Source organism: Motacilla alba, chromosome 1 (assembly GCF_015832195.1).
Source record: "Motacilla alba alba isolate MOTALB_02 chromosome 1, Motacilla_alba_V1.0_pri, whole genome shotgun sequence".
NCBI classification, from domain to species: domain Eukaryota; kingdom Metazoa; phylum Chordata; class Aves; order Passeriformes; family Motacillidae; genus Motacilla; species Motacilla alba.
Window position 1 is genome coordinate 62,141,040 of NC_052016.1, and position 249,162 is coordinate 62,390,201.

General features: G+C 42.5%; 6 protein-coding genes across 14 annotated transcripts; 3 read left to right on the plus strand and 3 right to left on the minus strand.

The window, feature by feature from the left end:
* The first annotated feature begins 20,612 nt into the window (after positions 1–20,612).
* On the plus strand, positions 20,613–68,256 carry KPNA3 (karyopherin subunit alpha 3). Of its 2 annotated transcripts, none has more exons than XM_038133931.1 (17): positions 20,613–20,790; positions 40,623–40,667; positions 48,668–48,757; positions 48,951–48,980; positions 49,070–49,122; positions 49,207–49,302; positions 51,354–51,439; positions 54,342–54,428; positions 54,832–55,001; positions 56,025–56,069; positions 58,570–58,701; positions 59,837–59,965; positions 61,607–61,711; positions 61,844–61,915; positions 62,024–62,186; positions 63,088–63,182; positions 65,524–68,256. In XM_038133931.1, exons 1-17 carry the CDS (start codon positions 20,713–20,715, stop codon positions 65,620–65,622), a joined length of 1,575 nt encoding a protein of 524 aa, XP_037989859.1. In that variant the 5' UTR covers positions 20,613–20,712; the 3' UTR covers positions 65,623–68,256. The 2 variants fall into 2 exon arrangements, with proteins under 2 accessions (XP_037989859.1, XP_037989867.1); XM_038133939.1 differs by lacking the exon at positions 20,613–20,790 and adding an exon at positions 20,997–21,307.
* Positions 68,257–76,404: 8,148 nt separating this feature from the next.
* Positions 76,405–79,846, minus strand: ARL11 (ADP ribosylation factor like GTPase 11). The gene has a single exon (XM_038129860.1). The coding sequence runs from the start codon at positions 79,131–79,133 to the stop codon at positions 78,528–78,530; it is 606 nt and encodes a 201-aa protein (XP_037985788.1). The 5' UTR covers positions 79,134–79,846; the 3' UTR covers positions 76,405–78,527.
* An 8,621-nt stretch (positions 79,847–88,467) lies between these two features.
* RCBTB1 (RCC1 and BTB domain containing protein 1) lies at positions 88,468–113,292 on the plus strand. 3 transcript variants are annotated; one of them, XM_038129845.1, is made up of 12 exons: positions 88,468–88,574; positions 95,132–95,302; positions 96,162–96,312; positions 96,758–96,924; positions 99,517–99,675; positions 100,772–100,879; positions 101,832–101,974; positions 104,751–104,941; positions 107,930–108,056; positions 108,511–108,662; positions 109,284–109,414; positions 112,326–113,292. In XM_038129845.1, the coding sequence occupies exons 2-12, from the start codon at positions 95,159–95,161 to the stop codon at positions 112,464–112,466; spliced, it is 1,614 nt and encodes a 537-aa protein (XP_037985773.1). In that variant the 5' UTR covers positions 88,468–88,574; positions 95,132–95,158; the 3' UTR covers positions 112,467–113,292. The 3 variants fall into 3 exon arrangements, with proteins under 3 accessions (XP_037985773.1, XP_037985758.1, XP_037985765.1); XM_038129830.1 differs by lacking the exon at positions 88,468–88,574 and adding an exon at positions 88,956–89,049; XM_038129837.1 differs by lacking the exon at positions 88,468–88,574 and adding an exon at positions 89,259–89,665.
* A 791-nt stretch (positions 113,293–114,083) lies between these two features.
* Positions 114,084–158,984, minus strand: LOC119703553 (histone-lysine N-methyltransferase SETDB2-like). Its single transcript, XM_038143592.1, has 24 exons — positions 158,689–158,984; positions 157,591–157,650; positions 155,206–155,328; positions 153,726–153,791; positions 153,048–153,150; positions 151,858–152,424; positions 150,256–150,375; positions 149,074–149,243; positions 148,125–148,347; positions 147,172–147,256; positions 146,114–146,207; positions 145,107–145,435; positions 144,371–144,459; positions 142,236–142,323; positions 135,401–135,669; positions 129,731–129,866; positions 127,950–128,057; positions 127,101–127,234; positions 125,829–125,875; positions 122,496–122,554; positions 122,033–122,099; positions 120,089–120,211; positions 118,765–118,836; positions 114,084–115,022 (listed from the first exon to the last, which is right to left on the minus strand). The coding sequence occupies exons 1-24, from the start codon at positions 158,702–158,704 to the stop codon at positions 114,883–114,885; spliced, it is 3,288 nt and encodes a 1,095-aa protein (XP_037999520.1). The 5' UTR covers positions 158,705–158,984; the 3' UTR covers positions 114,084–114,882.
* Positions 158,985–159,228: 244 nt separating this feature from the next.
* CAB39L (calcium binding protein 39 like) lies at positions 159,229–220,548 on the plus strand. Of its 6 annotated transcripts, none has more exons than XM_038135137.1 (12): positions 159,229–159,256; positions 160,524–160,733; positions 176,642–176,866; positions 177,090–177,304; positions 186,252–186,400; positions 196,666–196,830; positions 201,070–201,188; positions 205,612–205,780; positions 209,303–209,362; positions 210,832–210,897; positions 211,399–211,542; positions 218,691–219,280. In XM_038135137.1, the coding sequence occupies exons 5-12, from the start codon at positions 186,299–186,301 to the stop codon at positions 218,868–218,870; spliced, it is 1,005 nt and encodes a 334-aa protein (XP_037991065.1). In that variant the 5' UTR covers positions 159,229–159,256; positions 160,524–160,733; positions 176,642–176,866; positions 177,090–177,304; positions 186,252–186,298; the 3' UTR covers positions 218,871–219,280. The 6 variants fall into 6 exon arrangements, with proteins under 6 accessions (XP_037991065.1, XP_037991093.1, XP_037991083.1 ...); XM_038135155.1 differs by lacking the exon at positions 159,229–159,256 and adding an exon at positions 159,345–160,432 and having other exon boundaries at positions 186,256–186,400; positions 218,691–219,071; XM_038135116.1 differs by lacking the exon at positions 159,229–159,256 and adding an exon at positions 159,348–160,432 and having other exon boundaries at positions 218,691–220,548.
* Positions 220,549–227,892: 7,344 nt separating this feature from the next.
* Positions 227,893–243,307, minus strand: CDADC1 (cytidine and dCMP deaminase domain containing 1). The gene is made up of 9 exons (XM_038149675.1): positions 243,150–243,307; positions 239,544–239,638; positions 237,849–238,026; positions 236,443–237,021; positions 234,484–234,533; positions 233,309–233,478; positions 232,077–232,266; positions 231,384–231,444; positions 227,893–230,205 (listed from the first exon to the last, which is right to left on the minus strand). Exons 1-9 carry the CDS (start codon positions 243,298–243,300, stop codon positions 230,132–230,134), a joined length of 1,548 nt encoding a protein of 515 aa, XP_038005603.1. The 5' UTR covers positions 243,301–243,307; the 3' UTR covers positions 227,893–230,131.
* Positions 243,308–249,162: the final 5,855 nt, after the last annotated feature.

Here is a 249,162-nt window from a genome sequence, read left to right on the forward strand (position 1 = left end):
ATTAACAATGCAGGGTTTCATTCGGCTCTTTTTCTCGGGTTAGCTGAAAGAGGGATGTCTTCTCCCCTAATTGCAGAGGATCTCTTCAGCTTTGCAATTTCTGCACTGAAGCTTTTTTAGGGGGAGGCGTGGGGCTATACATAAACCCGAGAACTCACTGGCAGGGCAGATAATTGCTCTTTCCCTCCAAGCACAGCAGAGCCCTCCGAAACAGCTCTGCACAGCCAAGCTTCTGCATGGCAGACGGCAACCTCACACGTGGCACAGCAGCCACAGGCTCTCTCCCTCTGTCCCAGCCAGATGGCTTCCCTCTGCTCACAGCAGCACAGCTCAGGTGGGCTATCGAGGACCAGATCTGGCCCTTCCTGGCCATGCTCTGCCCAGGGGCAAACCCCGTCTGGGGTGTGAAGCTGAGTGGGACAAGGATGTGCTGCCAAGTGTGCCTTTTGTACAGGCACCACCACCACATGCTTCCCACTGGGAAGGGAATCACTTCCCTTGAGAGAACAGGGGGCTTGTCACAAATATTTACGGTTTTTAATTTTTTTCCTCCCTCTGTTCTGATTTAGAACAAAACCAACAACTGTTTGTTGCTTTAGGAGTATTGACCTGAGGAGCAATCTTGCTTCCTAGATGCTGGGGGGAGCAGCCTAGTCAGCTCCAAGGAACCCCAAACTTTGCATGGTCACTTTCCCCTTGGCACATCTGCCAAGTCCCCAGCACACACAGTGTCCTGTGGCAGATCAGAGCTGTAGCACCAGGAATCCATCCCTGCCCAAGCCCCGGCATGCTCAAACCTCCCTTGGCATCTTCCACCCTTTCTCCTCTTCATGAGTATCTGTTCCTCTCAGTGTGGGTTGAGAACATCCAGCATCCAGGACCCCACTGCACGGACATGCAGACTCACCATCGCTCCCTTCTCTCCCTCTGCCAGGAACACATTGCAAAACCACCCATCCCTTCTGCAAGAAGGTGGCCCCCTCTTCACAAACCTCTGCCTCTCTCCTATTGAAACCTCAAAGTGGTGCTTACTGGAGGAATTTGGAGCATCACTCAGGGTGGATTAATCCAATCAGAACTGGACTGTGTTTCCCTTTCTGCATGTTGTGTTTCAAAGAAGCATCCAGCACAGCATCAAAGCCTCTCCCCCCACAACTGAAGGGAAAGTGCAACACTAAGTACAAATAATGCAAAACTACCATAGGCAAATACATATTTTGCATATAATGTGTCCATATAAACAAAGTTTATAAAGATAATATAAATCTGTATATACACATGTAGAGCATTTATATGTGAAACAGATATTAATACTACATAATGAACACAAATTTATATTTCTATGCTATATGCATTTATTTACATTTATAAAGATATATTGTGGCTATACAATGTACTTGAGCCACTGATTTTAGCTCCAATAAGACATTTCCAGACTAACATTTTCACATATGTCCAAGAAGAGAAGGCTGTGCTCAGAGGCAGATGCCTGTGGTTCAGGTACTGCAGATGGGGATGGAGAGTGGGTCTCAGAGAAGCTTCAGTACAATGAGCCAGGAGACCTTTAGCAAACACAGGCTCAAGGCTTTGCTTTAAATTGCATCTCATGTGAGGGGAGAAGGTGCTTCCTCAGCTCACCCCCCTCGCTGCTGTCTGAATCTGTTCCTCTGCAGTTTAGGGTAACCCTCTGGTAGCCCAGGCCTGGCCATGACAGGAGGACGACCACATTCCATGGGACAAGAAGCTGTGCTCAGCATGAGGAACCATCACCCAAAGCAGGTCTCCAGCAGCACCCCTGCAGGGTGACCTTGGCTGGGCTGCTGGCTCCTGATCCCTCTGCTTTCTAGGTGTGACGTGCATTGAGGCCATGGCCCCAAGTCTGAACCCTCTCCAGGCTTCAGCAGCAACTTGCACAGGATTTTGAAGTTCACATTTCTGGATTTAGGCTCAGGAGCTGTGGGCTGAGCTAACCATAGCCGCTAAATCCCCTTCTGGATCAGGAGCTCGGTGTGGTGCAGCCTAGAAGGTACCTTTGCACTGCAAAACAACAACTGGCTGCTATGGGACCCTGAAGGGACCTGGGACTGTGCGTGGCATGGCACCTGGAGAAGAGGAGGCTCAAGGGGCACCTTTTCACTCTGTACAACTGCCTGAAAGTATGGTGTAGCCAGGTAGGGGTCAGTCTCTTCTCCCAAGCAACTAGTGAAGGGCAAAGAGGAAATGGCCTCAAGTTGCACCAGGGGAGGTTTCGATTGGATACTAGGAAAAATTTATTTGCCAAAAAGGTTGTCAGGCATTAGAACAGGCTGCCTAGGGAAGTGGTGGAGTCCCCATTCCTGGAGGTATTTAAAAGATGTGCAGATGTGGCAAGTGGGGGCATGGTTTAGTGGTGTAGTTGGTAGTACTGGATTAACAGCTGATCTTAGTGGCCCTTTCCAAGACAAACAATTCTGTGATTCTATGTGCTCACCTGTGCTAAATCAGCAAAAATGCTGAGCTGTAAGGAACAAGACTAAATCCAGGTATCTAAGAAGGGTTTTTACCTTCAGTTTGAGCTTTGAGAGGGCAGGGAGCTGTGCCAACCTAACCTTCCTGTCCTAAGGCTGCTCAAGATAGTACAGGCAGATGAAGCCCCTAAATGGAGTGAGAGAGGAGAATGTAATCAGAACAGAAGTGTTTCACAATTTCTGCTTTCTGAAGCATGTAGGCATAGTAACAAGGACATCTAAAGCCTGTACTCTGTCCAGAATGCAAAGTCACTATAAAATACTAACAAAAGTGTCTTATCATCACCAAATGTTGGTTTGCCCACTCCACATTTTCTTATCTTTATCCCTTGTTAATTTTGAAATTATTTTCCATATTTTCTGAAATTTCTGTGCATTATCTGCAACGGAATTGCATAGCAATTACCTCCTTAGGACCTATCAATTGTGTAAGGGAAACCTGAGAAATAAGCTCAGGGAATTCCTGAAGATGAACATTCAACTGCTAATGATTAGTCATAATATGCACAATAATGAGGATGGTGATGGCCATTTGAAGACTAACATATGACAAATGATGGTGTAAATATTCTTCACTCAGCCTTTTCGCTTTTTGTCTTGATACTTGTTTTATTTCTTGGAATGTTAATATTGAGAAAGAATTAACTAACAGTTAATTACAACTCCATCAGAGCAAAAGAATTGTGTTCCTGCAATTTGGATATGAAAAAGATACAAAGAACTTCCTAGCTAGTTATTTTAAAATATTTAAAGTACCATAGTAAGCAGGTATTAAATCAAACACTCCAGTACTGATGCTAGGTTATGCAGACTCAAAGAGAGTTTTTCTCCTCGGATGAAATGAGCACTGTAGTGTGGTGTTGCTGAAATGAGGGCTGGCTACAGTTCCTTTGGCACTACTGATTCCATCTGAGTTTAGCTTTCAGCTTCCCAAATAACTTGTGCAATCTCAGCTCCCACAAGGGATTAACCTGCCACTCCACAGCTCAACACCTTGCTTGGAGCTGGCTCTTAGCATGCAACCTACAGCCCTACACGAGCAGTGATGATCCTCTTACCTGCACAAACCTGTCAGAGCTCACCCAACCCAACGTCTTGGGACCTGGCATGACCCATTGCATCATTTCAGGAATCCATGTTTTCCCATAAGACTTGAGCTCTGTCCATCATCTCCCTTTGCAGCAGGCCACAGCAGTGCCCTTTGGGGACAGCTGTGTGGCACCCTGCAGCCAACAGGACACATCCCAGGCTACCAAGTTGGCCCAAAACTGGCTGCCCCAGAGGGTTGACCCTCTTTTCTGGCACACTGGAGAGGACAATGCAGCACTGTAAATCCTTGGGGTGGAGGTTGCCAGCTCTGGGGCAATGTTCTAGCACATCCAAATAACTGTGATTGGGACAAGATGGGGGGATTGGCCATGGGAACAAGCAAGGCAGTGCAGGGCAGTAGCTGCCACCCTAGCAAGTACTGAGTGTCTGCTGTAAACATCAGCCAGGCAGGAATTGCTCCAGGCTTCCTGTGATGGCAGAGGCTTTGGAAACCCTCCTCCAGCTTAAACCAGATTTGCCTTCTTCAGCACAAGCCTAATGGGATTGTAAGCAGTTAAATCTCTGTGACTTTCTCAGACTGTGTAATTTTACACAGCCTTGCCCTCTTCTCCTCCTTTCTATACCACAGCCTTAAGATCAGACAGGTTTTTTTCATTTCAACTTGGGTTTACTCAAAAAAAATACCAGTTTAAACAAATGTAAAATAACCTGCTGTGAGCAGGCAGAGAGAAAAAGTGTGAGGGAAAAATACCCTGACTTCCCCTGTCAAGTCACCTTCCAAAGCAGTATCTGCTCCTCTAGCCAATTACAGGTGTCAGGCTGCCTCAGGATCTCTTGGTGATTTTACAGTGATCCATCAAGGAAACACATCACACAACTCTGAGCTGACAGGCTTATCCAGGCAGCTGAGAGATGCATCATGGCCTCCCTTCTGACAGCAGGGTGACTTTGCTGGGGACCTGGGATGGGCTCCATGGTCCATGTGCTGCCTGGTGACCTAGGCAGTTGGAGCCATTGCCTGGGCAGAGACACCAGTGCTCATGGGAGAAAACTTGAGAGGAGGAGGTAATGCTTTCTAGGGCAGCATCTGAATAAGGATATTAATCTGTGGCAGTGTGGAAACCTGGAAAAGATACTTTTCTTCTGGATAAACCACAAGTTCTCAGCTTATTGAAGATAAGAGATAGCATATAGTTATCAAATTAGGGTAAGCTGGTGTGATTTCTGTATTACTTCGGTTTTTGTCACCTAAAGAAGGGGTGCAAACATACCATAGCTTCTCCTGCTTTCTGTCCCAGACCTGCTGCTGTTTGCTGTGCACCAGAAACAAGACCTGCTTCCCAACGCCTTCCCCGAGATTGGCTCAGCTGGTTGAAGCATGGCACTAATAACTCCAAGGTTGTGGGTTTGACCCAAGTGATGGGTCACTCTCTGAAGAGCTGGACTTGATGATCCTTGTGGGCCCTTTCCAGCTCAGAATATTCTGTGATTCTGTAACTCTGCTGTGTCTGTCAGCAGGAGACCCTGGGGCACCGGGGGAGCGGTGCTGCTGCGAAGCTGCCTTGGTAATCCAGCGAGCGTCGCCGCTCCTGTCACCTTTCCATTCTGTGCTGCACCAAGAGCCACGGAGAATTTTAAGAAGATGACCTGCATCCCTCAGCAATTTCCAAGGACACTTGTCTTTCAAATAATGGATCTGTGATTCATGGCCAATGATTTCATGGTTTATGTGTGCTTTTCTGCTGGGTCTAGGATATTTTAAAAGTCTTTGACCCCCGAGTGTGTGCGTCTGTGTTAAGAGGCTGAAGGTGGGGTGCAGCCCATACCACCCATGCTCCTTGCTCAGGCAGGCTGGCAGTGGCTAAGAGAGACCATTTAATCTTAAATCTTCCTACTTTCTCCCCAGTTTAAATCAATACCAAAAGCAGAGGGAATACTCTTGTGATTTGGCTTAAATCTGCTTCCGATCTGGGCAAGCTGAGTTGAGATCAGGTGTTTTTATGCGAAAGCATGTGATTTCATACATGTACCCCTCATCATTTCAGGGAGAACTTGGAAAAAGGAAAGGTACACAAGGGAAAAGCAACAATCCAGTGGTGACAAAGCCAGTCCTATATTTCCTGGGGAAAATTGCTATGGGGACCCATCAGAGTGGTCCATAAAAAGCCCCACACCAGCCAAACTCTCCCTGAAGAGAACCAAGTGCAACTAAACTGGCTGCCCCTGCCCTTTACAAAGCCTGGTAAATCTAAAGACAAAAGAAGATGTTTGGAAAATTAATGACTTGTTCCCTAATTGGGTTCTTTGCACTTCCCTGTGTTGGCTCCCTGCTCCTTGAGAAGCAATTCGTAGGACCAGGGCATAAGTTTGCTGAATCCTACAAAAAACCCCACTGTAGATGAGAATGGTGAGTGTGTGGGGTCTGTCAAGGTGACAAAAAAGGGTCCCTGGTGTCACCAAGTTCACAGCAGATCAAGGAGCAGAGCAGACACTTTGCCTCCAGAGACAAACTGTAATTAAACCCATGGGGCACTGTTCAGAAAGGCACTGACACAGCATTACCCATTATTTTGAAGGGTATGTAGGAAAGAAAAGGTGGCAGCCAATTTAGGTCTGAAGCAGTCCAGCTTGTGACCCCTGCTTCATTAGCAGCAGGCATCTACTGTGGGTCGCCTCCCCATATTTTTGCTTCTCACAGGTGAGTTAAAAAGCTGTTCCTTAGGCCATGGGCATGGCTGGCACTTTGAAAAATCCCCGCTGCAATAGACTGCTTTGGACCTGTGCTTGTGACAGTTACCCAGGTTGCTGCTGGTGTTTCACGTGCCCATCACTGTGGAATCTTTCATCATCAAGACTGCCTTTTGCAGAGGTCTCCAGCCCATCTGCCAGAAATGCAACCTGGGTAGCAATTAAGGACACTTGATGAAAAGCATCTGCCCTCTAATTCATTGTTTCATTTCTTGGCATCCTTTTGTGGAGCGAACTGAAATATAGATGCTAAATAATACTCACTTGGAGGATTTATTACTTAAGTAGCATCCAAAAACTATAGCTCCAAGTAACATGTATATTGTTAAATATGTTTAAGAGGTGAAGTTTTATTAGCTGCATTTGTTGTCCTGCATGGCATTGCTACTGGATTTTTAAAATGTAATCATGTTTTACTCTGGTCCCTACTAATACAGGTTTCTAATGATCTGCACAGAAATCTGGAAGTTTCTGCCTTAACTGTTAAATGTAAAAGTTAAATGTAAAAGGAAGATGAAGAGTAAAGGGTCTTCTTTCCTCCTCATAACCTGCAGGGATTTACCCTCCAGCTTTAGGACCCAAATGTATCTCCCAGCGTTTGATACCACTCAAAAATGTAACTGTAATTATTAGCAAACCACCACCAGCACCTAGTGAGAGCCTGAACAGAACCCCAAATGTATTATCTACCAAAGCAGGTATTTGCATCTGACTGCATCTTGGTCTTCTGAGATTCTGTAGTAAGCAAAAGATGCTTATTCTGGCACTTTCCCCGAAGAAACCTACCAGGTTTCAGATATTGCAGCCATCAGTCAATGCAGGCTGAGCATATTTGCAGCAGAGACCCCCTGCACTGCTGTCATGGCTGTAAGATTAAATTAGAAAGCACAGTTATCTTTTGTAGCCTGGAGCACTGTTATCTCTTCAAACACAAGGAAGCCCTATTCCTTTTACACTGACACAGCAATGCCAGGGACTCACCAAGTATTTTCTATGCAACACTTTTAAAATAATTAAAATCTGTGGCACTGAGCTAATTAGCTGAACTCTCATTTATTATGTGGAAGAAATCTGGCAGGAATTTTGGTAGATCTGGCAATGATTTTCTGCCAGGGAAGGAATTCCCCGTAGCCAGCAGGGAGGCTTTCAGTTCCTCATCCACTTGGCCTCCCTCTTGTTTTAATCTGAGCTTGCTGAGTGCTGACAAGGGACACGGTGATGTGCAGCTCAGCATTTCACAAAGCCAGCAGCGAGGGGCAGGAGGGAGCACATGGGTCTGTCAAAGGGATTTCTGAGGGGACCCACCCAGCATTCCCCCCAGACAGAGTCCCCTGTCACTACCATTTTCCAAAGGAGGCTTGCAGGGTTTTGGGGTTTAGCGCTGTTGTTTTCCCTCACTGCTTGTATTTACCTTGGCAGCTGGGGAAATACTGATCCGTGTTGCTGAAGGTTTACTGGAAGGTTTTTTTGGAGGCCCTGGTGGTTTCTTTTTTAGTAGCTAGCTGAGGGTAGGAAAAACAGCCTGGGGAAAGAAAAAAGACCACCACAAACACCTCTCTCCCTTCTTTTCTTTTCCCATGGATCAGTTTCTGACCTGATTCTTGACAAGCCTGCCAGCCACCCATACTGGCACCTGGCAGGGGCCTCAGGGAGCAGAACCAGCCCTTGTGCCTGGGGCTGGCAGGAGGGATGCCAGCCCAAAAGGCAGCACCCCTCTCCTCACCTAAAACAATTGGTGTCAAATACCAATTTCAGCTAAATTTTAGTAGCCACACCAGGCTGGCTGACACCCAGTTCAACTGAGCCAGATTTTACATCAACTGCATTGAATCATTGTAAAACTATCTGCAAACAATTGCTTACAAAAGGCTCCCTCCCCTCTCAAATAGTCCACACTCACATTTTTGCTCCTGCTATGTTGCCATTGTCATGTTTTAGCTTAGATAGAGGATTGCCAACTCTCATACTGCTTGAGGTTGCACTTTAAATCCACTGTTTGAGACAAGCAGTGAAGTAGGAACTACAGCACTCCTTATTAGTTTTCTTTTGCCTTTTTTTCTCCTCTCCTCTCCTCTCCTCTCCTCTCCTCTCCTCTCCTCTCCTCTCCTCTCCTCTCCTCTCCTCTCCTCTCCTCTCCTCTCCTCTCCTCTCCTCTCCTCTCCTCTCCTCTCCTCTCCTCTCCTCTCCTCTCCTCTCCTCTCCTCTCCTCTCCTCTCCTCTCCTCTCCTCTCCTCTCCTCTCCTCTCCTCTCCTCTCCTCTCCTCTCATTTTCCTGCCTTTTCTTGCCTCTGCCTGCTTTTTCTTTTTGCCTTGACTTTAATTCCTTGCTTGCTCCCTGCTTCTCCCTTTTCCTTGCACTGCTGAAGAAAGCTTTAAAATCCCTCCTGGGCTCACCCTGAAGACAAAGCCAAACTCAGGACTGGCTTAGCTCAATCCCCACTGCTGGTAAACAGCAGCTGGTGAATCTGTTTTACCAGTGGGTTGGATGTCCCTTCCAGGATGACAACATCCATCGGTGCATGCTGGAGACAGGAATGGCAGTCATCTGCAGTGATGTGTCCCCTGCCAAGCTTGGAGTTAATGGGCCCCAATCTCCTCCAGCAGGGGCCTGGCAGGTCCAGTGCAGCATGCTGGCCAGTGAGCCATGAGGCCTCAGTCACCTCATCAAGTCCCATGGGATGCTTGGGAATGCCCTTGTTCCAGCTGGCCTGTGAGAGTCAAGCAAGGGGCTGAGGACACTTGCCTTTAGCAAGCTCGCTCGCAGCTGGCGAGATGTCATCGTAGCAAGTAGTTGTCATCACCCGCTCTGCTGGTTGTGATAATAAAAAGAGACAATTTAGAGTTGTACAGCTCCAACTGGGAGTGTTTCCCAGCTGTGTGTGCTTCTCAGCCGTGCCACAGCTTTGCTCTGGCTTGAGCAGAGCTTGAAGTGCCTCAGCCTGTGTGACATGAAAAGTTCCTGTCTGGAGCTCTGCAGGCTCCTCACTGCTCCCTGCCATGCTGCTGGGATCTCTTGGATCCCCATGCAGCCCATGTTGGTTTTGTCTTATTGCCACAGCCCTGCACCTGCAAGCCCTGTTACGACAGTCTGCCGTGAAAAGTAATGGCCACCAGTGTGAGAATCACCTTCCTTTTCCATCTCTCTTCCTATTCCTGGGCTCTTGCTCTCAGCTTACATTAGAGAACACAACAAAATCATCGAGTCATATAATGATTTATATCTATAAATCTATAATGATTTATGTCTATCAATCTATAATGATTTATAGAATCATAAAATCATTTAGATCAGAAAAGACCTCTAAGATCATTGAGTCCAACCAACAGTACGTTTGAGTGGGTCAAAAAACTCCCCCAAACCCCTATATACTTACCATGGGAAATTTGTCTGCAGAGAGGTGACAGATGTCAGCAGAGAGGATGCTCAGCGGAGGGCTCTCCTCTGAAGACCTCCTGTACCTTCTCCTCCCAGCTGGTCATGGGAGTGAGGTTTCCTTTCCCTTCTGTTTCTGTCCTTTCATTTTTTTTACCTTTTCCAAAGAGTAGCTGTTATCTCTGAAGTCAGTGCACGTCGCAGCTACAGACCCTGTGAATAAAGCTCTCTGTGGGTTCAGCTGTCTCAACATCCTCCACACAACAACCTGGGTGAGACTGCCAGCAGCTGAATACCAGCCAGCAGGTGAGCACCACGGGTAAATGGTGCCCAGCTTCCCGAGAGACTCTGTGGCTGCCAGCTCCTGGCATTCCTGCACAGGGATCACACAGGAGGCAGGCTCCAGAAGTGATGCAGAGTTGGGCAGCCAGGAGAGAAAGTCCATGTGTTACCTGGTGGCCTGCACAGAGAGATTAATCCAGTCACAGTCCTGCTGGAAGGTCCCTCAGGATGGCATAAAGCCATTCTTTACTCAGAGTGAGTAAAGAAACTTACTGTGTAGTTGATTGTTCCTTCATTGCATGTTATCTTCCAACACCTAAGGCAGCACCAAAGATGAAAACAGATTTCTATTCTTAACCAAAACAACTCACAAGGCTTCCCATTTTGATTAACAGCTCCAGTTCAAAGGGGGAATGTATGGTCATCCAAAATTAAGCTAGAATATATTTTTCTCCCTCTGCTCTTCTGTGACACCGTTCCAGTGGTTCTTTGCTGGGAAGAGTGATGCCTTATGGGTTCCCCGTGCATGTACACCACAGCACTAGAAAGCCCTTCAAAGGGGTGAATGCAGATCTGGTTTAAAAAGTGACAATATAAAAATGTCACTCTCTCGCTTGACACATCTGACCAAGCAGAGCGTATCTTCATGTGCGCTTGGAAAATTGCTGTTTACTTTCATGACTGAAATGAAACCCTCGCCCCACAAGCACACACTGTTACGCTTAGCTTTATGCATACGTGGCATCTGGTTTATTCAGTCAAAATAGCTGTGCACATTGTTATTTTCAGGCTTTGAGAAGCTATTGCCATGGGGACTGAAGATCCAAATAGATCCTGAGATCAGATCACAGGAGGTTTTAAAATAAAATTGCCACTTTTGCCAATAATCATGTGAAACAAGCTTCGATGTGTAAGCACAGAGACTCACCACCTTGGTGACTCCTTACAAATCATAGTTACTGAAACAAGAAGGATATTCTATATTGTTCATAGCAGCCTGGTATGAAATGCATTTTCAGGATTTAAATATACAGAATATCTCCTCAAAGGAGAAGGAGATGGCAGTAGCCAGCTGTCGAGGGTTTGTGTTGCTACCATAACCATAACTCCAGCTGAATTTTTTTCCATCAAGGAACACAAAGGCAAGATCTTGTTCCAGATTCACATAGAACTGCACTTGTGACCTTCTTATCTCAGCAGGAAGACAAGCTATTACAGAGAGAGAGAGAGAGAGAGAGAAAGAGAGAGAATATGTATACATATAAAACTATGTATAAAATATTTATAAATATATGTGTATTAACTTATAGTGGAGCAGAAATTAGAACTTGTTTTGCAGAACAGAAGTTGCTGGAATCTGCCTCTACTTCTGTGTAATGTCTGCAGTGAAGCAATCTCAAGCTGTGCTATGCGCTCTGGTAAATGAAGCGATGTCAGGGCAGGTTAATACTTGGATATGAGAACGTGAAAGAAAATCCGCCTTTCCAAGGATGCTGTAATCAGAGCTGCATTAAGCAGGCACAGAAACAGCCTGCTCGGCCAGGCTGCAGGGAGGCACTGGTTGCACAACCTGCACACAGGGTGCAAATGCATGTTGTGTTGCTGGGATTAAGGGAGGGGGGTGTGGGGTGGAACCAGAAGCCTCCCAGATCCACCTCAGTAAATCTTTGCCTTTTTTTGTCATAATTATCGTCATTAAATTGCCTTTACACAAAGAAATTCTTAGTCTGAGTTAGTGAAATCAGATCAAATCCAAGCGAAGACTTTGGTGTCACTGCAATTCCACTTTTGATACACTTCTGTCTTTATTCTGCAGTGCAGATGTAAGTCCTTCAGCTCTCAGCAACTGTGTTTAGGGGAAAGAGTGTATTGCTAACATGTTCCAAAATCTGAAGCAGGTCATCATGCTTTGTGATGGTGTGGTGGGTTGACCCTGGCTGGACCCCCAGTGCCCACCAAGTCACTTTATTACTCTCCCTTCACAGCAGGATATGGGGAGAAAAACAGGACAAATGCTCACGGGTTGAATTAAGGACAGGGAGGGATCACTCACCAATTACTGTTGCGGGCAATAACAGACTCAACTCAGAGAAATTAATTTACTGCAAATCAAATCAGAGCAGAGTAATGAAAAATAAACCCAAATCTTTAAAAACCTTCTCCCCACCCTGCCTTTGATCGTTGGGTCCGTCTTGGAACCGGCTGGCATTGACTCTGTAGGACACAGTAGCCACCCCTGTAGCCCCCCTGCTGCTGAAATCTTGCCATGGAAGCCCAGCACGGATGGTAATGTGCTGGCTCTTCACATCTGTGCTAGCTAAACACCGCTGACTCTGGCTGATCAAACTTCTCTCTCCCATCCCTGTGTTAGCTATTGTGTATCACTCATCACCTCTTCAAAGCACCAGCGTCCCAGCACCATGGTGTTTAGGAAGCTGTCAGCATGGCTTCTCATTATCGTTCTGGAGCTGATGAAGGTCACCCCACCCACAGAGCTCCAAACCTGCAGTTAGGTTATTTCAGAAGTGATCTTTCAGTGCCACCAAATCAGAGGCTACGAGAGCAAAACCATCCTTTTCCCTTGTGCTGCCAAAACACAAGACCTTGTCTGATGTGCAGGGCCAAGATTTGGACTTGATGATACTTGTCGGTCTGTTCTAACTCAGGATATTCCATGGTTCTATGAAACTTCTCATTGCTTGGGGTTGCCAGCATAAGGGAGTTTGCAAGTTGAGATCTGACCTTGCAACACTCCAGAGACTTTATGTGTTCACCAAAATGAGGTTGTCCTGTCTGGATCCTTTTAGAGAGACCAAGCAGAGCCAACCAGGGCTCTCCTGTGTTTAATGGTCAAGCTGAAGCCCTGAGATGGGTGTACAGGCTGGCTTGCAGAAGCTTCAATAGCTCTGCGGAGGACAGGCCATGGGCATGTGTCCTGCCAGCTGTAAGGAGTGGGCTGTGACAACAGAGCTGCCATCCCTGCTGAACCTCACCAACACCAGGCCTGGGCAGCACACCCAGCTCTGAACTGTCCATCTTGTGCACACACCGTGACCACACAGACATGAGCAACACCAGCGCCCTGCTGCAAGCGATGCTGTCTCTGCAAGTTGTCTCCATGATCCCAGTGGAGATCATGATCCCACCTCCGCATTGATGGAGAGCAGTAGCCTTTATCTGGCCCATGACTCTTGCAGGATGCAGTACAGGGGCTTTGGGTAGCTGATGTGAGTCCCACGGCTCCCAAGACAGGCTTCCCCTCAACCATTGTGACATTCTCCTCTTGCCACAGTTTCCACAGCTTGCATGAAGACTTTGAGGAGTCCTCCTGCCTAGAAGATGCAGCGAGACAGGGAATAGGGAGAGAGATGTCAAAAGATAGTGATTCTCACACTGGTGGCCATCATGTCTCATGGGAGAGCATCATAGCAGGGCTTGCAGGTGCAAGGCCATGACAATAAGACAAAACCCCAAATTATGCCAATTGAATTATCCACTTGGAAATATAAATGAAGAATCATCCTGCAGATAGTCACTCCCAGGTCCTCAGGGACCTTTCCTGTAAATTGCATTCCTTCAATATCTCCTTCAGCTACAACATCACCTGTGCCAGAGATTTCCTGGCCCTTTTTGACTCTGGAACTGGGCTTCAACTAGTGCATTGCCAGGCTGCCTGTGCCAAAGGCTCTGGGCCATAGGGAAGACCGCCCAGAGCCATTGCTACAAAATGTTTTTTATGGAAAAAACACTATCCCCTCAGGCTTTGCTGTTTGTGGCACAGCCCAGCTCAGCCTCCTGAGCACCTGCATCTCAAGGCCAAAGCCAAGAGGGTGGTGGATCCATGGTTCTGCAAACAGTATGTCAGAAGCCCTGCTTGGATCCTCTGGGCAGGATGACATTCTGGCTCCTGACCATCATCTAAGTTAAATTTGGAAAAGCTGGTGTGAATATCGGTGACCTGTCACGTTTCAGTGGCTGCCTGGAGCTCAGATATGTGGAGAAAGGGATACCTTCAGCTCTAGGTGGGTGCCCAGGCCCCCAGCACATCCCCCTCCTCCTGGGGCTTGGGCTGCCTGGGCCCAGGGCCAGCTTTGACAATGCAGCTGCCTGGCCTTGAATCAAAGAGCTGTTTGAGAACAAGCTGTGAGGAGCCTTGGCAAGGACTCACTCCCCTTGTCTCAGGCACTGTTTTTAAGTAGGGATTTTGCCCTTGGTTTCTGCCTGAGCTACATTGCAGCTATCCCTGTACCTGGCCATATAACTCCCTGGTCTGGACCCGGACATGACCTGGGACCTGCCTCAGCTCTTCTTGCTTGGGTACCATAGCAGAAGATCCTTGCCCATGAAGCCCCTATTTCATGCCCACTTTGCTGTCACCCCCAGCAGCATCTCACCAGCTCTTTTTTGGAGCTGCCTAAAAACAGGGAACAACAGAAGATGAGGAAATATTGCAGACTCTGGATTTCCTCTGAGAATAGCAGAGAAGGAAAGTGACGCTCAAGCAGAAGGAGCAGAACCTCTTCTCCCAGTTAAAGCGTGGACAAAGATGCTGAGACAGCAACTTGGCTCAGACAGAACACAGGGAACCTATGAATAACCAGAGGTTTTACAGTTCCTCCTTCATTAACAATGTTCCTCGGATTCTGAAGATGCTAGCAGACTATCCAGCTGCTCCCTCAATGCTTCTGTTCCTCCTCTGCAGATAATGAGGCATTTGTTAATCCTGACCCTGGGCTGTTCACTGGTTCTCCCAAAGCCAGCCTCATGCCAGCTCCCTCACCAGCTCTTTGTGTTGCCCCCAGAAAGGGCAGCTCTCTGGGACTGGTCCTGGCACAGAGATACTGAGGAGGGCCCTTGTTTCCCCCAGCCCTTTACCAGTCTGCACAGCTCCTGAGAGCCCATTGGTGCTGCTTGTTTTCACAAGGTGCCATTGACCGTGCTGCCCATAGGTAGTGGGATAAGGTGCTCTGCTGCAGAGAAGTATTTCAGACTGCCAGGTCTACTGAGACACTGTTGAAAGACTGGGAAACAACATCAGAGAGCCAATTTGATGAGATGCATGCACCACTGCAGCCAGAGAGTGTTTCCTTGTGGGCATCATCCAAACCTATGGCTAGAGTTTTCTTCCCAAAAAGCAGCTGTTTTCACCCCAGACTGGAGTCTGGCACAAGGTAAGCTGTCTCCAGGGTGGGTGACCAGAGAAGGGACAAAGCAGCAACAGGACAACCAGGTGACACCCATAACCACCTGCTTTGAAACTGGAGGACCACACTGTACTCTGGGACTACTTGGGTATCAAATTCACACTGACATGGTTCACTGAGCACTAATTATCTGCTGTGAATATAAGAACTATTGTGGGTCAGACCAAAAACATGTCTGAATAAGAATTCAGTAAGACTGTTGCATCTCCAACAGTCACCAGTAAACGGATGTAACAAGAAAAGCATAAGAAAAAGGAAAAAAGTGATGCTCCCCCCAACACTTTCCCAGTGTTTCAGCTTAGGGATTTCCTGACCTGGGGATTGTGGATCTTTCTACACAGCAACTCACCATGGGCTTCTCTTCAGTGAATCTATTTCATATCTCCTAGAGTGGAGACCCTCAGCTCACACGGCATTTGTTGGCAGCCTTTGACAAAGCTGGAGTGTTCACCAGGATTTAGCTCACTGTCATTACTAAGCCACAGTTGCAATGAGGTGAGAACATAACTCTTTTCCTATGAAGACAAAATTTTTACCTCAGTGATGGAGAGAAGTGCAAACACGCATTAATGGTCTCACCAAAACAATACATGTACCTTAAGGGAAAATGAGTGTCAAAGGCATTGCTTTCATTTACTTCATGCATTACTCATCCCTTTTTGTAAGAGAGCAACACCCAAAACGCTGCCCAGCCAGCTGCTAGAGAGCTGTACGTACAGTGGGACAGCCACAGAAGGTCTGGGCAGGGGCCCCAGCCATGCAAGGGTCTGAGCCTGCCCCAGTCACGCTGTCTCTAGCAGTACTAGAAAGCAAGGCATGAAAGTTAATGTCTGCTGAGAGTTAGAGAGCACATGAACAGGGCAGATTTTATGGGGCACAAAGGCTTTCTCTCACTTTGTCGTGACAGTGGTAACATGTGGTGACAGCTGTCGTGCATCTGAGGTCAGAGGTGCTTGGGTATCCCATTTTGAGGTGGGCAAGCAAGGCATGAGACCCACGGGTGCTTTAGGTAACAGGTTAAGCTTCTGCAGCAATCCTTGTACCTTCCTTTGATTACCAGTTGCACAATTTTACAGACTGTTCTTGACGTGTGGTTTGTAGCCAAGTGAGCAGCAGTGTTTCAAGATGATCCCACCTTGCCACCCATCCCTCTCCTCTGCTGGGGAGACATCCATACCTCCTCCACCCTAAGGTCTTGGCTTCAGCTGCTTATGGCTGTGAACAGAGACTGGGGAGCTGACATGTTTTATTTGTCTCTCCTGCCTCACCTTCTAATACCCATTAGCAGGGTGGGACTGCATCTTAAAGCAGTGCACCTAAACCTCCCCAATTCTTCTTGAAGGGATTGCCAGCGAGAACATGACTCAGGTTCATTACATTTTTTCTACATGCTGGTTTCCTTGCAGCTCTGTTGACTGGTGGATACAGATAAAATCGCTGACTGCAAAAGAACAGGGGACTGGCAACCACAGGGTGAGTGGCCTCTGACTCTGACACTGCACTGAGCTGACTGTGTGCTCTTCCCAAAATACAGCAATATTCATTGGGTTGATCCAGTTTTGCTGGAGCCAACAGGTCATCCCAGAAACAAGCACTGCTCAACTTCGTCCAGTAATGGGACCCCTGAAAAGTTCTTATTGCCTCTATCGTTGAATTATGAAAGATCTTTCTTCCTCATAGCTCTTTAGGCTATAGAGTTTATGTTGTCAGGGCACTGAAGGCACCCACAGACCTCGGTGGCCTTAACCACCCTCTTTTGCTCCCCTTCACCCTTTCCCATCGCCCAGCCAGGACACCCAGCACCCACGTTTGGGCCAGAGCAGCAATGGAGCTTGAGACTGGCACCACTGCAGCATCACTGGGGCAAGGGATGGAAATGGAGCACGAGGAGGCTGCTCAGGGTCAGTGAATCCTTTAAATGTGCTCATGGTCCTGACACATATCTTGCAGGTCTTGGCAACGTGAACACATTGATATGAAACTCATGGTGATGAAGAAAGGCCACCCAGATCCACATGGCTTGTTCTGTTTTTAAAGTAGCAAACTATTCATTCCTTATATTTTAGTAGTATCTGTTAATTACTGTGCCAAAAAGTAGTATTTGCTTGATTGCATCAACGTGTTTTCTCTGATTCAAATCAAGAGCTTCACCACAAAGCTTTATTCAGGCAGTAAAGCCAAGCAAACTTCCATGTAGCTCTGTCTAAGAGGTGTTCAACTCCCGAGTGTCTACCAGGACTAATGAAATGCACTATAGAAACTCTGAAGGGCTTATATCAAGGAAGAAATGGGAAAGAAAAAAACCAGTGAATTTATAAATCCTATCTAGTGGAATGGGTATAGATTTATGGATCGGTGAATTGAGTTATCCCAATCTGGAGACGCCTGATATTTGGTTGCAAGTTTTCCTTTTACCTCTCAGTTTACGCTGAGTGGTGCTGAACAATAATCTTTTGTTCATGGTAAAGGTGACCAATTCCTCCAGGGGAGAACAGATCCTGACCAGCAGGGATCATATCAGCCTTGCTCTGCTGTCCTACCAGGGCTGAGACAGCCACAGCTGGCAGCTACAGCCACCCTCCTTGGGGAGGGTGGGTAAAACAAAGCTCCCAGCTGCTGAATCTGCTTTAGGAGCTCTCCTGAGGACAGCTGGACAGCCAGAGCCAATTTTCCTGCAAAGGTGCAAGTGACAGAGCCTAGAAGCCATCTCTGACAAACGCCAGCCACATTGCTTGTGCATTTTTGGCTTTGCCTGCTTCTGACTCCTTCTTCTCTTCCACTCCTAGCAACAATGGTGCAGCATGCCCGGATAAAGCTGTTGGGAAAAGGCACAGAGGAAAGTGTATTGGGAGTCAGAACTACTTGGAAACGAGAGAGATGGAAATGCTATATTGATCCGTCAGATAAGAACATTTGGCACGCAGCTCAGTGATGGTGAGGAAGAGCATTCATCTTCCAGATTTTTACTCATCTCCATCAGGCTGCAAGCCTTGTTTTGCCAGAGCTGTGAGGTACAAGTGACAGTCACTTAAATGATCCAAAGAGGGGTTGGGAGGCAAATAAGGCAAATATAAAGCTGAGCTGTCAATTAGAGACCTCTGAAAGAGGTCTGTGAAAAATTTATATATAGCTATGAGGATCTGTTGCAGACCCTGATGTGGTGTAAGATGAGCTAAATTTGAATGTTACATGTTTTCATTATTTTGGGGTTTTGGTTTTCTTGGATAATACTCTGCTTTATGCAAGGTGTTAGATCACTGCCTAATGCTGACTACAACTACATCACCCACAAACATCCTCTTTTCTGCCATGAAAATTCCAGGTGTGACTTCAGGGCACTGTATTTGACCCAAAGTGCTGTGCCCAGGCTACCATCAATCTGGAGCTGCTGGGTCTGTCTGCAGTGTGTCCAAATGCTCCCACAGCTCCACGTGGAGAGTCGTGCTGCAATAATTTCAACGGTTTGGGGACAATTGTTGGGCTGGCAGAGCCCCTTTGTGCTCTGCATTGCAGTGGGTATGTGGCTCCAGCTGCCACGAGCACATGTGCAGTATGAAGGGCATGTTGGCAAAGCGCTGGATTTGCTTTTTCCAGGCAGGGCTTGCTTGCATGGCAAAACTACCAAAGGGGGCTCGAGGCTTCCCAAAACACCTGGATTTCTTAGGTGCTCATTGTGCAGCACTTTGCAGGCTGCGTACAGCGATGTTAGTGCAGTCATGAGGAGCAGAGGGAGGTGCAGAGCAGACCCACGACACAGCCTTGGCTGGAAGAGCTTCTTGAGGCCGCTTTGTGCATGAGCCATGGCAGTGGGGTCACCCCAGAGTGCACAGGGGGGAAAAACCCAGAGCTAACAAGACCAGTGGCATCCTGGGATGCATTAGGAAGAGCACTGCCAGCAGGTCGAAGGAGGTGATCCTGCCCATCTACTCAGCCCTGCTGAGGCCACATCTGGAGTGCTGTGTACCAGTTCTGGGCTCCACAGCACAAGAGAGACAGGGAGCTCCTGGAGAAGGTCCAGTGGAGGGCAACAAAGATGATTAAGGGATTGGAGCATCCCTCTTGTGAGGAAAGGCTGAGGGAGCTGGGCCTGTTCAGCCTTGAGAAGAGATGACTGAGAGATCTCACCAATGCCTTTGAGTAAGTGAAGAGAGGGTGCCAAGAGGATGGAGCCAGGCTCTGCTTGGTTGCGCTGAGCAATAGGAAAAGAGGCAACGGGCAGAAACTGATGCACAGGAAGCTCCACCTGAACATGAGAAAAAACTTCTTGATAGTGTGAGTGACCACACACTGGAACAGTTTGCTTGGAGAGACTGTGGAGCCTCCTTTACTGGAGATATCAAGAACCATTTGGACACGATCCTGTGCCATGTGCTACTGGCTCACCCTGCTTGAGCAGGGAGGTTGGACCAGATGTCCCACTGTAGTGGGATAGTTGTCCCACTGTCCCACTGTAGTCCCTTCACACCTGACCTGTTCTGCGATTCTATACGCACAGTACCGTCAGGCCCGCGGTTCTCCCTGTGAAAAACACCAATCACCTGTTTCTGAAATGTTAAAAGTTTAATTGTAATAAAATGGTTATAAAAATAGCAGTATGGTTAGAGTAATAAAAATTTGAACGATTGAGATTAGGACAATACGAGACAATAAGAACAAAAAGTTACTGACCGTCCGGGTGCCTTTTCTGGGCAAAATAAGCCTGATAAAGGACACATGTTAACAGAGGATTAACCCTTAAAAGCAATAGCCTGTTACATATTCATACACCTCATACATGATGCATAAATTCCATTCGAACAAAGGATTCTGTCTGGTCAGTGTCAACTTCTTCCTCTTAACCCTGAGGCGTCTTCAGGGCTGAGTGAGGCAGGAAGAAGTTCATTTCTTCTGATAATGGACCAATAAATCCTTTTTCTCTGAAAGATTTAGGTGTGCTGCGGCTGCTATATCGGTGCAAGTATCTCATTCCTCTCCTTAAGAAAATATCCCACATACATAGTTTCTCTTTTAACATTATAACCTAAAACTGTATTAGAGAAAATTAATACAGCATAACTTTCTAACATAACACATATAACAGTCATCCTAATATTTGCGAAAAGCCAATCATTCAACGCGCATTTTTCACATCCCGGAGCCCAGAGCGCGCGGCGTCGAGCCCCAGAGGCGCGGCCGGGCCGCCGCTCCACGTGCGGAGCCGCCGCCCGCCGGCACTACACGCCCCAGAATGCCACGCGGGGCGGGGCGGGGCCGGGCTGACGAGGGGGCGGGAGCAGAGCAGCGAGGCCGCGCCGCGATTGGGCGATGTCCGCCCGCCCTTCGCGTCACGTGCGCTAGCCCCGCCCATTCCCCGCCCTCTCCCAGTCACTCAGCAACGGCGCGCGCGCGCGCCAGCGGCCTCCCCCCCCCCCCCCCCCCCCTTCCCCCTCCCCGCCCGTTCTCCCCCCCTCGCGCTCGTCACGGAGCGCGTCCCGCTTCCCTCCGCCCCTCGCGCGAGCCGCCGCCGGGAGCCGCCGGAGCCGCCTCGCAGGACCCGCCGGGAGCCGCCATGGCCGAGAACGCCGCCGCCGCCGGCCTGGAGAGCCACCGCATCAAGAGCTTCAAGAACAAGGGCCGCGACGCGGAGGTGCGTGTGGGGCCGGCGGGGCCCCGGCCGGGCCCGGCCTCCGCCGGCGGCCGCCAGAGGAGGGGCCGGGCCGGGCCGGGCCGCGCTCGCGGCGGGAGGAGGCGGCGGGGGGAACGCCTGAGGGGGGTTTTTTTCTCCGCCGTCATGCGGGCGGGCGCGGCCGGCGGGGGGCGGAGGCGGCGGCGGCGGGGGGAAGGGTTGGCGCGGCCGGGCCGCCCGCGGGCCCCTCCGCCGCCTGCCCGGCTTGCCGGGGCCCGAGCACGGCCGGCGGGATGCGGCACCTTCTCCTCCCGCGGCGCTGCCCGCTCCCAGCCCGGCGGCCTCCCCGCCTCGCTGCCTTCCCCGGGGCTCGGATGGGGCCTCGGACAATGGTGCCGGCCGCCTTTTGTGCCGCCCCCCGGGGCGGTGGCGGCGGCGGCCCTTCCGCCGGGGCTCGGGGCTGCCCTGCCCTCGCCCCGCGGTGCCGCTGCCGCTCACGGAGGCCTGTGCTGGTGCCGGGGACCGCTCCCACGCTCTGGTGAGCCTGGTTACAGTGTGCTGCGCTGGCCCGTTTTGTTCCTTGTCCTGCCGTGCATCAACCCCTTTTTTCAGTTTTTGTGTTTTATTCTCAAATGCTGGTAGGCACATCGGTAATGGTTTGCTGGGCGTCTGCGTCTAAATGGGGAAGGAGTACGGTGCTCGGTAAGGCTAATGGGGTAGTAGTTTACTCCCCCGAACTTGAGAGTTTCAGGGTTACTGGAAGCTCATTCCCTAGAGATGTTCCCGAGGTCTTCGAAACTGCGTGTCATTATCGGACCCATCTTCAGTTCTACTCGCAATTGAAAGAGGAAATCCCAAATCTCGTGTTTAAGTTTCTGTAATAGGAAAGGATGGGGGAGGGAGCTCTGAAATGAGGCTAGGATTGAAATCGGCTTAGGATTCGCTAGAGTGAAAACCTAAATATGTGTCAGATTACTTTGACTTCACCTGAGGGTGTTTTCCATACTTCTGTTGATTTTATCACTTAACTTTTGTAATCGGTAGACTGGAATTTTAGTCGTCTGAAAGCACATTTTGTATTTTAGCAGAATTCACACTTCTGCTGTTATTGTTTGGGTGGAGACAATTTTATGCAGGTCAGGCTTAGCAGCAGCAGTGTCTTTAAGATGACATTCACCGTGTAAAGTAATATTTAATTTTTATTTAAGTCTGCAACAGTGAATCTTTCTTACAGAAAATCCTTCTTACAGAAAAATGTGAAGAGTATGATAACTTCAACACTTCTGGCTAACATTAGTAAATGCTAGAAAGTAACTAAAAATTGCCCATCCTTCTGTTTAGCAGTTGCTTCTCTGGGTGAGGAGGGGGCGTGGTGCATTTCTTTTTCCCCTTTCATCCAGTGAGGCTCTTTCTGCTGCTCCTCATTCATTTTGTCCTTGTCTCATCTCTCCGTATTGGTTACCAGCTTTGTTGCTGCTTTCTCAGTCACTGGCCTGAATCCATCAGAGCTCTAAACAGGGAAAGGTTAGGTATGTTCATGCCTAGTGTGAACTGATCTGTCATCCACGCTTGCTTATATTATAGCGTGCCCAAGACTAGGGGAATTGAATGTCTGCCTGCATGGGGAGGAAGGAGGGAATGGGCCGCCTCAGCTTTGCTGGGATTACTTCTGCCAGAGCAGCTCTAAGGTAGCTTAGCTCTCATTTCCCCCTGAAGGGGAGCAGTTATTTTGGAGTAGTGTATTTGCTCTTGTGAAGTGTATCCCTAGGCTTGTCCTCCAGACTGATTTCCTTCCTGTGGCTGAGCCTAAGACTGGTGCAGAGCTCCAGTAATGGTAACGCGGTTAAAGCTGTCAGATCTGCTTTGAAAAGGGTTAAAATCTAGGTAATGTATTTCTTTTGCACTAACGAGTAGATAAAATGCGGGGGTATTTCAAAGTTGTATACCCATGGAGATATGCTAAAATGAAATTTAGGTTCCTTTAAGGGACTTTTAAAGATTGGAAATGTTTCAGTGTCTTTCAAAATAGCCTAATTTGTATTTAATGTCTGAGATTTTCTACTGAACCTCCTTTTTGACTCTTTTCTGATCGGGGTATTTAAAAGTTCATGTCAGAAATACCCTTCTGGAGTAAACTTTATCCAACTTAAGCCTCTAAAAGTAAAACAATGTAAGTTAAGTTTAGAGTGGAGAATGAATGAGCACAGCAGAGCTGTATAATTGCCATTAGTTACTGTGCCTCTCTTGAGGAACTGGTACACAGACTGACCTGCTGATTGCACAGATTGTCTCTATGTTGAAAGTTATTGGCTCTTCAGAAAGTATTTGTTTTCTAAATCAAATATACCTAATTCCCAACTGTCAGCAATTAAATCCACTTGGCTTGCTCCCTGTACTGCAATAAAGAGTTTGACTTAGAGATCCTGCCTCCAATTTTCTGTGCTCAGCTTTGGAAATCAGGAGGCATCAGTGCTTTCATTGGCATTGATCTACATCTTCTCATTTTGTCAAATTCCACCAAAGAGAAATGAAGTCTTTAGAATGATGGCATAATAAATCATGGTCTGATATCTAGATTATATCCTCAGGAAAATTTAAAATATTCAAAGCTGTAGAGTCTCATCTTCAGTTTGAAAACAGTGGCACTTGAGTCACCTTCTGCCTGGAAACAGTCATTGCCTTTGAACACATCAGGCTTAAACACATTCTTTAGTAATCTTCCTTTGACTGCTATTAAATACTTGAGAGTTACTATTGATCCCCTCTGGGTACAGACTCTTCTGGCAGACCAAAATATTTACTCCTTTAATTTGTACTTAACTCTTATTTTGTTACTGGGTTTGCTGGGACATATAATTGTCTTTGCTTTTTCTTAATGCAACTTTAAGGGAAACAAAAGATGAGTAAGTACTTTTGGATTTTGCTATGCACCCCATGCAGCTTCTCATTGAGATTTTCTAAGAGCAGAGGAACAGATCTGTTGAGCAGAAATCAAAGGTTCTGAATCTTTGACCTGTACAGGTTTATTCTCCTTTTTCCAGTTTCAGGTTCGGGTGGAAGTTCCACACCTCTTTGTTGTCTTCCTCTTTTAGGGAAGTAAAGTTGTTGATACTGTACTGGAATTTTGATTTTGGGGTATTAATATTCCAAAAAATATTTATCCCTCAGAAGGGGTAATGGCAGTATCAAATGCCACAAATTAAATGTTCTTCACTTAATACGAGTTTCTGTTCTTTCTTTAATTAGTGAGATTTTTCTATTTTTGTAGGCACTGACATGTGGTTAGCAGCAGACAAGGTTAACCTCAACCTGCAGAGCTGATCAATAAGGAGCCAAGACACTCATGGCTTCACCTGGACAAACAACTGCCAGTTCTGTTCTCACAGTCTTCTGAATTCTGTGTTCTCCTGAGATGTGAAAGAGGTTTTTGAATTGTTACACATAAAATGAGAAGCCTTTCCTGTGTTGATTATGGACATGGGTCTCAAATCTCAGTGATGGCTTTTTCCCTAAATATCCAGCACTGATTATTCCAGTACAGTTGAGGCCTCACAGGACAAAATTAAGCAGTTGCACTCGTTATAACTCTGTTTATTTGTTTATATCTAAGGTAGCCTAGCTTTTAGAAAACCTAATTTGAACCTTCTGATTTTTGCAGTTCTTCAGCTTCATTCTTTGCTTAGTAACATCCTTCCTAGCATTATTTACTCCTTCAATGTTTTGGATTAGAAATGTTGCTTATTCTTTATTACAGTAACAGGCACCCATTTGTTGACTCACAGTCCTGATGCTTAAGGTGGTGGATCAAACAATCAGGATTAGTCAGCATCCTTGACTAAAACTGAGGAAAAAGTCTTGATGAGCAGAGGTGTTATAATTTGTAGGGCTGTCTGCATGACTTGCTGGTGTTTTTTGTGTGTGATATAATGAGATTGTGTGGTCATGAAATTAGCAAAGTGCATACTAAATTAAAACTGTGTGCTCTCATTTAAAGGAAAACTAACCAAGGAGAGAAGGAAATCCAAAACCTAGTTAGCGTGTTATAAACTGAATAACTTTATGTAAAAACACTTCAATGTCTGGGATTAAAATTTCCTTTTTGTATACTTGTCATACCCCTAGTCATAAGTCAGAAGAAAAGTCCTTGCTTTTCTGTTGGTTAGGCTGTAGAGTTATCCTTCTGAGATTTGTTGAGGGCCCTTTACCAGAAGGAAATATAGTCACTCTGTCATCTTTCCCTTGCTCCTGCTCTATTTGATTTTTAGTTTCTGAAGTCCTGGTCACTGATGTCTCTTTTCCAGTTACAGGTGGTTGTGTGATCTTTTAAGTATCACCTTAAGTTCGATCTCTGTATCACCTTTGGGATCAGGAACTTTGAAGGATACATTTTTATTCTGTACCTTCAGCATTCTCACTCCAAATGAGGCAGAGGAAGAAAGTGGGCTTAGCCCAGATCTCCGTCATCACCTCTGGCAGATTCAGTGTATTTACTGCTCCTGCGTTGCTAACAGTGAGGATCTAGTTTTTGAGGATGCTTGAATTCAGCCCCATTTTTCTATCATGCTGCCATCAACTTTTTGTGAGCAGAGGAATGTTGTTCTGGGGAGGCCAAATTGGTGCAGTCTCTGGGCATCTGGGAAAAGGCACAGGTTGGCTTAAAGCCGTGTGCCTATCAAGTGTCAGAGGCTTTTTGCAGTGGAGGTTCCGTACCTGCACAGTGTTAGCGAATGAGTGGACATGCTGCTGCCAGCTCATTTCTGGGTGCTGTTCTGTGCACTGAGTTTTTGCTGTCTCTCTGTATTCCCCTCCAAGGCTTCAAGAAACAAGTAAGTGCTGTCGCAGTCCCAGAAATCCTGTTACTCCCCAGCTGCTTTGTACCAATGCAGTTTCTTTCACAATTTCACAGTACAGATTGGTCAGCTCTCTGCATTTCACTTGGGCACAGGAAAGGATACCAGAAGGGAGTAGGGATGTAACAGCTGGTTTGGGTGGGTTTAAGGTACTGTGGACCTGCTGCAAGGTTCACTGGCTTGTTGAGTCTCAGTAGGTAAAGTGAAAACACAGGTGTCAGGTAACTTCCTGTTGGGAACTAGATGTAATACAAGATCCAGTACTCTCATGCAGAGTTTAGCTCCAGCTGCTTCTTTATTACCCTTTAAACCCAATATATATACTCTTGGGAGAACAAAAGTGTACGTGTTTGTACCTTGGAAAGAATTACATGGGGAGAAGTAAGGTACAGATGTGGGAAGCCTCTTTGGTTGCTATTGCTGCACAATTTTTCAAGCTTTAGTCTGCAAGTAAATAGTTCAACACTGTGAAATGTTCGTGACTCTTGGCGGAAAGCAAACACATGATAAGTCCATTTAGATGTACTGTGTAGTGTTTTCTGTGAGGTTCAAAATCAGTTGAATGTATTGCATTTTAAAAGATTTAAATACACAGATACATTAGGAAATCATTGTTTAATTCCAAAATACCTGTGGAGAATGCAATTTGGAGATGGTATCTTGTGATGAACATAATCTTCATAAGCTGATTTGGATCTGTGCTTGCTGTATTGAGGCCCAATTATTGCTGTTTGCTGTTGTGATACACCAAGCCTCTGGTAATCTTCCTGTAATTACAGAATTTGTTTTTCTTCATTCTTGTGTATTTCTAACACTATAGCAGTGGTACTGGTATCTCTAAAGCTTCTTTTATGAAAGGATTGATTTTTAATTTGTAGAATATTGAAGGCTGGTCACAGCTGGTAGCAGTGTAACAGTCAGACGAGTTTTAAAGGGCTCTTTAACTAATTTTTACTTAAGTTCTTTGAGGCTTTTATACTTGTAAGTTCCAGTACATATCTAAGCAGGTTGTTTTGTCCTTTAAAACTGTGTTATGTGAAAAGACAGCAATTAGGAAGATGCAGCAGCTGCAAGTAACTGATCATATTTGTATTTGTTGTGGGATTAGAAGTGGAATGAGGCATCTAATTTATAACAGGCTAGAGGAGGCAGTGAACTAGTAGATAATGGGTTGTGTCATCAAGAAGTAAAGACAAATTATCAACTGACCTGATTTGAAAAAGAAATGCAAAACCTGTAACTTATCCAATGACAGAGTCTGTCAGTTGTTTCCAAAATACCTGCTGCGGGAAACTGTGATACTGAATTGATGTTCCTGCTTACTAATATGATAGCAGAAACGGGGCTTTGTATTCCATTTTGCAAAATTTGATGTGGGTGGTCAAAAGCACTGGTTATCTTCCAAGAAGTTAGTCCTGCATCAGAACTATCTGTGCCTTGGAGTGAACTAGTTGCAAAACTCTTCATGTTTCTTTAATTTTCTGCTCCCTTAGCTTCCTGAGCCAGCCCTTCACGTCTGGAGAAGACCAGAGTTGGCTCAAAGAGGTCAGTGTGAAGGGGAGAAGGTATATCTTCTCTAGTGGTATTTAACTGTTGGATTGTTATCCCTTCACAATCAGATTAACACCATTAAATCTGCTGGGGAGGCTCCTGTGGCTCACCTGACTCTTGTCTCCTTTCTCAGGCTAAGCAAATGTTGCAGTCAGCTTTGAACTTGATTTTGTGTGTATTTAAAAAGTACAGCAAGTACAGAATAGGAATATATAATGTACTAGTGTCTGCAGAACAGGAGACACATTTGTATCTTCTTCATTCAAACACCTGTTACTGAATTACTCATTTCCCTCATACTCTGTCATGTCTCATCAGCTGAGGACCTCTTCTTGAGCATTTTTAACCTTTGTTATTGTCAGATTCAGTAACAGGTGGACTTTGGAGGTGGTGATAGAGTAAGTGATTCCAAAATCTGTTTGGAGAAACAGCTTCCTTTCAAGACTTGTAAGCCTTGATGGAGATGTGTTTTATTGAGTGTTCAAGCCCCACTGCGAACTTGATGGTGCTGAACATAGAGATCATCTGTATGAGGAGAAGGTGGTCAGTCACACAGGGTGCTAGTGGTGTGTGCCCAGGCTTTCAGAGGTGCACTATAGGATTCCTGACCAGGTACAGTGTCAGAGTTCAGGTTTGCAGTTCTTGAAATGCCAGTCCTTGCCTTTTCTTAGTCAGCTACAGTGTAAGTCAGAAGGTTGATGAAATTCTGCAGGAAGATGTGTCCTGCTGAGGTAACTGAAGTCACCCCTAACCAGTAGATACTCTTTGCATGCGGCTTTTTGGCATCAGGGCCTCTCACTTCTTTTCATGCACATGTAATGTTAGGTGCAAAGTCAGTGGTAATGATTTCTCTGCAATAAAAATCTGACTTTTAGCCAGATACAGAAGGCTTTCCACATCAGGAGAGCGTCCTGAAATGAGAGCCTTGCTGCAATTCATCAGGATCCTGTTAACCACTGTTTGCCAGGTGTGCAAGAAGAATCTGTAGTGTTCATAGCACTGATCCATCAGCACTGAGGAGCAACCTTCCAGACAAGAAGAGGCATTAAAGGAGCACTGACATGTGAAATCAGTATGACAGCATTTTTTTTTTAATGGAAGGATGTATAAATTGGAATTTTAAGAAACTGAAGGAATCCTCAAGGAGAGCAGTGTGATACCCAAAATGTTCAAGTGATGTAAGCACACTGATTCTATGCTTCTGTCTCATTAAAAAGTGAGGTAGAAGCATCTAGAATTCAGGATACTGAAATTAAAAGGGCAGCTGACAAGGTTCATAAGATTGTGGGATGTTGCTAGAGTGTATTTTCTAATTCCTAATGCTCCATCTTCTTCCTGCGTTGTCAGCTGGGTTTGTTGTTTTCTCTTGCATCTTGAGCAGAATGATCTCTTCATAGATTTAATTAGGCAGCTAGCACATGTTTAGTATTTTTTTTTTTTTGCCTTTTGATTATATCTTTCAAAAAATAGCAAAGAAAATCTGAATATAGCCTGGCTCTCTAGGGACTTGATTATTGGGGTTTTTTTGTGGCACCCTGTGAATGTATGCAAATTGCAATTATTTTCCCGTTTTATAGATGGAATAACAAAACTTTTTTCCCCACTTCACAGGGAGGTGTTTATAACTATATCATGAATTCATAGAATGATCATCCCAGGTACCTTGGTATTACAGTTGAAGATTGTTTAAGTATCTGGGAAGGGAGTGTCTTTATTCAAACACAGATTGCACAAGAAGGTATCTGGCTAGTATTTAGCCTTGTGTGTGGTGGCTTTTTTTGTGGTTTTTTTTTTTTTTTTTTTTTTTTTTTTTTGTTTGTTTGTGGGGTTTTTTTGTTTTGTTTTTTTCTAAGAGAAACTAGTATAAATATTTGGCATGCTTAAGAATCTCTGGTCTTATGGTGTTCGCCCCAGAAATCTGTGAAGCATTTCTGACCAAACACTTAATTTTGTAATGAATTTCTTGAAAGTGGTTATCTACAGTTTCATATAAGTTTTTACATTTGAAAGTACCACAAAAGGTCCTAATTTTGCTTTGCTGCTTTGATGTCCTGTACACATGTGAATATGGTATTTTGTCTGTGAAATATGGCATTAGGTGGTAGGTTTGGTTTCTGGTAACATCTCTTAGTAAAAAAATGAAACTCTACCTGAGTTGGTCTTCTAGACTCTTCTTCAGACTGTTCTAGTCTTCTGGACTGTGGAAGGGGAAAGGGCTTCCTTGTCTTTTGTGGAGGCAGTCAGGTTTTTCTGCCTGACTAGACAGCTCTGCTGCTTTCCCTGCTCAAAAAGGATGGGAGGGATGCTTGCTTAGAAACTTTAGGAGAGGATAGAAGGGGTGTCATGTCTTAGGCAAGACCAAGGAGTTGTGTAGGTATTTCATTTGTTCTCCCTCAAGGACAGGTTAAGCTTCTCTTTCCAGGAAACGCTAAAGCATCTACTATACTGCTTGTGCAATATAGCAAAATAACTAATTGCCTTTTTAGAGGTTTGTGTACTGGCAAAAGCAGATTCCTGTAACATAAAAGTACCAAATCTCAAATCCTTGTACCTATTTAATGTGTCAAAAAGCCTTAATATTTTAACTTTCAAAAGAAGTATGAATAGGAATCACTTGTAATTAGACTGTCTTGGTTTCCACTCTTCTTGGTATTTATTTGGTGTATTACAGTATTCAGATAATGCAGAGCTGGCATCTTTGTGAAATTCAGTATGCCCTTCTGTCTCCAAAAGATACAAGAGGAGAAGAAAAACTCGATGCAGGTATCCATCAGTTGCTTTTGGGCTGCAGCATAAATGACCAAACACTGCAGTTAAGTTTTTCAAGGTAGACTTTGTGTCAAAATGGAGATGGCAAGTGACTGCATTGCCACTACTTTTTGTGACATCCTGTGGAGAGGTTCCTTTCTCACTTAGGACCACCAGTCAAAAGTAGTACTTGGAATTAGTTAGTGATTCTTGCTGCCTACCTGTTGGTTTGTGCAGATCAGCTGTTTCACAGTGGTGAGTTTATCCTGGGATGCTGTTGAATTACCTGGAAACTTGATTTTGCCTTCAGGTGGAGCCCAAATAGGGGCATTGTGGTCTTTGGTCTGATGTCAGTAAAGGTCTGATTAACAGCGTTATGATCCACATCTGAATGGAAGTCCAGAAAAACTTTTGACAGGATATAATGTCCTTGATTCACACAACAGTAGTAACTGGAAATGGACTAGATTTTGTATTCCTTCCTTGAGTTTTGATGTTGAATAGTAAATTCCAGCTCTTTTATTCTATATCAAACCAGGAGATAACATGTTCATGTATTCCAGTATGGGTGCAATTTGTGTTGAATGCAGCCAACTTGCTTTGAGTCCAGTCTCCTGAGAGTTGTTTGATAGGTTTGTACTTGTAGACTGGATAATTAGTATATGGGAATGAAAACAGGAGTGCTCCCTTCTCGCTTATTTGCTGGTAGTAGCTCAGTATGGAGGTTGAACAGTTGCAGAGAGGATATCAGGAGTTCGAAGAATATCCTCACAAAAGAGCTGGTAATAAATAAACATAGCAATTGCTCTTCTGCTAAGATCTTTTGGAGCAGTAGAAGCAGACAATGTGGATGGGCAGCTCTGTCTGCTTCCACAGTGCTTTCAGGTGGGTCAGCATCATGAGCAGTAATAATTGGAGGTTTGTGGCTTTCCATATTGGCATGAGAATCTGCCTTCAATGAGTCATTAACCCACCACTAAGTAAAAGAGTTACAGTAGATCTCTCATTCATCCAGTTTGCTGAGGCTAGCCATGTTCAGATACTTGAATTATCTTGCCACAGACTAGTTAACAGAAGGCAGCTGGGCTTAATTTCAGGGGCCCCAAACTGGGGATTTAAAAAAAAAAAAAGTGTGGCATCTCCAACTGCAAAAGAATGAGTTTTCTTTTAGTGGCCTTTATTAACCCTGAGGAACACAGGTCCCAGGCAAATCATGGGATAAGGTACAGTAGCATAAATACTGCACTCTGCTCTTTATGTACTTAGTACGGTATTAAATGTTACAAGCCAAAAGGAAGATTTAAAATGCTATGGTTCTGCAGCACTCAGGGAATCTCAACTAAGTTTTAATACCTTCTGCAAAACAATAGAATGTTTACCTGAAAGAAGAGCAAATACCTTTTAGGTCAAGTAGTAATCAAATGAAATAAAACTGTCTTGGAGTATCAGATCAAGGTGCAGACACATTTTAAGTTTGTTTGGCTGCTTTGTACTGTGGAATCCATGCCCCTGCCTGCATTTTTAACTGGGTCAGCATAATTTAATGTGGAGCTATGATAACAAAGCCAGAAGTGAAGTTGTTCTAACTTCATAGTCTATACAACTGGGAAAAAAAATCCCGTTTTTTTCTTAGAAGGACAATTTGGAACTTTACATGGGAATGCTTGGTAATTAGGTAAGTCTCAAAATTAGGCTTGGGGAAGAAGAGTCTGCCTAGAACAGACACTGGTTGAGGGAGAAAAGATGGGTAATAAGCCATGATGCTGGTGGGTAAGGGAATAAACCTAGCTAGAATTTGGATTAAATATTTGGTTTACTTTGGCATGGATGTCAAATCTTTTTGTATGTCCAAAAGAACTAGATGGGATTGGTGTACAGAGCATCATTGGTTTTAATTCCTCCAGTTGTGATTAAGTAGTTGCATTCAGATCATAATGTGCAGTCCCAGAATTCTTCTCTCCTGTATTGTGAGATACTTGGAATTCTTGGAGTAAGGGATATATGCTTTGAAAGTGTGAACAGGTAGAACAGCAATGTCTCCTCCTGTCAGTGTTCTTAGTCTTTGTTTTTATCTGAAGCCGGCTTTTATCAGAACAAGTAGAATATCATCAGTTTAAGCCTCAACTTTACACGTACTAATTATATGCCTATGCAAATTGGGAGTATTTAGCTTCTGATGTTAACCAAAGATAGGCAGCCGACAATCTTAATAATCTCATCAATAGTATACAAACAAGCATTTTGATGGGGTTTTTTCCTGCCCCAAATCAGCCTGGCTCCTGAGGCTTCTGCATTTTCATGTGCATTGCAATATCTCATACTTTCGGTGTCAGGGAAGGAATGGGGAAAAAAGGCCAGTAAAGCAATTTCTAGAGAAGATCGGTGTTTAGTTCATCTATACAAACATCACCTTTTATTGTCTTGCACCCACACCTATGTTGTGAAATACAAAAATTGTACTCAAGGATATGCTCACATGCAAGAGGGAAGGCATTAGTTGCAACCAATCCAGCTGTTGGAACTGAGCCAGTTTTTTTTTCCAGTTAGGCAGGTGGAAGTAGTCTGGAATTGACTTGCAAATGCTAAGCTGGTTGAGCTCCCTGTATGTTTAATCAAGCTGCAGTTACTTGGAATCAACCTGCAGTTACTAGCCCAGCTATGTGTTCAGGGTAGCTCTTTCCTCTAAGCGTGTAACTTCTGATTTTCCAAGACCTGTTTCTGTAATGTTGAGAGACAAAAGCAGAAATAAAGAATTTAATGATGCTTGTAGATTCGGAGAAATTAGAATTGGTCAGTGAATTTGTACTCTGAATTTAATAGCTGAATATTCAAAGGAATTAAATGCACATCTTACTAAAGTTCCTGGAAACATAACTTGTGTATCCACAGGATAGCCAAAGCTGACATTGGGCTGTGGTGTTCGTCCTGATGCCTTGAGAGGGTACCTAAAACAGAGGCTAGGCAGTGTTAAAGGAATAAAGCAGGGATTTATTAAAAGGCCTTCAAAGGATATGCCTTGGGCAGTGCAGGAGCCCGGCCGTGGCTCCACCCAAGATGGACGCTGGGTCACGAGTTTTGGTCCATTTACATATTGGGGTTAATTGTCCAGTTACAGCTTGAGGGTGTGAAGTTCCATTCTCCCAGATTGCTCTCCTCACTTGGCTGGTGTTTACACTTTCTGGGCCTGAAGCTGCAACGGTGTCCTTGGTTCTCGGGCTATAAAAGGATTGTTTTGTCTAACTAAACTGTGAAGAGAACTTGCTAACACTTCATATGAAGTTCAGAGTTATGTACTAGTGCAGTACAGAACATGAAAAATTTGAAAGCTAAAACTTAAGGCATCAGTCTTGTCAAGATGATGCTGGCTTTCCCACTGCCATGGGCTAGCTCGAGGCTGGTATTTGCTGGATGGCCTGCAGGAGAGTGGGGGTAGGCAGCTGGCTGGTTGTGGGGCAGCTGGCAGTATTGACGTGCTGCCTGAATAAAAACATCTGCTTCCTCCCTCTTAATTTCTGATGGCTTGTGGACTTGCTTGCTCAGTTTGTAATGGAAGTGGTCTAAATGTGTTGGTTAAAAGTTGACACTGCTGACGTATCCCTCTTAATGAGGTGGATGCTCAGGATGAGCACCACACTGAGCTCCCTATGTTGTTGATACAATGGTAGATAGATCTTGAGTTGTTGGATGTTGGTTATGCTTTAATCTTCCTTCTGACACAATTGATATAGCTAAAAGTAGTTTAAATTATTAAAATTCATACCACTTACTGTTGCAGCATTTGATTATTTTTTTCTGTGCAGCAAATCTACATTATTAAGCACCCTGTACATGAAACTTAATTTCTAATTTTGTTTAAGGATTCTGTATCCCAGCATACAGCTAGTCAGAAGGTCAGGTCATTACATTTCATTTTGTATCACCCACACATTTAAATAGTTTTGGTTTGCTGATTTGTACTATAACTGGGGATAAAGTAATCTTAACAAATGTCCAGAATTCTGTGACTCCAGAAGCTATATACTTAAGGGACTTAAAAGTGTTTATAGTTAATTAAGATTGATTTCTAGATATGAAGTAGAAACTTAAAAGTAACAGAAACCCTAAGGCTAGTTCAGATAGTTACTTGTGGATGAGATCGAACTTGCTTAAAGTAGTAACATTGTTTGAAAACATTCTTTCATAAATGGATGGCTATTCTGACTCCTTTATCAGGTGTGATTTTTATCCTTTTGGATTAGCTTGATTTTTTTTTTCCTGCAGCCCTGTATAGCTATAGGAGGGTTTGGGTTTTTGTCCCCACCCCAGTACACTGCTTTATGTATTTGCTACAGAGGATTTTGAAAAATGTAATCTTGTTCTCATGTACAAGTCCACCTGATTGGTTTTGGGGTTCCTTGAATTTTATTTTTTTTTTTTTAGTCTACACAATCTATATGGGTTGTCTTTTCAAGTAGTTTAATGTATTATGCAGTTAAATGTTTTTATGTTAAACAAAGGCTCGAAAAGCTTGTTGGACTTGCCTCCATAGAATCTCAATGTTATTCAACACTTCAAAGTAATCCTTTCTTTCCAGAAAGGTCTGCATGGCTCGTGGTAAGGCCCCAAGTGGCAGTGTGACAGGAGTGGTATTGGCTCTTTAACACGTAATGCGCATGTACATCCTGTGCACCCTCATATGCAGTTTCACCAATGGTACTTGCGCGGTGGTTTGGTGAAAGGTTTCCAAATATTTGATCACTGAAAAATAATTCTTTGAATTGATGGTGCTACCGCTTAGGCTGGTAATTCAGAATTTCAGAGGCCATTGCTTTTTGATATCAAGAGTTTGATGCAGTGTTGTGTTCTGTCATAGAACAAGTATCAACTGAAAAATAAGGAAGACATTTCCCTCCGCCTCAGGTGGCTGAAACTGAACTTTTGAGTTTCTTGTCATCTTGTTGAGAGAGATGCCACCCTTGCTGTGAGAGATCTGAAACACTGATCTGATGAGTACAGCTGTGTTCTGTGTTCCTTCTGCCCATTGAGTGTGTCAAAGGCAGTTTTACAGGGACCGTGGCATTCTTTTCCTCTTTTTATTTTTTTCCCCTTTTTATTTTTTTCCCCAAGGTCTGGTGTCTCTTAAGTCTTTGTCTTTTGTCAGCTTAGCATTTTTGTGTTTTGTATCACAGTGAAACAAAGTTCCCTTGCAGCCCTCAACACAACAGCCCTAATGTGTGCAGTGATTTTCTTCTTTGACATATGAGAGGGAACTAGGAATTATTTTTCCTTCAAGTGGAAGTTGATAAGGAGTGATTCTTCATAGGTAATCTTTTGTGTCTGATTTGGAAGAATATTCAGAAATTCAGGGTAGAAGTGAAACACTGATTTATCCAACAACATTTAGCAGATCTTTTGGGGTTTTTTATGCTTTATAAAATAAAATAATAAAAATGCTGAGGAACTTGAAATTAGAAATACTTCTCAACGTCTACTTTTGACTTGTAACAAGACTTACAGTACTTGGTGCATTACTGTGGTCATGTCAGCCTGTCAAACATACCGGTTCCTTACATACGGTGAAGTGGGGAGAAGAAATCTCTTGTTACATAAGCCTTATGAACTTAAGTCTGCCTTGAGTCATGTGTGACAATTAAGATGTAATGTTGTAGCACAGCTTGGTAAGTGTTGTGTTCTTATTTCTTAATGCTGACTGGCAGTTACTCATTTTTACCGTTTGCACTTAGTGCATTAATACCTTGTGTTTAGGAGTGTCCTCATGGTTCAGATGCAGCAGCTGTCATCGTTTTGTGATTTGTAGGATTTTGACTGTGCCCTGTTTTTCCTGTCTGAGATTTGGACGCTGTTGTTTGTTTGTTTGTTTGTTGTTTTTTTGTTTTTTTTAATCCAGTGAAACAGTTCAGCCTTGGCTTGGGGGTTAGTGTTGAGATGTGCTGTTTCAGTGTTCCATTAAGTTACTTTTTTGAGCACACTCTGTTGAGACATGATCACAGTCAAAAGCTGTGGATGTCAAACCCTGTATTAGATCCATTGGTAGCCTCTTGCTAGGCTTCAACTGGTGTGGTATCTATAGACTTCAGCAGATGTCCTCCCAGCCTGGAACCTGCGAATGGATCCTGGGTTAAGTTGCAGAATAATTTTGTCTCTTCTCTCTGTCTTATCTGACCTGTATTAGCTGGGGAAAATGTTTAGCCTTTCTACTAGAGTATAAATCCCTTGTAAATATGTATCAGTCCCCTACATGCTGGGTCTTGCAGGTTGTGTAAAAGTGTGTTATTCTGCTTACAGTGCTGATGATTCCTGGAATGGAGACTAGCAGTGGTACTTAAGACTGCTTCTTTTATATGCTATTGCATTATAATATGTGAGCCTCTTCTGAGGCTGTAGGAAGGTGCTGATGACCTGCTGTATTTCTAAAATGGTTCATCTGAAACACAAGCTTTAAATACTTTCAAGAAATGGCAAATCAGGACAAAAAATTATCTGAATCATTTAGATCTGTTTTTTGAGGAGTAAAATCTGGGATTTGTCAATCTTCCTGTCCTATCCTGTCCCACTCTCCCCGCCTCACCCCACCAGATAAGATTGGAAATTGTGCCTTTTGGTCTGCAAGTTTTAAAATAAAGCTTCCAAAAGTTCATCAAGAGTATGCAGAATATGGTGCTATATGTGTACCTGCATTTCTTGTAATTGAAGTATATTTTAAGTCTTTCAAGGCAAGGATTACTAAATTGTGGACATTCGAGAGTCTTACCATAGAGCAGTCTGTCACTAGTGTATCAGCTCCAATGGTAAAGAGCAGAAAATCGAGCTGGGCAACAGTCTGGAGAAATCCTGAGTAAGAAGCATGAATAAAATTAGGTAATCAAGCCAATGTCAAGTGCCTTCCTGTTTTTTTCATGTACAGTCTGTAATTGCCACAATTGCCAAGTATGAATTAAGTGGAATCCGTGGTCTTAAACACATTGATGTGCAGTGGTCATCTCATGTGTCAGGGACACAAACTGTGGGGTTAGAAATAGTGTCAGCAAACTTCAGGCAAGGAGCCCGGATCATGATCCAGCCATGGCAGCCAAGTTTGACTGCCACAATCCACCATAGGCTCTTTGGGAACTTCCGTCCCATGGGCTTGTAGGAAGCCTCTAGCCCCAACATTGTGTCACTGATTCTTGGTGATCCTGATGATGCTGACAAACAGATTTCTTTTTTTTTTTTTTTTTAAGATGCTGTGCCAGCAAGAGAGCCCCGAGCTCCTTAGCAGGAGCACTAAGACTGGGAGCCCTTAGTTTAGTGGGAGGCACTAAACTGTTTAGTAACAGTCATTGGTTCCATGGAGTTAAAACCGATATCCCAGTTATCAACCTGTACTGCCTTTAAAAGGAGGAAGGTAAAAAGAAGATGTACCAGAGCTGCTTTAAAGACAAAATGCTCATAGTAAGTTTAAAATGAAATACAAAAGAACAGCTAAAAGGATAAACCCCAGGTAATATGGAGATTGCCTAATGAGTATTAGAGCTCAGAAAATCTGTGGTACTGGACAGCAAAAATGTCTAGAGAGGTGATAACCTTTTTTATGAATCTTTCTAAAGAGTGGTAGCTCTCTAAATAAGGAATAGATGGGAGATTTTTGTACATTAAATGTGAAAACCTTAATGGAGGGGTGAAATATTTTGAAGATCTGCTTGATAAAAAACAAGAAAGAGTAAAAAAATATTGAGACAGATTTGTAATAGGGTAGGATCAGACAGGCTGAAGTAATGGAAGCATAAAACAGAGATAAAACCCTAATGGAAGATCTGAGTGAATTATTTGCCCTTAGAAAGAAGCTTGGAGTCTTCCCATTAGAGACTTTATTTTATGAATGGCTGACTCTGAGTTACTGTCTTTAGTCAAAGTATTGTTGGAGAAGGTTTTAGAGTAAATTGATGAAATGAGTAGTAATGTCTTGCCTGGGACTGCTTTCTATTTGAGTTTTTTCTAAACCAGAAATATAAGCTGCTGAACTGTTGAGCACAGCATGTAGTGTTCCTTAAATCTGCCCTGCTGCCAGAAGAGTGGCAGGTGATAAATGTTCTCATTGTCTTCTAAAGAACTTCAGATTTAATCTAATTTTTCTCTTCAGTATAAGTGTTCTAGAGTATTCTTGCATAGATAAATGAGTAAATTGTAGGTAGGGAGCAAATCTAAAAGTAAATTTTGCCTTGCATCAGTTAAATCACAGAGATTTCAAATTTGACATGTACAATTTTGGATTTTGGAGAGGAAAATTCTAGCGGACACTTGAGTTGATGGATTATGATAGGGTACACCTCAAAATTTAAGATAAGTAGGAATAAAAGCTGAGATTTTAGGGGAAGGTGGGATGGTGTTGCTAGTGAAAGGTTCAGTAAAGAGTTTTGGTGTTTAGAACACAGAGTGATCAAGAAAAGGAGACTTTACAGCATTGTTTAGTTACATTTTTTATTGAAATGCTGAGTTACAGAATCATAGAATGATGTGAGTGGAAGGGAGCCTTGGAGATCCAGTTCCAACCCTCCTGCCATGGGCAAGGATGCCTTCCACAAGACCAGGTTGTTCAAAGTGTCACCCCACTTGGTCTTGAACAATTCCAGGGTTGGAACATTCACAGCTTTTCTGGGAAGCCTGTGTCAGTGCCTTACCACCTCACAGTAAAGAATTTCTTGTAATATGTAGTCTAAACCTGCCCTCTTTCAGTTGAAAGCCATTCCCCCTTGTCCTATCACTCCATGCTCTGGTAAAAAGTCCCCTTCCAGCTCTCTTGTATGCCACTTCAGTACCGGAAGGCAGCTGTCACAGGGAAGAAGTGTTGAAAACCTTCAGGCTATATGGTGTACTTAATTTTGACACAGTTATTAAGATTAATCAAATATAAAGTTCTAATAGAACAAGAAGTTTGAATGACTGGTCTTGGTAGTTGCATATGATGACTTCTTGGGTTCTTCATTTATTCACACAAATGAACCTATTCCAGGCCCTCCCATTCCTCAGCTATCCAGTCCCTATCATACTGAGCTGTTGCAGCAGGCTCAGATGGTCACAAGTATCAATTGGTTTACCAAAATCATGAGAGGGGAAATAACTTGCAGTTCTGATGGATGCTGTAGTGCTGGTGTCCTCTTACTGTAATGAGGACTTATTTTGTTTAAAGTAGTAGAGTTCAACCCTGTAGATATAACAGGAGAATTTTGTCTGTGTTTACATGAGTGAGCTGGTTAATCAAGCTGTGGACAGGAAGACAAGCCTTCCTTACTCTGAAGTGAACCCAAGGTAATGAATTTCATGGAGAATTTCATGAATTCCATAATGGAGACAAGACGGCTTCAAGGGGACCTCATTGCAACCTTCCAGTACCTTAAGGGGGCTTACAAAAAGGAGGGAGAGAGGGTGTTTATAGAGGCCGATAGTGGCAGGACAAAGGACAATGTTTTTAAACTGAAAGAGGGTAGGTTTAGATTAGATGCCAGGAAGCAGTTCTTTAGTGAGGGAGTGGTGAGGCACAGGCTGTCCAGAGAAGTTGCCGATGCCCCATCCCTGGCAGTGTTCAAGGCCAGGCTGGATGGGGCTCTGAGCAACCTGGTCTTGTGAGTGGCACCCCTGCCCATGGCACTGCTGTGCAGACTGGCTGAGAACAGTGAAGCTGTTGTACTTCTGTCCTGTTTATATTCATGGTGTGAAATCTGCTCATTTTTTCTGTGTTTCATCTCTAGCATGTTTGGTGTTTTCTTAGGTGGCTGATGAGGAGTGCTGGTGTTTACTGTTTATTGCTGGTCTTCACCGGTAACTTTTTTGCTCAGGGAGTTATTTGCCCTAACTCAAAAGGAACATGATAGTGCCAGTGAAGGTCAGTAGCAAGGATAGGACATAGAAAGTATTTTAAAAGGCTAATTTTAGTTAGTGTGGGTGATCTTGCTGGACTGCCAGCAATCATCCAGTCCTGTTCTCCTTTGAATTGCATTCTGATGGTACATGTCTTTTCCATTGATAGTTGAATGAACCGAAGGAGATTGCCTTCAATAGGCTAAAATTCTTTTTCAGTCTTCTGGTGTCTCTTCTCTGAGAGGTGCAGCAGCTTGGTGCCCAGTAATCTTCAAGGAGCTGGGATGCTTGTGGGCTGGTTTTTCTTGGCAGTGTTTAGGCTACAGATCCTAAGGAGACTCAGTACCACGTACTACTTTGTTTCCTTTTTCTGCAAGCCTGATTGATCTTGTTGCGTTACAGCTCAGTCATGATTGATTTTGGCCAGAGAACTGGTATAGGTTATGTGTTTGGGTTGTGAATGTGATTATATGGGAATATGAGATTGTCTAACCTGGATTTACTGCTGCCTATGGTTGCACATATAAACACCTGCAGAGTAATTTCAGTGAAAACACCTGGAGAATCATCCCAGTGAAACTCCATGGGGAAGTTGATATTTTGTACCTTTGGGATACTTGTTGTGGTTTGTGACAAAGCTATCTGTAAGGTGTATGATAAAAAACAAGAGAACAAACCAACCAACCAAAAAAAAAACCAACCAAAGCAAAACATCACAAAAAACATGTGCATCCTCCTAGAAAAGGTTGAGTTATAAATTATGCACAGTTTTCCATGTCTTTTCATGAATAACTTCACTTTTTTACCTAGAAACAGCTGATTCCAAAATGAAATACTACTTTCTTGACATACTTTTTTTTTTTTTAACAGACTATGAGAAGACACAGAAATGAAGTTACAATTGAATTGCGGAAGGTGAGTCTGCTTTTGTTTATCAAGTGCGTTACTTTGCTAAAAGTGCTCTGGTGTCTTAAATAAATATTTTTCCATAAGCCTTGCTTTTTAGCCCCAGACTTACATAGAAAATGTGTAAATTTGTTAAATACTAAATGTGGATTCTAATTTATTTTTCTTCTTCAATTTGTGAAGCTCAGTACAACAGAACAGTACTGCTTTACTCCAGTGTATCACTTGGAAATAATCCATATTCAGTTTCTGTACCAGTCATTACAGTGGAGCTCTCAGCTGTTCAAATGTTTAAAACCTCTGAATGGGAAAAGGGATAATTTTAGCATTTAGAAAGTGAGGTTGTTCATTTATCTTGTTTTCTGAAAATTATTGCTTCCATGCTGTAAAGGGAGTTAATTTGGGGGTCAGATTTTGGCTGTATTGGGTAAATGTCAGTATAGCAGGAAAGATCATGAGTGTGAGAGCTGATCTGGTTTACTGCTCTGCCTAATTAGAGCATTCATTACAGCCTCATCTTTCATAACTCTTCCAAATGCCCTTCTTGGCACCTCAAAGAGAAAGGGTAAACTTTTATTTGCTTTGGGGTACCTTCAGTGTATTTGAGGACTTCATACTGGCCCCATTACCTTTATCCTGTTGAGACAGCTTCAGTTCTTCACCCTTTTCTTGAGCATTCTCTTTCCTAGATTTGACTTGTTGCTGCTTCTCAGATCCAAATTGCCTGTATTTTTCTGGAAGTGTGGAAATCTGAAAGGATGCAGGCTGCAACTGAGTTTTAAATGGAATAGTGAAAACCAGTTCCTGATACAGTATTCCTCTTTATACTAAGGATGTTGTTGACAGGCACACAGTCTGTGTATGCTTTGTACACTTCTTAGAGTACCAGAAAGCAAATGTAGTTGTTTGTTTTGTTTGCATAGTTGAATAAATGCAGTTTTGGGTTTTTTTACATTTGATTTCTGTCTTCTGAATTACATCTGCTTTTTCCAAGCTTTCCCATTCTGTTCCCCAGTATGTTTCCAGGCTTCTCCAGCTTAGTATAACCTGTATTTTCTAGTATTTTCATTAATGACCTGATAAGTGCTTGGTTTGAATATTCTCAGTATAGCCCAAGCTCCTTTTGGTCTCCCATTTGATGCTTATCTCCAGTTTGCCAGTTGAATCCTTGACAGTTTGAGTGGTGCTTGCTTAGGAGTGCACACCCACCAAATTCCGTCTTCTTTTTTTCATTATTTGCAAACTGAGAAGACAAAATCCTTGCTAAAATCAAAGTGAAGGGTTTGTAAATAGAAACTATGTTGATAGAAATTAGCTTGACTTGTTTTTGAGAAATTTTTTCTGCACTTATCACCTGATTGTGTAGGAGCAACCAAAAAGTCTTGTGCTAGTATTTTCCTGGGATCCTTCTGTTCCTCTTGGAAAAAGGGACTTTGTTTTTTCAGGTCTTACAGAAAAACTTGTCTATCTCATTACAATATAAACTATAAATATTTCTTAATAATCACCCTGAGACTATAATAATTAGTCAAAGAAATCTCATTTGACCCAGATGACTGGAAAATGATCAGCAGTGGAATTATATGCTGACATGTTAGAGGCCCTCTTTGTTCAGAAATGGTGTAAAACTTGCTGTGTAACTCTGAAATCTGTACTGGGAAGAGTCATTCATAGCACTTGGGCAGCCTGTGCCTGCTAGCAAAGGAAACCTGTAAAAGATGGCTTAACTAATGCAGCATATCCTTATACATCTTATTAAATTGAGATGGAATGTGAGCATTCCAGTGCAATTTTTGGAGAGAACTTTGCAGTGCAAAGTGAGAATTTTAATTCTAAATTAATTCTTGTAATTGGTTTTTGTAACAGGTTACAATTTCAAGACCAGTTTATTACAGAAGCGTGGTGGGGAGCGAGTCAGACACTTAAGGCAAGATATTCTCCTGTGTGGAAGGAATCCAGCATGTGCCAGTAATATGTGAGTGAAAATGAGGAGGAAGCCTATGAGCTGCCAGTGACTTCTCACTGAAAACTGCACATGCAAAGATCAGTTACACACTTAGAGGAGAAGCCTGAGCACTGGATCTGGGTCAGACTGTAAATCAAGAGTGAACAGCAGCTGCAGCACTCTCAAATGCAGGAATTGGTGTTCTTGAGTGTTGGTTAAGCATCTTTACTGCAGAGGCCAAAAAAAATCTGCTTGAATAATAAATTCAGTGTGTCACCAGCTGGTGCTGGTGGGCAGCTGGTTTGCCGTGGGAACTCTGTGGCAGATGAGATTCTGTACCATTGCTTCTGGTACAGAATTGAGACTGAAATGTTAAGGGGTATGTTTTATCAAGTTCCAGCAGTGGAAAGGATAAGTTGTAATATCATTGCTTCAGTCTTTACAGTTAACACTGCTGCTCTAGCAGGAGTATGCCAAAATCAGGAAATTTTTGGCATGACCTTAGTAATCCACCGGTGCCTCTTCAAAGGAAGGGGATGTCTTCTCTTCATCCCAGCTACCCAGATGCTGTGTGTACACCTGGCTTTGAAGAAAAGAGACAAATTGAGTGTATTCGTGATATGTACAGTTGAAGCACTACACAGTCATGGGTTTATCTTTTGAATCAATGTGGATATAAATATTAAATGAATGGATCTGATGAAATTGCTTGCATCTCTGTTTAGTAAGATGGAATAAATAAAAAATCACGGCTTTGAACAGTAGTAAACAATTTCTGCATGCATCAGTATGAGGTGTTTACTCTCTTGAAATTACAGCCATCAAGGTGCATTTGCAACACATTCTGTGTTTCAAGAATATATTATCTCTATTCACTGTCTTCACACTACAGCTTTTATTCAGGAAGAAACTGTTTTCGCTTTTTTTTTTTTTTCCAATCAGTTATTTGTTTAGGAACTTAATTGTCAAAAGATGAACAAAGCTATCTAACATGAAAAGGTAGTAATAGTCTGGCAGATTCCAGGTTGAGGCATGGGTTGGCATCATGAGCCAGTCAGATGACACTCCTTATGGTCAGGTGCCCTTTTACTGATTCCATATTGGCTTTGTGTTTTATGCATTTTGAGAATGGATCTGCATTTCTGGAAATACAGTCTAGGTCTCTGATTATATTGTTTGTACAAGAACAGGTCTGAGAGCTTAAACAATAGCCATCTCCCTTTCCTGACAGACAACAATATCAGTTTTGACACTGTAAGCATCAGGTGATGGAGACTGCATCAGGATGTAGAATATAAAGTTCTTCAGTTCAGTGTCTTGTTGAAGTCTGATTTAGAGTGTTTATCATTTGGTTTCAGCATCTCAGAGACCTGAAGGCTGCTCTGTTAGTAACAGGAATTAATTGGCTTAGTCTGTTAGTCTCAATCCAGAGGGGCATTGTGGATGAGCAATGGTTAGGATTCAGTTTAAGGTTCTATATCTAAATGAATCCTGTAACTGCATTGCTCTGAGACGTCCTTTGATTCTGGGTGCTTGGCTTTCTCTGAAGATGAAGTTTGTCTTGGGCCGCTTGTGTGCCTAAAGCACGGTAGTCCTCAATTATATGGTCTTTGAGTTAGATGTCACCCTTCAAAGGAAGCCTTAGCACTCCTAACTTCAGCAGAAACACAGGATACTGTCCCACTAACTGGAATCCTAAGAACTTCCATAATCTCTCACAAGGTTTATTTTTGGCTTTCTTGGCAAACTCAGCTGCCCCTGAGAGCTCATAGACATGAGCACATGAAAGCTCTAATTGCCAATTAAATTTGGTGCAAGGCAAAGCAATTATTTGCTAAATAAGTGGTGGATTAAAGAGTCATGGACATATGTCTTTTTTTACCTCTTTCCCTGGCATACTATCCTTGTGTCTACTCTGATCTTTCTTAAATAAGATTGCTTATGTCCATGATAGCCCCTAAATAAAGTAGAAAACTCTTTGAATAAAGGAATCTGTCTTTTATGTTGCTGGGAGTGCTAGGGTGAAAAAAGTCTTTTTGGTTCTCAGTAAGTCTGAAAATCCAAAAGAAAAAGAAAATCCTTAGTTTCAGAATAGTAAAACTTACATCAGTTCAGTGTGTATGTATAGCTTTTCGTTCACTGTAAAGAACATATTTTAGTACATAGTATAAGTCTACCAGTTTGAAGAATGACTACAATGACAGGGACACTGAAGCACTAGTAGTATGTTCTTCTGGAGGCTTCCTTATCAAGTGTTAGTGGTACAAATTCTTGGAAAAGAATTTGCATTTACTCTGCCTCGACTGATTCATTTAAAAAAAAATACCCTAAGAGGAAAATTACATTCCTAATGGATTCTTTTAGAGGCTTAGTTGAAAAGGGCTATGAAGAAATTCTTTGGAGATTTGCTTGAAACCATTTGGGTGAGATCTTGCTGTTCCCTGACTTAAGAGGTCTCAATCTTCACAATCCATGCTTGTGAAGACAATTCATACTGGTATCTACTTCTTTTTAGTCAATTTGCTCCTCTTCTGAGACAGATGAGCGCTAACCAAACAGGAACATGATGATTGCTCTCTGTTGTCACAAAGGTGAATTAGCAGAACTGAACTGTAGGAAAGTTGCCTACAGCTTCTAACTGTGTATCTGTAGCTAAATCTTTATCTGAAGAAGAATCTTGGAATCTGACTTGGGCTCAGTGGTAGCCTAAAAAGGATGTCCAGAAAACCTGAATCTACCTCTATCACTGGCTTGAACCCTTAGTCTTTCCTTGGATGTAATTACAGGTGCAAGAGCTGCTTCTTGTTACCTGTGAGCATATCTAATACTGGCTAGCATTAGGAGCTTCAGTTTCTAATGTTGAAATGTTCTTGAAGTTCTGCTTTTTGTCCTCAGAAGCCTCAAACGTAATTAAGTTAACTTCTGTGCCTCAAGAACTTCTACTGGCTACTGAGCTCCTACTAAACTTTCCCCTGAACTGAAGAAACATTTTGTAATGGTATTTGTTACCTACAGGCAAAGATTTTCTTGTTAATTTCTTTTCCCTTTTAATCTTGGAACTTCACAACAGCTGTCATTCTTCACAGAGCTGTCCTGCGTGTCCAGTACTGAAAAATAGGTAGAAATTCATATTTGACGCCTTTCACAGTTCTATTAGAGCATCCCATTGGCCATGTCCTCTAGTACTAAGTTCAGTGTAGCACAGGGCTTTTAAGATGTTCTCTTTACCCACAAGGACTTTTCTGTTAAATTGTGTTTCAGTCTATATTTCTTTTTAATCCTGTGGCCATCTTCCAAGAAGATAAACAAAACAAGTACTAGGATGTTCAGGACTTGAATACGTACTGTTCAGGTAGCTTGACCATCCCACTGTCAGTGAAGCAAATGATTGGCATCTGTCATAAAAACTGGACAAGGAAGTGCACTCCTGGTATCATTACTGTTATCTATTCATTTGGCATGTTTACTAATGCCTTTTGTTTGTACAGAAACCTTTGTAGGCTGTTGTAGTGGGATCTCTACTGGAATGTTGGCAATACTTGTGACCAGCAGTCGGCTCGTGTTACGAGCTTCCATACTTTCTGTACATAGTACACATGGTTCAGGCAGTGTTGAGGATCTTCCCTTTAGAAGGAGACCTGCTGCATTTTGTTTGTGACAAGGTTTTACCCTTCACCAGAATTCTCCTCTGGTGCTTCTACCTTTGAAAGGGCTCCCTTGCCAGGCTTTGAACAGGACAGCTGTATCCAGGTATGTTCATTTGTCTTCATTTTCACCTTCTTGTGCAGGAGCCTGCAGAAGAGGCCGGTGCTTTGATTTAGGCAAAACATTTTTGAGTTTGCTACAATATGTCAAAATACAAGCATTTTAGAGCCGTGGCAGGCTGCAAATCATCTTTTACCTTCTGTAGGAGAGTGATTGGCCTGTCAAATTGCTGGAGAGAGCGTTTTAGCTGTCTTGGGATTGGACACTTCTGCAGATGGACAACAATGTTTCAAATAGCCTTAGAGACACTGTTTAGGACTGAAAGGTTTCATGAACACTTTGACTTCATAAGAAATACTAATTAGAATAGAAACTTTAAGTACTTTTCAGTAAATACTAGCCTCTCTGCCTCAGGCTGCTGTGGAAACTCTTCTGTATTGGTCCTGACAGTTGTCTTTCTACTCAAGCACCTGCAAACAGTGAGTAGCTACAGAAACATTCTTGTTCCTTCTTTCTTTCCTTGGCTGAGGCAATTTTTTCTGGAGCCTATCACACCATATGACTGATGGCCTGTAAACATTGCCTGCACTCACAGAAATGGCAGCATTATTCTGTGGTCAGTTACATCCTGTGAAGTTTCTTTCTCTCTCTTAAGGGGGTGAAATATCTTGGCCTTAGAATATGGACTGTTACTCATACTTGTTTTGGTTAAGGTTAACAGTAGGAGGCATTCTGGGAGGTATACTCATGGTGCCAAAGGGTTGGATAGTTGCATGTGCAGGTATGGAAGGCTTACTGGAACAGGAGAGGTTCTTGTTCAGCTCAGTGACTGGTGTGGGAAAATCAGATAAATACATTACAGGTCTTTCTGGTGAATCCATCAGTTAATGTGTTCCTGCCTGATGCAGTTTGTCTGCATAACGCTGCTTTCTTGGTGTTCAGCTGCCTGCTCCTTTCCATCTTCCTTGTCTCCAGATCCACTTGCCAACAAACTGCCTGTGGTGCTTGTCTGTGTTGATGTGCTCCTTGTATGCAGCTGTTACTGCATGGCTCTGGAGCCAGTCAAGGTGGTCTTGTGCACTCTTTGAGGATCTGTACTTACAACTTGACTAAAATTAAATTCTGCTAAGTCTGTGGGATGTTGTCTTCTGCAATAAAGGGTTAATCTCAGGCTTGTTTGTAGTTCTAGCTTTGTTTTATCTGAAAAGAAAAATAGATTGATTGGGAGGATTTCAAACTTGTTTTAAGTTATTTCTAAGATGCCTGAAAGGTAAACAAGTCCCAGAAATTTTGGTCCTGGAATTGCTGGTTTTTATAACGTAAAATAAAATATTGGGGACCCTTCATCACATTATTCTGTTTAAAGACTTTTTTAGATATTACAAACTAGGTATGGTATAATAAAATCTGTAATGAGTACTGTGGTTATCAGATAATTGGAGAGTGAAAGGCCTGCCTTTCCTTGCTAGTATACTAGATTTCTTCTAGATGTTAGAGCTAGCTCTTACTCTTTTTCAACATTTTGCATCATTAAAGAATGAAATCTTAATTAACTTATAAAAAAGCCAAAACCAAACATAAAAAGGTGTTCAGGTATATATACTGTGTCATCATCTTCCATTGCCCCTTCTGTCTTTATACCTCTAGACATACCAAACAAAATATAAAGTCTAAAATTTAGAAGAGAACATTTCATAGTTTTGTTAATACATTTTAAATTTGCAAAAAAGTGTAAGCAATTGATGATTTGTTTTCTTTTTCAATTACTGTTTTATGTCTTCAAATTCATTAATTTAGGAATGTTAAAATGAAATGTTAAATGGGTATTTTACCACTGAAAAGATAATTTTATTCTTTTATAATTCCTTAAAGGAACTAAGACTTGAGGGTGTCTTGTTTTTTGTCAGAAATCAGGCTAAGAGCATGAGTGAGAAATACTGCAAGTGCCAATGTGCATGGAGCATGCTACTTTACACAGAAAATGCAAATAGATGTGACCAGGGAGCTTCAAAACAGGTTTAGCTGAAAAATAATCTTATACTGAAAAATAATTTCTGTTACGTGTGGCTAAATGTTAATATCATGCAGAGCTATGAGTATTGTGAATGCCTGTTAGAAAACTGATCCCCAGAGTGTGAATTTTAATTAATTCAAATGTCATGGATTGTTGTAGATCTGTCTGATTAGCAAGCTGCCAGATTATTACAGCTAAAATACTGCAAATTCTCTTTGCAGTTACAAATGCCTTTAAAAAAAGACAACCTTATCTTTACTTAAATGTTGAAAGGGTCCATTGTGCATCACCACCCTGTACTAATAAGCATTAAAAGTGACTTTATTTTTTGTCATTTCTTTACAGAACAAAAGAGATGAACATCTCTTGAAAAAAAGAAATGTTCCTCAAGAGGAAAGCTTAGAAGATTCTGATGTTGATGCTGACTTCAAAGCAGTAAGTTGCTTGATTCTGGAATTATTTTTAAATTTTTGGTGATGTCTCTACGCAATATAGTCTGTTATCTCGCAGTTATTTGAAAGTAAGTTTATGAACTGATACACTGTTAAAATAAGTTTTCTCGTGTTAAATGTTTAAGAAGGTTGTAATTTATCACCAAAATTACTAAAACTTTATTTTTCTTTTCTAGCAAAATGTAACACTAGAAGCTATACTGCAGGTATGTTACATTTAACTTTTTTTTTTTAACTAGAAGGGTGTGTTCTGTGCATTTTTAATTTTCACTGTGTTTTTAACTTTTTTTTTCAGAACGCCACAAGTGACAACCCAGTGATCCAGCTGAGTGCTGTCCAAGCTGCGAGGTAAAAATAAATAAAGATACAGAAGCATAATTTATACACGTTTTTTGTTATGAAAGTTACTTACTTTTACTTTCAATTTCACAGAAAACTCCTATCCAGTGACAGAAATCCACCTATTGATGACTTAATAAAATCTGGAATTTTACCGATTCTGGTAAAATGCCTAGAAAGGGATGATAAGTAAGTATTCTTTTAAAAATATTCACTGTTACTGGAAATTTGCATTTAAAAAAATCATTATTTGAAGCAAAACTGAGGATTCCAGTACCATATAATCTGACACAGTGGCTCACATTCCATAATGATAGATCACAAGTTCTCCAGGCACATTTATTCTGCCACTGAAATGTCATTTAATTTCTTAGGGCATGTTTGAGCATATCCAGCTAATGGAGAAAACCTTACTACATTTCTCATTGGTTTTGAATATTTTGGCCTTTTACCAGCTTTTTTAAAGAAACCTGCCACAGACTTGTTGTATGTATTTCCATGAAGGCAGAGAACATGCCTGGTTGTGAACAGGGTTTTTTTCCAGAATACATTTGTCTTTTCCATTAAGATTATTAGCTTGAGTTTCTGGTTTCTTTGCACTGCAAGGTGTGTTTCCTTCAGGATCTCTGCCGCTCTCTTATGTGATGGTGGAACTTGATGAGCATGCTCTCTTGAGTCTTTATTGGAAAACAAAGAGCTTCAGTAAAGAATATAGAGAACACTGAGCATATAGCTGCAGGCATTTAATGACATGTAAGAAGCAAAACGTGCCATATTCAACAAATCTTGAGCCCCTGATTCGGATAGATAGAGATTAACACCATTAATATTGTAAATATTTTAGCTGTCTTTGATCTCAGGCAGACATAAATGTTTTTATAGTATTTCCATTTTCAATGTTATTTCTGCAGCTATGAGAGCTAGGAACTTCAAAAATATCTTGTGGTATTTTTGGTGTATTTTGATGGCTGCAAAATTATGAACTGTGAGTAGAGTTTTTTCCTAGCTTGTTTAACAAAACAGTTGCTTCGAAGGCAGCTGACAATAACATTCAAATCAGGAAAGAATTTTAAAATGGGTCATGAACGCTTGTCTGCTTTAGAAGTAGATGGTTTGGTGCTTTGAAAATTCTTTTTAATTTGAATATTCTGCTAGTGTTTGTATGATTTACCCTTGTAAATGTTTAATAAGTCTTTCAAAATTGAACTCAATGGTTTTTTAAGCAGTCCTTTTAATTGTGATTGCTATATAATATTTAGCAGAGTTAAACTCTGAAAAGACTTTGCATAACAAATTATTAAAGCTGTTGTTCATGTTATACTTGAAAGCTTATCATGAGAGAAAGAAAAAAGGGACTAACCTAAAACTAGAGTTTTAATACGCTTTACCCTAAAATTTAAAGGTATATAGGTAGCTGCTGATAGGTGTGATTAGTTTTTATCTCCTGTTTAATTCTTCTGCAATCCCATCCCCCAAAAAAACCCTCAAATTGCTTTGGAAATTAATAGACAAAAAAGTTTAAAAGAAGCAGGTACTTAAAACTGTATATAAAACATGACTGATGAAGACACAAAACCTATGGAAATGAAACAGTCACCTAACAGTAAATAGTCTCTGTTCTTTTCTAAATCCAGACGCTTACAGTTGTAGTAATGACCATTAGGGCTGTAAACTCTTTTGTAGCTTGTAGAACTCTTAACTTGCAGTATTTGCTTTAACAGCAGTTTTCATGCAAACTGTTCTACTAAATTGCTGTTGGCATAGACAGCAGTTGACAGACATCTTGGAAGAGATGTTGTCCCAGCTTTCATGACATTTGTATCTAATTTTCTCTGTAATTAATAAGACAGGTATGATGCTATCTTTTCATACTGATTCTAGATCTTTTGCCTGTCAGTGATGGTGCAGCAAAATGTCTGTATCGAATTATACCAGCTTGCACTTGATCTGGAATGTAATGTTGGAAGAATCAAATTTAATTGGTTGTTTTTTTGTTACTAATATTAATTCAGAGTGATGGATGGCTTACAGAAGGTCACAGAATGCAAGATCTCTTTTTTCTTATAGCTTTCCCTTGAAAAATCCAGGCTTAGATGTTGGAGTTTTTTTTAATTTTAGCCCAGTGGTACTGTCTAAGTGTAGAGTATTTCATATGGATATGGCTAGCAATATTGAAATGAACCATTAAATAGTCTTCAGATCATGTTTCAACTTAGTAGCATAAAATTCTTTCATTACAGTCCTTCATTACAATTTGAAGCTGCATGGGCATTGACTAACATAGCATCAGGCACTTCTGCACAGACTCAAGCTGTTGTACAGTCGAGTAAGTATTACAACTTCGGGTTTTTTGGGGAGTATACTGTGGGAAAAAGAAAGTGGATAACAAGTGCAATTTCTTATCAATACCATTACAGTAATAAATATGTGCTTGTCCTAAAGATTTAGCGAAGATTTCTGAAAGATTTCTACATTTGCTCTTAAACATAAATCTGCTTGTCACTAACAATTAACGTTAAGGGTGCCAGGCAGGATTTCCCATGAAGAAGATAGAGAATGACAGATGATACAATAACTATAACAAAAATCTAAGTCCTTTCTCATTCTTGGTTTGATTTCTGAAATCATGTACCATTGATTGCTCTGTGGCTAACGCTTAAGTTGGGAATTAATTCTTTCTGCCTCAAAGATGTGTTCATAAATCTTATTAAAGTTGTTAAATACATACAGTTATGTAAGGTTGCACATTTAAATACATTGCTAAGAAAATTACCATCCTTTCCTTGTCTGTATGGTTTGTATCTCCTGTACACACAAGTTTGTTGAGCTGCTTTCATTTCTTGTTTAACCAGACTATGAGAAAGGAAAGAAACTCTAAAGTCAAATAAAGAAAAATTAATCAAATAATTTTTTCAGGATTATATCTATAGCTTTTATGGATCAGTATTATCTTAAAACAATCACCTTTGTGCTAAATGGAATATGTTGTCTTAAACACAAGATTATAGATAAGCAAAGCTATCTTGACTTACTCATATTCACATTTTTATATGGGAAAGGGATGACTTATTTATTTAATTTTTTTTAGTGTAGGAACCTGCCTTTCAAATTAAAATGTTGGTTTGTATGTTTTCATGGCCAATAAAATAACTGAATAATTATTAGATTCTGTATATTTAATATATTGGAGCAATATTATTGTTATTGTTGTTATTATTACTATTATTATAATCCAAAATGAGCTTTGGATAAAAATCCAAAGGCATTAAAACAAAAAAATCAGTATCTTGAATTTGTTTCAAAAATTTCTGATGTGATTTGGGCACCTCTGTTTTTAGATTGCTTTTCTGGTGTCTAAGTACCTTTGAAAATCTACTCCCAAGTTTTTTCTTCCTTCTCAAGTTGTTCATTGGTTAGTCATTGTTTTCTTTCTTTTTCATGTCCCACAATGTTGTCCTGTTTGAATGAAGCTAACAGAAAGGATGTTTATAGTATTAGCTTTGCAGGAAAAAATCTCAAAGTAAAAATTAAAAGTAGAATAAAAGTTTGTACAGCGCAACTGAAAGCATTATTGTTACCTGAACAATTACTAGAAGTTCAGGTTGGAACATGGTTCTCCCAAAACCTGTTTAGTTAATGCTTGAAAAGAAGAAAATGTGCTAAATTACTTCAGAGAATCAAAAAGCATTTTACTTATGAAGAGAAAATGGATGAAGTTTAGTCTGAATGTCTTGCTCCTTGCTCACTGGGAGATGACCAAGGGATAACAGTCTCCCAGCTCTTCTTCCTTTAGATAAGGAAAGGTTTGAGGAAACAAAGCAACAGACCCTTGCAGCTACAGAAGAGGCTGGTGCAGCCTTAATACAAAAGAAGGCAGCCTCCTGCAGTGAGGAGGGACAGATGGTACTTGGAAGGCCCAGCAAAAGAGAAGGACTATGTGCACAGAATAGCTCTTGGCAGAAGCCAGTTTGGAACAGGAATAATTAATTTTTTGAGAGGGGTAGGTCAGATAACTTCAACTCATGCTGTCTCAGGTTGTCCTCCTGCCTGAGTGCTATTATGAAAGAACTTCATTCCTGGTTTTGAAAGCATACCAGGATTGCACTGTAATATAAACGACATAGTTGACCCTCTTCTCCAAAAAATGTTGAATGCATGTATAGCTGAATTGTAATCTCAGTAATTGCTAAGAAGGAAGCTAAAATATTCCACTTGAGCTAGTGGAAGTGGGGTGCTTTTATTACAAGAGTGAGTGTTCTTAAGCTACAGTGTGTTGCTGTCCCTCCTTGTCAGTTATAGGCAATGGCTGAATCACTCCTCTGGGGTGGGGAAGGAATTTTAGGTTGTCTTTGTTCTTCATGGCTCTGTACTTTTCAGGAAAATACATCAGAGCTTTTTGGCTTATTATCACTTTACATTATCAACACAATATTGATTCACAGTTGCTCACAAACTGTGTTGCACTTTTAAAAAATTGTGGAGCTATTTCTGCAAGAAAAATACTCTTAACAGTATATAAATTGATCTAGTTTATTCAGACTATAGGATGAATATGATCTTATATAGATTTAAAAATTGCTGGAAGAGTTACTGTCTTTCAAACAGTATGGCTTGTCTGAAGGAAAACAGTGCATGGGGATAGTAGTGGGATGGTTACTTAGCTCTATCAAATATATTTAATTCCACAGAGAATGATATCTAAAATCAGTACTACTTCCTTAATTTGGTATGTTGCTGGCATTATATAAGAGCAAATTGAAACGTGTCTTGGGACTGGCAGATGGATGTAAATCCTCACTGCATATGGAAACTAACTATAGCCACCACCTGGGAGGAAGTTATTTTCCTAAAGTCAGGATATGAAGCACGTTTGCACAAGTGGGCATGTCATTCTGCTTGGTATGTGTTGTGATCCTGGATAACTGGAGAATCTGAATTACCGGGACATGAAACCTGACGCCTGCATACTTGAGGGTCTGCCTATTGCCTTGAGAAATAATGGGGAAATGTTTAAATGTGGGGAGCACTGTTGATTAATAATTCTGTTCTTAAGTCTATTTTTCCCTTCTCTAGATATATATAGAAATGTTCAACTCAGGTTTTGTGCACCCTTCATAACAGAAACATTTATAAGGCATGGTGGAGAATTTGTTTTGTGTAAATCAGTGAACATGTTGCTCACATACCAAGATTCAGCATTAAACAAATCTAATCTTTGCATTCTGCAGATGCAGTACCCCTCTTCTTGAGACTACTTCATTCACCACACCAGAATGTTTGTGAGCAAGCTGTCTGGGCTCTCGGAAATATTATAGGTAACTTGTTGTTTTAATGATTTGAATTCAGGGAACATTTTATTTTAGAACTTGACTTTTTGAACATTGGCATTATCATAAGAGACTATGTTTCCTCTGAATTCTGTCTTGATACAATTTTTTAAAAAGTATATAATATGGCCAGAATTACATATGTACCTCCTGGTTTTTTTCCTACATAATAACATCACTTGCTATGCAAAATATTAACAGGATAAATTTTGTGTTTCCTAAAATATACATACCTAATTTTATGTATGTATATTTAATTAAATATGACCTTTTAGTAGTAGATTATTGGTGAGGAAACATAGAATTTCAGTATCCCAACATGTCATTGCATACATTTCAAGATTTTCCATTTTTAATGTAATTTCTTTTGCAACAATTTTCATTTCTGTAGGTGATGGTCCTCAGTGTAGAGATTATGTCATATCACTGGGAGTTGTCAAACCTCTTCTGTCCTTCATCAATCCCTCCATTCCCATCACCTTCCTTCGGAACGTCACATGGGTCATTGTAAATCTCTGCAGGAATAAGGACCCCCCACCGCCTATGGAGACAGTTCAGGAGGTAAATAAAGAATTATGAGACAGATAATGTTTTATACTCTGGGCTGCAGGCCAAATGTTTTACACTGTCACACTATGAATTTTTGCATGTTTTTTGTCACTGCACATGTGTTGTGCCACTCTGTCATATGTTAGATGAAATAATTTGACCAATTTGGTGGTTCTTGCTACAGCTGTAATAAAGGTATTTGTAACATCTGAAACTGAGTAAGACTAAAGTGATGAGCTATACAACAAAAAAATTAACACATTAGAAAGCATTGAAATACTCAGCATTACATGTTTTAACAAAAAAAAAGGCTGCAATGTGATTTTGTATGTAGAAGAATCCAGATGTAATTATTTTCAGCAAGAGGAAGCGTAATTAAACTGTGACATGTAGTGTGATTTGTGTTTCAACTCGGTGTGCACATGTGGTCAATGCCAAGTCCCAACCTGAGCAGAAATCCTGAAAATCCTTTTAAACTGGGGAACAGAGCAAATGCTTGGTTCATAACGTTGGCACACTTAGTAAAATTGAGCTATTTGACTAGAACTGTAATTGTAAGTAAAGTTATTAATTTTAAGATAAATTCAAAAGTGTAGATACAGTTTTTGAAGCCATGTGAAGTATGTTACCGTTAACAGCTAAACTTTAATGAAAATTTAAAAATGAAGCAGAGAAACAGGGAAACTATTGCAAGTAATGCTTTACTAAATAAAACACTCTGTTCAAAGCAGTTTTATCACAGCCCAGTTTTATATATTCTCCATTTGTGATTATAAAAAATTAAACTTTATTCCAAGTGGTTTATATATTGATATTAGGCTAATAATCTAGCACTGTCTCATATTTTCACAAATTTGAAATACAGATAATACAGATATTTTTATACATACTTTGAGGGAATGACCAGCTGCTGGAAGGTGTGTGATTACAATATACTAAAGCAGACTCCAGCTAAGCTTTGTGATTGCAATACTTGGATTCATAATTTTACCACCAATTTTGTTCTACTGTAATGACTGATGAACTTCTTTTCAGATTTTGCCAGCATTGTGTGTTCTCATTTACCATACAGATATAAACGTAAGTAATTTCTAAAGTTTTAGATATTTAGATTCTTTGTTTTCTCTAGAAAGATAATGCAGGATTTTTTAAGTAGTAAACTTGGGTTTTTGTGTTAATTTGTGTATAATTAAGTCATAAATGCATAATTAAATATGAAGACTAATGTGATTGTAGCCATTCAGAGCATGAAAAAGAAAGTGCAAATACTATTTCTGAAGTGCCTTTTGTAGATGATGGCATTTTTTATCCTGTACATTTGAAATAGCTTTAAAAAATCCTATCTTGAAATGAGCACTAGAAAATTAAAGTGTCAGCTTTACCATCAGCTGCACTTTAATTCTGCCCCAGTTTATAATTTTGCATAGATGATATGTAATATGTGTAAAAAAATTAGATGTAATTCTATATATCAGTCCAGTAAAATATTGTGATCATAAAGGTAAACCTGACTTCTGTAACTTGTTGGGTGCCTGACTTTGCAATGTTTAATAAAGAAATTGCATATGAAAATATATTTAAACAAACAGCAATAAACTATTGTTTTGTGGCACCTTTGACAACCTTCATGTTTTTAATACTAAACCTTCAGTACTTCCCACATTCCTGAATCATGAGTTTACCTGTGTTTTTCCAAGTAATGTCCTAGGGAGTGGATTTACCTCACAAAGCCTTATATATTGGGACTTCAGAACAGAGATCTGAGTAACGGAGGGATATTGAGCTGTTTTTCTTTTCCTTCTATCAGGACTTTGTAATCCCTGCCCTGTAGTGATCTTTTAGTTTAGGGAAGAAGGAATTGAACCCTTGTGTTGGGTTTGGGGATAAAATAAAACATGAGATCAGTGGGACTGTCATTTGTTAGTTCAACGCTGTAGTAGCAGTGTTTCTGCTGCTTTTTTAATGGTGAAGTGGGCTTGTCTCCACAAAATATTTGTACAGTTTAAGCTGGGACTTTGCCAGGGTTTTCCCAGTGTAACGTGTGTGGGAGACAGCACATGGTGACTTTTCAATGAGTAATTTGGACAGAGCTGAACAAAATTCATTGCAAAACCAAATATAACCTGTAGGCTCTTTTTCTCTGCCAAATTTTAAAGCTTTTTGCAAGCAATGATTGTGTGAGAGCTTATTGATGTAGGTATGAGACTGTGATGCCAGGTTTTGACTGATCTCAATTAGGGTGTCCGTCATTTTGATCCTGAGAGTCAGGTGCTAGTTTGGAGGTACCAGTCTGGTCCCAGCCTCTCCATACTGGAGCAGCAAACCTATCTTTGGCGATGAGTCAGTGATGCAGGTAGGTCAGCCCACAGTCCTGCGAGCGCTTCTGGCGGCTGCTGCTCTCGTCACCAGCAGGGCTGTGGGGCAGCAAACTGGTGAGGCACCATCTCTCACTGCTTCTGCTGCCATAGTGGCTCCACTGCAGCACGTTCTGCTGTCCCTGCAGCACAGGAGGTGAGGGCAGCAGCAGGCTGGGGCAGGAAAGCCTTTGGGCTGTGCTGGCTGGCATCCGGAGCTGGGTGGCTACAGCCTGTGGGTCAGGACTGTGAAGTCCTTCCTGTGTTCTAGTACTGCAGTACTCAGCTGTTCTCGTAGCTGGAAATTTTAAATGGGTATCTGTTTTAAAAGTAGGCTAGATCTAGGTACCTCAACAGATTATGTCCTTAGTAGGGTCCAGATTTCTTTTCCTGCAGTTCCTAACATCATCTCTGTGTGATGTGACGTCCCTCTCTGCTGGCTTTGTTTCTGCAACAACTAACTTTTGTACCTGTCTATTTTTGAGGGCTTTCTAATCATCCTTATCAAGTTATCAGTGACTTTTTTTCTTTTAAGAGTCTCAGATGGCCCTGCATGATAGGCATTTCTCTGTGGGTTTTGCTTTGCTTGAACACTTCAACAGTTGCCACATTACAATAGTTGCCAGTCCTTTAGTTGGTATAAGAACTCCTTTCCTTTGCTGTTTTTTATTCTTAATATGAAGGCAGGAAGAGGCATACATCCAGACTTGTCTGCAGTTTCACTTCAGAACTGCACTATGGATCAGAAATGCTAAGGTGTCCGATGGATTAGAGACTTAAGGGAATTTATGTATTCCATAATCATAAGATAGCACAGCTAACAAATTACAGCTATGCTAAGGAAGCTCTGTTGGTATTTTCTTCAGAAAGTTACTAGCACAACTACTTTGTTGAGCTGGTTGTCTATCTTGGAAATGCAAATCAAGCCCAACAGTTTACCTTTGTGAGATGATGTATGCTGTCACTTTATGCACCAAAATGTGGACATACAGGACATACAGAAATTACTCTGATGGAACAAATGGCCCTGGTATTCATAGTTGTACATAATAATCTAACGTATTACTGATTAGGTCTCATCACAATCATGTTTAAGTTTTTCCCATAACTAAATTGCATGTTTTCTCCTCTCCACCCCCAGATAGTAGAATGTTGTTCACTAAATTAAGCCTTCATTATACGGATTTTCTGTTCAACGTGTAAACAATGTTCTCTCCCATTTGTAGATTCTTGTGGACACTGTTTGGGCTTTGTCCTACTTAACAGATGGTGGAAATGAACAGATACAAATGGTGATTGATTCGGGAGTTGTACCTTTTCTAGTTCCCCTTCTGAGTCATCAGGAGGTTAAAGTTCAAGTAAGTCTGATTCAGTTGTGTTTGAATGGTCCTTTGTAGGGTGTTTGGTAAAAAAGTGTGCCTTACAGTATTTGTTAGTGGAGTTAGTGAGATGACCATTTATAGCTACATTTTGTGTAGGTAAAATGAAGAAAAAGTATTACCTACACTGGGGAAAAAATGTTAAAAAGGAAAAAAAAACTCAAGCAAAACAGTGCTAACACAGTTTTAAGTAGTGACAGGTTAAACATTACCTTCCGTTATGTGCTTACCAGGGGTGCCTTCCTTTTGTAGTCCTAAAATATTTAATGACAACAGATTTTATATTTTCCAGAATTCAAGTAATATGCTTTCTTTCTGGTGCTGCATACATGGTTATGCATGTTCTATCTGAATAGTTCATGGAAATCAGTATTTTGGAGCCTTTAGAGTATGGAAATATTTGCAAATGCTGAGCTCTTTTTAGTAAAGTAAATTTGTAATTAGGTGTGAAAGGTTAACTTGATTAATTTGAAAGACAATGTGAAACTAAAAGCTAGTTAATGTGTACTGGGTTTTTTTATGACCCATCTGCTGTAATACAGAGATCTTCTGTATATCTGTGCATTGTTTGTTTAGTTTGTATTTTGGATGAGATTTGGCTGTCTTGAAATTTGTCAGACTAGTTCACTTGATGAAAGAAGCCTCTCCAGTATTCTGTCACTTGTAAAGCATTTACTGACCGATACATAAAGATGTAAAGTCCATTTCTGAAATCACCTGACACTCAATAAGTAGTTGTGAGGTTTTGAATGCCCCAGTGGGGACCTGAATGGAAAAGTGAGCAACCTCAGCAGACATAGAGCCTAGAAGCTGTTGTTGGAATTATAACACAGATCAGGTACATGATGACTAATCTTCTAAGATTTTAATATTCTTTTAATTTCAAATCTTTGCACTTTTTGAGTTGAGCTGCAGTGCAATTATTTTGTGATGTACTGTGTCTTTTGATGAACCAGTATCCATTTTTCTGATGTAGCTCAGAGGATAAAGTGCTAAATTGTATTTTGCAAAGTGTTTTTATAAAGAGATATCTTAAAATGCTCTTTGTTGTAGCGTAAGTAACAGCAATGTCTTTAACGTGCAATTTTTTTTCCTTCCCACTTTGGATATTCAGACAGCAGCACTGAGAGCAGTAGGCAACATAGTAACTGGTACTGATGAGCAGACACAAGTTGTTCTCAATTGTGATGTTTTGTCTTATTTCCCACATCTCCTGACGCATCCAAAAGAGAAGATAAACAAGGTATGATTTGCTTCTTCCTAACTTAGTGTATTTTTTTAAGAAATAAAACAGTAGCCTGTGGAATATTACGGAAGAATTTCCTACGGCTGTTATTTCCAGCACGAGAGCAATTTTGTATAAAGATGCTGCCTTTGAGGCTGGCGCTTAATTAAGACTGAAATCAAACAGTCATAGTGAGTATCCATGCATTGGTGTTGATTCCTCATGCTTTTTGGGAGGACTAAAGGGTTTTGCTTTGCAGTGAGATACTTTTTCTTTTCATTTGCAAAGTGAATAACTGGCTAACTTCAGGTACAGTTTTTCATAATTTTAGTTGAGTCCAGTGAGTTGCATAAGACCGATGCAGTTTTCCCACTTCACCTTTTTGTAGTGAAGTTTGTTCACTTGTTCATCTTCAAGGAAGGAGGGTGTATCACTGTCTTTTCCTGAAAATTGTCTCTGCATTTCATCTCCTTCCTTTTGACAGAAATAACCTCACTGCTGCAAGGATTGGGTGGAATATGGAGAGTTTGATGAAAGTGATCAGTGCCTCCTTTTCCACAGCTGTATTTCATGTTATTTGAGGCTTTTTAGTCATTGTGCCATCTTCCATTGCAGAGATGGTCTGGCTTTAGATTATGTAATTCCCCCATATAGTGTATCATTCAGGAGAAATCTGTTTGTGAGGAATCTCTGTTTCTTCAGGTCCTGTCAGCTGTGAAGATCTCTGAAGAAGTTATCTTTGACAGTCAAACAGATGTGATTTATTTTTGCCTGCTTTCTTAACTCTCACAAAAGAGTGATGAAGAGCTCTTTTGAAGGCCAGGGAATTATTTTTGTACCAAAAAAAAAAAAAAGTCCAGAAATGCTTTGAGTTTTGTTTCAAGTCTAGATTGTGAGAGGCAAGTAGAAATAAAATACACATCCCTAAAAAAGTGGAAACCCGTGGGGTTTTTTCCTGCAGTGCTTCATAATTGCCTTCTTGCCACATCTTTTACCTAGGATTGGAGCCTTTTTAAGATGTTCTTGTCATGACAAGTATCCCCCTTTGTAACTGGGAATTTATAACTGCCATGAGATAGGCGGTAGCTATGTGCATGAAACTCCTGAAGGAGTAACTGCTGAGCAAAGTCACAGGACAGTGTCATGTGTGATTCTTGAATGCGATTTGTGGACACCACTTCATGTTACATGAAGAAAATGGGAGGTGGAGTCTTCTTTTATCATAGCAGAAAGGTACTACTGAGCTGTCAGTAGTAGGATTACAGGACAAGTCCTTCTTTTTCTGATGCTTTACCAGTTTTCCTATTTCCCTCATAAAACTGAAAGTTTAAAGCCTGTCTGTGAGTCCAGCAGTGCAAAGTGGATATAAGGCTTACATCTCCTCATGTATGGAGACACTCCTTGTGTGAGAGAGAATCTGGCCCTGTGAGTCAATCATACTAATTTTACATTGATTCCCTGTTATCATTCCCAGCACAATAAAAGTTTGTGTGCTAGAAGTGCTACTGAGGAGGAGGAGGAGGAGGAGGCCTTAAACGTTTAGTGATTGCTCATTGTATGATTTTAGGTTTTGAGGTGGTCAGGCTTGGTTAAGTTCTTTTTTTCATCTGCTGACTAGTTTTTAAAAGTGCTTTGCTTTTTTGCTTTATCCCGTTGTAGGAAGCAGTTTGGTTCCTTTCCAATATCACAGCAGGAAACCAGCAACAAGTTCAGGCTGTAATAGATGCTGGGCTAATCCCCATGATCATACACCAGCTGGCTAAGGTCAGTCAAGCTATCAGCTATGCAAGTTGTCATCCTCTTTTTATAAATCTGACATGAGGAGTTTGTGATTTTTAATAAGTTTGACAGATGTTTCCATGCTGATTTTAATGAGCTATTAATTTTATTTTTCAGGGGGACTTCGGGACACAAAAGGAAGCTGCTTGGGCAATTAGCAATTTGACAATTAGTGGGAGAAAAGATCAGGTATGTGAAGTGGGATTTCAAGCTGTCACTAAAATGTTGCACATGCAGCCATTTATGTAAGAAACACAATGTCGAATTTTTTTTGGTTTTTTGTTTTTAATTATTTAGGTTGAATACCTTGTACAACAAAATGTAATCCCACCGTTCTGCAATCTACTCTCAGTAAAGGATTCTCAAGTGGTGCAGGTGGTGCTGGATGGCCTGAAAAACATCCTGATAATGGCTGGTGATGAGGCTAGCACAATAGCTGAAATTATAGAAGAGTGTGGAGGTAAGAGCTTACTAGGCTTTTAAAAAATTTAATTGGCTGGTTGTTATGCTGTTTTCCCCTTGCTGCTGTTGATGTTTACTGTAGTGTAATTTAACATGGGCTATTTGAGTAAACAAGGGAGACTTTTTAATGAGAGATATTACCTTTTTTTTTCTGTTTATTTCAGTTTGGAGATGGCTATGTAGAGACAATTGTTGAAGGAGCTTTCTGTAGCATAGGTATTTTTTAGGTTTCAATGAGAATCGTAATTCTTTTCATTTGATAATTGCACATACTTCATCCTGCGGTAAAATACACAATTCCTGCTCCAGTTCATTGCTCTGGAAGCAGTTTTAGGATCATAATGTCATTACAGAGCAAAGCAAGATGAAGAGTCTTTTCAATATCACAGTCCAAGTTGTAATCTGTGCTAATTAATGTATTATAATAAGGAGATACTGAAGAACATACTACACTGGAAGCTTTTCCCTTGTGTTATTCCATATCCAGTTTGAAAATGGGACTGGTGTTTTAGCTGCTTTGTCACCTTGCTGTTTTAAACTTACAGGCAAGACACAAATGTAGCCACTTCTTTTTGGGGATACATAGAAAGCAGAATGACTAACCCAGAAGTTATGTAGTTGACAGAAGTTTTAAAAACTGAAGAATTTTATCTAAACAAAGAGACAACTCCATTATCCATTGCTCATAAAATGGAATATTCCCTGGCATATAAAGTTGGCAAACTACTTCTCTTTCCTCTTAGAGACAAAGATAGCTGCTGTGTAGATCATATTTTCAAACTGAGCTACATCTTTTCTAGTGTGTTTCAGTAGTAATGTTTAATTATTTGTCTTATTTTTTTAAAGTAGTCAGTAACTCCGGTTTAATCTTTCAAAACTCTTCTCCATTTTCTTTTCAGGATTAGAGAAAATCGAAGCCTTGCAACAGCATGAGAATGAAGACATTTATAAACTAGCATTTGAAATTATAGATCAATATTTCTCTGGTGATGATGTAAGTATGCTAAAGATGGAAAAGGATTTGCATTGTGCTCTTAGCTTTGTAAGTACATTGTCACTGTTCCTCAGCTCCACTGGTCACGAACATATATTATCTCCAAAGTCAGTTTTCCTGGTCCTTGTTCAGTAGAGCTTCCCTCAGTTTAAAGTCTTTGAAGAGTTTCTCAATACCAGGACTTTTTTTCAGCAAAATCTAGAGGACTATTCTAGTTTTGCTTAACAAATTGATCAACACTCAATTTTGTCAGGTTGACATGTAATTACTTGTGATTAGAATCTAAACAGTTCTCTGGCTCTCCTTTGTATTTTCTCATATCTCAGTCTTTGAAAGGGGCAGTGGATCCTTACTTTCAGATAAATGTTTGTATTTCAACTCTGTATTTGCTCAGTCTGGATTCTGCAGTGAAAAGAGTAATCAAAACTATTAACACTTTCTGCAGCTGTTTGATCTGGACCATCTAGTATTTTGTTACATCCAGGTTAGGTGTTTTGACCCTCTGGTTCTGGCTCCTCCTGCTGCTGGCTGCTTGTGAGTTCCTGAGGAGCACTTCAACATGCAGTCTGAAGACACATTATCTTTCTAGGCTTTGCAGGGTGTCTGTAGTTACACAGCCTAGTAGAACTATGTTTTCAGTACTTCTCTTAAATTGAACTCTCTAAATGCCAGCTCTAACTTCAGAACTCAATAATTTTCAATTCATGGGCCCATCAAATGATTGGGAAGTTAGTCACCAGAGGTTAAGATATGTGAGAAGTTCCCTATGCCTGTAGTGATTCTGTGAGTAGCGTCCTAGAGTCTCCACAGAGGCTCTAAAACTTGTGTCTAACTGAAGAGCACAGTCTTGTTGATGTGGATGGAAAGTATCCCTGTTGAGGTTAGTACTCCCTTTTGTGCATTTACTTCATTTACTTTTTTCATTAATTCAATTTAATCTATGCCTGATGGGCTGAATATGCCTGCTTTACTCAAGAGCAGGACTTTCTGTCAGATTATTATGTTACTATGTTTTCTGGAGCTTCCTAAACTCAGAATTGTAGGAATTCCATAATTGCTCCAGGGACATAAGAGATTGGTTATGGTAGCCTGATTGGCAGTGTTATGATGGACTGTCCTGGAGTGTTCATGCCTTCTGTCACTTCAGGAGCTTCTGTAGTCTCATGAGATGTTGCTGGCTGCTTGATGTCTCTTCATTGCTAATCCCGTCTGTTCCTTTGCTGAGCCCTGTAACGTGCACGGTCTGTACTTTAGGACCAGCACTAACAGCTTCCTGACTTCAGTTTGGTGTGTTAAAGGCAGGTGAGCTTAGGTGGGGTTATCTGTAGTATCCCTGCAGAAGGCAGAAGTGCTGATTTATCAAGACAAAAACATTTTGCAAAACATTCTGAAACCAGACTCGATCTTCGTGTGGGCGTGACGTGCAGATTGTTGTGGTCACAAAAGGCCTCAGTCTCTTCCCCCTGGTTTAGACAGTGTCACCCAAAGTAAAGAGAAAGATTTTAGATGAGTCAGTTCTGATGTGTGCACTACGTCACGGCCAGGTCTCAGAAAGCTGTTCAGAGCCCCCACACAAGGGCTCTTTCCTGCTTCAGAATGACACATGATCTCAAATGAGGCTCAGAGAACAGTGCAGCTGGTGATTTGCAGGAGGATGGGTAGGGTTTGAAGTTGTGCATTTTGTTGCTACTGACCATGTTATTTGGTATTCCTTGAGGCTGTAAATACGACATTCTAACAGCTCAGAGGAAGCTGGGTGGAGTTGGCTGCTGATGCCTTTCACTCTGTATCCATAGAGCTATGAAGTACTTTTGATGTAAAACCAAGTTCAGATTGTGCTTATGAGACCTATATAAAACTGCTCTGAAATGAATTCTAAATCCTTCAAATTCTGATAGGAGATACTAAGAAGTCTTTTAAGCTTTATATAAGTGTTTCTATCAGCTGCTGATAAAAATATTTTTTCATGTTGAAAGAAAATGGGAGAAAATACAAAACTAATTTTGGAATCCACAACTAGTGATTAGCCAACTCCAGAAGTACTAAAAATTGGCACTGAAAATTAAACTGCATAGCTAAAATAGCAACTGCTTTGACCAAACAGCAGCACTGTCCCTAAATTACCATTACAATTTTCTGTTTCTCTAATGGTATTAGAACAGAGTTGATGTGTTGTTCTTTCCAAACATATTTGGGGAATTTAATTGGCAAAACTGATCTAATTTTACTGCGATAATACTTTAAAAAAAAAGAAAACATGAAGGTTTGTGAATTTCTTCTCTGTGTACCCAATCATGCAGGAAATGGGCCTCTCATGTGTTTCTGCTGTTGTGTTTTGTAGATTGATGAAGACCCCAGTCTCATTCCTGAAGCCACTCAAGGAGGTACTTACAACTTCGACCCAACGGCCAACCTTCAAACAAAAGAATTTAATTTTTAAGTTCAAAAAAAGTGCAGCTTCTCTTGTCCCACACCAGTACGAAGCACCGCCAGATGGCTACCAAGTGAAGAAACAAAAGGCTCCAAGACACACATGCCTCTTCGTTTTGATGCTTCTAAAGCAAGCCATGTATTGGTCACTTTGCAGTTGCCAAACATCACTATCACATGGACTGTAAATGCATATGCATGATCTCTTAAACTGTTTCAGAATTCTTTTTAACAGTCCCAACTACCTTTTTTTGCCTTTTTCCTGGTGCCACATGCTGACAACCGCAATCTGCAGTTTTGTTAAGAATATTCCATAGTGGTGGCACATTGGCTTTCCACGGAAAAGTAGCTTCTTTGGAAAATGGTGCGCTGTGGATCAAGACACTTTGGTATGATGCATACATTTTGGAAGACTTTACTGGGGCCCAGTTTGCTCTGAGCCTCCATCATCGTCCTCCACAAACATATTTTCATAAACTTTATGTGGAAGAATAGATTCAAAAATGCAAGCCAAATGAATTTCATTGGTGAAACTGAAATAAAAGTAACTTATAGAAACACAACACTTGGCAATTGATTAAACACTTAAGTTTAAAAGAAACAAAAAACTACTTCAGCTATCAGTAATTGATGTGTGTTCATTAACTGCCTCAGAAACCAGGGTTGGAGAATGAACTGTAGATTTGGACTGGTAAAGCTTTTGCCATTATACCTAATTTTTGAGAACAGCGAGCCCTATTTGACCACTCACTTCAGCCTGTGTGTTCCTGCTGTTTTGAAGTAATCAAATGCTGTGCATGGTATTTTACCTGAGCTACAACCTGTTATGGACTTGAACTTCTGTTTAAGCTGAAAGCAAGAATCCCAGACTGTAGAAAAAAATTCTGTCCAAAAACGTATTAGTTAAAAAGAATCTTGCTTTCAACTTTCAGTAGTCAATATCTTCTGTTTTAAATTGATAATTGGATATGGTTGATTTATATTGGGTTTAAACTGTGGAGCTTTCATGTTTACTGTAATTTAGTCTTAAACTATTTTTTACTTAGTAACCAGTGCTTATGATGATGTGGTTGGCAACAAACCAGCAACTACTTAGAAGCGTCATAAAAGCTTCATTCTTGGAGTATTGGAAGAATAATTCACAAGTTAGTCTCAAATCTTATTCATGTGATTAAAAACATACAAACTGGTTGATGTGTGAGGCTGTATCGAAGCTGCCGTTACTCAGCGTAAACCTGATGTGCAGCGCACATTAAATAACTTTCTGTAGGGTATGTGAAGTCATTGCTTTTGGAAAATCGCCTGACCCAGTCACTTTCAAAGGGATTTTGGTATTGCTGGGGTGAAGATCGGTAATTTTGAAATTCTTTAAGCTATCACACAAACTGGTTTTGTTGCTGTTGTTTACTGGGTGTAATTTCCCAATGCATTGATGTGAAGGGATAGAAAAATCTAAACTAATTTAGTTATTGGATGTGGGTTGTATTTACTGTGATGAAGATAAGGACAGATGCCATCAGAGCTTTGTGGATCAGCTGTTTTTCCACTGATGAACAACACATAGCAGGTGTGCATTCATTAAATATATATCTGCCAAGGTGGAGCCACTTTAAAGAGTGAGTTGTCTTGTATCTCAGCTGGATACAAGCGTATGTTTAAACTGCAAGATTTTTACTTGCTAGATAATCTGTTTTAATATAGTGGTTTGGCCTCTGATTATTTATAGGTTTTATAAATTTTAGAATCAATTTCTCTTTAAGGTGGCTCAGATTTTTCAACTCTTGTGCACATAAAATTGAGTTGAAGTTCATTGTGCCTTTTTTCTTTTCCCAGAAGTTGAGTTGAAGCTTCATATGGTAACTGCATCCTATTCACACACTATAGTCTAAAATCTTGAAACTGTGTGGTGTTCGCTAAAAAACTAAACAATAAAAAGTCAAAGTTAGGTAAGGTCACAAAGTTTTTGTGAAATTAGAGTTCCAGCAGATGTTATTGTGAACAAATATTTCCCCCCTTCTAATTCAGTCTAGTCTCCTGTACGCCATATAGACTGATGCATACCCGGTTCAGCCTACGCTCACTGTTGTTCTAGAGATTACATACAAATTGATGCTGAAACAACAGTTCTCCTCTCCTGTCAAGATTCGATCCTTTTCTTGCACTCAATGCATTACAACAAAAGTGAACATCGGAGAACTGGGTAAGGCAGGTCAAAGTGCTTGCTCAGTTCTTTCTGCTGTGACCTTATCAGCTTTTGATTGGGATTGCACCATTTCATAGTTAATAAAGGAAACAAAATATATTGCTGCACTTTTACGTTTTCAGAACAGTGTTTAAAATTGCATTGTTTTTATTATTTTTTTAAACTATCAGTTAAAATAGACTAAAATGTTCTTTCAAAGAGGCATCTAAATGTGTTCCTAATTTTGTATATGGGCTTAGGTTTTGTAACCAATAAAAAGCTGCTATCAAATACTATAAAACATTCAAGAACTTATTTTGAAGGTTACGGAACTGCTTAGTCTTCATGGATTGACTTAGGGGTTTTTGTCTTTGACTAGACATTAGTTAGCAGAACTCCGCATCAAAGTTTGAAGTATGTTACAAGTATGAATAAAGTAAGCTAATGCAGTCATCTCTGAAACTTTGGATACGGAGTTTTATACTTTTTATGGAGATGTTTCCCAGGTGTGTACAGGGACCCGTGGTGAGTGGGCTGCAGCTGTTCCATGTGGTCATTGAAATAGTGACTTCGGTTCAAGGGCTTGAAGGAGGACCAAGAGTGTCAAGGAACTTCCATAGTTGTCTTCTACCTCCAGAAACAGCCTTTGAGGCTCCTGGTGCAAGGCTGATTGCTGATTCAGCATTAATTTAAGCTCAGGATGCTGCACAAGGGTTGCCTGACTCCTGCCCAGTGTGGGGTAGGAGGAAGCGTGCACCAAAACTGGCCTTGGGCAGGACATCCTTTCCTGGCCAGTATCCCTCCCCCTGGCACAAGTGACCCCATTGGGGTGCTGCTTGGGAACAGCTTGGAAGTGTCAGAGATTTGCATTGTCCAGCAGCCTCCTAATTAGTACTGTCCTGCTTTAATTACAGGACAACACCAGTGGAAGGGGAGGCTGCTTGAACTGTTTGAAAGGTGCCTGTGACTGCAGCTGTGGCTTTGCCATCCTTTCTCTGTGTCTATTGACTGAGCTACCTGGAGAAACCCCTGTCTCCATGGGTGGGAGATGGAGATGAGCTTCCAGTGCTGTATTTAAGTCTTTACAAATGTTCATCCATGGGGATATAAAGGAAAAAGATTTCATGAGAACCTAATTCCCATTTTCTAAAGCTGTTCTTCAGCTTTCAGTTGACAAACTGAACTGCGTTGGGTTTTTGCGACCTGTTAATCATCCTCTAGATCCTACCTGGAGGACTTGAAAGACACTACATTGGAATAAATAATGCATTATTTTAAGACATGTCTTGCTTAGAAAGAGTAAAACATAGATGCTGTCTTAATGTTCCCCATACTTGTAAAAGTACAGACCCTTCTATTTTGTTTGCTTGATCTGCTAAACAGAGAAATGAGTAAGAAGAGCCACTGACAGGCAGATGTTTAATTGATTTTTTTGAATCTCAGTATGCTCGGTGGTAGTTGAGGCCCACTTCGTAATTCTCCTCTAATGCCCTCTAGATTCTGAATGTCATTCAAACTAGTCCTTTCCACCAAATGCAGTGTGTTGTGTTCCTTCTTTTTTGTTGCATAAAATGTATTCCTTTTTGTGGCATAATTATACTTCTATTCAAACATATGTAGGACAACAAATTATGCCAAGCCATTAGGAAGCCCTTTTCAGGAAGAAAAGGATAAAAACCCAATCAGTAGAAAACTGTGGGCTCCAGCAGGCAAAGCCTTGGGAGATTTTGCTGCAGGGGTTTGTTATGATTGTCACTGTCACCTTGACAGCAGCATGAGCTGGAGCTGCCTGAGATGCACAGGTCTGCTTCAGGCTGGGACATTACTTGAGGCTGCCCAGGAAAACTGCCTTGTGTCAAGATGCAGAGTTGGGAGCTAGAGCAGCTTTCTGCTTCCCTGATCCCGGTTTGTGTGTGCCCCATCCTGCCACAGAAACGGTAACGGGCAGGTCTGCTCCGTGCTGCTGGCTTGGCCTGGAGCTCTCCAGCTGCTGCTGCAGGCACACGAGCAGCTTCGTGTTCAAATGCACTCATGATCCAGCTTTCTTGAGCAGCAGCTCAGTTTGTAAAGGAACTTAAAAGCTGTTTTTTTTCCAACCTTAGTTGTAAGGTTTTAATGTTGGAGGGATCGCAACCTTGTGTATCACACCTCAAAATGTTAATAAGATGACTCTTTTGTTTTAAAGAAGGTTGGAGCCCTTAGGCCGCTCTCTGCCTTCATCTGTAGCAGTAGAATAGGTGAATGTCACCACCCAACCTCAGAGGAAGAATGGCAGGTTCTGTGAAGGATTTAGATACCCTGCAGGGAGACTTTTCCCTGGATGTGTTGGGCGAGCTGTGGGAGGAAGTTGGTTGTCAGTTTGCTCCATACACTAAATAGGCTCCAGGAACACAAAGGTGCGGAACATGGATTAACCATCCTCTTCCCTAAGTAGGGTCCTATGGAAAACTGGTGGTTGGATTTTTTAATGTGCTGAAATAAAGTGTAAAGGAGCTCATGTCTGCACCTGCTATCTGCAGGCTGATCATCATTAGTGGCTTTATTTGGTTGTTTTTAATCCTGATTCGTGGAGCCAGATGATAACCCATAACCCATTGTTTGTACACAAAGAGGGAGGATGAAATGAAAATATTTTGCCAGCGGGCTTCAGCAAGTTCAGTTCTAGGTTTGTGCAGAGAGATGCGCAAGGGAAGCTGCAGCTCTTGCCCTGAGATTAGACTCATCGCTGCTCTATCTGTTTGATGAAGTTCACAGATGGTTTCCCCTGCATTTTGTGCTTTTATATCCCAGTAGAACTTCCTGAAATCTGCATACTGCCTGCATGTTATAACATTGAAAATAAGGGATAAATTCCCTCTGTTCTTGCCCTGATCCCAGCTTGCAGGAGGTCTGGCCTAGTAATTGTGACAGTATTTACTTGACACCGGTTCTCTAGGGGTGGTTTGCCTGGTCATAGGTTTTGTCATGTTAAGCACAGCAGCACATAAATCTCAGGAGGTGATGGGTGTAGAGGGAGCATTTGGACTTATCAAATCGTCATGTTTTAAATCACATATGTAGACAAATGTGTTGCTTTTTCAAAAGAAAAGTGCTCCTTCAGTTGTTTCAGATCTCTCAGTCACTGCCTTTACCAGTTTAGAACAAATATCAAAAATTTTTGAAAAAAAGTGGCTAAACCCCCCACCTTTTTAATGTGTGTTTCTTTCAATTGCTGCTAAAATGTTGCATCTCACATGGAAAAATTCTGTCGAAAAGGCTCATTTGTGAACACCTACAGGGAGCTGGATGTGCTGGATACTTAGCAATAATACTTCCAGCTCTGTAATCTCAGTCTCAAATTCTCACATTTCAAGGCTCTGTGCTGAAATATTTATTGGGGTCATTAACAAGGTGGCACCTTGCTCCTGCAGCAGCAGCCTGCCTTTCTCCCTGCCATCGAACTGCTGGGGTTTTATGCAACCTCATTGTCAGCAGCATAGAGCCAAGAGTTTGCACTGAGCTTTGTGTGGCTATTATTATCCAGGGAGATGTTTTTTATGTGAACTCAAGCAAAGGTCTGTTCTCGAAATATTAATAACTGATGGAAAGGGAAAAAAATCACTTCTTGTAAAGGTCACAGTTTTCTCTGTATTTGATATTTTAGTCAACATCTAAACTCCTGAATTTTTCCAGTTTTACTCACCTCAATTGTGTATTAGTTTAAATTTAATAGAAGAAAGACTTTACCCCTAAAGATGGGAAAGAAAATTTGCAAATGTGAGTCCCGCATGTTCAGAAACAGAAGTTTACTGAGGTCCATGATTTTTCTTGATGTAACCTGGAGGCTGCTTCTTATGCTTCCAGTTGCAAGAACACAAAAGGTATTCCTCTGGGCCTTTGTTTGCTCTTACCCCAGTCCCAGTCACCTACTCAAAGAGAAGCACTGCAAGCACTGAAATGTTAACACTGAGGACTTGGGGGCGCTCTCCTCCCCCATTGGGAGTCATCAGACAACAGGGTGCTGAACTGCCTCTACATTCCTTCCAACCTAAGAGTGTGTGAGAGCTAAAAGCAGTGGCAGATAAGCAAAAACTCCTTGCTAGGTGGGTGTCAGTGCCAGCTGCAGGCTCTGTGCCTGGGGACTGATTTCCCAAGTCAGGCTGTCCCCCTCCAGTACACCAGAGGAAGTTGGTGTGGACATAATTTTGCTCCTTACTCAGTGTGTAGATGCTCAGGGTTATAAAAGAGATGGCTGGAACTGAGCCACTGCCTTGAGGCTGCCTAGCTTTTGTTTTACAGCTGAAATTTCCTGCACTGTCCCTGTTTTTTAGGTTTTGGGTGTTTTGGTGTTTTTTTTTTTTTAACAGCTGTATTATTTATATTGATATTCTATCATGTGTACAACCTGCAGTCTCAAAACTCACAGAAGGCATGTCATTTAAAACTCTTTCCTGGGGTATTACCTTCAAGAACATGGCAAGGAGATCCATGAAGTTCCAGCGCCAAAGAGACTGAAATAATTCACTGAGGATGCATCTCCTGGGAGGAACATGGCAGAGACTGTGCGATGCTCCTGCGTGGCCTGGACCAGGCGGGTCAGGGACTGCATTTCTGCAGGCTGCTGATCCAAGTGACAGGCAAGAGCAGGGTGAGCCAGGGCCAGCCCTGAGGGCACAGGAAGGCACAGCCTGGCAGAAGCCATTCTGAGGCATTTTCAGCCTCTCTCTCTGGTCGAGGCCCTCATCTTTCCCAGGGAATTAATTCTCCAAGGATCTGTTTTGCAGCAATTTTCCTGCCTCCAGCAGCACTTGTGCTCCCATGCAACAGTGGAGGTGGCCAACAGAGTCCTCAGCTCAGCCAGGGGAGGGTACAATAAGGTCATTTGTTACCTCTGCTGATGGTGCTGGGGGAACAGATAGCAATGTGAGTGTTCCTGTGGTGTGTGGAAGAAAGGTAGGGTGCAGAAAAGAACAACAAAAATACTGAGTTTGGATTTTATTTTTTTTTTAAATAGAGTGGAATCTCATTGAAGTAAACCACGAGTGCTTCTTCCCAGGGTGGAAATACAGGAGAATAAAGGTCTTGGCAAGGGAGAAAGCCTGGAGGAACCAAGGGGTCCTTCCTGCCAGGCTAAGGCGCCTGTGTCACCCAAAGGCCTGGGGTTGCCTGCAGCCATCTCCAGCAGGACATGCCCCCCCACCCTCCCAGTCATTCCTAGGCACTGTCTTTGCAGAGCTGCTTTTTCTCAGAAGCACGGTGGACATCGTGCCAAATCTTCCCAGGGCAGCTCTGGAGACTCAGGATTATTTTCCCATGTTTGCAGTCGAAAACCTGCTCTTCCTGCCTGAGCTCCCCTTGCTTTGCTAGTGATGCGTCCACCCCATCATGCAGAAATGGAGCATCCTCAGGAATGGTCTGTCATGTTTTGCCTCTGTATTGGCCTTCCCCAAGGAACAGGGAGAAGCTATTTCTCATCCTTGCGCCAGCTCACCTCACAGCTGGTGGAGTGCTGAACCGCGCTCCAGCCCTGTACTGACCCAAACCTCACGTCTCTGAAAACACTGCTTGTGTTGAAGGGTGGACTTTTAGCACTGGTCTTCATGTACACCATTATTAAACAAAAGGACTACTATTAAGTGCTGTCAAAAGCCAGAAAATCATGAGGTGTAAATTTTGTGTCTTTATAAGCAGAAGGACTGTCCCCTGATCCCCCAGGAAATGAGGGGCACTCTCTCCCAGCAGGTATTTTTCTTCCCCAGGAAACCCCCCAGTTTAGTCTTTCCAAAGTGCTTTCCCAACCATTATCAAACCTCACATGGGCCCATGTGACTTTGTTGTCTCTGTGCAGAAGCCAGTGGCTTTGTAACCCCACCACTGTTCGATTAAAAAGCAAATATTTCTCTTATGCCCAAGGCAAAGCGTTGCTGCAGAGCCACTGCTCATCAAGCAGGGGTTTTTGTGCAAGCGGTTGTGGCCTGTTGGAAAAAACCCCTCATTGCCACATCCAAACGTGTTTAGCCAGCACAGGCCAAAAAAAACCCTAATAAAAACCTGAGGCGTAAGGGAGAATTAAAGAACAGTTTGTCAGCTCTAGGAGCTCCAGGGGGATTGTTTGTGTGTCTCACAGCAATCAGCAGACGAGACATTGATGGTGCTGGTCTGGCTTAAAGCATTAGAACTTTGGAGGGGAGAAGTGTCCAGGTTGGATTGGAGCAGAGGTTTGTGCTTCTGGTTGGGCCACAGAGAGGCAGGTGGAGCACACACAGAGGGGGACACACTTGTCAGGTCTGGGTCACAGCAGCTGGTTAAATTATCTTTTTTTTTTTTTTTTTTCCCCTTTTGGCAGGAATTTTATGCAAGTGACACTGTGTGAGATGAGATGTGGGGATGATGCGCTCCTGGCCATGGATGCATCACTGAGTTCCTAGCCCAAATCCCAGCCTTCACCTGGCATTTTTAACAATATCCAGATGGCAGGTTCAGGGCTTTGACTCAAGCAAATGCATCATGAAAAAAATCAAGTGTGGGAAAGCTTAGATGAAGGCCAGTCAATTAACCCTTTGAAGCCTGTGATGTATTGAACAGTAGTTTGTCATTTGTCTTAATCATTAGTGCATGACTGGCTTTTAATATTATTTAGCACCAGTTTTGATTCTTTTAAGAGATGGCATCACACGCGGTTTTGCTCCTTGTTTTTTGTTGGTAACTTACCTGGGCAGAATCTTTATAGGTGGCATTTCAGGGTTTCTTCAAGAGGAAGAAATTACAGGTGTTAGGTGTATTAAGCAAAAATTAAGACATTCCACTATTATTAGTGAAGACATTAGACTATTAGACTATTATACAGCCCATCTCCTAACAAAAAAGGGGGATTGGAATCTTTTTTTTCCATATTGTATTTGAAAAGAAAGCTCTTCTTAGCCTTTAAAAAACTTCTTACTGATCTTTCTTCCCCCGAGCATTTTCCAGGTCTCTGGCTGCTGCCCAAACACTTCCCCCGAGCATTTTCCAGGTCTCTGGCTGCTGCCCAAACACTCTCCTCCCAGTGTTACATCCGGTCACAGATCCCTCTCATGCACCCAGTGCCTGCCTGTTCCCTCTTTAAATACTTTTGGCGACTGTCCATGCCCTCACCCCGCGGCCCTGGGATCTCATGGTTCCCCTCTGATTTCAGGCCCTTCAGCAATACTGAAACTCATCAGGGAAGCTCCCCCAAGAACTGCAGGACAAATGGCATGGAGCTCCATCTGAAAATAAAGCAGTGATGCCAGCAGCAGAAATCAGCTACTGTGCAAGTAGAAACTGTTTTGTGCCATGCACTGGCTGAAAAATGGAAGCTGTGAAGAGAGCAGGGAAAAGGTGAGTCACCCTTCCTGAGCTGGTGAAGAGGGAAAGATGAATCATCCTTCCTGGTTTTAATGTTGGTTGTTTGGGGGGTTTTCCCCCCCAGTTTGCTGCTTTCCTGCTCTCTGGAAGTGAAAATTTCTTTGTATGAATTAAAAAATAAATCTGTGCTGGGTTCATACTCAGGAAGCTGCTTAAAAACCAATTCCACAGAAAAGTTAGTAAATCAGTGAGGAATAAGCCATGTTCTTTCATCAGCAGTGCGAAAGAGCAATAAAGTGCCTTGGTGTCCTTGAAAAAACAGCAAGGTGGTAATTCCCATTGCAGTGATCCCTGCAAAACAGAGAAGGGATGGGAGGCCCAGGGGCTGGAATTGCTTGTAGGCCTGGGCAGGGAGGCTGCTGTGACAGCTCCAAGCCAGGGTAGCTGATTGCTCACCTCAGTGGAGGGGTGGCTGGGAAGATTAATGCACAACTATGCATTCTGGTTATGTCACTGTAAAGGTTAATACACACCAGAGTGCATCCAGCCAAGTTTGTAAAAAAGGGTCTTGAGCAACCAGAGTGGGACAAGTAACCTGAAGGATGCTTCAAATCTGTGAGAAACTTGAAGGTTCTAAGGAATTTTCTTTTACCTGCTATTCAGAGAGAAGCTGTGTTATTTTTAGAAATCAATGTTGAGACTGTGACATCTATTACATGCCCAGGAAGATGGAAACTAAGTTTGAGGGTGCTCTTCTGGCTGAAATCCATAAGGATAGATGTTTTAGGGATTAGTATCACTCCGTGTGGCAGGGGCTCTCCTGCAGAATTGCCAGGAAAGAGGTAACAAACTTCCCTCCCTTGAGCTGGCTGCTTCCTGCAGACTGCCATGCCCTTCTCTTTGAACCAGGCAGGAGTTTTGACACCAAAACATTTAAGTGCTGTTGGGTGAGTGTCCTGCAAGCCTTTGATTAGAGCAGTCCAGTGCTCATTAGACTGACTTGTTTTAGCAGCTGTCTGACGCAGGAGAAAAGAGAAATCATTAGAAGTGAACTCTGCGTTGCTATTTCAAATATTATGACCCATCATTGCTCTGACAGTCTCTGAACAATGGCATAAATGGGCTGAGTAATGTGACCCAGCGTCCAGAAGAGCCTTATTCCAGAAAACAAGGATGGTAAATCACATGATGCCCCATGAGACGGGGTGTTTTGCCAAATTACTGCTTCAGGGGAAGTGAGAACAATTTCAGTAACTGGAATGTTGCTTCATCAGTTTCAGACCCTCAGGATTCCCATTGCCCTTTCTTCCCCACTTCTCACCTTGCTGTTTTCATTTTTAATTGATGTCTGCCAAAGGCTGACGGTTACCTCTATTTGCTGCCAGAAAAGCCTATTTTTTATCTTTTTAAAGAGCTGAGAAAACACACAGAGGAAAATGGGAAGGTTTCAGTGCCTCTTTTTACTAACAGCAGACAATCCTGTAGAGTCAAATGAGTCAAATGCAGGCATCAAGGGCACTTAGGAGTAAGACATCACCTTCACATCAAGAAGCCTTTCAGTCTCTCTTGAATTTACCTTAATGCACAATTCTCTGTTTTGTGCCATGTGAGACACAAGACCAAAACACCAGCAAACTCAACAAGGACAAGTTTTTTTTGGCATGGCAATGCAGCATGGAGCCTTTTATGTTGTGCCTCTAGAACTCATGTCCAAAATGGCCAACAGATGTGTTGGAGTCTTGCGTGCTAGAGACAAAAAATGACCACCTGCAACAAGCTGGAGGTGGATCAACCAACTAATGTCACCTGCAAAGACTTGAAGACGTGCTTTTTGTCCTCCTCACCATGCACACAGGTCATAGAATTAATTATATGCTTCAGTGCAGTTTAAATACTCTCATAACTGTGGCTGCTTAGGTCACATCAACGCTGCAGCACTGTTTTATAGCATGTAGTAGCTCTACACTAATGCAGCTAAAACAGTTGGGTAGGATTCTTTTATTGAGACCTTCCTATAAATGTCTGATTCTGCTTCTTCGTGATTGTTTGAGCTCTCTGTTCCAGCTGCTGCCTTCTATGAAGTGCAGCTAATAACAGCACCAGGAGTAGCTGGACAATTAATTCCTTAACAACTGTAAAATGCTCTGGTATGAACAGAGGAGGATTTTGCCATGAATTTCTCCTTCTAGGCTGAGTATTCTGTTCCTTGAAAGCCGCTGATTTCTGAATAGAAACAGAAATGGAAAATAGAAATAAAAATGTTGTATCCTATCCCTCCCCTTCCCCCTTTCATTTCATAATGAAGCAGGGGCTACTATGAAATATTTTAATTTTAACTCTGGATCAGAGAATCTTGGATACACATTTTATAGATCTTTCCAATGGTAGGTTGAGCAAGATTGGACAAAGACCACCACTGCCACATGGGACCTGGTCCTGTTGTGAGCTGCCACGGGTGTTTTCATTTGCCCTGAACACAGCTGAGTGTGGAGACACCTTTGGTCACCAACCTGCCTGTGCCCAGAAGTGCCCATGGTTACCAACCAATGCCTGCGGAGTGGTCTCATGCAGTTTCAAAAGTCTGAGAGACAGGGTTTTGTCTTGGCTGTTCAGGCCACCATGAGGATATTTAGAGGTTGACTGGCCATGGCAACGTATTTTCAAGCATCTTAAAGTCATGTCTGATTTCTTTATATTTAAACATAATCCAAGGAAAATGAGGGACCACTTTCATTAAATAATTCTTTGATAAAAATGATGAATGGAGAAAGAAAGAACCATTACAAGAAATGCATAAATTAATACACACACATCCTCAAACTGCGTTACACCATCAAATCCCAGCTTGCTTTCATGGCTTGAAGATTATTATACTTGGAAATGCCACACTAAAACCAATTAGTTGCTTGGCCATTTGATGTTCTGAGCTTACACTGCTCCCTTTCAGCCATTCCTTTCAGTGCTTTCCTGAGTTCCCAGCTAATGAACGTGTGATCCATGCTGAGAGAGGAGCAGCATGGGGCACATCCAAGCTCCCCCTGTGTGGGGATCATCCCATCTGGATATCTGGGCTGAGAGATGCAAAATGAAGAAAACTTCTGTTCCTTGCACACATCTCTGTTAAAATTCTCAGATGTTAAAAAGCATCCTTGCTAAAACCTCTGGACACACAAGTGCAGCGGATGAGTGGAACCTGCTGACAGTGGGACAAGCTGCAGCCAGAGATGAGAGTCCAAGAGATGTGGCCAGAACTGCTTCATGATGGGAGTTTTGCTCAGAGATCCTCCTGGTGGGTTTTGGTGGTGAGGAGCTGGGTGTTTCACAGAGTGTGCCAGCTGCAGCTCTGCTCCTTGTAGGGGTGCCTGGAGGCTGGAATCCTCCGTGACAAAGCTGCTGGCAGCTGTGAGAAGGAGAGATCCACGTGAGGGTCAGGTTTGCTCTGGAGCTTGCCTCCTTTCTGCCAGCCTCATGATGGGCTGCTCCTGGGATAGGGAGCTCTGCCGCGAGCCCCGCAGCAGCATTCCCAGGAGGGCCAGGACTTCTTGTAGGCCCTGGCCAGTGTGGGCACTGCACCCGCGAAGCATCCAGCGGTGCCTTGCCAGCCCCCCCAGCTGCAGCATCTCCCCCAGCTCGGCTGGAGCCAGCGCTCCCGGCGCGTCCTGCTTGTTGGCCAGAAGGAGCACAGGGATGCCAGCCATGCCGGGGTGGCTCAGGGCCTCCTCCAGTGCTGCCATTGCTTCGGCCAGCCGGGCCGTGTCGGTGCTGTCAAGCACGAAGATGAGGGTGTTGATGTCCTCCAGGTAGTTAGGCCAGCTGGCCCGCAGGCTGTCTTGTCCGCCAACATCCCAGAGGGTGAAGGATACGCCACAGGGTGTTTTCAGAGACTCCACGTTGAATCCCACCGTGGGGCATGTCTCCACAGCCTGGCCGCTCTTCAGTTTGTACAGAAGGGTGGATTTGCCAGCAAAGTCGAGCCCCAGCATGATAACTCGAGCATCTCTTTTCCGCCAGCCTTTGGAGATCAGCTTCCCCATCAAGATACCTCCGGTGGGGGGGGGTGGGAAATGCAGCCAAAAAAAAAGCAAGCAAGCGTATTTCCTCGATGATGTCGGTCATTAACAGAGGGCTCAGTCCTGCCTCTCCGAAAGAGCACCCTAGGTTTGCCGAAGGAAGATGCGGGCAGGCGGCTTTTGCTGCTCTCTGTAGCTCAAATGAGGCGAGAGCGATTATTTATGTATGAGGTGTGCAGCAGAGCCAGAGAGTGATGTTCACAACAGCAGCTTCTACACCCCGGCTCTGCTGCTGCCACTCCTTTTCATTCGGGACCCGAAGCGATTGGTGCGAAAGAGAGCTAACATTTTGCAGGAAGAGGTGGGGAGACCGTGCAGTAAGTTTCCTCCTCACCACATACATAAATAAATGAGCTTCTGTTCATTGGCTTGTCTGGGAGAAATCCACCCCCGGCAGGACAGGACAAGGAGGAACCCGGGCTTCAGACCACGGTTACTCCAGGAATTTGCTGAATCACAGCTCAAGGGTGGGGATTTAAAGCCTCTTGAGCAACAAGACGATTTTTCTGCCAGTCTTATGTTAAAAAGTACAAAACAAATCATTGTATCATCAGCTTTTACCACCTTTTGTGCAAATGGTAACAATAGCAATTTTTAAAAATGCACACAAGCATGTTTTTTTAAATCTTACTGAAATACAATGAGTCAAAATGCCATTCCTGGGGCAAAAATCCATAATATTCAAAGTATCCATAATCATCAAAGTATTTATGACATTTTAACTATTTTAAGTGAAGCAAAGTCAGTCCTCTGTGGCTGACGGGGTACAAAAATCCCCTAAAAGAACAGAAAACTGTTTAACAAGACAGCACCCCTTGCACTTTACATGCCAGAGGCAAAAATGTGCTGCTGCAGCAACTCCAGGACTTGCTTGTGCAAGAGCAGCTGATGGCAGCCAGCAGAGTCCCAGCGAAGCCAGTATTTGTTTCCTTTCTTTATTGTTGGAGTTTTGCTCCTAAGAGGCTGCTCAGAAGTGTGCAGAGCTCACCTCACAGCAGAAAGGCAGAGCTGCTCTCTAGCCACCTTTAATCTGAGAAAGAAACGGGATTCATCCCTGCTTCTCTGGGCCCACAGGGGAATTTTTAACACATCTGTGGGAGACGCAGTTTTTTTCAGCAATAATCTCCACACGACAGCTCCATGTCACAAGCATTGCTGGGGATGAAGCTCAGCACAGCACGTGGAAGGCACTGTCTGGTCAGCTGGGCACTGAGAGGCATATTTCTTCCTCTGGGGGCAAGACACTTCAGTTTTCCATCTTTTACAGAAAGGAAGATGCACGAGGAAAAAAGGAATACATGGAGTCCAGCCCACTTAGGCTGCAGGGATTGCAAAGGGTCCAAACAGACCACATTTTGCAAGATAGCTCTGTGATAAATGTCTCTCCCATTGTTAGCCCACAGAGCTGGTTGGCACTGGAGCCTCCACAGGATCTATGCAGCTTGTTAGATGGGTTTTAACAACCATGGAATACCAAGTGGGAAGGACCTCATGGATTATCTGGTCCAAGCAATCTTTCAAGGCAAAAGCATGGTCTAAAAGAAGCTCAGCACCCTCTCCAGCCAAATCTTAAGTGTCCCCAGGTGCTGGGGAATACACCACTTCCCTGGGGAGATTATATTCCAGTGGTGGATTGTTCTCATTGTGAAAAGTTATCCTCTGATGTGCAATCAGAATCTCCCCAGGAGTAAATTGTACCCATTACCACTCTCTTTTTTTTCCACAGACCCCTTGTAAAAAGGGATTCTCTATCTTCTTTGTAACCACCCTTTAAATATTGGAACAGAGTGATCAGGATTTTCATAAGCCTTTTTTCTCAAGATTCAGCAATAGAATTGTGCAGCATATGTTCACATGTGATCTTTTCTAACACCTGTCTGTAAGTGCAAAATTGGCAGAAAGCTCCCTAGATGTGGATAAGAAAAAAGAACTGTAATGCACAGTGGATTCTGGCCCTTCAGGGCACGGCTTGCACACCCTGAAGTCTGTCTTGCTGCCTAAGGGTTATCCTTTTGTCCATGTTCTTCACTTTTTAAAATAAATCCTTGATTTGCTTGTTCACCATTTTGGAATAACCTTCCCATATTTCATTGTCCTTTAGGATCAGTATAGTTGGTATTTTTAGACATAAGAGTGGGTCAAGTGAATGGTGTCTTGATCTTTTCATGTTTGTCCTGCCTTTGCTGCTGCTCATCCTCTCTGAGACTTGGCAGGCAGTGGTGACACACATCTCTTTCATCTGACCAGACATTCATAGTGCCATAATTTCTTTCAAGTGAATTAAATTATAGGTACAGGAAGCGGGGATGGAGACTCTACCATTTAGTGAATAATTCAGTGAGCATTTGAAATATGATGTGATGGAGTCTTTGGTTGTATCACTCCCTCACAAAAAAAAAAAAAAAAAAAAAAAGAAGAAGGAATGGAAAGGGAAAAAGGAGAGAAAAACAAAGAAACAAAGTCAGAATAAAGGATGCAACTAAGCACAGTTTTACTGATGATTCCCTTCAGGTTTTCTATGGCACAGAGTACAGTAATTCAGGGGCAAATAGAGGAAACTCTATGTTCTTTTTCTTTTTTTTTTTTTTACATGCTTATACCCTATGTATTGAACCTATTTTCTTTCTTCCTGACAATTATTCCAAATACAGGATGCAAACTGTGCCTACAGAGCCTGTTCCGCCCACAGCTGTGTTACAAAAGCATAGTATTTCCAATAAATAATACATAGGAGCAATTACAAGTCTGTTTAAGAAAGAATGAAAGAAAAGAAAGTAAAAGCAGACAAGATGAGTTCTGAGTGCATCTATTGCTGGAACAGAAAGGACAGGTACTAAATTATTCAGACATTGTGTTCAGAGACAAGGACAGCCCCTATTCAAGCCCCTGTTCAAGCTGCGTCTTCTGTGGACAGAATATATGTTCTTGTCTTGTGTGTCATGTCTCCGAATTCTCAGAAGCAATGCTAATTCCATTTATAGTTTCACAGAATTTCAGTCAATTTATTTGTTTGCTGTTTTTTTAGGCATGCATTTCTCTGCTTCCTAGACTTATCCCAAAAAAGCAATAATCAGAACTAGCAATATAGGAGAGAATCCCCCCTCCTTCCCATGCCTCAAGTATTCCAATTACAGGGATTTTGCCCTGATCACTATATTAACTCACATTTGTTCCAACCTCTGCCACTTCTTTGGAAGGCATCTCCAGGGAGACAACCCTTCACAGAGCCAGGAATAGCAGCTGTAGTTCTGGTCCTTGTTTTGAGTATTCATCCAAATGGCATCTGCTGGGAACAACAAGCACATCTCAGTCCAGCAAAGGCAGAGTGTGCTTCCCCATCTAGATGTGCTTGTGCCCCTGAGAAAGGCCACCAAACCTAGCCCGACCTGGGTTTCCTGCAGGATCTCCTCACTAGATCATACGTGGAAGGATCACCCATGGAGGGCATGTTCAGACCAGCAGCTGGTGAGAAAGCCCGCTGGGAGCTGAAGGAGGCCCCGGACACAGGCGGATGTCTTGACCTGCAGAGCCCACCTGTCCACTGCTGGCAGTCACCTTGAAGGGGACTTCTCTGTGTTTGGCCCGTGACAATTCCTTGTGCACCTGCTGGCATCACTGGATTTGACCTAGCCAGGGTTCCAGGCTAAAACCACAGCAAAGCCAAATGCGACGGGTCAGACTTAGAGAAGTTTGGCCTTTTTCTTTCCTGCATCCTGCTCCATTCCTCTTGCTCTGCCCCCGATTTCTGGCGTGCCCACAGGAAACTCACTCCTGCTAACAGACTCGTGCCAGTTCACTTGGCATGTGCCCAGGAAGCTGCCTGTTCCATCAGGGTCAGTGGGTAGCTGTGAGAGCTGGCAGCTGAAAGCAAGCTGCTTCCTCCCGAGACAAATTCCCGGAGGCTTGAAACATGGCTTAGCATAGTCTGAAAGTTACACAAGAGAGCCACAGGCTACAACATGCCCTAGAAAAGCCTGCCTGCAGTGATGTCTCTTGACAAGATGTGATTGCTTGAAGTTGAATAAGTTCAGAATGACAAGACTCACACAACAAAAGACACAGCAGATGTTAAGCACTTGTCCTTTGGGTGCCCATCAAGCACTCCAAGAGGTGTTGGTATCTCCAGGGCCTTCTGGCTGGGGTTGGAAATAGGACATTGTTGTCACAGTCTGGCTCATCCTGCGGTCCTTGTTTATCCCTCATTTCCAGGGACAAACATTTGGTGAAGGAAAATGGTTTTTCGTAGCATAACTGGCAGCAGATAGGCTATCAGTTTTGTGCTTTCCAAAGTTAACTCTTTCCAGTATGGAAATGACTCTAGCTGGAAAGCACGAAAACTCACCTGCTGCACCCTCGCTGATGCCATGTCACAGTTCCCAGGAGGTCCTTGTCTCTTCTCAGTTCCCACCCGTCTGGCCTGCTGGGACTCATCCCTGTGCTGGAGGATGGCAGCCACTAGGACACAGACATGCCCACGGGTGTGAGATGCTGCTCAACACAGATGCCTGATGGCCAGGGCTGGTGGCGCCCCTGTGTGCGCCCCAAGCCTGCCTGCTCCCTGGCTGGGGACAGTGGGACAGGTCCTGACCATCAGACCCTGCCTTAACTCCCTGCATTTCACCCTGACAACAGGGTAGATGTGGAGAAATACGGCACAGAGCAAAGACTTTTTTCCCTCATGTTCTCATCCCTTAGCTGGCAGGTGCTGCAACAGCAGGATGGCATGGAAAGGAAAATTACTTGCCTTGCTTTGATTTCTGTGTGAATTATTATGTTCTTTGTATATGACTGTAGAATATTTTTTATAAATATGATTACTCAAGTCTCTGAATTCATAATTTCCAAAGCTGTTTAGAATTTTATCAGGATGCAGAATTTTATCAGTCCTCTAGAGAGGACACTCTAGACATACTTATTCAAGTGCTACCCCAACTGTTTTAGTTTTTACCACATAAATTGGCAGTGCCCTGTATTCTTTTATGTCACTGAAACTTTCATTCCAGATCCCTTTTGTATGTCTTAAACTCACAGATCTCTTCCTCCTTGACCCCTAACATCTTAGCTTTGTCTCCTCAGGACAACTTAAAACTAAGTTTCTTTGGCACCCTTACCTATCCTGACACCATCATTCCCTTTCCTGATGCTATTCATTAACTCTTCTTCTTACAGGTGGTCTCTACCCCAGCTTAGGCTGTACACTCATCTATGCCACATAGCCATTTTCACCTTAGAAACTAATTAAAATACAGCTCTGACTATTGTGAGAGTTGTTAAGCTCAATTCTTTATTATTATTAATGTTTCTAGTTGAAGAGGGAAAAAAAAGAGCAAAAAATGTGTATGCTTACAAAAACATCAGTGTTACGTGTGCCAAAAAAAGGCTCCTGTATCCTAGTATTTTCTTCTCCATCTGTTGAATGTAAAAGCCAGGAAGCAAGGACTGGCTTTTGGGGAGCTTTTTAAAAGTATTTCTTTGGTTTCTATCCAAAGGAATAGAGAGGAAGCCCTTTTTTCTTAGAGAGGAAGCCCTAAAGAGACTATCTAATGATGCTTAACCCTACTCCCTACCTGCACTAAATATAATATAGGTAATATCTTACCTGTTACTTCTATGGGAAGTAAGAATTTATACATTGGAGGTGTGCTGATGAAGTTCATCTCTCCAGATCAGTCTGGAGGAAATCCTGCTTTGCAATACACAAATTCAGTTCCCTTTAAGGTGGCCTTCCCTTGCTCCAGTTCCAGAGGAAGAAAATGGGATTAAAATGATAGTGCAAGCATGGGCCTGAAAATGTACTTTGTGCAATTTGACAGGCTCCAGAGCAACAGCAGGGTCTCACTTTCAGTGCTCCTAGATTCAGGAGGTTTGGATGCAAAGTTTTGTTTAATTGTTTGTTTTTAATATTTGTCTTAGCTTGCCTGTTTAGGACATTTTATACCAATAAACAAAATTTACTGAAAAGATACTGGAAATTATCAACAAGAAAGAAAAAAAAAAGCTACAAACTGTTCTTTACTACATTTCTGTTTGGTAAAATGGAAGAAAGTGCCAAAACCCCGTGAAATTTCACAAGTTGTATTTTAGCTGTGTGGCCACAGAGTGTCAATGTTTTCCCACACATTTCTCAATGGAGAGCCTACCTCCGGCAGAATCAGCTGCTGCCAAACAGCAGATGTCAGAGTTCCTGCTTTGATTTAGGGGGAAGCTCTTGACATCCTTTTGCAGGTGGATCACTTTGAAACGGGTTTTGCTGAACAGCAGCTGTAGGTTTGTTTTGTGTGCCACAGGAAGCTGATGGTGAGCACTGCAGAACAGAACTGGAGTGAGATGTCAGCTCCGTGCAGGTCACATTTAGCTCCAGATTGTTTTCACATCAGATTTAGCTGGCATCACGTCCTAGGACTCCACAGTCTAAGTAAAAACAGTTAACCTACTGATGGAAAAAAAATGATGCTTAATGAGGAGAAAAACAAGAAACACTTTGAAGAATTTTCTTCCTTTAATATCCTTTAACAGGTCACTGACAGTTGCCATCACAACTCTTCACTGTTTGTGGTCACTTACAGAGCTGCAGATACAGAACAAGCCTTTAAATCCACAATTAACAAGATCATAAATTCTTGTAAACTTGGGTTTATCCATGACTCTGCACACCTTTGTGATCTCTGGGTTTGACGACACATCATTAGGAATGGAATTACAGAATCAGGTTGCATTAGGGTTTGGGGTATAATTCCAAGCCAAGCTATTCTCCATTTTGAATTTCTAGTGTCCCCACTTTGGTCACTTGAGGAAAGCCCCTCAAAGCCACCTGCTACTGCTATCAAGAGATGCAAACTGAGGCTGTTGGTGTAAGAGAGAGGGATCAGCACCTGAGCTGACCCCCTAAGGCCACCAACACACATTATCTGTGTGGTGTCTTGGGGAAACAATTCCTTTTGTTCTACAAAACTTGTCCCTGGATAGCATTGCTGGCCTGGTTGGCCTATTTAATGCTTTCATAACACTTCCAGTCGCTCATAACTTTTCCAAGATGGATATCAGGTTTCAGAACCCTTTTCCTGGTAGAAAAAGAAATGTTAGAGGAAGGTTGCTTTTTGTTATTGCTGGCTTTTACAAAAAGCCACACTGAGAGAAAAAGAACTGAAACTAGTTATTTGCAAGATAATAAAATGATTTCTGCTCCACAGAGAGCACTTTTGTTGCTGTTTCAGCTGCTCGTAAAGCTCAGGCACAATATAAACTGCCTGCAACTGCTGTTTAAGGACTTATTGCATGACAAAATTAGTGTGAAAACTAACTAGTGATACCTAATAATAAGAAAAATAAACCCATGTGGAATAAAAAAAAAACCCTGACTTGGAGCTTGTGTTCTAGTGCTTGTTAAAACAACTGGATTTCTACATGTGGTAACTAAGCAGGGCTGTCCTGCAGAACTAAAATCAAAGTTTTGTTTATGCAGCTCCACCTTTGCACCATTTCCCAGCAATGCCAGGAAAGGCACCTGTTCTTGACAGACAACTCCTTTGCGAAGCCACAAACGCAACCTGAAAACAAATGTTGTGTATGCTCCCTTTCTGGCTCTTTTGGGCCTCCCACGGAGGCACTGATGACACTTTTCCATGTATCTTATTTATGCCTTTTCTTTCTGTTGCTCCAGAATTCCCACAATGTATTCAGCAGTATTTTCCTGATGCTGGCAGCACAGCAAGCAGCAACTTGGCAGGAAAATTCTCTTTCTACCCGGGACCTACTACTGTGCTTTTCTTGCCTCATATTCCAGAGCAGAATTTCTTCCCCGTCACTGATTCCCTCTCAGAGCAACCCATCCACAATTGATCCCTGGGTTACTAAAATTGATTTTTCTTTTATTTTCTTTCTTTTTTTTTTAATTACAATTTATTCATTGAATTTAGCTTTTTCTTAAATTGACCACCCTCAAAAAGAGATTGATACCTCCAGTGGGCTTGACCTTGCTGCTTTATGTTTCAGATCCATCAGCTCTCCACTCCCTGCAACCCCCAGCTGCCTTCTGACCCACTGTCAGGAAAAAAAAAGTAAATTTTGAGAAAGGAGGAAGCCATTTCCTGGTAACAACTTCGTGTTAACAAAAGACTTCTCTTGGGAAGGCCGGTTTCCAATCTTCCCTTTCCTGGATCCTCCCTACTTGATGTGCAGGTGTTGGAACAGTAAAGGGACAAGACTGTGCCAGTGCTAAGGTCTAGCAGAGGTTTATAGGCTGCCTAAGTACTTTTGAATGAAGAGAAGTGGCTGAGTGACTGTGTCAGGAGACCCTTAGCCCTGTCTCTGGGATCCACCTGGACTCAGGCCTTACTGGCACCAGCCTGCAGCAGAACGGGCTCTGCTCCCCTGCCCAGGACAAGGAGCCTGGGCCAAGCCACCCCAGATCTGTGCCGCTGGAGATGCAGGGGCAGACAGTGCCAACAGTTCAGGGGGAGCACCGAGGCGCTGCAGTGGCTCCAGAGAAGGGCAACGGCGCTGGGAAAGGTTTCGGAGCAAAGACTCACTGTGAAAAATGCGTGTTTTATGATTGGCTTTCCGCAAATATTAAAATGAATATTGTATGTGTTATGTTAGAAAGTTATGCTGTATTAATTTTCTTAAGTAGTGTGTTAAATATAGTTTTAGGTTATTACATAAATAGAAATAGAAACCATGCTGTGTAAGATTTTTTTTTTTTAAAGAAAGTACTCACACTAGATAGCAGCCGCAGGACACCTAAATCTTCCCGAGAAAGAGGATTTATTGCTCCCTTATCAGCTGTAAACTAACTTCTTCCCACCTCGCTCAGTCATGAAGGCGCTGTTAGGATTAAGAGGAAGAATTTGACACTGACCAGACAGAATCCTTTGCTCGAATGGAATTTATGCATCATGTATGAGGTGTATGAATATGTAACAGGCTATTGTTTTTAAGGGTTAATCCTCTGTTAACGTGTGTCCTTTATCGGGCTTATTTTGCCCAGAAAAGGCACCCGGACCGTCCGTAACTCTTTGTTCTTATTGTCTCGTATTGTCCTCATCTCAATTGTTCAAATTTTTATTACTCTAATTATATTGGTATTTCTATAACCATTTTATTACAATTCAACTTTTAAATTTTTAAAACCAAGTGATTGGCGTTTTTCACACTTACTAAGAGCGTCTGAGGGAGCTGGGGGTTGAGGGGATCGTTCAGCCTGGAGAAAAGGCGGCCCGGGGGGGAAACCTCATCGCTCCCTGCGGCTCCCTGACAGGAGGGTGGAGCCAGGTGCGGGTCGGCCTCTTGTCCCAGGTAATTTAGCGGCAGGACAGCAGGGCAAAGCCTCAAGCTGTGCCAGGGAATCAGAAAGTGACTGAGCATTGGAATGGGCTGCCCGGGGTGGTGGAGTCACCGTCCCTGGAGGTGCGTAAGGAAAGGCTGCCGGTGGCACTCGGTGCCATGGCCTGGTTGACACGGTGGCGTTCGGCCGGAGGTTGGACTCAGGCTGACGCCGGGGTCACTTCCAGCCGCCCTGTCCCCGCCGCGCCAGGCTGAGGGGGGGAATAGCGGACACGGGGATGCGTCACGCGCCCGCGGCGCCCAATGGGGAGCGAGGAGCCGCCCACGTGACGGAGCGCGCGCGAACGGTCAAGAGGCGGGGGGGGCTTCCCCCCACCCCTCCTCCCCCGCTCCGCGCTGCCGCGTCCCTCCGGCGGGTCACGTGACGCGGCGCAACCCTGCCCCCCTCCCCCCCCCCCCCCCCCCCCCCGCCTTGGTCACGTGCGCGGGCGCCGGCGGCGCGCGCGGCCCCGACGGCCGTGAGGGGCAGCGCGAGCGGCGGCGGCGGTGGCGGGGCGGCCGCGGGGAGCCCGCCGGGAGCTGCTGCCGCGGGCACCGGGTGAGCAGCGCCAGCCCCTCGCACCGCCGGCCGGCTAGGGCACTGCGGCTGTGCGGGGCGGCGAGGGTGGCGGTGCCCGTGCGGAGCGGGAGAGAGGGAGGGAGAGGGTACTCGTCGCCGCAGCAGGGCTGGGGAGGGACCCTCACCCGCGCTCCGTCTCGCCGCCAGCCAATTTCTCCCCCAGCCCTCTGGAAGGCTCCTACTGCATGTTCTTACTGATTTTTTTCTCTTTTATTTTCCTGATTCGTGGTGTTGCGGTTTATCCTTCCCTTTTGTCGCCGGCTTCCTGGAGCCTGACTGCGGTACCCGGCTGGTCGGAAAAAAACCCCAAAAAATCCAAACCCAACAAAACAGAGACAGGAGGAACTCAACGCTTTTTGTTTTTCCTCGCCCGGCTTTTTATGAATATTTACAGCGTTTGTTCGGGTTTTTAACGCGCTTCTTCTAAACTGAAGGGGTATTTGTTTTGTTTTTTAAAGGAACTTGCAAAATTCCAATTTAGAAAACTCTTGTAAATTAACGCTAAAGGACTATTTCCCTGTTTTATAAGGAACTTGCAGGGTTCTGATTTAGAAAGTTCAAGTGACCCGTTTGTGCTGTCCTCTACTGACGGAAGGTAAAATGGGATTTAATCGTTCCGACGAGGGGTGGGATTAAGAGAAAAGGGTACAAGGCATCGTAAATGGGGAATGTGTTTGGAGCACAGAGTATTTTAGGAAAAACTTTAGAAGCTGTTTGGAAGATGCATTCATTCTTTAGTGCCTTAATATGAATGTTTCCCCTTGAATGCTTATCTCTGTATATGTCAGATTGAAAGACAGGCGTTGCTTTAGAAGATGTCTTGTTCTCAGTGAATGGATTTGATAAGTTGCACTAATGGCTTAGGGTAAGAAAAAAAAAAGAAAATAAGGCAAAGTGTGGCTGTAATTACAGTTTTGTAATTGGAGGTTTGTTGTGGTGGGTGGATGACTGTCATCCTCATAAAGGTGGTTTCCTGTGGCTAAATGAGTCACGTTCAGTAGCGTTCATGTGCATGATGGTGCCTTTTGCTTGCTTATCTTTCTCAGCTGGTTGCTCAAAGCTAACAGGAGGTCTGGTTGTCAGCCCTTGGATCAGCAGTTCTTTCCTCCCCTGTGTGGCTCATTAAGGGCATCTGTAAATGAATTGTGTAGAGGTTTGGAACATGTGAGTTTTGCCATAGAGATTTTGCTTCCTGTAAAGTCCAAGGAAAGTAAGTTAAGGCACACGTTTTCAGGGAGTGCAAGTCTCTTCATTGGCAGGGAGAATGCCTCAGTAGCATCCCTTGGTTCATACATCTACTTAATATCAATAGTATTGTTAATATAATGATAGTATATGGTTTCTGTATTTCTTCTCAGTGCCAAAATATGAAATCAAAAAAAAGCAAATGTAAACTGGGAACATTGGTGTGTCATGAAGGATTTGAGTCTTCCTTGGTTGAGGTGTACTTCAAATTAAAAAGGGATTAAGTGTGCCAGTCACTCTGTGTTGTTCTAAAGCCAGATATCCCAGCTTTTGTGTTCTCACTGCTGTTCATAATTCCTAAAGACAATTAGGAGAAATGAAGGCCTGAGCCTGCAGTTTTTCTGTGCAGGAGTCGGTCTGCCTAGCTGGGATAAGCTGCAGCATTGGAGCCTAAGGAGGGAATGAAACAAACAAATGTGCGATTGTGTTCCAACAGCCTTTGCAAATAAGGGGATAATCTTTGAGGAGTTAACTGTAGTTTTTTTTGTTGTGAGGACAATTGGTACTGTTTTCCCGGTAGGATGTTGTGTTAGGCTATTGTTCTATCCAGCGTGGATTTATTTAGCTGAACTATAAACTCTGTAGAACGGTATCTAAAATCATTTTAACAAAGCATTTTGTAAACGCTGCCTTTTTTTAAGGCAGGGATTTATGTTTGTCTTTCATGTGCCGCTGTGAATCGGTTTGCAGGCTTTTTATTTAGTTAGCAAATTACTGAGGAGATGCATGTGTAGGCAGTAGATTAACACAGAATTTTTGAGGGGCCTATGGCTCCAAAAGTGTGTGGCTTTTTAAAATTGTGAGCAGATGTAGATGTTTTTCCCCTGATGTTGGTGCCTACCCTGAGGTCAATTTCGTTTTCATCACAATATGTGGCCGGTTCACTTTCCTTTCTTTTACAAGTCGCCTTTTTTTTTGTTTTTTTGTTTTGTTTATTTTTAGCCTAAGTGAAATCCAAGGAGTGATCTCCGTTTCTGTTTGGCTACTGAGGTTGTTGGATCGTTTTGGGGATGTCAGAGCCCCGTGAGGCGTTGTTAACGTAAACTCCCTCTGGTGGTCCATTTTGCAGCAGAAGTAAAGCTTTCTGTTGTATAATTGTTTATCTCTGCATCATGCAGCAGAAATTAACAGCTGAGAGGTGGCATGCAGTGTTTCTAAAAGCGACTTGGGCAACCAATTTAAGCTCAGGGGTTTTATACTCAGAAGGTTTTTAATTGCAATTAACTTGAGATCCGGGTGTTGATATATGACGGATACTCCTCAGAGCCACTGCTGCCTTGTTGCACACAGAATCCGAGCAATAGCCTGAAGCTAATATATTGAGAGAGCTATTAGCATGCAGATTAAAATACCTTGACTGCTTGGGGCTCCAAATCTGCTCTTACAAACTTCTCAGCTGAGGTGCAGCCCTTGCGCAGTCTGTGGTGTAGCAGGGTCCTATCGAGAAAAGTGAATAGCCTTAGGTGTGGGACTGGCGCTCTGCAGGAAGGGTGAAGGAAGGGCGCTGGGTTTCTTTGTGCTACTGCTTGCTGTGCCATGTTTGGAGTCTCTTGGATCCATCAGCATTTCATGGCAAGGATTTGCCCGGAGGAAACTTCCCACGTACCTGTCCCCCCCAGATTCAGGCAAATGTTGCGCAGAGATGAAGCGTGAGTGGTTGGTGTGAGGGGTCAGCCACGGTACCACAGAGCATCTGCTCTTTTAGGAAGTGTGCAGTATGTCTTACAGGATCCTAGCATCAGTTTGGTTTCAGTTTTGATAACACTGAGTAACTTTACTGATAGTTCCATTTACAATCCTACATTTAAAAATAGATTTCTCGAATACTTTTTTCCTCACTTGTAGATTTTTTTTTCCTTCCTGTGACTGCCAGAACTTTTATTGGACAACTAGGAAATTGGCTGGGGTTGTTAAGGAATCTGTTTTTAAAGGGAAAAAGGTGGTTCTTCCACCTAGGTGGAGCATTTGTTTTCTGGAAAATGAAAAATAAATAGTTAAATCAGCTTTCTATGCGCAATTACAGTTAAGAAACAGTAGTCAGTGTATAAGGCCCAGAACTTTCAGGTTTGTATGTAATTTCTCTCCCTTAGACAAAAGGATAAAGGAAAACAGCTGCTCTTGCTGCCATAGAAATGGTGAAAGCCAGTGATGATAGGTGCTCCAGCAAACAGCAGAATCTAAGGACAGTAGTTAGTTTCAAGAGTAGGGAGAAGTGCGTCTTTGAGGAGAAACAGTACATATTACATAAAAGGTAGGAGAGTGTTTTTTGTTGTTTGTTTGGTTTAAGGATTTTTGTGAACCTTCGTTGGTTGCTAAATCCTGGATAGAGTTTAGGATTGAGATTTATTAAAGAAACAAACTTGCAAGTGGCAGATGAGTTGTCCTTAACAGCCTTTCGAGGGAAACCCCTGAAATAACTGTGGAATTGTAGTAACAGTTGAAATGGCTGAAAATATACAGCGTGGTTTTGGCTAAAGCAATGTTAACACCTGTTAACAATTGTAAGGATCTTCACTTGTGGATGGAGTTAATTGCTCGTATCTCAAATTTGGGAAGTCTTGTGTGCTTGAAAGCCTGTACCTGTCAGTATTAGTTTGTCTGTGTGGGAAGTGCAGCATAACTTGCATAAGTTTTGGAAGTGCTTGGAAAGGTTTTGTCAAAGAGCAGTGATTAATGAGTCACACAGAGCAGAAGAGAAAGAAGTCAAATGGATTAGAGACCTAGTGCACAGATCAGGAAGGGAGAGAAAAGGCAACATATTACACTTATTACTTTCAGAGTAGAATAGGTTCTCTGGGTGCTGTAAGACTTGTCAATTGGCTGGGATATTTTCTAGCAAAATAACAATTTGTCTTCCTGTCTTCACAGGTTATGTTGAAAATTACTTCAGTGATGAAAATAGCTTTCTTAAAATTCAGGTTGACACGTTTGTGCTTTGGCAGTTGTACATTAGATGAGGCAAGTTAAATAGGTGAAGTCAGAAGGGACACTTCCTCGGTCTGCTCAAAAGAACAAGTAATTGCTGCCTTGTTTTAATTGATTGATAATGTCATGCGTTAAAAGACTTGCCAAGGTGAGGTGACAGATCTTAGCAGCTAACTAGCCTGTGCTTGTAACTGGACTGGAAATTAAGAAGGCTTAAATGCATCCAAACCTGTTTAGCTGTGTAGAACGTGCCATGCCTTGGCATCAGGTAGACTTCCCCCCCACAAAAAACCAAACCAACCCATTCTGCAAATAAATCTATTATGCATTTGCTGTCTGGAGATTTCAGGTGTTTTCAAGACCTGCTTCAAATGTGAAAGGGAGAGTTAGGTCAGGCTCTTAGTAAGAGAGTTGCCTGTAGAGCCAAGCTGGGTTTGTTGGATCAAAGTTAGGAAATCTGATTAGGAAGCAACCCTCCCTGGGTTTTGTATTAGGGTTTTTTTTTTAATGGACATAATTCCACAGTGACCTCTGTGTTTCTCAAATTTTGTTTTTATATTGTTATTTTTGCTACTTTTTTTAAACTCTCTTCCTCCAAGAAACATCTGCACTGAATAGCAGTTGACGGCTGTTGTTAAAAGGCTTTCTGAAGCCCAGTCTTGGTTGTCAGCACAGTTTTGAGAACCAAGCATCAGGAGAAGAGCGGAGAGGCTGTTTTGTGTTCTCACTGTTATCCATATCTGGTACCCAGGCATCATCAGGAGGTAGCCTGACTTGAAAGCAGCACAGCAGAGAATAGGAGGATTGGGCTGCCCTGAAGCAAATGAATGAAAAGGAAAGAACTAAGTGTTGATGGGAGGATGGCATCTGGGTAGAGACTGCAATTCTTACCCATGGAACGATTTCCTGCCTTTTTGGTTTTTACTGTTTTATGGTGATTTGTCTTGTCACTGACATTCTGTGGAACTCTTCACCTAATGCCCTCCACATTTCACAAAACTTGCTGATAGCCCTGGGCATGGATCACAGATTGTGAGCGGCAGAGTCCCTTCAGGGTGTGAGCGATGTTGTGCGCAGGGTTGAACGCCTCGATAAGCTCTGGATGTTTGTGCTGTCAGCTTTGCTCCTGAGCTGCTGCAGTCGTCTGGAGGAAGCTGGGAAGAGGGAGTGCTGGAGAAGAATGGGTTCTATGCATTTGTGTTCATTGGCAAACATCTCTATACCCTGTCATGTTTCCAGCTGTTAATGCGATCCGCCTTGTTTCTAAGTAACAGATTATGGCAATTTTACCTAATTGCTGTGCTCGGATGTGTTTCACTGCCTAATTGCAAAAGCTCGTGCTTTCCTGCTCTCACAAATACTTTTTGACCATAACAGCTTTTGATTACACAAGAGATGGCAGATTTGGGTCATGTTCACAAGAGCTCCAGCCTTATTTTTATTTGCATGTTTCACATATGTATCAACTGCTTGCTTACATGGCATTTGTAACTTGTAAGATGACAAAAAATTCACAAGTGAAAATTTTATGAATTGGAATTGCAGCTGAAATCCCCTTTGAAAATTCCCTCAGAATTCCAGTCTGCCACCAGTGGATATTTGCTAGATCACAAATTTTTAATAAGTTTGCTTGTTAAAGAGCAGATGTTTAGCTGCATTGAATGTAGTTTACTAAATACCCTGTTAAGAAAACAATTTGTTTTTCCAGTGACTAGCTTTTTTGTTCACCTAAATACATGGAAATACAATTACAAATTTCATACAGAACAGAATATTTGCTTTCAGAGCTACGTGTCTTTTTTCTCCATGTAAAGGAATTTACCTTATTGTCTGTTAATGAAAGTGCAAAGCACTCTTTTTAATAAGCTTTTTGTTTTTTTTTTAATTACAGCAATGTCTTCGTGCTTGTAGAGGCGTCATGACACACAGCAGCATCATGGTGGACGTAGGCAAGTGGCCGATATTTACCTTACTTTCCCCCCAAGAAATCGCTTCCATTCGGAAAGCGTGTGTGTTCGGGACGTCGGCCAACGAAGCCATTTACATCACGCACAACGACGAGGTGAGCTGGCATCGAATTGTGGGGCGGCTGCCCCACAATTGGCTAGTTTCAGAATGGTTGTACATTAGTAGCTTCTCAAAAGCATTATGTGAAATCTGTGTTTTCTAAAATGTGGTGGATATAATGTTTGATTTTTTTTTTTTTTAAGTTTTGTGTGGGGACAATATAAATGGACTATTTAGAAAAATTTCACACGGCAAAGACCAGGATGGATTATATGCACTTTTGAAGACAGGTAGAATTTAAAAGAAGGTGTGGTAGCTTGAAGTTAAGCGCCAACAGGTATGAAGATGGAAAATGAGGTTATAGCTTGCTAAGTAAAAAATACCGTGGAAGATTATCTGTAGGTTTTAATGATTCAGAAACTCATAATGAGTTAGCATAGTGCTGCTGAAAGAAAATGAGACAGGTATTCTGGGATGTTCTGTAATGGGAAAGTTTTTTGAAGGATTGGGTAGAGAAGGATTTTTTTTTCCCCCCTAAATCCTGTCAACAGTGCCTGTAGATGAGCCTCCCTCAGTATAGCTCTTTACATGCTTATGCATTATTTGCTATTTACAAACTGCTTTTAAAAGAAGGTGGTGTCTTCCACTTTTCTTTCCACTTTTTATGGTGCAGTTCCTGAAAATAAAAAGCCTAACTTCCAGGACTGTACGAATCGGAATAATTCAGACTCATCAGTTAACACCCAAAGTGTCCTTGTGCAGACTTTTGAGGTCATTAATTTCCATGTGGGATGTCTCTGGCCCCCAGAGATCCAAGGTGAAACTCTCTCCCCAGTTAATGAAGACCTGAGTATTACACATACGTGCATACCTGAGTATAAAACATTTGAAGTAAGTATTCTTTTGTTTTTCAGGTATTTGTTTTTGGACTGAATTGCAGTAATTGTTTGGGAACTGGAGATAATCAGAGCACAATAGTACCAAAGAAATTGGAAGCCTTATGTGGAAAGAAGATCTCCAGTCTCAGTTATGGAAGTGGACCCCATGTTGTTCTATGTACTGAAGGTACGAAATTAACATTTAGTATAGAGACATAAGTTAGAGATTTTAAGTAAAACTTGCATTTAACAGGAATGGATTATAGTGTAATTGTATTAACTTGTTAACTGGCTAATGTACACTAAGAGGTTCTTGTTGGTCTTAAGTGGAAGTAAATGGATTTTGTAATTGCTAAAGTTTCCATTTCCACTATGTTGAGGTTTTAGCACTTTACGCTGTTGCTTATGATGTTCTTTGTCTTACCTGTGCACTTCCATTATTTCCACAATCTAGAGGATATGATGTGATGTATGAATATAAAACATAGTATGTAATTTTCTAGCATACGGATGATTCTTGTAATAGTTTGTTAATATCCTTTCAATTTCCTGTTGGTATTTGCTAATTTCTTAAAATTCTGTCTTAACCTCTCTGGAATTTTTAGTGGTTTTCATCACAAATGTTTTTGCAGATGGTGAAGTGTATGCCTGGGGACATAATGGTTACAGCCAGCTTGGAAATGGCACAACCAATCAGGGCATTACTCCTGTTCAAGTTTGCACAAATCTGTTAATAAAGAAAGTGGTGGAAGTAGCTTGTGGCTCTCATCATTCCATGGCACTCTCATTGGATGGGGATGTAAGTTGCAACCTGTTCAAATCTCTTAATCTCCTTGTTGAAGTGAATAGTGGAGGTGAATGCAGTTTGAACTTCTGTCTGTTTCTACAGTGTAATTACAGAATTACAAATACAACCTTTTTCCTTGCTGTCTCAAAATGGGGTGTCCTTTTCTTCAGAGCAGACTTGAAAACAACAAAAAAACCCCCAAAACCAAATTACTAACCCCACCCCCGCCAAAAAAAACCCCAACAAACCAAAAAGCAACCCCAGAACCTTGTTCCCAGAACTAGGGAAATACACCTTAGTAAACTTTTGTGTCTCTCACAGGGGTGAGACTAGAAAGATGTACCACTTAGAAGTGAAATAATGGTTTGTGAGGTGCAAAATGTAATTTATTTGCTTGCAGTTCTCTTAGTTAGGGGGTGTGTTGAATTTGTATTTACTGGATTAGAATTTAGTCTTGTAGAAATGTCTTGCATTTTGACACTGGTACTGCGGAAGAATGTTGCTCTGCACACCTCTGAATACCTTGTTGTGTAGCTAAGGAAAGAGCACTGGGTTTATATCCAAGTCTGCTTCACGCTGTTTATGTGGCTTCAGGCTATGTGTCATGGCAAACACATGCAATTAGTTTCCAGTTATGCAGATTTGACCAATGTATGCACAGTGGAAAATCTGGTTTCAGCTGTGCAGTAACAAAAGTAAAGCTCTAATTTTAAAACCTTTTGACAGTGAAAAGGGAAACTATGGCTCTTCTCATCCTGGTAATCTGAGCATGTCTGTGTTGTGGCCCAGTATGGAATAGCAGTGCAACAGTAATACCAACTATTTTAAGGGTAGGAAGGAGAGATTGGATTAGGTGGTCTGTGTTTTATCTGAAAGAAGAACCTACATTTAGGAAAGATTTTGTGCTGTCACGTTTGACTGGGTAAACTGTAAAACTTGGTGAGCATGCAGGAAGGAGAGGACATTGAGGCATTACTTACACTAGAGGTGCCAGCTGCTGTGTGGTAGCTGCCTGTGAAGGCCATGCTGTTTCTTGTCACAAATGCGACTTGCTTGAAATCTCGGTGGAAGCAGGGAAATGTCTTTGTGTTGACCATGGATTTGGTGTTTGCAGCTGGCTTGCCAGTGTGGCTCATTAATGTACTTTAATTCCATCCCTGGTGTAACTTGCAGTAACTTGGTCTGTTTGTGCTCTGAGCTTTTACCAGAACTGAGTGTTGAAAGCAGCAAAATGTGTTAAGCAGCTTTATAGAAAGATTTCTGCTGCCAACCCCCTTGTGTCCTAATATACCTGAAGCCTCAGGAAGACGTCAAAGTTGGAAGTTTCTGTGGAAATACCTGGTATAATTGGTTGGTGGGGTTCAATGCAGTTTTAATGCAGTGCAAATTTAATAAAGAAGTATTTAAATGATAGAATTAAAGGAATGCAGACATTCATGGTTCTCTGGCATGTCCTTTGGCATTTTGCTCTACCTTCTGAGGTTCTCTACCTAAATATTTGCTGTTATTGAAATGAAAGTATTTTATAAGGCATCTTCAAATATTCAGTAGGAATCGAAGATCCAGCATTTAAAAGTAACAAAAAGCAAAGGACTGATTCTTTCTTTTGTTCATGTTATTAATTGTAAAGGAGTTGTCTTGGTGGGGGGTCTTTTGTTCTTGTCTTTGGTGGGTTGGGGTTTCTTTTTGGTGCTGATGGAGGTGTTAATTTTTTAATGATTTTTCATGACTCTTGGTTTGGTGTTGCAGCAGACAGCTTCTTGCACCAAAGGATGTGTAGGCTTCTCGTGAGGGCACCTGTCAGTGTGCTTGTACTGCCAAGCATGTCTGTGGAATGTGTTTCCAAGAGGGCAAACTTTTGAACTGGATGAAGCACCAGAGAATGAGCCCTCAGGAACAGTTTTATGCCAAGCTGTGGGCGCGTATACATGTAATAAAAATTGGAGGCGCCAAAACCACAGAGTTATAATTTTTTTAATGCCAAACTACTTCCCTGTCTTCCTGACTTTCAGATAAAAGGAACTCTTATTTTTGCTTGTATTAGTACTAGTTTGCCCCAAGAAACTTTAAACTGACAGAAATTGTTAATTTTTTTGTTAATGCTACTGTGAAACATGAACTGACAAAACCCTGCTCTTTCACAGCTCTTGAAAGATGCAGAAGAGGTATGATGAGTGTCCAGTAATAAAACTGGTTTAGAGTTCTTTGAAGAAAACTGCCTAGCTCTAAACTGGGAAGTTAAAGTGTGTCTGGGAAACAAATGACGTTCTGGCTTGCATTCCTTTTTCAACATAATGAAATTATAAAGACAATCACTGTGCTCTTTGTATTTAATACGGAACTATGTTCCCTTTGTTTTCTGTTTTAGTCAGATGGTATCCTTCTTTTGCAATAAGCTGGAAAAAGTGCTATATTCCGATTTGCTAAATGAGTCCTAATGCTGTTTATAATTTTCTTCTGTTGAAAATGAACTTCAAGCATTTCAGTTGTTAAGTAGGATAGTTCACCCAATCTGGTGCTGCCTATGGGAGGATTATCTATTGCTATCATTACTGTTATTAAGCTTTAAACTGTGTGGCTTTGTTTGTTTGTTTTTATGGACAGCTGTATGCTTGGGGCTACAATAACTGCGGTCAAGTTGGATCTGGATCTACAGCCAACCAGCCAACTCCTCGCAGAGTTTCCAACTGCTTGCAGGGTAAAATTGTAGTTGGCATCGCTTGTGGCCAGACCTCCTCCATGGCTGTAGTAAACAATGGTGAGGTAGGCACTGCTGCTGCACTCCCTTATTCTCTGTCACCTGAATCTACCAAGCTGGTGTCTGAATATGGAGAAATGCTGACAGGGAGTGCTCAGGTTAGGGCTGTTATTGACAGAGTTATCCTGACAACTTCCGTGAGCCAGCTGCGGGAAAACACTGCAAGTAACTGGAGACGCAGTCTTTCAATATTCCTTCTTATGGCAAAGACTGTATTGGAACACAATTCTTACCGAGTCTGCAACTGCAAGAATTTGAACAGTTGTATTAACCATGTCTGTCTTCATGTTGCAGTAGATTACTTAACATAAATTATGTTAAATTCTTTTAATTAGTTAAATCAGCCTCAGTTTATTTCTTTAAAGTATGCACAATTAAACAGTTAATTTTTCTGCAAGGATACATTGGCTGATGCTGTTTGTCAAACACATTGCCTAATTACCAGCAAAAAACCCAAACCATTCTTTTGAACATTGCCCTTTCATTGTGCAACTGTTCCATTTGACATAAGTTTATGGTGCTGTCTTGCTTTTAGGTATGAACTGTAACCTCAGTTTTATTTCATTTCACCAAACAGGGGGTAGTATCTCCTTGTGAATGGAAGGACCACAAAGTCCCTGAGGCTGAGATGGGTTTTCATTGTCCTTATGCGTGTCACGGTGTGTCCACTGTAACAAAACTAAAGGAAGAATTAGAGATAAACTAGGGACTTCCGTTTAAACTGATCAGTTCATCAGAATAACTAATTTAATGTTCTTTAAAAAAAGAAAGGAAAAGTAATAGGGAGAAAGGGTGTTGTAAAAGTCAAAGTGTTGATGCTATGAGAGAGATTTTGGTGGAGCATAAGTTTATTGCCAAGTTCCTAGTGCTTCAAAGACATGTTTTTTAGCTTCTTTAAAAGGTAATTGCAGGGTGGAGAAGTTGAGTGCAGTAAGTCATTGCAGTTTACTTAATATCTTTCAGCTTCTCTGTATTGCTCTTCAAATAGCACACAGCTTATTATTAATAAGTACTTTTCTTGGCTTGTGCCTTATGCTAAGTCTTAAGTGCTCCGTAGTCCTGGCGAAGAGTGGCTTAATTTTGTTTTCCTTGTGCACTCAGGTTTATGGCTGGGGTTACAATGGCAATGGCCAGCTCGGCCTGGGGAACAACGGGAACCAGCTGACACCGTGCAGAGTGGCAGCCCTGCACAGCGTCTGTGTGCTCCAGGTATGCCCAATGTGGAAGTGAAGGTGCCTTCCTGCTGCTAGCTTCTGCTGGAAACCTCTCTTGGGAGTATTATACCTGCTTCTAGATTTCACTAGTTCCAATGCTGAATTATTTTTTTAGCTACAGTGAATTACATTTTGCTTATACAACCTGCAAGTTAGCCGTGAAATACTTGCTTTGGTAAATGCTTGGAAAGGTTTAAAGTTAGCTACTGTAACTACTGGTAAAATATGCAGTGGATACAAATTGCATATTTGTTACAAAGTTAAATGAAATGTGCTAGTCAGAGACAAATGAAGGAGATCAGATGTTCAAATTTGTTCTAAGTATTCTAGTGTTCTAGTTAGCCTTTTAGAAACAAGGGGAGATGAGAGATGAGACATGGGGGTGGGTTTGATTGTTTAGGTGATTTGGTTTAGTTTGGTTTGTTTGGATTTTGGTTGGGTTTTTTTAATCTAGCTAGAGAATCAAACTATAATTTGGATTTCCTGGGTTTTTGGGAAGGTTCTGTAGAGTTGAATGTGGTAAGGTGGGTTGAAGGGTTGTTGGCTGTTGAACTGCAGCTCTCCTGGAGTTTTGTTATTATAGAGTACTCGTACTATATGGTATTCAGAATAATCCAGCTCTGAAATACTTTCAGAGCATTGCAAGATGTGATGAAGAAGTTCTGTACTCCTCATGTGAAAAGAAAGCAGGCAGCATCTAGGGAGACTTGTCTAGTGTGCAGTAAGTTCCTTGGGAGCAGCCAATGAAATTAATGAAGCTGGGACTTCGCAGCACCTACAGCCAACATAGCTTGTGTTAGATGCAGGTACTGAGAAGCGTCACATTGTGGGGCTGAGTGCAGAATGCCTGAGGTACTTACCGTGAGCTAGTCCTAGGTAATGTGTGCGATATTTTGTTTCTCATCTGTGTTTGGTTCAGGAGTAACGCTGTATACATTTACTTACAGATTGCCTGTGGCTATGCGCACACTCTAGCACTAACAGATGAGGGCTTGCTCTATGCCTGGGGAGCTAACACTTACGGGCAGCTGGGGACTGGCAATAAAAGTAACCAGCTCAGCCCTGTGCAGATCATGATGGAAAAAGAAAGGTAATCTTGCTCAAGCTGTTTCTGGATTGATAAAGTCTGAGCATGTGTTATGCAGTCTCTAGCACTGGAAGCATGCATGTGTAGGGCTTGGTGGATTGTTTTTCTGTTGTTGACGTTAAAAATATGGGAAAGGATGGTAACTTACTGTTTACAATGAACATTGGGTGCTTTTTGCAGTCTGTAATGGTTATTGAAAACAAACATACTTTGCATTTACCTGATACTGAAAGATAATGAATAAGTGTTATGCTATTCTCTATATTGTTCCATTGCTTAAAACTAGAGCTATGAAATCAATAACCCAGGCCATAAATTGTGGTGTACATTAGGAAGAAAAAAAAGTGGGGAAAAAGGAAACTCCACTTTTGCAAGAAGTGACATGTAAAGAAAAACAATTTTTGCAAGGTTTAAAATAGTCCACCATGAAAACAGAATTCAATTTGCAATGTTGCTTGAGCTAAGGACAGTTAGTACCCGTTTTTATTACTCGTACCAGTTAGTAGTTTGTAGTTTTTTGGTTTCCTGGACTCATAAAAGAATGAAATTACCCCTTGTCAGTCTTCTTTCATTACCCTTTCATCATGCTCATATTTGGCGCTAGATCTTTTGCTGCTCACCTACAAATGTGGACCTCAGTCCCATTCTCTGGGCCCTTGTGTGTACCTGTGCATTAATGTATCTTGTCTTGGTCTATAGATCTCTTAATTTGCAGTCTCCTCTTAACTAGGAAACATTTCTGCTTTGTTTTTCTCTCCCATTTGGGAAATCATTCCTATTTTTTTTGTTTCTCCACTTAGCATTAAATTTAAAACTGCACAGTATTGAGAATGTTTAAGAGCTTAAAAAATGGGGGTCATAGAAAGAAGAAAGGAACTATCACAATAAAAACCACTGAAGCGGGGCTGGTTTGTCTGCAAAGGAAGTGTCAGTAGCAAAGGAAAATGAAATTTTCAAAATTTCAAAATTTAAAAAGCAGTGAAAGAGAAATGTGTACATTTGCAGATAAATCAACTTTGTTTTGTTAGTGATTTATTTCATGAGTAAACTAAGGGGAATTATTGCATTTAGGACTGTATGGGAACTCAAGCATGGGGTTATAATAAAACTGGCATTTGTTCAGTGGAAGAAGGAGGGGGAAAATACCATAGAACTTCTGCTTGGGATCTAAGGGAGAGATAAGTCACTTGAACTTACTCATCTTGCTTGACTTGGCTCCCTTGGAAACAGTGCTAAAAGTGGGTGAGCTGTCATTTCCCATGAAGCACATTACTGCTGCTCCTGATCTTTTAGTTTATGTAATTCTTTTGTCATTTATATTTAATGCTGGCAGCAGTTACTTAGCAGGTTTCATTTGGTGCTGTCTTGAAAAATATTGCGCATACAGATGTAAGGAATGTTTAGACTTCATTTTGTGTCAGCTCAGAGGAACAGCTGTGAAGGTCATCTTGCTGAATTTTGGTGTTAAATGCATGCTTAACATGTTACCCTGTACATGTACTGTAAGCATGTGTACCATAGGTGTGCTATAGTAAATGTTCTGCTGTACTGCTGAAGTGTAGTATAGTCTGTAAAAAGAAGAATCTGTTCTGCTAAGAAAAGAAGGTTTGGTGAGGGAAGTAGTTTAGCTTGATAGCTGTGATGAAAAGTAAGTTGTCCCTAAAATAAATACTCTATGATGTGTCTTGCAGAGTTGTTGCATAGAGGTTCATAAGTTGGTAGTAGTGTAAAACAACCAATCAGTTTTCTTTCTGCCAGAAATTATTGATAGGTATACTGAAAGTGATGTAGATTCTTTGAGTTTTGTCTTGAAATAATTTTTGCATTTAAAATATGAATGTTGTGCTAAAACTTTTTTTTTTTTTTGCCTAAAAATCTAACTCTTCATGGGCATTGTTCTGTAAAGGAACACACATTTTTGTGTGTGTATTCTTAGACTGCTTGGAAAGATATTTGTTTGTCCTGGTTGATTCATTTCTGGCACAAAAGCATGAAACCCTCTGATGTGTTTTTTACCACAGAGAAAAAACAGGAAAGCCTAGCTTTTATTTTGAACACAAGAACACTCCCTGTTTTACTTATGACATGCACAGAAACTCTGGCAATGTCTTTGTGGTGTTTTAATTACAATTGCGTTCCTTCTCAATTCTTGCAATGTTTCAGATAAGAATCTAAGGATTGCCTGAGCAATGGGAGAACAGGATAGATGAGTGAGCATCAGTAGCTTTAGTATTTTAAAAACTGTGTGAGGTGGGTGAAAGGACTATGTAGACTTTATTTAAAAACAACCAGAGCTCTTGGAGAATTCATTCCCCTCAAATGAAGCCCTGTGTTTCATGCTGAATTTCAGTGTTGAGGAAAGTAAGCTGAACAGAAAATAAGAAGTCTGAAGTACAGGTCAGATCTCTGTCAACCTACAAAAATCAAATTAAAAGGAGGTAGAAGAAATTTCTTTTTGAGAATAAGTTTCTGATGTGTGTTGGTTTTAAGGGGGAAATACAAAACTTTTTTTCTTCATCCCCTTTTCCAAGGTTATGAAGAAATAGGAGGAAAGTCAGTTGATAAGAATGACATAGTTAAAGCAACATCTGATTACAATAAAATCTACAATCTGAAAACATAATGTGGGATTTTTTAACACCTGTTCAAGCAGCATCACATTTCTGCAGGGCAAAGACCGAAGTACAGGAATGTTACTGTATAGTTTGACTGGCTGTTATTGTGGTGAGGCCTTTGGGAAGTCCCTGCGAGTGCCTCACCGTGTCTCTTGTGCCCGCAGGGTGGTGGAGATCGCCGCCTGCCACTCGGCGCACACGTCGGCGGCCAAGACGCAGAGTGGCCAGGTGTACATGTGGGGCCAGTGCCGGGGGCAGTCCGTGACCTTCCCCCACCTCACCCACTTTGCCTGCACTGACGATGTGTTCGCCTGCTTCGCCACCCCGGCTGTCATGTGGCGCCTGCTCTCCGTAGGTGAGCTCCAGCTGCCGCAGTCCCTGTGTCCGTTTGTGATTAGTACGGCACGCCGCTTCCCTGGCAGGCTCCTGTTTCAAGGAGGGAAGCTTGGCAGCTCAGTGGCTAGTTGTTTCTTCCTTCTGAAGGAAGCAGTCTGTTGCAGCAGCTGGGGATCCAGGGTAAGGGTAACAAGATTGTTTGCCAGTGTACATCCAAAGCCAGCCCTGTTTTACCATTGCACCATGAATATTGTGTTTCTTACGTTTGTCTTGTTTGAACTCCACTTCATGTCCAGGAAGGAATCCTGAGTCATTTAACAGAATGTTGGGGTTTTTTTCCTCTTAAAACTATTCCTGCTTGGAAGACTACTCCTGAGGCTTGTTTTTTTTTTTTGGTATCTAACAACTTTGGAATTTGTCATCTGTAGCTTTCCCCTCATTAGTATTTGCCCTTCTAGGAGCAAATCTCTCCCCTATGTTTTCTTGTTTTGAAAGTAACAGAATTCCACATTTGCATTTCATGAGATGATTTGTCTCAGGTATATTTATTTTGATTTTCCTTAAAGATGGGCAGACTTGTAAATAATAGTCCCTGTGAAACAAGACTCATTATATAATTGCTTTTTCTGTTGGAACTCTCTTCTTATACTGCCTTGGATTACTCTGTGGGGTGCTGTCTCTGTGTCCAACAAATAAGCCCAAACCTTTTTTCTTGATTTTCTTTAATCCACATACTGCTAATTCTTATTTGACCCCAAATAGGATATAAAGGGCTTAGCTTGCACTTCCTGGAGAACATGAAGGTGCTTTCATGTTCAAAAAAATCAGGGTGTTTCATCTTACATCTGCTGCCTCAGTTCTCAGGATCTCTTAGGACATCTAATCTATTTTTGTATTGACAACCAACCCTAATTTTGTTGGTCCCCGTATGGAATTGTTTTTGGGGAGCGATGGATCACATCCCAGGTGACCTCTCTCCAGTTAAGTCTCTCAGACTTTACTGTTGCATTTGGCTTGAACTAACCCAGCTTCTCTGTGATAACTTCTCATTTAGCATGTTACCACATTTGTAGATGTCCAGGTGACAGCATCTCACCTGTAGGGGAGAACTGACTAGTTACTGAAGAGAGAGAAGATTAACTTTGAGCAGTCTGCTCCTGAGTAAATCTAAGTCTGCTTTTATCCCATTTGTCACTTTCTCCATTCTCTAATCCTCTGCAATATGTGTTGGTCTTGCTCTCTCTCGCCTCCACACTTGTGGAGGTCTCATGGTTGTCCAGTCTGTTGCCTTTTGCTAATAGTGAGAGCTGTTTAAATGACATTTCTCCCTGCTTTCAAGTCCCTTGTTTTTATCGGGTATTCCCAGACTGCGTGTAGCCTGGTGTCTGACCTCCATTACCTGCACTTTAATTCCTCTTAGCCTTTGGGGATTCTTCCCCACTTACTCTGGCAATCTTACTGAATATTTAAATCAAAAGAGTTCATTCTGTGAGCATTTTGAAATCTCCATTTTCTGTATGTATTTTCCTTTACCGCCTGTTCTAATCACATAGGAGTAAACCCTTCTTTTTTCCTTTTGTTTTGTTTGTTTGTTTGGGCTTTTTGGTGTTGTTTTGTTTTCTTAGGGAGAGCTAACTCTGTGTAAAGGTTATTGTTCTACTTACTGTTACAATGTCCCTGCCAAAAAATGAATCAGCCACTCAGGATTGGCTGTGGTGAAATACAAATTTGCAGGACTGAAAGTATTTGGAGTGAAAGTTGATCTGCATAGCTTAAGCTAAGCTCATGACCTAGCAAAAAAAGATCACATGAACAAATGGAGAGGGATTGGAGCATGGTTTAGTTAGGCCAGAGGAGATGCAGTTTCTGTGGGGGATTCATGTATGTCAGAGGAGTGCAGGGTGGCACAGGCGTGGCTTGCCGGTTCTGACTAGTTTGTTCCATCAGTATTTCTTCTTAAATGCGAAATAATTTAGTGTCCCTAATGGTGAAGAGTGGTGTGCAGATTGTATATGGATGAACTCTGTACAGTCCGGTATAGACAGATTGCATTCCATTTAGAAGAAATCAATTTGTTTTTCTTTTCCATGCTTCACTTAGAAGCCACGTGCTTTGAAACACACTTCTAAGATGCATCAAAGTAATGGGTTAAATTAGGTTTTCTAAAATTTCAGAGGCCTTGCTTTACCAAAAGCCTCAGACAACTTGTGCTGCAATTCCTGTATGATTTCTAGAGACACACAGAGTGGGACCTCTGTGACACCAGTGCCACAGGCATCAATAGAGAAAACTGTGGTATCTCTGCTTTAATCCACTTCCAGAGTTGCTGAGGTTCTGTCTCCTTGGTTGTACCTTCAGCAGCACTGCTGCTGGATTTTGTGTTGTCATAACTGACTCATAAACTGAGTAATCGGTGTCAGCGATAGTTCGTGTTAATGAGCCCTGGCAAAGACCTCATCAGCCTGCAGGCTGTATCCAATCTGCCAGCACAGGAAGATGACCGTGTGGTGACCTGTTTTCTTTTTAGGCCCAGCCCACACCGTGTCAGTGTGGCTGGAGTGCTGCAGGCCTCTTCCCTAGGGATTTTCAGGGGTGTTGCAGACTCCCATTAGCAGCACTCTGCAGGTCAAGGGGCAGAGCTGAGCTGAGCCAGCAGGAGCACTGAGCTGCCGGGAGGCTGGGAATCTTGTGGGTAGTACCCACATGGAGACAGAATTCTCCAGGTACTTCCCTTAGTGCTGTGCTGCCTCTGCGTAATGGGATGGAACGTGAGCTGCCGATCACTGCTGCCTGAAGCTGTTGTGGAGCAGCCCTTCCCCACAGGAAATGCTATTGGATTAATTAATCCTTCCCATTTTGCTGCTTAAGCCAATGCTCCCTGACACGGATGTGTTTTCCTTGATACATTCTTAGTTGAGTTGCTAGCTTTAGTTAGTGATGTGTGTATTCCATTTAAGATGCCTTTAACATCTTGCTTGGTTTGTTTGTTTTGAAATTGTTTCTGTAGAACATGAAGACTTTTTAACAGTGGCGGAGTCTCTGAAGAAAGAGTTTGACAGCCCTGAAACCTCAGACCTGAAGTTCCGTGTGGATGGAAAGTACATCCATGTCCACAAAGCTGTTCTGAAAATCAGGTAGTGGTTGTGTTTCACAGCTCTTATTTGTACAGAGCAAACTTAGGATATCATCAAAGGGGCAAAAAAAAGTCAGAGGGAAGGAGGGACCCCTAAACCTGTAGTAGATATTATCCATGTATCCATAATAGCTTTAAATGAATTGATTGTAAAAGGAGGGTCCACAATAATTTTTCACTGAGTCTGCTTTTTCTGGGATAATAAATTCTATCACGTTGGTCTGATAGCAGTGTATACACAGGTGTTTCTGTAGCATGGGCAAAATAGGAGTGTTATTTAAATGCACAATGAAGTCTACAGTGTTAGGAACCAAAATGTGGACTGCTGGCCCTGATGGGGCATGGTAAAATATTTGGGAGTACTGCAGAGTGCCCCAAATATGTGTTTCAAGGGGACCGTAATGTAACGTTTGTGTGTGTGTAACAGTGTTCCAGATGATGTCTCTGTCTCCTAGGTGTGAACACTTCAGAACCATGTTCCAGTCATACTGGAATGAGGATATGAAGGAGGTGATAGAAATAGACCAGTTTTCCTACCCTGTGTATCGTGCCTTTCTCGAATACCTGTACACGGACAGCGTTGACCTCCCGCCTGAAGATGCAATAGGTACTGCTGGTGTGTCACAAAGCAACATCCAGAAAAACTGGGGCAGGGCATGCAGTGTAAGGCACTGAACACAGGCTTCTGGTCTAGCCTATAGTGTGTTGTACTGGTGATTAATTAAGCTGTCTTTAGAATGCTGTTGTAGCAAACAAAAATGGTGTGTATTTAGAAGTAAGCTATGAGCAGTTTGGTCAAGGCTGGGAGAGAAACTATTTCTCTGGGTGAAAATACTTGCATATTTTACTGAATTGAGTGCGTTACTGTTTGGCATACTATCAAAGAATCTCAGCAGATCTAATGGGGAGGAAACTTGGGCAGCAGAGCAATTACAGCAAGCTGTAATTCAAGCCCGTTTATTGATAATAGTAGTTTTTTACTCGTGTTGTGGTGCCTGCCACTAGGTATGCAAGTCAGTAGGACAGCTTTCATATTTACAGAGACTAACAGGAGTGCAGAATGAGGTAATAAAAAGCCCTTATTTGCCTTTAATCTGCATTTTCTAAATAGTAACCTACTTGGAAAAAGCACATTATAGAGACACAGAGCTTTGCAGGAGCAGAAACAGATGTTGAAAGAGCAGAGATAATTTTACAACTGACTGATACAATGATGTTTTAATTGCAGGACTCTTGGATTTGGCTACTTCATACTGTGAAAACAGACTGAAAAAACTGTGTCAGCACATTATCAAGAGAGGAATTACTGTGGAAAATGCATTTTCATTGCTCTCTGCTGCTGTCAGATATGATGCAGAGGTAAACTTCTAAAGTTCAATCTCTTAAATGGGTGGCTGCTTCCCGACTTAAACTACGGAGAAAAGCAGCTGGTTACATTTTCATATAAGCTCTCTCACTTTCATTTAATTCCATTTGCCATTTTCAGAATTTGAGAATGTTGGACTTACATCTCATGGCAAATACAGTTTTTGTATCTCATTTTTTTATTTTAGTTTTTCCCCATAAACCAGTACTGGGAAAGTGAACTAGTACGCAGATTATTTCTAAGGATGGAAACACTAACTCTGAAACAAGGGGAGGGTTTAAACAAAAAGAAAAGGAAGTAACATAATGAAAAGCAGGCATTTAAGCCTTAAGTTACTTATTTGTAAAGGCTGTGTATTGTGTGTGATGACATGGTGGTAGGATGGGGATTGAGTGCATTTGGGATTGTTTTTTTTGGTTGGTGGGGTGGGGTTTTTTTGGCTTTTTTGTTTTGTTAGGTACAAATAACACTTCCAGTTTTCAAAGTATGCTAATGAAGTGTCAGGATAGGAGCTGCTTCAGGGGCCTTATAAACGTTGAAGACAGAGCAACATTGTGTGAAGAGGGGAGTGAAACCTCCTCACGGTGGAATGTCTGACTTCACTACTAGATCCCTAACATGCTGCTGTAGGAACTAACCAGGAAGTATTCCTGGGCTTGCTTTGGCTGTTTGTGTTCAGTAGTATCTGTGCATTGTGTTGGCAACTTTACAATTGGCTGGTTTTGAACCTGCTGCTTATGCTTACAAAGCAGTTTTTTGGTACTCAGTAAATCAACTTATTGCTTTTTCTTGTACTTAATTTCCAACAGCTGGCATGCAGCTTTCCATAACTTATTTCAGAGCCTTGAAGTGTGATGCTTGTTTGATAGACCCTTACCCAAAGGCTGTGTTAGTGTCAGTCATGGCTTCTGACCTACTGTGAATAATGATGGCTTTGACAGAAGTTCATCAAAAATAGGAAGATTCCCATATTTGAGCCTCCAAAGATGGCTTGCGGGCTGGGTGTTTGGTGATTGATTGATTCTGCTTGTAAGGGCTGTCAGAAATCCAGTAACTCTGCCACACCTGCATCTCCCTAGCTTAGTAAAGTGAGAACCCCAGGCTTCAATGCTGCTTCCAGGAGAGAATGGGTGATGCTGCGGGGTTGGGCTTTAGCAAAAAGGTGGGTTTACATGCTGCACTGCTGGCAGGGAGCTTGGAATTGCTTGGCTGATGTAATTTATTCAGGGGGGGATGTGCCTGGAAGACACCACGTAAAAGAAGCTGCTTCACTAATCACTAATTTAAAATACCTCCATGACATGAAACTCCTGCAGTTTCTTTTGATGACTGACTGAAGTTGCTAAAATTAGGTCAGAGCTAGATTCTCATTGTAGCTTTTAAAATAATCCTTAGCTGTACCTTGTGCCTTTTTCACCTAAGTCTATATTAAGTACAGTTTGCTGGGAGCTCATACATCTGCAAATGAAACTCAGCCTTTCTTTTTATACAGAACTTTAGATTTTCCAGAGTTACTAATACTACAATAATTCTGTTTATTGTATGCTTCTGTTGCATTGACTTGGAATATGAAGTTTTTAATAAAGCAGTGCAAAATATTGTAACGTGTATGATGTAATTTTCTTTAAAGTGCTAGTCAATTCTGTTATTAAAAAATACCACAACTGTCAGTGTTCAGTTCTAATAAGCTTGTCTTTTTTTGTTGCACAGATGCCACACAAGTCAAGATCTGCAGCTTCAGAATGCCTGGTTTTAGGCCAGGATATATTTTTATATTACTGTTGTGTCAAGAACTGGCACACACAGTTGCTCTAGTTTCCGTATTGATCTTAAGAGAAAACACGAATATTATTCAGTCTTTCCTACCTCATGGGGCTTAGAGAGTTTGTTGTGCCTTCCTGCAGTGCGCAGTCTGCTGAGCAGCCAGGGAAGGGTCTGTTCTAACATACAGAGTCCTACAAACATCTAATAAAGAAACTAGAAGAATGTGGGCAGTTGCCCTTTTGCCAGGGCTGCAGCATCCTCCTTAGAGCAGCTTAGATCTGCACCACAGAGTAGATTTCCTCCTCAAAGGAGGAGTTGGAAATAATCTGAGTGGGAAGTGTTGTGTGGGGAACCTTACACTGACAAGGACTGTGCCTTTTTTTTTTTTTTTGTGCTCTTTAAGGCATTCTCTCTGTCTGACATCACCTGGGTGCAGTGAGAGTTGTGAGGCTTTTCTAATTATTACATGGGAGGCATTTCCAAGTAAACTCAAATATCCGGAGCCCACTTTCTGCAAGGATTGCTGTGTGCTCCAGTGCTGCATTTGAATCACATTCAGGAGCCCTGTGAAGTACTTTGTTGCACAGTCTGTTTCTAATGCAGGGAAAGACCTTCCTTCTGCCTAATCTTTGCTGTACAAGCTATCCAGTCAGGATACATGTGCACTGAGCCTGGGGACATGGAACTTGAAGGCTCTAGCTAAGCCCTTCAAGAGGCAGGAAGGAAGTCAAGCAACCTTACAAATAGATTTGTTCACATTGTGAAAGGAAAGAGCTGAATTTTCTTTATTCCCAGTCTTGGTTATACAGCATTACCCCAAGATCTCCTATTTACACTGGCGTTTCAAAGTTGTCAAGAGAATGCAGAGCTGGTTTTTGTGACTGCTGCTCTACAGAGAGAAACAAATTTTGGTTACTTCCCCTGTAACTGCATTTACATAGTGACATATGTGGGTAGAACCATTATTTTCTGTTGCGTTTACATAATGACTGTTGGGGGGAAACATAGAGCCACTGCTGGGTGTGTTTGTCCAATTTGCTGCAAAAATAAAACATAAACAGGCATTTGTGCCTCAATGATATTTTCTGTCATTGAAAGCAAAGATAACATTTTTTTCTTTCTTTTTCCCCACCTCTTTAGGACTTAGAGGAATTCTGCTTTAAGTTTTGTGTCAATCATTTGACAGAAGTGACACAAACTACAGCATTTTGGCAAATGGATGGTCCTCTGCTAAAGGAATTTATTGCTAAAGCCAGTAAATGTGGAGCCTTTAAGAACTGAAAAAATGAGGCCGTAAGTCAAGGTGTTTGTGGGGTTCTTTTTCCAGCTACAACGTAACTGTGTGGGTCCAGGCAAGTGTTATGTGGTCTATTCCACCACAGAACCTGAAAGGCCACGGTGAAAACAAATGTTTTCAGTGCTCAAGAGCGAACTGTTGTAAAAATGTCAAGCAAAATACTCACTTGCATTTAACAAACCTGGCTGGTGGATCCAGCTCAAGATTTCAGGCAAAGAGGAAGCGCCGCAGTGTGCAAAGGATTCCTGCCGGTGTTCTGGACTTGCTTTTCCAGCCTAGGAAATCTCCCTCCTAGCACCGCCTGTTCCTATTTCCAATTTACTGTTTGGGGTTGGAGAACAGTCTGACCCGAGCCACTGAATGATGTCACTTAAATCATTAACTCCCTGGGATTATAGAGAAGCAAATGGCATGGTTATCTCTTGCTGCATTTGCATGATTGTGAACGAATCGGCCATTTGCTGTGTGTAATTAACCAAGTGTATCCAGTGCTTCAAGTGTGCAAAAATAACGTATCTTCAAAGCCTACGCAAGTGACTTCAAAGAAAGGAGTTACTAGGAAAACTAATTTGAAGTAAATCTCTATATTTGGGTATATTTTCATATAAGTTGTAATGTGTTCTTTGTGGAATCTGTCCAAGCAATATTTATAATGCTTAATGGAAATATTTCCACTCTTCAGTGACTTCAGATTATGTTGGTTCCCTCAGAGGGGGAAGGGAAAGCTGGGTGGGATTTTGCTTTTAATTATTGTCTAAATTTAAACTACATGTAATAAAATTCACTTTTTTGTACCTCTTCACAAGCAAACTTTGGATTTTGAAGAACATTGCAAGCTTTTTGTGTTATATACAGTATCTAAATTGCTTCATTTAAAAAAACTTCATCAAAACAACACAGGGAAACCCAAATAAACAACAAATAAAGCCAAAACCCAACTCACCCTATACAATGGATCTTGCTGATTTCACCGTGCCCGACAAAATTCCTGTGATCTTGATTTCAGAAGTTCACAAATTTCTTTGTAGGCACTAATTTTAGACCTCAGTGGTTCACTCTATGGATCTGACTTTTTATACTGTCATCTTTAAGTGGCTGTAACCCTTCAGAAGGTAGGTATGGACCATCCTTATCATTCTTACTGTGTTTAATAACAGAGCTTGTTGATGCATTTTTGGTTTAGGTGGGTTTTTTTTCAGGCTGAGTGGCCCTCACGTGCTGGCCTTGGGCAGTAAACTGGTGATGTTTCTAGGCCCAGAAGGGCAGCAGACTTGAACTCTTTAAGCAACTGAAATTACTATTATTTTGTTGAAGCAGGCACACCTTATAGTTCAAGAGCTCATTTTGAATGCTGTTATTCTGTTATCAATCTATTCTGTTATCCCCACCTTCCTACAGAACAAGCTCAAGTGAGGAATTCCAAGTGGGCATGGAGAGAGTACAGCTGTTGTAACCAGATGTCAACATCTGTCACACCAAGTGGTGTTTGCCAGTGCTCTGCTTGTCCCTCAGCAAACGCATGGCCTGACAGCATTCCCCCTTCTTGGCAGTGTCCTGTGCAGCAGCTTGGGGATGGGGAGTACAACTCCACACACAGCTCCTTTAAAAAAACCTTTTATTTTATTAACTTAGCCCGTTGTGGCTAAACAATGCTTTTCTGTATTCAAACAATATTTTAAAGACAAAACAAATGAAAATTGAACCCTTTCTTAATGGAGAAAGGAAGATCCAGACACTGTTTTGCTCCATTTGACATTGTACTTGTTCTGAGTATAATGCCCAACCCTTTGGTCTGCCTGCAAACACTGCTTTACCGCTGCCATTACAGCAGAAACAGTACACCTTGACCAGTCAGTAAAGAATAATTTGGCTTTTTAAATTAAACTCCTGATTGTAACCTAGAAGGCTTTGAGTGCAAGTTCTGCTCATTTATCGTTTTTGGGAAAGCCAAAGCAGCACCGTGATCCTTCAAACATCACTGTCTAGACACAGACAGCAGTGACTGCCCAGCCAGGAGAGGGCTCCCACAGTTTAAGTGGGAACAAATTTAAAACACAATTTAGCAAGTGTTCTGTGGCAGCTGAACGCTCCCTTGGCTTTAAGAAAAAAGTCTTCCCTGGAAGGTTCTTTGAGTTTTTGCAAAAGCTAAGTTTAGTTAATAACACTCATTTATATTCCGTTGTGCAATATAAATGGAAATTTATAGTGGAAGCAGAGGAAAATTTGAAAACTTGAAGGACTTTAAATTATTGCAACAGTGAGGTATAAAAATGAGTATAACACCACATTCTTGCACCCATTCAGCCCTCATCTTGGGGCTGAGGAATTGGGCACTGACCAGACTGGTCTATGGTTTTTACCATTAGAAAATCCTAACAATTGCACCATCACAGAGAGGGGTTATTCAGACACTGTACTGGATGTACTGGCCATGTTCTCTGTGGTAGGAAGGATGACTTCTTTTAAGTCCTGCAGTAGCTCAATCTTGTGATCCAGTCTTTTTCTGTTTTCCAGCAGTTTCTGGATTTTTTCTTCTGTTCCTATTATGAAAGAGGGATAAAAAGCTTTTATTATTAAGGAATAAAAATATTTTATAATTATACATAAGTATTCCTGATATAAAAGACATTACATATTCATTAACTCTGCAGAGCTACCACTGCTTGGTTTAACCTACAATAAAACCTTTGCCTTTCTGCAGCAACACCTGTAACCCACCACCCTGCACACCTGCTGCCTTCACAAAGGCTGAACTCTGCTGAGAGCCTGCCTGGTGTGTCAGAGAAAGCACAGAGCAGGAGTCATCTCCTCTGCCATCCATCTATAACAGAGCTAGTTTTGACGTTAAATTTAAAACATCTCAGCGTACGTAAAAATTACTAGTTTAGCTGCTACTCCCATGTGTTAATGGGCGTATGAGCTTTAAAGGTTCTGTTTTCAGAGCCTGTTTGTGTGAGAACTCCTCCAACAATGATGTATTTTAAATCTTTAAAGATACCATCTCTAAATTACACTCTGAAAGCAAATTTACAAGCCTAATGGATTTTAACCAGCAACAAAATTAAACCTAGAAACAGATGGTTTGGACAACTGCATTCAAGAACTCGATTCTCAAAACCACAATTCTATAGCATTTATTCTCCTGCTTCTTTAAAAATCATTACTGACAGTATCCTGATGGGATTAACCAAGGTGTTTACCTTATTTGCAAAGCCCTGCTTGACTGCATTTCTGCTTCCCTCTGCTGCTTCCATTTCCCTAATGTTAAAGATTATTGAAGTCAGTGAGAGCTCAGTAAGGAACCTTGCCAGAAGCACTACCACAACCTTACAGTGTTAATTCCAAGTTTCAGATGAAGCACCTGCTTTGTTCAGTTAGCAGGACACACAGAGGTGTTGGTGACCTTTGAGCAAGGCTGGTCTGTGAACAACAAATGACTTTCTCAGTGTGGGAGAATGTTGAGAGTTCAGATTCTAGTAAGAAGAAGACACTTTGTACAAAAAGAATGTATTTTTCTTCTTTTCGGGGAGAAGATGTTGAAGAATGTCTCTAGAGTGCAAAAATTCTCTCCAGATGTTTATCCTATGCCATTCAAAATAAAAAAGCCTTAACTGATTTGAAAAAAAAAAAGAGAGGAAAGCACTTTGGCCTTTTGTCTCCTTGCTGCTTCTTCCTCTGTAGTGAGAAAACACAGCACCTGCTGCCTGTGGATGTGGAAGGTGATGGACATGGACACATTTTTAAATACATTACCCAAAGTTGGGTGTGGGTGTTGAAGATGGGCAGCCAGAGCACTGTTGGTGCCTGCTGCCCATGGGAAATTCTGGCAGCGTTCACTGAAGAGGGACCTGGTGCCCAGGAGATGCCCCTTCTCTCTGTACTCAGGGGACATACCTGAAGAAGTTGGACATCTACAAGTGGAACCAGGGGAAAAAACCCTTAAGAGAGTATCTGGATATTAATTAATTATCAGAAATTAACAAAGCAGCTCAGTTGGTTAGAACATGGTGCTAATAATGCCAGTGGTTATGGGTTCAATCCCCAATTATCCCCACATGGGCCACTTACTTAAGAGTTGGACTCAGTGATCCTTGCAGGTCCATTCCAACTCAGAACACTCTGTGATCCTGTTGATTCAGCATTTGGGAGAGCTACATGTGGAACACACACAGCTCAGACACACAGCTAAATTTCTCTCCTATCAAAAGCATGTGGCAGAAATAGAAGTAGCCCAGAGAAAGATATCAGTGATGGGAACGACTGGCCTACAGTAATGCTTCCACAGAAAGGCAGGTAACAGATTGGGAACCTTCCATCTCATAGAGGAAATGAGCTGAAGGGAAAGAAAATGTATTTCTGTAAAATCAGGAACGGCCTGAGGGACATGGACCTGGAATGACTGCCCCAAGTGCTATGGGGCTCTCAGTGAAGGAACTGCACAATAGTTTTAAAATTAAGTATCATGGCCTTTGTCTCCACAACCTTTATCTGAATTGCAGAATTTGCTGCTACAACCCCCCTGAAAACAAATGCTGCCAAGGAGCTCAAAAGCTTCTAGCCAGACTGCTGACCAGCACAGAGGAGAGGGAATCTGATGGAGGCATCCTGGCCAAGCAGGATGCACAACAGAACTGAAAACAAAACTAAAAGAAGTCACTTTCCCTTGGAGGAGAGGAAAAGACCCTCCAACCTAGAAATCTGGAAGTGCTGCTGAGGCAACAGCATATCCAGTGTAGAAGGTTTTCCATGCAGTTGAGGTTGCAGTAAAGCTGCACACTGCAAAAGGAGTGTGGATCCCTGTATATAGAAAGGAATTTTAAAAAGCCCTTTCACCAGTTACAGTTCAGAGCAGCCTTACCATGCTGGCATGTAAGGCTTTAGAACAGGAATTGCATGATGATTTAAGAAGTGACAAAAAGATTGAATTCAAAGCATGGCAGATGACCCAAAATCATCAGCTTGAAACACAGGATTTATACCAGTCCTACTTTATGTAGTCCTTGACTTAGTATGTCACCACAGAGCTAGCTAGAGTTTATAAGAGATTATGACAACAGTAACAATAAACAAAAAAGAAGAAAAAATAGCAGCTGGTGATTTGCTTTCCCCTCTACAGTTTCACTTGTAATTAACATGGTTTTAATTTCTTTCTCACTGCTTCATTTTAAGAGGTCCTCTTGAACCAGTTTTGGAACCAACCTCATTATTACTGACCTTGAAATTAAAGGTCTCAGAAAAGAAGATTGTGTGGTACAGGAAGAATTGAGCTGCTTGAGTTGTGGGGATTTGGAGAGGGGACAACTAGTACCCATGAGAATCACATGGTTGTGTGCAGAGAGGGGCCAATACCAAGAGATTTTCCTGTAAGCTGAGAAGAGGGTGAAATAATTGATGCAGCAGTGAAAGAAACAAGTGTGATCCAAGGTTGTGTCACATGAGGAATTCTGAGCAGAGATGTTTTAATGTCCTCAGATGAGGCACTGGTGGAACCTTGTGTCAGACAGCTGCAACACTGGACACTCCAACTGCTGAAAAAGGAATTTAAGTGCAAGAACAGGAGACTGAAGGGAGGAGCCTGGCTTTTTCAGTCAAGTGAAGGGGAAACAGCAAACATCATCTTCACATACCAAACCTCAACATTAGCTAATTAAAACCCTTTTCACCAGAATAAATTAAAGCAAAAGTCAGAACAACTGTTGGAGAGAGAAATGGGAAGCATGAGGCTTGCCTGTCTGAAAAACAGCTTCAGCCTTGTTGCTTCAAACAGCTGAGAATCCAAGCCCCACAGTTTCCTTCCACACCAGTGCTCCCAAGTAACTTTTCCTGCCTTTGTTTGCATTTCACTCTGAGCATTCTCATCTTGTTTTTCAAAGCACAATTGCCTCCCAGTCCAGGTGAGTTCTGCTGGCCTTTGGCTCCTGTGTTTCAGTGGAAAGCACTGCTCTGACCAGAACTTGTCAGCAGCAGCAGAGCTGTAACACTGGCAAACTGCTGAAGGGAGGCTGTGGAGAAGGAACCCAAATAAGCTGCAGGAGAGCAGAGTTCCCTTGGGGTGGAGACCCTTTGGCCTTTTAAAGCTGTGGAACTGTGAGTTGGTCCCCCAGCCCCATCTGATATACTGTATTTCTGAAGATTCAGCTAGCCATGGCTTTTACTCAACTCTTTATATAACACTGAGAAATAAAGTTCCTTAGAATTTTCATTTTAAATAATTGTTCTATCAAAATTCTCATTAGAATAATCCCAGACCAACTGCTCCTCTGACAGCTTTTCTGCACATACCTGAATAAATATTTGTCAGTATATTTTCAAACAGTCCACAGTCAAACAGTGCCATCACTGTCTCTTCATACTCTGGGGAAAGAGATAATTTGATGTAATACTACTGAGTAAAGGTTTACAGAGCCCTACATTAGAAGTACTGCAAAACAGTAATTACTTATTTTCCATCATACTGACTGCTCAAGGTTTTAGGATGAATTCCTTCTCATATAATCTATATTGAGAAAAAAGGATCAAGTTGTCAATTCTTTCTTTGTAGTTTCATATGGAAGATTATTCCTTTTTTGGGTCTGCACCACATGAACAGTACATTTAAAGAAGAGCAATACACTTAAGTCATATTTCACTTCAGTGTGCCAGGACTGTGTGATGGCAGAGCTGACTGTACCAACTCCTCCTGACACATCAGGTGTGGGGCTGAGCTATCCCCACTCGCTGGTAAGAAACATCCAAGAATTACACCTCAATTTCATACCTGAGGCTTCTGCTGAAGCAAAATACAAAACATTTGCAGAGTTCAACTGACACACAGGCTGTTCATGAAGGGAGACTTTCCAGGTGGGATATTTCACTTTTCATGCATATGCTTCAGTTACTTTGCATAAAATAGCCTTCTTCATGCAAAGGTATTACTCCTAACTTTGCAAAACTGGGAGGACAATTCTGGGAGACACTTGGGACAATTGGGAGAGCAAAGTTCGAAATTTTCTTTAACTGTGTTGTGGACAAAGCAATATTAGATTGAAATTCTTCAAAAACAAAGTACCTCATACAAGGTGATAAACCCATAAAAACCCCAAACAGACACTAACAGCTGACAGTACACTTGTAACAAATCATCCAAAGCCTTAAAATGTACATACTTCAGGATTTTCACTCAGAAGACAGTGCTGATATTAACAGACAGCTGGTACCTCTGTGACACTCCAAGAGCTACAGAGACTTATGACCTAAATAAAACCTGCTTCTCCTCAGGACCTCTCTGTTCTCCAGTTCCTGGGAGGAGAGGCTGGACTGAACCTTCCTATGCTTATGCCAACAGGTACAAGGTGGCTTCAAAAATTCAAGTCAGAAGGTCTCACTAGAGATGCTGAGTCGGCAGCTCTTAATTTTGAGAAAGAAGTTCCCTGGAACTTTCATTGTAAGTGGTCATTCAAAAGGGGAGGTCATTCTCAACCCCCTGCACGGCTGCAGAAATAAGGATTGAGTTATTTAGCACCGTGGTATTCTCAGGAAGGTGGCCCAGGGCCAAGTGCCCAGGATTCAGATCTGTACCTCTACTCTGACAGCAGAGTCCCTGCCATGGGTCCCCCCTGAAACATACCTGTTTCTGAAGTGTTGTCATCCATCAGTTTTTCCTGAGCCAGGTGAAGTGTGTCCAGCATTTCCTCAAATATGTCATCCAGAAGCCCAGCTTGTTTGCACTTTCTAACAAATTCTATCCGAACTGTTAAAACACAGAAGCATTCTCATACAGTAGTGATCTGTAAAGTGGGCTTTGCTCGCTCTCTTCAGAAACTAAAATTTAAGCCAAAGCCCTTCCACCAGTAACAAATAGTTTTGCAAATCTCTGGCTCCTCCAGCCACCCACACAGCCCTTTTCAGTAGGAACAAGTGAGTAGCCAGGCAAACATAAGCACTGTGCTGGGTGTAAAATTCCCTAAGCTCTAGATTTGGCTTCGTTCATCAGGAGCAAACAGCTCCACAACTCTAAATGTGCCATTCCTAAAGCTCATGATACCCCCTAGTGATTTGTCTTGCTTGCAGTTTCACCAATCCTTAGGACCACACCATGAACTGAGCAGGCTAAAGAGCAGAAAACAGTGCAATAAATGAATCAGTATCAGATTTGGTAAAAATTGAGGCTACTACCAAGTGATCCAGGCAACTAAACTTTTTTGTTACAGCCCATTTTACATACCTACTTTGTCAGATTTGGATTGATAGAGAAATAACTATTTTTTTCTTTATCTCTGAGCAGCAGGTCAGCGACAAGTTTTAGTAAGATCATGCAATGGGCTGTTCAAAAGCAAAGAGCCATTGGATGGCTCACAAGTCTGCCAGTCTCTGTTAAAAACAATGTTACATTTTACTGGAGACATTTGTGAGGAAAGAAATGCCTTCTCACTAACACGAGATGCTCTAGGAGTATTCCAGGATTCTTTATAGGTTTCCTGTTCTTTACAGTGGTAATGGAATTCAGAAAAGACCACTAGGCAGCCACTTGCAATACCATGCCCATACATTATGCATCTCCACAGAGAGGTGAATAATCACCACTAGCACATTCCAAATTTCCAAGTGCCAGCAGAATCCCAACAAGCAACTGCAGCAGGAGCTTCAGGGTAACATGAAAGCTGCAGCACTGAAGGATAGCTCCCGTGATCCATCTCACTGTTGTAACATCGTATTTATGCAGTGAAAGCCTACATTGTGTTAAGCACCCTGTGTACACCCAGGCTTCCAAAGGCAAGATGTGCTGCCCCCTCCTCAGAGCACCTCCCCTGTTAATGCCTTCCAGAGTTCCCATTTCAGATTTCACCGCTCTGATACGGAGGAGCAGCGTCAGGCAGAGGCAGCCCTGTCTGCAGGAGACAGAGCTGAACGCAGTGGCCAGCCAGAGTGGGGCATTCCCATCTGAATCACCGGCTCGCATCACACAGCAAGTCTCACTCAGCCAAACCACAGGCGTTTGTTTGCTGCACAGTTATTAAAACATCCTGCAAATCAGACTTCTGCTGCCACACCAGAGCACAGAGAGCCACTTATCTCAGGAGAATCATAAAGATACGTGTGCAGGACAGGATTCACTACCAGCCATCTCCAAGCTCTGCACTTCAACGTAACAGATCACAGTACCTCCTAGATGCTCCATACAGTTGTTACCTAATGTCCAAAATATCAGATTAACACTGAAGTTAAAGACAGCATCCTTTCTTCAGGCCCCAGGTCCTGCAGGGAATATTCCTAACCTTAAATGGACACCGCGGTTCTACGTTAAGTGTGTTGCTTATATATGCTCCCTACATACATATTACATCCCTACATACATATTACAATTTATCCATTATCATAAATCCCACCCCAGGCTCTCAGAGAATTAGTCCTTTGTTCCATCTATCACTGCATTCTTGAGCCACATATCTTCTTCTCGTCTTCCCACTGTCCTTGCTGGAGAGCAGCGTTTGCATGCCTTGTTTCTCTGCTAAAAGTTTCACAGGCACAGTAAAAACTGAATTAACCCTTCTGGTATCAAAGTGAGTCTCACCTTTATGCCTATTGTTTTTTCTTTTTCGTATTCGTAAACTGTTTTCTTCTGCTGTCTCTTCTGTACTCTGTAAAAAATCAAAACAATGTATTTTTACATCATGCTGACATTTACTGCTGTTCTCATTATCATACTTCTGTCTTAGCAGAAAGATGAAAAGCAGTCCACATGTCTGTGAATACAGACAGCTTCTCTGAATGGCTAACAATATTCCTCTGCAGACATTATATTTTGAAAATGGAAGCAAAAAGTGTTTCAAAGCAAAAATGCTTTAAGAAAAGCCAAACATCTGGGACACCACCTTCCTTAACCACTGCATTTGCAAATAGCAGAGAAGTTAACAAATGCCTACTGGTGACTCCCAAGGCTCTTTCTGAACACTGTCAGAGTACTTTGATAAGCAAGTTCTTTGCTGTAGCAGGTGTGGGTCCCCTGTTTTAGTACTACTGAAATTCAGAATTACCATTTCTTCTGTGATGGTGGGAGACGTCAATGTACGTCTTCTTTTCTTATTAGCTGCACCTAGGAATCAATAAACAACAAACTAACAAAAGTGACAACCTCAGATTGACCATCACACATAATATAAATTCCTTCTTTTCCCAAAAAGCTAGGGAAGTGAGGGACTTTCGGTGGCAAGGCAGAAATATGTTTCAGCTTCCACAAAAACCTGACATTTCAGCAGAATTCACACTGTTTACATTAAGGAAAATTGCAAGCATGAACCCACCATTAGGAAAAAATGCAAATCATTACAGCATTAGGATATCACTTAACCTTTTCAACTCAGTAGATTGTTAATTGGGGCAGAGTGAACTTATTCCTCATCAACATAAGGACCCTCCCAGAAAACCTCCAGAAGCCATCTGACTTGTCAGTTTAATATTATTTATGCTACAAAGTGTTTGTAGTGAAGTGGTATGAGATCTAAGAAAAATTATCTCTGCTTTCACTGCATCCTTTCCACCAGCATGCACCAGACTCCTGCCAACATCATAACTCACAGCTTTTGGAAACAGCTACAGTATCACAAGCAGAGAAGGACAGCTCTGGCAAGGAAGACAGGGCAGGAGGAGAGAAAGGCAGAGAAGAGTGCAACCACCCACCAAAACCTGAATGTTTAGTGTACAGTGGAGTTATACCTCCCCTTCTCTGTTTAATTCCAGAACCTGTAGACAGCACTTAGTAAGGATGATTTCTAACAGGAAAGGCCTATCATGAGGAATGAGGAGGCACTGTTATATACGGAGGCTGTGAAAACAAGTTTGGGCTCTGGGCACTGGTGCTGTACATTTGCATTTCTCATGGGCTGAAAGCAAATTGGTCTCTTGCTTCATCCAAACCAAACCTGTAAGGCCAAATTTGGGGCAGTGTGGGACATACTGCTGCAGGCACAAAGTGTTCCTTGCTGTCCAGCATGGTATTTTTGACACATGATAGGATTTTCTGAGGTGTCCCTTATATCTACTGTAAGAATGCCTTATACAAGAGGAACACAGTCTGAAGAGCAGCCCAACTCCTCCTGACCTGCACAGCGCTGGCTGCTCTCCTGCATTTGTCAGCCATTACTCTGTCCACATCCAACTCTTCCAGCTAAAAAGAGGTTGGGGCCTGTTTCCAAATCCAAGTTAAACAGAGGTTGGGGCCTGTTTCCAAATCCAAGTTGCTCTCACATCCTTGCTGCACAGAGCTGCAAGGAGAGTTCTTGGGCCATAAGGCACCTTATCCCTTTCCAATCACACAGCAGAGCCCGGACACTCCAGCACAAGAATATTGTATGAATCAAGAAAAAAGGGATCTTCCTTGACCCCCTTTTCTCCAAACTATGAAGCAGGAGACACTGGGCTTGGGGAACCAAGTGTCGTCTACTCAACCCTCCCACTTGCTCCTGACTTCCCAGGGTACAGCTACCCTCAGGAGCTGAGAGAAGCTCATTCAGGAGGCAGGGTAGACACTGCTAGCAGAATCCATTTATCCCTCACAAACAGAAGGCCTCTAAATTAAGTGCCTCTGGAAGAATTCCTCTAGGAGAAAACTCTCTTCTCAGGGAACACTGCATATGCAACATTTGAAGACACAAAACCCATCCAGTATCTAAAGGGGGCTACAAGAAAGCCAGAAAATGACTTTGTACCAGAGCATGCAGTGACAGGACAAAGGGAGATGGCTTCAGACTGAAAGACAGCAGGCTTAGGTTAGATATAAAGAAAAGCCATACTGTGCGGGTAGTGACACTCTAGAACAATTTGTCCAGAGAGGTTATGGATGCCCTGTCTCTGGAAATGTTCAAGGCCAGGCTGGATGGGGCTTTGACAACCTGGTCTAGTGGAAGGTGTGCCTGCCCAAGGCAAGCAGGCTGGAACTAGATAATCTTCAAAGTTCCTTCCAACCCAAATAATTCTGTGATTCAACCTTGTAAGACTTAAGTACTCCTGGGACCCTGGGCAGCCCCAACAGACACTGACAACCATTAGACCACAGAAATCAAAATAATTTTGAAAAGGGAATAAAGGTCAGGCTTCAGAACAATGGATAAGTAAAAAGCAAAGCTACTAAGTAAACTAAGAAGATGCATTTGGTTAGTGAACCACAGCAATATCAGATACTAAACAGACTGTATGTCTGGCTAAAAAGTGAGACGGGGGTTAGAAATTAATTTAGGGTAGAAATGAATTTGGGATTTTGGACAGCTGTTTTAGATGATGTATGTTGCTTAACCCACTTAGCTTGTAACTTGCTGTGCTTGCAAAGGCCTGCAAAGACGGAAAAAAGAACGCAGGGATCTTGATAAGAAGAGCTCATTACCCCAAACAAGGTGGAAGGAATGCAAGGTCTGTGGGAGATAAGAGAGGCTCCTCAGACCCTGCAGCATGTGCCCGGTGCTGAATAAATACATACCTACCTTACCACTTCTACAAGTTGTGGAGTCTTTCCGCAAAGCCCCAGCCCTCATGAATAAAAGCTTTAATAATAATCACCTAACCCATCTCTTAAGTGTCATCAGGCTGGAGCAAGACTCTGTCAAGAAGACTGGCCAGAATTTGCTAGACTTCAGTGGGAGCACACCACTGTCAGCACAAGTGCTTACAGTTCAACTGAGTTAAAATTCAAAGTGATGTCCAGTTTAGGAGCCACTTCACTGTGAGCAGAGTTCTATGTATTAGGCTAACAAGGTCCAGCTTTGGCTGGGATTTCCAAATACCTCTGAATCAGGAAGGGCCAGGACTGCCAAAAGAAGCTGCATTTCTGCAGCACAGGAAGCAATCCTTAAACAGGGGTTGTACAACCCTTTTGCTACACTTAAAAAGCTCTTTGGGATCCTTCAGAATGAAAGGCCCTATTTTAAAAACTACTGCAGTGAATACAGAAAATGAAATGTGAATGTCTGCATAAGCACAGATAAAATCCCAAGGTGACCTCTCCTGCAACAGACTTTTCCTTGCTAATCTAGTGCAAGCTTGTGTGTGGCTCTCCTGTCTCACACGGATTTTACCAGCTGCTTGGGCCCACTTGCCCAAAGAAGAGCAAGAATGATTCCACTAAGGACTGAGTTCATTGTGGTTTAAGTCAGTTTTCAAGGAGATTTGGGGAGGATTAAATTTTAACTTTTCCCACTTCAAAAAACCTTCTTGATTTTTGTGCATACATGTGGATCTCAACCAAACCACTCCTGCAAGATTAGAAATCCACCACTCAAAATGATGGTGGTAATATTTATCTTGTCCATATGAATTACTGACTGTAAGATGCAAATTTTTAAAACAAATGAAATCAATGAAGTCATAAAGAAACTCACCATAGTGATTGGTCCTATTCCCTGGGTCATGTTTTGGGCAGAACACTCTAAAATTTAAGTTCAATTTCAAGAAAAAGAGAAGAAGTATTAATAAATATGCAAACAGAGTTATGTTGACCTATTTTAACAGATATTTCCCCCTCTTTCCACCAAAGGTAAACTGAAAGACAGTTCAAAAAACTTGTTCAGCATTACCCACCTCAAAAACCACCTGCTTTAAAGTCCTGTGCATGCACAACCTTGTATCTGTACTTCTAGAGCCACAGTGGACTCTCAGCACTGAAGCTCTGAATGATCAGCTCCATCAGCCCACCCTGCCTGGGGCTGCCCACTGTTCAGGCCCTGAGTCAGACACATTTCATGCAATGTGTGGCAATCACTGTGTCAGAGACACTGAAATGAGATCAACACTCCCAAGGTGAAACACCCCAGTCCTGACACTGCTCCATCACAGCGGCTCTGCCCCACGCAGGCCAGGAGCCTCCTCAGACACATCTGCCCAGCGCCACCTTCCATTCCTCAGCCCTGCAGGAGGCTGGCAGCGCCACACGGCACCACCAGGCACAGCACCAGGCACTCACCTGCCTGGAGATCTCTGTGCCCCTCCCTCCCACTGCCCTGTGCTCATGGAATGGCCCCCAAATCCCAAGTACGTGGAGCAACCCTGTGTGAGATCCAGTAGCTTAAAGCTGCTCAGTCCATTTGTTACTTAAAGACTTCAGGAATACATGAAATGGGAATATTTTCAGTGGTTCTAGGAGAGCAATGTGAATTCCTTGGAAGAGGCAAAACGAAACAAATTTATCTGAAAATATTTCTTATCTTTTGGATACAATAATGTGCAGAGAACATGAACCAACTTTTACAACATGCCTTTCTTACAGAAGGATCCCAAGTCACTTTTTAAGCAAAAATGCCTTGTCAGGAGCATGGCTTAGTTTATCTCTTCCTTACAAATCTACTTGCCAAGACTGCTGCAATTTTTAAAGGGAACTGCATTTACTAGGACATTTTCTAATTATTGTCATTCTTTTAACAAAAATAGAAGCGCTGCCCTTACAAATGCAGACTGTTGGCTCCCATTGCAGTAAAGTTTTCCTGTGAAATGAAAACACTTCTCCCACGGTTTGCAAACAGAGGCTCGAGCATCACTTTAGGAGAGGGGAACTTATTTCCTTCCCAAAAAGCCCTTTAAGCCCCACCCAATGAAGTCCCTCTTGCTGGCATCCGCAGAGGCTGGCAGTGACAGTGGAAGGACACCCGGTGAGGTACCTGTAGACGCCGTTGACCTCGTCGGTCTCCACGGCTGCGTCATCGCAGAGCGCGCAGAAGAAGTGGTAGCTCCTGCGGCACGCGCGCTCCTCGCAGCCCACCGTGGCCCCCTTCTTGCGGCAGAAGTTGCACACCTGCAAAAGGAGGGGGTTCACCAGGTAAATGTCACAGGCAGCTACTCCAAATCCTGCCAGACAGGGCAAATGCCGTTCTCTGTGGGAAAATCCAGTATTCCGTTGCAAGTCACCTCCATGTAATTCATCAGGCAAATTCACTGCTGCAAACGCCTGCCCTGGTCATTACTGCAGCCACCTTTTTGCTGTCTTACCTCTATTTCATACTGATAAATTTGTAAAATGAGGCAAAGAGCCACGTGAGGGCACCGAACAACTTTCCCAAATTATTTCAACATTAATTAGTGTTAATGTTTGGATTTATGTTTCCTAGGCTAACTTGGTAATGAAGAGAGTTCCACCCAGGACGTGGGGGAGGACGGCAGCTGAAGACGAAGGCAATTACAAAACCCCTCATTTAAACAATCTTATTTCTGCTAAACTCAGAATGTGTTCCCTTTTACAACTGTGGACTGCATTCTTTTGTTTCAGGCATTGGCTTAGTCCTTTACCAAAGTCTCAGGAAACTTTGACTAAGGACAAAGGCCAGAAAAAAACCCACCTGCATTTAAGAATGTTAAATCAAGTACTCCAACGCTAAACCTGTAATTTCCCTAATTTTACTAGATCAGAAGGACCAGCTACTTGAATGGGTTTTTTTAAAGCACAGAACAGGCCAGACAACCTTCAATACTATGAGACAGGACTAACTGCAGATTCAGAAACATTTCCTTACCAGCCGCTTTCCTCTCCTGAGCTCCTTTAACACTGATGACACATCAAACCTTATCTCCAGATTTTCCGAGTTATGATCTTCAGATTCCACAAATCCTGAGGAAAATAACTAAAGACAAAAGAGACAGTTTTAAGTAGTAAGAATGACTCAGTCACCAGCACTGAAAAGCAACAAGGAATACATCTTTTCTTCTTGCACTTGCCCTACCTAAGAAGGCAGATTTTTCTCTGTGTTAATAAGAGGTTTCACCTACACTGTACAAGGAGCTAAGCTTAAACATCTCTGCAGTCAAAAGAAGTTCCTCCTTCCACACAGGAGATTTCACATAACCTGAAGGCAAACTAAGAAAAGATAATAAGGTGAGAAAGTTAACTTATTAAAAACATGAACAAAGAAAACGTGAAATTCCAGGGTGCCCAGAGTAAGGATGAGACGATCTTCAGGCAGGAGACCTCCACACCTTGGACATCTTATTATGTGCTCAGCTGTTCAGACCTACAGCTGGATGCAACATTTCTCTGTAATAAGATTTCCATACAGCCCAATGCTGACAACAGCTGACTGCAGGAAAAAACTAGAAACACTGTACACCTCCTGGGAGAAACCCACTAAAATGCACTCGTGCACACTCAGGCCACTTTAATTCCCACAGAACTGCTGAGCCAGGACAATGAGTGAGGAAGGCAAAGTTCTTGGCAAATATTTCCTAAGCACTACATGTAGCTAACTCCAAACAAAAGGGAGCTACCCTTTCATCAATTAGCAGGCACAGCCTGTCTGCTCAGAAGGTGATAGCTGACCGCAAAAAAAAAACCCAAACAGTGCAAACAAGCCTAGAGGCAGAGAAATGAGTAAAGCTGCTGGGAGGAGAAAGAAAGGAGAAAAAAGGAAAAGCAGAGAGAGGGGGAGAGAGAGAGAAGTTTTAACATTGGAGAAACCTTAAAGCCATAATAAAACTTGTTCCAAACAAAATATTTAAGTGCTGTAAAACAACGTTGTTGTGAAACATTCTGATAAAAAATAACCAACCAAAAAAGATATCAGAAAAATAAAGACGTAGACATAACAATTGTGAGAATAAGAAGGCTGGGACAGTGACAGCCAGAAAGCTGCTCTAGCAGCAATCTCCTGCAGTAAATGGCCCTCAGCTATATTCTCCCTCTGCTGAAGGACGAATGCAGCAGCTGTAATTGATTCTGCACTCCAAGAACCAGCTCCACCAACTTCCAGAATAAAGGGGAGGCAAGAAGAGTAGTAGGATCGCAACACACTTAGAGCTTCACAGATGTTTTTATATAATCAACTTCTGATATTTTTATTCCTTATTTTAAATAAGGTACAAACCGGAAAGTTTTTTAACCTTAAGTGATATGGATATTTTCCTGCAAAGGTTGAAGTATACAACTTTGTGTGGTCTGAGAATCCTCATCCAAGAGGATGAGTCTCCATAGTGCCTCAAGAAGACCTACTCCTGTGGCTAGACCATACGTGGTCTTTGTGGTGTTTTCATGTGTGTCTGGGACCACTGCTCAGCAACAGACACACATGAAAACACCACAAATCAACAGCTCCAGCTGTGCAGACACATCCTCTCCCACTCCAAAATCCTGGCCAAGCCCTGTTGCTTTTAAAGCTTTTCAATCTAATATAAACTTGCTGGTTTGAGTAACCAGCCTTTCAATCCAGACATCATTGCAAAACCAAAAGCAGATAAGCAGTGGAAACTTCCCCCTTATCCCTTCTCCACTTCTCTTCAGTACTGACCATCTAAAGGCACTCACCAGACAATCCTGATGAGCTGCAATATTTCTCTCTGTGGCGATATACATCACAGAGCCAGCCTCCCCTTCTGAACAAAATGCACATGTTGTTCTCACCATCTTCGCCATTATCCAGAAAGCACCTAGAGCAGGAAAACTGGGACAAAACACAAAGCAATTTACAACTTCCATAGGCCAAGAAGGACAGAGGAAAGCAGAGCCTGCCAACACCTGCCCTCTAAGTGCTCCTTCACTGACAACCCCTGACCCCGGGTGCTTTGCTCCTCCAGTAACAACTACCAGTAGAACAGGCAAAGCCTGCACTTGGCACAGCAGTGGGATGGAAACCAGATCCCAGGAGCTCCAGCCATTAGAGCAGGAGAAAGAGTGTTTATCTCCTCTTGGAAAGTCACTAACAAGTCATAAAGCGTAATACAAGAGTTTTCAAACTTGCTTGAAATATCTGCTCCAAAAACAGATCCAAGAGCAGCCTGGCAAGTCACGCTCTAAGGTGTGAAACTCCTTATATCTGGAGGAGGGCAATCACTCATAGTGTTTTCTTAACCTACTGCTGCCACATGTGAGTCTGCGAGTCAACAAAGGACAGAAAAAGGACAGCTGTCCCCAAGCTTTGCCAGTGCCTTCTAGGAGTTCACAGAAAACAAGGAAGAAATACTAATTTATTGCTGTAAGAAGGATGTAGCAAAGTAGTGTGGAGAGGTCTACAAGTAAATTGGGGCACAAGAAAAAAATCTTAAGTGAGAGATTCAAACATTCTCTCTCAACAAGGCAAAATGCTAACAGGAATGTCAGAATTTTCCCTGAGCCCTGGGAATTGCCCCAGGGACACCTGTTATCTTTTCCTGGCCATATCCACTCAAGCCTTAACTGTTCTTGATATAGTCTTACTCCAGCAGCTGCAAAATTCTGAGGCCACCTACATCCTTCACAAAAGCAGTCTAAGTGTTTCTGGACAAGTCTTTACACACATCCCCCACCAGCAGGTTAGAGCATCACCCCACAACGTTTGTAGCAGAAATTTTACTTTGTGTTTTTTGTGCAAATCCACCACAGAAATCTTCAACAACTTCCCACTCCTTCAAGGTGTGATACTCCAAACTATCCTCTGCTGGAGACGTCACCTCTGACAGCACAAACTCCTGCACGACAAGGGGGAAGAAAAAAATCTGCATTTACTTTCAAGACATAGGAAGATCTGAAGTTAAAATATTCTAGTGAGAGGTAGTAAGGCCCAAGCACAAAATAGGCAAGAAATCTCATAGTCCAAAACCTGCAACCTTTTTCTGAGTTTCAACAGACAAACTGATTTCACTAGTTCCCATTCCCCTTGCATAAAACAGACCGGGTAGCCCCAAGTGAAAGCAACCACCAGAGTAGAAGAGGACTTTTAATGTTTTTTCCCCCTCTGGCTTACACTACTGACAACATACTCGTAATCACAAGTCACTTTGCCTTTGCACACAGCTGGAGTTTTTTTTCCTCTGTCCTTCTATGTCTTGTAAGCAAGGCAGGGTAGAAACTGATTCCCAATACCCATCTATACACTGACCATCGTATCACTTTCAAAACCTGAGCAATAAATAAATACAACAGAAACAAACAGACATATTAGAACTAGAATAGAAAAGAAAGAAATTCAAAAGAAGAATGAGCTAGAGTTTGAATGGCCTAGAATACAGGAAAAGCTCTCTGCAGCAAACGAATACCTGGAATCAATGCAGACACATAGGCCCTGCTCAGGCCCAGTCAGAGGATCCAGCCCTAGGAATTTTTTAAGGAAGGGGCTAAACATGGACTCTGCAGTCCCAGGTGTTCTTCCAGGCTCCAGAGAAATCCTGGTGCTGATGGAGGACAGAAGATACTTGGTCATGGTCAGCCTTGGGCTTACTCCAGCACCTTTCTAGGAATCCTGAAGCAGTGGAAGTCCAGCTCTTGACCATTCCTCTGTAGAGAAGCAGCCAGCCTGCACCTATGGCCCTGTTTAGCCCTGTATCCTGGCCCCCCGCAGTGGGCTGGCCCTGGCTGGATGCCAGGCACTCCCCCAAGCCACTCGATCACTCCCCTCCACAACTGGATGGGGACAGAAAACATAACAAAGGGTTCATGGGGTAAGGACAGGGAGAGAGATCCCTCACCAAATACCATCACAGGCAAAGCAGACTCAGCATGGGGATAAGTAGCTGAATTTATTACTAACAAAATCAGAGCAGAATAATGAGAAGTAAAATAGATTTTAAAACCACCTTGCCCCCACTCCTCTCTTCTTTCCAAACTCTACCTCTTTCCCCCAAGAGGCACCGGGAGATGGAGAATGGGGGTTATGGTCAGTCCATCGCTCATTGTTCCTGCCACACTCAAGGAGAGCCCTTCCCCTGCTCCAGTGTGGGATCCCTCCCAATGGAGACAGCCCTCCACAAACATCTCCACGAGTCCATCCCATGAACAACAGTTCTCCATGAACTGCTCCAACACAGGTCACTCTCCCATGGGATGAAGTCCTTCAGGTACAGCCTACTTCAATGTGGGTCCCTCCAAGGGTCACAAGTGCCACCAGGAAACCTGCTCCAGTGTGGGCTCCCTCTTCACAGGTCTGCCAGTTCCTGCCAGGACCCTGCTCCAGCATGGGCCTCCCACGGGGTCACAGCCTCTCTCAGGCACCCATCTCCTCCACAGGCTGTGCGTGGGTCTCTGAATCCCCATGGACCTCCCTGGGCTGCAGGGGACATCCTGCCTCACCATGCTCTGCGCCAGGGGCTGCGGGGGAATCCCAGCTCTGGCACCTGAAGCACCTCCTGCCCCTCCTTGTCCACTGACCTCGGTGTCTGCAGAGTTGCTCCTCTCACATATTCCCACTCCACTCCTCTCTGCCCACAATCATATCTGCCCAATAGCTTTTTCTTTCCTTCTTAAATATGTTACCACAGAGGCGTTACTGTCATTCCTGCTGGGCTCAGCCTCGGCCAGCAGAGGGTCAGTCCTGGAGCTGGCTGGCACTGGCTCTGCTGCACACGGGGGAAGTTTCCAGCAGCTTCTCACAGAAGGCACCCCTGTAGCTCCCCTGCTACCCAAACCTGGCCGTGCAAACCCGACAGAGCCCCACAGGAACCTGTGCTCTTCCTGAGCTTTCCGCTACAGAGTACTACCAGGAAGAGGATATGGAGCTAAACTGGGCAATGGCTGCTCCTATGCAAGAAAGGAGAGGCTAAGGGCAGGTTTCCAGTTTCACACTTCAGTAACATTTCATCTGAACCACGCCTTGCTTTTGCAGGGCTTAAGCCTGCCACTCAGGGATTCCAGTTGAAATACTTGGACCTGTCTGAAAAGGCAAGAAATCCTTGCTCCTTGCTCTACTCTTTCGGCAGCACTCATGACAGAGTTGCTCTGTTACTATTTCTCCTGATGGATCTTTTTAAAGTCAAGGAATCTGAAACGATTTAGCTCTTCTTTGTACAGGAGCTGGTCTGCAGTTTTTTCCACCTCTGTCACTTCTGTACTCTTCTGGCTACACTCAAAGAGGAGCACACCAGCTCCCAAGGATGAGCTACCATTTACACTACCAAGCCACAACACCACTCTGTATTTTCCTTCTTTCCTTAATAATTCTCACTATTTCAACCACATTTTAGCCCGCTTCTGAGCGCAGAGCTGACACTTACAGAGAACTACTGCTGGAAGCAGAAAGCACTGAAAAAACCACAAAGCTCAACAAGCAAGGGGGCCCATGGTGATCAGAGCAGACAAAACTGGGTGGAGGGCTGGTGGTTTGTCCTGCCACGGGTCTGGAATGTGAGGAATAGAGGCAATAGAGGAATGTGAGGCAGTGTGGGAGCCACTTGGCCTTGTTCTTTCCCTTGCTTAAGCAGGAAATGTTTTGCACCAACTGCACCTCCGGGGTTTTCTGTGCAATGTGACCACAAACAATGGAAGGTACAAAAGTGCCCTGATTTGTACCTGACTGGAGGGGGAGAATTCAAGACAGAAATCATAGGGACAGATCCACAGGTTTGGCCTCTTGGCTCTCCCAGAAGGGACACCTTTCAGTGAGAGTCATGTACTTGTCTGTTGGTTGGGTTAAGTTAGGTTGGGAAAAACCTCCGAGATCATCAAGTCCAAACAATGACCCAACACCATCCTGTCAACCCCAGAACAGTATTCCAGTCCCCCAGATCTCCTTCTTGAGTGGCATCAGATTAAGCAGGGAGGGCATCAGCGTCACGGTTGTTTCTCTGCCACATCCATCATCTTCCACTTATCAATGCTGTATTTTCACCTGCTGTTTTATGGTCAATCCCTTGCTGTCCCAAAGTCCTTCTGCAACCCTTTGCTTCCACTGTCACCACCACAGGGAACCCAGGGGGCCAAATTCAGCTGTAAGATTTGGGGGGCTTCTGCTACCCTCTGCTCATGACAGGACAAATGACGCTGCAAAACAGAAGGCAGAGCAGCAGCTGAGAGAACAGTCACACCTGGACGCTCCCCCTGTTCCTGTGCCATTTTCTAGAAGGAGGGCTGCCGGTTCCGGTTCTTTATTTTTTCGCAACAGTGACTCAGGCGAAGAAAACGGGAAAGGAAACAGAAAGTAAAAAGGGAGAAGAAGAAGAACAGTGCTGGCAAGAGTGCAGAGCTTGTACAACTTTCAATTTCAGCAATCCTGCTGAAACATTACCAGTTTGTCTAAGTATTTGCTCTCCAGACCCAGTTCTGAAAGCATTCTTGTATGTAAATATCCAGGAGGAGGCTAAGGCACAGAATCTCTTAGTAAGGAAAAGAACCCAAGTCCCCTGAATTCCAGCGCACTATTGAAACCCACTGCCCCAGCTCCTGCTCTGCTCTCCTCTTCCTTCCAGCGCAGTGCAGGATTGGATCTATGGAAGTAGGAAGAAAGAAAGGAATCACACACCCGTTACCCCACACTCACTGTGTCCCTCACTTGTGCTTTGTGGGGGAAGAAGCACGGCTGAAGATTTCATAGCTAAACACGACCGACACTCACCTCCCCATCCCCCCCACGTCAGTACAGAACAGACACATCCAGATTCCGCAAGGAAGAAGAACGAACAAACAAAGCTGTCTTTCTGATCACCTCTCACTTGAGAGCATCTCGTTCCAACCCCCCGCCCAGGGCAGGGCACCTTTCGCTGGACTGGGCTGCTCAGACCCCATCCAGCCCGGCCTTGCCTCAGAATCCACACACCCGCAGCTTGTCTGAGGAACCCGTGCCGGTGCTTCACCACTCTCACCAGCAAACAACTTCTCCCTAACACCCCTCGGGCCCCCGGGGCCGCCCTCACGGGGGTCCCGCTGCCGCCTCACGGCGCCCCCGCCCAGCCCGAGCCCCGGCAGGGCCCACTCGCTGGCACCGCGGGGAGAGCGGGGGTGCGGCGCCGGCGCCGAGGAGGCTCCGCGCTCCCCCCGCCCCGCGCGCCCCCGGTGGCACTTACCGCCCGCTCGCGGCCCGGCTCGCGCCAGCCGTCGCTCCTCCCCGCGCCAGCCGCCGCTGCCCCCTCCCCCGCCCTCAACTCTCCCGCGCGGAAGTGAGCGCGCCCGGCCGGGGCAAGGAGCACGCGCGGTGGCTCCCGCCGACGCTCCGCCCCGCACGCCCGCGCGGCGCTGATTGGCTGCGGCGCTCGCGTGGCCGGCGGGAAGGCGCGGCGCTGAGGCGCCGGTCACGTGCTAAGGGAGGCGCGGGCGCAGCAGCCGCGGGCGTGCCGGGGACACGGAGCCGGTAGCGCGTCCATAGCCGGGCCGGGCACCGCCGCCGGGCTGCCATTCCCCGAGGGCTGTCGCCGTGGGAAAGGCGATATCCTGCATGCCTCCCTAGCCCCGTGCTCACTCTTCACAGAACCACTGTCCAGCCTCCCCGGGTGCAGCCGCCTGTCACTTGTTGCCAGGGGGAAGATGCCGACCCCGCGCTGGCTACGCCTTCGTTTCAGGCAGCTCTGAAGAGGGGCAGTGTGAAAAGTGTGTATTATCTGGCTCTACGCAGATATTTACTTTATGTGTTATGTTGCATTGATCAGTAGTGCTGTATTAACATTTTAATAAATAGTTTTGTAGTTAAAATGTAGCTTTTGTAGTTAAAAGAGAAACTATGTATGTGGGATATTTTTTTAAGGAGAGGAATGAGATACTCGCACCGAGACAGCAGCCACAGCACACCTAAATTTTTCAGAGAAAAAGGATTTATTGCTCTCTTATCAGAAGAAATGAACTTCCTGCCTCGCTCAGCCCTGAAGACGCCTCAGGGTTAAGAGGAAGAATTTGACACTGGCCAGACAATCCTTTGCTCGAATGGAATTTATGCATCATGTACGAGGTGTATGAATATGTGACAGGCTATTGCTTTTAAGGGTTAATTCTCTGTTAACGTATGTCCTTTATCAGGCTTATTTTGCCCAGAAAAGGCACCCGGACCGTCTGTAACTCTTTGTTTTTATTGTCTTGTATTGTCCTAATCCCGATTGTCCACGTTTTTATTACTCTAATTTTATTACTATTTTTATAACCATTTTATTACTATTAAAATTTTTAAAACAAGTGATTGGCATTTTTCACAGGAAGGGTCACCCTGAAGCCTCCTTTTTTCCAGATTAAACACTCCCAGCTTCCTGAGCAGCTTCGCACAGGACGTGTGCTCCTGACCTTTCCCCAGCTCTGCTGCTGGACACGCTCCAGCCCCTCCACATCCTTCCTGATGTGATAAATGAATATGATTCGTGCTAACAATTGTAACTCTATCGATATTTTAGAAAATATTTGTTAAAAAGCAATATAGGAAAAGGATATGTAATTAGTGTCACAAAACAGACATTTTCAGATGTTCATGAGAAAATAGGATACAGAATGGAGTATTGATCCCAAAACGGATCCCAGCCTCAGGATAATTAAGGGATCAGCCTTGAAATGGACAAAATTGGGATGATTCCAGGTATCTATGAAATAATAAGGCTTATTTTTGGAATATAATGCTGGCTTCTATAACACAAGACTTGAGGTGCATGTGCAACCTGCGGGTTGTTCAGAGGACAGTGATGATGATGAGAAGCCTTCATCAGAAGCGACCACCAAAGTGCCAAGAAGCCCCCTTAGAAACAAGCAGAGCATGCACTGTGCTATATAGTGACGTAGATCACAAGAATCAAAAATAGAAGGAGATTTATGGGAAAATATTGATGAATACAGATTAGCACACAGTATGGGTTGTGTTTGGATTCCTTTGTTTTTTGGTAAGGGAGGCAGGGTGAGAAACCTTCCCTCCCCGCCCCCGTGCCCCGGTTGGGTTTGTACCCTGGTCTGTTTTGCTTATGCCTTATCAGAACCTTAATCAGACTTAAATAATCACTGCCAAATTTACTTTGTACACGCTTCCCTGATTGTATTCATTTGATATAAAATTGCTGCTAAATTCTACTTTTGTGCTTTATTAAATTAGACATATAGGACCTCATTCATAACACTGATTTTAGGGGCTCAAAACTGAACACAGGATTTGAGACGTGGCCTCACCAGGATCAAGTACAGGGGTACAATCACTGCCCTGGTCCTGCTGGCCACACTATTGCTGATACAGGTGTGAGAAATGAACCCCACTTTTCAAAATTTTTAAAAGATAATAAGGGATAAAAGGGACAAATCAGCAACAGCACTGGGCACTTGGCTATGGCCAGAGGCACATCAGCTAACCACAGTAACTCTTCTTATATGCTTTTCTATTGCATTGGTCAAATACATACTCATAAAGATTACACATGTTCAAACATTTCTTTGAACTTGTTTACATGGTTTGGAAATTCTTTAGCTTGGTTCGACCCCTGACCCACCTTTTTAGAGTACATGCAGTAATTGTGGATGTGGTTTTGAGGGTCGTGTGTCACTTCCTCACAACGGCCCCTGTTCCGTGGTTTCAGCAGGTCAGTTATTGATAATTGAAGGGTCAGTAGCAGGGATCCTCATCCCATCCATTCCTTAAATGTTCTCTGACCATGCAGACGGTTTTAGCTATTTCCACAAGTACTTTAAATCAACATTAGCTATTTCACAAATACATCTGAGTTATTCTCATTATTGTCAGTTAGTTACAAAAATGAAAAATTAGTTATTATTTCGCAACTACAGCTACTTCTGCAAAAGTTAACACTGTAATGCACAACACAGCATCCACTTTAATAATTTGCAAAAGCCAATACATAATTAGTGAAAGCCAACAACTACATGGATATTTAACACCAAGATAGCAAAGGCAGCGAACAAAATACCATAAAAGGAGAATACTTTCATGGTATTCTCCGTAAGTTCTCTAAGTCTAGAGTGGCATCAGAAGGCCACCCTGGACTGCCTCCCTGATGGACCCTTGGAGACTGTAGCTGTGGACTTACACAATGCTGTGACAACCTGAGGCAGAGCTGTAAACAGGCCCTGAGAAATGTGCAAAATCAGTTGGTGAAGTAATGCAGCTGCAGCAGTATAAAAAACTTGCTTGCTAAAAAACTGGGTGTTCTTTTGGCTGTTGCCACACACACAGCGCTGCTACTTTTGCTTTGTTGATCTGTCCCCTATTATCCCTTATTAAACTCTTAAAATTTGGAGGGGTGGGCTTTGTTTCTAACACATGCCATTTGCCTTCGTGGCCACCTGGACACACTCATGTTCAGCTGCTGTTGACCAACACCTCCAGGTCCTTTTCTGCAGGAAAAGGATCCTTCCAGACACCCTTCCCCCAGCCTGTAGGGCTGTCTGGGGTTCTTGTGACCCAAGTGCAGGAGCTGGCACTTGGTCTTGTTGAACCTCCTCCAGCAAGCTCATCAGCCACATTAATAGGCATATTCTGGCTCATCAGGAGGCCACACCAAACACAACAGGGAGCTTTTAAGATCTGTTCCCTTTACCAGCTAGATCAGCTTTGGCTTTTCAGCACCGCTGGCATCATTCCGGTTGTTTCCCAAATTCCTTTGCACCTGCCCAGATGCAGCATATCGTAGCTAAGATCAACCCCTGTGTCCAGGCTTGCAATTAGATTATATCTATTAGCCAAATACTGCTACACAATTCCATTTCCCAGATCTATTACCAAGATTATACTCAAATGAGTCAACATGATTCAAGCACCCACAGGTGCATAACTCTTAAACTAGTAAAACCTTCGTAACAGAAGTCTATTCTTAACACAGGAAAAATTCTCTTTGGAGAATTTCCAAAGAAAGTCCTAAACCCTTGTGAGCTCTTCCTCCAAGCTGTTGCACTATCAAGCCATATAGCTCTGTGAAAGAGCTGGAAATTATTGCTCAGTGCTTTTTTAGGCAAAAAAAAAAAATCAGAAAAAAAGGTAATAAGCTCTAGTCCAGTTTTATTTATACTTATGCTGTAAGTGATCTTCAGCTGTCTTTGCATTTGTATGTTTATCTTGGGTACTAATACTTATTACCACGGAGCCCTTATACATCCTCATATCCCTACTCCTTAAGGACCTCCATAGGGACTGTCTTGCTCACTGTAAGAGCTGTGATTCACACCTCAATGCAACTAATTCCTATCAGGCACTCTTCATTTATGATGCCTCCGACAGGCTGATAAGAAGTCCCAAATGTGTCATTCCACAGGTGCTTTGAGTACTTCACTTGGAATATCTTCACCTGTTTTTCCATCAGTGCTTGGGCTTGGTGCTTCTACACACTGCTCTGCTAAAGCATGGGTGACACGAGGGGCTGTGCTTAGAAATATCCTCATCTGTGAGCTGTGACAAGCAGAGGAATGGTCAGCAGAGCAGAGAGGGAGCTCAGGTGACCATTCCTGTGGTCATTACTTGCAGAGGATACTTGCAGGACACCCTCAGCAGAACATGTTCTAGTAAAACCACAGTAGCAGGCAGAAATCACACCTTTTAAGGTGATATTGCTCATGGATAGTTATGATCTCTGGTCTGGAGGAGGACAATGAAGAAGCACCAGCCCGGAGACAGACCTGATAAACCCAGCTGGCCAAAAAGCCCTGTCTCATACACAGGCCTTCTGTGACATCTACACTCACAGCAGGCTCTCCCATAGTTTCAGACCACATGGAGCAAGTAAGTGTTGCCTCTTTTGAAACATCAGGTTTTCCTGCATTAAGAAACAGGGCTCTTCCTCACTAGCTCAGTATCATTAATTCCTACCACTGCTCTGGAATATATCATCAACAGCAGTAAAATGTACCTTCTTTTCCTCTCCTCCTGATGCTTTAACAACATTCCCATCTTCCTTTCCACATTCAAGTCAAGCATAGACACAAACGTTTTCTGCATTTTCGTTTGTTTAAAAGGCTAATACCACTCCTGGGTTACCTGTGGGTTTTGTCATACACGTTGGCATGTCTCTGGTTAATACTGAAAGATGATCCCCCAAGGCATATCCCTCTGAGTAGAGACAGATCTTCAATGAAGCAAAAAGCAATTTTTGAGCTGCCTACAGCTCACACAGGGGCTGCAGTGACAGAAGGGCTGATCAGGCTAGCAGTGGGTGGCTCTGATCTTCTGAAGAGGTACTGCACCAACACTGGGGTAACCCTGCTCTTCTGCGTTTATCCCTGAAGATGGGTGGTGAAAGCCCACACAAACCCAGAGTGTGATGACAGGGACCAAAGCTGAGGAGAGGTTTGCTTACTGGATGTGTCAAACTCTCAAACAGAGCTGAGAGAGAGAAGATCTGAGGTTTCACTGCAAGCAGAATGGTTCACAGGTCTGTTATCTGTGTGAAAGGTCCACTTTTAACAGGCTGAAACTCCTTATGCATGATGAAACTTGAAAAATCCAAGAGCATCATACATTGCAATACAACCCCATGACTTTTAACCTTGAAGCATACAAAACAAACAAACAAAAAACCCCATTTAGGGCCCCAGATACCACATTTGTCCACAGTTTCACAGCACAGATACAACCCAATTAAAACAGAACCTTAAGCCATGTGTGCATTAGACATGCACTGCCTCTTGGCCTCAGGGCTGAGAACTGGCTCCTGCTGATCTTTCATTTTGCAGTATAGGCTTGCACATAACCAGGCCATGACCTTCATTTGTTCCAACCATTTGTCTGAAAACCCCCACAGGAGCAGAGTGACACGGTGAGCACTGAGGCATATGAACTTGGAATCTGGGATACCAACCATGCAATTAAAACATGAATAGTGGGGTGGTTCTTCCAAGACTCATTTATCAAGGAACAAAGAAAGGTGCAGGTACAAGACTCTCATGTTTACCTTTTCCAACAAAGATAATTTGACTTCAAGCCAACCACTTTATTCCATAAATGACAGCCTGAGTGAACCCTTTTCTTAGCTCTCATGCTGATCAGCTGGCTGTATGGCAGTGATTTCCCTGTGAGCTAGGATGCTCTCAGTGTTACTCCTCGAGGCTGAGACACACCTGATCAACTGCAGGTTTGTGGTAAGTGACCGATGTCACACACACTCTTGTACTAAAGTGTCCCTGGATTTTGTATTGGCAACTTTAAATCATTATCCTCTGCAGTAACAGAGTAAACTTTGCTATCAAACTTCTGAAGTCTTACTTTTACAACATTTTTAATAAAACCAGTTTTTTTGAAACCTTTGGCAGTGGTTCTCCAAGCGTCTAAATTGCTCACCTGCACCACCTCCTTGCTTGCCCAAGGCTCCAGCACATTCAGAAGCCACGCACCTGCACAGCCATCCCTTGCTCCATTTCAGAGCCACCTCCTGCACCAGCACTCCGTGTCTCCTAATGTAGCTTGCTTCTCTCTTACCAACAAGCCATGTGGTAAGCAATTCTGTGGCCCACCTCTCCCATACATAATATAGCACTGAGATGAGGTACACTGGATTTCCCAAGGATTTCTGTGTCTCCACAAATGTGGAGAGGCATGCAATCCAACAAAACCCAGTCATTTCTCTCCTGCTGCAGCAGGACTCGTCCAGCTCATTTGTAGCACAAACACAGCTCTGCAGAACTGTTCTGTTTAATTCTGTCTCTGCTCAGGACAATCTGTCCCACTGGATGCAACAGGCTTAGGTGTATTTCAACAATTTCTAGTGCCCGGACAGTCAGTCTTGCATTCATAATGAGTTTCAGAAACCTGAGTTTTGCTGACTCAGCACTGTGGAGTAGCACAGAAAGCACCAAGGAACTGTTGCTGTCATCAGTCATGTCTCTGTTGCAGATGGCATGGAGCAGGAATTCTTCCAGTGCACTATGAACTTTGTTCATGGATTAGAAGCAGGGGGAAGGAAGACCAGGAGAACAGAAATTGCCTAGGAAAGGCTTGATGCGTGTTCTTAGGACAAACAGTTCTATTTCTGTGAACTACAAAAGTGACATTTAAATGTAAATTTAAAAAATCATCAGGTAAAAGGCATTTTAGTTGAATGCAATTAGCACCATGGACTTGAGGGCTGTTTGCTGAGTAGTCATCCCTTCCAGCATATAAATTCCCAGGTACAAGATGTGTTGACAGTAGGAAAGCTTTTGCCTATAAGGTTTTTTTCCTGCACTTCTGAACTCCACAGTGGCAGGAAATCTCTGTCTCTGGCATGCTTCCAGCTTCATAACCATAATCCCAGGTGAGTTCAGTTCCAGCTTTCACATGCCTAAGGAATAAACAGTTAATTTGCTTGAACTAAGAGAAACAGTACTGTCCTAACAACTTCTCACCAACAACACACATGCAAACCCAGAAATTGTAGGGGGCAGGGAGCATCACACAGGCAGCTTGTTGGGAAGGAAAACAAGGCATACACGAGTTGCTGGCACACTCATGCTCCTTTGGCTATGGAAAGTGCTATGGAAATTGCAAATAGGGTTGGAGTCTAAACAGTGTGCTCTAACTCAGAGGGAAATTCTGGGAAACAAAAATCAAACAAAAAAAACCACTTCAAAACCAAAGCCAACCAAACAAAAAACCAAAACCAAAACAACAACCAAACAAAAAACACCAAAAGAAAAACCCAACCCCCTTTTTTAAAAAAAAACAAACAAAAAAAAAGGAAAACCACGTAAATGATACATCTAAATGAATAATACAATTTTCAGTTTTGTTATTTTCCCTATGTACAGTGTATCACTGAAGTTTGAACAGATCTTTAGCTATATTGTTGAAGACTGTCATCTTTGGTCTGACAGGCTACCTTTTAATGCAATTGCACTATGTGCACAAAGCCCAAAATTCAGAATTAAACACATGCTTCCCCTTGAACCAGCTGCTCTGGTAGTAAAATAGAAGAAATGTCTAAGGTAGGAAATTCATTGCCCAAAATGAATGCCAAACTAAATATCTGAGACTATGATGCTGAGTGACAATTGATGGAAAATGTAATAAAATATTAATATTGTGATGAAGGAGTAATTCTCTGATGTTTCTCACTGGTATAGAGTGAGATATGGTATAGAGGACATCCAGTGAATTCCCAGGCAGCTGACTGACAAAAAACAATGAGGACTTTTCATACAGCACATAATTGCAGCCTGGGACTTGCTGACTTGTGATGGTCTAGAGGCCAGACGTAAAAAAAAATAAAAAGGTGACTGGGCAAGTTCATGGAAGGCATACAATCAAGCTCAATGATCCAGGTGAAGTCCTTAATTTAGAAAAGTTGTAAAAGGGTAATGCCCAGAAAATGGAAGAGTCAGTGAGGGGAACTCTCCTTCAACAATCTTCTTCCCTAAGTGTCTTTGCTGGTCACTATTATACCTCTCCAGTGGCCTCAGTCCTCACTACACTTCTTTGCTGAGTACCTGAGCAAGAAAGACTCTAGCTAAAACAAAATCCTTTTTCGGATGTATTTCAAAAACATTGTCCTCACAATTCTTGGAGACCTCCCTGTGCAATCCACAGCATCTGTGTCAGTATGGATCAGGGTTGCAGGCTCCACAGAAGATCAGTGTTCCATGGAACTGGTTTGTCAGCACAAAGTCTCCCCTCTCTGTTCTGGTCTCACCTAGTTCTACTGCTGACATGCATGTCAGCCAACTTCATTCATACAATTCATCTTTCCTCTCCTGGGCTGTGCTGCTGCCATACTGGGTCTCGCTGGCACCAGCTCTCTGTACCTCTCTTTCTGTTAGGCACTAAGGAAATATCTGCATCTCTTACTTTCAGAACAAATTTTCACCTCTGTGTATCCTATTGTCACAACCCCAGGACATGCTGGGCTACACGAAGTCCTGCTTGTCTTGACAGCTCTGAGGAAAAGGACTGAAGCCAGCTTGTTTGGCCCACAAAGTGTCTCAACCTTAATATCCTGTGGGGTTCAATCCTGCCCTATAAGATGCAGATCTGGTGGCCATTCCTTGAGACACAATAGTGGGATGAGTAGATCTTGGCCTTCTGAATGACCATGCTGAGCAAAACCTATTTCTCCACTGAAGAAGATTATCACTGAAGTGGACACATCAAAATTAACTTTCCCTACTTTACATTTCAGTGAAAAACTGAAGCAAAACTCATTAGTGATAACCAATCACTGTATTTCTTCTGCCTTTAGTGCACAATAAGAAGTCATCTATAAGAAGGTATTTTTGTGTTTTTATGATCTAAGCATCTGCCCCATCCCCAGTGTAATTATGCTCTAATAAGTAAGCAGCATTTTTTTCCTCTTAGTGTCTTGAATGAACAACATTAAACTTCCAGAAATTCACCTGTTTGTGAAGAATGCCACCCATGGAAAACTTCTGTTGTGAGTTTCTACAAACACACTTTGTGCAAAGAGATTTGGGCAGCAGCTATGCTGTAAAACAGAAAATCCGAATTAGAAACAGTTCAACACCACATTGTTGGCTGAAAAAGACTATTTTGTGTGAAATATCTGTCACCAGTAAAGGCAGTTTCTTCCTTCCCTTCTTGAGCCCACATGAAAAGTTTATCACACAAAGCCATTGCCAGGGCAGCAGTGCTAGGGAGCAAGCAGTGGATTACATGACTGTGTGTTGGCCAAGTACAGGATGTGAAAGGTCACTCAGGTGCATGTAGGAACATGTGTAGGCTCATGAGAACAGAAGAAAGGTTTCTGCAAGATGCACTACTAATATTAACACCATAATACCTCTGCAAGGAAGAACAGTTAAAACATATGCAAGGGTTTTGCTCTAAGACATATTCACGCCAATGAAGAGACATAAATTATTTGCAGCATACCTGCAGATGTGTCTATGAACTATTTGTCTTAGCTGGAGGTACTTGGCAATTGAACAGCTGGTGTGACCCAACCTACTGTCCTGTCACCTGTGATGGCAGGGAGCACCACATGTGCCTCTCTTGTCATGTGCCCACCACCTGTACTGTTTATGTGCAAAAAAACTTCCTAGTTTAAGCTTAAATAAGTAAATGATGTATTTGCAGAGGCAACGAAGAGAACCCATGCAATTTAGTACTTACATTTAGAAAACGACCCACATTTCCTTCTTTTGTGGCATCCAGTACATAAATATTTTCTTCATTACTGTTCTTGGGAAGCATCCCATCACCCTCAGACTCCTCAGAAAGTGCATTTTGTTTTGGCTGCCTGCTATTTTCTTTGCAGTCAGCTTTTAGGGGTGCATTGCTGGATGGCCTCACAACACATGTGTCGCCCAGCACACTGGACTTGCCACAATCAACACCCTGCAGTGACAGATTCTTTATTTTGCATCCTGCGCTCTCTACACCAGCAGAGTCAGTCTGTCCAATTTCCATCAGATGTTCTTCCTTCTGTTCCTGGGTGGATTCTGTCAATGGACATGTATGTTATTTCTCAACACCAGCTTAAGGCCAAAGCCTTTCCCTTGTTTGGCCCCAAACTCTCAGCCACCCACTTTTCCCACATCCTCCAAAATCTAAGCAGCTTCCTTGCTGTCTACAAGTCTATAACACAATTTTTCCATGTCTCTCATCAATCCTCCCACAAATGACTGTTTCCTGCTGTGATGCCTAAAGCACTTGCTCAAGGTGCCTCTGAGTGACCTAGTGTCTCACTCTTCTCAAATCCCATTCCAGACTGACTTTTCCCACATAGCATTTTTTATCATTCTCCACCTTAATTCCCAAGAGAATCGCAAACTGTAATTGAGACAGAAGCAAGATGCATGTGCAAATAGCATCAGTTTCAGTTTCACACTGCCTCTCCAGCTTGATGTCCCCCACCCCAGTATTATATCCTGATCAATTTTTGTTGGCTGGAACAGGTACTGGGTGATCTTACACAGCAAGATCTGCAAGGCTGACTTTCCCACAACTTCAAAGTATTTGAGAAGCTGCTGCCTGGACAGTTCAACGTGTCTCAACATCTATGGACAGCACTGTTCTACTCTAAGAACTGGCCTACCCACACTGTCTACATTAAAGTCTATCCCCTGATGGGACACAACTGTACAAAGCATGCAGTATATAGAGCTCTGCAAACCTACTTTCTTTTCCCTTCTTTGTTCCACTGGTTAGTTTTGTTTTGCTTGAGTGACGAATCTGAGAACTGTCATCTTCATCCGAGCTGGCACTGTGCACCTGTGTATCAAATGAAAAGGCTGTGAAGTGCTGCATGCAACTCTGGGCCAAGAGGGCACAGGAAGTGGCTTTTAGAACTCCAAGGCTGAAGCTTCAAAGCTACAGTAATGCATAGCTGTGGTTGAATTCAAAAAGTTAATACATTTACTGCAATGCAACATTTATCTTAATTTCAAATTCTCCTTCATAATAACCAGGAAAAGAGTACCCCAGACAGTAAAACATGTAAGTAAGTGCTTAAGTCCCAACAATTTCACCAAAATTTTAAGTTGCGGAGCCAAATCCCAAGCACGCTTTTCACACAGTTTTAGTGAAATGACCAGATGTGGAAGAATTTCTCCTCTCCCATCACAAAAAGTTAATTAGTTACGGGACCTCTAGAATGGACAGCACTGCAAAATGTTTGCATGAAAATTCCATGTGTATTTCTAAAGGGCAATGAATCCAGTAAAACCTACAGCATGAGTTTACACCAGTTCCTCCTTTGCACATGTTTGCAGGCAACGCTTCACACTCATGAAAGGTCAGGAGTCAGATTCAGGTCAGTTCTCCCAACTCTGTCACTGTATGAGAAAACTGCATAGACATCCTGGAATTCCCTTCTCTCCCTGCTGTGCCATTCTTTGGGGAGACATCATAAAAATATTATCACTCTGACCCCCTAACCCTGTACACAAGGGGTGCAGGGGGAGAATAATTACTTCAGGCTCTTGAGGAGTGCAAGTGAAGGGGGGAGAAGGGAAGGCCATGAGAGTAGATAATGCTGCTCTGGGGGAACGTACTGGAGGACTGATAATGGAGAGAGGATGGAGTGCAGCTTCCAGCATGACAGCTTAGCTCACAGTGTGACACAATCTCATGAAGAAAGGTCATTAGAACTATCTAAACATACAAGATGAAAATGTCAAAGTTAACATACATATTCAACACGTTGAAAAATGAATCTGTTAAAGCCACTTATTACCATTTTTAGCTGGTGATTGTGAAAAACAAGTGTTCTGGTTCCAGGCCTTCTCACAGTTGCATTACTTGAGTTCTTTTGATGAACCCTGCACAGAAAGGTCAAAAGGAAATGATAAAAGACAAACAGACCCATAAATAACTCTCACAACAAACATTTCTCTAACAGTCTCTTCTCTAGAAGGAACTACAGCAGAGCCTGCAGTCTGGCCTCACCCCGTGTTCTGTGAGTATTTTGTTTTTAATAATTGAGAACCTAGGCTAGGTTCTCGATTGCATTTGTAAGAAAGCAGTTGCTCAAACTTTTTTTGAGAGATCTGCAGCTGCTTTTACATCCTTTTCCAGCTGTCATACTGGAACCAAATTGTCTGTTGCTTTACTATTATTATATCAGATTATCTCAAAATAGAGCACCTACAGAGTTTTGCCTTTTCCTTTTACTACTTTCAACAGTTTTGACAGTACAGCTTTCAACTAGGAAAACATATTCACTGCAAAAGTGAGGTGTTGTCAGACTCTTAATAGGAGAGGTTAAGGTTTCTGGCAGGAAAGGTTATGTTACAAATAACAAAAGGTTTAGAGACTGGGAGCAAAGGGCAGAACAGCTGGTGGCTGATGTATTATCAAACCCTTCAGTGTCATCAAGTACCTTTAAACAATTTATTTCAAGTATATTTTATTAATTCTTTCAAAATAGCATTCCCATTAATGCTCTGAACAGATCAAGTACACCCAAGAGATTAACTGAATTTCTAGAAAATGCCAAGTGGTACAGATAAGTAAAATTAATATAGAGGGAAAACTCTGTCCCACTAGAAGAAATAATTGGGAATTTAAAAAGAAGTTCAGAAAGAAAAAAATCACCACCCTTATATGGGGACATAGTCTAAGTTATACAACAGAATTTCTAGATTAGCAGAATATTAGTTATGCTTAAGCTTACTTTGATAAACTTACAGAGTTGATTTATTTGCATTATCCACAGTCTGAGACAAAGATTCCTGATTCTCAAGAATGTCATTTTTGTCAGTCTGCACTAGTTCAATCACTGAGTCTGAACGATCAAGGTCAAGTTTTCTTTTTTTGGAAGAAAAGTCATGGCCTCTATCATTCACTGCACTTTTCTCCTTCAGCTCTTGCTCAGCATCTCCCAAAACTTCAGCTCTGCTCATTAATCTGCCTGAAAGAAAAATAATTGTTTTCTTGGTTATTTTTTTAAATGCTTGTTTGCTGAGTCACACTCACTATCACAGGTCAAACCTACATTAACAAATACAAGAGCATTACTTGGGAAAGCAAAATATGAATGCTGTCTGTAATTCTATGATGTCAGTATAGGCTGAAGTACAAACTGAATTAGAGAAGGGCATAAGACAAAGGACAATGGCTTTAAACTAATGGAGAGCACATCTAGATTAAATATTAGTAGGAACTTCTTCACTGTGAAGGCACTGGCACAAGTTGCCCAGAGAAGCTGTGAGAGCCCCATCTCTGGAAGTGTTCAAGATCACTTTGGGTGGGGCCCTGAGCCACCTGGTCTAATGAAAAGTGCCCCTACCCATGGCGGGAATGCAACTAGATGTTTTTTTAAGGTCCCTTCCAACCCAAACCATTCTATGATTTTATGATTTTTACTGAAGGAAAATTAGCCCTGGCATAGGATGCACAGATTTGTGAGGGAAAAACTCAGCAGTCTGAAATAGCTTTTGCTCCATTTGTTTGTCTGTCACCATCTCACAGCAGCTTTTCAAAGTTCTTCTTCATATTGATCATATTGCAAGTTAAGATTACATTGACACACTTCTCTTCCAACCCTGTATTTCCTGTTCTCAAAAAAAAATCCAGGACACACACCATGGGAGAGGAAGAATTATGCTACATGTCTTCACAGGTCCCCTCCTGCTACCTGAGTAAGTACAAACAAATGTCCCCTTGTCGATGTCATCCAGGCAGCGGACACCCCAGCCCTTCTTCTCCGTGTTGAACACTTGCAGCCTGACTTGAATGCCATGCTGCACAACTCTGTTCTGACACATCAGCTTGTCACACCTGCACAACACACTGCACTCATAAATCCTGCCAAGAGAAGAAAAACAAAGCACAGTATAAATGGATGCATTAGCATAATGAAGTTCCTGCTATTAATTCCCCTTTTAAGCATCAACAAGGCAGTGGACTGAAATATAAAGACTCTGGGTAAAACAGGTTGTACAGCAATGCTCTGAAGCTTGTGACTTTCTTGACTGCTGGTTCATTAATTTTAAGAGTCTGTCTGCCAGATTTTGGCATAAGTATACATAAGATAACATACATTTTGGCATAAGAAAAACAAATGCCATATTTTTGTTTTATAGGAGTAAAACACACAGAAACAGAAATCCCTCAGAAGCACCTAATTCTATACTGGAACTGATTTTAGCAAGACAACATATGCCTGGACTTCACTGTAGCTGTCCATGCTAATGAAGCATTTCCAAAACGATTCATAATTGTGGGTTTGTTTTTTTTTTTAATCTGTTTCTGGGTTCTCTGACAACTTTAACTCTGCATGTCAGCCAAAACCTAACATCACACAGAGGACTTAAAGGGGCTCCTCAAGCCTGTAGATTCAAGCCTTTGGCTATTGCAGAAAGCTACCTTGCATAATTCCTCTCCTAGACACCTGAAGTAACTGGCATCTTCTCCAGGCCACCTATTAATCCACAGGAGCTGAATAAGAGAAAGGGCAAACACTTGAAGCATTGGATGGCTTTTGGACATTCTTGGAAGAGTCACCCATAACCAAGTCTGGCAAAAGCGGCTGGCTGGTGCATCTTTAGGATTCTGGTCACTCTTCACACTTCTCCTGGACCTTGACCTAAGCTGTGAAAACTGTAGGATCTGCAATACAAAAGTTTTTTTTTCCTCCTTTTATTCAAGTTGCATTAATTATTTTTTATCATCCTGATCTGTCACTAAAATTGTGGCAAAAATTGAAGGTTTCAGTAATCCAAAAACTCCAGTTATTTTAATCCTGTGGCACTCAGACTGAACTATTAACTGCTGTTTTATTTATATGCTGTTATTTTACTCTTGTAGTTTTTCTTACCCGCTAGGAACAGGTCCCTCCAGTCTCTTGTAACGGTACCCACGAGTTTTTTTACCACTTGGAGACAGAGAAATTTTACTACAGCCTCTTGCCGTTAGCTGTAGGCACGCACATTTTGACCTAAAAATAAAACATCTCAGAATGGATTTGAAGCAGTATAAATCAATCATAAATTCAGGTAATTTGAGATGCACTTGACTACACACACATACACACACACTTCCATATATACACCTGTATTCCCCCTCCCTGCTTCATTTACTCCACAAGGCTGTTTCAGGCACCTTTTTCTTTAGGCTCTTGGCTGGTTGTGCTTTACAATAACCATGTTCTCTCCATCCCAACCCCATTCTTCTGCCAAGCTCCTTAAATGGCACAAGCAAACAGCTGAAGTACAACAGAAACTTGTTATAGGCAGGACACTGTCAAATGGATTGAATGAATAAAAATCACCTCTTCTGGCACAGCATCCCAGCCTGTTTGCCACTACTCCGTTATCTTCCTCCCTCTTTAGCCCCCGAGAAGTGAAGAATTTTACAGTGTGGAAAATTCAAGCAACAGTATTTGTCTTCACCATTGTATGTCATGACAACTTCAAAGAGTCACAGTGATTGTGCAAATCCTAAACTCTGAAACTGCACACCAAAAGCAACTCAATTCTTGTGGGACTTCAGTGCAAAGAAGTGGCATGCTGTGTGCTTGCTGTTTCTCACCACTCAGCTGAAACTAAATTACTAAATTAAGTTTCATTATAGCAGGCTGTGACTTCAAGCTTTTGTTGGGTCATGAGCAACTATGTTGCACAGCAGCATGTGCAAACGCCCTAGCTGTCAATAATACAAAATGGATGCAACACCAAATAACGCCTACAGAGAGAGATCAGACAAACATCCTTCAAGAAAGTAGACAAAAATACCACCAAACTTGCATATGGTAACTGTGGCAGGTTTCCACAGTGTCTGTAGCTCAGTTACTGGGATTTAGAAAAAGATGACAATGAGCAAGAGCATTGGAACTGCTCAGACCACAGATGTACTCTGTAACCACTGAGTTTTGTAGTTTCTGTTTAGACAAGGGGAAGGACGACATGTAGAGGTTGGGAACGGGGATGTTTCTCCATCTGCCCTCAGTAACCCTCTAAGTTCCAAATGATCTGATCCCTCAAGGCTGTCCTACCCCATCTACAAGATGCCATTTAACAGTAGGAACTGCAGCAGAAATTGTCAGGCAGGATCCTTCCCTGCCTGCCATGAAAACAAGCCTGCCTGTGCTGGCACAAGACTCCCTTCCCATCTCTTTTTCCAAAGCCAAGATATCTGCTTGTCAGCTCCACCTGGAGAAGAAGCACTGCCAGTTTAGAAGAAAGGAAAAGGAACACAATAATCTGCCTGTCGATCACTTCCTTCCCTACAACAGAGGGTGGACCAGTTGGAGCACCCAAACTCAGGAGAAGAGAAAGACACAATGCTGTCAGTCAACACAAAGCATGGCACAAGATACTCCAGCAGCACTGGTCCTGTTTGGTACTGCACCTTCACACCCCACCACCCTGCTGTTGAGGCATGGTGTGTCAATTGTCTGAGATAAGATCTTTCTACCTACCTATCAATGCAGCCATCTGTGCAGTCACAGGAATCAACAAACAGGCTGGAGAGATTGTTGAGATAATATCCACGGGGCCACGACGACTTCCGATACTTGAAATAAGGCAATCTTGCGTGGTCAAGATTGTTACAGAAGGAGATGGGCACAGACTCGGCTCCGTCGCTAATATCGAACTCATACACGAGAGGCTCGGGATTCATGGTGTTCCTGCCCAACAGCACATACGTGTTGAAGGAAAAGTGATCAACAAATAAGAAATTGCACTCTGTTTCAAACAAGTAGTTTCGCACATCTCGAAAGCTTCTCAGACTCCGACCACAAGGAGCTTTGTAATTCACATCCAGTGGCTTCGAAAGGCAGTCTGCTTTTGCATGGCGTCTTTGGAAGTCAAACAGGATTGGGATCTTCAGAGGATTTTCACCCTTGTAGGAACCCACTGCTCTGTTGGCAAGACATGCACTAGAGCACTTGTGGTTCTGATACTGCACATTTAAAGGTAAACCTTGAATTTCGCTAGATGCTTCTTTACTCCCTGAGGAGGTTCTTTCCATGTCCTCTTTTTCGCTATTTGAAGTAAAAGAGGAAAAAAAAAAAAAGAAAGAAGAGCAGTATCTTAGACAACCAGTGCTGTGTTCAGATTTTTAGCAGTTCAGTATTTTTAGCCCCATTGCTAGAAGGCCCAATCTTTCACATGGTGTAATTGTCCTGACAACATATAAAGACATATTCAGTTGCATTAAAAGAAAAAGCTTCTTCCCAGAACTTACATGCTAAAACACAGCAAGGAAAAAAAAAAAAAAAAAAAAAAAGGAACTATGTATTTACCCCCATCTTTCAAATCAGTACCTGAGGCTAAATACTAAACACAGAGAGACTAAGATACACACCTGACAATCTGCACACTACGGAAAGCCTGAAAACTGATGGTTAAGTCCTAACCCTGATAACACTCATGAACCTTTATTCACAACCACGCCCTATTCTGCAACGTTCTCATGTGGGAAATTAGACAAGTCTATCCCAAACCTCAGGTTTTCCACATAGGTCAAGCTAAAAACATTTTTACTTTGAAAACTCGAAGGATTCAAATTTGGTTTAAAAACACTGACTTCAGAAATACAAATTTTCAAACTCTCTCAACTGCAGTAGAGAGTATGTCAAATAAGGAACTGAAAGAAGGCACTGACCTGTCAGAAGCTTCTACAGTGTCTGCAGCATTGTCATCTGGAAGAAGAGGCTGCAGTTTGGGTTTTGTTTCCTGTGCATCATCTCCATTCAACTCATCGCTTACTGAAAAAAACTGTATGTGAGCAAACTCTTCATCAAACCAAATTTCAATTTATGATTGAATTTACTTCAGTTACTAAACAGATAATTAACAAAACACATTACAAACAAGGCATTGCTATGAACTATAGGTATCAAAAAGTTTGTTAGCAAGTGTCCTACTGAAAAATCTTTCATGTGGTTTTCAAAGTGATCACAAAGAACACACACATGAAACACATTTACAGATCTCCCTTCATTGTTAGAGAAAAAAGGATGCCAAGGTATTACAGCCAGTGGAGCCATGCACAGGATAACTGCTCACAGACAGCTCAGGTTCATAAGGGCTTACTAGTTCAAATTCTCTTCCTGTGGTACAAGTATTGCACGTATACACACAAACCACAAAAATACAAATCCAGGTGAGAGTTCACAGTTCAGTAGTTGAGGAAATGATTAATTAGGTTTTCCTCATTGTAGTGCTAATGGCCTTCTCAGATCTATTTTGTTGATTTCAAAGAAGGGAATTGAGCTTTTAGTGAGTAAAACAAGACAAATTAAATCCACATACCAAACAAACACAATGGAAATGCACATACCATTTGCCAAGGTTAAGAGATCACCTAGATTAGCTTCATTCACCAGTGCCCAAGCCTGCCAGCATTCTGTGCAAAAAAAACCAAACCAAAACAGACACTAAGTTGGATTTAAGTGATGATAATAGGTAAAACAAGGTGTTAAATCCTCCACAGACACTTGTTTCTCCTCACTTGCTCACCTAGAGCATCACAAGACTGATACTACCAGAAATGTGCCACTCCACAGATCTGAGCTGACACATCTAGGAATTACAAAATTGTTACAGCTCACAGTAGTTTTTGTGAATTGGCACTCAATACCCACCAGCTTTTGGAAAGCTGGTGGAATGTTTCCAAACACACAAACTGGTGGCCTACAGTGGCAGCAATATATATAAAGACAATTTAGTGTAAGCTTCTACCTTGGTCATCAGACTGATCATCTTCAGGCTAGGAAGGGCTGCAACTTGGCAAACCAAATTAATGCTACTTCTAAATTGGTGGAAATGGCCTTCAGATAAAAGAATGTAAGAGACCTGCTCTGCCTCAACCTCTTACCCTATGCAATAAATGTTACAAGCTGGCAGACAACTCTCAGCAAAATCCACCTTAGTATTTTAGCTTGAAACCTTCACAGAACAAAGCACTGAAAAATTCAAACTGAACTTTATCACAGATTCATTCCATCATCTGGGATTCAAGTTCAACTTTTATCTCTGCACTGCTGGGGTATTTTGTTGTAACAGTCAAGATGTGGGAGCTCAAGAACACAAAAAATTGCACTTCCACTTTAGAGGAAGTTTTATATATAAAATGCAGAGAGTGTGGCTATATTAGTTTAAAAGCACCTTACAACACTGTACATTTTCTTGCACAAAAAAAACCTCAATAAGATCCATAGATTACGTTTATATGGGTGACTGAACAAAAAGAAGCAATTTTACTCAGTTAAATAAATCAGTAAAAAGAAATCTGTGTACTGCTCCAAGCTCATCAGAATTATGGTTTTAGTGTATTTTGATGTAGAGGAAGCTTATTTCCTTGAAAATCAGGAACAACCTGAAATGCATTAGTGTCACATTTTTCTACTATTGTTTCATGTTATAATGGTGTCTCTGGCAAAAAACAATACTGAGGTGATTATTATCCTACCCCAAAACCACTCAATTCACTGATAACAGCTTGAAAGCCTAAAACTTCTGATGATAAAGGAAACACAAGGCACTGCAGATATTTCATTACTTCTCAAAAATGAATATTTCAGTTCCATGTGCTTAAGAGCCATTCATTGTTGAAAACATATACAGGCAAAACAAGAAAATAGCCAATTGTACCTGAAATCGCTTTTCTTTTTCAAAAAAGAAAAGACATTTTTAAAGTCCTTAAAACCACCAACAGCCCAGTTATTAAAATTCAGAGATATCTGGATTATGGCAGATATCACACAGACCTACACAATGCAGGCCACAGCTACTCTGCAGTCCAGTTTAACATTTCCAACCTTGGTTTGTTGCAGTTCCATTCTTGATCTTTTCCTTCAGCAAGGACAGCACATTTTGCAGCTGCTCAAATATGACATCCACTCTTCTACCTCCCAATTGTGTCCAAAATGTCTTCACATCACCTGAAATGCAAATTACCATTTAAAGCTCCTGAGCAGTCTAAACACATGCCTAACTCCTCGTGGACTATTCAAAGGCTCCCACTCATTGAATTTGGAGGCACTTCTGAAAAAACAATCAGTACAGCAGGATTCATTAAACCTCCAGAAATTTATTCCTAAACCTAATCAATAAAGTAAAACAGAAGTCAAGTGATGAACTGGAGTGGCTTCCAATGGTGTACAATGCTCCTTCAAGCAACTTTTTAAGCAGGTCACAAAGGGAGCTGTGGAAGCCTTTCTTCAAAGACCAGCAAATGAGTCCCACTAAAAATTAATCACTGAAACTCACAAAAGTGACACAGGAGAATATTTTGAATGTACTGAATATTTTACTTGACAAAAGACACTGGGATTTTTTTTATTGCTGTAACCTCTCTTAGCTGCATAGGCAGACTATCCTGTCCCATTATTAGTTTTGGTATGTTTTGTTGGAGAAAAAACTTTCAAAATATTTTCAGATAAAAGCAGTTTGATGAATTTTGTTCAACAAGGGGTATCAGTTGAAATAACTACCACACCCCATATATCATGCCTCCTTCCTCTACTAGAAATATTTATAAAAAAACATTTTGTTTAAAGAAATGTTTTTTAAGCTACTGGTTTAGAACCTCTTCTTTTTCAAAGGTGTGTACCTTTGAGGTGCTAAGCCCATTCATGAAGGCCCTTGCTAAAATTTTAGCTGTGCATCCTTGTCAAGGACTGTGAAAAGGAAATATGCTTCAGTGTGTCAAAGATGAGGGCAGAAGCAAGAACCAGCTCCTTCTCAGTTAATGCTGCTCTTCTTCAGTGACCAAGCACAAAAGCATAAGCATATCTGTTTTCCTAATCCATTTCTAGAGGTGGAGTCCACTGTCACCACACTAGGTTTCACATTCCACTTTCAGACAGCAAATCTTTGTTGGCAAATGCGCTGGGATGACACCTTCCCAGCAGTCAAGAAATACTGCATTCTTGTCAGCCTCATAAAAAAATATTCTTTTATTTTTTGACTTAGTAGAGAATGACTTCTGCCGCCCAGAAGCCCAGTGATGCCACGGCAGTGTGGTTACTCTCAAAAGCACCATGAGAGCAATGAAAGAAGTAACAATCTTTTGTCACAACAACCCCTGCTGCTCGTGTCACCAGCAGCTAAAGGCATAATACTTGATAACAACAGGCATGATAAAAGTACTTTTCTCTTGTGAAATAGCTTGATTTGGCACTAACTCTCAACAAATGTAATGATCTCTTATATTAACAGAAAATTTTTTAAACATGTGGAAAGCTTAAAGTCCAATTACAGAAAAAGTCACAACAATTTTTGGAAACCTACACTACTGGTCCAAGGGACACCACCTGCCCTGTGCCATTCCCATCTTTTTGCTGTGCGTGACAGTATCACAAATTTCAAATAACAAAAAGTATATTTAGTATTTGTGTTTAAAATACATTTTTAAAAATACATTCAATTAAAAAGATGCATTTAGAACTTTTAGTAATACATTTCTCCATTGCAGATTAAAACTGCTGTCCTTATTCATTACCTGTTTTCAGCTATTTCCATACATTGACTAAATCTGGATAGCACTGGTGGATGGATTAATTCAGAGGATGGGTGACAGAACAGTTTCTTGTTTCTGGGTCCTCAGCTAAAATGATGTGTAGGCCATAGGGAAATAAAACACTCACTATGGAAATGCCTCCCCAGTTCTGATGCTGGAGTGCCCCAAAAGTCTGGCAGCAAAAGCTTTGTTTTGCACAGAGAAGCAAAGATTGCATTTTTGTTCATAGTATAATTTGCATTTAAAAAAAGACAGATGTCCACACCACTAATCTCTCCAGTGCTAATGCTGCTATCACCAACCACAGCCAGGGTATGAGCAGACACCAGACACATCTACCTTGTCAGCATTCAGAACCATCTCTCCAGCTGATGGATCACTGGCATCTGGCTGCAGGGATTTTGTTTTCTCTTTATAGAATCCTTGTGACCACATATCTCTTTTTTTCCCAGCATTGTGCAGGGGAATGATGCTAGAGCAAGCAACAAGCAGCCAAGGTCAGGGCTACTTACTCCAGCCACCAGATAAACAACCTGGATGCATGTTTCCTGTCGCGCTGCTAACAAACCTCTTACACCATAGAAGGCAAAACTGTTGCCTTCCAGTAGTAATTTTCATATCAGAAGCAGCGCCAAATATACACTCCTTTCCTCTTTCCCTCCACAAATCCCAATTATACTACCTTCAGTGCTCTCCTCCCTGGAACTGGTAAGGTTCTCCTCTTCAAAGAAGTCACACAGCACTGCAAGAGGTGCAGAATGGACAAGTGAGTAAGAGATGGGGTAAGAAATTAAAAATAGTTGTAGTTACTAAGCTTTTAAAAATTTATACTAGTAAATACTACAGTGGGCATCAGTGGAGGAGCACTGTGTGAGAATATGTTGTGTTGAAATAGTCACTCCCTTTTTAAAAGGTCATCCCATGCCTTGTCAAGGTCTAGCTGAGGAACACTCAAACAAGCAATGTGAGGGAATTTTTTTTACTTAGGTCATTTCTTACTGTCCCTCAAGCATGAAGCTGTCACAAGATGACCCAAACTTTCCAGCACATTCAGATGAGCCTACACAACCTCCCTGCCCATTAACTCACAGTTGTTAGGTTTTTTTTTCCTAAATTTACGTGTTCAGTACAGCAGTACTACATCTAAATAAATTTATTTAGGGGAAAAAAAGGAAAGCTGTTTTTAGGTAAATAAATTACTGAATCTGTTTCCTGACAAACGCAAGATAACCCTTCACTGCAAGAATACTAAGAAGTAAGACAGCACTCTTCAACCACATTGAAGATTCCAAATTTCCATCTCCATGAATCACGGAATCAAATAGGTTGGAAAAGACCTCTGAGATCATGCAGTCCAACCTGTGACCGAGCTGCAGGATGCCAACTGGACCACGGCACTGAGCGCCACATCCAGTCTTCCCTTAAACACCTGCAGAGACGGTGACTCCACCACCTCCGTGGGCAGCCCGTGCTGACACAGACAGCGCAAAACATGCCTTATTTACCTAAGCTACTTCATCTTTTCTATGCTGCAACTGAACAAAGAAATCAAGCCCAAACCATTTAGTTGAACGGGGAAAGAGGTTAAGACAGTCGACCCCTAAAAATGTTTCTTACAAGAATAATGGCTGCCCAAAACACGCATATATATATATATATATATATATATATATATATATATATATATATATATATATATATATGTATGTATGTATATGTATGTATGTATGTATGTATATGTATATATGTATATGTATATATAATTTTTTAAAAGGCTTACTTCTTTTCTCTTCCATGCTCCGGGGATGCTGCTCGGAGCGCTGTCACCCGCGCTGTGGCGGCGCCGAGCCCGGCTCAGGTCGGGGTCTCGCTGCGCTCCGCCACGGCGGCAGGGCCCGCGCCGAGGGCCGGCGGGCAGGGGCCGGGCTGCCCGTCGGGCTGGGACGCTGGCATGGGGCGTGCCTGCGGCCAGGGGTCGGGCCCCAGGTCACTCCCGCACCCCTCGGGGCCTCGTCCAAGCCCCGCCGGCTTCTTCTGCTGCTGCTGCTGCTGCTTCTTCCCTCCTCCCCCTCCTCCTCCTCCTCCTCCTCCTCCAACGCCGCACTCGCGCTGCCGACCGCCAGGGGGCGCAACCCCGCCGGGCAGGGCGAGAGCCTGGCTGTGGGCGGCCCCACATGAGGCGGGGCCGCGCGCGCGCACCGCCTTTCCCTCTCCTCCCATTGGTTGCGGCGGCAGGAGGGGCGGCTGCACCGGCCAATGGAGGAGCAGGGAGGGCGGGGAGGGGGCGGGGCGGCGCGGCGGCGGCGAGGCGGCGCAGGCGGGGCGGGGGCACGGCCGAGGGACGGGAGGTGCGTCCGCCATGTTGGAGGGGGCGGGTCGGGGGGCGGGCTGCCCGCGGCGCTGTGGGGGCGCCGGCGCCATCTCGGGGCCGGGAGGAGAGCGGGGGATCGGGCGGGGTGAGCCCGCCGGTCTGGGCGAGTGTCCGTCTGCGGTCTGTTCCTTAATGTATCGTAAATTAAAGCGTTTGTACGCGAGCGAGTTGCGTAACATCGCTGCTGGCCTCTGCTCTTCTTCCTTGCTGGCTGCGCTGCTGCCGTATGGAGCGCTAAATTGTGGCTGCCCTTTTCTGTTCGGAATGCGAAAATAAAGTTTTGTATTTCCCTTTAAAAATTTCAGCTGCGTTGCCTTTGCGAGCGTTGATGTTGTGGCTATGTAAAGATGTTTTTCACAGGGGCAAAAATATAACCTATTCTTAAAAACCAGGGAGGGTGCTTTTTTGCTTTTTTGTTGCTTCTTTTTTGCCACCACTTCAAAGCTGTAGAGATAAACATGACACGTTTAAATAATAGCGAAAATATTTCCCGTCTTGTAGATATTGCCAATCTCGTGGTGGGAGGTAGAAATGCCATTATTCTGGCGACGGGAATGCTGTGTTTACATGACTTGGAGCTCTCACCTAACCCAAGATCCTCCAGAAGATTTTGATGTCCAGCATCTGCTTTGTACTCCTATAAAACCTTTCTAATGTTTACACAGACGTGCTTACATCTCTGACTGAAGTTCAGCCCATGAGAACTGCCCAGCTCCCCAGACAGGAGTGAGACAACTCATAGCAACATTGCTGGGAAGAAGGTGGCTCAGCACTCCTGATGTGCTGGCAAATCTCTCAATAAAATAGTAGTGTATTATGTTTTAAAAAAGAGACTTCTCCCTTGTAATTGTTCATTTTGAAATTAAACACAAGCTTTTCTTGCTCTTAGAATATTCTGCGTGATGAAATGCTGCTTGCGGATTAATCTCGCTTTGCTGAATTATTAATACACGTGCTCGTGAATGCTGAATGTTAGGGACCACTTGTGGCTTTACAATTGTATATAAGGAATAAACCAAATACAGAGAAGATGGAGCCCTGTGCTGGAAGAATCTGAAAGAACATGACTGCCTGCCTTGGACAAATTTTGAATTTTGTGAATATATTATAAAGTATTAAAAGATTTTGCTTGCTATTCGAAGCGAAAAGAATGGTAACTACATCTTTCTTTAAATTAGAGACTTAGGATAAAATTAATGAGGCACTATTGAAACAAGCCTGGGTTTCCTTCATTTTGCTTTTAGCCTGGAACTGTAAGATGGGCTTTCTGCAACATAGCAGCAAATTCTGCTGGTGAACCAGTAAGCTCAGACCTTCCCAACTTGATAGGTGGCAGAAGCTTGCAAGCAACGCTGATCTGACATCCCAGCAACCTGCCTGCAGCTCCTCCAGCAGCAGTGTGAGCTTCCTGGGGCTCTGCAGCATGGACCTGGACTGATTACCTGTATCCAGAGGTGAGGGCAGCTCTCCCATGGGGTTACAGCGAAAGGACCGACTGTCCTGGTGAATGGTGCTGCTGACTGAGTTGCTGAATTAAGCTTTCATTACATGGGTCTGGTCATATGTCGAGAGTAAAAATGAACAATTGCATGGACAGGCAGAGTGCAAGTAGCTCCTTGGAGTGGGAGGAGGTGAACCTGGTCCTAAAGGAATTAACCTAGTTCTCTTCTCCAGGGATGGTTTTTTTCATCTTGAATGCAGTGGGAATTTGGGGTTTTCCTTGTATGACCAGATACACTTAGGCAAGGTAGAGACACACCAGTCAAACTCCAGCGAACAGCAAAGCAGTCAAAGCCATAGACTTTTGTTGTAGTGCACTAATTTGGAAAGCCATGGGGATTTGGGCATTCAGAAAATGTTTGTGGGGTTTTTTTTTTTTTGTTGTTGTTGTCATTGTTTTGTTTTTGGTTTTGTTTTTGTTTTAAATTCTGATAGAGCTTTCTGTTATTTTCTGCTGGGCTTGGCTTCTTGTTTTACTGACTTCTTAAAGTATCATCATATCCATGGAGTAATTCTGCCAGCTCCTGCTCTGTCACATTCTCCTTGTTATCCTTGGTGATTTAACTTGCTCCCTTGCAGAATGTCTGCACTTCATCCTTTCAGAATGCAACTGTAATATAATCTTCTCTTTTATAACATTGATTAGTTTCTGTGGTTTGTATGTAGTCTCTTGTTATTCCTAAGTCTATCTTCAGTAAGGTAACAGAACAGAGAACAGGCAATTCAGTGCAAATCATAGATCATTCCTACTTTACAAATTGATTACCAGCAAAATGGTTTTAGTGAGGCAGCCTTTGGTTTATCTTAGAAATTTTGCTGCAACACATCATTATGTATGAAGATACAGGCTAATATTCCCTGTAGGTATGTTGCTCACTAATTGGACTCAGAGTATTTACAGGTCCTCAGTATGTTTTGTTACTGTGTTTTGTAATTCTTTTGCTATTGTAGATATGGTAGAAGGTTATTCACATAATTTTTTCCCCCAGGTATTAAATGAAAGAAAGGGGAGATTATGGGTCTCTGAGAAGCCTGTAAATTAATTTTGTTCTACCTCTGGTGTAAGCATGTTTGCATTCTTGGCAACTAAGAGTCTAACAAATTGTCTGTTTGAGAAGTGGAGGTTCTAAAATCATAGGCTGTTGTAGTCCTAAGGGAATCTTAAAACACAGGCAGAGACTGGCTAGGGAAAGGAAAGGAAAAATTTGTGTCACTGTTTTAACAATAGACTTCTTTCATGTGAAGGACCTAGATGTCTGTTAATTACTAACTGGCTTGAGGGTTTTGGAATCTGGCCCAATATGCTGAAACTCTTAACCATCCACTGGCTGGCATTTTCTCCAAGGTCTGCATTTGGAAACTGGTAGTGCAATGAATTTCATCTGTTTATGTAGGAGAGGCATTTTCAGTTTGAGCCATATTTCTGTCTTACAGTCTTGGTGTTCATTGCCAGCAAAGATTCCAGGCAGCTGCGTGAGCACAGGGAGCAAGGACTGCTGTGGATGTTAGGTTATGTCAGACCAAGCTGAGCAGCATGTGTTGCCTTTGCTGTGCCACAGCCCCACCACACTGATCAAGACCTAAAACTCTGCCCTCTAATTTTGGGTGATGTCAATGAATTAACAAGATCTGAAAGCCTGTGATTACAAGTGCACTTGAAAGGGCCTGAGATTTCTGGAAACCAGGCAGTAGATGTATATGATGAAAGGAATCCAAAATAAATGGATGCCTAAAACCCTTTTTATCTTAGTTTTTCCATGCGAACACAGCAATATATTTCTCTGAAATAAATTTTCACTGGTACTTTCTGAAGTAAGGCTTGTGGTTGTAAAGTATTCTGATCCTTTTGATGGCTCTTTGTGGGTTTGCCTGCAGGTAAAGTATGCACACAAACTATTTTCATTACATGAACATGTAGGAGACATTAAGCAATCTGCAAGAATTAATGAATTTGTGGTGTTCCCACTCTGAAGAGACGATCTCTGGGGACCCCTACAACTTCATTTTGATTTGCCTTTTGACTTTTAAACTCAAGTGTGGGGACAGCTGCCCTTGTGGTGCCAGCTGATAGAAGGCTGATGGGCTGGTACTGGTCTTGGTAGCTGCTGTGCAAAGGCCAGGGAGGCAGTGCCTGCTGTAGAACTGGACTTGAACTAATAAAAGCCATCAAAAGGAGGCATAGGGCAACAACCTGAAGTTATTATTGTGTGTGGCGAAATAACCACTTTCAAATAAAACTGAAACATGTAAAGTTTCAAATGTACGAAAGGGAATTTGACTAAAACCTTAGAAAACAGGGTTGATATGTGTTGTGGGGTGGAGGCTCAACAATAGAGCTCTTCATAAGAATATTCTGGACTAAACAGTCCTTAGTCACTGTTTCCTGTGGGGAAATTAATTTAGTTGAAGAAAAATCTAATTTTTTTTGTGGATTTTTTTCCCTTAATTTTTTTTTCCCTTAATTTTTTTTTCCCTTAATTTTTTTTCCCTTAATTTTGTGGATTTTTTTCCCTGCCCAATGTGCTGCATCAGCACTTGGTTTGGCTTAACTTTGTAGAGGTGTGAAACCAGCAGTAAGGTGTGAGGAACAGGAGCAGCAAGAATGGGAGGGAGCATTCTCCTATTAATATTTACCTTATTTGCATTTGTTTATAAATGTTTTGAAGGGTCAGGGAAGCCACAGTCCCCTGAACATTTAAAATTGGCAGTGTCAAAGAAAGAAACAGTCCAGATGTTCCTGTACTTCTTGGACTGCCCTGTTCCTTTGTGTCATTACTCACAGGACTGGTTGGGGTTCAAAAAATACAAAAAACCCAACCAAACAAAAAAAAATACAAACAAAACACAAACAAAACCAAAACAAAACCCCAAACCAAACAACAACAAAAAACCAAATTAAAAAAAAACCCCACTGAAAACCCACCAAAACAAACAAACAAACCCCAAAAAACCAACCAAATAAAAAAACCCAAACAAAACCAAAAAAACCCCAGAAGAACCCACAAAAACTTATTTGGCTCAGCTATATTTATCTGAATAACCTTCCCCATCTCATTTGCTTTGCAGCCACTTGGTATTTGTGCTTTTCTCAGGAAATTGGAGGTGGTCTAGGTGCAAAATGAGGAGCATCTGGAAATCGATGGATTGCTTTCTAATTTTATTGTTGGTGTCATTTATCTCAATTTAAAATGTTTGAGACAACTACTTCTACAGTATGAGCAAAGTGGTGGGATGGGCAGAATACTTACTGTATCTAGGTTATTTTGGGTGGTCTTATCACACAGCAGAGCCTGGACCTCTCTGTGTTCTCAGTTCTGCTGGATCAAAATCCCCTCCTGCCTTTTCACAGACAGTGGAGGCAAATGGGTTTCTCTCATGAGTGCTTAGCCTTAACTTTGTTGTTACCTTTTTTCCCTGTAAAATTCTTGAACGACTGGAACCAAAGAAGCTGTGTTAAAAATATGTTTGACATTCTTTCACTAAGTGAATTGTGGGCCCAAATCTTTGTAACACTTTCTTCTTAAGGAAAAAAAAAATAGCCTTTTTTCTTAAGGCATGTTCCTCAAGTGACTCCAGTGTAAGAATTTGACATTCCTCTCACAGAAGTGGATACATATGCTATTTGTTACAAAGTAATCACAATTTAGAATACATTCAAGCTGGCATAAAATAAAAAAAAAAACAACTTTAATAAGATTAAATGCTTCTCGACACATACATTTAATGTGTATTTAAAAAAATAAGCCCATCAAACACTGCTGTTTATCATAGTGAAGTGTGTGGAATTGGTTTCTGTCAAGTTTGTGAGGAACCATTAACTTGAGAAGGTGTTTGATAGCATAATTTGCCTTCACTTAAAGTGAAGGATCGTTTTTAGGAATGAAATTATTTTGTTAACAAATTCGTAGCAAGGTGTTACAACCCTTGCATTAACAGATCAAGATGTGTGGTTGCAACCTGGGTGTAGAAATCAGCAGAAAGGGATGGGATTTCTTTAACTGTTTTTCCTGCCACAGATTGTAGAAATATTTTTAAATTGCACACTCCACTAAAATGTTTGTGATTGGATGGATTTTTTTTCCTTTTGTTCTTTTAATATTGTCCGTATTGATAGAGGTAGTTCCAAAAATTTCACACAATTTGCATTTCGTAAGTCCTCCACACTTCTCATTTCTTCAAAAGCTGCACTTTTAGAGGAGGTAAGAGGGGTTTGTTTTTTTCTGGCTGTTAAATTTTCATGATGCCCAGCAGGCTGATCTGCCTGCCTCTGCAGTCATGTCATTCCTAGAACTGATGCAAGGGAGGTGATGGCAGTAAGGGCTAGAATTCTCATTTTTACAGCAATGTGTCCTTAGAGCAACTTGATAAACTGTGAAACAACATTTTAAAATTCTTTTACAGCATTAGTTACCAACACCCTTTCTGATATCACAGTAATATTTGTACCTTGCTTTTCCTGCCTCAAGAGACAATAATTAAGATGGAAGAAAGTACTGCTGCATAACTGGGTTTTGAAATGTGTGGACAGCATATCTTTGGGTGGTCTTTCCTAAAGATCCCGTGGCAATGTGGCATGAAGGCACTTGTACAAATTTATACATACAAATTTATTGCAGCAAAAATACAGTTTGTTTGCTCTTGAGTGTGGGAAGGAAGTTGTGTGTGGCTTTGTAAGTCAAGGCACTGGAGACTGCTGAATACAGAGGGATTAATAATATGTGGGGAGGGTTCACATCCAGCAGCTGTAGTGTCCTGAGCATTCAGCTCTTTGTTTTGCCTATTTTCATATGTCAGCAGGGAGGCATGGCTGTATCAGCTTTCCCTCTTCAAGTGTACCTTTTAATTGTGTACTCTCTGCAGTTCACTGGCAGTCAGACAGCTCTCTTTCACTTCTGCAAATAAGCAAAACTTATTTTGGACTACCAGTTCATGGTGGTCATTCACTACCTGTTGCTTTTGGCCACAAGAGAAGCTGTCTGCAATATATGATTTATTTGTTGTTAGAAATAAGCCCCAAATTGAACCTCATAGAGTGGGTGCAGGACTGCATGCTGGTTGTAGACCTCTGTTAGGGCAAATATTGTGTGTATCATTTAGTGCCTGGGAAAAATCTGTGGGGAATGAGGGGAGGGGTAATTTTTTTTTTTTTTACAAATTAGTTTAAGTAAGTGAGCCAAAAAAGGCTGAACCTTCTAAATAAAAGCTTATTACTTAGAAATTGTGTTGACCTTTTGTCCTACTTTTTATCTGCAGACCATTAATAGGTCTTGTCTTTTACATTACAATCCATGTTTAGGTCTGTATCTGCTTGCAACATCTGTACTGCTCTGTTTGCAAGCATCACACATAGCCTCAGGCAAAATATGGAAGTAAAAGATAAAGTGCTTTAGGTTGAAGGCAGTTTGAACGAGGACAGGTTTGAATGTACTCTGAGGTCAAGCTGGCTTGGTGGTCTTTAGGTTGTGTGTTGTTTGGAAAAGTTTTTCCCTTCAAGAAAGCAGCATGAATGTGAGCAGATACACTTCCCTACAATTCTTCTTCCCTTTTGTCAGGGAAGGGAAGATGCTAGCAGACGATTTGCTGAGATATTTTTATGCTATTCTGGTTGCTTGGGTAGGAGTTAAATGCTGGTTAAAAATGCAGATATGTTATCCATTGTTTTTCCTCCCTTGCTGAACTCCCTCCACGCTGTAAACTGTCTCCTCACCAGGGTCCCTAAGGTTCAGCACAGTCATCAGGCCGTGGGAGAAGATTGCTGCAAAAACTTGAGGAACTCAGCAGATCTCCATTGTGCAATGTGATGTGCTGCTACATCACTGATACAGTTCTAGCCCTGCCTACAAGAGCATTCCCTGAAGCTGGGGAGTGGCTGGGGATGTGGGAACACATGGCTGTTTGGAATAGATACAAATACAAAAAGAGGGTTTCAGCAAAGGGACAGCAAGTCTGATTGTCTTGATTTAGAAATGGTTCCAAGGCAGCAGCCAATATATAGGAATTAGTACAAGTAAGTTTTATGTAGATGATTACAGAAAACTCACTGGATTTTCTTTAGGATTTAAGGCTAATAAGAAGTTTAAAAGTACCAGGAGCAAAAAGAACGGAGACATTTGTCTGTTGGCTCTGCTAAAGTTGTCAACAATGATGCTGAAAATACAGAACTGTTCTGTATTCCTGTAGAGAGAATGAAGATTAATATTGCAAATAATCATGTAACTGTGAACAAATCCATCATATTCCAGCAGTAATTAAAGACTGAAAGAACACTTTCGAAAATTTACGGAGAGTGAGAATTAATTTTTTTTTATGTAAAACTCCAAAATTTTAAGGATTGTCATGAAGCGAAATATTCAACATGATTAATAGGAAACATATTATAAAATGTCTAGTATTTCAGTTATATAATGGGTTTGATGTATTCTGGCTAAGAAACTCAATCTTGAAAATATTACTGTCAATAAGAATATTTAAATTTCTATATAATTTTTTGGCATTCAGTCATTGGATGCTTGTTTGCCAAAAAAAAAAAAAATCCCCAAATGAACACACAGTTGAAAGGAAATGCACAATTCTTTCTGACAGTTTTATCTAGGCCACACAGAGTGGAAAGATGACAAATGATGGCATAGCCTCATGCATTTGATTGAATCAAAGAGCATGTTGGCTGACTCTTTCGAAAGACGGACTCAAAGCTTTGTGAAGTTAATGACCATGGGAAGAGGCTGGATATGCCTTAAAAGATGAGGAACAGTATCTGAAAATATTTCAAGGTGTCAAGACTCATGGGCAACAGGCAGTGGACAATCACTGTAGATAAGGGGTAGCCAAGAGCTGACAGGAGCTGAAAACACTGAATGCAGAGTGGGAGATTTCTTTTGCAGTATTAATGATCTCACTTCCATAATACAATCAGGTTTGATTTCAAGACATTTTTTAATTGAAGTCAGTAGTAGCTGTAGGTGTTGGAAAACTGTATATGTACACTTCATGTAGGTGGTGATGAAGAAGTAAATTCTGAATTAGTTGAAGTGATTTGATGACATACCCATGGATGAATAAAAAGGAGAGCCTTCAAAGAGCATGTTTATGAACACAGGAGTCATGGCTTCAGGGAGCAGAAAGTAAAAGAGATTATGAATTTTCAGAAAAGGAAAAAACCCCAAAACATTGAAAGTGGTAACCAATTAACTGTTGCACTATGTTATTAATGGACTTCAGAGATTCTCCAGCACTTGAAATTAGTGTCAAGATACAAAATCTTTTTAAAAGCTGCTCTTGTTCAAGAAGCTGTTAAGCTTTGGGGCACCAGAGTAAATATTTGAATTTTTAAAAGTCCTTTACTGATAGTAACAACATTATTTATTGTTTTGAGAAGAACAAAACAATCTCTTTCAGACTTATTTTAAATCCAAATAAGGTCCTATTTCGTAAGTGTAGGAATCATATAGAACTGTCTTTAGTTTTGAAAGAAAAGCCAGTCTGTGTAAACTGTCACAGTGTCATACTATTTATTGCTTTTGAACTTCTGTGCCATCTGTTTTTAGGGTTTTTTTTAAATCGGAAAACATAAAAATAGGTAATGTTGTTGTTGGGCTAAATGACAAGGTATTAAATAGCTTATGTTCACATCCTTGGTTACCTGGCTGCCATGCAGCTCTCTGGATACAGGCCTTTGTGTGCTGAAATATTTCACTGGAAGTTCTTGTGCTTGTGAAAGTAATTTCATCCCATGATGACAGCTAGGGGAGACTGCCTTGCTGTGGTCATGGAAAGTCGAACTGATACGACTCTTGCTGGGTCACCTTCTCACGGGGTTCTGCCTGCTCTTAGAAAACAAGCCATTTCTTTTCAGCGGTACTTGGGCGGAAACTCCAAAATTTGCAACAATGCCAGACATAATTTTGCGTCCTTATGAGCACTGCAGTTCTGAAAGAAACAGTTTTGAGACTTTTCTCTTGGAATTCTGCTGTTGGGTCTACACCTCTCATAAATTCAAGGTACTACATGCAAATATATTAGAAAATATGTTCTGCAGGTGATCAGGCTCAGATAGCATCTAGCTAAAAATATAATATTTTTTTGCAAAGACAGTAGATAACTTCTCATGTCTGGGCTGATACAGCTTGAGACTCTTTTTTTATTTGAGAGGCATACAGCTCACTTATTTTCAGAGCTAAACATGACTTTTATAAGTGGACAGTAGCAGTCTTTTACCCTTCAGAGGCGTAGATTTTGATGGCAGAAAAGTTATTTTGTGAATGCACACTGCCAAAGCACACACAGAGAAGAAAATTATCAATTGCTTCTGTGGGAAAGGAACAGGTATGTGACGATCATTAACATGAGAGAACTGATTTCTTAAATTGTTTTCAGAGGGTGTGACAAAGTTTGTGAGTATAGATCTGTGTGCTGTGTGATGTTGAAGCTGTCAGATTTCATTAGGAGATGTCTCGAGGAATGATGTTTGCCAAGAAGATTTCCATGAATATATTTGACCTGTTACAATCTATACATCTAGAGCTTGCCATTTCTGTCATGTGGTGAGTGGTTTTCTTCCAGGTATCCAGAGCCTGTCAGGGATCCCCACTGTTGAGGCTACAAATTGAGTTGAATCAAAGCACACCCAGATGCCAGAGCTGCTCTCCCTCCAAAACAGAAATTGTCCAGAAGATGAATGCACTGCTCATGTTGGTCCTTGTTCAGAGCAGACTTGGCTAAAAAATGCCTGTCCTCAGCATGCCTGCTGCCATTTAAGGACTTCAAGGCATGACCCTGGTTTATTAATTAAAACAAAAGGAACTCAGGCCTTAATTGGACATTTTGTAGTTGTATGTGTCTGACATAATAATTAATTTGTAATGTCAGTTGTTGGGCAACATGGGTAAGGGGAACAGCAGATGGCTTTTTAGTAGTGTGGGAATATGCATGGACAGGTTTTCCCCACTGGGGACTTCAAAGAATACCCTACCAGTTAATTTGCTCAATACAGTCAATTTTTGGCCAGAATAGACTACAGAGATCTTTAGGAAGGCATTGGAGGTTCCTTCCAGGGACCATAAAAATATGTTACTAAAATCTGAGACAAAGGCTTCATGACGACAGGATCTGTTCACCACCTAACAGGAAGATAACATTAAAGTGATGGTAAAATATTTACTGTGGGACACAGAAGTGCAAGCACCCTGTGTTTCATCGACTGGCCATGTATCTGTCACATGAAGGCAAATATGTTTGCAATCTGAAAAGTGATGAATATACTTAATTGTTTGTCAGGAGGAATGACTTTGGAGTACTTGTGAAGACAATCTCTCTTTGTGCAACTTGAGCTTGATGAGTTCTCAAGGTCCCCTATCCTTTTCCAATATGTAAACTAATGTCCTTGCAGGACAAAACTGGTAAAGAGCAAAATGTGAGAAGATGTGGGTTCTCTTTCTTCAGGGGAGCAGTGTTGGCACCAGAGATTTTCTTATGTGACTTTAGGCAAGTCAATTTAGGGCAACATTTGCTTAGGTTTAGCAGCTGTTTTTCAAGAATTATAGTAATGCTTGGGTTTCATTCTTTGACACTTGGAAAAAACTGTAATTCTTCATCTAAAAGCAGCAGTTTAGACTTTTAGCCTAGTATTATTCTGGTTTTGTTTTGACTGTTCTGCTTTAGTAGAATTCTTAACCTGTATGAGAAGAGACTCAGAAGTTTGTTGTGTCTGCGGGCATGGTTTCTGGAGACCTGCATCACACAAACTGCAGGACAGTTATCCCAGTCTGCAGGAGAAGGACACGAGTAAGCTAGGTACTGCCTGCTGTGTTTGTTTGGGTTCCATCACTGTAGTGTCAAAGCACCTTATGGTTTTGAATGCATAAATTTTCCTGTGGGGAGACTAAGTGGCTTTTCCAAGATCACATAGTGTGACATAAATAGGAGCTGACACTTAGGTTTGAACTCATCTTCTTCATGGGTATAACACCATGGCTCTATATGGGACTTTCTGGTTTTTACCTGTTTTCTTGTCTTGGGGTGACCTCTTGAAAAATACAATGGCTCCGCAGGTAAATCCTGACTTTGCTGCCCTGAAGAAGGAACTAACTGGAATGCAATAAATTGATGCTGGAGCTTGGCTTGTTTGGTCCCTCATCTACAGGAAACAGCAGTCTCTGAGCTGTCTTGGAGGCTCAGTCTTGACAGTCAGAAGCAATCTTGAGCAATCTGTTGTGTCTGAGTATTGCAGAAGTGATTTAAGAGTTCCCCTAGAAGGGGAATAGTGCTCTTTTGGGATCTTTGGAGTGAAAGGTGTGTAACTATTCATCATGGTGATTTTGTTTGAGGCTTCAAAGGTGCTGACTTGCCAGAAGCAGAAGAAGAGTAGAGTAGTCCTTCCTCTGGTACATGTTTCTTTTTCTACTTTGCTCTTGGTGTCAGCCCCTCTTAGAGATGGGATTTAATGGAGCTTTGTCTTATCCAGAATGATTATTCCTATCTCCTGGTATTCTTTAACAGTACATTTTGGAGTGCACACCTTTGGGTGTTTGCTTGGTGTCACCTCACTTTCCTCATACTAAATTGGGTGTTACAGTGAGTGCCTCACAGGAGCGTTTAACTTGTGTTTTAAATTTAACTTATATTTGTTTGTCCGCAAGTCATCTGGAAAGCATCTGATGAAAAATGCTTTAGCCTTCTTTAGTAGTGGTCAGTAGAGGAAAGGTCTTAAATCCCCAACTGCCTTCCAGCTTGTCAGAACCAGCCACACATTGTGTTTCAAGAAATTATAGGCATCAAAGGGCAGTGGATCTGCCCAGCATTTTCACTGTGTATCACCATTACTGAGGTGAATATACCCTAACTTTCAGCTTTCAGCTTCAGGCACTCTTAGGAAGTTTAAAGTTCTGATTTGGGGTGCTCCATTGTCTTTGACCAGCAAGGAAGTTGTAGGGAACATCTATAGGGTTTTTCACATTAGTGAGCCCATAAGGGGATGTCTTAACCTGCAGTACTCAGTGCTGCCGAACATAAAGGAAAGTGCTTGATGAAGATACGTGAAGACCAGTAACTAAATTCAGACCTTTCAAGAAGACTAAACCCTATTAATATTGTTTGGCTGTTTCAGAAAAGGGAGATCACAGATAAATGCTTTTACACACTTAAAATTCAATTCCATGAAGAAAAGTGTTTTTTAGTGCACTGCTACAGAAACTGCAAGATTGGCACACATGTGATGAGTGGTTTTAGGTCTTCAGCAAAGCTCTTATTTTTGCACTTCTTGAAATGGTCTTTCCTCTTCCCATTTTTAATTCTGTGAATGGACCTTAAAGAAACAAACAAACCAACATGGCCACTAAGGTGATTGACTGTACAGAACTGGGATAGGAGCAGTTTGGAGAGGTGAAAGCTTTAATTACTTTTAAAATACCTACTTGGCTCTTCAGGCAATCACTGATTTTGGGGGACTAGTTTCTGTTTGCATGAATCTGCAGGTAAAAAGCCTGATGTGGTCATTAGTTCACTGTTCCTCCACTCATAAAAGTGGGAGTGCAGGTATGGTTCTTATTTGTGTTTTGTGTTGGGACACAGTAGATAAGGGGCACAATTAACATTTTATAAGTGACTTTAGGGCAGACATAAAATTTTAATATGTTATATTTTTCAGCTGTTGGGCTGTAGTAACCTTCTGTTTAGACACACTTCCCTTGGGAGTGAGAATGCTCAAGGAAAGGCATTAATTTTTGTTGACTTTCTCTAATGATGGAACAGGATGCCTTTAAAATGAGTAAACTTTTAAATACACTGGCCTGTACATAAAGTATTAATATACAAAAGTTTCTGGTAGAAAGGCCAGTGTCAGTGCTTGGTTTCTGGAGTGATTGTACATATGAATAACACATTCAGTAAAATCTCACGAGCAGTTTAAAAGAGCTATTGCAGATCTTAAAGACCCCCAAAACCCCAACTAAACCAAGCAACATCTTAGCAACTGTATTTGCGTGAAATAAATCAGGAGGGAAAAGGCCGTATGTCCTTAAAAGCGCTAGAGGGAGCTAGGAGGAAGAAGAGGGGAACACAATCGTTGAAGACATGTCTGCATTTCTAGGAGTAGCTTATATAAAGCATCCATTTAAATCCTTCCACTCACTTCAGCTAAAATGCAACTACAGGTCAGCCACTGCATCTTGCTGCTCTCTGTTTTCCACACTTCACTGAAGAAATATCAATTTTCGAGTCTCAGGAGAGGCCAGAAGCTTTGCTGCTTTTCACATGGCTGTAGGGAAAACCACCTGCCCCTCCGTAGACTGTACCTTTTTTTTTTTTTTTTTTTTTTCTTTCCTTATTTAGTATTTGGATGAGCAGCCAAATGTTAATTTGCCTTTTGGTGCTGGTAGCTGTTTTGGGGGAACTGGTATACAGGCTCAGTTCCAAGCTTGTGTCCCTCTGAGATTACACAGAGAGAAAGTGTGCGTGTTGTATGTCTGTATTTGGGATCTGCTCCATGAAGAACTCATTTGCATTAATCTGAAGTGGCCACAGTGCTTTTGCAGGGATCTGAAGAAACTGAGTATCTATGGACTCACAGAATAACACAGAAGTATGAAGTTACTGTAAAGCATCTTATTTTATGAGGTTTTAGAAGTGTTGTTGGGCACTTTTTATATTGCTCTGCCATAAAGCTAAATGCTTTGAGTTAAAGAGTAACAGCTTTACGATGTAGATTATATAAGTTACTTGTTTTTAGTTCCCCTCCACCCCAATAAACTGCCAAATTATCAAAATGTTGATATCTTCTTGTAAGAATAGCATGAAATTCTGTGAGGAATGTTCTTTAGTTTTCAAGTTTTGGAGGGTGGGGGAATCTTTTTAGTATGCTAAAGCTTCTCCTCTTGATACTCAGCATTACACAACTAAACCTGTTGCTGTGGAGAACTGAATTTTGATGGCCTGGGGCATTGAGCAATTTGGGGGGAAGGAAGTATGTTGTTGTTGTTATTATTATTAGAGGCTGCTTAGGGCTTTGGAATGCTGGAAGTAATCTCAGAGGAGGTAGACAGACTGGAAATGGATAATTAAAGAAACAGAATTAATATATATACGCTGTGTGTTTATCATCTGCTGCTGTAATTTATTGCAATTTCACTCATTGTTGAAGTTCCCTAATTTCTCTTTTCCACTTTAGAAAATAAATGGTAAGGGCAGGAAAAATCAACCAGGGTTTTCTTCCTTTGGTCTTTATTAGATGGAATGATTTTAAGTTATGAAAGCAAGGACAAACATTTCTCAAAAGTACTTTAACCATGCCTTAGCCTGAGGACTGCTCTCTTTAAAGGAAACAAATATAATGAAATTTAAATATGTGGAAGCTGGAGTACTTTAGCAGTGCAGAGATTTTTTTTTTTACATGTACTTTAGGACTGTAAAGATTTTTTGTCTATTTATAATTACATCATTCTAGATTTTAGGTGGCTACAAATTAAGAATTGAAGAAAACATATTTTGGAAATATTTAGTAACCTCTTGGCAACAAAAAACCCCAACAAACAGATAAGAGCACCAAGTAATTATGGCTTAATTCCTATTGAATGGTTCAGGGCCTTTTCCTGTTGTCTGAGAATTAACTCTACTTAAGATGAAACAGAGTATTGGAATAGCAGAGAATCTTTTTTTCCCCTGCCCCTTTAGCTACCTTGTTTTGTGCAGTTTCTTCTGCTGCAATGCAGGGATGGAGGCAGGTGAGTTTCTTGCTCTCCAGCTGTTCAGAGAGCTCCTATTAAAGCCCTAAAATATTTCCTCAGGTAGAAGATGGAAAAAGTTGAGCTGTAATTGAGTGCAAATTCAGTTTATTGCTCTGAATCAGGAAGACAGGCATATTTAGTCTGAAACAAAGGAGAGTTACTTTGTAGATAAATTTCTTATACTTCCAAAAAGCTGGGATACTCAGAATGGTCTTTGAATATTTTATGGAGTGCAGTGACACACACATTATCCCCACTGGGGCTCCTTATGTGCAACTAAAACACATTTATTGTGATATTTCAATCTTTTTTTTTGTGATAGTTTGATTTCAGGGTAACACCTCCCACTGTTGAACTCCACGGTACAACAAAAAGTTGGGGTTTTACCTGCTGAAGGGATGGTGGATTTACAATGGAAAAGATAAAATTTTTCTTGGGACAGGTAGAGGAAAAAAGTTTTTTCTCTTAGAAACACACAGTGATGCACTTGGATTGTTGTGTTGCCTTAGGAAAAGCCAGTACTGTCAGCAGTAGCCCAAGGGTAGAGTGTTTATCATTTGACTTTCACTGTTTATCCACAGGCCGAGGTATCTGATAACAAAGAAAGGGCCAATGCCAGAGTGGGTGTAAGGTACCAGAGGGCCCAGCTCCCCTTCCCTTTCCCCACCCAGCCGGCACAGAGCAGGGCACCCACAAAAAGGTGCCCAGTGCCAGTTTTTCTCCCCAAGTGCTTCGTGCCACAACACATCTGTGCAGGTTGTTCACGTGCCTCCTAAGCTGCGTGGGTGGCTCACCCTGCTCAGAGCTTGGCGTCCGCAGTGTCCCTTGCTGAGCTCTCTGTGGAGGTGGCCTGGAGAGGAAAGCTGGTCAGTGGTGGCTAATGTGAAGCCTTTAATTGGGTGCTGGAAGAATATTTCACAAGGGGTTTGGAGCAGAAATTGCCACTTGGTGTCACTTGTTGCAGTGCTTTCTGGTGCAGCGGGAGCAGCACTAATTAATGCCTGCTCCCAGTGCTGTTCAGGGCACTCCAAAAACACAGGGCTGCAGTATCTTGATGATCTGTTAGGTAAAGTGTGAGCAGAAATGGTGACGTGCTTTACTGATAAGTTGAGAGTACAAATCTGCTGATCTAAGGTTGGCTTGGTGCCTCCTGTGCAAAGGCAGGGAGGTTAAGGGAGCAGGGGTGGCTTCTGCCTCTCTGAGCCCAGGAGGGACAGGCGAGTGGCTCTTCAAAGTGAAGATTTGGGATACTCCTGTGTGCTTCAGTTTGGAGCTGGCATTGCAACCAAAGGCTGGTAGCCCTTTAAAAGGTCTCTATTTCATCTGTATTCCTCAGAATTTAGGTTTCTTATGCACTTTTGGCTGCCTGTAATGTAGAGCTGTGAATAGCTACTGCAGGTGAGCCTTAAATCAAGATCTGATGCAACTGTAGCGCTGCTAACTCTGAGATCAGCTCCCCAAGCAAATGTTGCATACCAAATTATTTTTAATAATGTAGGACTTTGCTTAGGCTATGCCCTGATGGGAGGTAAAGTTTTCCCCCTGAAGCTGGAGAGCTTGGCAGAAAGACATGCTGGGCACACATCCCAGCTGGGACTCGGCCAAGATCCAGATGAAGATACATTTTTAAATCCTACCTTGAAGTGCCTATAGTAAAGCATCCTTCTTCCCCTGCTCTCAACAGCTGGGGCAGAGGGGACAGCACTTGCCATTCCCGTTGGGAATGTGTGGCACTTGCCAAACCATAGCTGCCGAGAGAGAAAAATGAAGCACTAAAAATTTCTTTAATTACATTTTGCTGTATTTGTACGCTTGGTAATAGCTGGTAGTACTTGTTTCAGAATGCTTTATGATTTTTTTCCCCTATCACATTAGCCTTTGAAAAATATTTTGGGCTAATGTTTTTCTTCATCAGGATTTAAATTTTGCTCAGAGTATACTGCAGATGGGTGGGGTTTTTTTATCCCCTCAAGTATTATTGTGGAAAAGTGTTTGGATCTTTGTGTAACAATATATAGTCAGGCAGGGAACAGCTTATCCGCAGCTTTTCGGGACAGGACTTTGCCAAGAGATGTGAGCATGTTGATTTTTTTATTATCTTGTAACAACAACCCGCTGTTGGGATCCCTTATTTGCATTCCTAGCAGGACGGCAAGGTGAATAATTTAATTCCAGCAGCCTACGCCACGTGATGGTGCGAGGACCCGTCAGCGATGCCTCCCCCTGCACCGGCAGACTTTGGAGAGGAATGGAAACTTACAGAAGTGATGCGAAATGGTCGCACGTCCTCCCTTAACCCTGGGGAAATCTCTCGGCGGAGTGATCGCTTCATCCTTTGCTTTTCCACGCGTTCCTCTGACGTGGAGTTTGGGGTGGGTGTGTGGGTGTGTGTGTGAGCCTGTGAGCAAGACGAGTGAGGGAGCGGGGAGCGGGGAGGGCAGCGGGGGAAAAGCGCGCACCCAGGCACAGAGCTCGTCGGAGCAGGAGCAGCGAGGAGCCGGGAGTCCAGCCGCAGGCGGCGGGGAGTGGAAATTTACAGCTGCTTGTGAGCGCCTGTGCATGTCCAAGTGATCCTTTCTGCTCACGCTTTTCCAGAGGCTGACGGCCGCTCGGCAGGAGAGGAGAATCGCGGGATCCCTGGGCTCTGCCACTTGTCGGCGGTCGGCGGGGGGAATAGAGCGGGATTAAATGGAAGATCACTGAGGGCGGCTGCTGGCGGCGCGGGCTGCAGGGAGGCGGCAGAGCTGTCTTCAGCACCTGGCCATGGGGCTGCGCTGGGCTGCCTAGGAGCCCCCACCTTCCCACTCGCGGTAAGTGTCAGCCGAGGTGATGCCCTCCGAGTGACGGAAAGTTAAAGGATTTAATGAAACTTTCCTTTTTTCCAGCTAGAACCAGCCTGTCGGTGATAAACCGCTTGCCTGCCTGTTCTCGATAGTTAGGCTGGTGGCTTTTTATAGCTTTGTAAACTGTGTTACCAGGAGTGGTTCTTTAATGCAGGCAGCCCTAAACAATGCTCCTCCTGTTACATAAGGCGCTGGCTCTGCGACCAAGCGCTCCGTGTCCATGGAATATCTCTGGAAATGGCTTTATTTACAGTGTGGTTTCCAAAAATAAAATATCTGCAATATATCATTTCTCCCGCTCCTCTCCGCGGGCTGCCTGCAGCTGCGGACTGGCTCTTGAGATGCAGAGGAATGAGAGCGTGGCCACTTGCATAAGGCAGGGGGAAGGAGATGAAGGGAAGATGAGCGTGCGTGTGAACTGCCACAAGGAGCAGAAGGTGTAAACGTCCCAGCTCCCCGTTTGCAGCCCATAGGTCCTGTCCACTTGAAATGCTGATTCTGTGCCGTGGGCGATTCGTGAAGTCTTTATCAGGCAGAGCTTTAATGGAGCTTAAGGGAAGTTGGGGTCTTTCTTAAAAGCAAAGGCTCTTTCTTGGGCTAATATTATGAATAAAGTGAAAATACCGCTATAGAAAATTATTTTAATCCATTAAGAAGCTATTGAAAGTAACACAGCAGACTTGCTACGAACTCGATCGAGTGAATGCTGTGTAGAGAGGTAAGTTTAGTAATATTGGACCAAATACAAAAATAGTATCCATCTTCCTCACTAATGAATTTAGAGGAAGTCCTATTCCCTCTTGGCTGCTGCCTGTGTTATTTAAATTATGTTACCAGTTTCCATTATTTCTACAGATACTATTCCTACTAGAAATGGATATTTAACTTGGTTTTCCTTTTACTTAAATAAATGAAAAACTGTTAAGGGATTACTTCTGTTAGAATTGTGTGTACTTCAGAGACATTTGTTAAGAGAGCTCTTTCTGCATGACTAAGTTTGTGGGAGTTTTGCTATGGACTACACTTAGGCATGGAATTGAATTCTTAATCTTTTGGGTTTTAAAGATCTCTGTGGTAACAAAGGCAAATTGGGATTCCAAATATTCTTGAATCATCCATCCTGCAAATTTGGTGGCTGTAAAACCTCTGGTTTATTTCTAGTTTTATTGAAAGTGAAGTAATATTTCTAGTTTTATTGAATGTGAAGTAATAACCTACCACTTCTAGCTAGTTCATTAGCATGACTGGGAGAGCCTATGTGATCCTGTGATCCAGATAAATGATGGTGGTGTGAGTGTGGTGCCACAGGATGCCATTTCTGCATGGGTAAGAATCTGGATGTTACCTGGCATTGCAGTGTGCAATGCCAGGTAACATTGCTATTGATATTATTATTATTATTATTATTATTATTATTATTATTATTACTATTACTATTATTAATAATCATAGTAGTGGATGGGAAAACACAGGACTTCCAATAGAATGACACAAGGTAGCAAAATGTCCTTAACCTCAATTCTCTTCTCTGCACCCTACTCATGATAGATTTAGATTAGGTATTAAAAAGGCATTTTTTTTATGGTGAGGGTGCTGAGACTGGCACAGGATGCCCAGAGAAGCTGTGGATGCCCCATCCCTGGAAATGTTCAAGGCCAGGTTGGATGGGGCTCTGTGCAGCCTGGTCTAGTGGAAGGTGTCCTTGCCCATGGCAGGGGGCTTGGAACCAGATGATCTTTATGGTTCCTTCCAACCCAAACTATTCTGTGATTAGTATTTTGCTTATGTTGCCACACATTTATACCCCCTTTATGATCATCACTACCTCATTCTGAGTGTGGTTGGTGAACATCTGAGCTGTAGCATCCAGCAGGCCTGTCTCTACCCTCCTTCCATCCTCTTCTTTCCCTCCTGTGCTGGTACAGCCCTAGACTATATCTGGGCAGAACTGGACTGGAAACCTGTGTGACCTTTTTTTTTTCCCCAGCAGGCTGTTTCTTGTTAGCGTGGGTCACTTCCCTGACCTGGCTCTCCATGTGGCCCTGCAACAGCTCAATGGCTCCCACAGAGGCAGTGGGGATGTGAGTACACGTGGAGCAGGGTGTCACCATCATAGAACAAAGCCTCAGTGACCAGATTGCTTTTTGGTGTTTCATTTTATCCCCTGTGTCTGCTGAAAGACTGTACATATAGGGGGTTTTATTCTTGTTTTTTACTAAAGTGTCATTCAAGCACTCAGTTAAAAAGAATTGATAATTGTTTAAAGTGCTTCCATAGAGCTACACCACAGCACTTGAGTGGGGCCTCACTGTGAGTGCCTTCAGTTTCAAAACAGTATTGAACAATGGTGTGATATTATTATTCTCATTCTGTAGAGGTGATCAGATTAAGGGCAGAGCAGCCTACTTCTTTTCCGTGTCTGATCTTCAGGATGCTTACCATCTGCTAAAAAAGTGACATTTGTGGTGATGGTAGGCATTACTGTGATGTTCTGTGTGTTCAGGTGAAGTTTCAGCTATTATCCATCTTCATTTCAGGTAATGAAACAAGTAGGCAACATCAAAGCTTATGATGAGTAAGTTCTTGAGGTTTTGGAAAAATCAAGTTGCCAAGCAGAGATGGCATTCATTCACCTTAACCACAAAACCATCACATCTTCTGCTAATCTTTTGTCTCATTTGCAGTGCACCTTCCAAAATCTGCAACTCATTGAGAATTTGCAGAGTAGTTGCTTGTTCCATAGCCTAGATTCCTTCTGCATATCAAATAATACATGGGTTTTGTGAGGGGACTGCACTGGGGAGGGCAAAAGGACAAACTGGGCTTCTCTGGGTGCTCACCACACCCAGAGATGGGGGATTCCATCTCCTGGTTTGACAACATTGCTCTATCATTGTAACAGCTTTCCCAAATGTGGCAGGAGGGAGAAATGAGGACCTCTTCCATTGTGTGCAGACTGAATTAGAGAAAATAATGAAGAAAGTGTGCTAACTTGGGACCAGGACCTATGTGGGTCATAGGCACACTGCAGTGACTGGGAAATGAAGGTCTTTTTTTTCCATTCCAGAAACTCTCACACTATATGAGTTGTTGAAGTGTTTTGATTCTCTTCAATAACTTGAAGAAGGTTGGGAGCTAAGGCAAGATAAATGTCTGATACTCCACGGGAAGGAAAATTTTTTTCTCATTTATTTTTGGAGACCAAATGTTTTGTCCAGAGGAGCATCTGCAAAGAGTGCATGGATGGGCTCACATGCTCTTTTCCATTCTTGCCTTTGTGGGCAGGAAGAAGCCTTTGTTACTGAGCTGCTTCACTGAGTCAGTTCATAGTGGGATGGGCTGCTGAGCAGAGTGGTGTTGCTGTGTACATTTTCCTTTCATTGTGCTTACGAGTTCAGTTGCACTATAATATTTTAAGGAAGTATTTGACTTAAAAGCAGTGTGGAGAGTGCCTACAATCAGAACTAGATCTCTTTCTCTACTTTATAGCTGTGCTAAATTTTTTTTAGTACATTCTCTTTATGAGCAGAAGAAATATTTTGAAGCCTGAAAAAGTGTCAGCTTTCTCGTCACATGATCTAGATTGCATTCCTGACACAGCCACTGGTTTTTTTGTATGTGGCCTTGGGTAAGTCTTGTCATCTCTCTGTGTTTCAGCTTCTCCCTTTGCAGAGGAGACAGAATAAAAGTAGGCAGATAGGTTTTTTGAAATTGTGTTTTCCATTTCTGTTAAATGTGTGTAGAGTTGGAGACCTCTGAGAGACTGTATGCCCTGAATATGAAGGGATGTTAACTTTGACAAGCTACTGAATATCCTAGAAGTCGTGTCTTGTAAACCACATCCAGCTTTGGATTCAATTCACTGCTTTGGTCCGTGTGGGTTTTTTTTTTCCTTTTTTTCCTGACTTGAACAGAAACAGGCTGACATTTAGAAAGTGGTTCGTTATTGTTTCCTTTTGGTGTTTCTATGACTTATCTAACATAAAATCAGTGCCATTTTTTTCTCCCAAACAAAGATGGAATGGTATTCCATGAAAGTATTTTTGTGAAAGTAGAGTTTCTAAAATGTGCTGGACACTCCAACTCTGGTGTCTGAAATGTCATGTTCACGCTGATGGAAACAGCAGGCTTAGGAAACTTCATTTCCTCCTACAGCACTGCTGAGGATTTTCCTCATGACTGGGAGAGACAATCTCTGAGACCAGGTCTGGTAAGATACAGCTGTTTCTTTCCTTGGTCTCATAAGCTCCTCTCAAGAGCACCAGTGAAATAACATCATCAAAACGAAATGTTTCACAAGTTGTCTGGTTCTCCATTATGAATTCAGGAGTGTCCACAATCCATTTTTGATGTTATGAAAACATATGTTGAATAACCATTAGATGGAAAAATTTTTCCTAGAAAGTGGGAAAGAAAGGGGTTCATTCAGTCCTGTCCCTTGCTGCCAGACAGCAGTGTCAAAAATTTATGAACAGATGCTCTGTAGTGTGCCTGGTAGATTAGGTCATTTCAAAACCTCAAAGCTCCAATGGGTGGAAACCTTTACATTTCCAGCTGAAGTTTATACATCAGCAGTTTTTAGCCATTTGCTTCTGCATAAATAAAGTGTTATTGTTGTTTAAGCTGAAATAACTTTTTCGGCTTTCCTGTATTTTTATTCTAAACTTCTGAAGGTGAGCACTTTTAGCCTCCAAGACATGCAGGTCTTCCCATTTTTCTGGCCATCCAGCGTGCTTCTCTCCATCCGCTCTAACCTCTGTTGATTCTGCTTGACTCTGGGTGTTCAGGGCTGTGTACAGTGTTCTGTATGAAGACCTGTCAGCACTGTGTACAAAGGCATAAATACCTTTGGATTTCTACCGACCATTATTTTTGTAATTCATCACAGATTTGCATCTGCCTCTCTCACATCTGTAAAATACTTGTGTGTTTGTGTATGTCACCAGCTGCTTGTTCTCATCATTTTTCATGGTAAGTCCTCAGCTTGAAGCAGATATTCTTAGAATGGTTTGGGTTGGAAGGAACCTCTAAAGGTCATCTAGTCCAATTCCCTCTATCATAGATATCTTCAACTAGATCAGGTTGCTCAGAGTCCTGTCCAATCTGATCTTGAATGTTTCTGGGGATCTGGAACATCTACAAATGGTGTCTCGTCTACTGTTCAGCATTATCCGATACTTTCTACTCTTATCCCATTGTTATTACCTTTGTTCTTGACTCCATCCAGTTCCCCAGGTAATGATATTCCAGTCCTGTTATGTATTGATAATATCTTTCTATTTTCAGTCACCACAATTTTTGGATAGGCTCTTAATTCCTGTGCCTCTCTAAATATGACCCCATCCACAGATTGCTCTTGCCTTCTCAGTCAGATGATACAATTATTTTTTCTTCAACTAATTTTTTGTACTATATTCAAATCGGTGCATTTCCACGTTAGATACATGGATTCTACTCTGTTTTCTCTGTTTAAAATATATTTATAAGAGATTGTAGTACGAGCTACCTTTGGTCAGCCTGTGTTGCATTTTTTTCAGTTGTCATTCATCTTAGTTTTTCAGTTAGTTTTAGACTGATTTCTTGAGAGAATGAAGCTTATGTGGTCACACTGGCCATTTCTCATCCCAATTCTCTTCTCATGGTAACTTTTGATCTTACTGTGAAATTTCAAGCTACCTTGACAGAGGACTAGATGCCTATAAAAAAGCAAGTTCCAAAAAACATACCGAAAATAAGTGATGTAAATCATAAGGCCTCTAAACCAAATTAGTGCCTCTACTGAATAGAAAACCTTCCAAGAAAAAGCTTAGAGAGCAGAGAGCTGGTACAAAGAAGACGACAGGACAGAAATGCCCAGCTGTGACAAAAGCTTCTTTAGTAAGTGCTTGTGCTTTCTTTGATTCTGGAAACTCCAGTCATGGGGAACAAAGCTGGAGGAGAGGAATCCTTGTTTTGCCACTTGCCTTATTGGGTAGTCAGCCATAAGACTAAGGAATGCAACTCCCAAATTTCAGCAGAGTGACTTTACCCCCATGTGCTTCTGCCTGTAGTTGTGAACAGCACGTGTCCCCCTGGAAGATTCCTGTGTGGGCAACCAAAAGGTTCTGCAGCTGCCAGTGTGTGTTTTCTGCAGTGATGGATCATCTTTTGCTAGGTTAAAAACTGTATCCTGAGAAGGGGTAAATCCAGAAATGTTATTTCATGCACATCTGTGGCTCTTCCCCCTTTTCTCTCTGTCCCTCTCCACTTGCTCATGACAGAGGCTCTGCTTTGTATCTAAGACTTTGTATCTAATGAAGTAATGCAGAGACTTGGCTCTGTTCAACAGAGCAATGAATTAAACAGTTTCTTGAGTCCCTCCCTGCCCTATTATTGGTGTTCTTGCTGTTGTGATTAAGATGCTGGTAGGGTATGTAGTGGGGAAAAAAATGTATTTTATCACTGAGCAGTGCTCTGGTGTCTTGCTGGTGATACTGGAACTATGCAGTGGAAGAGTGCTGGTTCTATGGTAAAATTAGTGATTGTTTTAAATACAGACACATTAATCTAGACAGCCATGTAAGTTACTTTTTGAGAGGAAATAATAGTTTATTGTCAGCATTTCATTTTTAAAAAATCTCAGAACCTCCAGCTCATGAGTACTTAATTTAAAAAAAAAAAAAAAAGCAATTTATCTCCCCCTTTGCTTTTTCTTGTGTGAAGAGTTCTGAGAATAAAAGATGAAGGGATGACTTTAGCAATCTGAGTATACCTACCCCACCCTGGATGAAAATTCCTTTCTGAAATGCAATTTGCCTGTTAAGCTCCTGATTTCAGACTCTCTCTCTCTTGCATCATCACATCCTCATGCCATGCCTTCAGGATAATGAAAACATGCAGAATCAGGTCCTTCTCAAAGTGTGTTGTGAATTATTAATCTTCTATTTGCACCACATTTGGGATTACAGAGTGCTTGGTGCTTGCTAGCAGCATCTAAACAACTTTATTGTGTAATACTGGCATCACAGTCTTTCCCAGTGCTTGTGTGTAGCTGAGTGTGCCCCAAAGGGTGACTTGTTAGTACACCCAGGCTTCAACCTTGCACTTTGTCAGGCTGAGGTGGGACTCTGCTCTGGTGACTGCTGCTGCCAAAACTTGCACCTCTGAGCTGCATGGGAGCAGGACTCTGCAGCTGGGAGCTCAGCTGAGGAGTGATGGTCATGTAGCCAAAACTGGAGAAATAAAAATGAGTTTGAGCAGGACCGTGAGGAGCTTGAAAATGGGAACTTGAAAGTGTTGAAGTTTCAGGCACTGAATGTGAAAATATCCCTGTAAAACTGACCTAGCAACAAATGAGAAGCTATATACAAACTCACCTATTTTGGGCACTGTAAAAGAACTTTTGGTTTAAATAAAACATTCAAAAATATTTCCTGTGTGTCATAGAAGCACTTCTTGTAAAGATACTCTGCAGAAGCATTTTGAAATGATTTTTAGTAAGATATTAGGACAAAATCTGTATAGATTTTGCTTTTAAAGTTTGAATTCATCTTGTACTGCTGTTTTATATGGTTACTATTTATAGTTGCAATAGAATGTATGCCTAATCTGGGTATTAATTCCATAGGTTATTTGGGGATTAGTAACACATGGATGTATGGCTCAAACAGGATCATATTTCCTGATGGATTCTGTAGTGTGCCCATAGTAACAATGAAGCATGAGAGGAGTTGGTTCTTTGGGACCACAGGGTTTTCTTTAAACTCTGTGTATTGTGCTTCTTTAGTTCTCTTGTTTGAAACCTCTCATTTGAAGCTTTCTTTAACAGCAAATGTTGGAGAATAATGGGATTGAAGTGGTTTGTGTGTGTATTTATGTTTTCACAACTAATTTTACAAATGTGTGGGGAGGGCAATTGTGATGTTTTTCTTTTGTTGTGGAAGGAGATGAAAGTTTGAGGTTATTTTTTGCTTTTTGTTCTTTTTTTCCCCTTTTACCTCCTTTTATTGTACAAACTGGAGTGCGGTCCAGAACAGTGCTGAGCTTCTAACCAGAACATATTCCCATCTGTAGTCAGTCATTGACTTCAATAGATCTTTGTATTGGACCCTCAGCAGAACCCATAAGAAAATTCACAGCCTAAGCAGAAACTGAGCTACTTGGTTTCTTTCAGATATAAATACAGTGATGTAGTATTTGCCTTTCTAACCATCCAGAAGAAAAACGTTTCAAATTAAAAAACAATCCATTTTCATTAAAATGCTCAGTCTGTCATTTCAATGTAATGAATATGTTTGTGTTCATATTTGGGCCCGATTCTCTGTTCTTTATTTAACTCGGGCAATGTTCTACACAAGTGAGATCTGACCCACAGATTCTTGAAGTCTGTCAGACTTAGGGGATAGCTTAGACTGCTTCCTCTCAAGGTCCCCTAGGTTGACAAAGCAAAGCAATGGAAGAGGAAGGAGAGGTGGCAGAGAAGCTGGGACTCAATTTTGCAATGCTTTAAACTGAGGGTGCTTTCGGTGTGCTGGCACCTACAGTTGGTTTTCTGCACTGTGATGGAGCTGGTGAAGTCTGACAGAAACCCATAAGTGAAATCTAGTGGAGCCTGCCAGATGTGCAGTGTCCAAAATACATTGGACATAGGCATGGACTTGCTGGAGTGCTGAGCTGTAGGTCAGAGCTTCCTGCGGGAAGCATCCAGCTCCTGTGCAGGTGCTGAGTAGTTGCTTTTCGTGTTCTATTAGTGCCTTGTGAATCCTCAATGAACTTGCAAGAACTGCACATGAGAACTTTCACTGCTCCACTGGGTGGCTGAAGCAAAATGTAGTGCTTGAGGTGCAACCTTTTCTTGTTCACAGTGTCTATGTGTGTTTTTATTGTGTTTTTGTATAAACCTTAAAAGCTGTTTTTGCTTGCTGTTTGATTTAAGGCAGTCCTCTTCTATCCTGAAGGAAGAAACCCAGGTGAAGGAAGACCATGCCTTTGTTTAGTAAATCGCACAAAAATCCTGCTGAGATTGTGAAAGTTCTGAAAGAAAACATGGCCATATTGGAGAAACAAGAAAAAAAGACAGACAAGGTATGAGGTAATGTTGTAGAAGACCAATAAGGTTTTTATACTGGGGAACAGCAGAATAATGGGAATAACATTGTGTTTGTCACTGCCCTGAGTCTGTGAGTGGATGTAGCTGTGTGTTTGAATGGTTCTGCTGAAATCAGGGGGTGTTTGCATAAATAAAATACATAAAATCTGGGGCTCAGACAGAAAATGCTGAGATCCAGGAGCCTTAGCCAAAACAAAGGGTGATCTCCCACTACTTCAAACAGTGATGAATCTAGCAAAACAGCTTGGAAGGCTGTGGGAAAAGTATTGTACTGTTAATGGTGCTAACAGGATAACAAATGAGGTTGCCAATTAGTGTGTAGGTGCCCACAGAGAAAAACTCTACTTCTCATGCACACTGCTTCCAGATACCAAGAAAACTGTATGTGTCCAGATGTGTATAAAAGAGATCTCACTCTCTTCATCCTTTCTAATGTTCTGGGTGCCAGTGCTTCCTAAAAGAGCTGTGCTACTCATTTTCTATTTATAGTGCTAGGCTTTTGCTAATATTACTGCTCTCTTCTAATTCCATGACACAGACTCGAGTTACTTTTGCTGCTTTTCCAGTGACCACTTGATAGGTACAGCCCAACACACAAAATCCTCCCAGTTAGGAATTTTGGCTTGTATAAATTTTTTAATTTTTTAATTTATTTTTATTTTTTGCATCTTAGAGTCTCATCCACTATTGCTGTAGTAGAAATATATGGTTTTAGTTAACAGACTAACTTTAAGTTAGACAGCAGACTAACTCTAAATCAAAAGTGATTGTCAATGGAAGCAGAAATAGCTGATAAGGGACATTAATACATTTTCCATGGAGCTGATGTTTGCATGTATGCATGTTGTGCTTCCCCCACCTTGTGCAGGGAGTTGTATGAAAACAAACCTCACCCAAAAAGTAGGCATGGAGCCCTTTGCACCCTTAGTGAAATCCTCTTGAAACTTTTTGGTTCAAAGCAAGTAGCTCAGAGCGTGTTAATTATATAAGGTAAGTCACATGGATTTCTGGGAGGTCTCTGGTATTCGATGTTTCATTCTGAAATACCTTCAGTAACCTGAGAACGGAGAGAATTTGAACTAAAACATAAAATAAGTAACTAAATAAATCAACAGAATCTGTTCTGCCCTGCTGAATTCATCCTTTGGAGCCTGATTAAAGAAGGCTTTCAAAGCAGAAGCTCCATACTTGGATTTCTTTTTGATCTACTTTGCAGAGTGACTCCTCGGGGTTGTGGTTTTGAGAAATTTTGGCTTTGAGCTGGTTTGTATATTTGGGTGTCAGTGACAAGGAGAAATTCAGACTTCTTAGAAAATTGAGTGCTCAATGTAAATTTTTTGTGAAAGTCACAACAGCTGGTGTGTGTTTTCCTCACAGAGCAAAAGATACAGAATGTTTCCCTGGCGTATTAGAATGGGAACAGCTCGTGATCTCAATGGTGCCTATTTTACAGGAAGGGGCTGGTTTTCACTCAGTGTTTGTGTACTTCACTGGTACGGGGTAGAGGCTGTTCCTGGGGTGAATGGGGGTGATCGGGGGAGAGGAGTGAGGGGGACAAGGCAGTCCCTTCAACAGCAAGGCAGAAGGTGAGGAAAGCCTTTTTAGGATTGGTTTAAGCTGATGTGGCCTGTTGACTCAGGACTTTGTGCTGTGATGTCAAGGAAGCACATAGCGTCCTTTTCCTTGCAGAAGGAAAGGTTAGAGGTTCCTTGGCAGTTCTGCCTTTAATCTAAAGTGTTCCACTGAGCTGTCCTGAAATAAATACCTGTTAAAGAAAATAGCTAAATTTATTCTCCTGAGTTTATGGAAGTAAATCATAAGGACTATCTTTACTACTGAGATGATGATAAACTTTAAAAACTGGCAGGAAAAACAGCTCTTGCAAAACCACCCCGCCCAATCACACCTGCTGCTATCCATTCAGATTTGTGAACTTAGTAATGCCATTTCTAAGTGTTGTTTGCAGTTTGAGTTGGAGAAGAAAAGACAATGGGAAGACTTTCAGTGGCCCAGAGGTTTTCAAAATATACTTAGTAATGCTAATGAGTAATGTCTTTTCATGAGAATGATTGGAGAAATGTAACTGAAAACAAAAGCAAAGAGAAACAAAGCACAGTGCTGTACTCTGTGCTCTTGAAAACCTAGCAAGGTTTTTAACTTCACCTCCAATTTGATTTCTGGAAGGAGAAGAAATTTGTCAAATTTTCATGAAAGGGCCTAGAGGTTTAGCTGCTGCAAGAGCCAGGGACCCTGGATGTCTCAGAGCTGGGTTTGGACCCTGTAGCCCTGTGAGCTGAGAAGTTTTCGACTCAGGGCTGTCCAATTTTTCAGATTTCTAGCTCTTAGTCTGCTGTAAGAACTAAAAGAGTATTGCTATGCCTCACCATAAAAACAAGGTTCCCAGCACTTCCAGAGTACAGCTTCTGAGCATCCCTGATTTTGCGTGCAAAGTAGATTCCAACTAGGACTTGCTTCAGATGCTTAAACAAGAAGATTTATCCTGTGACAATGAAGCTGTTATTGTAGTACAGCCAATGTGGTATGTGGGTTGAGACAGCTAAAAGCTGCTAATACAGGCAGAATTGGCAGAGAAGTGGGACAAAGCCTTTATTAACTGCAGGGCTGGCAGAGAACCTCCTTTCCTTTCCCAGCTGAGAAATTGTGAGTATGAGGTGAAGATGCCATGGGCAGCCAGGAGGGCAAAAGGTCAGACAGAGAGGGGCTTGATGCTTCTAATACAACTTTGTGCAACTTTCAGCAGGAACCATCCGTGTCTTAGAGGGGATGCTTTTAAATAATGCAGAAAGGATCACTCCTGCCAAGATGTGCAGTGCACAGGTGGAGGGAACTTTGCAGCAGAGCATAAAAGACTTCTCAGGTAATGAGAAGAAGGTGGAGGATGTAACTTGATAGACAGGATGCAGAGAAGCCATAAGTGTAAAGGAAATTATAGATCTTTTCTGAGGCATTTACACATGCACACGTAATATACAGAGGTTTGCACTCTTCCTTCATGATGCTTTTTGTTACTCATGGAATGGTACCCATCTGAGCTTTAACTAAACTCTATTGACTGCACTAACATCTGTCTCCTTAGATAAGGATTGAATTTGACCCACTTTCTCCACGTGTCTAATTTTTTTTTAAACTATTAATGTGTTGTGTTGCCATAGTGCTTTCTGATGCTTTTTAAACACTCCCAACTGAAAAACAGGTTAAGTTTTCATGTTTGGTTCTTACTTTTTTATGTGGGCTTTCTTGTTTGTTTGCTTGCATGGATATATGCGTGCTTAAAGCTTTGTCATTTCTCAGCTACATTTTGATGGTTGATAGACCACAGGCTGAGAAGTGCCAGCACATCTGGCTCCTTTTCTTCAGAAGTGCTCTTTCTAATACCTTGATTTTACAAATTTTTTAAAATAATATCTATTTTAAAGAAGGGATTACAGCACTGGCAAATTTAATAAAATAATTGGGAGGTTAAGTAGGGTAAGACAGAGCTGAAAAAGTAGACTAAAATGTTCTTTATCAACAATCCTCCTCTCTTCCAACATCTGAAATAAAATAAGGTGTTCTTGGAGCATATATAATTGCTGACGTCCTGTTTGGGCTTTGATGTGGTGAAGAGCAATTAATTAAGTTTTATTGCAGTATTGTATAAATGTCATTACAATTTAATCTCAGTTAGGTAGAACCAATCAGTCCTTGAATTTAATGAGAAATGTCCACTCTGGAACTACCCAGAAAAGCAGGAAAGTATTTAAATACATAGGAAAGAAAGCCTTCAGAGCTTAGGCTCTCTTCTTTCTGGTACAAACTCCTATAGCATTTGGAGGATGCATGTAAATAGGGATGAAGAGAAGAGAAGCCATGAGACCAAGAGGTCATACCTGTTGAACCTGAGGAAGAATGGACAGCGTGTGACACTCTGCTCACACTGCTTCATTTATTACTGGTGTGTCTTTGTTGATGGATATTGAAAAGGAACATTGATAGAAAGGGTGCCTGACCAACCTCACGAAAAAAGGGGTGGGACATCCTCAAAGCCTCAGCTGCTGAGCCCAGTCAGCACAAGGCAGTGCTGGTGGCATCCAGTTTGTCACTGAAGGACATCCTTGAACACATCACCCTCCCGCTGCTAACCAAACACCTTCGGGTGCGGCAGCCTGACTCAGTGCCATCTGTGGTGCCTACAGGTTTGGTAACATTTTCTGAACCTGCCCTGCAGCAAAAGCCTTCCAAGTGTCACAGGCTTTTAATTTAGTGCAGCAAACGGATCTGAGGTTGGTTGAAACTTGGTCTAATCTTTGCATGTGGTCTAGATGGGCTGAAAGATTTGCAGTTTCTGGTATAGCTGATCCAAGACAAGGGTTTATTGTGGAAAATGAACCCAAATGCATTAGAGCAGGTTCAGAGCACTGTGCTGAGTGCTTTCCTGTCAGGCAGAACTGCAGGCTGCAGTGCCTTTAGTCAGTGTTCAGAAGCATAGTGAAGTGAGATGTAAAAATAACCTGAAGTGTCGTGCTTCTGCCCCTTTCACTTAAATCTTTCTAACAAGACTGCTCCTTCAGGTAGGTCACTGCAATCTGTCCTCTCTTTCATCTCCACCTGCTGTAACAAATTTGGTGTTGTTCAGAAGGGTCAGGAGAGCAGCATTTTATTAAGGCTACAATTAAAAGACTTCAAGATATCTGGAGCAAATACTTCTATCAATAAATGCTGCTTTTATTACACAGCAACAAGGAAGCCATTCCTGGCTGCTGTTCACCTTGCTGGCTGCTGCGTTGGTAAAGCTCTGGGGACTGGTGTGTGAGATGAGGTGCATGTGGAGGGCTCTGTGTGCATTTGCCTGGAAGAACAGTTGCGTGACTGCCGGGAACGTGCATACCCATGGATGCGATTCTGCAGCTGCCAGAGCCAGTTGCAAAATTGCTTTCCATTTCATTGCTGCACACTGAAACCAAGGGAATGAGATAAGAAGGGTTTGGCACCCCTTCCCCCTAGCTCTGCGTGTCCTGGGGTTTTGTGGAGTGTTTCATGTTTCAGCTTCCCTGTTCTGCTAAGGCCTGTTATTGCTCTAGAGGTGGGAGAAACTCCAGATACCATCAGGTTCTGGTGCCAAGAGTTTAAACCTGTCTCTTCTGGTTGCTTTTATTTTTTAAGGACCTTCAGAACCTTTAGTTCTGTCTTAAGTCCAGGCTTAACAGTGGGAAAGGAATTTATGTCCAGGTGGGGCAAACATGTCTTGTTCATTTGATCATACATCCTTTTAAAAGGCGGTTCCCTGCTGTGCTTGCTTGCCCAAATTGTCTTTGCCAGCTTCCTTGAGTACTAGTCCATAATGTTTTGCTAAATAACAGACAGCAGGCCTCCTGATCCAAAATATCCACAATTTGTCCCTGTAGATCCATTCAGCATGAAATTGCATCAAGAATAAGTCAGCTGGGGTGATCTTGAAGTTAGTTACGTGGTTGTTTGATTCAGATTCTGCTAATGGCTTTTCTTGGGAATCCTTACAGTCGCATGCAGAGAGAGCTGCATTGGCACTGCTTTTTAGGAGAAAAATTGGTTTGAATCACACAGTGAGAATATTTTTAAACCAGATAAAACCAAATCAAGGAGCTTTATGCTTTTAGTTGCAATATATAGCATGGAGTACTGGCAGATCACTGAATCACACATTGGAGTATTTAACATTGCACTGGCAGGCATCTCCGTGTGTTACTGTCTGCTGCTGTGCAAGAGAGAAACAGTTTATAGAGAGATTTTGGACCTGGAAATGTGCTAGGTACACATAAAGAACCTGTATGTGCCTATTTGCCATATTCTTGTGGCTCTCCCCTCCACAGCCTATCCCACCCCTGAAGATCAATCAGTCTTTCAGGGAAGATTTTTTTCATATAGAATTTCAGAGAATCTTTTTTCCATAAGCTCCTTTCTTTGTGTTATGTTCCAGTTATGTCAACAGTGACAAAACTTTGATCTGTGAGGAAAATAAACAGAAACAACAATCTTCAACTTATAAAATTTCCAGCTCTGGTTGAAGCTGTTGGTAGGTTTAGAAAGACACATAAATACTAACAAAAAATCAGCCTTATGAGGAGGGCATGTTGAACATGTCTATAATTTAACATAGAGAAGTTATGCAGGCTTTTTTGTACTGTCTGTTTTCCATCTGCAAGGCTGTTGTAGATCATCTACACCCTAGTCCAGTAGGGTTGGCAGAGTAACCCAAGGATTGTTAGATTTCAACATTTACACAAAATCCTGTCTTTCAAAATGGACCCAACAACGTCTTGTGGGTTGATGGTCATTGTAAACTACACTCTGTGGATGCAGAGTCAGTTCTTGTTAGAAAGACACTTGTTGGAAAGACCAACAGCTTGGCTCAGGAGGTTGACATCCTGACATCTGTGCAGGGACAGCAATGCAAACACTGAACTCGTGTGTGTGCTGGGAATCAGCTTGCATTTCATTCTCACTTTTTTGTCCCTATCTGCAACTTTTGACTGTCCAAAGTTCATCATATCCCACTTCAAACATTAGTATGTCTCTGTATAAGCTGTTCTATTTAAGAGCATGTGTTTAGTTTTCTCCTTTCCTCCTTTTTTCCTCTCTATTCACAAGAGCCTCTCTAAATATAATGGCATAAATTCAGTCATGATGGAAAGGACTTGTACCTAGAGGACTAAAGGAAAACCTGCTGGAAATAAGATTGTGCCTAATTGCAAGAGTGAGGCAAATGGCTGAAATGCTTTGATATTTCATGAAATTGTTTCTTTTGCACTGTAACTTTTGCTGGAGTAAAGGTTGCAGCACTTTGCTATTGTTGCTCTTGCTGCTGATGGAAAATAAAAGGTAGCATGGAAGTCATAATAGAATTAGGGGTTTCTAGGGAATCCTTTTAATTTTTTGTCACTGAAATTCTGTTTGTGACATCGTTGTGGGGAGGATGTCTTGCTGAGGCTTTTTGTTGGTTTTTGCATTTTTTTCTAAAGAGGCTCAGGACTGGTCTGATTTCTTATGCAGATATGTTTCTGTCATCTTGTGTTTTCCATGTATTTGAGTGAATAAATGTGCTTTGTTGTTTGTTTTGGACAGATGTAGGATCTTTGGATCTTGGAATGCCTTTTTTTTTCTGAGTATTTAGAAAGTTTCCATCCCAGAAACAGTGCTTATGTACTTAAAGTATTATTCTAAAATTGCTGTGAGATTAAGTGGAAATGTCAAAACAGAGGCTGTTAATTTAAGAATCTGTGTTTGGGATTATGGTTTCCCTCCGGATATATTGTGAGGGATATCCGCTGAGGAGCGGTCCTTAGATTTGACTGTCGGTAACTTTTGGTGGAGAGTAGCACATCAAAACACAGACCATGGAGAGGCTGTGAAGGGGGAGGAAATGACACATGAAATGTAAATTGAATGAAATGTGGAAAAGCTGAGGAGATGAGCGGATGGGATGGCAGGTGATTAGAGAAATGCAGCTGTGGTGGTCACTTCTGCCCACCAGCACCAGGGTTCTATGTTTCATTTTCTCACACTGCGCTTTTTGGCCTCCTTTTTGAGAATTAAACCTAAAGCTGAGTCCTGCAGACCTTTTTTTCTACATATCAGAAAGGACTACTTATACTTGAAAGCAAAGTTATTAATTTTTTTAAACTACAGAATGCCAGAGATATTCACACCCAGCCCGGCAGAAAGGGTGGAAAGCCAAAAAATGTATGGGCTTTGCCTTTGAAATGAAAATATTTCCCCAGCTCTTATAAAGATTTAGAGCTTTAGTTTCTAAGATAGAGCCCCTGTTGTTAATCCCATCTGTACTCTGTGGGATATCTCAAGTGACACACGACTAACATTTGAGGTAAAAATAGGCTCTTTTGCTGAGTGATGGTAAGGAACATCAAGACTTCTGCTGTTAGAAGTTATCACACAGCGATGCTCATTGACACACTGCTCATGCTAACCTATCTCAACCAGGAGAAAACTGCAAGTAGGTACAAAGAGATTGGGGGAGAGCAGTTCTTTATGCTGTGCAAAATCAATGCTTAAATCTTCCCGATAGCTGCAATGTAAAAGTGGCTTTTTAGTGTGGTTGGTTTTGGTTTTTTTTAGGACTTCTAGGTTTTTTGTATAATTTTTATTCACTAATGTGAATAACAACTGTGATTGAAGATGTTGGGAGATCAGCAGCAGGTGGGAGATGCTTCTTCAGGGCATTGTGGGGTTATGTTATCCAGATTGATGGGGTGGTATTTGAAAGCATGATGGTTTTCCTTTCAATGTATGTGAGACATATATAGAAATTATTGATGTGGCTTTGAACATCTATTAATTTCCAGTTAGCTTTTACAAATCACTCTCGGTTTTTCTGTGCTTGTCTTGATTTTTTTCCCCACCTGCTATGCTAACAAAAGGCTAACTTCAAGTTAAGGTTTTTCAAAGATGTGACATGCTGTCTTCAGCATCCTGCCTGGCAGTTTGCTGTCATTCTCAGCTTTGCTTTCAAACCTGTTCCTTACTTCCTTCCCACTCCCTGCCAAAGAATCCAATCAGCCTTGCTGCAGGTCATGTGTGTATTAAATATAACCCGACCAGAAGGAGCCATTGCCTCCATAGCCCCATGGCTGGAGCAGGTGGGATTTACAGCACACACATCCACATGGAAAAAATGACTCCTTTCCTCCACAGAGTCTTTGTTGGTTCGAAGTGCAGCATAGCTGTGAGGAGAGTGTGAGCCAGTGCTGCCACGCTGCAGCCAGTAGTCCTTTACTTTGGGAATGGGTATTGTCACTCACATCTGATTTTAACCTGCTGACTGCATGAATGCTGAGCTGTTACCTGTTTACAGGCATGTCTCTTTCCTTTCCCTGTTGCAATCCTGCTGGTCAAGGTTCTTTGTAAGGTAATTCCGACTCATCCTCTACATTAGGTACCTGAAACATTGCACATGATTTGTATACTCTAGGCAGGAGCAAAAGATGTGAAAGATCTCTTTTACTTCACTTGGTGGAGGCTGTGGAGCTTTACTGAAGCAAATTGTTTAATTTAAATTTCTCAACCTGAGGCTGAAGTGCCTGTGTGCTCAGTGAGCAAATCCCTTGTGGGAGCTGCTGGCTCAAACCGCACCTGATGAGGAGAAATAGGGGGTGGCAATGCAAAGCTGTCAAGCTTGGCTGGGATAACGTTTATTTTTTCCTGGTAGCTGGTAAAGTTCTGTGTTTGGAATTGAGGATAAGAGTGAAGTTGATGACACTCTGATGTTTTAGTTGTGGCAGAGCAGTGCTTACACTGAGTCAGGACCTTTTCTGCTCTTCAGCCCACCCCACCACCGAGTGGTTTGGGGGCACAAGAAGCTGGGAGGGGACACAGCTGGGACAGCTGAGCCCAGTGGGCCGAAGGAATATTCCATATCTTATGGCGTTATGCTCAGTCCATAATGCTGGGGGGAAAGCTGGCCCAGGGCTGCTGCTCAGGAACGGGCTGGACAGTGGGTGCTGAGCAATTGCATTGTGCATCACTTGGTGTTTATTGTTGTTATTGTTGTTATTGTTGCTACTATTTCTTTCTTCCTTTTCTATCCTGTTAAGCTATCTTTATCTCAACCTCAGAATTTATTTCCTGCCCCCAGTTCCTTTCCCCATCCTACTGAGGGGCAGTGAGCAAGTGGCTGTGTGGTGTTCAGCTGCCTGCCAGGTTAAGCAGTGCCACAGGGCTGTGAGGATTTATTTGGGTTCCCAGCAGAGGAGCTGGGACAGCCCATCAGGAAGCAGTGGGTGGGAAGACAGCCCAGCAGCCACCCCTCCGGCTGTGGCAGCCACCTGGCCTGGCACCTTCATCTGCCACCTCTTGCCCCAGGTGTGCCGTGGAGCCCCACTGGGGAGGACTGGGGGAGCAACAATGAAATTGCTGCTGCCTCTGCAGGGCTGTGCCTGCCTCCAAACCTGCTAGAGGATCTCGCTGGTGCTGGTTGGCAATTGCTCTCTTGGCACTATTTTGTGCCCATGGTCTGTAAATGGTGGTATGTGATAAATTGAATTTATCTTGCCTGCAGGGTACTGTATGGATGCTCCAGCCTCCATGATTACTTAAAATTATGATATCCTTTTGCAATAGATAATGAGCATTGTAAGTACATTTAGAAACATTTGTTTTGAAATTAATGCCTTTTAAAAGAACACCTTTTTTTTTTTCCTGTTTCATTTTTTTTTTAAAACAAAACCCATTATCTGCTGGTGAAAAGGCTTCGGAGGAAGTGTCAAAATCTCTGCAAGCAATGAAAGAAATTCTGTGTGGGACGACAGACAAAGAGCCACCCACAGAAATCGTGGCCCAGCTGGCACAAGAGCTCTACAACAGTGGCCTTCTAGTGACACTTATTGCCAACCTGCAGCTGATAGATTTTGAGGTAGGTCAGCATCCATAAACTTTTATCAACTCCTTGGTCTTGGTGTTGTCAGTGACTAGAGCCAAATTTTGCAGAAGTCTAAATAATTTCATTGCATTCAAAACTGTTTTCCATAGGCTGAAGAAAGTTGGCGTTCTCGATTGTTTGGTGTCCTGAAAGACACTGGCGATAAATCTGATTTTTTAAAATTAAAACAAAAAAATATAAAGAAATATTTCCATGTGTATCCAAACAAGATAGGACACAGTGCTGGGAATACTGTCTAGGACCAACCTTGTAAACTGCAGGGATGATCTTTGGAAGAGTGTTACTAGAGCTACCTACTGTCTCTGAAGAGTATCCAATTTAGAGAGGGTTCAGGGACATGGAATAAAAATAATTGGAAGCATGGAGAATTTCGTGTGACAAAGACTGAAAGAATTAAAATGGTTTAGTTGAGAGGAAAGTTAATTGAAAAACATGTTAAAAACAGACAGCAGGTCACAAGGTGGTTTGGGTGTCCCCCACTCAATTGTTTTGATTAATAGAATAAAGGAATATAACATTTTTTTCACAGTAGAAAGATTAATATGAATATATATGTATATGTATTATATAATTTTATATATTTAAATATAAAATTATATATTCTATGGAACTTCTTTGTTGTTAAACCAAAAACCTAGTAAACAGCTGCTGTGACAACTAAACTTGCTTGTAGGTAAGGAGAAGAAGAGTTATAGTAGCAAAGATTGCAGTAATTCAGGATAAATACCAATCCTGTTAATTTACTGTTGACTTGTAGGGATGGGAATAAACTCTGTCACTGTCGGGTCATTGTCATTCTTGTGGCTTGCAGTCAGCTGGGATAGTGCCCCAGGGACTGCTGTTATGAGTTCCATGATTTCTGTGGCTCCTGGGTGCTGGTGATTCCTCACAAGTGTCTAACCAGCGGGAAATCCCCCATGCCCAGGAGCCAAACATCCACTGCTGAGGTCTGGAACAGGAGTGGTACCCACTGTACAGGCAGCTGCTGGAGAGAAAAATCAGTTTCTCAAAGAGATCTGATGCTCTCAGAGACACCTTTTGTGGGAGTCGTGTAGAAGTTATTTTCTTTCCATTTTGTAAATGAATGAAAGGGAGGAAAATGGGTGATTTCATTTTTCCCACTCCACCCCCTACCACCAGTAAATCCAGGATCAAGGTCTGATTTATTTATTTTCTATTAATTTTTGAAAATGGAATGTATCAGTTTTTGAAAAATTTTAGTAGAATCCTCTCACTCTGGCTTGGGTCTTAAGTTCAGGAGGTTTGTTTTTTTTAACGCTTTGTCTTCTCTGTTCCTCCTCTGGTTACTGTTAAATGTCTAATTACAAAAATACTCAAAACCCAACGACACAAGCCCTTAAAAACCCTTTAAGAGAAATGGAGAAGAGGGGAGGAGAAGGTAGTGTAAGCACAGAAGGGAGACTTCTGCGTTTTTTAAGTTACATGACAGTCTGTATTGCTTTTGCCAGAAAAAATTCTGTATCAACATATTGAACACACAGTCTTTAAAAGCAAGCACTGGATAAAACACCTAATCTGTTGTTGAATTGCTGTTACTACAAACAATTCTCATAATTCTTATTGCAAAATCTATCTTTTATTAATTGCAAAAGCTTTCCAATCATTTAGCCAAGCTCTTATACATGTTCTTTGGACAAAACACTAGAAACCAAACGTCACTAAACAAGAGGACAGTAAGATCATGTGCTGCTTTGTCTTCATGTCTTCCCATTGACTTTTCCAGTTTATCAACTTTTCTGTTTCCATTTTGTTATATGGGTGGCTACAGCTGGCATTTAAGTTGCTTCATTGAACAAGCAGTTTCATCGCACTGTAACATGCAAGTTAATTTTTTGATCCGTATGGAATGGTAAAAAGCAAATCATAAACTACTGAAAATATGATTTCTGAAGGCAGTAATGTTACTTTGCTTTGTCCTGACTCCCTGTGTCCTCCTCACCAACCCTGCTGCCCATTTTGATCCCAGTTTTTCACAGCTCCCTTTGAAGATGTGTTTTCCAAGATGGTGTAGGGGAGGCTTCCATCACACATCCATCACACATCCATGGAAGACACAGGTTTATTGCTTCTGCCAGTCAACTAACAAGATATCATTTCAGTGATGATATTGTTTTGAAGCATTAAATTCAGGTTTGGGCAGGAGCCCAGAATCAAGATCTGGGCTTTTCAGAAATTTAAAATAGGAAATTTATTTCTGGACTTTAAAGAACTGAGACAAATGTGCAAACAGCACAAGTCAACTAAAAATGTAGATGTTACTGTGTGGAAGACTAAAGGTTCACAGACTGTAAAGCCCCTAAAAAAGGCAGTAAATAACTACAAGCCCAGGACTGGTGATTTTATAATCTTTTCCCTACTTTGCATTGAAACAGGGGCTAAATTATGGTATAGATATAATAAAATTTCTTATTTATATAATGCATCCTTGGCAGTGTTTTTTGTTCTCATCTAGCCACTCTCTCTTCATGCTGCCTTATCTTGTGCTTCAGTGGCCATATGTACTTCATTATAAGGCAAAATTCAACTGCAGATCCATGTAAGGAGTGTTCCAAAAGCACTCCTATGTATGTCAGGTGGCGAGGGAAATCTGTCATGGTTCCCTTCTATTTGCCTTCATTCCCTCCTGGAGAACCCATGGAGATCCACTCTGGCTTTCCCTCTCATTGATCTCTAGAAAATTGGCTATAATTGGATACACACATCTATATATCTGTATATCTGTGCATCTGTATCTGTCTCCTCTCTGCTCATGGATATTATGCTGCAATGCACACAGGATTAAGTAACTGATATAATATTTGGCATAGCAGAGAGGTTCACTTAATTTCTGGCCATCTTCACCTCACCCTTTCATCAGCTCTTCTCTGTCTGAATTGTTTTCATCTTGGAGTAACTGCTGAAGCCCGTGGGGATCACAGGATTCCAGGCATATGATATGGGTGTTGTAAAGATAGGGGAGAATGGGATGACTTTATACAGAATTAGCCTGTTTGAAATTGTGTCCAAGGGTCAAAAAAAGTGTTGCAGATAAAGGCAGATGGACTGGCCTGCACTGATTTGATCCTCCTGTTTAATTCCCAGAGTCTCCCAAGTCTCCAAGCCAGCTGGGCTGGAACAAGTAGGAAGGCAGAATATTTTGTGTTCCTCGGCACTGATTTAATTGTAGAGGTGAAACCAGGGAATTTTCCTCCGTGTGAAACTATCTGCTCCTTGGCTTCAAACATTCAATAATTTCTCTGCCAAGGAATGTTTGTCCTCCCAAGACAGATCAATCAGCATGTACAGATTATAAGTGACCTTTTGCTTTAGCTCGCCCTGTGCATAGTGACCTGCTGTTGACTCAGTGCCTTGGTTACTGGTCCTTAGTGCAGCCATCTCCCACCTCCCTTAACTTCACATCAGTTTGTCTGCTGTGCCAGGGGAGAAAGCGGCAGGGGAGGATGTGGATTTCTAGTGCAAGATGTATTGGTGAACCCTCTGACTGAACAGAACATGATCTGGAAAGACCTTCTAGAAAGCTGTTTGCACAGGGAAGCATTTGAAGACAAACTGTGGTTGTGTAGATAGGTGCGTACAGATCAACATCAGGACAAAGGGAAGGACTTCAGTTTTGCTTAAAGCAGAGACACATAAATGATGCAGCCGTTTCATTGGTAGCTTTTTTTTTCATTTTCCATGGTAAATAATGGGCATGATTTAAACTGAACCCTGATTTTCAGAAATGTAGTCACACTTGGAGCTGTTTGCACTGGACTGATAAAAAGCTTTAGCTTTTTAAGTGTAGGCAGTGTGGCAGTGGTTTGGTACCAGCTCTGTTACTCACATTGGAGGCTTTGGGAGTAACAGCACACACGGCAGCAGCACACCTGGCTCAGGGCAGTGGCTTGCTTTTATGGTGCTTTAGTGTTGCTGTTCGAAATAGCCAGGGACTAGGGTGGCAGTGTAAGAGAAATGCACGCCTTCATTTAGGGGAAAAAAGGTGCAAATGGGAGTGGGGAGCCTTCAGAGCCCCCCAAAGGAGGAAGCCTTCTTGTGGCATTGGAGAAACAGCAAATATGGGGCAGAGACTGGAGGGGAAAAAAGGCTGACCTGTTCTGATTTCAGTTTCATTTGTACTCTAAATCAATGTTATAGTAAACGGTTGTTTGCTCATGTTTTTCTAAGCAAAGATATATTTTGCTTCTTTAACAGGGCAAAAAGGATGTTTCCCAGATATTCAACAACATCTTGAGAAGACAAATTGGCACACGCAGCCCTACTGTGGAATACATTAGTGCCCATCCACATATCCTATTCATGCTTCTAAAAGGGTAGGTGCTTTAATTTGAGTTTCATTAAAGAGCATTGCCTGGAACATGCTGGCATTGCAGTTGATCTACTTTCTCACTTGAGGTTGTTTTAAAAAAAAAAGGATTTTCAGATTTTGTTCCAGCTTTCTTACTTTATTTTTTCATATTGACTTTCTTTCCATGGAACTCTATACTTTTTTAATGATTGCATTATTTAATTTGGCTGTTATTTCTTCACCAAACTTCATGTTGAAATAATGATATGCTGGTTGTTTTTGACTGCAGCCCGTGTGATGTGTACTTCATTTCTCACCATGAACTCTTGTGTAGCATTGCTGGTGACTGCTCAGGTTCATTTAGACCTTTTTGCATTGCAGGAGTGACCAACAGTGGTGTCTGTAAATAATTGGAGTCAAACTGCAGCACTGAGTGGTAGAACAGAGAGAAGCAAAAATTCATTAAAAGAGTAGTTGTGCCTGTGGGACAGACTTCTCCAACGCATTTGGCCACAAATGAACTTCAGCTTTAAATTCTGTCTGTATTTCTGTAATTTACTCCACACCTTTCAGCATTAAATTTTTTTTGGGTCTTTTTAACCTCAGGACAGTGCTGATAATTCTCTCCATCATTATTACAAACTATTTTAAATTTCATGTGTATATACAATAATTTTCTTCCCTTTTCTCTGTCTTTGTTGTTTCAGTTTTTCACTCATTTTGATCTTGCACATTGAGCATGTATCACTACCATATGTCTGGGCTTTATTTAAAGATAAAAAATATTTTTGGATTGTGTCCCAGATTTTCTTTGGCATCTGTAGCAACCAAGAATATTAAGATGATAGTAAAGTTTTTATGCATATATGCTTCTGACAGACATTTTACAGTAAGTGGCCTGAGCTGGGGGATGAATTTAAATAGCATCACTTAGATGCTTTTTTTTTGAGAATCTTGCTGCATGCAGCAGTGTGTCTGTGGTCCTCAGGCTCCTTGTTCATGATGTCTTGAGTAGCCCTCTGCAGCACTGCACTGGCTCAGAGTTGCCATTTCTGGAATGTCTTGATAAAAAGTGCTGTTGAATCCATCAGCAGAAGCCCAGAGTCAGTGCTGCCCAGCCTGAGCAGCTACTGCAGGACAGTGTAATGATGTCAGACGTGATGATGCCTTCCCTGCCTGTGTCCTGCTGCTGGGACTGTCTAAAAATGAGACCTAAAATCTGTGCCTGCAGCCAGGGCAGGGCCCTGAACACACAGATTGCTGCGTGCCCACAGTGTGGGGGTGTGTGTGCAGTCAGCTGCAGGACTGGGAAACAAGCATCTCATGTTAGACACCACCACATGAAAATAGGACTTGAGGACATGTTTTCTTATTTATTTAATGCTGAATGAATTTTACTATTTATACTATGTAGATATATATTTATATAATGCTATAGGAAACACGGGAAATCAAACTCTGCTAAAGGAAAGTGGGTTTGGCTGACTTGTGCCATTCTGTGTTTGTTACATGACATCACCACATTAACTGGAGAGAAAAAAAAAATTCACCTCTATTATGACTGTAAAAGAAATGGCCCAAGACTATTGTGACTGTTGTACTTCCATTGGATGCAAAATTTCTTCTGCCTCAAAAGCAAAAGTTTCCTTTTTTGTGGCTTAATTTGAGCTCTGTTGGGTGGGAAGGATCTTCAATCAGAGCTCCCGCCCAGTGCTTCCTGTCTCATGCTCCAGTGGAACTGCCAACTTGAGATAACAGTTCCTACCTTTTAGGCTTCGTTTTACTTGCTGCCTGCTTCCTTCCAGCTTCTCAGCTTCAGAAAACACACAGCACATAGTTCACTTTGTTTTTCTTTCATTTGTGTAGGTTATTTGGCTTTGCTGCTGCACGAGGACTTGAGTTAATAGCATCTTCTTTTCTGTGTGCAGGCTTTGTGTGTAGGATTTCAGATGAGTACAGTATTTGGTGTACATAGAGAACCACTTGTATTTGGGCCAATTTTTTGCTCTGGTGTCAGCCTATTGCATTAGCCCAGAAAATAACTTTGGTCCTTTGTAGTTTAAAATACTTTCCCTCTAGAACAGTGACTGCTGAGGACTTATTTTATGGCCTTGCATTGTTTCTCTCAAGTGACAAATTTGGAAGCTTTTTTATGAATATATATCTATATATCTATATATCATGGCACATGCTATCTCTACCCTAGACACTGCCCCAGCCTGTGTTGTGATGATCTCTTCATATCACAGCTCAGTTAAAGCTTTAATGGTATATTGGCTGAGGTTGTAGAAGTCCCCTGGAGTTTATCCAAGGATAAACTCAGGCTATACAAGTAATGTAAAGTCAGATCACAATACTTCTGTTTAAGACCTTGTGTCTCCCAGGCTTGATGCCTTCCCAATCTCCAGCCTGTGCTCCTCACCTTGTACCATCCTCTGCGCTAACCATGGAGGACTGATTTCCTTTACACAAAAATGCATTTCTGCTCTCAGTCTTGCCTGTTTCAAACTTCTCAGTAAGTGTTTTGAAATGCTTCAAGTCCATTGTTTCATTTTCTAGTTCTCTCCAGTATTCACTGTGTGGGGGTTTCTTTAGGTTGTAAGTTCATCCAAACAGAGAAGAACTCAGTATTTTTTATTTTTTTTTTTTGTGCTGTGGAAATGCATCAGCATAGAGCACTAATTGCTCATTAGAAGTGATTTTGAATCACATTTCTATCATTCCTGCCTGCTGGCTTTGCATGTAAGTGTGGGTGCAAAGGACATGCTCGCTATGACTGGGCAGCCTGTAAACTTCTTCCAGGCTTATTCCAGGCACCAAAGCCAACTTCCCTCGCTTGTGTGAACAGCCAAGGGTCCATAACCCACTTCCAGATAATGGAGCATTTGACTAAGAATGATTCTGTTGATACTTAATGTTTTTAAAAGTTATTGTGCTGGAAACAATGTAATTTGCTTTTATTCCAACCAAAATATTCATTAGCCAACTATTAAATATTTTCCTGGCTGCACTCCTAGGAGCAGTTCTGCCTCATTTTCCTTAAAAATTAGTATTCCTGTTAATGGAGTTGATGCCTCAATGGGAAACATCAGTGAATTTCTGCTGTCTGAAGAGTTAGAAATTCAAGTTTGCAAATGCTTCCCCAAACCAAAACAAACAGAGGCTTGAGTGCCTGCATTTCCTTGAGGGTGGGAAGCTTCATTTGCCTGTTTGGAATAGCAATCCATTTTCATTAAGCCAACTATTGTTGACAGCAGGTTGAAGTATGCAGCTCTGGTATGCTTGCAGAACACAACTGTTCTTTTAAACTGCATGCTAGGGGTAAATTTGAGGGCCCACTCACTCACAGCACAGATGGCATTTTGTGGTTTTTTTTTCCTTTTTATTAAAAATGTATTTCTTTTGGCCTAGTGATAGGAATTAATTGTGCAAAGGAAAAACGATGCTGATAAGCTCTGGGTGATAATACACAGTTCTGATATAGTATAACCAGTTTATTGAAACAGAGAGTGCTTTCTGTCCCCTTGGACTTCACCACTTGCACATGATTTCTGGCAGACTGCTGGAAAAAATTCATTTTAAAACCTTCTTGACTGTTGGATTTAATCCTTTTTTGTTTTTAATGTGTTTCTAACAGTTTTGTTTCAGATTAATTTCAGCTTTAAAGAAATCAAGACTTTATAGAAATTGAAGATGAGCTGAATTTCCTCCCCCCTCCCTCCCTTGCTTCCTCTCCAAGGGTGATTCGTGTGCTGGCTCCTGGCTAATGCAGTGCCTCGTGTGCCATAACAGGATTGTAACTTGAGGAGTGGGTGCTTGTGTCCTATCACAGCCAGAGCCTCTGCAGAAGAGGCATTGAGCAGAATTCCTCCTAAACTGAAGAAAAAAATAAAAAAAATCAGAGCTACAGAAAGCTTAATCCTGTGTAGACTGCCTGGAGAGACTCTTCCTACCTTCCTCATTAATAGTCCAGAGTGATGTCCTCTAGAGGAGGAGTGGGAGGTGATGGATGGTCATGAGGTGTTACAGTTTTCTTGGATAAACTGAGGAGCTCAGAATTAAATCTGAAAAGGGAGGTTATTACATTGTACAGGCTGTGCTTTCTCACAAATCCAAAAGGGTGAAGGAGCTCTGTTGAAATGTTGCACACTCCCCACGGTCTTTCCACAGAGAGGGGGTGTGGTGCAAATTTACACCAAAATGTGTTTTGGCTTGGGAAGAGAGAGGTTTGCAATGAAAAATTCTGGCAGCCTTGTCTGTGTCTGCTCCTGAGCTTTGGGATGAGGTCCTGCACTGGGTACGGCACAGTGGCTGGGAGCTGCCCTCAGTGTGTGGTGTCCTTTCTGGTGGGTGTTCCCTGTGCTACAAAGTTCCCTGTTGCTAGAAAGGTGCCTGTTTATCTTCTTTCTCCAATGTTTTGATGTTTTCTGTTTCTCTTCATTCTCCAGATATGAATCCCCAAATATTGCCTTACGGTGTGGAATTATGCTGAGAGAGTGTATCCGCCATGAACCCTTGGCCAAAATCATACTGTTTTCAGAACAGTTCAGAGACTTTTTTAAATATGTGGAAATGTCAACATTTGATATTGCTTCTGATGCCTTTGCTACATTCAAGGTAAATTATTCAGTACATGCATCGTAGTTTGTGTCAAAAGCAGCACTCCATCAGAAGTCATCACTGAGCACTGGGTTGCTTTGAACTTGGTGGCTTTTTTATTGTTCAGTAAAGGATATAATTAATTAACCCTTGGTCTGATTGTAGCAGGATTCACAGCAGTGATCAAGCCTGCAAAGAATTTTTAGAGAAACGTAAATCTGTATTTAATTAACACTCTTCACCTTGATAACTCACAGTCTTTTGTGCTACCATTTAAAACTCAAATTAATCATGTGTTACCTACAGTTTTTGTAAAATGCTTAACCTTTTTCTCTCCCTACCTTCCCCCATGACAAACCCACTGCTCGTCATGACCAGGCATGATGGCATCATTTAAAACTAACATTTGAAATCTTTGTAATTTTTGTTGTCCCTTCTGATCTCAGCAGTCAGGTATAGATTAATGCCAAGCATGCTGATTATTTTACAATGTTTTCATAGTCTTATTCTTGTGACCCATGGTTCAGTGTAAGGACTGTAGTGCTAAAAGCTAAGTAAGTGGAAGCACTGCATAGGCTCTGTAGAGTAGAGTGTACTGTGTAGAGCTTGTGCTGTATTAAAAATGAGGTTGGGTGAAGATACCAAATTTCTTGGGGTTTGTGTGTGACCATCATCCTTCCCACCAGGTGCTAGTACAGCCTCTGAGGAAAAAAAAACAAATAAATTTGATGCCTGTGAACTTCACATACAGGGAAGATTAATTTATTTCTGAAAAACAGTTTAAGAAAGCTGAGGGAAAATCTTTTTAGTTAAAGACTCTTCTAAATATAGATCTCACTCCTTTTTTTCTTCTATCACTGAGCTCCCTGCTGTCATAGAAACACATTGTTTATTCTTTCCTTTCAAAGCTAATTAGAAACATGATTGGATAGACCTCAGAAGTAATTGTAAGGAATGTTAGAGCTCAGCTCAGTGATTCTACATACAGTGAAGCCTGGCTTTTTACTGGTGTTTACTAACCTACTGAATGGGATAAAGATTTGCATAATGGAGATAACGTTGCATTCTTCAGTAATGACTTGAGCAGGATTAGCAATTCAAATCACCCCTTAATCAATTGCAGCATCTTTCCCTTATTTTAAGTTTCACTGTTGTGGTGTCCATTAGGTAAAGGTTATGAAATTAAAAGCAGCACAGAAACACAGACAAGGTATAAAAATGCAACAGAACTGAGGCATTTAAATCTTTTGTTTCTGGCATTTTACCCTATGCTCAAAAGAATATTTGTTTCTGGTCAGAAAAAGTGTTCCTGGACTCAGTTCCCAGCAGAACAGGTTCCTTTCTTGACAGAAGAAAATTGCATCTTCTCCCCAGGTCCTGCTTAAACAGGACAGCAGAGTGTGTTGGTGGTGATGGGCAGTGTTCACCCCAGCCAGGAGGCAGGATGGGGATAAGGGTCAATTAAGCTGTGGCAGGGACTGTAGACTGCTACAACCCTCCCAAAAAGAAGAGAGATTGATGTTGTTCATGGATCTACAGCTGTAGAATGTACTTCTGTCCCCTGTGAACTCAGTGTATTTTTAGTAGGATTTAAAAATAGGACTCTACATCCTCACATGCACTGGAAAGAGAGGAGTATGAGGGCAGTTCATCCTCAAACAAAGGACAGAATTCACCTTTTAAAGTGCTTGGGGGAAATGTATAAACAGCATTTTTAGTTTTTTTTTTGAAATTGCCTCTTAGCACCTGATACACGGTCAGTTCTGGAAAGAAACCAGCTGCTCATTTCATCTCCTGTTTGTCTGTCGCTCTGAATAGCTGGAACAGCAAGAAGTGATGTGGAAGCAACTGAAATATGGGGCTACCTCATTTCTAATACTGGGAAAAGAAGTGCTGTGATTGTTTGCTGGCTGGATTACTGAACTCACGTTTTCGTTTCTGGTGTCCCCATGTTGGGTTTGCAGTTGCCACCGGGGTGTCTGGTTCAGAGCTGAAAGCCTTGGATGGTCTATGCACCAGAGGAGGCCTTAATTAAATATGCTTTAAAGTCTGAGGATATTTATAGTAGGGAAGCACTGGAATTATGATCTGAAGATGTACTTCTTAATTAAAGTTATCCAGGTGCACTGCAGAGAGGAAACAGAGCTGTTAAAAATGCAGAGGAGAAGGGCTTGTATTTCAAGGTATAATCTGTCTGTGGAGGGTGCAAGCAGCAGTTGGAATGTGCTGGCTGAATGCTGCTGCTCCATGCTTCCTCATCATTTCCTATGAAAAACTCATTTTGTTTTATATTTCATTTGTGCCCCCTATTGAAGGACTTGTACTTGCCTCCGAGTGCCCTGCATAAAAGCTTCTTAATCACGGGTTTCACTCAGCCTTTAAAAGTGCTGTCACTGCAGTCCTGCTAAATGAAGGGATGTATTTAAAACAGCCACTGGATTTTGTAGTGCTCTGCTTTCCTCTTATAATTGATGGTAAAAATAAATTAAAGGATTAGTATGTAAAGGATTTCTTTTATTTGTGAGGATGTGTCTGTGCATCTGCTTGAGCCCCTCATCAGCTTCAGTCTCTGCCTGGGTAGGGAAACCAAGAAAAAGATTGTAAAAAAGAGCAGAAAAATACTAACTTGATTCACTGAAAAATACCAATTTGAATGGACTTCATCAGGCATTTATTGCGATCAATGTTGTATTTTAAAAGGAGCAGTAAGATAAAAATCATACTTCAATGCCTCACACTGGCCACTCATTTCATAGCTATTCATCCAGTAAAAAGACACAGTTTCTTCTGGAGCTGAACATTTGCATCTCTGTCGCTGAGCACCAGCATCACCATTCTGTGGGAGAGGTTCTTTTGATTTCAATTTGAATTAGTTAGCCTTCTGGAATGGGAGGCAGTCTGTCCTGGAAGGTGTGCTCTGCTTTGTGTCAGAAAGTCAACCCTGGGCAGAAAAAGCTCTACAGAAGAGACTCATCCCACTTACCTGAGACTCCTTCCAGGGAAGGGAGTGGAGGTGGAGGGAATCTGGATGCTCAGCTTCAGCTGGTGCCTAGCTTTCATTATTGAATAGCTACGTGTATGTATACAGTGGTTGAATTCCAATTTTCCTTGCATTCTTGGAGATGAGCAATAGCAGTTCAGGCTTAGCATCGTGCCCAGCTCTGGGGTAGCATGCAGGTCACTTTTGGCTTGGAGACCATAGCTCTTCCTCCACAAAGGGTTAATTTTCTTTCTTCCTTTTCCTCCTGCCTGTTTAATGTGAGTACTGTGCACTATGACCTATCGACAACAAGAAAAGGTGGGAGGGAAACAGGAATAAAAAGAAAGAGTGCTAGAATAGTTCTGTCTTGATTCTGTTAGCATTACATTCACTGAGTTCTCCCTAAAGTCCTGGTAACCACTTAAATGAGTGCATTGTTGTCTATAGAAATCATCTTGTAAATGCTTTCTGGTCAAAACTGCTGAAATAATACATTTGAGAATCAAGGGACAATCACAGGCACTCAGTCTCTCAGGTAACCTTTCTCTGTTCTTCCCCAGGACCTGCTAACCCGACACAAATTGTTGGTGGCAGAATTTCTGGAACAAAATTATGATGTAGTAAGTATCAATGCTGAAAGGCTTTTTAAAGAATCCATTTATGCTTGGCTGAAAACAAACCCGCACAGGGGGTTTTGTGCTCTGCATAAACTTCTGTCATAGAACTGCAAAACCAAACACTGCTTTGGACACAGCCAAGGTCTCAGGAGAACTCAGAGGTTAAGAGCAAATTTAATTCCTTGCCGTGTGCATCGGATCTCCTCAAGTGTGAACAGGACTGAAACTTCACATGCAGAAAGACCGTGGGAGAAAACCTGTGCATGGTTTTAAACAGTTTTGTGATACCCCAGCACCAACAGGGCCATAGTGGTGTTATTTACTCTGCTTTGGGACAGAAGAGTTACTGAAACTAGTTTTAGCGTTACTGGAAATTACATGTACCTGAATGAGGGACTGAGGTCTGGGTATTCCTATTATCTTCCTAAGGCAATTAGTCCCTTGGTTAGCTGCTATTTTCACTTCGATTTTTTGGCTCCCTTTTGGACCAAATGTGGGTCAAAAAAATTCCATTGGTTTCAACTAAAATTGGATTGGTACAGATCATGGAATTGGACTGTGGGTCATGTTTTTGTGTTACCTAAGGTATTCTTTATTTCACTGCCAGAATGAAAAGACAAATTTCTTTCATTCTGGTTACCGTGAAGGTTAAGTAAAGAGCAGGCTTATTATTGCTGAGTCACTAATGCAGCTTAGCTGGAGCAAAGTAAGTGTCTCTGCTAATCTTTTCTCTTAATACTGGAGCACTTCACTGGAACAGTCCCCACTCTACATTTATTTGATGTTTAACATTTTTGAGTATCCATCGCCTAAGCAAGTTGGTTTTGTGTTTTTGTTTTTGGTGGCTACTGGACAGCAGTGTTGATTTTTCCTGCTTGTTTGGTAGGTAGTCTGAACATATTGCAGCCTTGTCTCTCAGTCTTCCTGACCACAAGATCCCCTTGATCCATCCCTGCAAAATCCAACACACGCTTTGCTCCTAGTGACCCTTGCTGGGCAAAGAGCTTTAACGAGCGATGGTGCTGAAGGCAGACGAGGTGGCACCTCACAAAAGGAACATTTGGGAGTTCCCATCACCATTCTGGGGTGCTGCATTGAGTCACACACCCAGGCATGACCACGATATGAGTGAGTGGACGTTATGTGCTGGACCCACATGTCCTGGCAGCAGTCACCCTTCTGAAGAGAAGGCTGTCCAGGCACTGGATTACTTCTGTCCCAGTTGGCTCACACCAGCCCCTGTTCCATCCAGTCCATATGTGGTATTCCCCCTCTGCAGCACTTGGAAGAGGAGTGTTCCTGGGCATTAGTCAATTCACTGTGTGATAACCAGCCAAGAGAAAAGGCTACAAGAGCTGGGCCTGGCATTGCAGTGAAGTGTTAGAGGGTGGCACTGCTACAGCAGTGAGAAGGACCAAGAGAAGGAAGGATGGACATGAATCTGATGCATTTATGTTTTCTTGTTACTCTAGATCTTTGAGGACTATGAAAAACTCCTTCATTCTGAGAATTACGTAACAAAGAGACAATCTTTGAAGGTAAAGTCTCTCAGCACTTTCCTCCTAAATTTGTACTCTGTGTTTTGCAGAATATCAAGGTGCATGTATGGCAATGGAGCAACCATTTTTCTATCAACAGAAGAACTAAGGGCTTGTGATGCTTTTCCTGAAAAGCACAGGAACTCACTGAGTCTTTTCGTTCCTGGGCCTCTGGGGAGGCCCTGAGCCATTTCTATGGAATGAGTGCTGCCACTTCTCCTCTGAGCTCAGACCTGTGCTTTGGTTCAGAGCATGGGTTACAGTGAGCTTGGCAGTAATGTGGCAGTCTCTGTCTGGGGCACCAGGTGTGACATGGCCTGCACGTGCAGGCCATGCAGAGGGGGGCGTGAATGTAACATGGCAATGAAATGAGGGTGTCTTTGTCTACACTTGATTTTGTCCCAGCTACTCACACCAGCCCCCGTTACACCCAGCCCATATACAGGATCTCCCTCTGTAGTATTTAGAAGATGAGCATTATTTTTCTAATTTTGCTTACAGCTTCTGGGTGAGCTGATTCTGGACCGACACAACTTCGCCATCATGACGAAATACATCAGCAAACCAGAAAACCTGAAGCTGATGATGAACTTGCTGCGAGATAAAAGCCCCAACATTCAGTTTGAAGCATTCCATGTGTTCAAGGTGAGCCAGTATGAATTACAGAGGTGGCAGACTTTCTCTTCGCCTCATAAAAATATCTTCCAAGGTAGACGAGGAGAAGTCCAGAAAATTAAGGCAAAGGTTGAGGTTTACAGTCACTTGCAGTATTTGGGAGTGTCATAATTGAAAAGGGCTTTCAGGTGAGACCTAAAGCAGCATCATTTTGCTTTGAGCTGGGGGTAGTCAGTCAGGTAGCCATGAGCTACAGGTAACAAAATACACGACTTCTAGGTAGTATCCAGGGGACCTTCTCCCCACTCCTGGATCATTTTACCTTGTAATTCTGGGCAAAGATGAAAAAAAGGTCTTAAAACTCTACCTTAAAATAAAAGTAGGTGGTGCTGGTGCTGGGCATCAGTGCAAGTGCAATATGCTTTTAATGGTATTAAAAAGGTTTGGTAAATCTGAGCTTGAAATGAGTTTTATCCTTCCATCATTTTGCAGTGACATTAATGCAGTGTTAAACAATTACCAGGCCCAACCAGTGTCCCTTTTTTCATGATGATCAATGTTAATAAGTTAGAAGTTTATGATTTTCCTATCAAAAGAGTTCTCTGCTCTGGTACAGAGGGTGAGTCAGATTGTTATGCAAAACTAACTCTAATTTGGAATGAACATGTTAATTTCAAACTATAAATAAAGTTGTTAATGATTATCAGAAGAGGAATTTTGGGCCTCTAAGGATATTCCTTCCCTAAGCTGGCTAAGAAAGATACCAGATAACACCAAATGACTGTGGAAAGAGGTCACAACACCCTCCACAAATTCAGGGTGACTTGTTAAATTTTGTACTTTTGCCATTTCTGATTTGGGAAAAAAGCTTTCAGATCTTCAGCGTGGACACTTAAAGAATGTGCAGCTTCTCCAAAAAGCTTTTAGTTTTGTAAAAGAAAAAAAAAAGTTTCAAGGAGGATTAAAAGAAAATTCCTTTCGTGAAATAAGCGGCTTGGTAAGCTGTTCCCTTGCTGACTTCCTCCAGTCAACTGAACCACTGTGAGTAACTTGTACTCCTCCTCCTTATCAGGAGGTGTGTGGCTCCAAGATAAGCCAGCAGTCTGGCTCCAGACACTTGCAGCCTTTGAGATGCCAGTGGAGAGAAGGTATCAGAGGATTTGGGTTTCTTAGCCACTCTGTGAATAAATGCAAGATTTTTATTTATGAAAGACATGAGTTGCTGGTCCTGAATTAATGATAGGCATGGACCAGGCCTTGGGAATGGCTGATTTCATTTATTTTAGGAGGCATTCAAAAGGACTTGGAATAATGTAAAAGGATCCCTGTGTGCAACCATGTCACACATTGCTGTTCCTCCCATTCTGCCTTCCCATTCCTCCCTTCCAGTATGTTGCATCCCATTTCCAGTTAGAGTGGGGATATTGCAGGCTCATCCTTGCTTGACCACTTGCAGTTGCTGCCACGTGGACATAATGCTTGGACCTTGGAGTGCCAGCAGAACAAACCATGAGCAACAGAAGTGTTGTGTCTCTTCAGTTCAAAGGGCCAAGCTCTGTCCTCAGACACCTCCATGGAATATTGTTGGTCTTTTCCAGTGGTGCCAGTCAGCAGCACTTCAGCAGGGCCGTGGCATTCCCGTGGCATTCCTCACACTGCCTCACACGCACAGAGCTCGTGGTGGGGGAGCTGCAGACTCAGAGCAGAACCTGATCAGCTGGAAATTGCTCATTCACAACCTCCAGCAGCACACGATAAAGTGTAGAGGTGCAGCAGCTCCCCTTTTAGGATCCTCCTCACTGAGGATCTGGGTTGCCTGGATGTAGCAGCATCCAGCTCCTCCCCAGGTGTAAGGGTCTTTATAGGGTTTGTTACAGGAAATTGCATTGTGAATTAGCTTTGTAGAGAGGGTCAGAGAAACTCTTTTCCCTCTGATTTAACTTCTTAAATTGAGTTCTAAATTCTTGAGAATTAAAGAATTAGAATTCTAAATTCTACTGAATGCCAGTATTTACAGACTGGCACTGGCATTGTCTTTAAGTTTGTTTGTGCCCAGTTCTGCAGTTCCTGCCTCCTGTTTCTGGTTTTGTGTCCCTCAGCCCCGTTCTCGTCAGCTGTAATATTCCATGTTAATGTAACTGGGAGAGGAATCTTGTCCTCAGCTTCTAATCTCATAAATTTTGAACTGTGCCTGCATTTTTAAATTATGCCTGCAAAATACCTATGCAGTCCTGGCTGAAATTACAGTAGACTAACCACAGTGATTTGGAATCAAAGGTCTGCTGAAAAGTGGATACTTGCTGCTCTGTCTGAGCTGCCAAAAGATTTGGGTTTAAATTACCTGATTTAGATGTTTCACCAGTTAGACACAGTTGAAATGAAAAAGTGTTTGTTTTGTAAGCATTCAGATTCCAATGCTCCAGTGCCCCAGCTGACCCAAAAGAAGGCTTATGACTCTTACTGCCTGAGGCAATTTCTAATTAGTGGAGATTTGAAACTGTGAGATAGAGATGAAAGTGATGAGCACTTCTAGTGCAAACTTATTTTGGAGGAACAGTTTGTGGTTGAAAATGCCAATACCCCCAAGCTCTGAGAATATTTAATTTACCCAACTTACTGTGAGTGGGAAAATGAAGACAGAGTGTGCACTTGCAGTGCCTTTTTCCATTCTCCATTTAGGAGAAGGTTGATCTTCCTCCTAACTCCAGCCCCTTCTCTTCTTTTGCCTGAAAAAATGGACCTTCTGTCTTGCAGCACCATCCTAAAGGTCTGTAGCTGCTTTGTAAAACTGGATGTCCCAGGCAACGTATGCTTAAGGATTACCCAGTACTTAATCATGAGGAAAAGCTAACAGACCTCACCCCTTCCCTCCTCCTTTGTAAATAATCCAAGAGGATCACTTAGAGTTGTGGGCTTTGAGAGTCACTGGTTCTTCTCTGCAGTGATTTCAGTGGAGAGTCTCAAGGGCACACACTTTGGGGATCAAATAGTGGGAAGGGTTCTCCAGCTCCTGTGGTGGGTTTGTGATGTGTTCCATTAGTGGAGCCTACCTCGAGTTTGCCTGTCTGTAGGGCAGGCTGTATCTTTCAGACCTATGTGAACGTGGTGCAGGGATTCCTCTGACCTCTCATATTCAAAACCAAAGGATAGGAACAGCTCTCTTGAATGTCACATAAACAATTTGCTGATTTTGAGGAAAACACCCTGTAGCAGTGAGCTGGGATTATGTGACATTCTTGCTCTTAAGGGGACATTTAGCAAGATATATTTTACTGTTTAAATCTAAAAATAGAATGGGTACACTATGTTTTGTGACTTCAGTTTCATTTTTCCATTCTCTTTCATGCACATTACGAGCTACCTCCTGCAGCTTGCTCTGCAAACGGCCTCACATAATTTGACCATACTGACAGTTTGCTCTTGGTACGAAGCCGAGGCCGTGTTTGTGGGGATGTGTCCTCTCTGTTTCTCAGCTGGATAATCTAAAGGACAAGGATTATTATGTGAAGCATTGTGCTATAAGCAGCATGAACCATGTGTGTTCTGTGTGTGCAGTGTCCTGACAGTGACATTGTGCATGACCCCAGAGCAAGTCCTAAAATACTCAGTCCAGGGCATCCTGTAATTGCTCCTGCTCTGCTCTTGCCCCAGAAGGTTGTAATGCCTGGTTATTAATTGTAAGGAAATAAGGTCGAATTCTCCAATCAGGTAATTTTGATGTTTGTTTGAAGAAATACATTAAGACTTTTAATGGAGAAGGTAACAACTATTGCACTTTGGACAACTTTTGAAGCTTTAGAGCTGATTTTCATTCCAGGTCTTTTGCAAATACTCATGAAATGGAGCTTTCTCTGTTTTGAGACATCTATATTTAGAGTTGGATTTTTTAAATGGGTACTGTCTTTATTTTGGGTCTCCATCTCTCTCATCTATCTCAATTTAGTGCTCTAGAACATATATCTTTTCATAATAAAACCACAGGTGAAACCAAGTTCTCTGTGGTTTGATCCAACTTCATTTTAGTTGAAATGTTCCAGATAGCATTAATAATGTTTCTGGTTTTAGGGATTGATCTCCTTCTCTATGCCAATACAGAGTTCTGAATGAGGGGGACCCTTTCTAACATAAAGTCTCGTGGTGGTCCTGCTCCTGGGCTCTGTGAAACTGCTCAGTTGATACTGACAGAATTGATTTTGTTTGTTTGGCCAAAGCATTGAATAACATTTCAGGAATTTTCTGGTCCTTGAACATTCTCTCTTTACGAGTCCCTGTTGACACTGGGCAAGATTGGCAGTTGAGATGATCTTTGTTTGAATGTTCACTTTGCCAGTTTTGCAAGGGGAAGATTGTAATCTATAAATAGTTGAGCAGGAAGGTAAACAGGATGTGATGGCTTCTATGAAATGAAGTTCTTTATTTGCTATGGTAATACCAGTGGTAGGCCCAATATGAAATGCTATTTACTAGGTTTACCACCAACCTTCCAGTTCTGTTTGCAGAACAGAGAGCTTTTACAACAGGAATTATTTTGATTTCTTCATTTTGAGAGTCATCCTTCAGATAAATATTAGGGAGGCCTAATATTCATTGAAGGAAGATGTTCAGCACTTCAAGGTCAGGCCTTCTTTGATGGTTTCCATTTGCATTGTCATCAGATGATTTTTGAACATGTGGGTCTTGCCAGTGTATCTGATGGCTTCTTCTTCTCATCACCGAGGGTGAACTGAACTCCAAAATAAAATTTTTTATGAAGATCTGTAAATCCCTGCTTGTAGGCTTACATCCTGATTTTCCCCATGGCAGCTCATCCAGATGACTGAGGGCTTATCATAGTCCAAATCCTGGAAGTATCCAGCTTCCATCAGCACGATCACCTGCTGTAGCTCAGCACTCAGGGAGCTGCATCCTGGGGCTGCTCCAGCTGAGAGCATGAAGTGCTGCAGCCTCATCCCGAGCCACATGAGCATACTCAGGATATCTCAAGATTGGTGTAGATAAAGCACAGACTGGAAAGCTGTAAAGCACGTTCATATTTACATCCCCAAACCCTTTTTCTCCCGGTCTGAGGGGAGCCAATGCATCAATAGCAGTGCAGCAAAGCTATTTGCAAAGGAGGAGATGCTGCTTTCAGATGCTGCAGCTGTTGAGAGTGCCTCAGGTGTAGTGAGAGCTGTGAACTGGCCATCCCACTCCCAGGCAGACGTGTCCCTAGTAGGAGGCTGCCCTGTGAGCACTTTGGGCATCGTGCAGGAAAGGGGCTGCTCAGAAGGGATCCTTGGGGGCTGTTAGTGCTGCCCTTGAGAAGTTTTAGATGGCAAGTGGGAATCATTTAAGATGATAGCTCAGGGTAGTTAGAGAAGGGCAAGGTGGAGGCCCTTGTGAATAACTGTAGATAGTGTATTGTCACTGGGACCATGGCCTGGACACCAGGTCAAGGAAAACTTTGTAACACACTTGGGGAGTGTTCACCCAGCATGGCAGAGGCTGCAGCTCTTTCTGCACAGCAGAGGGCAAAGTACCTTGCAGCAGGGACTTCTAGGAGAAGCCTGAGGAGGAGGGATCCAGAGGAGACAAAAAGCATAGACACAGATTAGGACTATTCTAGCACCAGGATGCCAGGGTTCAAGAGCAGATGGTTTGTCTCACCTTTGGGAAATGAAAAAGTACTTCTAGCTTCCTGTTTGGACAGAAGTGCTCCGTGAGGTACTCCTTCCACATGTTCCCTTAATGTGGCACTTTCCCCACCACTTGTATAACATCCTCTGGTTTTGGAGTATGAAGCCTAATGGTGGGTGCAGTCTGAACCCTGCCCCAGCCTTTACCAGGTGTTGTCTTAGAGACAAGAGGCTGTAGCACAGCCCCCCAGGGCAGAGTGTGCATGATTCTCACCAGGTAGCACAGCTCCTCCCTGAGCAGTTGGATGTGGCCCAGGTTTTCCTGTGGGCTCACCCTCAGGGGAGGCAAAAGGACCTGCAGAAGAGCCCCAGATCGGGAGCCAGCGGTGGGGCTGCCTGTGTTCGGCAGGACAACATGCCATTCTGTACTGTCAGCAGATGTTTGTTTTCATTCTGGTTTGGACAGGCTTGGAGGGAAACTGGACGCTTTCCAGTTCTGTCCATCCTTAATTTCTTCTCATCGAGTAGAGAATAACTGGAGTTATTTCTGTCGTTGCACAAGCGCTCAGGCGGTGTTTGTTGACCAGCCATGGTAACCTCGGTGCGAGCCAGATGTGGGAGCTGCTCCTGGGATGGCCGGGTACGCTGCTCATGTGCTCCCACCGCAAGCCCTGAACCCCGTCTGCCCCTCCTGACCGATATCCCAGAAAAAAGAGCCCATCTCTGTGGCATCCCGAGGTCCCTGAAAGAGCCTTTCACTGCTGGCCATTGCAGCCAGCCTTAGGTTTGCACTTAACCGAGAGAAAATGTTGAAGAAACAGCATTGTGGCATGAGGGGTCATGTTCAGAGCTGGAAAATTGCAGCTTTAGTGATTACAGGAGGAAAAATCAGAGCATTGAAGAAGGCCAGTAAGCCGACAGTGCTGGGCTGGCTGTGCCAGGTGAGTATCTGGGGCTCACATCACCTTCCTGCATTGCCACCCTCCTCTGGTCAGCAAGGGCTGCAAAGGTGCTGGGCGCACCACAATCCTCCTGCTCCTGCTGCAGTAAGTTTCCATGCTCCCATGAATGGATTAGGCAGAGGGAAGTGAGGCCTCTGACATATTTTTCCAAACCAAAACAAAGCTGGCAAGTCTAATTTTAGGCCTGGTTTAATACGGAAATGATATCAATACTGACACAAAGCTTTTCCGTTCTCCTGATAATTAATTTCTGTGTATTTGTCTTGTGGGTGGGAAGAGGCTGAGAATTGATAGGTCCCTCTCAACAGCTGGATTTACAGTCAAAAGTTTTTATCACCCAAGAGCAAAGTGAAAGGGAAGCGATACCACATGTGGGCATAGTTTTGCTTCAGTTTGCTGTCGAACCAACGTGTTTGAACTCCTGTCTGAACTCCTTGTCTGCCCTGGGACAAGGTGTGTAGCAGTAGAGTATCTGCCTGCCAGCCTTCAGCTGACTTGTTAGGTAACGTATGGAGATGCTGTGACTGATGTTCCTCTGTATCTCTCTCTCTCTGTCCCCACCCCCTTGCTGTCTCTCTGCCTGATTTTGTTTGCCTGTTAGGTTTTTGTGGCCAGTCCGAACAAAACACAGCCTATTGTGGAGATCCTGTTGAAAAACCAACCCAAGCTAATTGAGTTTCTGAGCAATTTCCAGAAAGAAAGGACGGACGACGAGCAGTTCACTGATGAGAAGAACTACCTGATTAAGCAAATCCGAGACTTGAAAAAGCCAACGGCATGAAGAACACCTCTTGTTTTCCACTGTAGGCATTAATCTCAGTTGTTAAGTTCCTCTGTGTCCCTTAAACACCACAATAGTGCTTGAGAAGGCACAGCAAGTGCCTGGTTTTTATTTTGTCTTTGTTCCTAGATGTCAAGAGTATAGGGGTTTTACATGAGAACTAAAAAACCAAAAATCTAGAATAATATATTATTTTTAATCAAGATTATAATTATTTATGTCAGTTTAGAATCTCTCTGTAATAGAAGCTAGTCTGACAGAGTTTTTTTGTGCTCAAGAAGAATGAACCTCTTTGCTTAATTTTATCAGCAAACTCAAGCACTGGCAAGTGCACAGAGCAGGTCTTCTGAGGACTGTGACATTGTTTCTTCACACCTGTAGTTGTGACTTGGTTCTAGTGCTACACACACACAAGACTGTGAAAGAGTACATTGGTCTCTGGAGTTAGCTGCACTTATAGGTCAGGTTCTTTAGTCAAAACTATGGAAGATGAAAATGCAGTAAAGGTCACGTTTTGCTTCATTTTGTGTTCTTTCATCCTTTTTTCCCCCCTAGATCAGAGGTTTTCTACTCAGTGCTAGGGAACGGATGGATATATCAGCCATCTGAGCTGTTTCTGCCTAACTCCCGTTTCCCTGTGTGTGATCTATCTTGTGCTAGAGCACAGGCTTTTCCTATCAGCTCCCAGCAGTCTCATGAGGAGCAGCCTCATGGACACGGTGCTCACGTGCCCCATAATGGGAAAAGGCAAGGGCAACGCCCCTCCATCAGAGGCCATGCTGTATTGCTGATAAAGTGATCCTACACCTACAGAAACCATCCATGGTCAAGAATACTGGGTGGTAGCCAGAGCTACTTGGCTGAACTGGGACAAGGGCTGAGCCTCAGCACCAGAGTGAGAGGAGGGTCCTCAGCGTCTTTCCATATGAATTCCAGTCCTGGCTGTGTGAGGCGGGGCTGAGCTAAGTTCAGCAAGGGAATCATGAAAAGGCCTCAGTCAGATCTGCTGCATGGGCTGAGGTCCCTGAGCCTGCAGGTGCTGTCACAGCTGAGAGCATTTACTGGATACTGAGCCCGGGAGGCCACTGAGCAGCAAAGGCACCAAAGGCCACCTGTAGTTTGGCATTTTCTGCCCTTGTTCACCCTGACCTGAATTCAGGTTCTGTGTTAAAGTTGTGGAAGAGGAGGTTGTTGAACCATAAATGTTTTGAGTTTAATAAGCTCTATGGTACAGACAGTGTTTCCCTGGTGTGTTTGAAGAGTTTTTGGGGTCTTTTGTTTTCTAACGGGAAAATGTTATTCTGATGCTTTAATGGGAAGTGGAGTTTGAGAGCAGGGAGTGGAAATTTCTTGAATTTTTCTGGACAGCCTAAGTTCTAAATTTTCCTATTTGCTGTAAGAAAGTTCTCTAGCTAAAACTCTATCTAATGCTTCAGGTAACAGGTGACACTGAATTGTAAAAACAGAACAAGCCCCTTTCTTTCATTGAACTGTTGTATATTGAGGTGACTGATACTTTAATTTATGTGCTTTAGAAAAGGGAAGAAACAGAACCGATTGTGGTCTTGTTGTTTTTCAGATGTCAGATACACACAACAAATGTACATCTTAGTTGCCTGGAATTAAAAAAAAAAATATTTACAAGCTATTAAAGGCATGATTACTGATCACTCTTTATTTCTGTCTCTGAGGTTTTTTCTCTTTTGCCTTTGTGGATAGCCAGATTCCATTCAGTGTTAAATTCCTTCTCTCTTTTGCCAGCTTGTTTCAGCAGATGGAGAGGCGTGAGCACTGCCTTCGAAGCCAATGCTCTCTGAAGCATCACGTCTGCAGCCCTGGCTGGCAGGGGTCTGGCAAGCCCAGCCCAGCTTAGCTGGCCATGAGCCTCACGCCCACCCCGCGGGTGGTGTTTGTCAGTGGTCACTTGCAGGTCGATAAGGGAGCGTCTCTGGAATCACAGTCCTCGGAACCAGTCATTTAAGTCTGATCCTCTGAGATTTGGAGCGTGCATCCAAAGGGTGCTTGGCTGTGTTCTGAGCTCCTGGGGTGGGGCTGGTCTCCAGGGCTGGATTAACACAGAGACACGTGTCCATTGCCTCAGCCTCTGGAGTCACATGAGAACACTGGGCTTCCAGCCCGTGCTAGGAAAAAGTGTCTCATGGTGTGTTGTTGGGGAATGCCTGCCCTTGACGAAGTGAGCGTGACCCACACAGAGGTGCCCAGAGAGTCCGTGAGGGGTCACACTGGGAGTGCTTTGTCTGCACGGTCTGCACACAGAGAGCACTTAAGAGATCCAAACCTGGTGGTAACACGAGGAGCAAGGTTCCACCCTGGTGTCTGCATAGGCAGAGAGGTGTCAGGCCAACAGGGAACAGTGATGGGCCCCGGCCCTGTGAAGGAAGCCTTTTCCAGGGCAAGGAGTCTTAGGACCACATGAGAAAGTAAGTGGTAAGGAGGACTTGTGAAAAAGGGGATCTGTGTGTGTGTCTGCAACGGGGTGGAGGGAAAGAAGTGGTCTTACAGGTAAAGTGACACATGCCAGGGCCCTTGCAGCTTGTCTTACCAGAAGCTGGTCCTGCAGTAGATCACACAACACATCTCAAAGTAGAGTCTTCCCCAAGCTCAACTTGCTTAGATCTTTGAAAGAATAAAAAGCATACAAATTGGTGAAGCTGAAATTAAGCACCATAATAATACTTCACAGCAGGTGGGGACACAGCCCTAAGTAAATGAAAATGAGGTATTTTCTAATGTGACTTTGGAATAATGACAGAACTTCCGATTTCCTTTGGTGAATTCAGTCAAGGTGGTTCTTCTGCCTTAGGGAGTGCCCCCACCAGGAACTCACAATTTATCTGAAATTACTATCTGAGGGAGCTGTGTGATTGCAGGACGTGGTTCATCAGAGTGAAGGAAGGAAAGAAGATTGTAAATTGGAAAGATAAAGAAGCTGGAGGAAGCCTCTCCATTCCATTCTGCACACAGCATTCAGGGGGTTTGGATTGCATGAATAAATCTCTGCCAACATACGATGTAGGATGCTGCAATGTCAAACCTTATTTGATACAGCAGAGTGCCAGGAATCTTTGAACCATAAACTTCTGCCATGGGATTTGTGCAGCTTGTGCTGAAATCAGGAAAATCTGATTAGAAGCAGCCATGGGCTCCTCACAGTGTCCTGGTGTGTACAGCAGCAGGTGTGAACCCAGGAGAGGCCAAGGACTCTGGCCTTCCACAAATGTGGGTGTTAAGACCGCTTGAGCCTCTTAATCTGCATTCTCCAGAGACTAGATCAGATGAGAAGGAAAGAATGACTTGGGACTCTGCTGTTATCTAATGATAACAGCACTCAGGGAGAGGGAGAGGAGATCCAGATCCCATTTGTTCTCTAGCACGTGCTTTGCTCTTGCTTGTGAAATTGGAGCAGGGCTAAGAGAACCCAGGCCTCTTTCCAAGGGGTGCAGTGGTGTTTGGTCAGTAGAGAAACTTTTTCTCTAGGCCAACAAATGCTTCATTTCTCTCTCTGAAGAAGAAGCACTTCAACATTTTGGCAGAAAGCACCTTCCTGCAGAACATCTTATGCCTGGCAGTGAAAGTTGAGGCAGAGAGGATACAGGTTTTGGTCTCTGTGACATAAAATGGAATTGTATGTAACTCTCCCACTCCTTGACTAAGTGTGTTCTTGCATAAAGATGCAGGTCTCCATGGACTGAGTATAAGGTGTCCCAGAGCCTGCAGTGGGAGTTTCAGACCCACAATGAGAGGCAATCCTGAGAGCAAGAGCTGCTGTGGCCTGGGGAAGAGAAGGAGCTGAAGTCCCTGCCATCCCTGCCCATGCTGAAGGGAAGCCTTGCCTCCAGCAAAGCCTCCAATCCCTCAGGGTCTGATGTATAAGGCCACAACGTGCCAGCAGCCCAAGCCAGCTCTGAGCACAGTTGGTGCTGGGCAGGCAACATGAGATCAGGCTAAGGAGAAACCCAAAACAAGGTTAGCAGTTTTGGCCATGTGGTTCAGCTCTAAGCCAAGTGTCTCACAGGGCTGTGACTTGGCCCAGCTCCCCCAAGAACCCCAGGGAGAGGCAGGCGGTGAGCCCAACCCTCCTGACTCATGGTCCTGCTCCACAGTGCCTGCCTTGAGCTGGCCTCTCTTTCCAGGAATGTGAGAGGAGGAAAAACAATCAAACAACCCACCCCCTTCCTATGGCATTGGTTGCTACAGGCTTTCCAAAACCCTGGTAAAAATTACCTTTCCCACCTGAGGCTGTGTCACATTGAGTGGCAGCATGGGGACAGCCTATGCCAGGGGTGTAGCACTAGCCGTGGCCCAGCCATGGCCAGCAGCTCTCCCCACCCGGCTCAGTAATGACGGAGCACTGGGGACAGGGACGGGTGGGGTGCCAGCACATCCTGTGAGACAGCGGTGGGCCTTGCACTGTCACCACTGCTACAAGAGCCCCGTGGCTGTTTCCATCGCCCTGGGCACTGGCAGCTGCTGGGAGGGCTTTGCTGCTCAGCATTGGCCCAGGAAAGCCCTGCGCTGCCCTTACTGTGTGTGAGACTGCAGAGCCCTGCTGTGGCATGGCACATCAGCCATGGCCAGGTGTCCCACACCGTCTCAACCTCCCCCCTCCCTCAGTGTACCAGTTCTGCACATTGGTAATGATGCCCACAAGGCCATGGGATATGGTGTGCTTTTCTTCAGAGCCACTCTCTCCTCCAAGCGCAGATTTGGGAATGAAATTTCCAAATGTCATTGTCCCATGGCCAAAAATGTAATTTGTGTATTTTAACTGCCACACTGTGCCAGCAGACACCTCCAGCATGTTGAGCTTTGACAAGTAGTTGGACACAACCAGCACCTGACTAGCAAGGTGACAGGTAGGAACAGTTTCTTGGTTGCACGACAGACACTAGCCCAGTCATGGCATCATAACCCAACTCCTTACAGTTAAAGAAACAAAACCCACCCAAATCCCCAAAGCAGCTCTCCTGGGAAGAGCTACCAGTATTCCAGTGAATAGAGTTATTTCTTCTGAGTGCACAGAGAAGACAGCACCTTGTCTTTGGGGCCATGAAGTGCCTTACTCAACTCTTATGAATAGAGGCCCTTTATTTCCAAATTGCTGGGTACGTTGTCTCTACTGGAGCTCAGTTTTGGCAATGCTCTTCAACTCCCTTGTAGAACAGCTGGTTTGACAAGCATTTGGAGTTTGGATTTAAAAATACCCTTGTCAAAGCAGAGCCTGCTGCATCTGTTTGTGCAAACATGCAGTCAGGGCTGGCTTTTCAACACACCCCGGCACAGCCCTGCCCCGACAGCCAGCAGGGAGCAAACAAACTCGGCCTTTGCTCAGGCAGATGGTCAGATGCCCAACAGGCTCTGGGGCAAGCGGGAGCCTGCTAGGAGCAGGGCTCTCGAAATCCCATGGGGGAAGTGGAGAAAGGCATCTCCTCCCCATTTTAAAGCTGGGTGTGGGGGAAAATTTATATTCACAGATGAACTTGCCTTGTGCCCCAAGGAACGTCAAGGGCAGAGCCACAATTAGCTCATAGCACAGAGCAGGTTCTTGCTGTGGGCTGACAGCCTTCCTGCCAAAGGCTCAAAGGAAAGTGACACTGGGGACTAGCAGGCAAGAAAGCAGGATGTCCCAGGGGACAGCAGGCATTGCAGAGGGAGGAGAGACATATGTTCATTCCAACAAAAGACCCAGCTCTCCTGCTAATACATTCCACTTCTAGCCATGCAGTTAAGCTCCTCTGCTTCCTGCTGGCTTTTGTTTTCTCTAGCTAAATCTGTCTTGCCCCACAATAGGAATGAAAGACTAAGTGAAGGTGAATGCACTGGCATTCACACTACCTTACATACGTCTTTCAGGTAGTTCTGAAATAACATTGGGGAGGAGGAAATGTGTCTGTGCTGGCATTTGTGTGACATGTCCCAGAGGCCTGGCTCTTGTTGAAGTTATTGTCCAAATGCTTCATGGTTTCCCCACATTTCTTTAACCCCTTGTTTTTCCTCCAAGTTAGAAATTTAGCTGCCCTGGTGGAATATTTACTGGCAAAGTAGTGAGGTGACCTCACTGGAGCTAAAGTACAGATAGTTGAGCAATGAGGGCAAAGAAATAGGAAAAAGTCAGGCTTAGTTTTTAGTATACCTGTCTTGTGCCACTGAGGAACACGGTGAAGCTGGAACAGACCCCATCCCTCCAACAATGATCCTGTAGTTACAGGAAGCCACCCAGTCCTGAGGCAGAGCCTGGCTTCCCGGGAAATCAAAGTGGAAAATTTCCTGTACAAACAGCTGATACTTGGGGTGCAGAAGATAAACGTCACACTGCAAAATACCCCAGGGAAAAAACCATGCTCAGCATTTTCCTCTGCATGTCTGTTCCCAGCCCAAGCATGGTGAAGCCTGTGCTGCTGCACATCAAGCAAGAAGGCCCTTTATCTACACAGCAGATGTGCCAGCCACGATTTTTCCTCTTCCCATTTATGAGCTTTAAGCTGCCTTGAGTGTTCTGACATTTATAATAACCATCAGCACATATTTGTCTTCTTCTGTCTGCAGCAGCAAGACTCTCTGGGTACCGGTCACAATCACAGAATCATGGAGTGGTTGGGGTTGGAAGGGACCTCTGGAGACCACTCTGTCCAACCCCTCTGCTAAAGCAGAAACAGGTTGCAGAGGATTGCACCAAGGTGGGTTTTGAGTGTCTCCAGGGAAGCAGACTCCACAGCCTATCTGAGCAGTCTGTTCTGGTGCTCTGTCACCCATGCAATAGAGAATTTTATCCTCATATTCAGATGAAACTCCCTGTGCTTCGTGTGTACCCGTTGCTCCTGTTACTGGGATCCACTGGAAGAAGCGTGGCCTCACTGTCTTTACACACCCAGCCCTAAGACATTTGTTGCACTAATATAATATATGTAAATAATATACAAATTTTATGCGCAGACGAGAGCTGGAGCGGCTCTTGAGCGGCACCGGCGCGCCGGCATCCCTGTGAAGCCCGGCACTCCTGGGTCCCGCTCCCCTGGCGGCCTCCCCGGGCATTTCCCTGCCACCAGCGCCCTCTCCCGGCTTTCCTTTGCCGGCTGGCGGGGGCGGCCGCGCTAGGGAAATTAATTTAATTTATTGCAAATCAAATCTGAGCAGGGTAATCAGAAATAAACACATCTTAGAACAAGATGTGAACCCCTCTCTTCTTCCTGGGCTCAACTTCACTCCTGAATTTTCTACCTTCTAACCTGCAGCAGCACGGGGAAGAGGAATGGGAACTGTGGTTGGTCACCACACTTTTGTCTCTGCCGCTCCTTCGTCCTCAGGGAGGGGACTCCTCACACTCTTCCCCTGTTCCACCGTGGGGTCCCTCCCACGGGCGAGAATCCTTCATGAACTTCAACATGCACCCTTCCCTCGGGCTGCAGTTCTTCATGAACTGCTCCACTGTGGGTCACAAGTCCTCCAGCAAACCTGCTCCAGAGGGGCTCCTCTCTCCACTGACTTCCCACAGATGCTGCCAGGAGCCCCCTCCAGCACGGGCTTCCCACGAGGTCACAGCCTCCTTTGGCATGCACCTGCTCCAGTGTGGAGTTCTCCATAGGTTTTAGGGGGATACAGGCTCCCCTATGGAGCTCCCTGGGCTTCAGGAGCTCAGCTGCCTCCCCATGCTCTGCACCAGGGGTTGCAGGGGAATCTCTGCTCCCGCGCCTGGAGCAGCTCCTGCCCCTCCTTCTCCACTGGCCACGGTGTCTGCAGAGTTGCTCCTCTCACATATTCCCACTCCTCTCTCTGGCTGCAATGGTGCAGCTTTTCCCCACTTCTTAAATCTATTATCCCACAGCACCATCATCGTGGCTGCTGGGCTTGGCCTTGGCCAGAGCTTCATACACCCTGGAGCTGGCTGGCATTGGATCTGTCAGATATGGGCAAAACTTCTGGAATCACCTCACCAGAACAAACTCCAGAAGCCACCCACTACCAAAACCTTGCCACACTAACCCAACACAACAGTAACCCAGATCTATTTCAAATCAGCACATACCACCTGCCTTCTTCGCTTTCCTATTCTTCAAGCAATGTAACTTACTGGATCCAAGAAATTAAAGCTGGATATTTGGAGTCTGGTTTGCAGGTACAATGGCTGAAACAAAAAACCTATTTAGAGGACTACAAAGCTACAAAGCTTTTCAGAGTGGTCCCCACATTAAACATGGTTCTGGGAAGCCTGTCCCTTTGCCAGCCTGGCTGTGTCCCACTGACTGCTCACTGTGATCCACGATGACATTTCAGTTCAAGAGCACATCTGAAAGGCATCTTCCATCTGTCCCCACATACTGTATGTGGCTCTGCAACATGAGCCAGTCTTGGAGGGCATTAAGTGGATTCCTTTCAGCTTAATAGGAAAACTAACTGTAGGAATAGCCATAATACACTCCACTGGCTATTGGGCCTTCAAGCCAAATGCCTGGGCTGGAACCGGGTGGATGTGAAACCCCTTTGGGCCAGAGCCCCAGCATCACCCACTTGATGCTGCAGCCTCGCTGCCCTACAGCTGCACTGGGGACGGGCACTGTCCTCGGCCCCCATCACCGTGATCATCATCACCCCATCAAACGACCCTGCTCTGCTCTGCTGGGACTGGGAACTGGGGCCCCTGGCTATGCCCATACACGCAATCCAGGGCAGCAAGGCAGGAGGCTAGGCAGGGACCAATTTTACTGTTGGATGGTCAAAGCTTCATCCACTTTGATCCTCTCGAATCAAGGAACAGGCTGTGGAGGTACAGGCAGCTTGCAGTGCTTCCTAATGCAGTTCCCATTCTCCCGAGGAAGAGGAAATTAATCCTCACGGGCCAAGGAAGGGGATCCCAGCCCTTTCCTGGGGCTGGCAGGAGGCAGAGTCTCATGTTGAGACAAATTCTTCAGGCAGAGCAGAGGGAGGCCTGTAAGGAGTGTGAACATTCCAAAGCACTCTTTAATGTTCCTAATAACCCAAAGCACTTAAAAATACACTTCAGTACTTACTGTCAGATTAATTTATTAGCAGGAAGCATGTTTTGCTGTAAGGCAGACAGTTAACAGAGAATTTTTGTAATTCTCAGTCAGAAGGCCAAATTATTATTGATAGTTAATACCTGCAATTAAAATGATTGTTCTGAAATGAATGAGTCTCAAAATGCATATGGAAATTTCATACAATGTATAAAATATATAACTTTTACATTTCTTGAGTAAATACTTTGCAGTTTTTATGTAAGAAACAAACATCCTAGAGATGATTTGCAAAATAAACATTGAAGATGTCCAGTATTCTGTGTCTCTCCCTGGTAAGCAGACAAGCAGAGCAGCACTTACAGAGTCCAGAGACTAAGAAAGGAACCCTATTTGCATGGCTCCTGTTGGTCAAGATAAAGTCCCTACTTTGTAAAAATTAAGGTAGGGTTATACTGACAATCAGAGCCTACAGAAAATTCTGAGCCTCTGGAAGAATCTGTCAAACGTAGTAAGACAGAAATAAAGCCAGGCTTCAAAGCTTTCAGCCTTACAAGGGATTACAAGTTTCACAGAAAGTTTTGTAAAAAAATCTTCTTTTTAAAAAAAGTAATTCAAAGTAAAGGTAGAATCTTAACTCCTCCTGAAGCAGAGACTAGCAGCAGCATTCACTGCAGTGTAGTTATTTCATGTGCGTGATATTTGACATAATTTACTTCTCTGTGTAGCCAGGCCACCTATGATGTTTAAGGGACTTTTCAATTTCAACTGTTCCTATGAAGATAGAGATTTTACTGATTTTGATACCAGTGAACTGATCACTATAAAATGTGAAGGGGCCTTAAATCTGACCCTGTTTTCTTCCTTGCTTCTATTTCAAGTAGATGAGCATTGCCAATGGATTATGGAAACAAGAAGGTTTCAGTGGGTGGACTATGGACATTTTTTATTCTAATTTGGACAGTGTACACTATCCAGACACAGCCCTGCTATCCAGTTCCAAGCTTTCCCAAAACCTAAAAGAAACAAAAAGAACCTACAGATGCTTCTTAGGACATGATTCCCCTTCTAGGACTTTAAGAAGGGCAGCAAAGACAAGATGCATGAAAGAACTGGGAAAGGGCTATTTACGTATCCTACCAGCAAGAACAGAAAAAGATTTAAGGTATTTGCACTGGAGAGCTCAGCAGAGGAGTGAACAGAAAGTCTTGGGACATCTGCTAAAACAAACAGTTAGAGGTCAGATTCAAAGCAGGAAACAGATGGGAATCAAAAGATTCTGGGTACAACTCTTTGTCTGATTATGCATTACTTGTCCCTTCAAAACTAGCAACACTAGACTGCAGTTTCAGTGGCTGTTTCAATGTCACCCTTGTAGTGTAGTCACCAAGAGATGGGCACCTGAAAAGATTTGGGCTATTCCACTGGTACAGATCATCCTGTCTAAGAAACATCAGGACACTGGTTTATTAGCTTCTGTAGACCTAGGAGCCTGTCAGTGAAGATTATCAAAACCTCAACACTAGCAATCTTCACAGGTATGTAGGTGCCAGTGAGATGCATACAGCGAAATGCTTTTATGCCTGCCTCCAGAAACTGAGAAAAAGCAAAGCTAATCTTTGTCTTCATTAATTCAGATGGACTGCATGTAAGGAAGCACACAGAGCAGCAAGGCAAGTATGACAAAACTAAACAGCTCTGCTGCTACGGTAGGAAGTGTGTATGAGAGACAAGATTTGTCCGCAAACCATTTAGCTAGCAATGACTGCTATCCCAATGGTTTTGTGTCTATTATACTGAGAAGCAAAAGCCACTTTCAAGAACAGAGATGGTTGCTGGTGATTATTTACCTACCATTTCCTAGAAGATTCCCTTGACGATTGTATTTGAAGAAGTACGGCTTATTTCTGCCATTTTCTAGCCCAGAACTTATAAATCCATTCCCTCAATCCATACCACAAGCAAATAAGACACCATTTTATTATTACTCTGATCTACTACCAATGAACTTTCAGTATATTTTTTTAATGTGTTAAAAATGATCAGCCACCCAGTTACTTTTACAGAAAATAAAGCAGCATTTTTTCGCCAGGAGCTTCTAAATTAAAAAGACTTTCACGTAATGCTCTAGAACATTTAAGACATCATAAATAAACTTATTCTAAAACTCACTTTCCAAACAATAAATAAAACTCTTCCTTATTTGAAAGTGCAAACAGGGTGTATTATAAAAAGTACGAAGCAAGACTGCAGGAAGTGCTTAATTATTCAGTAATGACCAAGACACAGTTTCTTGCTTTGGTGCTGCTGGTCATCCAGCGATTTTGTTTTCTGGACCCCATCTAAAGAAAAAAACATGCATGGAGCATTAATACAACAGCAAGCATAGCCTAATACTCAACATGGACAGGGACACTGGAATAACACTGGGGGTGGGGAACGGGGAGGAGATTTTCTTCCCCTTACAGAGGAACATGCAATAATCATAGCTAACAGGAATACAACAAGGAAAGAGAGGAACTTAAACCAGTGCAGTATTGAAAATGCAGGCACACCACATTAAAAAAAACTGTTAAGAGAAATGAGCCCTGTTGAAAGTTGTCAAACAAAGTACCCCAGGATTAATCTTTCTCCAGCTGGGTCTAAAAACCATTAAGAAAGAGAAAGACAAACAAGCCCTAACATTTTTCAGTGATCATTAATGCCATAAACACTACTCTGAGCCCTTCCCTCCCCCTCTTCCCCCAGCCCACAAGGAAGTAGCTAACAAAACGACTTCTCCACTAATCTCTCTCAGTCCATGATAGGAGTTTGCTCGGAGTACGTGGCTATTTGTGTGCCACAAAAACTACCTTCAATTTTTCTTATGCTCCTAACATGGTACTCGATGCATCTTTACACTGCATCTTCATGCTTGAAGCACAACAATTATTTAGCTGCCATTTTCCATGTTGTTTTCCCCTCTGGATGAGTAACATTTTAAGGATTGGTAGCTGACAGTAGATGCCTTTGATGGGTCTCTTTTGTAGCACAAAAAGACTTCAAACTAAGACTTATCTGAACTCTGTTTTGAAAAGATGACAGCTCCCTTGCTACAGGGGTGTGTGTCAACTAGGATTTTGTGACTCGAAGGAGCCCAGTCCAATTTATCTTGAAAAATGATGAGAACACAATCTAAAAAGTCTTTCTGGAACAAAATTTAAAACATGATAAAGTAATCTAAAATGATCTACGTACCAAACAGCATGTTGCTGACCTTCACAGTAGCATTGCTAGATTTTGTAATGTGTGTTAATGCTAAGAATTTTGTTACAAGTTAATTCACCTATTACAGTTAGTTATTACTATAACAGTTAGCTCATCTATTCAAAAACCTCAGAAAACTTTTCACAGCAAAATTTAACTCACTGAAATCAAGATTAATTAAGACAAAACAATCTCAGAGGGAATCAGGTTGGTTTAGAATGTGATCTCACTTACTGATTGCAGTCATAAAATGAATTAATGAAAAAATACTTACTTTCCCTGGCTGTAGGGTCAAGGATTTCAAGTGCATTAGTGTGCAACGGACTTAACTGCCACTGGTAAAAGAAGAAGAAAATGTTTACTTATTCCAGAAGACAGAATAAGGAGCTGAGACAGAAAATGTACCCTACAGGCCTTCACTGAGAGGCATGACTTGTGAGGTGGGGAATCAAGGACTCCCTCTTGAAGACAGTTGCTTTGAGGACAAATAACTATTACAGGCATGCAGACAATAACTCCCTTGAAGCTGCTCACACCTACAATGCTGCAGTTTGTCATGGAGAGTGCCCTGACTGCAGGTACACTTGGCCACATTCAAAACCCACCACAGCTCTTTCAGGAGCTGCTGGAAGGGCCAACAAAATCACACACTGACCTCCAAAATCGGCTGTCATGCTGTGACAGGGGAGGCTTGGACAGAACTTTACCTTGTGAACAGACCACCTCCAACAATGGCGAGTTAGAGGGAAATCCCCCATGTAGATAGAGAAAACAGACGGTCTGGGGCCCATCCTCTGGCACATGGCACAGCACTGCTCCCCAGAACTGTGACAGAGCAACCTCTCAATTACACTCACCTGACTAAACAGCACAGCGCTCCTCTAAGCTGGCTGCAGATGACTGCTCACTCTACTCTCCCATCAATGCTGCCTCGAGTTTTTAGAACACAGTACATTTAGACACTTACTGTAAATTTGCTTACACCCTCAAGTTCACCGAACTTCATATAAGATATATCTGCTTTCTTTTTTCCAGCATCATCATCTCCTGCATAGATCTGCTTGATACCAGCTCCTTTAATTAAAGGGACACATTCATCACATGGGCATTTTGTTACAAATATCATGCTTCTCTCATCTGGCTTTATTTCTCGACACCTACAAGCAGTCAGAAAACAGAATTTCAGAGTTGGTATCTTGGTAGTTTTCAATTGTTAGAAATTTGATACCTCAAAAAGCAAGCAAAGAAGTGTTATTTACTCTCAGAAGCAACTTATTCCTGATCAAGTGCACAAGTACACAATGGAATCTGGTTTGGTATCACTATCTGTGAACAACACTCATCCCATGTCACCACACCTATTATTGTTGGAAGCTTCACCAACTGCCACACTTCCTCATTTTTGGTTATAGCATGGTCTAGCAAGAATCAGAGCCAGTGGCTTGTATCTGAAGGATAACTGAAGAAGCCATATCCTTTAAAACCCAAGTTCATACAAGAAATCTCAAGAAACCCCAGGAGCTGACTGTGCCAATATCACAGGCATAAAAAAAGACTGTGATTGCAACCCACAGTTCATCACAGGGATTTCATACATTGTCCTAGTTTGGGCTGGAATACAGTTAATTTCTTCTCAGCAGCTGGTGCAGTGCTGTCCTTTGGATTTAGTATGAGAATAATGTTAAGAACAGATTGATGTTTTAGTTGTTGCTAAGTAATGCTTACTCTGAATCAAGTGCTTTGATTCATATTCTGGCAGTGAGGAGCTGCACAAGAAGCAGGAACGGAGACCCAAACTGGACCAAAGGATATTCCATGAGAGAGAGTGTCACTCCCAGTATATCAACTGGGGGAGTTACCTAGAAGGGACATTGATCAGAGTTTGGTGATAGGGTAGGGCATTGATCAGTGGCTGGTGAGCAACTGTATTGTACATTACTTGTTTTTACCTTGGGTTTTATTTTTATTATTATATACTATTATTAATAAATTTTAATTTATTTCAATTATTAAACTGTTCTTGTCTCAACCTACAAGTTTTACTTTTGATTCTTCTCCCCATTCCACTGGGGCAGGGGGATGAGCAAGATGCTGCCTGGTGTGTATCTTCCCCACTGGGCTTAAACCACAACATGCATTTATCAGGGAATTGTTTCCAAACCACCTCATTCTTCTCTGTGGAAAAAATAAACCCATTACCTGAATGTCAGGGCGTTCTGCTCTGCATGGATAATGTATCTGAACTTTCTGATTTCCCGATCTTTTTGCTTATCATCCATGTGTGGAAAATCAGCATATTCAGATCCAACAGGAAAGGCGTTGTAACCACAGCCTACAAAATACATTGCTCCTGTTCCATCACAGCCTTTCTGCAACAATAAACAAAGCATCGAATTTGGATGGTATTTTAACTGAGTTGTAAGTGAAAGTACAATGGAATGTATACTTTTGCATGATCAGACAGCTCAGCTCTTGCCAGCTGCTCCGTGCCTGCATGAAGCTTTTCCACTGAGCCCTGTAGGAGCTGCACGGGTAAAGTGTAACACCTCTGTTACCTGTACCAGGCTTTTGAGGCTTTCCTTTTGGCAAGTAGTACTGACAGCAGGGACAAGAAGTCTGAAGGATTTAGTCCTTAACAATGTACACGATAAAATACAGCCGGAGTTCATCCCTGATGAGCCAGAGATGGTGTTTTGCCTGTCTTTTAACAGACTCAGTGACCAGTGGGCTGAGAAGAGGCAATTGGCGATGGAAATAAGAAAAAGAAACAAAATAGCCATAAGCAGCTGATGACTGAACTGTTACAAACAAATTAAGAGTATGTTGCAGCTGCATGAAGAACGAGGCTCCTGGGATTGGTAATATGCATAAGCAGAGAAACAAAGAACAAAAACTTTCTGTTTGGATGGGAAAAAGCACTGTAACAATATTCATAGAAAAATACAGCTTTGATCTAAAAAGGAATGTGCTAAAGCCCATACAGCATTTAACTGGAACAAATACCCTCAGGAGACTGTCAGGCTATAATTGCACTGAGACCTCTCCTGCAAAGAGCTGCAAAGAAGGGCTGTGCAGGGTACATGCTGCCTGATCAGCAGCTGTGGCAACACCTTATAGCCAGGATACCTGGAATAACTGACAATGACTGGGGAAGCAGGTGCACTGAAAATCCAGGCAGAGACACTGCTGTAGTTACTAAAATAATTTATACTTCTCCTTCATCTTAAAGCATAATAATGAATCAGTCATTAACTTAGTTACTAAAGCTGTGTGTGTATGAAAAACAGAAGTGTATAAACTTAAAGGAAAGTAACATGTGCAAATCCAGTGTATGAATTGTGAGTGCAAGAAAAAGTAACTTTTTCAATACTTACTGATTTTTCCTCTGCCCAAATAATAGCTCCAACTCCCGTTTTATGATCCTCTAAAATACATAACATTTTAGGAGTAAATAACAAATAAAGCACTTCTGAGTTACCTATATATTAACATATGACATCCTAGAGTAAGGAATAACATTTCTTATTGCTTTGTGACCAGGAAGAAAGAAACACAGAAAGATTAAAAGCTTGTAAATCATATGAGTCTACTGTAAAAGCCGTGTGTGCTCTTACTGCAAGGCAGTCATTCTAAGATTTTGCTGTGTACATTTGTTCACAAATGAAATGAAGCAATCAACACATAGATAAGAAAATGCGTGCCAAGAATATGTGTGGATGGGTTCACTAATGTGAGACAGCTAACTAATAGAAACCTTCTTGTTTACTACTTAATTTAATGACTTAATTTCTGCTATTCTTTACATTTACGCTTCTGTGATCTGAAGTCGTATAAAAATTAATCCTATTTTATACCAAATTCAGAGACAAAATATTAACAATTGGATTTTGGGGGTGTAGTCTATCACCACCATAGGAAAACTGGTACAGAGCTTTCCTTACGTGACTTGGATGGTTTTTATGGCACTTGAAAATCCTCCCCAGTAGCTACTGATGAGAATCTCGAGCATATCAAGGAGAAAAACATTTCAGGCTTCCATTGATTAATATTGCAGAACACACTGTTTCCATTAATCATTTCCATCATCCTTAGTATCACTACCATACGCAATAACTCAGAGAGGGTCTTTCCTGCCAAAGATGTACTTTATCAAAGCTGTCTTCATCTATATTCTGCATATTTATTAGACACTGATGAAGAGATGATAATGACTGATTAAACCAGCACAGAAAACATCCTATGTTCTTGCTCCCTTTATATCCACCTATATAATAGTGCCTAAATATGTGTGTGAGCTGCTATTTATTTTAATTTCATTACAGTGCAATAAAAGTTGGCTCAAACCCCAGACCTGAGTCTAGGCTGAATACTACAGCTAAACCTGAATTCTGCTGCCCCAAGAGTGAGTACTCAAGCTTGGTCACTCCATCTTGTTCTGTATAACAAAAGCTGTACAAAGAACTCGTAACTGGTTCCATGAAACTTCTGAATTACATCTAAAAAATGTCATTTCCGCAATTTTTGGAGGCCAAATTTGCTGAGGGTACCTGACTGAATAGGTTGGGTTTGGATGGGTGTGCTGGGGGATTAGTTTTGGTTTAAGCTTTGTACATGTACTATTTGTTTGTTTACAATGGTTTAAAAAAAGCAACTATCATATCTAGAGTAGAAAAACATCTCAATGGAGTACCATCAAGTTTTAAGTTTTCTGTTCTCTGGAAGAACTTACCACTTTCCTGCATTGGTAGCCAGAGAATAAAGCAGCTAACAGCTCTCTATCAAGAGAGAATCAATAACTATCTTTCTACCTCAGAAGCCTGGACATAAAACTCCAGCATCTGTGCAAAGAAAACCCCCACCAGACATATAAGCACTTCCACTAACAACATTAGGACTAGGAGACTTAATATAACAGTACTTAATGTCCTACTGAAGGATATTATTTCACTGCTTTTTTCTGAAGTGTACATAATCTGCTTGAAATATTGACATTTATTTGATAACAGAAGCATCTTGTGAGACTTCCGTAAAAAGAGCCTCAGAGCAGCCTGAAGAATTTAAATGTCATTCTGTTCTATTTTCAGTTGGGATTTGGACACATTGGCAGGGCAGGGTTTGCCAGCACTGTATGTGAAACACCCGCACTGATTTCCTCATGGAACGCTTTCACACACAATACTGTGTGCCCCTGTGGAGTCTTTACTATTATTTCACATGTGTAGGAATGGCATTGAGCAGCTTGCTCAAGGAAGCATTTGAAAGAATAAGACTGAAATTAGGAACTTGCTCTACTGATGAGACCCCGTCATTCCTGCACTCCGGTAATGACTCACCTGTCCGATAGGCAAGTAGCCTGGCTTGTACCATACAGTGCCTTGCCACGTCCTGGGGCAAACACTGATCGTCTGCTTCATTTGTTCGTTGGCATCCGCTCCTGTAAAACCCAAAGCATCCAAAGACAGGCACGCTGGCAGCCACTGATGCCAAGACCAAGACAAGATCTTTCATATTCTGTCTAAGGTTGCTGAAGTATGGATTTTCACAGAGGTTCTCCAGTCCTATTGTCATCAATATTTGCTTGTGGATTTCCTCGTTTGAAATTAGAAATAAACTTTCATACTCCTTTATTCTCTCTTGCCTACACGCAGTATAAAAGTCAGTGTTATAGTCAGGCTGTAATTTTGCTATTTTCTGAATAAAATCAAACTTGGCGGAAGTTTCTTCAATAAACTGCACCATGTAGCACACCAAAGGCTGAAGCAACACACACACACGAGCACGGCTGTTTGACTTCAGTCTTTCCACTGCTTTGGCATCCAGCTTTGCATCCTCAGTGCTCGTTGGATTGGATACCTCGTTCTGCAAGCTGATTTCAGGATCTGCAGGCCAGTAAGAAATCCTGTTCACCCCGGCTGGAAGAGAAGATAATGCAGCAGAAGGAACCATGCAAGTGCAGTGGAACATAAAGCTCATATTCAACACACTATTGTCTAACCCTGGTTTTACTTCTTTAAGGCCCCAAGTCCTGCCTAAGGGGGGTCTAGACAACAAAAATGCTGGTATATAAAAGTATCAAGGGTTACTTGATAATCAGACTACAGATAAAAATTTGAGTTACCCAAGTTCTCAGATCTTTGTGACTGCCTAAGTTTGCATCTTACATCCAACAGATAGATTAGCAACACACAAAAATAGTTAGCACTGATAGACATTGCTGCTGAGATTAAAAATCAATATTTGCAGAAGGGCTGTACCAGCAGATCCCATTTCTGGAAGTGAATGATCTGGTTTGTCTTCCTATCTCATGGGGAAAGGAAACCCTTAAGTACTCCCTGTAATTTCTGCATAAAAACCCACTCTTCCCTGGTGTCAGTGACAAGCAAAGGGAAAGCAAGGAAAAATACATCCATCTAGGTCCTGTCATCAGGCTTAGGGTTGCTCTGGCAGAGTGCAAAAGGACAGTCAGAACTTCAGCAGTGCATCCCAGCCAAGAGACAAGCACCACCACAAATAATGGTTGTACATTACAGAGAAGCAGGGTCTTGGCAGCAAACCCCAGTTTCTTGACCATCAGCTCTAGGAAATGTACATTCATTTCTTCTTTATGGAAAACATCAATGCAAACTACACAAATTAGGGATTGGCATTCACAACTGGGACAGTCCAAAGAGAAAACAGGCTTTCTGTTTTCAATCACAAGTGTAGCATTTACTCCTGCTCTACTACAGTCACTGCTTACCATTTACAATCATTTTTAAACAAGTTGAACATGGTTTTCTGGAAAAATAAAGATCACAATTTTTAAGTCTTGATCCGTGTTTAATGAGTGCAATCTGGCCAGCATGCAAGTCTGTACTGGAGCAATGAAGACCAATAATCTTCATATTTTTCACCACAACCAGACCACTCTTCTTCACCTACAGAAAAAGGCATTATTATTATTTTACTTTTTTTCAACATTGATTCCATAAAGATGTTATACCTCTTCCTTGGATAACAGTAACCAGCAGTAGAGCACAGAGCTCTTCAGTACAAATGAATCATTAAACAATCTGCACTTTCCTAAGTGTTTTTACTTCTTGTTTTGTTTTCTCATGTGCCTGTTAATATCAGGGTGCTGTGTCTCTGTCAAACTCCAAAGAGGGACTTGTCACAAATTCCTGATTTTTTCTGGTCATTTTTTTGCTGGAACAAAATCCAGAAGCAGCATAGAAAATTCGGTCAATTATAGCTGAAATCTTCTCCGAATCAGCCAGCATCTGGAAATGCTCATGAATTTAACTTCTGTCTTAAGCCTGACCATCCTGGGAGCCAATAGCTTCTCTAGCTTTATTTCTGTCTCTTCATTTATGTAATGAATCCTCGTTCTAAAGAATCTTTCAGGGAAGAAGTCTGCATACCAGAGACAAGAGCTATTACATCTGGATTCCCATGTATTGTGAAAAAAGTGAAAAAAATGGATACAAACTAGTTTGATGAAGCTGGTGAAACAGATCTCTTTATGCAATCCAGCTGCTACTGAACACTGTTGCCTTAGATCTGTAAATTATTCAATTGATTTGTGGTTACAGAAATGAGACTTCACTAAAGCCCTACATACAAGCCAAGTGCCATTTCTAACTGAATTACTAAATTTCAAACTGCTTTTGAAGGCTGTAGGTGCTGCTCATCTACCCTTCCTTCAGATCTAGCCTGGCACATACCCAGCTCTGAAAATTAGGCCTAATTGTCACTCAGATTATTTTCCTATCTTTTCTTGCCCTGGCTGATACATGTGCTATGGATCTTAGCACATGGGTATGCTCTGCACAATGCAATTATCATTTAAAGATCCTGGTAACAACTCTAATCACAACAGAAAACATCCTGTTCCAGGTCAGCCTGAAAATGCCTCTTGACTTTGAAGAGTAACTGGTTACAGTTCAGAAGACCCACTCTCAAGGGCAGCTTCTTTTCCTTGTCACTAAAGTAGTTACCTACAAGTTCTTGACCAGCAAACATTTCAAGTACTTGTGTGCATCTCCACTGTATAAAAGAACTGCTCATCTACGCTCATGAACATTGTGACTCTAAAAGTCTCTCTACACCAATAATCACATTGACTTGACACACAGAGTACATACCACACCTCCTTTGTCGTGCTCTTTAAAACACCTGCCGTTTTTTAGTGCTTGCTTCACCTCTTGGGATATGTATCTTGCCTTTCAAAGGTTTTTCAGAAAGAGCAAGCTATTTAGCCATTTTGCTATTTTTCTCCCACTACTGGATTTTTTTCTACTTCTAAGGAATATTTGAAAAAAGTTTATTACATTTGGTTGGGTTGTTTTTGGTTTGTTTTGCATCTGGACTATGTGTCATCTAAAGAGCAGTTGGGCTAAATTCACTGAAGTAGCTCTTCTGAAAGACCAATTAACAATAAGCACAGACATTTTACCTGGGATTTTTTCTGCTGCTCAGCCGAGGGAAACAGCTCCATCCAGAGACTTAATAAAGTGAAAAGATTGACCTTAGAAAGTCTTGGCATTTGACCTGATTTGAAGAAAAAAAGAGAAATATTTATTAGAGAGTATTTATAAAGAAACTCCATATTGCTGAAAATTATTTTTCTAGTCTTTTATACCACAGCTGCTACAGAAGCTGGTTCTGCTCTTTCAGCAGCTACAGGCACACTATCCTTTTCAGGGCAGTCACTGCCAACTCAGGATGCTCACATCTAGATGCAGAGATCAGATTTGCACAACAAGAGGAACTGGTGAAACTTTCACTGAAATTCAGTGAGTTAGCTCGACTCAGAAGTGTAGAGCAGAAATCACAGATCAGATCATCAGACCCTGTACAACTTAATGTGCTCAAATGAGTCACAGATGCTTAGAGAAATCTGAGACAGCTTCTAATTCAGCTTCAGGGTCACTACAGAAGAGGGCAAAAATATCCAGGCACACACATCATGATCTTACACTGATGCCTGCAGCAAGAGTGGACGAGCCATTGTGAAACCTTCCAGTGACATCAGTTCTGGAGATCCTGCTTCTGGATTCTTACAGTCTGCTTCGATTTTGGCTAGGTTTTTTACAAAAATTTAAACCTTTTGCTCAGGCTGTCACTTCTGACAAAATATCCAAATGCAAAAATCCCTTCTCAGAGCACCACCTTGTGCTGTGCTTCTATTCAAAATCTAGAAGTTGTCCTGTGAGGGCCAGCACAACCCAGCATTACTGAGTGCCCCACAAAGGAAAAAGGAGGAAGCACTGTGCCACTCAGTAAAGCTTGCACTGTTCCAGAAGATATTAAAAAATATAGACAATTAAGATCATTAATGCAAAATTAAGATATGAAGAAAAATCTCCAGTCCCCATTTCAGGGGCACTTACAGAGAGCTGTAATGAACAGATATTCCTCTGCAGGTCTCACACGGGCTGTCTGACAACAGTATTATTTCTATCTTTTCCCACAAATGTTACAGTTTTGGCAAAGGAGGTAATGGCAGTGGCAAGAATGGAACAGAATAGACAAAAACATTCTTTAAGTAGGTCTAGCAACTTGGAAGAGATATAATCAGATACTAAGATTACCTAGCTGAGGGAGAGGGTTAGTTTAACAGCATGTCTGTGAACCCAAACAATTAGGACAACAGATAAACATATGCAATACTTGACTGAAACATCATTTTCAGATGGTATTTTAGCAGCTTTTTTCACATATAAGTGTGGTTTGGGAAAGTAAATATAGGCTTGTCAGCAGCACTATCTGATGCCACTTTGTCCACAGTTCCTTAGGCTGCCCAGCTCTGCTACCCCACTTGGCACAAGCACTGCAAGGGGCACCTGGTTAGCACAGTCAGATACGTGCGCTAGAAACGTACACGGCATGCAGCACACGCCAAGATCTGCTGTCACCTGTACTAAAAGCAAGCCTTGTAAGTCTACAAGCCACATCTAAAGAAGCAGAATCTGTTTTGTTAAATGGGCACTTGAGTTCATTCTCATTACAGCCCCTGTTTACTCCTGTCATAGCACACACATGTACAGTTCCCATGTGGCAAGTTAAAACCAACAGTGCAATTTTTACCAGTGCACACACACACACCCCTTTGCGTTTTCTAAAATGGCCTACAATGTGGCACACAGAGTAGACTTAAAACTGCATGCACCACAAAAAAGTTTAAATTATTCTTTGTTTTCTTGCACCTAGCCCAAATGTGACTTGTCAAACGCACGGGAAACAAACTGAAGAACACAGAACATCCTGACATGAATTTATAATGAGAAGCAGGAAAATTTTATGAAGAAGGAAAGACCTTAGTTACAGTTATCATATCTGTGTGTTTGCACCTTCACTCACTTAGGTAGTTAAACACTCCTTTAGGTTCAACAGGGTGAAGAGAAGTCTGGTTAAAATGGACTGGGAAAAAGGCAGAAGATGCCTTACAGAATTAAAAGCAACTGTAGAAGACTGGGGAAGTCAAGGAAGCAAAGGAATCAGGCTTTGCTACTGAGAGCAAAGCCATATATAAAAGGAGTGCTCTTTCCAGGTGCATCAGGCCCACTTCACACAAAGGTATGATTTTATTCCTCCTAGTTATGGATCTTGCTTCAGTGAGGCGAGCCATGCTCCAGGGAAAGTGTGTGTGGAGGCTGGTGCCAAAAACCCTGCTGCACCTGGAAGCAAACAGGAGCAGGGCACAGCCTACCCGGACATGGCTCAGATCCATGATTATGTTCTGCCTATAACACCGGAGTTCCTAGTCCAAAGTCTGAAAGGCTTCTAACAAGTGCTTGACACCAAGGAGGAAGCTACCAGTGACATCACTCTGCTGCCTGGGAAAAGGGAACTAAGAGCCATTTTCAGACTTAATAAATTTTGCTTGCTTGGAAGCAGGATTTCCACAAAACTGGGATGAAACAAAACTCATATACCCACCCAGGAGAGCTGGCTGCCCTGCCATGGTGCCCAGTCTGAGAACCATATATACATAACGTCTATATGCACACACCACTCCCTTGGGACACAGCAGTGGGATCTGTGGAATATACCAGCATCTGTTTCTCCTGGGCACCCCCAGCCCTGTGAGAAAGTTGCTCTCTACCAAACCCATACCATGGGCCTGCTGTGGGATTAGTTTGAACACCCCTCAGAAGATGAGCATTTTCCTGCACATTGCATGGTATGCACATTAAATATACCTGGTATAGGGCAAGAAATCGCTGTAACGGGGTGGAAGGGAAGAGCAAAATACAAGCTTATGTTAGCAAAAGGCCCTCATGGAGAAGGGTGTTGTCAAGAAGCCGTGAGGAAGGACGGAGGAGATAGGTATATATATTTTTTTAAATTCATAGATATATGCTTGAAGATACTACACACAGAAGTGTATATACACTTTATGTATATATACAAGTGTATATATACTTTATTAATACATACAAACACTGTATATATATATATAGCAAATATGCATGTATATATGTATAGCATATATGTATATATGTATATATATAGCGTATATATATATATAGCATATATGTATACACACACACTCTCTATATATAAAGTATCTATATACTTATGTACTACAGATATGATACCTGTTTTTATGTGTATATATATATATATATATTTATATATTTATATATGAAAGTATAGGTACCTATAAGTACATAGATATTTATATATACACACACTTACATATACGCATATATATATACATATGTAGATAGATGTATGTTTATGTATATACACACTTTATTGCACTATCTGTGACGGTCAGGAGCACTCGGTGAAGCATCACCGGCAGAGGGGGAAGGCGCGGGCTCCCTGAACAGCCCCGGGATGAGGCGGAAAGTGTCCCCTGAACAGAGGACAGACCAGGCGGCCCCTGGAAGGACCCGCTGGGTGAGGCGAGACCCGCGAGGGGCCGGTCAGCGCACACCTCCCTCACAGCCGCCCGGCCCGGCCCGGCCCGGCCCGCCGTCAGCGCCGCGGTTCCCTCACGGCGGGCCAGGCCCCGGCCCGCCCTCCCTGCCACCCCCGCAGCCCGGCTCACCGGCCATGCTGTCGGTTTGCGTGCTGGCCGCTTTCACCCGCGGCGCCGCCGCCGCCTCCTCCGCGCCGTGCATGGGTGCGGGCGCCGGAGCCGCGCCGGAGCCCCCGGTGCCGCCGGCCCCGCACCTCCCCCAGGGCGGCACCGCCCCCATGGCCGCCTCCCGGGGCGGGGCCGGTCGCACGGCAACGGCCGCTGACGGGCGGGCGCCTCGACCAATGGAAAGCGCTAACGGCGCGGGGGGCGGGGCTCGGAGGGGCGGGGCGGTGGCTCCCAGCGGGAGCCGCGCTCCGTAGCGGGACGGTAACGGGGACGCGGCGTGAGCCGCGTTGGAAGCGACCCGCAAGGATCAACCAGTCAGCTTCTGGCTCGGCACAGGGCCACCCCCAAGAGTGACACCATGCACCCGAGAGCACTGTCCAAACGCCTCTCGAGCTCCCTCGGGTTCCAGTGCCCAGCCACCGTGTGGGTGAAGAACCTTTTCCTGATATCCAACCTAAAGCTCCCCTGACCCAGCTTCAGGCCATTCCCTCGGGTGCTGTCACCGGTCACCGCAGGGAAGAGATCAGCGCCTGGCCCCCTCACGAGGAAGCTGTGCCTGCGGTGCGGGCTCCCCTCAGCCTCCTCCGGGCTGAACGCACCCAGCGCCCTCAGCCGCTCCTCTCGCGGCTTCCCCTCAGGGCCCGTCACCGCATTCGCAGCTCTCCTTCGGGCACTCTCTAACAGAACCACAGAATTACACTCTCAGAATATTCTAAGCTGGAAGGGATCCACCAGGATCAAGTCCAACTCTTGCTTGAATGGGATCCCAGGAAGTTATTTTCTGCGCCAGGCGGCTCAGCTGCGAATGGTGCAGCTGGAGCAAAGAGCAGAGCCTCTGCTACTCTGCTGTACTTTCTGGAGCTATGAGGGACCTGGGGGCCGTGCTCTGACACATTATTCATCTTTCACCAGAGGTGTCTAGAGGGATCAGCCTTCATTAAAAAGCTCTGCTGGGCATCTGTATAAACCAAGGCATCTGTTTGTGACCTCTAGGCTCTTTGATCAGAGCCTCTGGGATGGTGTTTAATGTCCCTACCATTTTTTTTCTATATATCAGGGTATGTAAAAGCTTCTCTGTGGATACATTTTGGAGGTATGTCCGTAAACTGCTGTCATGTATAAAACCACAAATAATTATTCTGAGTCAGTGACAAAAAAAATCCCATCTTGAAGGGTTTCAGAAGTCTTACACCATCTAAGGATTAGAAGGACTAAAAATTAATAAAACAATTCCTGAGGATTTAGGTCAGGAATTCCTGACCTAAAGCAATACAGAATTTTTTGAGTCTCAAATCAAGTCAATTGAAGCCTAAAAACTGGATGAGAGAATGAATTAGGTTATAAGTAGTTTCTTTCTAAGGATCCTTTTGTTGCCTGTATGGCCTAAAATTAATTTATTTGCTATCCATGCATTGCATGACTATCCCAGATGAATCTTATGTTTGGAAAAATTCCCTTCTAGACACCCTCTTTATGAAAGGCTACAAAAATTATTTGTGCATTTTCACATACCAGTCTCTCAAATGTGACCCGACCATTGCTGAATTCTGTGTTAAAATAGACTGCATCAAGCAAAAGGGTAACACCTTTCAGTACGTTTTTCTCCCGGTATCCCAAAACCAAACCAAGACTTGCAAGAAGTCTCTCTGCTCTGTTACATCTTGAAGTGTCTTTTTTCCCCTCCCTGTGTTAGAGAAACGTCTTTTTTCACAAATAGCTTGCTGATTCAGACACGGTACTTGATTTGTGTGCTCTAGGGCTTCTGTTCAGAGCTGGGCATGGAGGAGGGCTGTTCGAGGGTCAGTAAGCCTGAAGTCAGTGGAAATCAAATTTACAGCAACATTCATCTGTAACTTGCAGTCACCTCTTTGTGGTGGAGGTGTCTTCATAAGAGGGGAGGCAACATGACAGATGACAGATAGAATAGACAGATAGATAGATAGATAGATAGATAGATAGATAGATAGAGAAAGAAAGAAAGAAAAAGAAAGAAAGAAAGAAAGAAAGAAAGAAAGACAGAAAGAAAGACAAAGAAAGAAAGAAAGAAAGAAAGAAAGAAAGAAAGAAAGAAAGAAAGAAAGAAAGAAAGAAAGAAAGAAAGAAAGAAAGAAAGAAAGAAAGAAAGGTCCCATCTTACAATGGCTTTTAATCTAATTATCATCTTGAATTTGAAAGCTCCCACTGGCTGGATTGGGACTAAAGGATTTGCTGCTTCTGTTTGCCTTCCACCAAAAGCTGCAGGTAAAAGCTAGAGGGCAGCAGACAACAGCATCTCTGTGGAGCATGAAGAGGGTACTCATTCTCTCCAGAACCAAGAGAAATCATGCCATTCCCCAAAATTTGTTGAAAGGAAAATGGCACCAACCCCACTGCAGAAATCATCCCTGCCCAGGGACTAAGTGGGCTTGTTTTAGCAAGATTACGGTGGAGAAGAGGATGGTAGTAATGAGGAAAAGTGGGGGTCTTAGTCTTGCTGTTCTTTTATATACAATTCAGGACAATTCAGCCTTTCCAGTTAACCAGCATGCTGCCCTCTGAGCTTCAATTTTTATGATTTACAGATTGACAAGAATTTCTGGATGGGCCTTTTCTCCTTGAAAGAGACCTGCTGAAAAAACCTACTGCTTCTCTCAACAGCTGCAGTTTGCTCCTGCACTTGTGTATTACAAACCCAATTTATGCAAGTGATCGATTGCTTAACACTCTTTTCCTCTCACCCCTTTTTTTCTTTACTTAGCAGACCAGTTTGCTTGGATGTCCCATTTGAAGTGTCCCAGAAGGCTCTCATTGCTGATATGTTGTGTTTTGATCTGACAGATGGGAGAAAGCAAAAGCTCTCTCTGCCACAATGCCCTTTGGAAGTTGTCATACCCCTTGTGTTCTCATCCCTCTGGTATGTTCCCATTTGTGCAGGTACTTTCTGATACACAGCTATGAAGCTGTGTGATCATCCTGACTGATGACTTTCAGGATTTTATCCTTTGCAATAATTTAATAGCCATTTGGTATAGCAACAGTGCTCACTGTTTAAATTTACTGAGATGTTTTGCTTGGCTTTCGTGGTGCTTCTTGTGCCACTGTTAGTACATTTTTACACCCTTATCTTCATGATATCGGTGGACTGAAAATCTCATTCCCCATCACCATCTCTTTTGCGGTTGATTTACTGAGAAAACTTATTTCTGCATTGCAGTTACCAACTTTGCAGTATTTTTCTGCACCCATGCACTGCAGGTTTTAGATCCTGGATCCAGGTTTCCTGCACTACCATCAACTCTCTTTAGGTAGATGACTTCACACCTACCTCAAAATTCTAGCTGGAGTATAATGATAAACAGTGAAGCTGTTAATCTGTTTAAAGACTAGTAAGAAGAACTTACAGTGCTTATTCTAGGGGGTTTGGATCTTTATTAATCTCTAGGAGTTCTACTTTGACCTTTGTTTTGCCTTCTGGATTTAAAAACAAACCCTCTCCTCTTAGAAAGTTTTATCTGTGAGTTGTTAAGCATCTGTAACAGCTAGGCCCATCAGTTCATGTAGGAAATATGTGGTATTTGTTGGTATCATGCAAATACAACAAGGTGCTCTTTTTATCTCTTAACACCACTAGTAGAAATTACCTTGGGAGGGATGTGCTTGCTTTACAAAGCAGTGTGCTGAAGTACACGCAGTGGAAAGGGACCGTGATTTGTGATGGCTGCGCTGCTGAGCAGGGAAACCTGCCTGAGCAGGAGCCCCTCCAAGAGCTCTGTCTTTATCACTCGCTGCCTTTTCCACTGCTTTGAAAAAAGCCAGCAAGATTAGGAATCATGTAAAAGTCAGTTTGACAACAGTGAAGGCAGCATCTGCCAGCTGTATGTCATGGAGGCAAAAAAAATGGTTTTGTGAATTCTCTGCCTGTCTCCTGCTGTAGACATTGTGGTCCCCAGTCCCTGCTTTGTGACGGGGAGTGCAGTGTCCTGCCGTGTTGGTGGTGCATGGCACCGCTGAGACTTTTTTTATGAGCAGCTTTTTCCTCACTGGTCACTGAAAGCAGCCAGTGATGCCTCTTTCTTCCTTCCTCCAAGCAGGGCCAGGTTTGTGCAGCCAGCCTGGAAGCGATTGCTTCTGCAGTTACCTACAGATACTCAGAGTCACTCTCCTGCTGATACCTTCTGGTAAACAACAGCCACTGAGGCACAGCAGAGGTGTTTCGTGGGGTGGTGAGTTAACGTCCTTTGGCTGCACCAGGGTTGCTCCCAAATGGCACCAAGCACTATCAGGATCCTTTGTAGCTCAGTGCCCCCTTTAAGTTTGCTCCACTGACTTCAACATGAGTGTGAGGTCCTGGTCACTCCACACCACCCTGCCTTGTGGGTCTGTGACCCAAACTGTGACCCAAACTGTGACCCCCATGGTCCAGCTTCCCTGAATACAGCTGTGGGATTTTGCTCCCTGTCATTTGTGCAATAAAGCTCGGTTTTAAATGTTCTGTTGTGTAGATATCCCAAAGACTGCCCAGCACAAAAGCAGCCTCCTTTTTGCTCTTCCAGTCTGCAAGCTCACAGAGGCAGTTTCTTCTAAGGTTGTCTTTCCTGACGACCATCAGTTGTAATGCAGTGATGTGTGCTGCCAAATGGTCCAACTTGGATATTTCTCCCTTTATGTAACAGAAATTACCTGTCAATTTTTTCTTATTGGCATGTGTTTCCTTTGACAGCCTTGTCCCATATTTGGTTAACAAGGAGGCAAGGAATCAATTTTGTTTCTTTATTTAGAAATAAATGCATTATTCCTAGAGCCCAGACTAAAATGTAATACATTTGACATTTCCACATAGAGGCATATTACTCCTCACACACACTGCACTTCACAAAGCAAGAGGTGTCTGAGAAGAAGGAAACCAAAGGAAAGTGAGGACTCTGGCTATTACAAGCTCCCGATGAGCTGTAATTTCTCACCAACAGCTGTAAAATGGACTGAAGATCAAATCAGTCAGTGAAGGGAAAATACATAAGGAGGAAAGTATTTATGGGGAAGAAATGAATCTGGGTGGATCCCATATGTGTGATAGGGGGGACCACATGGGACCAACTCCTGCTGCTTTTCCATATTTTTCTTTGCCTTTCTCCAGCTTGTCTCAACCAAGGCTATTTTCAGCCATGTCCATCCTTCCTTCTTCGTTCTAGTTCCCAGGCTCTGCAGGAGACATCTTCCTTCACAGCAGGCAGCATGGGAAGGAGCAAACATTTCTTTGTTCTGAGTCTGCCCCTTCTGCATCTTTGTGGTAACTTCCCAAAGGCCAGAAAATTGGCCTGGCACTCTGTGGGAGCAGCTTCCCTTGTCTCAGCTGCCTTATCTCACAGGCTTGCTCTGGAGGAGCAGAATGCTGTGGGCAGGTGGATGAGATGATTCCCTGACACAGACACGACTTGTCTAGGTCAGTCCAGCATGCTCTGCTGAGGTTTGTTGAAGTCTGTAAGGAGGTAATGCCTACAAGCCTCAAATGAAGTCCAGGGCTGGGAATGCTGCCTGACTTGGCAGAATTGAAACCCTTGAACAAGAGAATGTTCCCTATGCTGTGCTCAGCTGCTGCAGGAGAGGGGGAAACTCTCCCTCTCTCCACATTCCTCTTCTTCTGTGGTTGTGGACAGCTTGTGCTTCCACAGTTGTTCAAAACACAACTTGTCTTTGGGGCGTATTTGCGCAGCGCAGACAAAAAGCAGACCTATACTCAAATTAGGGAACTGATTTCCTTGTTAAGATGGGGAAAATTTGTTGCACAGGAGCCACACATTTGTTGGGCATATGCTTCCCTTTATAATCAGTTTAGCTGCAAGCTGGGCAGTGGTGGTATCCTTGATTTATAGCAGACACCAGGTAATTTTTGTTGCTTTGAATGTTTCCTGACATTGCTTTGCAACCTCTGCAAAGCTTCAGAGTGCAGAAACATTACGCAGAATTACACAGAGTACTCTGAGCTGAATGGCACCCA

Excerpts from the sequence above, each read along its gene's own strand:
- ARL11 (XM_038129860.1), bottom strand. The coding sequence starts at position 79,133 with ATGGGGAAGCTGATCTCCAAAGGCTGGCGGAAAAGAGATGCTCGAGTT.
- KPNA3 (XM_038133931.1), top strand. The coding sequence starts at position 20,713 with ATGGCCGAGAACGCCGCCGCCGCCGGCCTGGAGAGCCACCGCATCAAG. Across the intron at positions 56,070-58,569 it reads TTTACCATACAGATATAAAC|ATTCTTGTGGACACTGTTTG; the intron begins GTAAGTAATTTC and ends TCCCATTTGTAG. Across the intron at positions 61,712-61,843 it reads TCATACACCAGCTGGCTAAG|GGGGACTTCGGGACACAAAA; the intron begins GTCAGTCAAGCT and ends TTTATTTTTCAG.
- LOC119703553 (XM_038143592.1), bottom strand. Across the intron at positions 142,324-144,370 it reads GTGGCATTCTTCACAAACAG|GCATGTGAAAGCTGGAACTG; the intron begins GTGAATTTCTGG and ends TTTATTCCTTAG. Across the intron at positions 120,212-122,032 it reads AAAAAACAATAGGCATAAAG|TTCGGATAGAATTTGTTAGA; the intron begins GTGAGACTCACT and ends GTGTTTTAACAG.
- RCBTB1 (XM_038129845.1), top strand. The coding sequence starts at position 95,159 with ATGACACACAGCAGCATCATGGTGGACGTAGGCAAGTGGCCGATATTT. Across the intron at positions 96,313-96,757 it reads TGTTGTTCTATGTACTGAAG|ATGGTGAAGTGTATGCCTGG; the intron begins GTACGAAATTAA and ends ATGTTTTTGCAG. Across the intron at positions 99,676-100,771 it reads CTGTAGTAAACAATGGTGAG|GTTTATGGCTGGGGTTACAA; the intron begins GTAGGCACTGCT and ends TTGTGCACTCAG.
- CDADC1 (XM_038149675.1), bottom strand. The coding sequence starts at position 243,300 with ATGGGGGCGGTGCCGCCCTGGGGGAGGTGCGGGGCCGGCGGCACCGGG. Across the intron at positions 238,027-239,543 it reads AGCAGCAGAAAAAATCCCAG|GTGAAGAAGAGTGGTCTGGT; the intron begins GTAAAATGTCTG and ends CTTTTTCTGTAG. Across the intron at positions 231,445-232,076 it reads AGGGTGTAAGCAAATTTACA|TGGCAGTTAAGTCCGTTGCA; the intron begins GTAAGTGTCTAA and ends TTCTTTTACCAG.
- CAB39L (XM_038135137.1), top strand. The coding sequence starts at position 186,299 with ATGCCTTTGTTTAGTAAATCGCACAAAAATCCTGCTGAGATTGTGAAA. Across the intron at positions 196,831-201,069 it reads TGCAGCTGATAGATTTTGAG|GGCAAAAAGGATGTTTCCCA; the intron begins GTAGGTCAGCAT and ends CTTCTTTAACAG. Across the intron at positions 201,189-205,611 it reads CTATTCATGCTTCTAAAAGG|ATATGAATCCCCAAATATTG; the intron begins GTAGGTGCTTTA and ends TTCATTCTCCAG.